The 278,284-nt window shown below is 57.9% G+C and overlaps 11 protein-coding genes across 17 annotated transcripts in view; 7 read left to right on the forward strand and 4 right to left on the reverse strand.

Annotated features, from left to right (window-relative positions):
• The first annotated feature begins 15,052 nt into the window (after positions 1-15,052).
• PLEKHM1 (pleckstrin homology and RUN domain containing M1) lies at positions 15,053-42,379 on the forward strand. 2 transcript variants are annotated; one of them, XM_071577067.1, is made up of 14 exons: positions 15,053-15,106; positions 18,440-18,836; positions 19,758-19,915; positions 24,098-24,186; positions 25,827-26,074; positions 27,862-28,488; positions 29,636-29,969; positions 32,202-32,442; positions 33,284-34,189; positions 35,732-35,877; positions 36,045-36,238; positions 36,682-36,745; positions 37,144-37,301; positions 41,577-42,379. In XM_071577067.1, exons 4-14 carry the CDS (start codon positions 24,145-24,147, stop codon positions 41,698-41,700), a joined length of 3,084 nt encoding a protein of 1,027 aa, XP_071433168.1. In that variant the 5' UTR covers positions 15,053-15,106; positions 18,440-18,836; positions 19,758-19,915; positions 24,098-24,144; the 3' UTR covers positions 41,701-42,379. The 2 variants fall into 2 exon arrangements, with proteins under 2 accessions (XP_071433168.1, XP_071433169.1); XM_071577068.1 differs by lacking the exon at positions 19,758-19,915.
• Positions 42,380-43,019: 640 nt separating this feature from the next.
• Positions 43,020-57,139, forward strand: ARHGAP27 (Rho GTPase activating protein 27). 3 transcript variants are annotated; one of them, XM_071577530.1, is made up of 16 exons: positions 43,020-43,111; positions 43,369-44,158; positions 47,988-48,416; positions 49,236-49,451; positions 50,032-50,142; positions 50,232-50,299; positions 50,405-50,492; positions 52,326-52,430; positions 53,085-53,183; positions 53,257-53,347; positions 53,452-53,577; positions 54,659-54,757; positions 55,028-55,105; positions 55,272-55,406; positions 56,356-56,461; positions 56,557-57,139. In XM_071577530.1, the coding sequence occupies exons 2-16, from the start codon at positions 43,388-43,390 to the stop codon at positions 56,732-56,734; spliced, it is 2,700 nt and encodes an 899-aa protein (XP_071433631.1). In that variant the 5' UTR covers positions 43,020-43,111; positions 43,369-43,387; the 3' UTR covers positions 56,735-57,139. The 3 variants fall into 3 exon arrangements, with proteins under 3 accessions (XP_071433631.1, XP_071433632.1, XP_071433633.1); XM_071577531.1 differs by having other exon boundaries at positions 53,455-53,577; XM_071577532.1 differs by lacking the exons at positions 43,020-43,111; positions 43,369-44,158 and adding an exon at positions 45,625-45,813.
• Positions 57,140-58,931: 1,792 nt separating this feature from the next.
• On the forward strand, positions 58,932-67,342 carry TMEM98 (transmembrane protein 98). 2 transcript variants are annotated; one of them, XM_071577461.1, is made up of 7 exons: positions 58,932-59,008; positions 63,191-63,376; positions 64,007-64,138; positions 64,385-64,418; positions 64,761-64,876; positions 65,486-65,545; positions 67,103-67,342. In XM_071577461.1, the coding sequence occupies exons 2-7, from the start codon at positions 63,246-63,248 to the stop codon at positions 67,308-67,310; spliced, it is 681 nt and encodes a 226-aa protein (XP_071433562.1). In that variant the 5' UTR covers positions 58,932-59,008; positions 63,191-63,245; the 3' UTR covers positions 67,311-67,342. The 2 variants fall into 2 exon arrangements, with proteins under 2 accessions (XP_071433562.1, XP_071433563.1); XM_071577462.1 differs by lacking the exon at positions 58,932-59,008 and adding an exon at positions 60,818-60,893.
• A 4,070-nt stretch (positions 67,343-71,412) lies between these two features.
• Positions 71,413-80,240, forward strand: GRN (granulin precursor). Its single transcript, XM_071577069.1, is given in 16 exon segments — positions 71,413-71,491; positions 73,114-73,217; positions 73,298-73,375; positions 73,460-73,544; positions 73,654-73,757; positions 73,840-73,987; positions 74,434-74,540; positions 74,976-75,090; positions 75,171-75,268; positions 75,879-76,121; positions 77,008-77,250; positions 77,963-78,205; positions 78,988-79,230; positions 79,687-79,806; positions 79,808-79,981; positions 80,054-80,240. Coding segments are annotated over 15 exon segments (2,214 nt in total). The 5' UTR covers positions 71,413-71,491; positions 73,114-73,127; the 3' UTR covers positions 80,177-80,240.
• A 57-nt stretch (positions 80,241-80,297) lies between these two features.
• On the reverse strand, positions 80,298-93,112 carry FAM171A2 (family with sequence similarity 171 member A2). Its single transcript, XM_071577341.1, is given in 10 exon segments — positions 80,298-80,587; positions 81,272-81,678; positions 81,680-82,550; positions 83,317-83,443; positions 84,291-84,407; positions 85,651-85,827; positions 85,933-86,091; positions 86,476-86,568; positions 88,971-89,198; positions 92,891-93,112. Coding segments are annotated over 10 exon segments (2,334 nt in total). The 5' UTR covers positions 92,991-93,112; the 3' UTR covers positions 80,298-80,532.
• A 1,146-nt stretch (positions 93,113-94,258) lies between these two features.
• ITGA2B (integrin subunit alpha 2b) lies at positions 94,259-104,187 on the reverse strand. The gene is made up of 30 exons (XM_071577253.1): positions 103,999-104,187; positions 103,796-103,926; positions 103,620-103,717; positions 103,374-103,539; positions 103,253-103,302; positions 102,194-102,239; positions 101,906-102,031; positions 101,775-101,822; positions 101,298-101,341; positions 101,135-101,195; positions 100,925-100,988; positions 100,584-100,792; positions 100,275-100,457; positions 100,099-100,144; positions 99,917-100,021; positions 99,469-99,524; positions 99,227-99,378; positions 98,803-98,916; positions 98,006-98,076; positions 97,773-97,920; positions 97,045-97,137; positions 96,888-96,967; positions 96,701-96,781; positions 96,528-96,630; positions 96,290-96,442; positions 96,097-96,207; positions 95,490-95,603; positions 95,189-95,296; positions 94,991-95,113; positions 94,259-94,463 (listed from the first exon to the last, which is right to left on the reverse strand). The coding sequence occupies exons 1-30, from the start codon at positions 104,142-104,144 to the stop codon at positions 94,374-94,376; spliced, it is 3,120 nt and encodes a 1,039-aa protein (XP_071433354.1). The 5' UTR covers positions 104,145-104,187; the 3' UTR covers positions 94,259-94,373.
• Positions 104,188-106,748: 2,561 nt separating this feature from the next.
• GPATCH8 (G-patch domain containing 8) lies at positions 106,749-176,510 on the reverse strand. 2 transcript variants are annotated; one of them, XM_071577676.1, is made up of 8 exons: positions 176,380-176,510; positions 154,098-154,172; positions 145,670-145,742; positions 129,361-129,428; positions 128,505-128,591; positions 122,890-123,033; positions 113,480-113,610; positions 106,749-112,658 (listed from the first exon to the last, which is right to left on the reverse strand). In XM_071577676.1, exons 1-8 carry the CDS (start codon positions 176,422-176,424, stop codon positions 108,833-108,835), a joined length of 4,449 nt encoding a protein of 1,482 aa, XP_071433777.1. In that variant the 5' UTR covers positions 176,425-176,510; the 3' UTR covers positions 106,749-108,832. The 2 variants fall into 2 exon arrangements, with proteins under 2 accessions (XP_071433777.1, XP_071433778.1); XM_071577677.1 differs by lacking the exons at positions 145,670-145,742; positions 154,098-154,172; positions 176,380-176,510 and adding an exon at positions 131,342-131,386.
• A 14,464-nt stretch (positions 176,511-190,974) lies between these two features.
• On the forward strand, positions 190,975-193,813 carry FZD2 (frizzled class receptor 2). Its single transcript, XM_071577553.1, has one exon. It carries the CDS (start codon positions 191,918-191,920, stop codon positions 193,595-193,597), a length of 1,680 nt encoding a protein of 559 aa, XP_071433654.1. The 5' UTR covers positions 190,975-191,917; the 3' UTR covers positions 193,598-193,813.
• An 11,511-nt stretch (positions 193,814-205,324) lies between these two features.
• PSMD11 (proteasome 26S subunit, non-ATPase 11) lies at positions 205,325-228,804 on the forward strand. The gene is made up of 14 exons (XM_071577501.1): positions 205,325-205,468; positions 207,746-207,847; positions 214,012-214,136; positions 218,306-218,377; positions 218,675-218,732; positions 220,434-220,628; positions 221,074-221,218; positions 221,445-221,505; positions 222,961-223,023; positions 223,552-223,677; positions 224,199-224,234; positions 225,487-225,538; positions 227,292-227,434; positions 227,550-228,804. The coding sequence occupies exons 1-13, from the start codon at positions 205,378-205,380 to the stop codon at positions 227,432-227,434; spliced, it is 1,269 nt and encodes a 422-aa protein (XP_071433602.1). The 5' UTR covers positions 205,325-205,377; the 3' UTR covers positions 227,550-228,804.
• A 3,259-nt stretch (positions 228,805-232,063) lies between these two features.
• On the forward strand, positions 232,064-234,567 carry CDK5R1 (cyclin dependent kinase 5 regulatory subunit 1). Its single transcript, XM_071577563.1, has one exon. The coding sequence runs from the start codon at positions 232,237-232,239 to the stop codon at positions 233,128-233,130; it is 894 nt and encodes a 297-aa protein (XP_071433664.1). The 5' UTR covers positions 232,064-232,236; the 3' UTR covers positions 233,131-234,567.
• Positions 234,568-235,729: 1,162 nt separating this feature from the next.
• MYO1D (myosin ID) overlaps positions 235,730-278,284 on the reverse strand; it is a 215,458-nt gene continuing 172,903 nt past the window's right edge. The window contains exon 22 of one of the 2 annotated variants that reach the window (XM_071577407.1): positions 235,730-237,713. In XM_071577407.1, the coding sequence (XP_071433508.1) occupies positions 237,557-237,713 (157 nt within the window). In that variant the 3' untranslated portion in view covers positions 235,730-237,556. The remainder of the gene's footprint in view (positions 237,714-278,284) is intronic. The other variant, XM_071577408.1, reaches the window with a different exon arrangement.

The following is a 278,284-nucleotide window of genomic DNA, read 5'->3' on the forward strand; positions in this document are numbered from 1 at the left end:
CTCTGCTTCTCGGGACACGTCCATCCAGGGCAGTTGTTCCAGTGGTGGTAGAGAGTGGCTCCACCAGTAACTCTCCCTCTCATACTCCCTGACTTTCCTTAACCTTTCCACTTCCCCTTTCAGCTCTGTCACTGCGCTGAGCATCCACCTGGTTGCACCTCATACAGGTGTTATCTCTGCCAACCCTGAGACCAGTGTTTGGATCTGGCACTCCCTGCAGCCTGAGACCTGAGTGAGCTCCCTCTGGGCCACCATTTCCCCCATTCTGGCCATGGCTCTCTGGAGAGTGGAAACAGCCACAGCTGGGTTTTCATCTGGGAGGCTGGTGAAGGCAAAGCCAAACTTGTGCAGGACATAACTCTGTGTTCCCACTTACTTCCAGCTTGGACAGCTCTTCTCAATCCACTCCCCATGTCCAAAAATCTTTGGGGGCTTCCTGAGATCCAGAGTTGTGTCTCCACAGCTCCTGCTCCCCGTGGTGTTGTCTGTGCCCTTCTGTCTGCCTGTGCCACACAGCTGCTTCTGGGACTGGCAGGGACAGGTATAATGACTGTCACCTGGTGCCATCAGTCACCTCCCCATGGCTCAGCATTTGGGATTCCCTTCCAGGCACCTGCTTCACCTGCAACACGGTTTGCTGTTCCTAGAAGGCCTTCCTGGATGTCCCTTTGGATATCCAAATCAGAGGCTTTGCAGTGGTGCTTCAAGACATCCCAAGGCCCCTGTCACTCTCCAGAGTTAACACTTCTGCCTTACAAATGTCTCCTGTGAGCACAAGAGCTCTTGGTGGTGGGTGGGAAGGGCAATGGCCACTGTCCTCCTGCTGACACCGTGGCACTGGTGTCCCCGTGGGGCTGGCTTGGAGCTGGACGAGCAGCATTATCCCCTCTGCACCTTTGGGTGTTCTGCTCCTTCCCTTTGCCCTCCCTCACATCTTCCTGGCTCCAGGCTCATGGTTGGCTTGTTATCACTCCTGGAGTTCCTGCACAGCCTTGGGAGCTGAACTGAGTAGTGGCACAGAGAGGGAGCCCTCGGTGACCCTGAGAAGTCAGGAGGGAAATGTTCAGGGGTGACAAATGGGAAGTGTTTGGGTGAGGCTGGGAGGAATAAATGAGGCAGTTTTATTACAAACAGAAATTTTATGAAGCCATTTTCCATGGAGACACCTGGGGGCCGTTTTGTGTTGAGCTCCTGAGGGGCTGTCTTGTGATCAGGGAGCTGTGAGTGGCTCACAGGTGCTCAGAGTTCCTTACAGGTGCTTACAGTGGTTGCTTATTGGCCATCCAGGTCACTTCTTGCAGGTGTTAAGGTGGAGCAGAAAGTTCCTATGGCAGAGTCCGGTCTGGGCTCGTTGCCAGGGCACCACATGGCCAGGATAGGGAATGAATGGGTGGAATAGGAGAACCAATGGGATTCCCTGGAGAGCAGTGATTGCCTTTTAAGGTGAGTGCTGTGCTGGCCTTGGAACCACTAATCAGGTCCAAGATAAAGGAAGTGTGGCCTTTTAAGGGGAGAAGGGGCAGAGATGGGTGTGGGAGGAGGTTGGGAGTGGTTGTGAGAATGAGGGGGCCATTGATGCTGTCAAGGTGGGGGAGAGATCATAGAATTCTAGAATGGATTGGGTTGGGAAAGACCTCCCACATCATCAAGTCCAACCCTTGGTCCAACTCCAGTCCCTTTACCAGATCATGGCACTCAGTGCCACGGCCAAGCTCAGTTGAAAAACCTCCAGGGATGGGGAATCCACCCCCTCTCTGGGCAGCCCATTCCAATGCCTGAGCTCTTTCTCTGCAAAGAATTTCTTTCTCATCTCCAACTGAAATTTCCCCTGGCAGAGCTTGAGCCCATCGTGCCCCCTTGTCCTACTGTTGGTTTCCTGAGAGAAGAGACCGACCCCCACCTGGCTACAACTTCCCTTCAGGCAGTTCCAGACAGTGCTGAGGTCACCTCTGAGCCTCCTCTTCTCCAGGCTGAACACCCCCAGCTCCCTCAGCCTCTCCCCACAGCACTTGTGCTCCAGTCCCTTCTCCAGCCTTGTTGCTCTTCTCAGTTGGGTTGGAAGAGACCTCTGAGATCACCAAGTCCAACCCTTGATCCAACCCCACTGTGATCACCAGCCCAGGGCACAGAGTGCCCTGGGCTGGTGATCACAGTGGGGTTGGATCAAGACATGGTGGATTCTCTGCCCCTGGAGGTGTTTCAGAGGACACTCAGAGCCACATCCAGTCCCTTCTCTGGCCCCGCTCCAGCCCCTCAAACTCTTGCCTCAACTGAGGGGCCCAGAACTGAACACAACACTCAAGGTGTGGCCTCCCCAAGGCAGAGTCCAGGGGAAGGGTCACTGCCCTGGGCCTGCTGGCCACGCTACTTTGGATCCAGGCCAGGATCCCCTTGGCCTTCTTGGCCACCTGGGCACACTGGTGGCTCCTGTTGAGCTTCCTGTCCCTCAGTCCCCCCAGGTCCCTCTGCCTGGCTGCTCTCCAGCCACTCTGTGCCCAGCCTGGAGCGCTGCAGGGCTTGGGGTGGCCAAAGGGCAGGACCTGCACTTGGCCTTGTTGAACTCCATCCCATTGCAATCAGCCCATCTCTCCAGTCTCTCCAGATCCCTCTGCAGAGCCCTCCTGCCTTCCAGCAGCTCGACACTCCCTCCCAACTTGGTGTCAGCAGCAAATTTGCTGCTGATGGACTCAATCCCCTCATCTAAATCATCAATAAAGATTTTAAACAGGACTGGACCCAACACTGACCCCTTGGGGACACCACTGGTGACCGGCCACCAGCTGGACACTGCCCTGTTCACCAGCACTCTCTGGGCCCTCCAGCTCCTGACCCAGCAGAGGGTACACCTGTCCAAGCCATGGGCTACCAGCTTTTCCAGGAGTATATTATTGGAGACAGAGTCAAAGGCCTTGCTGAAGTCCAGATAGACACATCCACAGCCTTCCCCTCATCCACCAGATCGCTCAGCCATCACTGTCAGGGACAGAACACGCTCAGCTTGGGGGCATCAACTCAATTTATTACCCACAGAATCAGAGCAGCAAAGTGAGAAGTGAAGTAGCTCCTACAAAACCTTGCCCAGTGTCCCGTCCTTCCTGCCCAGCTCTGCCCAGGGGCACAGAGATGGCAATGGGGGTCTCGCTCAGTGCGGCACACGGAGTTGGGCCCTGCCCAGGGAAGGCAGGATGAGCCCATTCCCTGCTCCAGCATGGGCTGCCCACGGTGCCAGCCTCCTTTGGGCACCCCCTGCCCTGGCGTGGGCTCCTGCCCGGGCTGTAAGTGGGTCTGGGCCCCCCAGTGCCCTCCCTGCACTGCAAGGGCACAGCTGTCCCCCCAGGAGCTGCCCCAAAGGCTGCAGGGGCACAGCTGCCCCCCCCCCAGGAGCTGCCCCAAAGGCTGCAGGGGCACAGCTGCCCCCCCCCAGGAGCTGCCCCAAAGGCTGCAGGGGCACAGCTGCCTCCCCAGGAGCTGCTCCAAAGGCTGCAGGGGCACAGCTGTCCCCCAGGAGCTGCTCCAAAGGCTGCAGGGGCACAGCTGCCCCCCAGGAGCTGCTCCAAAGGCTGCAGGGGCACAGCTGCCCCCCCAGGGGCTGCCCCAAAGGCTGCAGTGGCACAGCTGCCTCTCCAGGGGCTGCCCCAAAGGCTGCAGGGGCACAGCTGCCCCCCCAGGGGCTGCCCCAAAGGCTGTAGGGGCACAGCTGCCCCGCCAGGGGCTGCCCCAAAGGCTGCAGGGGCACAGCTGCCACGCAGGGGCTGCCCCAAGGGCTGTAGGGGAATAGCACCTGCAGCCCCTCCTGCCCCTCCTGCTCCTCTGGCCTCGCTGTCTGCAGGGCTGTTTCTCTCATGGATTCTCACTCTTTTCTGGCTGCAATTCCTTCTGTGTAGGAACATTTCTCTTTTCCTTCTGCAGTGTGTTATCCCAGCATTGCCACCATTTGAGGTTGGCTCAGCCTTGGCAGAGGCCTGTCCGTGCTGGGACAGGTGACAGTGGGTCAATCACACAGGGGAAGCTTCCAGCATCTTCTCACACAGGAGCCAGCCCTGTAGCCCCATCCCTGGAAGAGTTCCAGGCTGGGCTGGATGGCACTTGGAGCCAGCTGATGTAGTGGAAGGTGTCTCTGCCCATGGAAGGGGCCAAGGGAACTGGATGAGCCTCAAGGCCCCTTCCAAGCCAATGCATTGCAAGATTCCGTGGTTTTATGGCTCTGTGATGGAGTCATTTGGTCCCAGACTATCCTGAACACCAGTTGTGCTGCGAGGTCTGATGGAGCAGCACAACAGTGAGACAACAACACCTCTGTGACCTGGGCAGCACCACAGTGAGCTGGGCAGCACCTCTGTGACATGGGCAGCACCGCTGTGACCCCAGCACCAACCCAGCAATCCTCATCTCTGCATCCCAGGCAACTGCAGCCAGTCGTGGTTGACCATGGCCCTGGTGAGACGTGCTATGCGTGCTCTGCTGCTGCTGGCCCTGCTGCTGGCAGTGGCCTCCTCCCCAGCAGAGTGCCAGGAGCTGTGCCCGCGGCGCTGCCGCTGCCCGAGGCGTGGGCTGCTGGACTGCCGCCACGCCGGGCTGGCCACCGTGCCCGCGGCCAGCCGGCGCCGGGCACTGACCGCACTGTGAGTCCTGCTGCCCCACAGAGCCCTCCAGCTGCCCCTGCTCGGCTTCTCAGGGCAGCAAACCCACCCTGGGCAGCGGGACGGGCACTGCCCGCACACCTGGGGGGTTTGGGGATCGTGCCGCGGCTGCAGGGGGAGGCCACGCTGTGCCCTCTCCAGGGAAATGCTGCTTCCAGCTGGGCACCCAATGGGCAGGGCAGGGGGTTTTCCTCAGGGCTGACGGTGCCTGTGGTTGCTTTGCAGAGATTTCACTGGCAACGGGATTGCTACTTTTGGAAAAGAAGCGTGGAAGGAATACCCCTGGACTGAGACTTTGTAAGTGCCCTGCAGCGTTTCAGGTGTCAGGAGTTGGGGTATTGTCCATCCTTTTGTCGGGCTGTGCAGCAGCAGCACCCACACAACGTGTTTCCGTTGGAATTCCAAGCTGGGCTGCTGTGCAAGGAGGGGTGAGAATCCCCCAGGATGGTCAGAACTGCCCCGAGCCGTGTCCCCTGTCCCCGAGGGGCTGTCCCTGGGTGTGTTTGCCCAGGGCTCAGGCTGTGCTCAGCTCCAGCCGCACAGGAGCAAGTGCCTGCTGGGGCCATGGGTGGGGACGGTCCCTGCAGTGACCCAAAGAGGTGCTGCAGGAAAGCTGCTGCAGGGCATTTTCCCAGGAACGTTCCCTTTGCTGCTGTGGAGCCTCCGGTGTGCCAATGTCCATTTGTGTCCTTGCAGAGTGCTCAGGGACAATGAGCTGCAGGCAGTGAAGAGCCATTCCCTGGAGGGGCTGTTCCTGCTGAAGCATCTGTGAGCACCGGCCCCTGCCCACCCTGGGGGGCTTCTGCCTCCCCTCCCTTGGGCCCTGCTGCCCAGCCCAGCCCTGGGCATGTGGGGCTTTGTCCCTCCTGGCTTCAGGGCTGCAGTGGAGGCCAAAGGGCAGTGCAAATGCAATTAACATTTTGTGTTCTGATTGTAACAGGGATTTGTCTGACAACAGAATTGTGTCCATTGAAGAACGTGCTTTTGAGCCATTGCCTTTCTTGAGGATTCTGTGAGTTACAAGTTTCTTTCTGGTGTATTTAGTGAAGTCCTTGTGTTTAGAATAACCCTTTCTGTGTTAGAAAATGCTCCTGTTTTCAGCACAGCCCCTCAATGTCCCCTGCTTAAAGCTGAGCTGAGCTGAAGAGATCAATGCCAATGGCTGGACAGCCACCCCCGTGGGACAGACCCAGGGGGGGTTGTCCATTCACAGCCATCAGAGAAGCCATTTCCTGAAGGCCTTGCTGTGTCCTGGAAGGGAAAGAGACTGAGCACTTGTGCCCATCATTTCCCCTCCTGGGCATGTTAAAAGCACTGAGAAACCAACAGTTTCCTCCCTGTTCCACCTTGGATTTGCACATTTCCTCAAAACAGCTGCTGCTTTGCCCCAGCATCCTGCAGGACAGAGGCAGCTGATTGCTGTGATCTCCTCTTTGCCCAGAAACCTCAGTGGGAATGGCCTCACCCAGCTCCCCAGGGGCACTTTCCAGGCCTGGCACCGGATGCAGTTTCTGGAGGAGCTGTAAGTGGGACAAGGGGTAAAGGCCCATCAGAGGGAGACTCCGCAGGGACAGAGGGGCAGAGCAGCTTTGCCCTCTGTGAGGTGCTGAATCCCAGTAGGGATGTGAGCCCGGGAGCACCAGGAGTGTGCAGCTGGAAAGCCCCTCTCCCTCAGCAGCTTCTTTTCTCCAGGGCTCCTTGAACCAGCCAGGCCATCCCCACGGGCCCCAACCCACCCAGCTCACGTCCTTCCCCTCTCCCCTGACAGCTCTCTGTTGTGTTTTCAGGATCCTCAGCCATAACCCCCTGACTGTGATTGCTGACACAGCATTCTTCAAGCTGCCTTCAGTCACCTCTCTGTGAGTATGGACTCCTTGGGAGCACATCAGGGAGATCTTTGTCTCTCTCCAGTGGCCTGTGCTCAGGAGAGCCGAGATCCAGGAGCAAATCTCCCTCTTCTCTTTCTGCTGGAGACACCACTGTCCCCAGCAATGGCAGAACAAGTGCCAGGCCAAGCAGTTCTGGTGTGTCCCCAGCTGCAAAGCAACCAAGGAGCTGGGACACAAATCCTCAGGAAGGAGAGGCTGTCCTGGTGTGGGGCCATGGAGTGGCCAGAGGGCTCTGGCAATACTCCAGTCCTGCCTGAGCACTCGTGCTGTCAGTTCAGGGCTCCTGCCTCCTACGGGGACTGGAGTTGTCCTCAAGGGAGAGGAGGAGGAGGGTTTGGAGCCAGGCCATCCTTTCTGTTGGCATCTGTGTGCCATGGGAGCTGCAGGGTCCCCTCCTGATTCCCACCCCATGGTTTGGAGCAGGGCAAAGCAGGAGGACGGTCGGGTCTTGAATGGCTGGTCTTTGACTGGGCAGGAGTGGATCCCTCTGCCAACACCACCAGGCTCATCAGGGGGCTGGGCTTGCTCTCAGAGCAGAGTTCTGGGAATGTCACCTGAAAATTCGTTGTGGTTGTTCAAATGCTTGCAGGGACCTGAGTGCAACCCCAGTGACTCCACAGACGTTGCTGCTGCTCCTGCAGACAACAGTCCACTTGGAGACACTGTGAGTACGTGGGACTGAGTCCCAGCCAGCAGCAGAGCCTCAGTGCTGAGACAAGGGGTCTGCTTGGGAAACAAACCTGTCTGCCAGTAAATCAGAGCAACCCCAGTATGCTTAAGGGTTGCTCTTTACTTTGGGGACACCCCAGATTCACCAGCTGAGAGGCAGAACTTGGCCTTTTGGGTCACTTACTGCAGGTTTTTCAAGAAGGGGAGTTTTAGATCAGTTTTAGATCAAGGGGGCTGAGTTTCTCCATCAAATGGTATTTTGGGACCAGTTCTATTTTCAAAGGAAAAATCACCTTTTTGATGCCAGTGCAGAAGCCAATCTTCTACTTGGAACCTCTCTTAGACATTAGGAAAGCATAATTGTCCCCTGGGACTGGGGGTGACGGAAGTTTCCCTGAGCTGTGGCAGACACTGAAGCACCACCTGTGTGTTCCCTGGGCTGCACTTGGAGCCATGGATTGGGGTGCTGGGTTTCCCTCCAATAAATCCCCTCTTGTCTTCAGCAAAGTGCCCATGGCTGTGGCCTGCTGCCTGTGCCAGGAGCATCCCAGCCCCGAGACCCCGGGCAGGACCATCCGGTTCGTCTGCGAGAACCTGTGCAGGAGCAGCAGCAGCAGCAGCAGCAGCAGCAGCAGCAGCAGCAGCAGCAGCAGCAGCAGCAGCAGCAGCAGCAGCTCTGCCCCGTGTGCTGGTGGGTGTCCTGTGGGGTTGGGGTGACCTGAAATGTGCCCAGGTCCCTCCAGCCTGAGGAGATGCTGCAGCACGGCCTCAGTCTGGGGAGGGTCCTGATCTCCCCTTGGAGTACAAGACTTGGAAAAAGCACAGGATGGAAAGTTCCTGGAGGTTCCACACATCTTGTGTGTCCAGTACTCTCTGGAGAAGCAAGAGCTCAGTGGGCTAAACAAAGAGCTGAACTCCCAACCCAGCCCACACATCCAGCCAAGGAAAGCAGGCCTGTCCCGTGCCCTGGAAAGCACCATCTGCTGAGAAACCCCCCCATTCCCTGGGAACCTCCTGAGCCTTTCCAGTGCCACCACACCTTGGCCAGTCAGAGCTCAGGAGCCTCGGGGGTCCCAGACACAGTCCACGCCAGGCCAAAGGGCCCAGCAGTGTTTGTGTTGCTCTGGCCTGGTGATGTGAGCCCAAAGCTGCCTCAAACCCACAGTGGGAAGGGCAGGACCCAGAACAAGGGTGGGTGTCCCTCTTCAGACTCTGCAGACCCCTCCTGCAATGCAGCAAGTGCTGGAGGCTCTCTGGGATATTCAGGCTCCCAAACCCCAACACTGGCTCAGATCCAGCTGGGGGAAAGTCTCTGGCAGCAAAGCCATTGCCCTGGGATGTTTCACTGCCATCCAAACAGAGCCCTGGGACACACCAGTAAAGAATCTCCTCCCTGGTGGGCCCCAAGGGGATAATCAGAAGGGATTCAATGAGTCTTCTCCCCTGCCAACACATCCACCTTGGTGCTCCTTTCCCTCCCTTTCCCACCTCTGACCTGTGATTGTGTCGAGTCACTGACCTGCTTCTTGGTGTTCTCCAGTTCAAACAGATCCTGTGGCACAGACACAGGGAGAAGGAATGGCCGTGGAAGAATCCAGAAGACTGAAGAGCAGCCCAGTGTTGAACCTCAAGGCCAAGGAGCCTTCCCTGGGAGAGCATGGAAGTGTAACTCTTGGGATTGCCCTGAGCCTGAGCAGCACTGAGGGGGATGTCAGCAGCCTGAAGGACTCCAGGACAACTTCCTATCCCCCTCAGCATCTATCCAGGCAGGAAGGGAAAACAACTGTGGATGAGCTGATGGCCCAGCTCAGTAAGAAGCTGCACAAGGCAAAAAGCATCATGACAGTGAAAAGCATCATCACACCCCAGCCCCAGCCTGTCAGGGAGAAGAATGTGGAGGAAAAGACACCCTCGGGCGTGACTGAAAAGCAGCCGGGCTCCCGTTTGAACTGGCAGGCATTGAACCCCTGGGATGGAGCTGGTGGGTTAGACCCCACTGCAGACAGCTCCATCTTTGGACAGCACAGAGGTGTGCAGGTGGCTGCATCTCCAGGGCAGCTCAATGTTTGGAGAACCAAAGAGCACAAGAAGAGCAGGGCCAGCCACTACGGGGTTGCACAAAATCCTCTTTTCTACCAGGCACCGGGCCCTGCGCCAGCCCAGGGAGAGCCCCCAGGCTCAGAGAGCAAAGCTGAGCTGGGTCTGAACAGGAACCTGGACTTTGTGTCTGACCCTCTGGTTAACAGCCCCCCTGCTCCCCCCAGCAGGGCAGAGCACGGGGCTGAAGGAGAGCCTTGGGCTCCACGGGGGCACTTCCCCATCAGCCCTGGCACCACGGAGACCCCTTGGCAGGACTATGAGGAAGGGTCCGGGCTCCTCCATGACCCAGGGAGCTCTGAAGGCCCAGAGGTTTTGCCAGTTCCTGGAGAGGGCTCTGAGCCCAGCGTGGAGCACCAGCTGCGCCTGCTGGTGCCGGACGAAGGGCTGCGGACGTTCATGGCCCACGTGGAGCGAACCCTGAGGAGGGACTGCAGCCTGCCTGGGGTGCAGCTGGCCTGTGCTAAGATGGTCTCCAAGACTGGGCTGCTTCTAAGTTTGCTCAGTAAGAGGCAAGAGAATGAGGGAGCCTTTGTTTTTATGGGCATGGATCCGATGGAAGAGTACATGTCCATACGCACAGCCTTGGAGAAGGGCAAGGACTCCACAGTGAAGGTAGGAGAACTCCTTGGCACTGGTGGGTGTGTCCTTCAGGCAATGGGAAATGGAAGGAGCAACCCTCTCTGTCCTCTCCTGATCTTCTCTCATTTCTGTCAGAACGCACAGAAACTCTCCCAGGACAGACTCCTGTTTTCAGTAATGGTGTTGATCTTCTTCATTACATATTTCCTTTTGCATTGTCTCATTGAGGTAAGCCAATATCTTGTTTGACAGACAGCTGTCAGTCAAGGCCTGCAGCTGCAGTGCCCAGCTGAGGAGCCCTGGGGTGCCACTGGATGGCTGTGCACGTGCTGGGAAGCACAGGAGGTGTTTTTCCAGCCCTGGAGCTTGTGGCAGCACCCACAGTCCCCAGCCCAGCAGGGTCCATCCTGCTTGGGGGAAGCTCGTCCTGTCATCCCTCCCCTCTCTTGGCAGCTTTGGTTTTCTCTCCTGCCTTCAGCCACACAGCAATGGGGTCAGGAGAGCTCTGGTTGTTCAGCACATTCTGGATGATGGGAGAAGCAGGAAATGGGGGAGGGAGGACAGGCTATTTCTAAAATCATGGCTGTTGGGACAGACTTGCACATGTATAGAATGAGCTTGTTTGGAGGAAGAACCTTTTGGCCTCCCTTGTTTTGCAAAGTATGACAATAAAAATCTGATGGCACAAGTCTCCCTTTCTCTTTCCCCAGACATGCTCCCAGCCTGATGAAGAGGATTCCCAATCGTGCCTGAGAAGGTAATTACTCCCTGCCCATGCCACTGCTGTGCCACCAACAGTCTGAAGAGCAACTCATCCTGACCCCCCCAGCCATGAGGGTGCTGCTGCTGAAGGTTCCCCAGTCTGTGTTTAAAACATGTCACTTTTGGGAGAGACCTGGAAAAGGAGCCCTAGAGAGGGAGTGATGGTCAGGTCCATCAGATCACATCCCAACCAGCCCCTCTCTGCACCAGCACTGGGGTGGGTGTCTGGGGGTGGGTCCCACATTGCTGTCACCACAAGGAAATGCCTCTCTGCTCCAGTTCCCAGCAAGACTCTCCTCTGGTGATGGCTCTGCTCTATTTCTCCCTGCCCCTCACAGAGAGGCTGTTGAAAAACTTGCTCCCATCTTTTCCAGATGCCTTTCCCTTCCAGGGCTCATTCCCAGCCACTCCAGCCATTGCCATCCTTCTGGGGCTCCCCATCCTCCTTAGGCTCTACTGAAACATCCCCCTGAGCAGGGAGAGGTGCTGGCACCTGCTCCATCCCTCCCTGGCCAAACCTCCCTTTTTATGGGCCGGGAGCAGGGAATTCTGGAGAGATGATGCCCAAAAGCCTTTTCCCTCCCCCTCTCCCTTGCAAACTCCACTGGATTGCAGCACTGGAAATGCCACTTCTCGACTCCTCCAGCAGCTGCAGGGCACAGGCAGCTTCCTGCCCTCAGCAGCTGCCTTCACTTTGATCCTTGTACTTGTTTTTAGATGTTTTGAAAAACTGCCCTGTGCAGGGAGGAAGGAACCCAATGAGGCTGAAGATGTGGAGCAGGGAAGAGGGAGGAACAAGTCCAATGAGGCTGAAGATGTGGAGCAGGGAAGAGGGAGGAACAAGTCCAATGAGGCTGAAGATGTGGAGCAGGGAAGAGGGAGGAAGGAGCACATCAAGGTCGAAGATGAGGAGCGGGGAAGGTGGAGGAAGGAGAACCTCAAGGCCAAAGATGAGGAGCAGGGAAGGGCACGGATGACGTACCGGGACTACCCCACCTGCTCAGCCTCACCTCTCCCAGCCCTTCCCTTCCACGGCAATTCCCAGTACTTGTCCGTTCCCCATCACTTGGATGTCAAACCCAACTATTCCCCAGAAGTGTAAGTGCTTGGGAAAATCTCCTCCTGCACACCCCAGCACTCTGCACCACACAGCTCAGCCAGGGATTTCTTCTCCTGGGAATTGAGGGCCTGGCAGATTTATTTTAAGACAAGCAATACCTGTGCTTGTTCTCCAGCTCCTGTTCTGATGTAGGAACTGCTGAGGCTTTCCTTGGATGCTATTCCTTGGTTACTATTTCCTGATAGCTGTTATTTCCATGCCCTTTTTTTGGTCTTATTTCCTTAGATCTCAGTTCCTTGGCTGTTATTTCCTTGACTCTTTCCTAAATGTTGTTTCATTCACTGTTATTTCCACGGATTTTTTTTCCTTTCTGATACTCCAGATGGAAGAAATCCAAGCAAACACCAGTGCCCAAAAATGAGACAGTCCTGCCCGTCCCCTGCTCTGCATCCAGCACCCCAAGATCTGGACCACTGCTTCTGTGATCCTCCTCTGCACAGGAGGACATTGCCATGCTCAGGACAACTTGAAGAGCCTCCTGGGGACCTGGGAATGGGGGGTGGGATGTCCTGGGCCCTCCACAGCTTCTCCCTGGGGATCTGGGAATGGGGAGTGGGATGTCCTGGGACCTCCACAGCTTCTCCCTGGGGATCTGGGAATGGGGGGTGGGATGTCTTGGGCCCTCCACAGCTTCTCCCTGGGGACCTGGGAATGGGGGGTGGGATGTCCTGGGCCCTCCACAGCTTCTCCCTGGGGATCTGGGAATGGGGGGTGGGATGTCCTGGGACCTCCACAGCTTCTTCCTGGGGATCTGGGAATGGGGGGTGGGATGTCCTGGGACCTCCACAGCTTCTCCCTGGGGATCTGGGAATGGGGGGTGGGATGTCCTGGGACCTCCACAGCTTCTCCCTGGGGATCTGGGAATGGGGGGTGGGATGTCCTGGGCCCTCCACAGCTTCTCCCTGGGAACCTGGGAATGGGGGGTGGGATGTAGAGAAGCAAAAATGCCACAAAAATATTCTAGTTTGGTATTCTAGTAGCAAAAAATATTCTAGTATAGTTCTGTATTCTAATAGTTAAAAATGTTCAACATAGTCCTGTATTCTAATAGGAAATAATATTCTAATATAGTCCTGTATTCTAATAGCAAATAATATTCTAAGATAGTTCTGTATTTTGATATAGTTCTGTATTCTAATAGCAAAAAATGTTCTAATATAGTTTAGTACTCTAGTAGCAAAAAATATTCTAATATAGTTCTTTATTCTAATAGCAAAAATATTCTAATATAGTTTTGTATTATAATAGCAATAGGGGTATTATTGTCAATGTTGAAGGCAGGGCCAGTTCACGCTGGGCAAAAACTTGCCTGACTTCTTTGTGTAAAATAAGCCATTCATAGTCTTAATTTCATAGTTAACACCTTCTAATTTCCCAGTATTGATGACTGGGTGAAATCTTGGGCAGAGCTTTCCTTTTGGCTTCAAATTTGGGTGATGCTCTCCTGACTTCATCCCTGGGATGGTCTGGAAGCACCTTCTTCAGTCTTGGACTTGACCTTTTCTTTGTTCAATGGCCATGACCTGTCAAACTTGTTAATCCTTGGCTCTAATGCCACAAAATCTTGGCTCTTTACCATTTTATCCTATTGAAATGCCTGGTTAGTTTAATGTATGACTTGTAATCTCTGGGGCACTGGTTTCTGTAACTGCTGGACAGACTGCACCAGACCAGAGTAACTCAGCCCTTCCTGCTGTTTAGTGGCCCTGCTGTGCATTTTGCAAAGCAAATTGGGAATTTCACAAAATTAGGGGGGGTTTGGTCTCTTTTCTCTTTTAGATGTCCTGGGCCCTCCACAGCTTCTCCCTGGGGATCTGGGAATGGGGAGTGGGATGTCCTGGGCCCTCCACAGCTTCTCCCTGGGGATCTGGGAATGGGGAGTGGGATGGGATGTCCTGGGACCTCCACAGCTTCTCCCTGGGGATCTGGGAATGGGGGGTGGGATGTCCTGGGCCCTCCACAGCTTCTCCCTGGGGATCTGGGAATGGGGAGTGGGATGTCCTGGGCCCTCCACAGCTTCTCCGTGGGGACCTCCACAGCTTCTCCCTGGGGATCTGGGAATGGGGAGTGGGATGTCCTGGGTCCTCCACAGCTTCTCCTTGGGGACCTGGGAATGGGGAGTGGGATGTCCTGGGACCTCCACAGCTTCTCCCTGGGGATCTGGGAATGGGGAGTGGGATGTCCTGGGCCCTCCACAGCTTCTCCTTGGGGATCTGGGAATGGGGAGTGGGATGTCCTGGAAGCCCAGAAACTCCTGGGTGTCCCGGACACATCCACAGTGTGCAGCCTTCCTGGGACCATGACATCCAGAGGGGTTGCACACGTGGCAGGGTTCCCCCACACCCTTTTGTTTCACCTTTTGTTTCTTTCCTGGTTTGGAATCCTTTCCCAATAAAGTTATTTTTTGCAGCCAGAGTGTCCTGTGAGTGGGGGAAGTGTCTGTGTGTGAGGCTGTTCTGTGTGTGTGTCTGGGGAATGAGAGGCTGGAGAGCAGTGCCAGGAAAGGGCCCTGGGCGTCCTGGTTGGTGCCCAGTTGGCCACGAGTCAACAGTGCCCTGGAGCCAGGAGGGACATCCCTGTCCTGGGGGGCATCAGGCCCAGCATGGCCAAGGGAGGGGATTGTCCTGCTCTGCTCTGGGGCAGCCCCACCTGCAATAGTGGGGCAGTTTGGGGGGACACAATGGAAGGAAGAGATTAAATATTAGAGAGTGTACAAAGGAGGCCACAGGATGGCAAAGGAGCTGGAGAGGAGGGTTTGAGGAGCAGCTGAGGGCACTTGGTTTGGTCAGCCTGGAGAGGAGGAGGCTGAGGGGAGACCTCAGTGGGCTCTTGAACATCCTCCAGAGGGTAACAGAGGAGCAGCTCCATCTCTGCTGTGTGAGCAGGGACAGGATCCAGGGAAGGGCTGGAGCTGTGCCAGGGCAGGGACAGGACCCAGGGAAGGGCTGGAGCTGTGCCAGGGCAGGGGCAGGTGGGATCTCAGGGAAAGGCTCTTCCCCCAGAGGGTGGTGGGCACTGACCAGGCTGCCCAGGGCAGTGGGCACGGCCCCAAGGCTGCCAGAGCTCCAGGAGGGTTTGGACAACACTCTGAGGGACAGGGTGGGATTGTTGAGGGTGTCTGTGCTGGGTCAGGTATTGGATGGATGGTCCTTGGGGGTCCGTTCCCGCCCAGGACATTTCAGGATTCCACCATTGCCTGTCCCCGTTCCCGCGCGCCCCGCGCGCTTCCCGCGAAAACGAAAGGGGGCGTGGCCCGACGTCCCTCCGCTCCGTCCCCATGCGCGGTTTCGTCACACGGGGCGGAGCGTGCGCGCTCCCGGCACTTCCGGGTTCTCCGGCCGGAGCCGGTGAGGGGGATGTGTGTGAGGGGGGGTCCGACAGGGGGTGCAGGGACAGGGGGTCTGACAGGGGGTGCAGGGTCAGGGGGTCTGACAGGGGGTGCAGGGTCAGGGGGGTCTGACAGGGGGTGCAGGGTCAGGGGGTCTGACAGGGGGTGCGGTGTGAGGGGGGGTCTGACAGGGGGTGCGGTGTGAGGGGGGGTCTGACAGGGGGTGCAGGGTCAGGGGGGTCTGACAGGGGGTGCAGGGTCAGGGGGGTCTGACAGGGGGTGCGGTGTGAGGGGGGTCTGACAGGGGGTGCAGGGACAGGGGGTCTGACAGGGGGTGCGGTGTGAGGGGGGGTCTGACAGGGGGTGCAGGGTTAGGGGGTCTGACAGGGGGTGCAGGGACAGGGGGTCTGACAGGGGGTGCGGTGTGAGGGGGGGTCTGACAGGGGGTGCAGGGTCAGGGGGTCTGACAGGGGGTGCAGGGTCAGGGGGTCTGACAGGGTGTGCGGTGTGAGGGGGGTCTGACAGGGGGTGCAGGGACAGGGGGGTCTGACAGGGGGTGCAGGGTCAGGGGGTCTGGCAGGGGGTGCGGTGTGAGGGGGGGTCTGGCAGGGGGTGCAGGGTCAGGGGGTCTGACAGGGGGTGCGGTGTGAGGGGGGTCTGGCAGAGGGTGCAGGGTCAGGGGGGTCTGGCAGAGGGTACAGGGTCAGGGGGCTCTGGCAGGGGGTGCGGTGTGAGGGGGTCTGGCAGGGGGGGCGGTGTGAGGGGGGGTCTGACAGGGGGGGCGGTGTGAGGGGGGGTCTGACAGGGGGTGCAGGGTCAGGGGGTCTGACAGGGGGTGCAGGGTCAGGGGGGTCTGGCAGGGGGTGCGGTGTGAGGGGGGTCTGGCAGAGGGTGCAGGGTCAGGGGGGTCTGGCAGGGGGTGCAGGGTCAGGGGGTCTGACAGGGGGTGCGGTGTGAGGGGGGTCTGGCAGGGGGGGCGGTGTGAGGGGGGGTCTGACAGGGGGGGCGGTGTGAGGGGGGGTCTGACAGGGGGTGCAGGGTCAGGGGGTCTGACGGGGTGCGGTGTGAGGGGGGGTCTGGCAGGGGGTGCGGTGTGAGGGGGGGTCTGACAGGGGGTGCAGGGTCAGGGGGTTCTGGCAGAGGGTACAGGGTCAGGGGGATCTGGCAGGGGGTGCGGTGTGAGGGGGGTCTGGCAGAGGGTGCAGGGTCAAGGGGTCTGGCAGGGGGTGCAGGGACAGGGGGGTCTGACAGGGGGTGCAGGAAATGGGAGTCTGATGGGTACAGAGTGATGGGGGGTCTGACAGGGGGTACAGAGTGATGGGGGGTCTGGCAGGGGGTGCAGGGACAGGGGGGTCTGGCAGGGGGTGCAGGGTCAGGGGGGTCTGGCAGGGGGTGCAGGGTCAGGGGGGCCTGACGGGGTACAGGGTGATCAGGGTCCTACAGGGGTACAGAGTAATGAAGGTCTGACGGGGTGCAGGAGATGGGGGTCCGACAGGGAGTGCAGAGTGATGAGGATCTGTCAGGGGGTGCAGAGTGAGGAGGTCCTGACAGGGGTGCAGAAATGGGGATCTGACAGGGGTAACAGGGTGAGGGAGGCCTGACAGAGGGGGAGGGATGTTGGGGGGCCATGGGGAGCACAAGGTGAGGGGGATCTGACAGGGAGTGCAGAAATGGAGGTCTGACAGGGAGTACAGAGTAATGGGGGTCTGACAGGGGGTACAGGGTTAGAGGGGTCTGACAGGGGGTACAGGGTGATGGGGGTCTGACAGGGGGTACAGGGTGATGGGGGTCTGGCAGGGGGTACAGAGTAATGGGGGTCTGACAGGGGGTACAGGGTTAGAGGGGTCTGATAGGGGTACAGGTTGATGGGGGTCTGACAGGGGTACAGGGTTAGAGGGGTCTGACAGGGGGTACAGGGTTAGAGGGGTCTGACAGGGGGTACAGAGTAATGGGGGTCTGGCAGGGGGTACAGGGTTAGAGGGGTCTGACAGGGGTACAGGGTGATGGGGGTCTGAAAGGGAGTACAGAGTAATTGAGGTCTGACAGGGCGTGGAAGAAATGGGGGTCTGACAGGAGTGTAGGGTGAGGGAGGTCTGACAGAGGGGGAGGGATGTTGGGGGGCCATGGGGTGTGGATGGGGGTGCAGAAATGGGGGTCTGACAGGGGGCACAGGGTGAGGGGTGTCTGACAGGGGGTGCGGGAAATGGGGGTCTGACAGGGAATACAGAGTGATGGGGTGTCTGACAGGGGGTGCGGGAAATGGGGGTCTGACAGGGAATACAGAGTGATGGGGGTCTGACAGGGGGTACAGAGTGATGGGGGTCTGACAGGGGGTACAGAGTAAGGGGGTCTGACAGGGGGTACAGAGTGATGGGGGGTCTGACAGGGGGTACAGAGTGATGGGGGTCTGACAGGGGGTACAGAGTAAGGGGGTCTGACAGGGGGTACAGGGTGATGGGGGTCTGACAGGGAATACAGAGTAATAGGGGTCTGACAGGGGGTACAGAGTAAGAGGGTCTGACAGGGGTACAGGGTGATGGGGAGTCTGACAGGGGGTACAGAGTAAGGGGGTCTGACGGGGTACAGAGTGATGGGGTCTGACAGGGGGTACAGAGTGATGGGGGGTCTGACAGGGGGTACAGAGTGATGGGGGTTCTGACAGGGGGTACAGAGTAAGGGGGTCTGACAGGGGGTACAGAGTGATGGGGGGTCTGACAGGGGGTACAGAGTGATGGGGTCTGACAGGGGGTACAGAGTGATGGGGGGTCTGACAGGGGGTACAGAGTGATGGGGGTCTGACAGGGGGTACAGAGTAAGAGGGGTCTGACAGGGGGCACAGGGTGATGAGGGTCTGACAGGGAATACAGAGTGATGGGGGGCCTGACAGGGGGTACAGAGTGATGGGGTCTGACAGGGGGCACAGAGTGGTGCAAGCAAACACTGCCCCCCAGCTCCCCACAGCTGCTGACCCTCCCCCAGGCTGGCTCTGCCTGCACCTTTCCAGGCAGGGCCTGATCCCCCCGTCCAGCAGACCCCCAGCCCACCCCTGCCAGGCCCCACACGGGTTAGGTGGGGTGGCAGCAGCTCAGCTGTACCTTCCCACGGGGTCCCACAAGGGCTGGTGCCTGTTCCTCAATTCCCTCCCACCAGCACTGACACCCCAAACCTCTCAGCCTGTTCCTCCACTGGGCAGGGATCCAGTGCCCGTGGGATCCCTGCAGCTTTCCCTGATTTATCAGGCATTACATCCTCAACAAACCAACGCTGTCTCGCCAGAAATGACCAGCTCTGGGTAGTTCTTGTGTGAAATGTGGGGTTTAAAAGGCTGTTTCCTTGTTGCCTTCCCTGCCAGCAACCCTTGTGATTCCCACCCCGAGGGATGCGACTCGCCCGTCGTGCCGGATGGCACCGGGAAAACCAATCGGGAGACTCCGGCACCGGGAATCCCAAGGGACACGAAAACTGGGAGTGTAAATCTGGGAACGCTTTGCCTCGACTTGCTGGGGCTTTCACAACCCGCCTGGCCCCTGCGCGGAGGCTCCCTCGGAAAATCAGCTCCAGCTTTCCCTGCGGCTCCAGCAGACTGTGCCTGGCGCAGGAGCAGGCAACAGGTTGAAGGGAATTCCAAGTCTGGAGTGTTTGGGAGGCACAGACTCACCGTCCCTGCCGGTGCTGGGAGCTCGGCGGCTGCTCCTCCTCCCGCGGGGCACAGCTTGGATCGACGGTGACACTTCCCGGGCCACCACCAGGTGTGTCAGCTGCGAGGAGGCCGGTGCTGTGGGGATGAGGGTGGAGTGAGGGACCCGTCCCTCATGCCAGGCCTGTGTTCCTGCCTTGGGAATCATTGCTGGGGGCAGGGAAGGAGCTGAAGTGGAACTGTGAGGGTCCTGGTGGGGCTCTGTCCTACCCTGCCCCTCGCAGAGAATCATGGAATTGATTGGGTTGGAAAAGATCTCCGAGATCATCAAGTCCAACCCTTGGTCCAACTCCAGTCCCTTTACCAGATCATGGCACTCAGTGCCACGGCCAAGCTCAGCTGAAAAACCTCCAGGGATGGGGAATCCACCCCCTCTCTGGGCAGCCCATTCCAATCCCTGAGCACTCTCTCTGCAAAGAAGTTTTTTCTGATCTCCAACTTCAATTTCCCCTGGCAGAGCTTGAGCCCATCGTGCCCCCTTGTCCTATTGCTGAGTGCCTGGGAGAAGAGACCAACCCCCACCTGGCCAGAACTTCCCTTCAGGCAGTTCCAGACAGTGCTGAGGTCACCTCTGAGCCTCCTCTTCTCCAGGCTAAACACCCCCAGCTCCCTCAGCCTCAGGGCTGAGTCCCAGGGCTTTTATCCTCCAACCAGCCAACCCCCCGGCCGTGCCAGCTGCCTGCCCTGCTCCCGGGCTGCCTCTGCCTGGGCTCAGTGTGTGTGCTTAGCAAGGCCTGGAGCAGCTCCAGGTGGAATGCAGGAGCTGTGTGGGAGCAGAGGGCTGTGCCCACCGTGCTGTCAAAGCCCCGTGTCCTGGGGCAGAGGGTGACTGGCACAGCCCTCGTGCTTGGAAAATGACTGGCTCTGTGGCCAGGCCTTGAGTCACCGGCTCACGCCGCCGTCGTGGGCTGTTGTTTTCCAGCCACAGAGCACAGGCTGTGAGTGACCTGCTGTTTATTTATAACTCCCACAGCGTCGCTTCTTGGGAGACCGAGGAGCTGAGCTCTGGGACAGGGGGCTCTGCCTCTGCTGGCACAAGGCTTGGGCCCAGCAGGAATCCCAAAGAATCTGCCTGGTTTGCAGCAGTTTGGGAAATCAGCAGCTCTGCCCTTTCGCCACTGTCTCTCCTCGGTAGGTCAAACTCCTTCTCTGGGCTTGTTCCTCACTTGTTTGATTTTCCCTGTTTTCCTCGAGCTGGGTGGGGTGGTGACTGCTGGGAAACCTCGTGGGTTTTCTGTAGATGGGCTTGTCTGTGTGTTTGCACATCCATCCCATCTCTTATGCTTTCAAGATCACAAGGAGCAGCTGTGGCTTTCCAGGATCTCCCTGGAAGTGCTCCAGAGCCCCCTGGTTCCTTATAAACCCAGTGCCAGGGCTGCCAGACCAATTTTCCATGTTTCACCCAAGACTTGTGTTGGGTAGAATCCACCTTGGAGCTGGTTCCTTGCACTCACCGTTCAGGAGAATGTTGTCCCAACAGAAATGTTGCCGTGTGGATTCGTGGCACTGGAGCAAACTGGTCGGACTGGTCGTGGTGGGAGTGGAGAGTCCTGTGGTGAAGGCAGTGGGTGCTCTCAGTGTCTCACCTCCTGCACTCACTGGGAGAGATGATGCTGGAAAAGGGAACATGTTTTGTGGAAGTAACACTCGCTTTGTAAAACTTAGATGAGGTCTTTGTAAAACCGCTGCTGTCACTCCCTTTGCCTGGCTCGGGATGTTGGGGTGGCCAATGCTGAGGGCACAGTGCTGGGTGCAGGGCTGGAGCTGCAACACCTGTGCTGCCTCTCAGGGTATGAGAAAGAGATTGAGGGGCTGGAGCGGGGCCAGAGAAGAGCAACGAGGCTGGAGAAGGGACTGGAGCACAAGTGCTGTGGGGAGAGGCTGAGGGAGCTGGGGGTGTTCAGCCTGGAGAAGAGGAGGCTCAGAGGTGACCTCAGCACTGTCTGGAACTGCCTGAAGGGAAGTTCTGGCCAGGTGGGGGTTGGTCTCTTCTCCCAGGCACTCAGCAATAGGACAAGGGGGCACGATGGGCTCAAGCTCTGCCAGGGGAAATTGAAGTTGGAGATGAGAAAGAAATTCTTTGCAGAGAGAGTGCTCAGGGATTGGAATGGGCTGCCCAGAGAGGGGGTGGATTCCCCATCCCTGGAGGTTTTTCAGCTGAGCTTGGCCGTGGCACTGAGTGCCATGATCTGGTAAAGGGACTGGAGTTGGACCAAGGGTTGGACTTGATGATCTTGGAGGTCTTTTCCAACCCAATCAATTCTATGATTCTGTGATCATCCTGTGCCCACCCTCAGGTCTTCTCTCCACCTTGGCTTTCCCGTTCTTGTCTCTCCCACACTCAGTGTCTCGGCTGGGATGTGTCTCCTGTTCACAGGGTGTAGCAGGACATGGTGGGCAAAGGGGCACAGCCTGCCCTGCCCCGAGGTGCCAGAGCCTCCTGGCTGGGGGGCAGAGAGGGCTCTCCAGAGAGGGGTGGAGGGCTCTCTGCTGTCCTTGTCAACCACTGCTGCCCCTTAGGGGTTCCCTCATTCCCCCAAACCTTCCAGCAGCCTCTGAGCCAGAGGTTAACTTCCCTGTAATCCCTGCACTCCCCCATTTCTCTGTTGCAACCCAAAGGGAGGAAATCTTATGACAAGTCACAGCAAGAACAGTTTCCCTTTCTGTGAAATTGCCTCTGAATGCTGGAAGCACTAAGGATCAATCCAGGGTTTGGCCCCAAAGAGCTCTTGTCCTACTGCTACCAGCACAAGCAGCTGTGGGGCTGCTCTGGATTTGGGCTGCTCTTGGTCTGGGCTCCTCTAGATTTGGGCTCCTCTAGATTTGGGCTGCTCTGGATTTGGGCTGCTCAGGATTTGGGCTGCCCTGGATTTGGGCTACTCTGCATTTGGGCTACTCTGCATTTGGGCTGCTCTGCATTTGGGCTACTCTGCATTTGGGCTGCTCTTGGGCTGGGCTGCTCTGGGTTTGGGCTACTCCAGATTTGGGCTACTCCAGGTTTGGGCTGCTCAGGATTTGGGCTGTTCTGGACTTGGGCTACTCTGGGTTTGAGCTGCTCAGGATTTGGGCTGCTCTGGGTTTAAACTGCTCTGGATTTGGACCACCACTGCCTTCAGGACTGACTGTGGCCATGCAGGAGCTGCTCAGCAAACCACAGTTCTGCCCAGGCTTGGCAGGAGAGGGGCAGGTTGATGCCATCAGCTCTGCTCAGGGATAGCTCTGGGGTTTTTGTGTTGGCTTGGAAATGAAATCTGAACCATTCCAAGCCCATTGCCTGCCAGGGGCATATCCAACCCTGCAGCCAGCCCTGGGCTCTTCTTCTTCATTTGGATGGCAAGTGATTCTGACTTATAGGAATAGCTTGATAGAGCAAGGGGGAATGGCTTCCCACTGACCGAGGGCAGGTTTGGATGGAATATTGGGAAGGGATTCCTCCCTGGGAGGGTGGGCAGCTCCTGGCACAGGTGCTCAGAGAAGCTGTGGCTGCCCCATCCCTGAGAGTGTCCAAGGCCAGGTTGGACAGGGCTTGGAGCACCCTGGGCTGGTGGGAGGTGTCCCTGCCCATGGCAGGGGTGGCACTGGGTGGTCCTTGAGCTCCCTTCCAACCCAAAACATTCTGGGACTCTGAATAAATTCCTCTTCCACCCTCTCACATCCTTAGTACGGAAGCTTTGGGCAGCAGCAGGTGCTGGAGCAGCTCTGGGGTGCTTTTCCATGCCAGGATCCATGGTGTTGGCCAGGGATCCAGCTGTGCCATGGCTGTCTCTCCGGGATTCCCATGCCCTGCTCCCAGAGGCTCCAGGCACAGCTCGGTTTTGGCAGACAGCTCCGAGAGAGGAGCAGGGCAGGGAGCCAAGAGTCAGAAGTCAAAGGTCTCTTGTTGTCTGCCAAGGCCCTGCAGGGGCAGGTGACCTGGTCAGGCTGCCCCTGCCTGCTCAGATCTGTTTTTTCCAGGGCTTCCCATAGCAGGAGGGCACTGGTTTTGCTCTGTCTCCCACCAAAGCTGCAGAGCAGCCCTGGCATCCACACCCCTCAGAGTGGGCAGATCCCTGGGTTTATCTGCCTCCTGGGGAACCTGCAGCATTCCAGGACTTAAAGGGGTGTATAAAAATGGTGGAGAGTGACATGCAAAGGGGGAACAAGTTTAAACTAAAAGAGGAGATTCAGACTGAATGTTGGGAAGAAATTCTTACCCATGAGGGTGGGCAGGCCCTGGCACAGGTGCCCAGAGAAGCTGTGGCTGCACAAGCCCTGGGAGTGTCCAAGGCCAGGTTGAACAGGGCTTGGAGCACCCTGGGCTGGTGAAAGGTGTTCCTGCCCATGGCAGGGGTGGGATCCTTCTTTCCTTCCATCCCAAACCATTCTGGAATCCTTTGATTCCCTGGAGTTGGAGGATGTTCTAGGCTGGGTTTAGAGCCAGAGACCTGAGAGCCCCTTCCAGTGCCCAAAGGGGCTCCAGGAGAGCTGGAGAGGGACAAGGGTTGGAGGGACAGGACACAGGGAATGGCTTCCCACTGCCAGAGGGCAGGGATAGATGGGATATTGGGAAGGAATTCCTGGCTGGGAGGGTGAGCAGGCCCTGGCACAGGTGCCCAGAGAAGCTGTGGCTGCCCCAGCCCTGGGAGTCTCCAAGGCCAGGTTGGACAGGGCTTGGAGCAGCCTGGGCTGGTGGGAGGTGTTCCTGCCCATGGCAGGGGTGGGACAATGGGAGCTTTAAGGTCCCTTCCAACTCAAGCCATTCTGGTACTCTGTGATTCCTTCCCATCTTCCCAGACAACTCAGTGCCAAAGGGGTCTGTCCCAGCTGGGTTTGGCAGCAGCATCACTGCTCTGGCTTGTGCCAGAGAGCTGAGCTGCTGCCACCTCTCCCCAGGGTCTTCTGGGGGGTGACACCCCCTTGCCCAGGCCACCTGATGCCATCCCCATGGGTTTTGGGTGCCATGCTTCAGGCTGAGGCATTGCAGGTGACACAGGGAGAAGGGCAGCAGTCCCTGGCCCTGCATGTGGTGCTGCTGTCTGGACCCGCCTGGCAGCTCACCCAGCCTGGGGTTGTCTCTGGGCACCTCACAGGGGTTAATTACTCCCTCCTGGTCTCTTGGCCATGCTCTGTTTTGCCCCAAACTCTCCTGGTCCCTGGGAAGCATCACCAGGAAGTGTGGTATCTTTCCTGTCTGTCCCAGCTTGGATCCAGCAGCATCCTGGCCATGAGCACCTGCAGAATTCCTTGGTTCATGATCCATCCCTTTTCTGTGGCACCTGGCAGGGGAGTTGGGGGGAACCCCACTGGGTGCTCAGACATCTCCTTGTCCCCCAGGTGACATGTGAGGGCAGCGCCTGGCGCAGGGAGCGGCAGCAGCGGAGATGCATTCCAGCCACCCTGATGATGCCAAGGAAGCCATACAGGTGAGCCAGACCCTCCAGTGCTCCCTACAGAGCTCCAGGGACTGCCCAGTGCGACTCCAGTTGCTGTTGGGGACATAGCAGGACTTGTGGGTGATGCCAGCTGGGATTGGGATTCACAGACTATTCACAGACTATTCTGAGTTGGAAGGGACCCACAAGGATCATCGAGTCCAACTCAATGGCCCACACAGGGGATTGAACCCATGACCTTGGCATTATTACAGTCAAGTTTTAACCAACTGAGCTAATCTCAGGGATGGTTTATATTGGGATTGGGATGGTTTGTATGGGGCAGGGGGATTGAAGGAAATAAAGTGTGTGGGGGTTAAATCACACCAGGGCTTTGCAAGACCCCAGATGGGGCAGGGAAGGTGCTCAGCCCTGATACCTGGATGAAGGGGTGTTGTACCCCCCCAGTTTCAGGTCTCTTCACCCAGCTTTAGGAGTCTAAATACATTTAACAACATCAACACCAGCAGTTAAACCTGAGTGTTTAATTCATCCCACAGCAGGATGAATCTCTGCGTGACTGATAAAATCATCTGCACTCTTTAATCCTCCCAGCCCATGGTGCTCCTTCCTTGGGCCAGCAGGTCTGGGGGCCAGCTGGAAAACAGCACCCCAGTAAGGGACATGCTTCTCCCTCTGTTGTCCTTGAGCTCCAGCTGGAAATCTTATTTAGATGCTGAAAAAAATATCCCAGGCTGGAAATTTAATATGGGTTTGTGCAGCCAAGCCAGGCTCGAGTCAAAATCTGCCCAAGCCCTGCCCAGGGAACATTCAGCATTGGCCTGGAATGCTGCCTGATGCTGGAAGATGATGGGGTCCCAGAGGAATTTGTGGTGTTTTCCAAATGCCTGGTTGGAAACACAACCTGGATTTGAAATAAGGTGTGTTGGGACACCCAGGCTCAGCTGTGTTAGGAAAACATTCTCTCCACCAGCATCAAATTGTTAAATTCGCTGCACTTCCTGCTTTCAGCTGGTTGGGAGAGGGAAGCAAAGCTGCAGGAAGGTGAAATTCCCACGTTCCAGCTTCAGAACCCACTGAATCTCTCCAAAGGCAGCAGCTGAGCCCTCCTGTCCTTCCAAACCCTCTGTTTTGGGGCCCATCCCCAGCAGTGCCGGAGGATTCACCAGCACGGCCGAGGTCGATGGCTTCAATTTCTGCTGGTGGCACCCGTCAGCGTGTCACATGTCACATGCTGCTTGGGCTGACCTGCACGAGCTCAGGGGCTCTGTTCCCTCCTCTGAGCTTCTCCTTTCTCACCCACATTGACTTAATCCTTGTGCTTCCCCCGAAAAAGCGCCTTCCCTGTCCCCTTAAGCAGTTTTTGGTCTGCAGAGGAAGCACCACGTGCTCCAAAGGCAAGCCCAGCTCTGAAACACCACAAAATTGCATGAATTATTATTTTTTTAACAAAATAAACCAGATGAACTGTGATGCCAAGAGTGTCAGTCCCCAGCTTGACCAGTTCAGCTACAGTGCTCCCAGTTCAACCGCTGCAAAGGATGGGGATGAGACAGGGGCCACGTGGTGCTTTGCTGTGGATGAGCCTTGCTATTTTTGAGTCCTTTTCCATGAAATCCTTCCTAATAATTTCATTTTTACGATCCCAACACGCACCTCCTGCCTTGCAGCTGATCAAGAAGCAGCTGGTGAATGCCATCAAGGCTCTGCAGAAGCAGTACGTGAGCTCGGACGCCGTCGTGACCAGCGATGACGGCAACGCCAACACGCTCTGCAGTGCCCTGGAAGCTGTTTTTGTGCACGGGCTGAAGGCCAAGCACATCAAGGCACAGCCTGGGGGCAAAGGGAAGAAATCAGGGGGTCGAGGACCCCTTCCCCAGCCAGTCTTTTGGGGCCTACTGAAGAGCATCACCCATCGGTGAGTGCATGTTGTTGCTGAAAGGGGTTGGCACGCTGGGGTTTATCCCTTGCCTTTGGTGCTGTAAAACTCAGGGAATCATAGAATGGATTGGGTTGGAAAAGACCCCCGAGATCATCAAGTCCAACCCTTGATCCAACCCCACTGTGATCACCAGCCCAGGGCACGGAGTGCCCTGGGCTGATGATCACAGTGGGGTTGGATCAAGACATGGTGGATTCTCCCTCAGTGCCACATCCATAGAATCACAGAATCATAGAATGGATTGGGTTGGAAAAGACCTCTGAGATCATCAAGTCCAACCCTTGGTCCAGCTCCAGTCCCTTTACCAGATCATGGCACTCAGTGCCACGGCCAAGCTCAGTTGAAAAACCTCCAGGGATGGGGAATCCACCCCCTCTCTGGGCAGCCCATTCCAATGCCTGAGCTCTTTCTCTGCAAAGAATTTCTTTCTGATCTCCAACTCCAATTTCCCCTGGCAGAGAATGGTGAACAGCAGGATGGCCTGATGGATAGATGCATCTCTGCCCCACCCTGCATGCTCAGTCCCTTCAGTATGGGAAGAGATGCTCTCACAGGGGGCTTGGGGGGCTGCCCAGGACCACGGGGGCTGGAGGTAGGACAGCAAAGCCCCTGCAGTGCCAAGAGGGGCTGGGCCCCCGACGGCCCCTCTCAGTGTGTGCTGGGGGTGAGCTGATGGCCCCAGACTGTTGAAGGATGAACTTGTGAAGGCACACCCCTTTCTTACTGATGTTTGGGTGCCAGGCTGTATGTGGGGGTTCCCTGCCCCCAGTGGAATCCCAGTGACCGCACTGGTGTCCAGCAGCAGCCAGTTATGGGATGCACATGCAGGGATCTGGTCTCTCTCCTGGCCTGGACCTTCCCAGGGCTGGTTGGCCCCATTTCCCCACGTCCCAACCAGCCTTTGAGGAGGTCTCTCTGGATGACTGCTGTTTACTGGGGTTTTTCTGAGCCACTCCCTAAGCAAAGTTCTCCCACAATAAATAGCAGCCCACACACAAATTGTTCTGAAAGCCTCATCCAACTCCATCACCAGCTCCTGAATTATGAAAGAGCGGATGAAAATAACTCTTTCATATTCTACGGGGGATATTTTTGTGCCCTTTGAAGGCTTTTTTTCTTCTGTCTTGAGAGACAGATTGAAAAATAAGTCTTACAAAACTTTTGCCCTGGTTTATGAGGTGCCTGTGGTGCTGGGATGAGGTGGGAACAGGCAGGATCAGGGACCATGGTGTCGCTGTTGGATTTTAGGGAAGAACAGCTGAATTCAGGAAGCTGAGATTGCCTGAGGAACTCAACTCAAACCAGGTTGTTTTTTGGGCCTGTCACAGCAGTTTTCATGGGTTTGGCTGCTTTTAAATTTGAAGTGAGGATATAGGCCTATAGCTGTCACTAAGGTGGATCCAGCCAGTGCAAACCCCACTAACATGCAGGGACAGCAGGAATTTGCCCTTTCTGCATCCTTCATCCAGGGCAAGCAATAGGTGGGAGATGCCTCCAGCCAGAGAGAGGAGAAGCCCCCAGGGCTGCCTTGGGTTCTTACCAAGCTTTGGGGCATTCAGGAACTGTTTTTTTTCCACAGCAAACCACATTTTCCATGAAGGAAAGAGATTTTCCACAGCCTGTTTTATCCCAGCTTCTGAACTCCCCATAGCAGAGCAGGTTGGGCAGTTCCTGATGGAGACTTTGCTTCTCCTGTGCTCCATGATGGACTGAAACGGAACCACTCATGTCCTGTTCTGTTCTTTTTCCTTCCTTTTTCCCAGGAATATTGTCTCGGAGCTGGAGCAGCTCATGTTTATCAACTCAGACGTGGGTCGCTGCCGTGCCTGGCTGAGGCTGGCACTCAATGATGGCCTCATGGAGTGTTACCTGAAGCTGCTCCTGCGGGATCGCTCCCGGCTCTCCGAGTACTACCAAGGGCCTGCTCTGCTCCTGGATGCCGAGGAGTGCGAGTTTCTCCTCTGCTACTTGCAGGGTTTGTCATCCTTAACCTTCGAGCTGTCCTATAAATCAGCAGTTCTGAATGAGTGGACCATCACCCCTCTGTCCCTGTCGGGTCTGTGTCCCGTTTCGGAGCTGCTGGAGCCCCTCCCGTCCGAGCCCTGCAGGAAAGCGTCACTGGGTTCCATCTCCCAGTCGTCGGGGTCAGACGAGATCGAGATCCAACCATCAGTGCTGCCCATCAGCAAAGCCAGCAGCAAGGTCAAGCTCACATCGTCCTCACTGAGCCTGAACACCACGAGCTCATCCCAGCTGTCCTCCAGCCTGGGCTCCGACAGCATCCCGCCAGCCCCCTGTGCCCGCAGCCCTGAGCGGGGCGAGGAGCCGCTGTCCTGCGACTCCGACCTGGGCACCGCCACCGCAGAGGACCTGGACAGGTCACTGCAAGAGTGAGTCCCTCCCCAGGTCTCTCCAAAGGGATTTTTAACCCTCTCTGCCCTCACATTTTCTCTCTACAGGCAGGAAGGTTTTCTCCCTGTTTTAATTTCCCAAGCTATATTTGCCCCTCCTGGAAAGGGCCATCCTTGTTTTTACGAATCGCTCGGCACAGCTCGCTGAGCCCCTGCTGCCACTGCAAATGAGCTTGTGGTCACTGAAGTGTGTGTGTGTCCTCTTTAGCAGGGCAGAAACGTCAGAAAAATGCTGCTCCCTGGGTTCAGGAATGTCACATTTCTCTGGTGCACACTGGGGATTGCTCCAGGGCTTTCCATGGGGAGAAAGAAATGAGTTTGATCACAGGGAGGGTTATAATTTGCAGCTTCTGCAGATCATCCAGAGGAGGGAGGTTGTTGGTTTGTTATCCTTGTGATTTATTCCTGCTGAGCATCCAGCACAAAGATTTCCAGGGTTATATAAGCTCTGAGTAATCAGTAAATATTTTCTGTGCCACCTTTAAAATTTGACTCTGAGGGAGCCTGGCCTGGCAGTGATGTCTCTTCCCAGGGAAGGTCTTCAGGAGGGTTTAGAGCTGCAGGCTGTGCTCCCCCATCTATAGCAGCATCATTCCCTACTTCCAGGATTTTGCCTCTTCCAATGATCCTGGAAGAACCTGCCTTGATTGGATTAAACTCATGATGGAGATGCTGTTTTGAGTTTTAGTCTTGAGCTGATTTAATTCTGGGGCTGGCAGTGAAGCAGGGCCATGGGAACAGCCACTCCCCTAGCCAGGCTCCACTATTAATTGCTCATTAATGAAAACAGTTGAAATTTGGCACTGGATTCATGGCCAGGCCGTCCATGAGGCTGGGGCTGTGGGGAACCCCCAGATCTCCCTCCATCCATCAAATTAAACCCCTTTAATGTGTGTAACTGGGGAATGCTCCCATCGCAGGCAGGGTCCTGCTGCCACGCCATGGGGCTGGTGCTGCTCTGTGGGGCACACCTCCCACATTTTGCTGTTGGCATCACTGGGATTTTCCAGCCAGAGGTCAGCGGTGACACCGAGCCCTTTTTACAGTTACAATTTACAATAACTGGGGGTTTTACAGGTTTTGGCTGTTGCAGCTGTGCTCAAACCACTCATTTTTCCCTTTCCAGGGTGCTGTCCGAGTTCAGCAAGGCCAGGCCGAGCCCGGAGGCTCCAGAGGGGCGACTGGTGCCCACCGTGCTGGGCTGCTCCCCCCGGCCCACCCCGGCACCGGCACCAGCACCTGGTGCACACCAGGAACCACCGCCAGGCACAGACGGCTCTGCTCCCACAGGAGACACCGTGCCCTCTGGCCATGGGGATGGAGGGGCTGGGGGCACAGCCAGCATTCCAGCCCCGCGGAGGGATGGGCCCAGCAGAGCAGACAGCGGCAGCAGCGAGAGCAGCCAGGCAGTCCGGAGCCCCACGGCCGAGTACCTGCTCTCTCCACTGCTGGGCTGTCCGGTAGGTCTTACAGCTCCTCCCCTTTCCATCTCCTTGGATTTTTGCTCCCCAGCCTAATGGAAAAGGGGAAAAAACCAACTAGTGAGTTTCTGAGTAAGCAGCAGCTTCATAGAATTAGGTAATCCCAAAATGGTTTGGGTTAGGAGGGACCTTAAAGACCATCCAGTTCCAACCCCCTGCCATGGGCAGAACACCTTTCACTAGACCAGGTTGTTCCAAGCCCACCCAACCTAGTGTTGATTTATCCAAACTCCCATCTCCTGTCCTGCTCCCACTTGGTTGTCAGTGATGCTCCCTCCACAAACATCTTCCTGGACTGCATGGAGTCATATCCATGCAGCTGCTCTGGGAGGAATTGAATCAAAGTCTGTGTTCACTTGTCAAAGAGGCACCAAAGCCTTTGAAGCCCTGCCTGGCCTGTCAGTCATCCCTCTCCAGGAGCAGCAGGAAGTTTAGGGTTTGTTAAGGATATCTGGAGAGGGATGAGCTCACACAAATCTGGCTCTGGGCTGTGTGCAGGAGATAAAACAGCCCCGGAATCGAGGTTCTCATGGGGACTTTCCTTCATTTATGGTCCATGTAAGAGGAGGAAAAGGGTTGACTGGACAGGAAACAAAGTAGTTTCCCAGTGGAAAAATCCTCCTGCAGCACATCTGTTCCCAGAGTGGGATGGCATTCCCGGGTGTTGGGCTTGAGCAGTGGCGGATTTCCCCTGCTGCCACATGGAGCTGATCCACATCCACTTGCTTTTGCTTTTAGGAAACTCTTTGAACAGCCTTGTCCTCTGTCTGATTTGTTACTGACTTTTCCATCCTGGTTCCCATTGTTTCCATCCTGGTTCCCATCCTATCCATCCTGGTGGGGTTAAGATATACCTCATCCCCCCCCAAACTATTCCTGCTCTCTGCTCCTTTCAGTTCCCTCCCGCTTATCCCGTTTCCGCTGCTTCCTCGTGGCCTTGAGCCAGTTTGACCTAATCTATGTATAACATACTGTGTCAACAGGAAATTCCCCCTGCTCTCCCATGACTCACGGAGCAACCTGCATTCCTGCCCCGGGAGTAATCCGGGAGCTGCAGGAGCTGCTCCTCTGCCACCCATGATCCTGCCGCAGGGTGGTGACAGCTCTTGTGCTGTCACTGACTTTGTTATTCAGGATAAAAGGCTCTTGGGAAGCTGGGAAGGGCAGCTGAGAAGGCATTCCTGGTGGGATGCAACCCTGGGTGCAGGGATGCTCTTCCCTTGTGCCGGGGCGGTGAGCTGGGTTGTTTTTCCTTCCTGGTGTTTGTTCAGGGACCTTGTCCCAGAACCTTGCTCCTTTCAGGAGGAATTTATTCACCGAAAGGGTTGTCAGGCATTGGAAGGGGCTGCCCAGGGAGGTGGTGGAATCCCCATCCCTGGAGGTGTTCAAGGAACAACTGGACCTGGCACTCAGTACCCTGGGCTGGGGGCAAGGTGGGGATCAGTCACAGGTTGGACTCGATGGGCTGTGAGGGCTTTCCACCCCTCACAGGATTCTGGGATTTCTTGTACCTGGAAAAACTCCTGAAGGAGTTACAGCCGCATTTTCATCTGCCTGTGGGTCTCATCCTCTCCTGACACAGCAGACAAAGGTTTCCTTGGCCTTTTCTGCCTGATTTTTCCCTGCATGACTCAGGCTGAGTGATTGTTGCATCCTCTTGTGAGCCTCTGTCTCATCATGGACATCTTCTCTGTACCTCTCCCTGTCTCTGCTCTTCCTGGAACATGACTGGTGCTCCAGGTGAGCTCCAGCCTTCCATGGCAGGGCTGGAATTTCACCCTCCATCAGTAACTCTCCATGCACCTGTGGTCACTGCAGGGAATGTGCACTCCCTTTGCAATGATTTTATGAGGAGACCTGATTGATTTTGGACTTTATCATCCCACTAGTATAGAATCCCAGCATTTCCCAGCTGTTGACACAGTTCAGCAGAGCTTTCCCTGACTGGAGGGAGCAGAGGAGCCATCCACCTGGGAATGGCCAGCAGACAATCATAGAATCATGGAATGGTTTGGGTTGTAAAGGACCTTAAAGCTCATCTTGTTCCACCCCCCTGCTCTGGGCAGGGAACCTCCCACTAGATCCCACACAAGTGCCTGGAATTCAGTCTGTGCTGGAATAGCCCCGGAGGAGGGCCCTCTGTGGATGTGTGTTTGAGGGGCACAGGATGTTCAATAAGTTTGATAATTCATGTATTTAATTTTTGAACAGAAAAGAAAGAGCTGGATCTCAGAAGATGATTTCTACAGACCTTCTGCGGGAGAGAGCAATGGGAGCACGGCTGACACCAACGGCTTTGGGCCAGAGGGGGACAGTGAGGGCCTGGCCCCGGGGCTCATCAGTGCTCTTGACTTGGAGAGTCTCTCAGTGCCATCCTCAGAGAGTGACAAACCCAAAATGTCCCCAGAACGGGAGCAAAAGGGCTTCAGTGTGGTGCACCGCCGGCAGATGGGTACGTGCCACCTCCTGCCTCCATCTGCTGCCGGCCCTGGGTGGTGCTCAGGGATGATTCCAGGTGCTGATGGGCTGTTTGGGAAGCAGCTGCGAGCTGGTGGCAGCATTAAGAGCCACAGAAGGCATCGGGGCAGCTTCCAGAGGTGTTGCTGAGCCCACGATGGCTCTGGTGGGAAGTGTTTTAGGGAGAGAGGGTTTGTCCACCCCCAGGACACCTTTCCTTTGTGCCAACCCACCCGTTCTCAGCCTCAAAACCCAAATGCAGGTGAGCAGAAACCCAAATGCAGGTGAGCAGAAACCCAAGTGCAGGGGGACAGAAACCCAGATGCAGGTGAACAGAAACCCAAATGCAGGTGGGCAGAAACCCAAGTGCAGGGGGACAGAAACCCAAATGCAGGTGAGCAGAAACCCAAGTGCAGGTGGGCAGAAACCCAAGTGCAGGTGGGCAGAAACCCAAATGCAGGTGAACAGAAACCCAAGTGCAGGGGGACAGAAACCCAAGTGCAGGTGGGCAGAAGAAACCTAGGTGCAGGTAGACAGAAGAAACCCAAATGCAGGTGGACAGAAATCCAAGTGAAGGTGGACAGAAACCCAAGTGTAGGGGGACAGAAACCCAAATGCAGGTGAGCAGAAACCCAAGTGCAGGTGAGCAGAAACCCAAGTGCAGGTGGACAAATGGTGGAGACCAAGATCCTGTCAGCTCCTGCCCCATCCCACCATCCTCCAGGACAGGCTCTCAAACCTGCCATGCCTCTGGATGCTCACTTTGAGCCCCCTTGGCTTTTCTCTCTCCACTGACTTCCTCCTTTTCAGTTAACCTGAGACCTTTTTCCCCACAGGTCTCTCCAACCCTTTCCGAGGGCTGCTGAAGCTGGGCAGCCTGGAGCGGAGGGGAGCCATGGGCATCTGGAAGGAGTTTTCCTGCGAGCTGTCGCCGCTGGAGCTGCGGCTCTTCCTGGAGCACGAGGATCGGATCTGCGTGGAGAGCTACTCCCTGCTGCGCTGCGAGTCGCTGGCGCTGACACACTCCGACGGCCGCTTCGAGCTGGTTTTCCTGGGGAAGAAGCTCTCCCTGCGAGCCCCCTGCCGGGATGAGGCCGAGGACTGGCTGGACAGGATCCGGGAGGCACTGCACAAGTGCCGGCCGCAGCTGGAGGAGGATGAGTGGGAGACTCTGGAGTGTCCTGAGGATGGAGGGGAAGCCCAGCCCGTCCAGGGTGACTCTGCCACTCTCCAGTACAGCGACGTGCCTGGGAACAGCTTGGACTGGACTTTGGCTCAGGAGCCAGAGGTGGATGCAATAAAAGAGGCTGTTCTGTACGTGGACATAGACAAAACCTGGGTCCCTTTTGTTTTTTCCCTGTCTCTTGAAGCTCTGAAGTGCTTTAAAATCAGGAACAATGACAAAATTTTAAGCAACAGTTATGGCATAGAGACCATCCAGGACATCCTCCCAGACACCAGCCTGGGGGGACCTGCATTCTTCAAGGTGATCACCTCCAAGGCTGTGCTGAAGCTGCAGGCTGAGAATGCAGAGGAGGCAGCCTCGTGGAGGCTCCTGGTCCGACGGGCACTCATGTCCTACCTGGAGAGTGCGGAGGAGGCGCTGACGCTGGGGGGCAGCTTGGATGGGCACTCCCAGGTTGTCCTGAAGAACATCGTGAAGGAAAATGGCTTCTTGTTGCAGTACCTGGTGGCCATCCCCATGGAAAAGGGCCTGGACTCACAGAGCTTCATCTGTGCAGGTACAGAACCATGGAATGCTTTGGGTTGGAAGGGGACCTTCCAGTTACCTTGTTCCACCCCCTTTGCCATGGTCAGGGACACCTCTCACTAGCCCAGGTTGCTCCAAGCCCTGTCCAACCTGACCTTGGATACTTCTAGGGATGGAGCAGTCACAGCTTCTCTGGCTCCCCCATCCAGACCCCCAACAGCACCAAAGCCCCTCAGTGGAGCTTCATGTCCCCAGTTGGTGGGCACAGGGTGAGCCCCTCCATGCTGAATTCCCAGCCCACCCAGCTCCAGCTGGTTGGACAGGGCCCAGCTCCAGCTGGGATGCTGCTGCTCTCCCATTTAAGATGCTTTTGGTACAGACAGTGGGGAACTGAGATTGAAGCAACCTTTACTGGACCAAGAGGCCCAGCACTCTCTTCCTGGGCATTTTGAGGCCCCAGCCTCTGGGGAAAGTGCAATCAAGAGCAGTTTTTCCGGTAAGGCAGCACAGGAGTGGGGATTGCAATGGGTGTGACGAGCTGATTTTGCAAAACAATCATTTACCCTTGCCCTGACGCCTCTCGGCACGCGGGGCAATGCTGGTGGCACCTCACTGACCTTCACAGGAGGTGTAATTTGCTTTTTACCTTGCTAAGTTAATTAAATTTCAGATTTCTCTCCTGCTTCAATTATATTTCTTGTACCCTCCAGCAGGTTGGGTTTTTTCTTTTAATCGCTCTCCTTTTTTCATATAGTTTTTTTTTTCTGGTCTATTCAGTCTCTACCTTCCCCTCCAGGCTCTGTCCTGCATCTTCCACCTCCCAACAGATGGAAGCAACAAGCTAAAAAGACAAATTCCCAGGTTTTATGTGTAGGTTTTCTTTAGGGATCTGCCTGCCCTGCTTTCACCCCTCTCCGAGCCTGACACCTGATGTGTTCCCTTCCATCTCTGAGTAATGAGTAGTAAAAGCTGATTTTCATTATTAATTCAGGAAGCAACATTTGATCTCCATGAATGTTTTGGAGGGATGAGCTCCAGCTACCCCAGAGTGCAACAGTTGGGATGGCAAAGCCAAGCTGGGTTCCCCACTGTTGTTGTAAGGGGGATTTTGGGTTAATCCATCCTGACCTCATCCCTGACAGATGAGGTTTTGGGACCCTGTGATGGCAGCAGAAAAGAAAAGGGCTGAGTGAAAGTAAAACAGGGCAAAGCCACTGGTGGAGGTGATGGTGGGATTTAGGTTCTTCCCTAAACCACTGGGGTATTTCCAGAACTCACTTTTCCTAAAAAAAACGACCATAAACAAATAATTGAACCACTCGATAGATAAAAGTGGGTTCAGGGATTGTCCAGCCTCCTTTTTATGGAGTAAAAGTGAAGTTGTGCCTATCATGGTCTTAAATCCATAGGGAATGGGCTGGGGAATCTCACACTGAATATCCTACAGGTGCTTCAGCTGGTCTCCCACCCTTCCCAAAACTTGGCTGTTCCATTCTCCCCTCCCAAAGTTTCTCCTGGCCTGGCACAGGCTCTGGGGCAGCTCTGGTGCCCTCTCATTCCCTGCTCCCCTCAGGCTGCTCCAGGCAGATCGGCTTCTCCTTCGCCAAGCCCAAGCTCTGCGCCTTCTCCGGGCTCTACTATTGCGACAGCTGCCACCGGGATGACGAGACAGTGATTCCCTCCCGCCTCATCCACAACTGGGATCTGGCAAAACGAGGGGTGAGTCTTGGGCTGGGGCCCTGCAGGCAGCAGGGAAGTGCTCTGGCACCTGCCCACACTTCCTGAATGTCCATCTGGGCATTCCCTGAGGTGGAGGTGCCCACCCCAGAACTCCCTGCAGGGCTGCTCCTCGGTCCGTGCCCACCTGTGCCCTCTCTGTGCCCCAGGTGTGCAAACAGGCCCTGAAGTTCCTCTCCCAGATCCGAAACCAGCCGCTGATCGACCTGAAGCTGGTCAATGAGAGCCTCTACGAGCACGTGGAGAGGATGGGGCGGATCCTGCGGAGCAGGGAACAGCTGAAGCTGCTGGGGGATTATCTCATCATGTGCCGCAGCGGCGCCCTGAAGGAGCTGAGCAAGCGGTGAGGGCCCTCTCAGGGTGACATTCCCCCCTCTTTGCACCCCCATGGTCTCCTGGTTCTCCTCCTCACCCACCATTGGAGTGGGGAGCGGTGCTGCCAAGGCATAGGCTGGTTTTTCACTCCATATCATCAGCCCTAAGGAGTTATCCGTCTGTTGGCTGGGTCAGCACGTTGAGCTGTGACTCAGGAAACACCTTCCTGGCAGAGGAGCTTCTGGCTGGACAGGAAACACCTGAGAAAATAGATGAGATATTTAATTTTTTTCCCCTGCTTTGAAATGCTCTCACGTGATTTCCAGTGGCAGGATTTAGGATGTGGAGAGTAAGCTTTGCTCTAAGTGATTGTCTTCAAGAATATGCATTGTCCAGGCTCCTCGTTGCTCTAAAGCTCTTGAAGATGTGGTGGAAACCATCTACCCCCTTCCTCTCTGTGCTTCTTTGCAGGCTTGATCACAGGCATTACCTCTTGGAGTGTCCCCACAAATACAGTGTCACTGATCTGAGGCAGGTGAGAGCTTTGCATGGTCATAGAATCAAATAGTGGCTTGGGTTGGAAGGATCCTTAGAGACCATCCAGTCCCACCCCCTGCTATGGCCTGAGACAGTTTCCACTAGCCCAGGCTGCTCTAAGCCCTGTCCAACCTGGCCTTGTCATGGGGGGTTTGTTTCTGAAAACACCCCAGTGTGGGTGGAGACACCCCATGGTGCTTCCTCAGCAACAACTGGATTTTGCAGTGATTCCCAAGCCAGGCTGTGTGTGCTGCTCTCAGCTCTCTGGGGTCCCACTGCAACCTGGCGTGGGTTGTTTTTGGAGGACAGCCTCGCCTTCAGGTGGCAGCCCCAGGAGCAGGTGTGGATCAGCACAAACTGGGCTTCAGGAGCACTGACCCCTGCTGTGTCTCACAGATCGCCGACGGCATCTTCGAGACCTTCCTGCAGTCGCTGCTGCAGTTTGCGTCCCACCACGTCTACAGCTGCGACCTGTGCACCCAGCGCGGCTTCATCTGCCAGATCTGCAACACCAGCGACATCATCTTCCCCTTCGAGTTCGACACTACCACCAGGTGAGCCCTCAGGGGCATGGCCTGGCTTCTCCAGGAGCCTGGATTGTCCCCTGGGTTCCTCCTGGGGGTCTGCAGTTCCAGGGCACATGGCCCTGGAGCAGACTGGGAATGGCTCTGTGTCCTGGGTTGAGCTGGCAAAATGCCACCTGTCCAGGACAGAGTGGAAAGGGTTCCTCCTCCCCCCAACCAGCCAAGGGGAAAAGAAGAGGGAGAGAGGAAAAGAAAACTTCCAAAGCCAGGTCTATGCTGAAACTAACTACATGTATTTATACAGAGAAGAGAAAACTACAATATAACACACACTTACACAAGTTATGCATGTATAACAAGGAATAACTTCCCACTTCCCAATTAATACAAAGCCCATTATTCCAAATTCATAAGCACTCCAGAAGACACTCAGCAAGAAAGAGAAAGTATAACAACAAAATACTTCTACTTCCCTGAATGCAAACAAAATGCAAGCAGAGGCAACAGGAGCAGGGCCCAGCATAGTAGAGGAGCTGCCAGATGTCCTCTTAGTGCAGCCATGATGGAACTGACCAAGCCACTCCCACACACTGGATTTTACCCCCTTTGAGATGATGTAGTATGGTATGGAATACAATATTATTGGCTGGAAGAAGTCAGCTGTTAGTTAGCTCAGCCCAGCTTAAATCAGCTGACAATCCTAGGCCTAGCTGAACTTTAAAACCTAAATTTAGGCCCACCTGGCTAAACCCATAACACTCTCACATGGTTATGCATCCTCGTGGTACCCATATCCTCGTGGTGCCCCTGTCCTCATGGGAGCCATGTCTTCATGTTCCACATCCCTGTGGGAGACCCATTTTTGTGCAGCCCATGTTGTCATGGTGCCCACATCCTTGTAGTCCCCATGTCCTCATGGAAACCAGATTGTGGTACCCACATCCTTGTAGTCCCCATGTCCTCATGGAAACCAGATTGTGGTACCCACATCCTTGTAGTCCCCATGTCCTCATGGAAACCAGATTATGGTGCCCACATCCTTGTAGTGCCCATGTCCTCATGGAAACCAGATTATGGTGCCCACATCCTTGTAGTGCCCATGTCCTCATGGGAGCCATGTCTTCATGTTCCACATCCCTGTGGAAGCCATATCTGTGGCTGCCCATGTTGTTGTGGTGCCCACAACCTCATGGTGCCCATGTCCTCATGGAAAACATATTATGGTGCCCACAACCTCATGGTGCCCATATCCTTGTGGGAATCACATCCTCATGGTGCCCATGTTGGAGGTCACATCCTTGTGCTGCCCGTGTCATCATGAGAGCCATGTTCCCATGGTTCCCCCATCCTTGTGGGACTCATCTTGTTATGGTGCCCATGACTTCATGCCCTTTTCGTCATGGGATCCATCAGCCTCAGGATGATCCAAACCAAATCCAGGCTCTTTGGGGCATGAGAAGAATATGCTCACAGAACTAGGGTGTCACCAAGCCAGGTGGCTCTGCAGCCACCAGCACCTTGATGTCAGCCTGCAAAAGCCTCACTGGGTGCTGGGTCCCAGGGCAGCCAAGAGGCTGGAGAGAGGAGGAGGAGGAGGATGAAGGTGCCTCTGCCTTGCTGACTTGGCCAGCACATCTCCCATTCAGATTCAATCTGGCCCTTTCCAGAGGCTGCAGGAGGGAAAGGGAAGGAGCAGGGGGACTGTCCTACTCCCTCTACAGCCAGGGAGGGGGCAAGGATGCCTGGACATGGATTTTGTAGAATCCTAGAATGATTTGGATTGGGAGGGACATTAAAGCCCATCCAGTTCCACCCCTGCCCTGGGCAGGGACACCTCCCACCAGCCCAGGGTGCTCCAAGCCCTGTCCAACCTGGCCTGGGACACTTCCAGGGATGGGGCAGCCACAGCTTCCCTGGAAAACAAAAAGCCAGATGGGCAGCACTGTGAGACGTGATGGAAGTGGCTGAGGATGTTCCCAGCAGGACTGGGATGATGGTGGCTCTCACTGGGATTTTCCCACTGCCCGAAGAGCTCCCATCTCTCATAGGGGAGGGTGGCAAAAGGGTGTTTATCCTCACCACCATCAGGGTTAGCTACAGAAGTCACTATCAAACCCTTCCAGCCCAGGAGCTTGCTCCATTGTAGCTGGAGAGACATCCACATCTCCATCGTTATTTCACACGGATATAATTGTTCAGATTGGAAAAGCCCTCTAAGATCACTGAGTCCAACCATGCCCCCAGCACTGCCAAGGCCACCACTAACCCCTGTCCCTAAGTGCCACATCCACACGGCTTTTAAATCCCCTCAGGGATGGTGACTCCACCCCTGCCCTGGGCAGCTGTGCCAGGGTTGGACAATCCTTTCCTTGAAGAAATTTTCCCTAATATCCAACCGAAACCTCCCCTGGGGCAACTCGAGGCCGTTTCCTCTTGTCTTGTCATATCCTATTTGGCACTGAGCACAATCCTGGCAGAGATTTTGCAGGCTGATGATCTGCATGTCCTCACTATGCCTGGCAATCCCTAAAAACGAGGAACACCCAGAACCTGCAGAAAAGCACCACGGATCGCAGGCTGCAGGTATTCCGTGCTGCTCATCGCTGCCCTCCCTGCCGCAGCCACATCGCGCTCATTATCGAGGACAACAACATCCCCAGGGGGCCCGTTTTCCCTGGAAAAAGAGCAGCCAGCCTCTGGAAAGCGCCGGCATGTGGAGCTGAGCTGGCTGCCCGCCGGCGGGAGGTCCCGTGCCCCGCAAAGCCGAGCTCTGAACGCTGTTGACGTCTTTTCTTTTTTCCACCCCACGGGGGAGGTTGTGCGGCAGGAAAGCGGCTCGACCGACATCCTCGCGGAGCCAAGCTCGGCTTCCTGCCCTCTGCCCGCCCCGGGGTCACACCGGCACTCACGACAGGATGTGTCTGCACCCCCTCAAACAATGACCCCGCGCCTGCTCCCGCAGCGCGGGCAGGGGGAGGCAGGAGATGCCACCTCTCCTCGCAACCAGCCCCGGCTTCCCAAAATCCCCCCACACCCGCGGAGCAGCCACCACCGCTGCTGATCTGCAGAGGTCACATGGAAGTGGATTCCACTGGGGGAATGCGTAATTCCCATTCCCCATCCCTCCTGTCTGTGCACAAGATTTTCCCTCAGCACCTGATCCCGTCTGTGCATGCCCAAGTCTTTCCCTATCCCGAGTTCCTCAGGGTTTGCAGCTCCTGACTGGAGCAGGATTTGACCCTGGCTGTGATGTGGTCCCTCTCCTGACGCCACCGGGTGTTTCTCTGCTCCTCTCCCACGCACCCTTTGGGGAATTGAGGTGTTTGGTGCTGTTCACACATGGATTGTGCACCAGGTATTTGCACACTGAAAGGTAAATCCGGCTGCCCTGCTGGCATGTGGCTGAGCAGCATTTTGCTGCCATGGGGCAGTTTGGGATCACAACCCAAAAACTGAGCTCAGCCCTTTTAATGGGGACTTTTGTCCTGTTGGCTCAGCAGCGAACCCCTCACCCAAGCCAGGGTCCCTCCTGGCTGCCCCATGCAGGGGGTCACTGTAGCTGTTCACATTCCTGCTGCTGCTGAGCTGGATCAGGGAACAATTAGGACACCACTCCAGAGCCTGCCACCTCAAGGGCAGCACCATCGTGGCTGCTGTCCCCTCCCTGTGGCTCTGGTGTCCCCACAGTGTCCCTGCCACATGTGGGTCCCACCATCAGAGTGGGGGTCTCTGACTGCACCCCAGCCCTGGCAAGCAGAGGGTCCCCAACAGCAATGCCGTTGCAGGGATTGGTGTCACAGGGTCAGTGTCACAGGGTTGGTGTCGCTGTGGGTTGGGGTCACAGGGATTGGTGTCACAAGATCAATATCCAGGGGTCACTGTCCAGGGTCTGGTGTTGCAGGGTCAGTGTCGCTGTGTTGGTGCCACGGGTTTGGTGTCACAGGGTTTGCTGTCACTGGGTTGGTGTCTCAGGGTGGCTGTCACAGGGTTTGTTGTTCAGGGGCGGTTGTCACACCTTTGAAGCTTCGCTCAGCGCTGTCCCCGCTGTGAGAGCAGGGCACAAACCTCAGCTCAAACCTCACTGGGTCTCTCTCACACTGGCAGCGCCCACAATGCTCCTTCCGGCCCAGCCGCTGCTTTGCTGGAGCAGCTGCTGCTCCTGAGCCAGAGGCAGAGCCAGGCTGGGGCCCTGCTCCGAGAACCCTGGGACAGGGAAGTGTCCCCTGCTCTGGTGCGGAGGAGGAGTTTGGTCTTTGCTCTGATGTTACCAACACGGTGGGTGTTTTTTCCCTGTTTCCCTCCCAGGTGCAGCAAATGCAAAACCGTCTTCCACCGGGACTGCCATGCCCGGGCCACGTCGTGCCCGCGCTGCGAGCGCCGGCAGCGGTACCAGCAGCGGCTGGAGGCCAGAGCAGAGCCCAGCCTGTAGCCCCAGCACCGACCTTGACACTGCCCTTGGCTTCTCATCCAGCTGGATGAGCCCTGAGGGGTGGGGATGGCAGGAGTGGCACAGCAGAGACCCCCTGCCCGGGAGCCCACCCTGCACCTGGCCCTGCCCCAGGGGACAGGGGGAATGTGGGATGGGTGCTCCAGTCCTGTGGGACCCTCTGCCCACCCAGGGCCAAGCAGGGTGGGTGGAAAGGTCCATCCCTCCACCAACTAACCGGGTGCTACTCCCTGCCACCCTCCTGATGCCAACATCCCCTCCTGGTGGAATGCAGCGGCTTTCCTGAGTGTCAGTCCAGATTTCCAATCAAGGATGTGGAAAACTGACGTTGATCAAAGCTCTAGTTTTTTAGGATGTTCGATACTGAAAACTGGTATTTTTTTATATGGGGGTTTTGCACAAGCTGGGCTGCTCCAGGGTGACAGAGCCACGCAGGGAGGGGACACAGTGACACTTGTGCCTTTAGGGACCTGCACACCCAGGGGGGACCGTGGGCGCCCTGAGCATCTCCCACTCAGAGAGCCCACCCAGCGCCATGGCCTCTGGGAAGAGCTGGGAGGGCTGGGCTGCTCCTCCCTCCCTGCTGCTGCCCATCCTCGGGAGAAATTTTATTTTCCTTTAACCCCTCCCCGTGCAAAAATAAAGTTTATTTAACAACAAGTGATGCTGTTTTCGGGTTTCCTTCTCTGCAGCAGGGGCCAAATCACAGGTCCAACCTGACACAGCGTCTCAGTGGGAAGAGGGTTAACAACAGGGATGCTGCCTGTCCCTTGTCCTCTGTCCTTCATCCTCCCTGCCTTTTGTCCATCCTCAGGGGTTTTTCAGGGTGGTTGGGGGACCCTTCCCTTTCTTCCCTGCTCCATTTTCCTTCCCATCTGCTCCCTGCCCGTGTCAGCCTCTCCCGTTGTTCTTTTCCCCACCTCTCCAGTGCCAGAAAGATTTGGGGTGTGCCCACCAGCACAGAGGGACTCCGTGGGGTGGGTAGAGGCAAAAGCCAGGGCATGGCAGCTCCCATGGGACCCCCCTAACGGGGTCCCCATCCCTCTGCCCAGGGAGGCCGTGCCGGATCCGGCAGCAGCGCAGATCCCGGCTGAGCCGCGGGGCTGGGCCCTTCCTGCGGCAGGAACCTCCCGAGGAGCCGTTTCCTCGTCGGGCACCAGCGGGTCCCCTCCGCCATCGAACCTTCCCGCCCGCCCGAGGGGAGGAAACGGGCTGGGCCCCACCACCCACCCCTCTGCTGGGCCAGGGGCTGGGCACCCAACCCGCCGTGGAGCCGCTCTCGGCTCTCGTCGAGGCGGCAGCAGGAAACCAAAGGCGAGTCGAGACCAGCCCAGCGCGGGCACGAGCGGCACCCACAGCAGTGAACCCGCCCGCGCCCCAGCACCGGCTGGAGGTGAGATCTGGGGGGCTCAGCGGCTTTGGGGGCTCTGGGCCATGAGGCTCGATGGCTTTGGGGGTTTGGGTTTGGGGATGAGACCAGTGGCGGTGACCCCAGGGCTGTTCCAGCAGGTTTGGGCGGCTTGTGGAACACCCATGTTGGGTTGGGGCTCAGCGGGGAGGGACCCTGGGGGAGCTGAGCTGGGGGGTCCTCACACCCCCCTAGAGGTGTTGGGAGCTGGGTCACTCCTTCCCATGCCCCGTGTCCCGCAGGCGGAGGCGCCAGGAGGCCATGGAGGCGGCGGTGCCGGCCGAGCAGTCGCTGGTGCTGGTGGAGTACGGCTTCGAGTACCGCGCCAAGGACGGCACCTTGGTCTCCATCAAACCCAACGAGCGCTACGTCCTCCTCAAACGCACCAACCCGCACTGGTGGCACGTCCGGCGCAGCGGGGATGCCCGGCCCTTCTACATCCCGGCCCAGTACGTCAAGGAGCTGCCCCCCATCGCCTCCCCAGCCCTGCTTGACCCCCCGCCGTCAGGACATGTCGCGACAGAGCCGGCCATGCTCATCCCGCAGCACCTGCCAGCCTATGAGTATCGGTTTATCGGCACCGCCGAGCCAGGGGAGCCAGCGGGGGGGTGCCAGGTGCCCCGGAGGGACTCAGTACCCAGGAAGGATTCGGTGCCCAGGAAGGACTCAATGCCCACAAGGGACTTGGTGCCCAGGAGGGACTCAGTACCCAGGAAGGATTTGGTGCCCAGGAAGGACTCAATGCCCACGAGGGACTCGATGCTCCAGAAGGATTCCCCCCCATCACTCAGCTCTTTTCGGGTTTCCTCGGGGCTGACTCCCCCCGCCATTGAGCCCATGAGACCTTCACACTCCCTGGATGACCTGGCACGGGTGACACCGGCCCCACGCAGTGCCACCACCGTGGGGTCTCGCGGGGACCCCCCAGGACACACTCGCCCGCTTGGGAAGAGCCGCTCCGAGACCCTCTGTGTGCCTGGCAAGGACAGGGACGTGGCCAGGAGGTGGCCAGGGGCCGGCCCTGACACTCAGGTACAGTGACATCCCCCTGCTGTCCCCAAAAGCTGCGCTGGGTGGGGCTGGACCCCTGGGTACCCGGGCTTGTTCAGTGTCTGTGTCCCCCCACTACAACCCTGTGCCCTCTGGATCCGGGTGGGGTGGCACCTTGGCACTGCAGCCACCGCCAGGACCCCCATGTCCCCTCACCGAGCTGACCTGGTGGGACAAACCTCCAGGTGACCCCCCCAGACAGATCTACCAGCATTAACCAACCTGTGGGGGGGTGGTGATCGACCCCCCCACCGGGCACCCCCCTGCACACCATCCACTCTCAGCCCCGTTTCTCAGTTTGCCCACCCACATGAGCACCCCTGGGCTCTCCCAGCCCCCCCACTCTGCAGAGCCCCGTGGTCCCTTGGGGGGAAGGCTTTGTGCCAGCCAGGGGGGCTTTGGGGCCCCGATCCCGGCAGCATTCCGGGGCGAGAGGGGCAGAAAGGGGTTAACAGGGAAGCGCGGCAGCTCCTCCCTGCCGGGGCGGGGGCCTCACCTGGCCGCCTCACCTGGGCGCAGCTCCCGGCACCGAGGTGGGTGCTGGGGGCACCCCGGCACAGACCAGCGCTCCACACCCCCCAAACCCACGCCCACCCCATACCAGTAAGTAGCGAGGGACCCTTCCCAGCGCCCCCAGGGCTGATCCCTCCTGTGGGGGGGCACCCAAGGGTGGGGGTCCCCCCTGGCTGCTCACCTGCCCCCAGCATGGGCTGGGGCACAGGGGTGAGATGGTGCCAACAGGGAGGGGATTCCAGAGCCTTGTCCCGCCCATCCCAGCACCTCACTCTGGGGTAACCCCAAGCTCCTGCAGCACCCCAAGCCTGGGAGCCCCCCATTTCGAGGGGCTGGAGGGATTGTGCCACCTCTGGGGGGTTGCTTGAAGAAAGGGGGTGTTGGGAGGGGAACTGTGTTTTGCACCCCATATTCACCCCATTTTCACCTCATTTTCACCCCATTTTCCACACTGTGCCCTCAGCTGTGCCCTTTGCACACCCAGTGCCACCAACCCCCATCTGGGGGTGACCCAGCGTGGTCCCCAACCCCGGTGCCACCACTGGAGCATTCCCCTTCCCTGCCCAAATCCAACTGATGCCAAAACCATCTGGAATCACCCATGATGGGACTGGGGTTGCCTTGGCCCTGCCACCATGTGACCCTCCACCCCACCCCGGTGCTGGCATGGGGCAATGCCAATGCTGGGGTGGACAGAGAGCCCCGGGTCAGCGTCCAGTGGTGCAGCTCGACACCACATGGACCAACCCTAATTTGGGGGGGCTCTTCCAGCTACATCCCCACATGGCATCATCCCGGGGCAATTCCTGCTCAGTTGGCCCTGGCTTTGCCAGAGAGGGTGGCGAGGGACAGGTGGTGGGTGACAACAGCCCCAAGAAAAGCCAATTCCGCCTCGGCGTCTCTTCCGCTCTCTGAGCCCTGGCAGGAAGCGCGGCGGGTGCAGGGCCTGGCTCAGGGTGCCCGCGGTGTCACCGGAGCCTCCCGGTGCCCCCCAGCATTGCCCCCCACCTCGGTGCCCCCCAGCGCTGCCCCCCAACCCGGTGCCCCCCGGTATGGGTGACCGGGTGCCAGGGGCTCCCCGGCGGTCCCGGAGCAGGGTGTCAAGGCTGCTGCGCCTGGGGAAGGTAGGCAGCACCCATGGGTGCCCCCAGCCTGGGGTGGGGGGATATTTTGGGGTCATACCCCTCCAAACTCCCTCTTGGCTTTCCCTGGGTGTTTACAGGCAGTGGCCGGTGCCACAATGCCCGTCCCAAAGCAGTGAGGGGCACCCAGCCCCCCCAGGGGAGAGAACCCCCCAGGGATGCACCCATAGGAGAGAGGGAGGTGCTGGGGAGGTCTGTGCCAGGGATCCCCCATGGTCACCCCCCATGTCCCTTGTCCCCAAGAAGGAGGGTGGCCCCCTGTTCTGGATTCCAGCCTTGCTCTCCATGGTGGGGGGCCGTGGGGTGCCTGAGGGGGTGTCACTGCACCCACTGTCCCCCTCGGATCCAGGGTGTCCCCAGGGACACTGCGCCCACTGTGCCCCCACCCCGAGTGCTGGGCAGGGCCAGGGCTGGGACCTTTGTCCCCGTGGCCATTAGTGAGAGGCTCGGGCTGTAAAACGGGAGGCCAAAGGGTGCCAGGAGGGGCTTCCCTGCTGGCAGCACCCGCCTTGTCCCAGGGGACACAACCCCCCACCCTGAACAGCCCCATGGGTGGGGGTCAGCCAGGCTGTGCTGGGGCCTTTGTTTTGGGATGTGGTGATGGGCTGTCAGCTCAGCATCCGGCGCTGGGCGGGACTGTGAGTGCTGGTGATGGTGATGTGGGTGCTGGAAGTGTCCCAGGGTGCTGGTGATGTGGTGCTGGTGTTGGTGCTGTGGTGCTGGTGTCAGTGATGTGGTGCTGGTGTCAGTGATGTGAGTGCTGGTGATGTGGGTGCTGGTGTCGGTGATGTGGTGCTGGTGTCAGTGATGTGGGTGCTGGTGCTGTGGTGCTGGTGTCGGTGATGTGGGTGCTGGTGTCAGTGATGTGGGTGCTGGTGTCGGTGATGTGGGTGCTGGTGATGTGGTGCTGGTGCTGTGGTGCTGGTGTCGGTGATGTGGGTGCTGGTGTCAGTGATGTGGGTGCTGGTGTCAGTGATGTGGGTGCTGGTGCTGTGGTGCTGGTGTCGGTGATGTGGGTGCTGGTGTCAGTGATGTGGGTGCTGGTGATGTGGGTGCTGGTGTCGGTGATGTGGGTGCTGGTGGTGCTGGTGCTGGTGCTGTGGTGCTGGTGTCAGTGATGTGGGTGCTGGTGCTGGTGATGTGGTGCTGGTGTCGGTGATGTAGGTGCTGGAGGTGGTGGTGCTGGTGCTGTGGTGCTGGTGTCAGTGATGTGGGTGCTGGTGGTGCTGGTGCTGGTGCTGTGGTGCTGGTGTCGGTGATGTGGGTGCTGGTGCTGGTGCTGTGGGTGCTGATGGTGGTGATGTGGGTGCTGGTGCTGGTGCTGTGGGTGCTGATGGTGGTGCTGTGGGTGCTGATGGTGGTGATGTGGGTGCTGGTGCTGGTGATGTGGGTGCTGGTGCTGGTGATGTGGGTGCTGAGGTTGAGGGCATGGGGGTGTGGATGAGGGTGAGGTGGGTGCCAGTGTTGGGGTGCTGGTGTTGGGGAGTTGCGTGCAGAGGCTGAGGGTGCAGGGGATGAGCACGTTGGTGGTGTTGGGTTGCCAGATGTTGTGGCAGATGTTGTGAGCATTCATGGTTTGGGTGCCCATGATGTGGGTGCTGTGTGCCCTGGGTGACACAGATAGTGGTGATGTGGGTGCAGGGGATGCAGGTACCAGTGACACAGGGGCTGATGATGTGTGTGACATGGGTACCAGTGGTGCAGTGGCTGATGAAGAGGGTGCTGATGAAGAGGATACTGATGAAGTGGGTGCTGATGAAGTGGGTGCTGATGATGTGGGTGCTGGTGCAGGTCCTGCTCACAGTGGATGATGTGGGTGCTGGTGATGTGGTGCCAGTTATGAGGGTGCTGCCCACAGCAGGTGACACAGGTACTGGTGACATGGGTGCTGACATTGAGGAGCACAATGTCTCTCCATGAGCTCAGTCTGGACACCCATCCCTACTGCCAGTGGGTGTTCCTGCCTCACTGTGGGTGCTGTGGGTGCCTCCTGGGACATCACACCCTGCACTGGCACATCCTGCCCCACTCAATGGGGTGCCCAGGATGGCGCCCCAGCAGATCCAGACCCAGTTCCTCGGCCCCTCACCCACCCAAGCACCACTTGTGGGGCCATCCCAGGAATACCATCCAGTGACCCATCCGTGTCCCCCCAGGCACACAAGGACTCGGAGGAGCCGCCTGATCCCATCTACCTCAACATCCAGGAGCTGCGGGAGGAAGCCGCAGCCACCAGCTCGATCCCGGAGGAGCCCGGCGGCTCCGTGTCCGACTGGGAAACACACACGGACACGGAGAGTGGACATTTGTTTTATTATAACCCGGGGACGGGCGAGACCACGTGGCAGTGCCCCTTCGGGCGGGCGGCCGACACAGGGAGTGCCGCCGCCTCTCCCGCCTCCTCGCTCGCTCACAGCCCGGAGTTTCCCGCCTGGGAACAGCACGTGGATGAAGGAAGCGGACAGACTTTTTTCTATAATTCAGTAACAGGTGAGACGTCGTGGGACCCCCCCAGTGCGGGAGACACCGGCAGCCCCCGGGATATGTACCCTGGGGCCGCGCCGTACGGTCCCGCGGAGCAGAGGGTGAGCACCCAGCGGGGCGCGGGGCTGGGGCTGGGCTGGGGCGGAGACAGGGCTGGGGATGGAGAAGGGAATAGAAATGGAGGTGGAAACAGGGATGGCAGCAAAGTGGAGGCAGAAATGGAGGTGGAGCTTGAGAAAGGGATGGGAGATGTGATGGAGACGAAGATAGAGATGAAGATGGGGACAGAGATGGAGACAGAGATGGAGGTGGAGCTTCAGAAAGGGATAGGATGTGATGGAGATGAAGATGGAGACAGAGATGAAGATGGAGCTCCAGAGAGGGATGGGAGATGTGATGGAGACAAAGATGGAGACAGAAATGGAGATGGAGAGAGAGATGGAGGTGGAGGCAGAGACAGAGATGGAGATGGAGATACACAGATAAACATGGAAATGGGAACAGATACAGGGATTGAGAAAGGGATGAGAATGGAGATGGAAATGCGGATGAGACGGAGACGTGGAACTGGAGATAGAGAGTGGTGGAGATTGAGACAAAGATGTAGACAAAAGGAGATAGGGATGGAACTGGAGATGGAAACAGGGATGAGAATGGAAATGAAGGCACAGATGAAGATGGAGATGGAGAAGGGGATGGGAATGGAGACGGGGATGGAAACAGGAATGGGAATGAAGATGGAGATGGGAATGGAGACAGGCATGGAGATGGAAATGGATATGTAGATGGAGACAGGAATGGGAATGGAGATGGAGATGGGGATGGAGATGATGGATGTGGGGCAGCCCCACCTGGGTCAGCCACATGGGGATACAGATGCTCTTGGTGGGGCACAAGATCTTGACCTGTCTCCTCTCCAGCCGCCCACTCCAGAAACAGACTATCCTGACCTGTCTCCAGATGAGCTGGAGGGTTATCCCGAGGAGGACTACTCGCCCGTGGGCTCCTACGATCAGGGGGGCACTCTCTGCCTGTCCCCGAGGCGCCCCGAGGAGCTGGGCACAACCCCAGGCTGGTACAGGCACAGCCACCATGAGGGACTCGAGTTCTACCCCGAGCACTTCGCCTCCGACACGGTACAGGATGGGATGGGATGGGGATGGGATGGGAATGGGATGGGATGGGGATGGGATGGGATGGGGATGGGATGGGGATGGGATGGGATGGGAATGGGATGGGAATGGGATGGGAAGGGATGGGAATGGGATGGGATGGGATGGGATGGGATGGGGTGGGATGGGATGGGAATGGGATGGGATGGGATGGGATGGGATGGGATGGGATGGGATGGGATGGGATGGGATGGGATGGGAATGGGATGGGATGGGGTGGGGAAGAGAATAGGGATAAGGACAGGATTGAGGATGGGGATGAGGACAGGGAAAGGGACAGGGAATGGAACAGGGATGAGGACAGGGATAGTAACTGAAATTGGGACAAGGATATGATACAGATACAGGCAGGGACAGGGGCAGGGACAGGGAGGGGGACCGGGGAGAACCAGGAACAAAGATGAGAACAGGGGTGTCTGCCAGGGGATTAAGCATCTTCCTGGGGCCTCACAGGGGCTCCAGGGTGCTGTGGGTGCACAGCACAGCACCCACCTGGCAGGGGCACCTCAGGCATCACCTGATCCCTCCCTCCCTCCCTGCCCAGGTGCCATTCAGTGGCCACCATGACCAGGCCAGCAGCAGCTCCAGCCAGGACAGCGGGCTCTTTGCCTGGCACAGCACCATGTCACCGGCAGTGGGGATCAAGGAGGAGAAGGTGAGTACCCAGGGAGGGGCACCCAGCCCTCCCCCACCCCAGCACCAGAGAGGGCAGGGGGCAAACCACCAACCCCCTTTACCTTCCAGTTTAAAAGCCTTGAAAAAGCCGGGGTGCTCAACCGGACCAAGACGGTGGACAGAGGGAAGCGGCTCCGGTGAGCATGTCCTGGTGTCCCCATCACCCAAGAAGGGAATCCAGGGTGACAGAGGGGACAGGGGCTGTGCTGTCCCTCTGTATGACCCCCCTCTCTTCTCCCCAGGAAGAACTGGAGCTCCTCCTGGACAGTACTGGAGGGAGGGATCCTCACCTTCTTCAAGGACTCCAAGCACTCGGCTGCTGGAGGCTTGGTAAGAGCCTCAACGGCCTTCGGTGGGGGCAGCTCCCACAGGATGGGCCCAGCACCTGCAGGATGAGGCCAGTACCCATGGGGCAGGCCAAGGACTCATGGGAGGAAGGCAGCACCTGTAGGGCAGGGGCAGGAAGCCATGGTATGGGACCAGTGCTCATTGGGCAGGGTAAGGTCATGAGACTGGGCCAGCTCCCATGGGATTGGCCCACCATCCATGGGATGGGGTCAGAGCCTGCAGGATGGGACCAGCACCCATGAGACTGGGTCAGAAGCCATGGGCTGGAGCCAGCAGCCACAGGACGGGGCCAGCAGCCACGGGCTGGGGCCAGCAGCCACAGGATGGGGCCAGCAGCCACAGGATGGGGCCAGCAGCCACAGGCTGGGGCCAGTAGCCATGGGCTGGGGCCAGCAGCCATGGGCTGGCGCCAGCAGCCACAGGATGGGGCCAGCAGCCATGGGCTGGCACCAGCAGCCCCAGGATGGGGCCAGCAGCCACAGGATGGGGCCAACATCCATAGGGCAGGGCAAGGGTACAGGATGGGGTCAGAACCTGCAAGATGGGACAGGACCCACAGACTGTGCACCCTGCACGAGGACCCCCCAGCACTGGGTCCCCCCACAGTGGGGGCTGTGTGCTCACACGCCCACACAGACACACATAGACACACACAGACACATAGAGACACAGACAGACACACACACTTACACACACTCACACACTCACACACAGACACACACACACAGACACACACACTCACACAGACACACACACACACTCACACACACTCTCACACACACACACACTCACACACACACTCACACACACTCACACACACACTCACACACACACTCACACACACACTCACACACACTCACACACACACACACTGACACACTGACACACACACACACACTCTCTCTCTCTCTCACACACACACACTCACACACTCTTACACACTCACACACAGATACACACACACTCACATACACACTCTCACACACACACACAGACACACACACACTCACATACACACTCACACACACTCACACACACACACTCACATACACACTCACATACACACTCACTCACACACTCACACACACACACACACACACACACACACACACACACACACACACACACACACACAAACTTCCAGTGCAGCAGCTGCAGTTGGAGCACCCCAAAGTGCACCCAGAGTAGGACAGAGTGAGCAGGAGGAAGCAGTGCCAGCCCCCTGGGCCCCCCTGCTCAGCTCCCCCCAGTGCTCAGCCCGGATGCAGAAGCTGCTGTGGGTCTTGCAACACCCCGTGGTGGCGGCGCCGGGGGACGGACTGGGGACACACAGCCAGGGGGACACAGTGCTGGCCACACCTCTGGGGTGGCAGTTCAGGGCTCTGTCTGGGGGGTGCAAGGGGTCTGACACTAGGGCTAATATGGCCAAAGCACCCCAAAACCTGGGGCATGGGGAGAGCCAGCGAGTCTGATGTGCTTTCCCTGTGAAAACCTGAGGGGACTGTCCCCTCCCTGTGGACAGCTACCCACTCTCTTCCCACTGTGTCACCAAGAGGGACTCCAAAGCTTGAGCTCCCTGGGGTCCTCAGGAAGAGCTGGGGATGTCCCATGAGGTGATGATGACAGCTGTAAGGGACAGCCACAACACCCACCCCACTGTGACAGCACCGAGTCCTGGTCTTGCAGAGACCATGGGAGGGGACACAGGGGACATCTCCCACTCTTGCCTTTTTGGAGGAGGGCAGCCCACACCCCTGCTAGCAGGACCCCAGTGTCCCTGTCCCCTCCATGTGAGTGCCACCCTTGTCCCCACAGCGGCACCCCAGCACCCTGACCACCCCTGAGCACACGGTGGAGCTACGTGGGGCCACCCTGGCCTGGGCCAGCAGGGACAAGTCCAGCAAGAAGAACGTCTTGGAGGTGAGTGCATGACAGTGGGGGGGACACCAGTTAGCCCCCAAGGTCCACGTGTGGCCTGCGAGGTGATGCCACACCTGCCCAGTCCATCCCACCAGTGGTGGCACTGGGGACACTGGGTGGCATCCCGGGGCTGGGCACGAAGGGTCACACTGTACCGCCAACACTGTCCCGTTCTGATGGGCACAGAGATGTCACTGAGACACATCCTGGCTCCCAGAGGTGTGGCACTGGGGACACTGGGTGGCATCCTGGGGCTGGGCATGCAGAGTCACACTGTGCTGCCAACACTGTCCCATTCTGATGGGCACAGAGAGGTCACTGAGACACATCCTGGCTCCCAGAGGTGTGGCAGTGGGGACACTGGGTGGCATCCTGGGGCTGGGCATGCAGGGTCACACTGTGCTGCCAACACTGTCCCATTCTGATGGGCACAGAGAGGTCACTGAGACACATCCTGGCTCCCAGAGGGGTTTTTCCACTCGGGCTTTGCACAGCGAGAAGGTTTCCAGTCGCTCCAGCCCGCCAGCAAACAGCAGCATTCGGGGTCATCAGTGCAATGAGCTGACACCGTGCTCAGCCACATCCTGCTTGCCAAATCGGGCGGCTGTGGCAGCGCTGTGCCCTTGCCCTGACCTTTGCCTGTCACTCCGGCAGCTGAGGACGCGGGAGGGCTCGGAATTCCTCATCCAGCACGACTCAGAGCAGATCATCACTGCCTGGCACAGGGCCATCGCCGACAGCATCGGCCGGCGGGTGAGCAGGCGACGGCCACCCCTGCCCAGCGCCCTGGGCATGGCCCTGGCACCTCATGGTGACCCTTCCCTAGGGCTCCGATGTCCCAGGAGAGGAGGACGCCGACGGCGCGGCTGAATTCGGCTCCCGGGAGAAGCTGGGCAGTGGTGAGGACAGGAGGGCAGGTGAGCTCGGGTGGGTGGGCACCCGTGGGGTCTCCAGCTCCCCAGGGGTGGCACAGCACAGGAGCCCCCTCAGCACGGTGCTGACCTGTGCCCTGTGTCCCCAGCAGCCGGGCAGGGTCTGGGCAGTGCCAGCGCTGAGAGCGACTCCAGCAGAGTCCGGAACAAACTCCGCAAGTTCCTGCAGAGGCGACCGACACTGCAGTCCCTGAGGGAGAGGGGCTACATCAAGGGTGGGTGTTGGGATGGGATGGATCCAGAGTGAGTGCCAGGATGGGATGCCAGGACACCTGCAAGGATGGGTGCTGAGAGGGGGATACATCAAGGGTGGGTGTCGGGGTGGGGATGGACCAAGGGTGGGTGAGAGGATGGGATGGACCAAGGGTGGGTGTCGGGGTGGGGATGGATCCAGAATGACTGCTGGGATGGGGTGCCAGGAGGGCTGCAAGGATGGGTGCTGAGAGGGGGATACATCAAGGGTGGGTGTTGGGGTGGGATGGACCAAGGGTGGGTGTCGGGGTGGGGATGGATCCAGAATGACTGCTGGGATGGGGTGCCAGGAGGGCTGCAAGGATGGGTGCTGAGAGGGGGATACATCAAGGGTGGGTGTTGGGGTGGGATGGACCAAGGGTGGGTGTTGGGATGGGATACATTAAAGATGGTTGCGGGGATGGGGTGTCAAGATGGGACTGGATCAAGGGTGGGTGTTCAGGGTGGGTGCTGGGATGGCATGTCAGGATCAAGTGTGAGTGTAGGGGTGGGGATACATCAAAATGGGTGCCAGGATCAGGTGTCAGGATGGGGCTGAACCAAGGGTGGGTGTTGGGAGGGGCTGTCAGGATCAAGGGTGGGTGTTGGGTTGAGGATACATCAAAGATGAATGCTGGGATGGCATGTCAGGATGGGACTGTACCATGGGTGGGTGTCAGGATAGAACTGAGTCAAGTTGTGTGCTGGGAGTGAATGCCAGGATGAGGCTAAATAAAGTGGGGGTGTCAAGACAGGGATGAATCAAGGGTGGATACCAGGATGGGGCTCCTCAAGGGTGGGTGCTGGAATGGGACTGAGTCCCCTTGGGATGTCCCCAGGTGGGAGGGCAGGTGGGGTCAGCAGAGGATGGAGCTGGGACAGGGGGTTGAGAGACCAAGCCCAGCCCTGACCTCATGATGGACTTGGGCATGTCCCATCACCTCCAGCCACCCCAGTGGCACACCTGTATGGAAACAGGGCCCTCTGTGATGTCCCCATCCCTGTCCCCCAGCAGCCACCCTCCCAGTGTCCCCAGCCCTGCTGATGGCCCTGTTGTTCTCCCAGACCAGGTGTTTGGCTGCTCGCTGCTGGCGCTGTGTGAGCGGGAGCGGGGCACGGTGCCCCGGTTCGTCCTGCAGTGCATCCAGACCGTGGAGAGGAGAGGTACCACCCCAGGAACAGGGACAGGGACAGGGACAGCCAGGGGCACCGGGATGGGGCAGCTCTTGGAAAAGCCTGCACAGGATAGTTGGGTTTTCCCTGGAATCTCAGTGCTGGCTGTGGGCACCGGATTGGCCATACCGGTCACTGTCACTGTGTGCCACTGGGCTTTGGGCACCCTCCAGGGGACAGTGGGGACACATGGGGACCCAGAGCTCCCTCAGGGGTGGGTCATGGCTAACTGGGAGCTCTCCCCTCTCTCCATCTGCTCAGGTCTGGACATTGATGGGCTGTACAGGGTCAGTGGCAACCTGGCCACCATCCAGAAACTGCGCTACAAGGTGGAGCATGGTACGGCACAGCGACCCGCGGTGACACCGGGGACCCGCGGTGACAGCAGGGGGGAACGGATACAACCCCCCTCCAGGGGCACAGGGATGGGGCTGCAGCTGGGCAGGGGTGGACAGGGACTGTGCCTGGGGCTCTGGACTCACCTGGATGCTGCCCTGGCCCCCAGACGAGCAGCTGGACCTGGATGACGGGCGCTGGGAGGATATCCACGTTGTCACCGGGGCACTGAAACTGTTCCTGAGGGAGCTGCCAGAGCCGCTCGTCCCCTTCAGCCACTTCGACAAGTTCATCGCTGCCATCAGTGAGGGGCAGGGACAGGGATGAGGACAGGGATGGGGTGGGATGGGGTGGGGTGGGGTGGGGTGGGATGGGATGGGTTGGGATGGGGTGGGGTGGGATGGGATGGGATGGGATGGGGTGGGATGGGATGGGATGGGATGGGATGGGATGGGATGGGATGGAGTGAGAGTTTGGGATGGGGTGGGATGGGATGGAATGGGATGGGATGGGATGGGATGGGATGGGATGGGATGGGATGGGATGGGATGGGATGGGATGGGGTGGGGTGGGATGGGATGGGATGGGATGGGATGGGATGGGATGGGATGGGATGGGATGGGGAAAAGATGAGGACAAGGATGGGGAGGGAATAGGTTGGGGATGAAGTGGGATGGGAACAAAGGTGGGATGGGGACACAGTCAGGATGAGCTGGGATGGGAGGATATGGCATGGGATGGGCATGGGATGGGAGTGTGAGATTGGGACAGGGATGGTGAAGGTATGCGATGACAGGGATGGCATTGGATGGGATGGGAAGGCATGGCATGGCACGAGATGGGAGGACATGAGGTTGGGATGACGTGGGGGGTGAGACAGAGACATGAATGGAAAGGGTATGTGATGGGGAGAGGGGTGGGATGGGGACAGGGGTGGGAATGGGATGGAGACAAGGATGGGGACAGGGATGGGAAGGGAATGATGGGATGGGGGCAAGCATGCAGATAGGGATGGAACAGAGGTGAGATGGGGAAGGGGTTAAACATGGGGATGGGATGCAAATGGATGGGGATGGAGATGGGTATGGGAATGGAGACAAGGATGGGGAGAGGGGATGGGAATGGGAATTGTGATGGAGATGGGAATGGGGACAAGGCCAGGGATGAGGATGGGGATGGAGTTAGATGGGGATAGGGACAGATGCTGTGGCTGCTGGAGCCAGCACCCCACTGTGCTCTTCCTCCCCGGACAGAGATCCAGGACCAGGCCATGCGGGGCCGCTGCATCCGGGACCTGGTGCTGTCCCTGCCGCCCGCCCACCATGACACCATGAAGGTCCTTTTCCGCCACCTCTGCAGGTGACACCCCCTGACTCCCCCAAACCCAGCCCGGTGGTAGGAAGGGTGGCACAGCTTTGGGGACATGCCAGTGACTGTGCCCCACGTCCCCGCAGGGTGATCGAGCACAAGGAGGAGAACAGGATGTCGGTGCAGAGCGTCGCCATCGTCTTCGGGCCCACCCTGCTGCGGCCGCCCAGCGAGGAGGGCAACATGGCCATGCACATGGTCTTCCAGAACCAGGTGGTGGAGCACATCCTCAACCACTATGGCTACATCTTCCCAGATGGATAAACCCCCAGGACACATCCTCAGGCTCTGGGGACTGGATGGAGCAGCATCTCCAGGAAGGACTCGGCCACACGTCACCTCGGACAATGGGTGGTGGTCGTGGGTCTACAAAGGACAGAGTGGTGGCCCAGCTCGATGGGTGGGCACCCTGAGGGGTCCTCCTTGGCCACCTGCTCCCACTGGGGCTGGATCCACCCCAGGGGGTGTGGGATTTGGATGGTTCCCACTGGACTATGGAGTCCCCAGGGCCAGTGGCACCGAGCCAGCATTCCTGGGATGGTAGGATGGAGGTGCCCAGGCTGGCAGTGCCTGCAGGGACACTGGTGGCACCGGCGGGAGGGCAGGGAGAGGCCAGGCTGTGCCTTGGCCAGAGCCCACCGCCCGATTCCCGAATAAAGAGCCCATTCAGCTGTGAGTATCAGGTGTTGTTGGCAGGACATGGGGACATCCCAGGGACACAGGGACATCCCAGGGACACAGGGACATCCCAGGGACTCAGGGACATCCCTGGGACACAGGGACATCTCAGGGACACAGGGACATCCCAGGGACTCAGGGACTTCCCTGGGACACAGGGACATCCCAGGGACACAGGGACATCCCTGGGACACAGGGACATCCCAGGGACACAGGGACATCCCAGGGACTCAGGGACACAGGGACATCCCCGGGACACAGGGACATCCCTGGGACACAGGGACATCCCCGGGACACAGGGACATCCCTGGGACACAGGGACATCTCAGGGACACAGGGACATCCCCGGGACACAGGGACATCCCAGGGACACAGGGACATCCCAGGGACACAGGGACATCCCTGGGACTCAGGGACATCCCTGGGACACAGGGACATCCCAGGGACACAGGGACATCCCAGGGACTCAGGGACATCCCTGGGACACAGGGACATCTCAGGGACACAGGGACATCCCCGGGACACAGGGACATCCCTGGGACACAGGGACATCCCTGGGACACTGGTGGCACAGCAGGGGCTCAGTGCCCCTTGGCTCCTGGTGACCCTTGGGGACACCTTATGGCCCCTGTACCCCACGAGGATGAGGAGACCTGAGACTGCAGGTCACCATACCCAACTGGCATCACCCAACCCTGTGTCACCACAAGTGTCACCACAGGCAGCAAGGACAGGTGATGAGAACCATCATGGGATGTGAGTTTCCATCACCCAGAGCCACCCTCAGGGGCACAACACTTTGGGTCATGATGGGGACGATTTGGGACACACCAGGACTGTGTGGGATGCAAAAGGGACAGCAAGGGACGTGACTGAACTGCTCTGGGACATGGCAGGGACACAAAGAGGATGCCTGGGGACATGGGGACACAATGAGGACAGCTCAGCGCATGGGAGGGGCTTGGGACACACTGGGGGTGGCTGGGGTACAGAGGGGACACTTGGGGACACAGCAAGGGGACGTTGGGGTGCAATGGGGATGTAGTGGGGACAAGTTGAGGTGCGGTGGGGACATGACAGGGACACAAGGAGGTACTTCAGGACACAAAGGGAAGCTTCAGGCCTGCAGAGGGGAGGGGGAGTTTGGGACACAACAGGACAGGGAAGGGACAGTAGTGGAGAAATTTGGGGACACAGGAGATACCTTGGGGGAAAAGAGGATGTTTCGACAGTGCACCAGGAGGACACAAGGTGACACTTTGGGACACAAGGGAGCTGCTTTGGGATGTAGTGAGGCCACTCTGGGAGCACGAGGGGATGCTTCAGGGGTGCAGTGTGGGTGGTTGAAACACTTGGGGATGCAGCAGGGACACTTTGGGATGCAGCTGGCACAGTTTGGGACACTTTGGGACACTTTGGGATGCAGCTGGCACAGTTTGGGACACTTTGGGACACTTTGGGATGCAGCTGGCACAGTTTGGGACACTTTGGGACACTGAATTGCAGCAGGGACACTTCAGGATGCAGCAGGCTCACTTTGGGACACTTTGGGATGCAGCTGACACAGTTTGGGACACTTTGGGACACTGAATTGCAGCAGGGACACTTCAGGATGCAGCAGGCTCACTTTGGGACACTTTGGGATGCAGCTGGCACACTTTTAGGAACTTCAGGAGGCTCCTGGCACCCTCGGGCCCCCTCGAGGCGCTGCGGGGCGGGTGGGGGCGGTGCCGGGGGCAGAGCCCAGACGGTGCCCGCTCCCTCCCCGCTCCCACCCCGCTCCCGGCCCCGCTCCCGGCCCCGCTCCGCGCCCCCCCGCCCGGCTCCATCTTGTTCGCAGCCTCCTCGGAGCGGCTCCAGGTGCGGGGGGGGCTGGAAGGAGATGGGGGGTCCGGGAGGGTCGCAGAGACCCTCTGGGGGAGGCGGGAGGGGATACCCCGCCCGGGACCCCCGGGTAGCCCGCAACTCCCCCGCGGGCGCGGGAGGGACCCCTGGGACTGAGACCCCCAGGGCCAGGCGGGAACGTCCTCCCTGTGCCCCCACCCCACGCCCCCCGGGCGGGCTCTGCGGGACCGGGAACCGCTTGGAACCACCAGCAGCGACCCCCCAGAGCCCCCCGCACCTCCAGACCCCCCGACAGCAGCGACCCCTACCAGACCCCCCCCGGCACCTCCAGACCCCCCGACAGCAGCGACCCCCCCCCTCGCCCAGACAGTCACAGGACCCCCCAAGCCCCCTCAGCAGGAACCGCCCCCACCCGGACCCTCACAAGACCCCCCAGCACCCCCCCAACAGGTCAAACACCCCCCCCCCCCAACCCTAAAAGGACCCCCACACCCTCCCAGCAGGAACCGCCCCCCCAGACCCTCATAAGCCCCCCAGAAGCCTCCCAGCAGCACAACCCCCCTGCCAGACCCTCACAGCGACCCCCCCAGACCCCTGCAACAGCAGACCCCCCCTCCCACCCCCTCATGGGACATCCCCAGCAGCAACCCCCCCTCTCCCAGAGCCTCCCCAGACCCCCCCAAGCTGCCACACCCCCCTGGCAGTGCCCCCCAGACCTCCATTTACCCCCTGGAGCCTCAGCCCCCCCATCCCGGCTGCACAGGGAGGATCCAACCCCAGCCCAGCGGGGTGGGGGGGGCAGGGGGGACCCCCCCAGGGGCTGAGGGGGGGACAGTGGGGAACCCCCAGGGTCTGAGGGGGGACAGTGGGGACACCCTCAGGGGCTGGGGGGGGGGCAATAGGGACCACCCAGGAGCTGAGGGGGGGCTGGGGAGGGGTTTGGGGACACCCCCAGGGCTGAGGGGGGGCTGGGGACACCCCCAGGGCTCAGGGGGGGCAGTGGGGACACCCCAGGGGCTGAGGGGGACAGTGGGGACACCCCCAGGACTGAGGGGGGGCTAGGGAGGGGTTTGGGGACACCCCCAGGGGCTGAGGAAGGGTCTGGGGACACCCCCAGGGCTCAGGGGGGGTCTGGGGACACCCCCAGGGCTCAGGGGGGGCAGTGGGGACTCCCTCAGGAGCTGAGGGAGGGTCTGGGGACACCCCCAGGGCTCGGGGGGGGCAGTGGGGACACCCCAGGGGCTGAGGGGGACAGTGGGGACACCCCCAGGACTGGGGGGGGCTAGGGAGGGGTTTGGGGACCCCCACGGGGGGTGAGGGGGGCTGGGGACACCCCCAGGGCTCGGGGAGGGCAGTGGAGACCCCTCAGGGGCCGAGAGGGGACAGTGGGGACCCCCCCAGGGCTGAGGGGGGGCTGGAGACACCTCCTGGGGCTGAGGGGGGACTGGGGACACCCCCAGGACTGTGCCCCCCCCCCCCCAGGACCAGGCACCAGGGGGTTACAGCAGAACCAGCTTTGGCAGCCAAAATCCCTCTTAAGGCTTTAATCGCATGAGAAAGTGGCAGAGGGGGGGCAGTGCCACCGTGTGTCCCCCCCTGCTCTCCCCAGCTTGGGGGGGCACAGGGACAAGTACAAATTTAAGCCAAATCCCCAGACCTGGCTTAAAATTCAGTGGGATTTTGGGGGTGGGGTGAAAGGGGGAGAAGGGGACGCAGCGTGGAGAGGGGCTGGAGGGTTCGGGGGTCCCACCGTGCCCCCCTGTGTGGGGCCAGGGCGTTGGTCACGGTGTAAAGGTCGGTGCTGGCGGTGTTTGCACACGGAAGTGGCACCGTGGAAGTGGCACCGTCCCCGTGTGTGTCCCCGTGTCCCTGCCTGGCGGGGCCTCCCGGCTGGCAGCAGGTAGGGAGGGCAGGGAGCAGGGATGGAGCCCCCCACAGCCCTCGGGGTTGGTGGGGGTGTGCCCCCCACGGGGCGGGCACTCGGCAGGGCCCCCAGGTGTGTCTGTGCGGGCACAGTGTCCCCTGCACCTGGCACGGCCACTGTCCTGCTGCCCATGGGGACACAGAGGCCCTGCTGGGATATCAGGGGCACACTGGTTGGCATTGAGGGGGGCCCATGAAGACAGGGCTCTGAGGGTCCCCATGGCTCCATGGAGATCAGAACTGGGGGGTCCCCATAGAGACAGGGCTCTGGGGGTCCCCATGGCCCCATGGAGATCAGAACTGGGGGGTCCCCATAGAGACAGGGCTCTGGGGGTCCCCATGGCCCCATGGAGATCAGAACTGGGGGGTCCCCATAGAGACAGGGCTCTGGGGGTCCCCATGGCCCCATGGAGATCAGAACTGGGGGGTCCCCATAGAGACAGGGCTCTGGGGGTCCCCCATGGCCCCATGGAGATCAGAACTGGGGGGTCCCCATAGAGACAGGGCTCTGGAGCCCCCATGAGCCCATAGGAATGGGGAAAGGCCCCATAGGAATTGGGATCAGGGGGTCTCCTTAGGACCCCTGCTCTGGGGAGTCCCCATAGCCCCATAGAGATCAGGATTGGGGGGTCTCCATAGGGACAGGACTCTGGGGGTCCCCATGGCCCCATTGGGGTCAGGTTTGGGGGGGTCTCCATAGGGCTCTGAGGACCCCCATGGCTCCACTGGGATGAGGTTTGGGGGGTCCCCATAGAGACAGGGCTCAGGGGGTCCCCATGGCCCCATTGAGATCAGATTTGGGGGGTCTCCTCAGGGACAGGGCTCTGAGGACCCCCATGGCCCCATTGGGACAGGGCTGTGGGGGTCCCTGTGGCCTCACTGGGATGAGGTTTGGGGGTCCCCATAAAGACAGGACTCTGGGGGTCCCCATGGCCCCATTGGGGTCAGGTGTGGGGGTCTCCATGAAGCTCTGAGGACCCCCATGGCCCCACTTGGATGAGGTTTGGGGGGGTCTCCATAGGGACAGGACTCTGGGGGTCCCCATGGCCCCATTGGGGTCAGGTTTGGGGGGGTCTCCATAGGGCTCTGAGGACCCCCATGGCTCCACTGGGATGAGGTTTGGGGGGGTCTCCATAGGGACAGGGCTCTGGGGGTCCCCATGGCCCCATTGGGGTCAGGTTTGGGGGGGTCTCCATAGGGCTCTGAGGACCCCCATGGCTCCACTGGGATGAGGTTTGGGGGGTCCCCATAGAGACAGGGCTCAGGGGGTCCCCATGGCCCCATTGAGATCAGATTTGGGGGTTCTCCTCAGGGACAGGGCTCTGAGGACCCCCATGGCCCCATTGGGACAGGGCTGTGGGGGTCCCTGTGGCCTCACTGGGATGAGGTTTGGGGGTCCCCATAAAGACAGGACTCTGGGGGTCCCCATGGCCCCATTGGGGTCAGGTGTGGGGGTCTCCATAGGGCTCTGAGGACCCCCATGGCCCCACTGGGATGAGGTTTGGGGGGGTCTCCATAGGGACAGGGCTCTGGCGGCCCCCATAGTGCCATAGGTACAGGGTTTGGGGGGGTCTCCTTAAGGACAGGGCTGTGGGGTCCCCATGGCCCCAGAGGGATTGGGTTTGGGGGTCTCCTTAGGGACAGAATTCTGGAGATCCCCATGGTCCCATCGGGGTCAGGTTTGGGGGGTCTCCTCAGGGACAGGGCTCTGGGGGTCCCCATGGCCCCATAGGGACAGGGCTGTGGGGGTCCTTGTGGCCCCATAGGGGTGGGACTTTGGGGGTCCCTGTAGGGATAAGTCTTTGGGGTCCCAATGGTCTCACAGGGAAAGGCTCTGGGGGTCTTTCTGGGGGTCCTCATAGCCCACAGGGACAGGGCTCTGTGGTCCTTATCGGGGTGAGGGTCTGGGGGGTCTCCCTTCCCCATAAGGACACGCTCTGGGGGTCCTCATGGCTCCAGATGGATGGGGCTCCAGGGGCTCCCATAGGGATGGCCTTTGGGGGTCCCCATGGCCCAGGCCTCTCTCTCCTGACCCCAATCCCTGCCCTGCGTCCCCTGGCCATGGTGACAGGATGGGGGCAGCCCCCCACATGCCATGACCAAATCCTGCTCCACCCCACACCCAGCACCCCCCCAGGTGGCCCTGCCTCTGAAAGGACCCCAGGATCCATCAGGGGGTGACACCAGGTCCTCTCTGAGCATTTTTGGGGTGCAGGGAGGGAGAGGAGAACATCTGTATGGTCCCAACCCACCCTGTCCCCCCTGTCACCGCAGACCCCGCTGTGCTGAGATGGCACCGGATGCCTGAGCCCCCCCGGCCCCCCCAGCCATGGAGACCGTGGTCATTGTGGCCATAGGGGTGCTGGCCACCATCTTCCTGGCGTCCTTCGTGGCGCTGGTGGTGGTGTGCAGGCAGAGGTACTGCCACCCCAAGGACCTGCGCCACCACTATGACACCAAGTGAGTGACCCTGCGGGGGTGGCAGCATCAGGGGGGGACCCCAACCCCCATGGGCTGGGGACAGTGCTGGGGACATGCCCAGCAACATCGAGGGCACAGTGTGGGGGACAGGTCACCAGGGGGATGATACAGGGGACACATCTGCTGTCATTTGGGGGATGATGGAGGGGACATGTCCAGCGTCATCAGGGGACAAAGATGGGGACATGTTCACCATCATCATGGGGATGAGGATGGGGACACATCGAGCATCATCAGGGCGACAAAGATGGGGACATGTCCAGCATCATCAGGGGACAAAGATGGGGACACAACCACCATCATCATGGAGATGAGGATGGGGACACATCAGCATCATCAGGGGACATAGATGGGGACATGTCCAGCATCATCAGGGGACAAAGATGGGGACACAACCACCATCATCAGGGGGATGAAGCTGGGGACACATCCAGCACCATCAGGGGAACAATGAAAGGGGCATGTCCAGCATCATCAAAGAGACAATATGGGGACATGTCCACAGTCCTCAGAGGGATGAAGCTGGGGGCATGTCCACCATCATCAGGGCCATGGGGCAGCCCAAGCAGGTGGCCCTGTCCCCAGGGATGTCCCCTATGTCCCCAACAGACCCATCGTGGACCTGATGGGGACCTCGGAGACGCCATCAGAGCCCTCAGAGCTGGAGCTGGACGACGTGGTCATCACCAATCCCCACATCGAGGCCATCCTGGAGAACGAGGACTGGGTCGAGGATGCCTCGTGAGTGTGTGTCCCCTGTGTCCCCACACTGCTGGGGACACCCTTGAAGTGCCAGCCCCCCATCACGGTAGGCAGGTGGCAGATTTGGGGGTCACCAAGCCATGGGGATGGTCCTCATGGTGGTCTCAGGGTGAGAATGTCCCCAGGGGTCTGGGGGACATGTGGTGTGGGCTGGTGGGAGATGGGGACAAGGATGGAGCTGGGGAGGACACACAGCTGGATTCACACCCTCCTCCCTCTCCACAGGGGTCTGGTGTCCCACTGCATCGCCATCCTGAAGGTGAGTCGGGGTGGCACTGGTGGTGATGGTGGCACATAAGGGGACAAGGGTTGCACTGGTGGCAACGGTGGCTGTGCCGTATCAGTAGCACTGGTGGTGATGGTGGCACCAGTGGCACTGGTGGCAATGTGGCAGTGGTGGTGCCAGTGACATTGGGGGTGATGGTGACACTGCTGGGACTGGTGGCACTGGTGGAACTTGTAGCCAGGGTGACACTGGTGCCAGTGCTGGGTGGTGCTGGTGATACCAGTGGAACTGGTGGCCATGGTGACACTGTTGCTGGTGGTGGGTAGCACTGGTTGTACTGGTGGCAAGGGTGACACTGGTGCCACTGTCCCACAGATCTGTCACACACTGACAGAGAAGCTGGTGGCCATGACCATGGGCTCGGGTGGCCGTGTGAAGTCCCCTGCCAGCCTGGGTGACATCATCGTGGTGGCCAAGCGCATCAGCCCCAGGTACGGAGGGTCTGGGGGCTCTGGAGGGGGTCCCCCAGCCCTGGGGGGGGTGGGGGTTTGGAGTGGGATGGTCCAGGGGCTGGAGGGGAGGGTCACAGGGCTCTGGGTACAAACTGGGGCTCTGGGGGGTCCCTGAGGATTTGGGGGAGGGTTCTGGGTGGTCCCAGGGCTTTGGGGGATCCTGGGGCTGTGGAGGGGAGGGGTACCAGGGCTCTGGGAGGAGGTCCTGAAGCTCATGAGGATCCTGGAGCTCTGGGGTGTTCCCAGGTGTCCTGGTGGGTTTCCTGGGGCACAGGGAGGACCCTGGGACTTGGGTGGGGTCCCTGGACTCTGGGTTATTTTATGGCTCTGGATGGAGTTCCTGGGGATCAGGAGAATCCCAGGGCTCTGGGGGAGGTCTTGGTGCTCCTGGGGGGTCCTGGGGCTCTGGGGTTGTTTTGGGATTCTGGGAGGAGGTCCTGGGGCTCCGTGGGTGTTCCTGGGGCTCTGGAGGTGGTCCCACGTATCTGGAGGGGCTCCCGGGACTCTGGAGGGTCCTGGGGCTTGATGGGGGGTGTGCTGAAGGTGTCACCACAGTGTCCCCCATGGTTAACACTGTTCCCACCACAGGGTGGACGATGTGGTGAGATCCATGTACCCACCGCTGGACCCCAAACTGCTGGACGCCAGGTGACACTGGGGGAGGGACAGGGACACTCCTGGGCAGGGGGGACACCCTCGATGGGGACACAGATCAATTCCACCCCAAGCCACAGCCCTGGAGACACCCCCATGTGACCCAGCAGGATGGGGAGGACCCTTGGTGTGAGCCCATAGTGCAGATCACAGAATATCACAGAATATCCTGAGCTGGAAGGGACCCCCAAGGATGATCCAGTCCCACCCCAGCCCCTGCACAGACACCCCAACAATCCCTCCCTGTCCCTCAGAGTGTTGTCCAAACCCTCCTGCAGCTCTGGCAGCCTTGGGGCCGTGCCCACTGCCCTGGGGAGCCTGGTCAGTGCCCACCACCCTCTGGGGGAAGAGCCTTTCCCTGAGGTCCAACCTGACTCTGTCCTGGCACAGCTCCAGCCATTCCCTGGGGTCTTGTCACTGGTTACCAGAGACAGGCAGACTGAGGCTGGGGCCACACTCTGGGTGATGAAGCCACCACAGGGCAGGGAGGTGACCAGGAAGGGGGTGAAGGAAGTGACCACAAAGGTGACCAGGAAGGGGGTGACCAGGGAGGCAACAGAGGTGACCAGATACGTGACCAGGGAGATGACCAGGGAGGTGACCACAAAGGTGATCACAAAGATGAGGGAGGTGACCAGGGAGGTGATAGAGGTGACTGGGCAAGTGACATGGGAGGTGACCAGGGAGGTAATGGAGGTGACCAGGGAGGTGATGGTCGTGACCTGAGAGATGGTGGAGATGATGAGGGAGGCAACCAGGGATGTGACAGAGGTGACCAAGGAGGCAACAAGGAGATTGACCAGGGAGGTTACCAGGGAGGTGAAGGAGGTGACCAGGAAGGCGATGAAGGAGGTGACCATGAAGGTGACCAGGGGGGTAACCAGAGAGGCAATAAGGGAGGTGACCAGGGAGGTCATGAAGGAGGTGACCATGGAGGTGATGGAGGTGACAAGGGAGATGACCAGGAAGGCGATGAAGGAGGTGACCATGGAGGTGACCAGGGAGGTGACCAGGAAGGCGATGAAGGAGGTGACCAGGGAGGTGACCAGGAAGGCGATGAAGGAGGTGACCATGGAGGTGACCAGGGAGGTGACCATGAAGGCAATGAAGGAGGTGACAATGGAGGTGACCAGGGAGGTGACCATGAAGGCAATGAAGGAGGTGACAATGGAGGTGACAGGGAGGTGATGAAGAAGCTGACCATGAAGGTGACCAGGGAGGTGATAGAAGTGACCAGAAAGGTGATGGAGGTGACCAGGTAGATGACCAGGAAGGTGATGAAGGAGGTGACCATGGAGGTGCCCAGGGAGGTGACCAGGAAGGTGATGAAGGAGGTGACCATGAAGGCAGTGAAGGAGGTGACAGGGAGGTGATGAAGAAGCTGACCATGAAGGTGACCAGGGAGGTGAGAGAAGTGACCAGAAAGGTGATGGAGGTGACCGGGTAGATGACCAGGAAGGTGATGAAGGAGGTGACCATGGAGGTGCCCAGGGAGGTGATGGAGGTGCCCCCGGAGGTGCCCCCGGAGGTGACCAGCCCGTGTCCCCGCAGGGCCGCGGCGTTGCTGCTGTCCGTCAGCCACCTGGTGCTGGTGACACGCAGCGCCTGCCGCCAGCCCAGCGCCCGGCACTGGGTGGAGCGGTCCCTGGCAGCAGCTGAGGAGCACATGGCCGTGCTGCGCCAGGCTGCCATGGCCACCGAGAGCGAGCGGCCCCCCGCGCCCCCCGAGCACGGCCGGCAGGAGCAGTCGGCCATCTGAGACCCCCGGCCCCAATAAAGCAGCTGTGCGACCCCCCCAGTGATGTGGGGGCACATGGGCGTGGGCTGGTGGTGTGTCTGGAGGGAGGGCAGTGGGTTGAGAGGGAGGTTGGGAGTCTGGGGAGGGCCTGGGGGGGCTTGGAAGGGAGTGTGGAGGGGGGTTGGGAGGGTGGCGGGGGGGTCTAGGTGGGGTTTAGGGGGCTGAGAAGGGTGAAGGAGGTTGGGGATGGATTGCAGGGGGATTTGGAGGGTGACATTGGGAGTTTAGGGAGGGTTTGGGAGGGCTTGGAAGGGAGTGTGGAGGGGTTTGGGAGGTTGGAGGGGAGTCTAGATGGGTTTAGGGAGGGTTGAGAAGGTTGGAGGTGGTTTGGGGATGGGTTGGAGGGGAGTCTAGATGGGTTTAGGGAGGGTTGAGAAGGTTGGAGGTGGTTTGGGGATGGGTTGGAGGGGAGTCTAGATGGGTTTAGGGGGGGTTGAGAAGGTTGGAGGTGGTTTGGGGATGGGTTGGAGGGGAGTCTAGATGGGTTTAGGGGGGGTTGAGAAGGTTGGAGGTGGTTTGGGGATGGGTTGGAGGGGAGTCTAGATGGGTTTAGGGGGGGTTGAGAAGGTTGGAGGTGGTTTGGGGATGGGTTGGAGGGGAGTCTAGATGGGTTTAGGGGGGGTTGAGAAGGTTGGAGGTGGTTTGGGGATGGGTTGGAGGGGAGTCTAGATGGGTTTAGGGGGGGTTGCAAAGGTTGGGGATGGGTTTCAGGGGGATTTGGAGGGTGACCTCGGGAGTTTTGGGAGGGCTTGGAAGGGAGTGTGGAGGGGTTTGAGGGATTGGAGGGGTGTCTCGATGGGTTTTAGGGGGGTTGAGAAGGTCAGAGATGGTTTGGGGATGGGTTGCAGGAGGGTTTGGAGGGAGACCTTGGGAGTTTAGAGAGGGTTTGGGGGGGCTTGGAAGGGAGTGTGGAGGGATTGGAGGGGGGTCTAGGTGGGTTTTAGAGGGGTTAAGAAGGGTGGAAGGAGTTTGGGAGGGTGGCAGGGGGGTCTAGATGGGGTTTAGGGGGCTTGAAAATGTTGGACGTGGTTTGGGGATGGGTTGCAGGGGGATTTGGAGGGGGACCTTGGGAGTTTAGGGAGGGTTTGGGAAGGCTTGGAAGGGAGGAGTTTGAGGGAGTTAGAGAGGATTTAGGGGGGCTGAAAAGTTTGGAGGTGGTTGGGGGGTTCAGTAGGATTTCAGGGGGACTTGGAGGGTGACACTGGGAGTTTTGGGAGGGCTTGGAAGGGGAGGGTGGAGGGGTTTGGGGGCTTGGAGGGGGGTCTAGATGGGTTTTAGAGGGCTTGAGAAGGGTGGAGGGAGTTTGGGAGGGTGGCAGGTGGGTCTAGGTGGGTTTTAGGGGACTGAGAAGGTTGGAGGTGGTTTGGGGGAGGTTTACAGGGGGATTTGAAGGGGGATGTTTGGAGATCAGGGACAGTATGGAGGAGGTTTTGGGGGCTTGTAGGGGGTTTAGAGGGGATTTGGGGGCTTTGGAAAGTTGGAGGCAATTTAGGGGGGTTGTAGGGGATCTGAGGGGTTGGGGGGAGGTTGGGAGTCTCTGAAGGGTTTAGGCAGGGCTTGGAAGGGAGTGTGGAGAAGGTTTGGGGGGTTGAAGTGGGATTTGGAACATTGGGAAGGTTTTGAGAGATTTGCCGGGGTGGTTGCAGGGGATTTGGGGGCTGGAGGGGAAGGTTGGGGGTCAGGGAGGGTTGGGAGGGCCTGGAAGGGAGTGTGGAGAAAGTTTGGGGGTCTGGAGGGTTGGGAATGTTGGAGAGGATTTGGGAGGTTTGCAGGGGTGGTTGCAGGGGATTTGGGGGGTTGGAGGGGGAGTTGGGAGTTTGGGAATGATGGGGAGGTTGGAAGGGGTTTGGAGGAGATTTAGGGGCACTTTGTGGGTGTTGGGAGGATTTGGGGGTTTGGGGGCCAGAGGTTGGAGTTCAGCGAGGGTTGGGGGAACTGGGGAGGATTTGGGGGGGTTGTGGGGACTGAGGGAAGTTTGAGGGGGTTGGGGAGGATTTGAGGGGGTTGTGGGGACTGAGAGAATTTCAAGGGGGTAGGGGAGGATTTAGGGGGCTGAGGGAAGTTTGAGGGGGTGTTGGGGAGGATTTGGGGGGTTCTGGGGGTGCTGCCAGCTCAGCAGCAACGAGGGGTGAGCCCCCATGCCCCGGCGGGGATGTCTGTGCCACAGGCCGGGATGGGGGGGGCTGCTTTGGGCAGAGGGGGCTGTGCCCCCACTGGGGGGTGGGGCTGTACCCCGGGAGGGGGTTCTTTGCCACCGAAGGAGGGTCTCTGTGTCCCGGACAGAGAGGTCCGCGTCCTCTCGCAGGGGTGGGGAGGCTCAAGGCCAGGGGCAGAGAGGGCTGTGCCCCCCGAGCAGGGGGGCTGTGCCCCTGGACAGAGGGGTCTCTGCCCCGGGAGGGGGATCCGGGCTCGGGGGGCTCATCACCGCGGGTAGAGGGATCTGTGCCCCCGGGAGGGGTGTCTGTGCCCCACAGTGGGGTCTGTGCCCCAGGAGGGGGGCCGGTACCCACAAATAGAGGGATCTGTGCCCCGGGGAGGGGGGAGTCTGTGGCCCAGGATGGGGGGCCATGCCCCCAGATAGAGGAGTCCGTGCCCCCAGACGGGGGGGGGTCCATGCGCCAGACAGGGGGCCCGTGCCCCAGATAGGGGGGGTCCGTGCCCCAAACAGGGGGGTCCGTGCCCCCAACACGGGGGTCCGTGCCCCCAAACACGGGGGTCCGTGCCCCAAACAGGGGATCTGTGCTCCCAAACAGGGGGTCCATGTCCCCAGACAGGGGGTCCATGTCCCCAGACAGGGGGTCCGTGCCCCAAACAGGGGGTCCGTGCCCCAAATAGGGGGGTCCGTGCCCCCAAACACGGGGGTCCATGCCCCAAACAGGGGGTCCGTGCCCCAAATAGGGGGGTCCGTGCCCCAAACACGGGGGTCCGTGCTCCCAAACACGGGGGTCCGTGCCCCAAACAGGGGGGTCCGTGCCCCAAATAGGGGGGTCTGTGCCCCCAAACAGGGGGTCCGTGCCCCCAAACAGGGGATCCGTGCCCCCAAACAGGGGGTCCGTGCCCCCAAACACGGGGGTCCGTGCTCCCAAACACGGGGGTCCGTGCCCCAAACAGGGGGGTCCGTGCCCCAAACAGGGGGGTCTGTGCCCCCAAACAGGGGGTCTGTGCCCCCAAACAGGGGGTCCGTGCCCCCAAACAGGGGGTCCGTGCCCCCAAACAGGGGATCCGTGCCCCCAAACAGGGGGTCCGTGCCCCAAACACGGGGGTCCGTGCTCCCAAACACGGGGGTCCGTGCCCCAAACAGGGGGGTCCGTGCCCCAAATAGGGGGGTCTGTGCCCCCAAACAGGGGGTCCGTGCCCCCAAACAGGGGATCCGTGCCCCCAAACAGGGGGTCCGTGCCCCCAAACACGGGGGTCCGTGCTCCCAAACACGGGGGTCCGTGCCCCAAACAGGGGGGTCCGTGCCCCAAACAGGGGGGTCTGTGCCCCCAAACAGGGGGTCTGTGCCCCCAAACAGGGGGTCCGTGCCCCCAAACAGGGGGTCCGTGCCCCCAAACAGGGGATCCGTGCCCCCAAACAGGGGGTCCGTGCCCCAAATAGGGGGGTCCGTGCCCCCAAACACGGGGGTCCGTGCCCCCAAACACGGGGGTCCGTGCCCCACAGAAGGGTCCGGCCTCGGGGGTTTAGCAGGGTGGGGGGTGCGGTCACGTGACCGCTCCGTCACGTGGGGAGGGCGCGGGTCAAGGTGCGGAGCCCCGCCCCCTCTCCCCGAACTGGCCAATGGGAGCAAGGCGGGCAGTACGGGCGGCCAATGGGGTCTCAGGGGCGGGGCTTGCGGGAGGCGGGGCTTGTGACCGGGACCGGGCGAGGGTACGGGCAGAGGGGACTGGGAGGAACTGGGAGGGACTGGGAGGTACGAGGGGCACTGGGAGGGACTGGGGATCTCGGGGAGCACTGGGAGGTTCTGGTAGAACTGGGAGGAACTGTGATCGCTGGGAGGTACTGGAGGATATTGGGAGTTCCGAGGGGTCACTGGGAGGAACTGGGATCACCGCGTGGTCCTGGGAGTCACGGGGGCAACTGGGCGGCGCTGGGAACACTGGAAGGTGCTGGGAGGAACTGGAAGTTACGGGAGCCACTAGGAGGTACTGGGATTACTGGGTGGTCCTAAGAGTCACCGGGGCCCCTGGGGGACCCTGGCGGTGCGGGGAACACTGGGAGCTGTTGGAAGTCACGGGGGCCACTGGGATTCCCCGGGCGGTCCTGGGAGTGGCGAGGCGGGGGCCACTGGGAGGTACTGGGAGCACTGAGAGTCCCCTGGAGCACTGGAAGTCGCAGGGTGCCCTGGGGGTTACTGGGGCGCACTGGGAGTTATGGGGGGAGCACTGGGAGTCACAGGGTGTCCTGTGGGTTACTGGGGCACACTGGGAGTCATGAGGGGGGCACTGGGAGTCGTGAGGGGGACATTGGGAGCCACATTGTGCCCTGGGGGTTACTGGGGCGCACTGGGAGTTATGGGGGGAACACTGGAAGTCGCTGGGTGTTCTGGGGGTTACTGGGGCGCACTGGGAATCACGGGGCGGGGGGCACTGGGAGTCACAGGGTGTCCTGTGGGTTACTGGGACACACTGGGAGTCATGGGGGGGCACTGGGAGTCACATTGTGCCCTGGGGGTTACTGGGATGCACTGGGAGTAACGAGGGGAGCACTGGGAGTCACTGGGTGCCCTGAGGGTTACTGGGACACACTGGAAGTCAGGGGGGGAGCACTGGGAGTCATGGGGGGGGCACTGGGAGCACTGGGTGTTACTGGGACACACTGAGAGTCGTGGGAGGGGGCACTGGGAGTCACAGAGTGTCCTGGGGCTTACTGGGTCGTACTGGGAGTCATGGCAGGCACTGGGAGCACTGGGTGCAGTCCTGTGGGGTGGGGAGAGCCCTGCCCTGCCGTGGGGGGTCCCGGCGGTGGGGAGGGGGGTCCTGCAATGACACCCAGGGGTCCCCCCGAGTGGGACACCCCCCGTGGGGCCGTGACGCCCCCCGTGACACACCGAGGAGGGGGAAGGGCCGTCACCGCCGGGGAAAGGGAAGTGAAAGTGATTGTGGAAGTGGGGAGGGAGGGGGGGGCGGGGCGGGGGGGCCCGGCCGGCACCGCAGGGCGATGTTATCGGGGCGATCCTATCGGGGCGCTGCCGCCGCGGGCTGGGGTGCCAGACACCGCAGTGACCCCCGCCGGCTGGGGGGGCCCAGCACACCGAGGTGGCACCCCCAACATCCCGAGGTGGCGCCCCGAGGTGTGTTCCCCCCAGCACCTCGAGGTGGCACCCCGAGGTGTCCCGTCCCCTCAGCATCCCGAGGTGGCACCCCCAACATCCCGAGGTGTGTTCCCCCCAGCACCTCGAGGTGGCACCCCGAGGTGTCCCGTCCCCTCAGCATCCCGAGGTGGCACCCCCAACATCCCGAGGTGGCACCCCGAGGTGTCCTCCCACTCAGCACCCTGAGGTGCGTTACCCCAGCACCTCGAGGTGGCACCCTGAGCTGTCCCCTCCCCTCAGCACCCCGAGGTGTCCCCCCCAGCACCCTGAGGTGGCACCCCGAGGTGTTCGCCCCCCCCAGCACCCCAGGGTGGGATCTCCTGGGTGAAGTGGGGGCCGGGACTTTCCCAACACGTGGGTGAAAGCAGAAACGAGACTTGGGGGGCAGAAATGGCCCCTCTCCCTGCTCGGTGAGAGGAGGAACTGAGAGGGGGGCCCGGGGGGGTCCTGCAGGTGCCCCCAGTGCCATGAAGACCCTCCTGCTGCTGTGGGTGGCCCTGGCTGGAGCGGGGGCACAGCTGCCCTGTCCCGAGGGGGGGCCGTGCCCTGTCACCCCGGTGAGTGTGCAGGGTTTGGGGGGGCTTGTGGGGGTCCCCAGCAGGGGATAACCCCCCCCCACCGTGCCCCCCATGTCCAGGCCCTCCCTGCCCGCAGCGTGGTGAGATGCCAGGATGGCTCATCCTGCCCTGCCAGCACCAGCTGCCTCCTGCCTGAGGTGAGTCCCCCCCAAACCTCTGCTACCCCCTTCCTGCCATTTCTGGGGACTCCCTGACCCCCCAGCCCCTCTGTGCCCCCCCAGAGTGTCCCCTGTGCGGGGGGTCACCGCTGCTGTCCCCGAGGGTCCCACTGCAGTGCTGATGGCGAGTCCTGCATCCAAGACCCAGGTATGGGGGGCACACAGGTGGGTGACGGGCACCCAGGTGGGTGGGGGGCACACAGCGGGGCCTGGAGGGCACAGGATGGGCATGGGGGTCCCTCACTGTGTCCCTGCAGCCCCCCGTGCTGTCCCTTGTCCCGACGGAACATCCGAGTGTCCCGATGACGCCACGTGCTGTGTGACGGCCAGCGGTGCCTGGGGGTGCTGCCCCATGCCCCAGGTACGCTGGGGGGGGACACGGGGGCACTCTGGGGGGCACACAGCGTGCCCATCGCTGTCACGAGTGTCTCTGGTGCCCGCAGGCCTCATGCTGTGCTGACAAGGTGCACTGCTGTCCCCATGCCACCACCTGTGACCTGGCCCGCGGGCGGTGCCTGTCCCCTGGCGGTGACAAGGATGTCCCCCTGAGCGTGGCATTCCCCGCCTGGAAGCGCCAGCCCCCTGCCCCAGGTGAGGGCTGTGCCCCTGCGGGTGCCCCCACTGTCCCCACGGAGGGGGCACACACGGGTGGGAGGGGGCATACGTGGGTGGGGAGGGGGCACACACGGGTGGGAGGGGGCACACAAGGGTGGGAGGGGGCACAGATGGGTGGGGAGGGGGCACACACGGGTGGGGAGGGGGCACACACGGGTGGGGAGGGGGCACACAAGGGTGGGGAGGGGGCACACAAGGGTGGGGAGGGGGCACACACAGATGGGGAGGGGGCACACACGGGTGGGGAGGGGGCACACAAGGGTGGGGAGGGGGCACACAAGGGTGGGGAGGGGGCACACACAGATGGGGAGGGGGCACACGCGGGGGGAGGGGGTACATATGGGTGGGGAGGGGGCACACATGGGTGGGGAGGGCTCACACACGGGGTGGAGGGGGCTTGGTGACGGTGTCCCCTCCCCCAGTGGGGCTGCACCAGGTGCTGTGTCCCGACGGCCGCTCGGCGTGTCCCGACGGTGCGACCTGCTGCCAGCTGTCCGCAACGGGGTATGGCTGCTGTCCCCTGCAGAACGTGAGTGCTGGCACGGCCCTGGCCACCCCATGGTGGGCACACCATGATGGGCTGCCTGTGCTGAACCTCCTGTGTCAGGCACCCCAAACCAGCCACCCCTCCCTGGGCAACCTGATCCAGCCACCCCTCCCTGGGCACCCTAAACCAGCCACCCCTCCCTGGGCACCCCGATCCAGCCACCCCTCCCTGGGCACCCTAAACCAGCCACCCCTCCCTGGGCACCCCAAACCAGCCACCCCATGCCAGACACCCCAATTCTGGGCACCCCCAACCAGGCACCCCATGCTGGGCAGCCCACGGTGGGCAGCCTGTGCCAAACCTCCTGTGCCAGGCACCCCAAACCAGCCACCCCTCCCTGGGCACCACAAACCAGCCACCCCCGTCTCTCCTCCTGTGTCCCCAGGGTCCTTTGTCACCCCCTGTCTGTCCCCCCAGGCCGTGTGCTGCAGTGACAGGCAGCACTGCTGTCCCCAGGGCACCACCTGCGACCTGACCCGCTCCACCTGCACCTCCGTGTGGGGCTCCACACCCCTGGCACCGCTGCCCACAGGTGAGACCCCACCCAGGGACGGCCACCCCCTGTGGTGTCCCGGGGAGGGGACAGCAGCTCTGAGTGTCCTGTGTCCCCAGCTGGTGAGATCAAGTGTGACGAGGAGACGAGCTGTCCCGATGGGAACACGTGCTGCCAGCTCAGCTCGGGGGCCTGGGGGTGCTGCCCCCTTGAGCAGGTATGAGCTGGGGGGTCCCCTGTGCCCCCCGAGACGGGCAGGGGGCCCCTGTCCCCAGGGTGGCATGAGGAGAGATGTCACCTCTATCCCTGGGTGGGTTGAAGGCAAATGTCCCCTGTCCCCCTGGGAGGAACAAGGGTAGGAACCCCCTGTACCCTCCCAGGACAAGGTTAGATGGTCCCTGTTCCACTGGGAAGAACAAGGGTGAGGGGGCCCCTGTATGCCCCAGAAGAGGCAGATGTCCCTTGTCCCCAGGGTGAGATGAGGGTAGATGTCCCCTGTCCCCCAGGAGGGACACAGAGGGCTCCTACCCCACGATGTCCAGGAAATGGGGGTGACACCGGGTCCCTTTGACACCCCCCCAGTCAGACTCCCTGTGCTGACTGGGACCAGTATGGGGCTCTGTGGTGGGAGGTGATGAAGGGACATGAACCCACCAGGATGCTCAGGGGCCTTCTGATGGGGAGATCAGGAGTGATAAAGTGGTCCCCAAACCCCCCATCACTCATAGCTGGGTGCAGTGGGGTCTAGGGACAGCAGGAAGTGATGGGTGGGGGCACCTTGTCCCCTGGGGGTCCCCTGTGCTCAGCCCCCTCTCTTTGCCCCCCAGGCCGTCTGCTGCCCTGACCACGTGCACTGCTGCCCCCAGGGCTACACCTGTGACCCCGAGGGGGGCAGCTGCCTGCACAGTGGGGGCACCCGCCTGCCCTGGGTGACAAAGACCCTGGCACTGCCCCGGCGGGCGCAGGTGACATCAGGGAGTGTGAAGTGTGATGATGAGACGAGCTGCCCCGATGGGAGCACGTGCTGCCGGCTCAGCCTGGGCACCTGGGGCTGCTGCCCCCTCGAGCAGGTCTGAGGGGCTCTGACACCCCCTCTGTGGGGACAGGGACATGTTGGGGTCCGCGGGGGGGAGGTGGGAGCTGGCTTGGTGCACCCAGGGGAGCAGAGATCCTTGGGGTGACCCTGGAAGGGGGGACGTGGCTCAAGGGACCCGGAGCGGCTGGAGCAGCTGGATGGGGGACATGGGGACATTCAGCAGGACAGGGCCACCTCCTGCCCCCAACAGACCCAACCCTGCCCTGTGGGGTGGAGTGGGCATCCCCTTTGCCCTGGTGGGACAAAGGCCAATGTCCCCTGTCCTCTGGGAGGGACAAGGCCACATGTCCCTGTGGCCTTTAAAGGATGAGGGCAGATGTGTCCTGTCCCCTGGGTGGGGTGAGAAGAGATGTCCCCTGTCCCACGGGAGGGGTGAGAACAGATGTCCCCTGTCCCACGGAAGGGGTGAGAACAGATGTCCCCTGTCCCCGGGTGTGGTGAGAACAGATGTCCCCTGTCCCCTGGGTGGGGTGAGAAGAGATGTCCCCTGTCCCACGGAAGGGGTAGGAGGCTCCAAACCCCCAGTGTCCCATTGGGATGGGAGTGACACCAAGCCCCTTTGCTGGCCCTCTATCAGACCGTCTGTGCTAACTGGGACCAGTTTGGGGCTCCAAACTTGGAGATGATGGGAGGACAAAAAACCACCAGGATGCTCAGGGAACGCAAGGGTGCTCTGTGACCTTCATGTGCCCCATGGAAAGGGACAGACATCATGAGGGCGTCCCCATATCTGCCCCCCTCAAAGTGAGGATGGGGCCAGTCTGGGTTGAGGGGGGGACTGGGGACAGCAGCGAGTGACGGGGGGACACCTTTGTCCCCTGGGGGTCCCCTGTGCTCAGCCCCCTCTCTTTGGCCCCCAGGCCGTCTGCTGCCCCGACCACGTGCACTGCTGCCCCCAGGGCTACACCTGCGACCCCGAGGGGGGCAGCTGCCTGCACAGTGGGGGCACCCGCCTGCCCTGGGTGACAAAGACCCCAGCACTGCCCCGGCGGGCACAGGTGACATCAGGGAGTGTCAAGTGTGATGACGAGACGAGCTGCCCCGATGGGAGCACGTGCTGCCGGCTCAGCCTGGGCACCTGGGGCTGCTGCCCCCTCGAGCAGGTCTGAGGGGTTCTGACAACCCCCTGTGGGGACAGGGACATGTTGGGGTCCCCGGGGGGAGGTGGGGGCTGGCTTGGTGCACCCAGGGGAGCAGAGATCAATGGGGTGACCCTGGAAGGGGGGACGTGGCTCAAGGGACCCGGAGCGGATGGAGCAGCTGGATGGGGGACATGGGGACATTCAGCAGGACAGGGCCACCTCCTGCCCCCAACAGACCCAGCCCTGCCCCATGGGGTGGGGTGGGCATCCCCTTTGCCCTGGTGGGACAAAGGCCAATGTCCCCTGTCCTCTGGGAGGGACAAGGCCACATGTCCCTGTGGCCTTTAAAGGATGAGAACAGATGTCCCCTGTCCCACGGGAGGGGTAGGAGGCTCCAAACCCCCAGTGTCCCATTGGGATGGAAGGGACACCAAGCCCCTTTGCTGGCCCTCTGTCACACCCTCTGTGCTAACTGGGACCAGTTTGGGGCTCCAAACTGGGAGATGATGGGAGGACAAAAAGCCACCAGGATGCTCAGGGAACACGAGGGTGCTCTGTGACCTTCATGTGCCCCATGGAAAGGGACAGACATCATGAGGGCGTCCCCATATCTGCCCCCCTCAAAGTGAGGATGGAGCCAGTCTGGGTTGAGGGGGGGACTGGGGACAGCAGGAAGTGATGGGGGGGCACCCTGGAGGTCCCCTGTGCTCAGCCCCCTCTCTTTGCCCCCCAGGCCGTCTGCTGCCCCGACCACGTGCACTGCTGCCCCCAGGGCTACACCTGCGACCCCGAGGGGGGCAGCTGCCTGCACAGTGGGGGCACCCGCCTGCCCTGGGTGACAAAGACCCTGGCACTGCCCCGGGGGGCACAGGTGACATCAGGGAGTGTCAAGTGTGATGACGAGACGAGCTGCCCCGATGGGAGCACGTGCTGCCAGCTCAGCCTGGGCACCTGGGGCTGCTGCCCCCTCGAGCAGGTCTGAGGGGTTCTGACAACCCCCTGTGGGGACAGGGACTTGTTGGGTTCCCAGGGGTTGGAGGCTGGCTTGGTGCACCCAGGGGAGCAGAGATCCCTGTGGGTCCTGGCATGACCCTGGAAGGGGGGATGTGGCTCAAGGGACCCTGAGTGGCTGGAGCAGCTGGATGGGGGACATGGGGACATTCAGCAGGACAGGGGCACCTCCTGCCCCCAACAGACCCAACCCTGCCCTGTGGGATGGGGTGGGCATCCTCTTTGCCCTGGTGGGACAAAGGCCAATGTCCCCTGTCCTCTGGGAGGGACAAGGCCACATGTCCCTTTGGCCTTTAAAGGATGAGGGCAGATGTGTCCTGTCCCCTGGGTGGGGTGAGAAGAGATGTCCCCTGTCCCACGGGAGGGGTGAGAACAGATGTCCCCTGTCCTACGGAAGGGGTAGGAGGCTCCAACCCCCCAGTGTCCCATTGGGATGGGAGTGACACCGAGCCCCTTTGCTGGCCCTCTGTCACACCCTCTGTGCTTACTGGAACCAGTTTGGGGCTCCAAACTGGGAGATGATGGAGGGACAAAAAGCCACCAGGATGCTCAGGGAACACGGGGGTGCTCTGGGACCTTCATGTGCCCCATTGAAAGGGACAGACATCATGAGGGGGTCCCCATATCTGCCCCCCTCAAAGTGAGGATGAGGCCAGTCTGGGTTGAGGGGGTGTCTGGGGACAGCAGGGAGTGACAGGAGGGGGCACATTTGTCCCCTGTGCTCAGCCCCCTCTCTTTGCCCCCCAGGCCGTCTGCTGCCCCGACCACGTGCACTGCTGCCCCCAGGGCTACACCTGCGACCCCGAGGGGGGCAGCTGCCTGCACAGTGGGGGCACCCGCCTGCCCTGGGTGCGGAAGACCCCAGCACTGCCCCGGGGGGCAAAAGGGACATTGGGTGAAGTCAAGTGTGACGACGAGACGAGCTGCCCTGATGGGAGTACATGCTGCCAGCTCAGCCTGGGCACCTGGGCGTGCTGCCCCCTCGAGCAGGTCTGGGCAGTCCCTGGGGCAGGATGGTCCTGGGGGTGGGGTTGGGGGTCCCAGGGTACAAGGGGTTGAGGATGGAATGGGGGAGTTTGGGCAGAGTGTGACTGTGAGGGGTAGCTCTCTGGGCACGAGCAGGGCTGGGAGGGAACAGGGACATGAGACGTTGGCACATTGGTCACTGCATGCTTAACCCTCAGCATGGAGCCTGTGTGGGCACCTCGGGGACAGGGCTGGGCACAGTCCCCGTGGCTCTGCTGGGACAGGGGAATATGGGGAAGGGGAGTCAGGATGGCACCCAGACTCCTGGACACCTGGATCCCCCAGACTCCTGGGTCCCCAGCATACCTGGGTCCCTGCCACCTGGGCACCGGTGTATCCAGGTACCCAGGTACCCAGCCTTCTGTGTCCCCTGGACACCTGTGTCCCCCACTGCTCCCAGCCTGTCTCGTGTCCCCCCAGGCCGTCTGCTGTGGGGACCACAAGCACTGCTGCCCTCGGGGCTACACCTGCAACATGGCCACTGCCAGCTGTGAGAAGCTGCTGGCACCCACCCCGCTGCTGCCAGCACCTGCAGACCCCCAGGGGGCACCCGCCCCCCCTGCGCTGGGCACCCCCCATGTCCCCCGCCCCACTGCGAGGCGCCAGTGCCCACCCCGGTGCCACCGTGCCCTGCAGTGCCACCAGCTCCTGCCGTGGTGGGCAGCAGTGCTGCCGGGCCCGGGGGGGCTCCTGGGGGTGCTGCCCCTTTGCCCAGGTGAGTGGGGGGACAGCAGGGTGGGGGGCTGGGTGGCCTCCCCATTCCCCCTCACCCCGTGTGTCTCCGCAGGGTTCCTGCTGCTCCGATGGCCGCCACTGCTGCCCCGCGGGGTCCCACTGCACCAGGGGGGGCTGGGGGTGCAGCCCCCAGCGCTGGGACCTGCCCTCCCCCCCGCCCAGGGAGCTGCTCTGATCAACCTGGGCATCCTCCCCCACCCCCCGAGTGCCACCACCCCAATAAACAATTTCTAGGAGGAACCCCATCCCTGGCTCCTGGCGGGGGGAAACTGAGGCAGGAGGCAGAGGCTGGGGGGGGATTCTGTGTGTTTAATATATTAATGCCTCTAAGGAGCAGGCAGGACGTGCAGGCAGGGGCAGGCAGCAGCTCCCTGCCCAGCCTGGCACCTGAGGGGTCCCCATGTCCCCCTCTACTGCCAGCCTGGCACCCACTGGCCCTTCTTCATCCTCACCACGTAGAAAACGTTTAGAAACACGATTAAAATCCAAAGGGGGATGAGGTTGGGGGGAGGGCAGGGACCCCCCTGGCTCCTACGGCAGCTTGGAGGCACCGCTGGCTCGGGGGGCAGTGCCAGCCCCCCCTGTCCTGCAGGGACACAAACAGGGACATGGCTCAGGACTGGGGGGACATGGAATGTGCAGTTCCCACCCCCCAGATGACAGGTGGTGACATGGGGAGGACACAGAGGGGGCAGGGGCAGCAGGACCCCGTGTGGCAGAGCCTGGTGGCATGGGGCAGGGGTCCCAAGCAGATGGGGACAGGGACAGCCTGGGGGTGCTCCCTCTGCCCCCTCCCCTGGCAGGACAGTGGGTGAGGGTGGGCAAGGGACACAGGCAGGGAGGGATGGTGGCAGAAAGGGACAATAGTGGCAGGATGGTGTCTGGTGGGATGAGATGGTGGTTGAATGGGATTGTGATGGGGTGGGACAGGGCAGTGACAGGAGAGGGTGGTGGTGGGAGAGGACAATGGCGGGACAGGATGGCGTGGGACGGGATGTGACAAGATGGTGATGGGATGGCACAGCAGTAGGATGGCACAGTGATGGGACAGGATGGTGGCTGGGTGGGACTGGGATGGGATGGGACTGATGGGACAGAGTGATGGTGTGGTGGGATGGGATGGTGGTGGGACAAGATGCCAGCGGGATGGCACGGTGATGGAATGGCACAGTGACACGAGAGGTCAGTGGTGGTGGGATGGGTGACAGCAGCAGTGTACCCACCATCCCAGCACCCCCAGGACCACCGAACGCTCCCTCCCCCAACTCACTTGACATTGAAGACCATCAGTGGTCGCTCCTCCCGCTTCTGCCAGGGGCTCTTGCGGTCGCCCCCCTCGTCCCCGCCGTCGCCCGCCTCGGTCAGTGCCTCCTCCTCGGGGCTGGTCAGGGAGTCTCGAGGGGCTTCGCTGGCGCTGCTGCGGCCGCTGCCCCCTCGCCGCCCGCCGCTGCCCGCCTCCAGCAGCGGGGCCAGCGAGCTGTCCTCGGGGGAGGCGGCGGGCAGGGCGGGCCGGGGTCCCCCGTCCTCGCCCCCACCCCCGGCGGCGCGGGGCAGGCGGGCGGGGGGCGCGGGGCCGGGGCCCCTCTCGCTGCCCTGCAGGTCGATGTAGGAATGCCGGACCTGGGAGGAACGGCCGTCCAGGGACACGAACCAGGCTCGGGGCGGGGGCGGCCCCCCCCAGTTCCAGGAGCTGCTGCCCCGCCAGCGCCTGCAGCTCCCCGTTGAGCTGCGCCACCGCCGACCCGTCCAGCAGCACCGGGATGGCCACCGAGCCGCTCACCGGCTGCGGGGCGCGGCCCCCGCCCCAGTTCTCCCCTTCCTCAAAGGGCTGCCCGGAGGATGGAGGGGGCTGGGGGGCGGCCGTGGCCGCCGAGGAGCCGGAGCCCCCGTCGGACTCGGGGGGTCCCTCCGGCTCGCCGGGCGCCAGGCGCATGTAGCGGGCGGGGATGAGGAGGGTGGGCATCACCCCCCGGTACACATCGTCGGGCCCCCCGCCCCGGTCCAGGGGGCCGCAGAGCAGGAGGGGGCCGGGGGGCGCCAGCGAGGGCGGGCGGGGCGGGGGCTCAGGCAGCGGGTGCTCGGTGGGCTGCCCCCCGTAGCGGGGGAACGCCGAGGGCGAGGGTGGCCGCGCGGGGAAGGCGGGCGGCCCGCGGGGGTGCTGCTCCTCGGGGGGCTGCAGCCCGTCCACCGAGCGGGCGGCCCTGAGGCCGAAGGCTTCCCCGGGGCGCCCATAGTCCTCGGCGGCGGCGGGCTGGCGGCGGCGGGGGGCCAGCGTGGCCGCGGGGGTGCCCCGGGGGCCGGCGCGGAGCTGCGCGGGGGGCGGCGGCTGGAAGAAGTCCGGCCGGGCCGGGGTCAGCTCGCGGGTCGGGGGCGGCAGGCTGGGGGTGGGCAGGTCGGTGTCCCCCCCCGACGAGGCTGTCTCCAGGTGGCTGCCCCCGCACAGAAGGTCCAGCTGGGACACGGATGTCGCCTGGTCCCGGCGCGCCCCGTCCAGCGGCCCCGGCAGCGGCAGCTTGCGGTGCTGAGCCCGCGGCTTGAGGCACCGCCGCCTGCGAGGGGGACATTTGGGGGGGCACCCGTGGGTGCGGGGCCCCCAACCCATCCCCCGCCTCCCTCGTCTGCTGGAGGGAGCTGGAGGAGGGGGCTACAGCCCGCTGCAGGGCACCCAGGGGTGCTGGGGATTGGGGTACCCCCAAATCCTGCTAAAGGGCACCAAGAGGTGTTGGGAATTGGTGTTTCCCCTTCCAATCCAGCTAAAAGGCACCCAAGTGTTTTGGGGATTGATGTCCTCTATCCCAGTACAGCTCTAGGGCACCCAGGGGTGCTGGGGATTGGTGTTCCCCCAAATCCTGCTAAAGGGCACCCAGAGGTGTTGGAGTGTGGTGTCCCTCCCCGTCCAGCTCTGGGTCACTCAGAGGTGTTGGGGATGAGTGTTCCCCCTCCCAATCCTGCTAAAGGGCACCCAGGGGTATTGGGGAGTGGTGTATCCCCCCCAAATCCAGCTCTAGGACACCCAGGAGTGCCAAGAGGGCCCCACCATTTTAAATCCAGCACCTGGAGGTGCCACAGGGTGGTGGCCCCTCCCCATAGCCAGCAATGGGGCACCCAGGGGTGCTGGGAGGTGGTCCCTCCCTTCACAGCTGCCACATGCTCCCCATAACCAGAGGGCACTCAGGGATGCCAGGGGATGCTCCCTCCAGCTGTAGGACACCCAGGGGTTACAGTGGGTGCTGACCCCCCTTCCCAGCTGGAATGTCTGGCAGGAGGAAGGTGTGATTTGTTCCCACCCCTCCCCATGGTCAAGGCGGTGCTGACCTGCAGTAGTAGATGAGGAGGCAGAGGAGGATGAGGACGAGGAGGGCCAGGGCACCCAGGATGGTAAGGAGGAAGATTGTGTGGTAGGTGGTGATGTCTGTCACACCTGCTGCCATTGCCACCAGCCCTGGGGACAGCAGGGTCAGAGGGGGAACCCCCATCCCACCAAGAGCACCCCAGGGTGCTGCCACTGCCCCAGACAGCCCTGAGACAGGGGGGCAAAGGGGGAAGCCCCTCCCCAGAGTGCCCTGGGGTGCTGTGACACCCCCCCCCAGCCCCTGTCCCAGCCCCAGACAGCCCTTGGATAGGGGGGTCAGAGGGGGCAAAGGTAACCCCCCAGCCAGAGCACCCCAAGGTGATGACAACCCCCCAAACAGCCCTGGGATGGTGGGGTCAAAGGAGGAATCCCCACCCTACTAAGAGCACCCCAGGGTGCTGCCATCTCCCCAGACAGCCCTAGGATGGTGGGGTCAGAGGAAGAACCACCCCATCCCCATCACCAAGAGCAGCCCTGGGTGGTGCCACCGGAATGGGGGGGCAGAAGGAGAAGCACAGAGACCCCAGGACGCTGTGACCTCCCCCTCAGCCTCAGCCAGCCTTGGGACAGGGGTGTTAGAAGGGAACCCACCCTGACCCATTCCACTGGAGCACCCCAGGGTGCTGCCAGCCCTCCAGACAGCCCTGAGACAGGGGGATCAGAGGATGAACCCCTACCCCACTAAGAGCACCCCAACACACTGCAATCCCCCCAGACAGCCCTGGGATGGTGGGGTCAGAGGGGGCAAAGATAACCCCCCAACCAGAGCACCCCAGGGTGCTGCCACCCCATCCAGACAGCCCAGGGACAGGGGGGTCAGAGGAGAACCCCCTACCCCACTAAGAGCACTCCAGGGTGCTACCACCACCCCCCCCGAGACAGCTTGTGCCCAGGGCCAGGAGGGCCCAGGCTGGGGCATCCACAGGTGTCACCTTACCCGTGCTGGGGGAGGGCAGAGCCGCTGCCCAGTATCCCAACTGGGAGGAGACAAATGTCCAGTACAGCTGCCGACCCTCCTTACGGATCAGCCCTGTCCCGTTCCGGACCCACAGCCCTGCAGGGACACACACACCGCGCTGAGACCCCCCCCAAACTCATCACACACACCCCCCACAACCACCCATGTCACCCACACACCACATTGGGACCCCCCAAACTCATCACACACACCCCACCACCCCCACCACCCATGTCACCCACACACGCTGCACTGAGACCCCCCCAAACTCATCACACACCACCCACAACCACCCATGTCACCCACACACCGCATTGGGACCCCCCAAACTCATCACACACAACCCCACAACACCCCCACCACCCATGTCACCCCCACACACACCATGCTGAGACCCCTCAAACTCATCACACACACCCCCCACAACACGCCCCAACACCCCCACCACCCATGTCACCCACACACACTGCACTGAGACCCCCCAAACTCATCACACACCACCCACAACACCCCCACCACCCATGTCACCCACACACACTGCACTGAGACCCCCCAAACTCATCACACACCACCCACAACCACCCATGTCACCCACACACCGCATTGGGATCCCCCAAACTCATCACACACAACCCCACAACACCCCCACCACCCATGTCACCCACACACACCGTGCTGAGACCCCTCAAACTCATCACACACACCCCACCACCCATGTCACCCACACACACCGCACTGAGACCCCCCCAAACTCATCACACACCACCCACAACACCCCCACCACCCATGTCACACACACATACCGCTGAGACCCCCAAACTCATCACACACACCCCACCACCCATGTCACCCACACACACCACTCTGAGAGTCCCCAAACTCATCACACACACCCACAACACCCCCACCACCCATTTCACCCACACACACACCATACTGAGACCCCCCCAAATTCATCACACACACCCCAACACCCTCACCACCCATGTCACCCACACACACCATGCTGAGACACCCCAAACTCACCACACACACCCACACCCCCACCACCCAGGTCACCCACACACACCATGCTGAGACCACCACAACATCCCCACCACCCATGACACCCACACACACACCGCTGAGACCCCCCCCAAACTCACCACCCCCCCCAACACCCCCACCACCCATGTCACCCACACACACACCGCTGAGACCCCCCCCAAACTCACCACCCCCCCCAACACCCCCAACACCCATGTCACCCACACACACACCGCTGAGACCCTCCAAACTCATCAGACACCCCCCCCACCCATGTCACCCGTCTGTCACCCCCTCCTCACCCAGCACTCACCGCTCTTGGGGTCAAACCTCCAGGCTGGGACACTGGTGGCCACCAGGGCCGCGGCGTCGGGGGCGAGGGGCACGGACAGGTGGACGGGGCCGGCCAGCGGCACCTCGGTCCCGTTGCCGGTGAACAGGTGGACACTGAGAGCCGCCACCGGCGCCAGCTCCAGCCACGTGCCATTGGCTGCGGGGACAAGCAGGGGACATGCAGAGCAGGTGGCGCCATGGGACGGGCGTGTCCCCCCTCCCGCCGAGCCCCCGCTGCCCCCCGTACCGCTGCCCCCCGTACCGGTGCCGTCCTGCTCGGCCCCGAGGAAGGCGGGGAAGGCTCGGGCCAGGCTGGGGCCGGTGGCGGTGGTGAGGGACGCGGCGAGCTGGCTGTAGGTGGAGCTGCGGGGCAGGCGGGCTGCCCGCCGAGGGAACTGCGCCCACGGCTGCCCACGGCCACCTGCGGGGGCACAGCGTGGGTGGCAGCACCTGGGGGAGCTGGGGATGCCACCCGTGTCTGTCCCAATGGCTCACCTGGGGGGGCAGGGTGGGTGGAAGCACCTGGGGGTTCTTGTAGTGCCACCCCCACCCACCTGTCTGCATCCCCGTGGCTTACCTGGCAGGGTGCAACGTGGGTGGCAGCACCCACAGGTGCTCGTAGTGACACCCCCCCACCCACCTGTCTCCATCCCCCCGGCTCACCCGGGGAGAGTCAGAATGGGTGGCAGCAGGTGGGGGAGTTGGTACCACCACCCACACACACCTGGGTCACCTGGAGGGGCAGGGTGGGTGGCAGCACCCACAGGTGCTGGTAGTGCCACCCACCTCCACCGCCATGGCTCACCTGGGGATCCCAGGAGGATCTGGACCAGGTCCTCGTAGAGGATGAGGGTGGCAGGGCGCTCTGGGAGCAGGTAGAGGCTGATGGAGGCGTAGACTGTGAGGGGGAGAGGGAGAAAGGGTGAGGGGGGGACCCCAAAAATAGACACACACACACCTGGACCCCTCAGGGTAGAGGGGATTATAGGGGGGACTGAGAGGGACCAGGGGGTGATGGGCTGCCCAGAGAGGGTGGGGAAGGGGGTGAGGGGCATGTGGGGACAGGAATAGGGACAGGAATGGGGAGGGACAGGCGGTGCCAGGCAGTGGGCAGGGCAGGGACACCCCTTCACACCCTCATCACTGCACCTCCTCTACCCCTGCACCCATATCTGCATGTACATCCATCCCTGCACATCCCATACCCATCCCTGCACATCCATCCCTGCACACCCCATTCCCATCCCTGCACATCCATCCCTGCACACCCATCCCTGTATCCTCCCATCCCTGCACACCCATCCCTGCACACCCATCCCTGTATCCTCCCATCCCTGCACACCCATCCCTGCACACCCCTCCCTGTATCCTCCCATCCCTGTATCCTCCCATCCCTGCACATCCATCCCTGCACACCCCATTCCCATCCCTGCACATCCATCCCTGCACACCCATCCCTGTATCCTCCCATCCCTGCACATCCATCCCTGCACACCCATCCCTGTATCCTCCCATCCCTGCACATCCATCCCTGCACACCCATCCCTGCACATCCATCCCTGCACACCCCATTCCCATCCCTGTATCCTCCCATCCCTGCACACCCATCCCTGTATCCTCCCATCCCTGCACATCCATCCCCACTCCCCATTTCCACCCTCACATGTCCCACCCCCTCCAAGGTGACCCCACCGATGCCACCCCCCCACCCTGGGGACAAGGGCTGAAGCCCATCCCAAGAGGGCCCTGCAACCCTCACCCTGGGAAGGGGTGACTTTGGGGCCACATGGACATGGCTGTCCCCTCCCAAAGGGGCCAGACCCCCCTGAACATCCTTCTGTAAGGGACCCCCACCCCAAAAGCTCTTCAGAGTCCCCCATAAGGAAGGGACTGAGGCCTCAGGAAGGGACTGGGGGTCCCAAATAAGGATTTGGGTCCCTGGAAAGGATTAAGTGTCCTCAGGAAGGGACTGGGGGTCCCCAGGAAGGAATCAGGGATTCAGGAAAGGATCGGGGTCCCCATGAAGGGGCTCAGAATCTTCAGGAAGGGGAAGGAAAGAACCCAGTAATAGACTGGAACCCCCACACACACCAGTAAGGGAAGAATGAGGGACCCTGTTAGGGTTCAGAGCCCCCCCTAAACAGACTGAAGCCCCCAATAAGGGGCCAGTTCCCCCAGTAAAGGATCAGGTTCTGTAAGGAAACAACTCCTACAGTGAAGAACCAGGGCCCTCCCATAAGGGCTCAGAACCAGCCAGGAAGACATTGGGGACCCCCTTAAGGACTCAAAGGCCCCCCAGTATGGAATTGTCCCCCCATTTAGGCTTGGAGTCCCCCAGTAAGGGGTTGTATCTCCCCATCAGGGCTCAGAGCCCCCCTGTAAGGGACTGAGAGTCTCCAGCAGTGTTCAAAGCCATCCCACTGAAGGGCTGGGGTCACCAGGAGGAGTTAACAGACCCCCAGTGAGGGACTGGGGACACTCCAGCAGGGCTCAGAACCCCCCAGTAAGGGACTGGGGATCCTCATACAGAGTCAAATCCCCCCACTAAGGGACTGGGGACCCTCATAGGGACTCAAAGCCCCTCAGCAAGGGATTGTGTGTCCCCTAATCAGACTCAAAGCTCCCAGTAAGGGACTGGGGACCCTCACAGGGATTTAAAACTCTCCAGTAAGGAATTGTGTCCCCCCATCAGGGCTCAAAGCTCCCAGTAAGGGACTGGGGATGCTCATAGGGACTCAAAACCTCCCAGTAAGGGATTGTGTCCTCCCAGTCAGACTCAAAGCCCACCCAGTAAGTGACTGTGTCCCTCCATCAGGGCTCAAAGACCCCCAGTAAGGGACTTCATAGGGACCTTCACAGGGACTCAAAGCTTCCCAGTAAGGGATTCTGTGTCCCCCAATCACACTCAGAGTACCCCCCAGTAAGGGATTTTGTCCCCACATTAGGGCTCAACCCCCTCCAGTAAGGAACTGGGGACCCTCGTAGGGACTCAAAGCCTCCCAGTGAGGGATCGTGTCCCCCAGTCAGACTCAGAGCCCCCTGGTAAGTGACTGTGTCCCTCCATCAGGGCTCAAAGCCCCCCCAGTAAGGGACTGGGGACCTCCATAGGGACTCAAAGCCCCCCAGTAAGGGACTGGGGACCTCCATAGGGACTCAAAGCCTCCCAGTAAGGGATTGTGTGTCCCCCAATCACACTCAAAGCCCCCCAGTAAGGACCTCTGAACCCCCAGTGACACTCAGATCCCCCCAGCAGTGCCCTGTGCCCCCCGCCCGCGGTGCCCGGGGATTCCGGTGACTCACGTGGCAGTTTGGTGACACGCCAGGGCACAGAGGCGGGGACGTATCCGCGGCGGGCGGCGGTGACGAGCAGCCAGGAGCCCAGGCGGTATGGCACGGGCAGCACCCCTGTGCCAGTGTGGTCGGTGGTCCCGGCGGCCAGGGCGCTGCGGGCACTGAACACGTCCAGCACGGCCTGTGCCAGCGGCGTCAGCGTCCCACTCTCGTACACCTGCACCCGCAGCAGCACCTCTGGGGGACACAGCACGGTCAGGGGGCACGGCAGCCCCTGCCCAGGGAACCCGGGGGCACGGCAGCCCCTGCCCAGGGAACCCGGGGGCACGGCAGCCCCTGCCCAGGGAACCCCCAGGGGACACAGCAGCCCCTGCCCAGGGGAACCTTGGGGGGCACGGCAGCCCCTGCCCATGGGACCCCCGGGGGGCACGGCAGCCCCTGCCCAGGGAACCCCGGAGAGCATGGGAGCCCCTGCCCAGGGGACCCCCGGGGGGCACGGCAGCCCCTGCCCAGGGGACCCCCAGGGGTCCTGGAAGCCCCTGCCCATGGGAACCCTGGGGGTCCTGGAAGCCCCTGCCCAGGGAACCCCCAGGGGGCACAGCAGCCCCTGCCCACGGGAACCCTGGAGGGCTGTGGGGGCGAGGAGGGTCCTGGCAGGGGGTGGGACCCGTGCTGGTGGGGCAGGGGCACCAGGCCAGGGGTCCTGGGCCACCATCCAGGGAGTCCTGACCACAATCCCAACAGGTGCTGGGACCTGTCCTGGTGGGTCATGGACACCATTTCAATGCATCCCAGGCAACCACTCAGGGGGCTGTGGCCACCATCCAGTGGGTTGTGGCCACAATCCCAACAGGTGATGGGACCTGTCCCTGTGGTGCATGGGCAACATCACAGGGGGTCATGGGCAAGATACTGATGGGAGATGGCCACCATCCCAACAGGAGGTGGGACCTGTCTGGGTGGGTCATGGCCACCATTTCTAGGCATACTAGGCCACCACCCAGGGGGTTGTGGCCACCATCCAGGGAGTTGTGGCCACCATCCCAACAGGAGGTGGGACCTGTCCCCATGGTTCATGGGCACCATCACAGGGGGTCATGGGCAAGATATTGATGGGAGATGACTACCATCCCAACAGGTGGTGGAATCTGTGCTGGTGGGTCATGGGCAGCATCCCAAGGCATCCCAGGCCACCACCCAGGGGGTTGTGGCCACTATAACAGCAGGTGGTGGGACTTGTCCTGGTGGGTCATGGCCATCACCCTCATGGGGTCACAGGCCACTGTTCCAGCAGGTGGTGAGACTTGTCCCAGTGGGATATGGCCACCATCCCAGGAGGTCCTGGGCCACCATAAGGGCAGGTGGTGGCACCTGTCCTGCCGAATCATGGCCACCACCCTGGTGAGATACAGACACCATCCTGGCAGGTGGTGGGGCACATCCTGGCAGATCATGGCCACTATCCCAGAGGGTCCTGGGCAAGATCCTGATGGGTGATGGGCACCATCCCAATAGGTGGTGGGACTTGTCCCACCCTGATGGGATCATGGCCACCATCTCCCCAAGTCATGGGCACCATCCCGGCAGGTGGTGGGACCTGTCACAGTGGGCCATGGCCACTGCCATGGTGGTCCATGGTCACTATCCTGGCAGGATGGTGGCACTCATCTTGATGGGCACCATCCCAGAAGGCCATGGGCACCATCCTGGTGAGTCCCAGCCATGAACCTGGTGAGTCCTGGCACCATCCCAGCAGGTGGCAGGACCTGTCCCAGTGGCCACCACCCCAGCAGGTCACAGCCACCACCCAGGAGGGTCACAGGTGTCTCCCAGCAGGCAGCAGACACTGTCCTGGGTGGGTGTGGGAATCACCCCTGCACCCCTCTCAGTGCCCACCCCATGGCCCCAGGGTGCTGTGCCCATCTGGGTGGGCACACCCAGTCAAACCCCCCCCCCCCCCATCAGAGGCCACCAAGGGCCACCCTCTAGGGTGCCACTCACACAAATTCAGGGGGTCTCCACCCCAGTGGGCCCCACCAGCAGGTCAGAGGGGGCTCCCCCCCGATCTCCACTGCAGGGCAGGGGTGGGCCGGGCTCGGGGGATGGGGGAACCCCAAACCCCGGTGTGCCCCTCGCCCCCCCCCCCGACGGGCACCGTCCTGCGCATGATCCGCAGCCTTTGGCAGCGGTCCCGGCTCCGGCGCCGTCACCCGGGCAACGACCTCCTTCATCCCGCCCCGGGGCTCCCGGCACCCCCCGCCCGTCCCCCCGCAGTCCCTGCCCCCCAAAACACCCCCGCCCATCCCACGTGTGGCACAGATGTGGCGATGGGCGAGGGGGGGGAATTGGCAGCAGCTGCTTCAGTGCTGCACCGGGGCGGGGGAGGGATGGAGGGGCCGGGGGTGTCCCCCCGCATGGCAGGGACAGCCGGGGCAGGAATGTCCCCGCGGCCACATGCCGGCCACCCGCAGCTGCCGGGGACAGCTGGCACCGACGGCCACCCCGGTGTCACCCGGAGAGAGGGGGGTTAAATGGTGCCACCCCCAGCGCGGGGGCACAGCCGTGGCCGCCCCCTGTCCCCACACCTTGTCCAAGGGGCCCCCGGAGGGTGGCACGGCCACCACAGGGTACACTGACCCCCTGCTGCCTCCCCAGTGCCTCCCAGTCTGACCCCACGGTCCATGAGGAGTGGGCAGGGGGTGCCAAGTCCCAGGGTGGCACTGAGGAGCCCCGTCATCTCTGTCACCCCGCGGGGACAGGGACGGGCAGGGGTGATGCCAGCAGGGAGCTGAGCCAGCACGGACAGGACGAGTCAGGGACCCCCATTCACCCCCAGACACGCCTCGCCCTGGCACAGGGGCACTGCCAGGAGGGTTTGGGATGCGGGTGAGGGGTCCCGGGGAGCCACAGGGACCCCACAGTGGCGCTGCACCCCAAGGCCCACCCGGACTGCCCGATGCACCCCCACTATCATGCACCCCCAGATCTGGGACCCCCACCCACCATCCTGCAGCACCAAGCTCTGCCCAGGACCCCCACCCACCATCCTGCAGCACTCAGCTCTGCCCAGGACCCCCACCCAACTTCCCTCACTCCCCTGGTTTGCGACCCCCACCCACCATCACACACCCTTGGCACTGCCCAGGACTCCCCGACACCATCCTGTACGCCAAGGCCTGGGACCACCCCCACCCTCTCATCCCCTCCAAGCTCTGTCGGTGACCTCCACCCACCCAGCCGCACCCCCTGGCACCGCCCAGGCCCCCCACCCAGCGCCCCCACCCACCACCCTCTCCCCGCCGGTGGCCAGAACCGCCCGGGGAGGGGGAGACCGACAGACAGACCGGGGGGAGAGCAGGGGGGGCAGACGGACAGACAGAGCCTGGGGGAACGGAGGATGGACAGGGGGGATGGATGGAAGGGGAGGGCGGCGGGGTTCGGGCGGGCAGGGATGGGGGTGTCCGGGCGCGGGGGGGCCCGGGGAGTGTCGGGGTGGTCGGGCGGGATTGGGGGTGTCGGGGCCGAGGAGGGTCGGGGTGGTCGGGCGGGGATGGGGGTGCCGAGGCGCGGGGGGGTCGCGGGGAGGGTCTGGCGGAGGGTGGTGCTGGCGGGGTGTCGGCCGGGGGGGCGATGCCGGGGCCAGGGGATGCCGCGGCGATGTCGGTGCGGGGGTCGGGCGTGGATGGGGGGATCAGTGCGGGGGTCTGGCGGGGGTGGTGCGGGGGACGGGGGGGAGTGGTCGCGTTCAAGGGATGCCGGGGGGATGCCGGCGCGGGGCTGGGGCGCGGATGGAGGGGTCGGGCGGGGGGTGGTGCGGGGAGGGAGAGGGTCGGGGGGAAGGGATGCCGGGGGGATGCCGGGCGGGAATGTCGGCGCCGGGGGGTGTTGCGGGCGGCGCCCCCCGCCCCGCACACAAAGGCCGCTCTCACCGTGCGCTCCCGGCTCCGCCGCGCCCCGCGCCCGCCGCCCGCCCGCGGCCGCCAGCAGCAGCAGCACCGGCAGCGGCGGCAGGAGGCGGCGGGGCCGCATGGTGGGCTCCGCGCCGTTACCCCCGCCATGCCCGGCCCGCCCGGCCCGTCCGCCCGCCCGCCGCGGGGACCGGGCTCCACCTGCCGGAGCCGCCGGGCACGGCCGCCCGGTGCCCACCCCCCGCCCCGGCACCGCCCCGACACCGGGACCACCCCTCGGCACCGCCCCGAGACCCCCGGGACCACCCCCGGCACCGCCCTGAGACCCCCAGACCCACCCCCGGCACCGCCCCTGGCACCGCCCCGAGAACCACGACCCGCTGCCGGTACCGCAGCGGACACTGCGATCACTCCCCGGGACCCCTGCGAGACCTGGGGCGGGACTCAGCACCGTCACTGGCATACCGGGACTGACCCAGTACCGGCACCGGCATCCCGGGACTGACCCTGATGCCGGCAGCGGCATCCCAGGATCCACCACCAGTACCGGCACCGACCCTCGGACCCACCTCCGGCACCTCCCTAAGCCCGGGCCCCAGCCCCGGTACCGACCCCTGCCCCCGGTACCCACCTCCGGTACTGCCCCGAGACCGGGACCGGAACCGGGACTGGGATCTGATACCGCAACATCACCCCAGGACTGACTCCGGTACCGGCACCGGCATCTTTGCACTGACCGTGGTACTGCCCCGGACCCCTGGGACCCATTCCCGGCACCACTCCGAGCCCGGGACCGGGACTTGGTGCCGGCACCGGCATCCCGGCACTGATCCAGTACCGGCACCGTCATCCCGGGCCTGCCACAGCACCGCCGGCGGCATCCCGGCACTGATCCGGCACCGGCATCCCGGTACTGACCCAGTACCGGCACCGACAGACCAGGACACACTTCCAGGACTTCCTCGAGCCTCAGTGCCAACTCCCAGTACCCACCGGCATTTCAGGACTGATCCCCAGTACTGCCCCGACCCTCGGACCTGCCGCCAGGATTGACCGCGGAACCGACACCCAGCCCCGGGACCGGCCCCTGTGCCGCGCCGGCATCTCGGCACTGACCCCCCGTACCGACCCCCGGCACCGCATCAGTCCCGGCACCCATCCGGTACCAGCCCCCCACCCGAACTTCCCTGCCCCCCTCCAGTTCCCTGACACCCACCCACTTCTGTGGTGCCACGCAGACCCCTGGGGCGCCCATAGGGCCCATAGGGCCCAAAGCCCCCCAAAGCCCCTGTGCACCCCTGCATGTCCCCTGTCCCCTCCCCAGACCCTCCTGGGGCAGGTCCTGGGGGCACACCCCGTATCACCCACGGGCAGCACCAGAGTGCCAGGCAGGGATTTATTGTCCAGGGGGTAGCAGAGGGGGGCTGGGGTCCCATGGGACTGAGGGGGGCTGGGGACATGGGGGCTGGGTGGGAAGGGCACAGGGGGGTCCCGGGGGACCCCACTAGCCCTGGGCACCCCCTGGCTCCTGGGTCTGGCAGGGCTCCTGCGTGTCCCCCTCGGTGGGCGGCCGCGTCCTCTTGAAGAAACCCATCTGGAAGGGGACAGGGTGGCAGCCAGGCCCTGGAGGACCCCACAGCTCCAGCTCCAGGGACCCCACAGCATCACCCTCCAGGGATCCGTGTGGCACCACTCCAAGGGATTCCACGGCACCACCGCTGGGACCCCACAGGATCAACCCCCAGAGACCCCACAGCTCCTCTCCCAGTGAACCCACGGTACCATCCCCCAGGCACCCCATGGCATCATCCCTGGGGCACCCCACAGCACCACCCCAGGGACTCCATGGTATCACTTTCAGTGAACCCACAGCACCACCCCCCAGTACCCCATGGCATCATCCCTGGGGGACCCCACAACACCCCCCAGTACCCCATGGCATCATCCCTGGGGGACCCCACAACACCCCCCAGCACCCCACTGCATCACCCCCCTGCTGCTCCCCATCCTCTCCCACAGCCCCACCCACAGGACTATTTCACAGTCCCCCCAGTGCCGGTGAGACCCCACCACCACGGTGGGTGTCCCCAGTGTCCCCATTGTCCCCCTGCGCCCACTCACCTTCCACATGAAGAGGCTGAGGAGGGTGAGGAGGAGGAGCCCGGCCAGGACCCCCAGCACCACCCCCCACACCGGCACAGCCCCCTTGCCCCCGGGGCTGGCACGCACCACGCGGGTGACAGCCTGCGGAGGGACGTGTGGGTGACACCGCTGCCACCACGGCCTGTCCCCGTGTCCCCACGGCCAGCCCAGCCCTACCGTGTTGCTGCCGGCGGGCAGGACGCGGGGCTGGACGCGGTAGGGCATGGCCGCGGTGCTGAACCACGCTTGGGACTGGATGAGGAACTGCGTCAGGAGGTGCTCCCGCTGGGGTCAGACGTGGGGACACGCGGGGGACACACGGGGACACGGCGTCAGGGGTGCTGGCAGCCAGTGAGGCACCCATGACCACGCAAGTGGCATCCCCAGGGCTACTCTCTGGGGACCACCGTGTAGGAGGGGAGGCCACAGGGCCACAGTGCCACCCTGTCCCCTCACTGTCCCCGGGAGGGGACAGTACCTGCTGCAGGGTGTCCATCCAGAGCAGGGCACGGACGCTGACCAGTGCCCGCTGGTCCTTGCCCAGACTGGGCACGTAGCAGGTGATGTCCACACACGTGGCATTGTCACAGTCCTGAGGGACACAGAGGGTGTTGGGGACTCCCACGAGGGGACACTCGCAGCCCTGCACCCGTTGTGGGCTGCAGGTCCTCAGGGTCATAATGAGGTGGGGTCCCCCAGCCTGGCACCCCTCAGCCCCCCACCCATCACGAGCTTTTGGTCCCCAGGGTCACCCACTCACCATGGGCACCGGGACCCTCGCACTGGCACCTCCCAGCCCCACACCCATAGCGGGAAGCAGGTCCCCAGGGTCACCCACCCACCACAGGGATGGGGACCCCCACCCCGGCAGCCCCAGCCCCACACCCGTGATGGGATGCAGGTCCCCAGGGTCACCCACCCACCACAGGGATGGGGACCCCCACCCCGGCAGCCCCAGCCCCACATCCGTGTTGGGATGCAGGTCCCCAGGGTCACCCACCCACCACGGGGATGGGGACCCCCACCCCGGCAGCCCCAGCCCCACACCCGTGATGGGATGCAGGTCCCCAGGGTCACCCACTCACCACGAGGACAGGCTTGCCCAGCCCCAGGCCCGGGGGCTCCTCCGCCTCCCGGCGCTCCCGCTGGCGGGTGCCGTTCCGGGGCGGTGCTCCCGTGGGACGGGGGATCTCCAGCTGGAAGGGGACAAAGGGGTGACTCCCACCTCCTTGACACCCACCAGCGCCCGCGGGTGGGCACCGGTCCCGCAGCCCCTACCTGTGCGGGGTTGAGGTCGGGGTGGTGGGTGCAGTTCATGCCCCCGTCGGTGCCCAGCTCCAGAAGGTAGAGCAGGATGCGGCCGCCCAGCTGGTGAGGGATGGCGAGGTGCAGGGTGACCCCGCTGACGGTGCTGGGACCTTTGTTGTGGAGCTGCAGGAGGACGGTGGGGTGACACCAGGGAGGGGACAGAGGGGCAGCCCCCCGGGGCACCGGGAGGGGAGGGACAGTGTCCTACCTCATAGACGTGCTCCACCTTGATGCCGTGGTCCTCGAGCCGCCGGCTGCCCTCCACCTCTTGCCAGCTCGTGGGCAGCACCGTGGTGTCTGGCAGGGAGTTGCTGGCAGGAGAGGGGGGTCAGTGTCACCCTTTGTGCCCCCCCGGTCTCCCCGTGCCCGCCAGATCCTCACCCTCGCAGCTCCATCTCTGCCTGCGCCTCCACGGGCACCGTCACCGTCACCGACCCGTTGGTGGTGCTGGGGCTGTTCTTGCTGCGAAGTGGAGGGACAGACACCGAGTTTGGGGACGTGCTGAGGACACCGATCCCAAGTGCCAGTGTCCCAACAGCGGGAGGGGACAGGGGGGTGGCATTGTCACCTCCGCAGCTGGAGCTGGAAGGTGATGGCATCTCCCATGTCCTCCAGCCCGGACACGCTCAGCTCCATGTCCACGGTGATCTGGGGGGAGGAGGGAGGTGGGTGACCGACCCCGATGCCAGGGCGATGGGCACAGCAGAGACCCCCCACCCCCTTACCTGGGCCCCCGCCTTCATGGGGTTGCCCAGCTCACAGAGCACCACGTGGGTCCCGTTCTCCTTCTTGGGGTTGCAGCTCAGCTTCTCCTGCCCCTGGCGGGGGGACACAGAGAGGGGGCTCATCATGGACCTCCCCATGCACCCACCCCAGGGACCTGCATGGGCCGAGCCCCCCACCCTGGACACCCCCTGACACTCATCACCACTGGGCACTGCCAAGGAGCCCGCTGGCCCAGGCACCACCAAGGGCAAGGTGTGAGACCCCCATTCTTGGTTGTCTCTGATGCCCCCCACCAGTGGACACCCCCATGGAGGGTGACAGCCATCAAGGGCAGGGCATGAGCCCCCACCCTGCACACCCCTCAACATCTCCCACCACCGGGCACCCCCTTGAGGGTGTTGGCCACCAATGACATGATTTGAGCCACCACCATGGGCAACCCCAATGCCCTCCACCACTGGGCACCTCCATGGAGGGTGACAGCCATCAAGGGCAGGGCATGAGGCCCCTACCCCAGACACCACCAAGGGCAAGATGTGAACCCTCCACCCCAGAGAACACCAAGGACAGAGCATGAGCCCCCAATGCACCCCCCTCACATCCCCCACCACTGGACATGCCCAGTGAGGGTGATGGGCACCCCCAATGAGGGTGATGGCCACCAAGGGCAGGACCTGAGCCCCTCACCAACCCGCCACCACCCCTGTCCCCCGCGCTGGGCACCCACCGGGATGGTGCTCCTGGCTGCCTGGTAGTGGGTGCCAGGGGGTAGCTGCACCCTCAGCTCGGTCTCGAAGGCTCCTTCCCCCGCATTGGAGGCGTTGGCTCTCAGGTGCAGCGCGGCCTCTGCCCCGATCAGCAGGCGCTGGCTGGGGCTGGGGGACACGGGGACACGGGGACAGGGCTCAGAACCCCGCGGGCACACCGGGCACGCCCCTCACCCCCCTGCCAGGTGCTCACGTGTCGGCGGCCAGGTGGAGGTCGGGGACGCAGAGATTGTCCTCGCCACAGTCCTCCAGGATGATGTGGGTCTGGGAGGGGGACAGGGAGGGGACAGGGGGACCCCCGTCCAGGGCAGGGTGGGAGGGGGAGTCATTGGGGCAGCACGGGGACAAAGCAGGGAGGGACTGGGCTGGTGGAAGGACAGAGGGGACATCCCGGGGAAAGCTTTGGGACAGCACAGGATAGCGAGGGGACATTGCAGTGAGTGACTGGGGATGGTGGAGGGGACAAAGGTGACACCTCTTGGGGGTGAGGAATGGGGACAGCAGAGGGGACATGCAGGGGACCGACTGGGGACGGGATACCCCAAAGAGGGAGTAGGGACAGAAGGACAACATCCTGAGGAGGGTTAGGGATGGCAGAGGGGGACATTTCTTGGGGACATGACTGGGGCCTGTGCAGGGTACAGAGGGGACATACCAGGGAGGGACTGGGGACAGCAGGGACTGGACAGGAGGGACATGCCAGGGGGTGGATGGACACGGTGCAGGGGCACATTCCAGGGGAGATGTGGGACAGTGTGGGAGGTAGGAGGCACATCCCAGTGGGAACTGGGAACAGTGAGGGGGATGAGTCAAAGTTCCAGGGAGGGGCTGGGGACACTGGGACAGGCGGGGGACACTGGGACAGGCTGGGGACGCTGGGGCTGAGCTCACCCAGGCTGGTGGTACCCACATGTGCCCTGGCCCAACCATGGGAATGAGCCCACCCCGTGTCACCACAGCCATGTCCCCCCGGCCCCGTGTCCCCCCTACCTGTGCCTGCACCAGGGTGTCCCCGTAGAGCACCAGCCCTGGGGCCTGCCCGGGCAGTGCCAGCGCCACACTCAGAGCCACCGGGCTCAGCTTGTCCTTGAACTCGGCCTCGTCCTGGGGACACCCATGGGCAGAGCGCTCTGGAGGGCAGCCCGAGCCCACCCCACCCAGGACCACCACCCACCACTGTCCACATCGCTGTCAGCCACCCTCCTGGGGCTGGGGACACTGTCCCCATCCTGCATGAGGATGGCGCCATCCCCATCCCTGTCCCCATCCCTGTCCTCATGCTGGCTGGGGATGCCACTGTCCCCATCCTTGCCCCATCCCGGCTGGAGATGCCACATGCCCATCCCTGTCCCCCACGCTCCTTGAACTGTCCCCCCCCGTGCCATTCCGCGCTGTCCCCTCCCCGTGGTCGCACCCGCAGGTAGGCGGTGAGGTTGTGGCACTGGGGGCGTGTCTCCGGTGTCACCACCAGCTGATCGCGCCAGGACGACTGGTGTCCCTGCAGCAGCAGGACCCTCCGGGACAGCCGCGGCTTCAGCCGGTCCAGCTGCAGCTCAGCCTCCAGGTCTGGCAGGGCACAGGGCGGGGTGGCACTGGTGACACCCCTGGTGACAGCCAGCGGTGCCCGTGTCCCCCCCGGGTGACGCTGGAACTCACGGATGACCAGAGGGATGTGCTGGCCCGTCACGCTGACACAAAACACCACGTGGAAGCTGCGGGGGGACAACACCCAGGGGTGCTCAGGGACCTGTCCTGTCCCCACGGCAGTGTCCTCATTGTCCCCACAGTGGTGTCCCCACAACGTGCTCCCAGTGCAGTGTCCCCATGGAATTGTCCCCATGGCAGCATCCCCATAGCAGTGTCCCCATAGTGATGTCCCTATGGCATTGTCACCATGGCATTGTGCCCACAGCAGTGTCCCCACGCTGCTGTCCACACAGTAGTGTCCCCAAAGTGGTGCCTCCGAAGTGGTGTCCCCACAGTGGTGTCCCTATGGCATTGTGCCCACAGCTGTGTACCCACAGTGGTGTCCCCACAGTAGTGTCCCCACAGCAGTGTCCCCACAGCAGTGTCCCCACGCCGGTGTCCCCAGAATGCAGCTCACCAGCTGACACGGGTACCGGAGTCGGGCAGGACACAGTTCAGGACCTCAGGGTTCAGCCCATCGGGGACACTCAGCTGGGTCCGGGCCACCACCACGGGCTGTCCCCTGGGTCATGGGGACATTGCTGAGGTGCCAGGGCACCCGGCAGGAACCCCCGGGCCACCGAGGGGACGGGCACTCACCGGTACACGGCCACCTTGGCCGCCCCGTGCGCGCCCACCAGCAGCTCTGCGGGGACAAACAGAGGTCGGTGCCGGGGTGGCGACATCGGGCTGGCAGGGCGGTGACAGGGCGATGGCAGGGCGGTGACAAGGCGATGGCAGGGCAGTGACAGGGTTGTGGCACCCTGTGGCCGTACCCGGGTAGCCGTTGCCGTCCAGGTCGGTGCCACCGCGCAGGGCGAAGCCGAAGGCGGCGGGGCCGGGGAAGGGGCTGTCGAGGCGCTGGGTGGGCACCGGCTGCAGCCCCTCGCTCTGCCCGCGGAAGATGAAGACCTGCCCTCTGCCATCGTCACCCCCCTGCGGGGCACCCACGGCCACGTCTGGGGACAGAGAGGACCTGAGCACCCCCCAGCACCACCCACCCAGGCGCTCCCGCCCCAGTTTCCCCAGGGTGGGCACCGGGGGTCCCCTGGCACTGCCCCCTCGCCACCCCCACGCCGCGTTACCGCCAAAGCCGTCCTTGTCCAGGTCCCCGAGGCTGGCGATGGCGGCGGCGAAGCGGCCGTAGGGGTGTGTGCCAGTCAGAGTCTGGGGGGGCCGGGCAAGGAGCTCGTGCCCCCCACCCAGGTAGAGGTAGAGACGCCCCAGTTCGCTGCGCTGCCCATCGGGGCGCCGGGCCATGTACAGGGGGGCACCCACCAGCAGGTCATCCCGCCTGTGCCCGGAGCAGGGTCAGGGTGAGGATCCCCCAGGCCTGGGGGCTGGGACACCCAGGGGTGTGCCAGGCGTGGGGCAGCACCCTTGGGTGTCCCCATGCGGGGTAGGGGGGGACAGTCCCGGCTCTCACCCGTCCCCATTGACGTCGGCCACGGCCACCGTGTGCCCAAAGTACGATGCTACCTGGAAAGAGTCTGGCTTGGGTGGCACCGGGGGGGTGCCAAGGGCATTGTGGGTGATGAATGGGGGGCTGGGGGAGCTGTAGGGCTCTGAGATGGGGTGCAGGGGTGCTGCGGAGCCCCGGGGGGGGGGTGCTGAGGGTGGCACAGGGCGGGGGTACCTGCTCGCTGTCGATGCCCCCGCAGCCGCCGCAGGGTGTTGCCCTCAGTGAAGATCTCCACCTGCCCAGGGCAGTGTCACACTCTGACCCGGGGGGCCACGCGATGGGGACCCCCCAGTGGGCACCACACACGGCCAGGCACCGGGCACCCCCCAGCACTCACCTCACCCCGCGTGTTGCTCTTGTTGGGGACCCCCACCACGAACTCTGTGGGGGACAAGAGCTCTGAGTGTCCCTACTGGGGCACTGGGGGGGGGGAATGGGGATACACCCAGCACTTGAATGGGCATGGGAATACCCCTGGCACCGGGATGGGCACAGGGATATCCCCCAGCACCGGGATGGGCACAGGGATATCCTCATAGCACTGGGGTGGGCACAGGGATATCCCTGGCATTGGGGTGGGCACAAGGATAATGCCAGCACTCCTATGGGCACAGGGATAGCCCTGACAAGGTATGGGGGCACAGAGACAGGATACATGTTGGGACCTGGCACAACCTCTACCCAGCACTGTTGGGGGGGGGGGGTGTCACTCTGGAGCCCCGGGGTGCTCCAGGCCCATCAACCCCCCCTCTCCCCCGCCGCAGGTAGCCCTGCCCCCCACGCCCCCCATGCCCCCCATGCCCCCCAGCCCTACCGTGGGTTCTGGGGTCGCCATCGAACTCGCCCACGGCCACCGAGTACCCTGCAGGGAGAGGGGCACTCGTGAGCACAGGGACCCCTGGCAGGAACCTGCTGTGGGGCAGGGTGCCCGTGCCCTCTGCTCACCCCGGTACCCATCCTCGTATTCCATGGGCAGGAGCCCCGTGGGGCGCCCGGGGGTCCCCAGCCAGAGCAGGGACGTGCCCTGGAAGCGGCTGAGGATGCTGTTCACCTCCACCGAGTACAGGAGCCCTGTCGGACACGGGGGGAAGGCACCAGAGGTGAGGGGGCACCCGCTGCCACACGCCCTGGGCTGGCAGTGCCTCTGTGGGCGGCCCATCCTGGGTGCCCCCTCCCACCGTGCCCACCCAAAGGGAGCACTCCGGGTGCACCAGCCCGGCAGGAAGGACTCACCAGTGAAGTAATACCCGCCGGGGGCACCCAGGAACAGCGTGCCATCCTGAGGGAGGAGCTGGCCTCAGCACCGCCCTGGCATCCCCTGAACATCCCTTATCCTGGCATCCTCTACCCCAGTATTCCCATCCCGGCATCCTTTACCTGGCATCCCCATCTGGCAATCCCCCCAAACACACTCTCCCAAGTGCCCCCCACTCCAGCATCCTCCACCCTGGCACCCTCACCTGAGGATCTTCCACCCCATCACCCTCCACCCCTTTATCCATTAGCCTGGTATCGTCGACCTTTGCATCCCTGCCTTGGTATCCCCCCAGGCATCCTCACCCAAGTACCTCCCATCCCGTCATTCCCCATCCTGGCATCCCCCACCTGAGCATCCATGACCGTGCCATCCCTACCCAGGCTTCCCCCACCCCAATATTTCCCAGCCCAGCATCCTCCAGCTCAAAACCCCCACACAAGGATCCCACATCCTGGCACCCCCACTCGAGCATTCTCCACCCCAGCACCTCCAGCCGAACATCCCCACCCCATCATCCCCCCATCCTGGCACCTCCATCCCAGCATCCCTCACCCTGCCCTCCCCATCCTGGCGCCTCCATCCCAGCGTCCCTCACCCTGTCCTCCCCTATCCTGCCACTTCCTCCTCCTGGAATTCCCACTCCAGGATCCCCCAGCTCAGCATCCCCACCCCAGCACCCCTGCCCTGATACCTCCGCCCAGGTACCAGCCCAGGTGCCATCCCGGCTGCACCTTCTGCATCCCTGGCAGCATCCCCACGGGCATCTCGGGAGGCACTCCGGGCACGCAGCCCCCCAACCCCCCCAAATCCCCCAAGCCCCCGAGCCCCCTGAGCTCCCTGAGCCCCCCGAGCCCCTCAAACCCCCCGAGCCCCCTGATCCCCCCGAGCCCCCTGATCCCCCCGAGCCGCCTGAGCCCCCCAAGCCCCATGAGCCCCCCGAGTCCCCCTGACCCCCCGAGCCCCCTGATTCCCCCGAGTCCTCTGAGCCCCCCGAGCCCCCCTGAACCCCCCGAGCCCCCCATGCCCCCTCTCACCGCGCTGACGGCGGCGCTGAAGCCGATCTCGCAGTAGCGCTTGTCGTGGTCTGGGGGCACAGGGCAGGGTCAGACCGAGGCAGGGTGGGGGGCACCCCTCGCCCCCTCGATGCCCCCTCACCGTAGTTGTTCTGGCGGTAGGTGCCGGCCATCGACTGCTCGCGGCAGGGCGAGTACCAGACCACGCGCCGCAGCCCCGGGGTGGCCACGAAACAGGTGCCCGTGGGGGTCTGGAACGCCTCGTCCTGCCCCTCGAAGGCGTTCCAGTGCTGCAGCGGGGCGCAGACCTGGCCAAGGGGGTGGCACGGGGTGAGCGCCCACCGCGCCGCCACCCAAGGGTGCCCCCCGCCCCCCGGGCTGCACCCACCACCAGTTTGCCGTTCCAGCTGGTCACAGACGCTCCCAGCCACTGGTGCGACTTGTAGGTGCGGAACTCCACGGGGCCCCAGGCCTGGGACTCGTCCCCTGAGGGAGCGGGAGAGCGGGACAGTGTGGGGATGGCACCCCCCGGTGCCCACCCGCCACCCCCCGGCGCCCACGTACCCGCGGTGTCGATGGGGAGGGGCTGGCAGTGGGTCCCGTTGGGGGTCCAGGGGCAAAGGAAGACGGCGCCGGGCTGAGCCACGCCGAGCTGGGAGGTGTTGGCACGGGGGGCCCCCACGGCCACGCTGGGCCTGGGGGGCAGAGCGGGTGTCATTTGGGGGGCGGGTGCCATGCCCGACCCCAGCCCCCCGAGGTGTCCCTACCTGCCCTCGCTCATGTGGAAGTCCAGAGCAAAGCCGAAGTAGCTGCCGGGGGGTCCCTTGAACTCGGTGGGGGGTTCTTGGAGAAGCCCCGGGGTGGGGGGCAGGTGGAGCCCCCCGAGGAGCAGCAGCGCCCGCAGCAGCCCCATCGCCACCCCAACTGCGGCCACAGCCCCGCCACGGTCCGGGGCGTTCCCGGCTTATCTCGGAGGATGCAGTTGGGGCCGGGGACAGCGGGCATGGGGGGCACAGGAAGGGCACCCCCGAGGGCACATCCGCTCCTGCGGGAGCCACGGGGGGTGGAGGGGGAAGCGCTGGGGCCGATGTGGCTGGAGCAGAGCTGGGGGGACAGGAGGTGGCAGTGCCACCGGGGGACGCAGGGGGGCTGTGGGGGCACGGCCATGGCAGGGGGGCAGCACAGCAACCTGTGCCCACCACCTGCCTGGGCCGAACCCAGCCTGCCCAGGGGTGCCAGTCTGGGGGTGGCTATTTCGGGGTGCAGCGGAAATGTGGCAGGGAGGGGTGAGGACAGCAGGGCACGGGGCCTCTCCATCATCCCCAGTGTCCCCTCCACAGCCGGATGGGGCAGGGGGCACCAGCCCCACAGTGTTGGGCATTGCCCCTAAACTGCCTCCCCCTCTTCCCCAGGGCAGGAACACCCCAAAATGCTCCCAAGGGAGCACCTGGGCAGGGAAACAGCTCTGGCGAGGGGATGGGTGCCAGGCAGGGGCACAGCCAAGCAAACAAGGGGGGTCCCTGTCCCCGTGGAGGACCTGGTCCCTGTCCCCTCAGCCAGGCCTGTGGCAGCTGCAGGGGCTCAGCCCTGCCCAGACAGTGGCCTGAGCCCCTGAAACAACCTGCAGAATTAATTTAAACTCAATTAATTAAGGACCCGCATGCTGCCCAGAGGGTCCTTGTGCCCACCCAGAGCTGGTGGCAGGGAGAGACCCCTCAGCATCTCCCTGTGATCCACCCCTGTAAAACTGGGCTTTCATCCTTTCCATCTCTGAAGCTGCAGGTGGGAAGCAGGAAAAGGGGTCCCAGGGAGGCCCGGGGGGCACAGGGTGGTTCCTGCTGTGCCCAAATGGTACCTTGGCCCCTGAAGGGGGACACAGCCCCAGAGCTGGGTCTGCTCCATCCTTTGGAGCAGCTGCAGTTGGAGAACACCTGGGGCAGAACTCCAAGGGGTGGGAAGGGTTTAGCCAAGCCCGGCTCAGCTCCGTCCCCGGGGGAGAGCAGGACACGGGGCACAGGGACAGGGTATGGGGCACAGGGAGAGGACACGGGGCACAGGGACAGGACATGGGTCACAGGGAGAGGACACCGGGCACAGGGACAGCTGCTCCTCCTCGGGAGGTGCACCCGGAGAGCAGGACACGGGGCACAGGGAGAGGACACGGGGCACAGGGACAGGATACGGGGCACAGGGACGGGACACTGGGCACAGGGACAGCTGCTCCTCCTCGGGAGGTGCACCCGGAGAGCAGGACACGGGGCACAGGGACAGGACACAGGGCACAGGGACAGGACACGGGTCACAGGGACGGGACATGGGGCACAGGGACAGGACACAGGGCACAGGGACAGGACATGGGGCACAGGGACAGGACATGGGGCACAGGGACGGGACACTGGGCACAGGGACAGCTGCTCCTCCTCGGGAGGTCTCACCCTCCATGGTCAGCAGCACCCAAATCCAGCTGGAGCCCACACCAGGCCCCTTCAAAGCACCTACAATTCCTTTTCCAGTCGAGTTACTTGATTTCCAGTTTCTTGGAGCACTTCTGCGCCATCATTCATGAGCCACCCTGTTCCACGGCCACAGGAAGGACAGTCAGTGGGGGCTGGATTTTTTGTCTAACCAAACCAGGACATTATTCAGAAAAGGAGAGGCTGGTGCTTCTCACCCTGAGCTCTCACCATCTCCAACACTCAGTCAGGATGGAGCAGCAGCAGAGCCTGAGATGGAGGGACCCCGTGGGCAAAAGCCCCAAAATCCCATGGTGTGGACTTGGGCAATCCCAGAGCTGCTCGACCACGGGGGGGACATTCCTATGAGGAGCAGCTGAGGGAGCTGGGGGGGCTCAGCCTGGAGAAAAAGAGGCTCAGGGGGGCACCTTCTGGCTCTGCAATCCCTGCCAGGAGAGGGGAGCCAGGGGGTGTCGGGCTGTGCCCCAGGAACAGGGACAGGAGAAGAGGGCACGGCCTCAGGCTGGGCCAGGGCAGGGGGGATATTGGGGAAAATTTCTTCCTTGGAATGGTTGCCCAGCCCTGGCACAGCTGCCCAGGTGGAACCCCATCCCTGAAGGGATTTAAAAGCCACGTGGATGTGGCACTTGGGGACAGGGGTCAGTGGTGGCCTTGGCAGTGCTGGGGAATGGCTGGACTCGATGACCTCAGAGGGCTTTTTCAAGCAGAACAATTCCATGATTCAAGGCCAAGGCTGCAGCCCAGGCCAGGAACGGCTGAAGAGGGAGATGGAAAAGGGATGTGAGGGCTTGAGAGACCCCAAACACCACAGGAGGTGCTGCTGGAGGAGTGTGGAGAAGCAACACCACCCTCACAGGCAGGGGCTGCTGCTCTCCCCACCTCGGCTTCTGGCCCTGCCACAGGACACAGGAATGGACATTTTCTCTCTCTTCCAAGCAAACTATTCCAACCAGAAGCATGACTGAAGCATCCCATACCATTATTTCAGGACAAAGCCACAGCACAGAGCAGCTCCACACCATCACATGCCACATTTCTTTTTTTCCACAAATCATTGGTTTATTAGAAAGGTTTTTTCCCCCTCATTTTACAGCATATATATATATTTATATATATATCTTATGTGACAAAGTTAAATACAGTCTGTTTATGCTCGTTAAGTAATGACAGGTTAATTATTTTTAGCGCTATCCTGAAGTCCAGAAACAAGTCCTGCCCACAGCATGAGGGAGCAGGACAGGGTCAGGCCCTACAAAGCTCAGCTCTGACAGTAACACTGAATTGTTGGGTATTTACAGGAAGTTGAGTCCCTTTTTGTGACCGTTGTGTCACTCTGGCCTGCTCCAATGTCTCATTTACAGGGAGGAAGCTCAGGGGGTTTGATCCTTTGACTCCACCCGGTCTCTGCTGCGCTCCAGGAGGGGACAGGGATGGGACACGGCTGTCACTGCATCCCCTCCCTCCCTGCTCTGGAATCCCACCCTGCAGAGCCACCTGAGGTGCCCCACCCGCTGTGACACGAGGGGACCTGCACCCGCAGTGCCCCTGTGGGCAGGGACAGCAGTGCCCCATCCCCAGCGCCAGGGCATGAAGCTCCCATGGGCAGTGCCAGCTGCAGACAGGGGCAGTGCTGGGAAGAACTGGGAAGTCCTTTAATGGAATAAGTGGGGCAGGCCCAGCTCAGCATGACCCTGGGTGTGGGATGGAAACGGTCCCCAGGCTCCTCTGGCACCAGCAGCCTGTGCCCAGCACCGCTTCAAACGGGAAAAAGGGAAAAAAAATGGGGATACCTGTACTCTGGGAGACACTCTGAATTCCTGCTGCTCCCCACACTGCTCCAGTGCCCATTCCTATGGCAGGGAGGGGCACAGCACCTGCTGGAGTCACCACTGCCCCACACCCCTCTCTGTGCCCAAGCCTCACCTGTTGGGGTTTTTATTCTTCTGCAAAATTCTAAATGAAGATTCTTTTATTTTTTTTACATTTTATAGTACATAAAAACTTCAAAAATACATGAGCTTGATAAAATATACATGCTTAGTTGTTCTGCATCTAGCTGAAACTATAAATTGAACCTTTACAAGTGTCTTGGGTCACCTACAGCAAACATATTTACACAGAAGCCACCAGAACAAGTACCACTAAGAACTGGCTGTAAAAAATATTATTGCGATATACTACAAATGTAACCTTTGATAGGAGCTACAAAAAGCAGCATCTTTGTTTACAGAGTTCAGTGCAATTCTTTACATTAAAAAAAAATCCTATAAATTAATAAGGAAACCATCAGTGTTACAGAGGAAAGAACACACTTTACACCCCTGGCCTCTGTATTGCTTCAATTCCTAACGGGAGTTTCCTTCTCTCTCCCACCCCAGTGCCTCTTTCCCAACACCACAGAAGATGGAAGTCAGTAATTTTTTTTCCCCCCTCCTTTCAGGGGAAGAGTGGTCAAAGCCCAGACTGGAATTCCCAACCCCAGTGGGAACCTCCCTCCAGTCCAGGATATCCAGGTGTGATCCTGGCGTAGGAGAACACGGATGCAGGATGGGGCAGGAAGCTCCAGGCACACACACAGCTCCTTCTCCCCTTTACAGTAAGATCTTACTTCCACTTTAGCTGCTCATACCAAGAAAAAACCCACATGTGCAGTGACAGGAGCCAAGAAACCTCCTGTAATCCTGAAAACCGAGGCCTCTGCCCCTCACTGGGATCTACAGCCAACAGTTCCCGAATGTTCCATCGCCGATTACACGCTGGACTCAATCATGCTGACTATTTTAATTAGATGACCTCATTAAAAAGATTTTTAGAGACCTGTTAGTGTGGATGAGACCTCATTTATTATATACAAGGCAGCAGAAGGAAGATGACCAAGTGTAAGAACCCAGGGGGGGAAAAAAAGCCTTTCCAAGCGTCTCGCTGGTCTGCAGGTGAAATGGTTCTTCTGGAACAAAGTGTTGGAGCGAGACACCCCTGGGAGTGGGTATGGACAATCTGCCGCCCAGCCCTCGAGCCTCCGGCTTCTTTGGCTGCTCAAGAGTGAAGGGAAATGCTCAGGCCTCACCCGCCCGCTGCATCGACTCCAACCCCTGCCCAAAACTCCGAGGTTCCCTCAGTCTGTCCTTCATGTGCCGTGGCTGGGTGGATGCTGCAAGTCCTGTCCTGAGAAGATGGGGTGCAGCAGCGGGTGGAGGTGCAAGGCCGTGGCGGCAGCGGCGGCGGCGGGTCTCGGGGCCAGGAGGGTCGGGTAGAGAGCGTGGGGCACCGGGTGGAACGTGAAGGGGCCCGGGTGGATGGCTGAGGCCGGAATGATGTGGATGGGGTGGCTGGCGAGGAAGGTGGCGGGGTGGCCCGGGATAATGGAGTGGGTGAGGTGGGATAAGGAGATGGGTGTCAGGTGGGGCTGGGGGATGTGGTGCACCTGGGCGAGGGGCTGCGGGTGCGGGTGCGGGTGGATGCCGATGGCGGCGGCGGCGGCGGCGGCGTGGTGCTGCAGGATGGCGTGCTGCACCGTGGTGATGGACGTGGCCGAGGCCGCCGCCGGCTGCTGGATGTGGATGGGCTGGAGTGCGGGCGCTGCCGGCGCCAGGGCGGCCGAGGCGGGGAAGGTCTTGACCTGCTTGGCCAGGAGCTGCTGCTGGATGTGCTGCTGGGCCGCCTGCTGCAGCTTGCTGTACTTCTCCATCTCCTCCGGGGTGAAGGTGATGGGCTGGCTCTCCAGCGGGGCCAGAGAAGAATCTTCCCCCCCTTCCCGATCCCCTTCCATGCTCGGCTCCCCGCTCTGAGGCACGTAGCCGGGAAAGTGGTCAACATCTGGAACTAAGGGCATCATACTGGTTTCCACTGGGACCGGCTGGCTGCCCCCATCCATGGGTTCCAGCCTGTCACCATCACTCGGGTCTGAGAGAAAGTTGTGTGACATGACCAGATCTCCGGAGCCAAAGCACTCGGGAAGCGCCGGCGCTTCGAGGGGAATCGATGGCATCTCCACGGAGGGCTCGTCACGTTTCTGCTCATCCAGAGGCTTGTCCTGAATGACCATCACCACATCTTCCAGGAGAGACTGCCCAGCCAGCTGACCCTCCTCCATGCCTTGGGAACCATCCTCAGCATCCGACAGCTCTTGCTCCTCGCCCCTCTCCAAGCCAGACTCCTCATATCTCCTGGCGTTCGGTCTCCGCACTGTTGGCAGCTTCCCGATTAAGGGGAGAACCGGCTTGTTGCCTAAGGAAGGGGGAAGCTTTGGGCCAAAGTAGCCCTGGGGAGGATCTTTGAGCTTTATGCCCACCTTGTTTGCACCCCCTAGCATCTCGTCAGCCACACAGGGCTTCTTCTCAACCTTCCTGGACTGAATCTTCTCCAGGAGCAGCTTTGCAGTGACGGAGTTTCTCTCCTCCGGACTGCAGTCCCCTTCCGAGGCCCGCCCTGTGCCGGAGCCGCTGCTGTTCTGGGAGAGAGAGCCAGCTCCTTTCACATCCTCCCCTTTGCCATCCTCTTTCCTCAGCAGCGATCCCTCGCCTCGGCCTGTCCGGAAATAGTGTGGAGATTGGGAGCGATAGATCTTGGACCTGATGAAGTCCCTCCTGCCAGACCTTCTGTCCTCGGGGCTCTCGTGGCCCCGCGAGCCCTTCCGTGACAGGGACCTCTGCGAGTGGCTGCGGGTGCTGCGGCTCCGGTCGCGGCTGTAGCTGCGGCTCCGCTTCCAGCTCCGACCCGTCCCGCTGCGGCTCCTCCTCTTGCTCCGACTGCGGCTGCAGCTGCTGCTGCGGGTCCTGCCCCGGCTCCTCGTTCTTGACCTGCCCCGAGGGTGGCTCCGGCTCCTGCTGCGGCTCCTGGACCTGCTCCTGCTCGAGCTGTAGTCGTCTTCCGACGAGGAGTATTTGCGTCGCTTCGAGCGGTGGTTGGAGCTGTTGTAGTCGGAGTCATCCTCCGAGTCCTGGGAGCGCTTGGAGCGGCAGCGCGAGCGCTCGCTGTAGTCGCTGTAGCTGTCGTCGGAGTAGCTCCTGCGGCGGCTGTACCGGCTGTGCTCCGAGGAGGCGTCGGAGCTGCTGGAGTAGGACCTGTGCGAGGAGTGCCTGCGGCCCGAGCGGGAGCGGCTGCGGGAGCGCTCGCTGCCGGAGTCGTAGTCGTCGCTGTACTGGGACGGGGATTTCTGCCGGCAGTGCTTCCCGTGGGACTGGGACCCCTCATCGCTGTCGTAGTCGCCGCTGCTCTGCCGGCTCCGGCGGCCGGGCCGGGCCTGGGACACAGCCGGGCAGCGCCGCCGCACAGCGGGGACCTGCTGCGGGTCAGCCTTGTGTTTCCTGCTGCCGTGCTCCTGGCAGGAGTTACCCCCGTCCTCCTTCTTCCCGCTGCTCCCCTCCTCGGCAGACAGGGATTTCCTCTGGGACTCCTGGGAGCACCGCTTTTTCTTCTGGAAGTGGCTGCAGTCTTCAGACAGGTCAGGTTTCAGCGCCCGGTCCGACTCTGTCGAAAGGGAGGATTTGCCTTTTTTGTGCCTGTGCCTTTTCCGTTTCTTGGGCTTCTCTTCCCCCAGCTCAGCTTTCCGTCCCTTCTCCTCAGCTTCCTCCTTGTGTTTGCGTTTGTGTCTGCTGGACTTTTTGTGCTTCTTTTTGTGTTTATGGGACCTCCCTGATTTACTCTTCCCCGTTACGCTCTTACAGCTGTCCTCCCCCTCTCCCTTCCCAACACTGCCCGCTGGGCTGGACTTGCTCTGGGACTTGTTCTCCATTTTTAGAGCAGAACTGTTGCCCACACTTTCCCCCTCCTTGGCTTTGCTCACCTCGCCAGGTTCTGTGCTCTGAGCATTGTCTTTACACAGCCCCCCTGCATCCTTGGATTTCTCTGCCCCTTTCCCTTTCGCATCTTTGTTTCGGGAGAGCTTGAAGTCGAAGTACAGGGGGTTGCAGCTGTAGGACACGGAGGGCTCGGCTTTGGTGAAGTTGAGCAGCTCTGAAGGCCACTGCAGTGTCGTGCTCTCATCTTTACTCAGAACTGGGATAAAAGGTCCTGTTGGGTGCTTTGGTCCCTCAGAGCCATCTCTGCAGCCTGAGGCAGGTGGAGCACCTTCCTTAGCAGTGTCTGGCTCAGGGAGGTTGCTCTCTGGAAGGTGTTTGCTTTCCTGTGGACTTTCACTCTCCACAACGTCTTTTGGCTCTGTTTTGCCCTGCTGGGCTGTGGTTTCAGTAGTACTCTGCTCCTTCTGCTGCCCTGTGCTCTCAGCAGCTTTCTCCGTGTGCTTGCTGGGTTTGGGTTTGGGGGAATTACCCTTTTTCACTTCATTCGTGTTTTTTTTGTTCACATTTTCAGCTTCCATTTGTTCCGTAGACTTCATAAAAAGCAGGAATTGAAAATTGGGCTTTACTTTACAGTGGGCTGGGGGGATGTAGTGGTAGTACTCTGGTTCCACGGCCATTGGTCCATCGTCTCTCCTCATCTTTTTCAGTTTCGATAAGGTGCTGGCCAGGGATCCGCTGTCCTTGTCGTGCTGCTCATCGTCCTCTGCTTTGCTGTCAGAATTGGTGCCTTCGCCCTCCCCGGATTTCTGCAGGCTGCCAGCCTCTGAGGAGCCCTTCTCATCACCTTTCGCCCCATCAGGAGAACTGGACTCCTCCACGTGGTCCTTGAAAACAGAAGCGATGGTCTCCAGCTTCACCGGGGTCTTCTTGGCGAAGGAGAAGGACACCCCGATCTTCTGCAGGGGAGTTCCCAGAGAGCTCTTAATGCCAAAGCTGATGGCCTGTGCGGCCTGCGAGGGCATCTGGCCTGGCATCAAAGTGCCTCCACCTTGTCCAGTGCTCAGGAAGCCTCTGTCCACAGTCATCTCTCCAGCCTGGCCAGAACTCGTCTGGATGAAGGAGCCGCTGTTGGCCGCGGAATCGTCATCGTCTCCACCCTCCTCATCCACAGCCACCGTGGTGGTTCGGAACATGGGCCCACTGCCAGGAGCACTGTGAGAACAGGGAGAGAGAGAAAACTGCTCACTGGGGTCCCTGCACCTCTGGAGTGGGACTCGTGCCTCAGCTGAGACAGTCCTACACATTTCAGGTGCTCTTACACCCAGACACATGCACTAAAAGAGCACTGTCCAGAGAAGAGCAACGAGGCTGGAGAAGGGACTGGAGCACAAGTGCTGTGGGGAGAGGCTGAGGGAGCTGGGGGTGTTCAGCCTGGAGAAGAGGAGGCTCAGAGGTGACCTCAGCACTGTCTGGAACTGCCTGAAGGGAAGTTCTGGCCAGGTGGGGGTTGGTCTCTTCTCCCAGGCACTCAGCAATAGGACAAGGGGGCACGATGGGCTCAAGCTCTGCCAGGGGAAATGGAAGTTGGAGATGAGAAAGAAATTCTTTGCAGAGAGAGTGCTCAGGCATTGGAATGGGCTGCCCAGAGAGGGGGTGGATTCCCCATCCCTGGAGGTTTTTCAGCTGAGCTTGGCCGTGGCACTGAGTGCCATGATCTGGTAAACGGACTGGAGTTGGACCAAGGGTTGGACTTGATGATCTCGGAGGTCTTTTCCAACCCAATCCATTCTATGATTGTACAGCCTCTTGGAGCTTTTAATATCATTAAATAACTGAAGAAAACATATTGCTGGATAAAGCCATTTGGGGATGCTCTGACTTATCTGTTCACCGAATTCCTCCTACTAAAACCACAGCATGAGCCCAAACATCAGCATCAAGCTTTGTCCTTCAGGATTCCGAGCAGGAATGCCAGCACAGTGCAGGGCTGCAGCCCCCCACGCTCCAGGGGGGTCGGGACCACCCACACTCACCACTCGGGCTGCCTGCGCTGCTCAGCCAGCTCGTGCAGCCGCCGCAGCGCCTTCTCCTGCTTCCTCTCATCCTTCCGCGACCTCGAGGACACGTTGCGGGCAAATTCCCTTTGCTTGAGATCTTTCAACCTCTGAAGCAAAAGAAAGCAGGGACAGATCAGATCAAAGCTGTTTGTGGTTTAGCCCAAGAGCATCTCTGCTGTAGTGCTGGAAATTACGGTGTCAAGCCCCTCCCCAGGGACATTTATTGAGCCAGGATGGAGCAACAACATCTCAGCTCAACAAACCCAGGGGAGCACAGTGCCATCCTCCCAGCAGCTACAGGAAAACACAACCACTCGTCACTTTTGGCTATGACTTCAGTTCTGTGCACATCCCTTTCCAGTCAACATCACTGGTTATCTTTAGCACGGACAACAAAGCTGATTTCGAAGCAACAAGCAAATTCTGGAAGGAAAAGGGGGGAAAAAAGGAGGATTGTTTATTTGCTGCTCTTGCAGGGTGCAGATGTACTTGACAAACAGTGCATGACACAAGTCTGAGGAGCATGGGCCAAAGGACAGGAGGGATTAGCTGGTGCCAGAGTTACCCAGGAATGACATCTGACAAAAGCAATGTACCAATTACATTGGAGAAGGAGCCAAAAATCCCATGCAAAGGATTCCGTAAGCAAATCAGGGACACAATATACACCACAACCAGTTACTTGTTTTCCTGACAGTAGTTCTGAGATGGTCTCCCAAGAAACAAACTACTCTAAATGCAGGAAGGGTCTCTTGGGGTTGAGTACTTTGGGGGGCAGAAGCACCGAGTTCCCCAGGAATCTTATCATGAGGGAATAAACCCAATCCCAAGGATTTCAAACACCCTGACAACACTAAGGAAGCCCAGGTAGCCAATTCTAATAGAAAATAAACAGCCAAGACTTCAAAACATTTTGGAAAGTTCTTGTCTTGGAGCACCAGAAGAGGCTGCTGGTTTTCCTTAGAATATATGTGAATATTCACAACATTTTTTAAGGTGCTTTACAGAAGCTGAAGTAACAGAAAGCAGCAAAGACAGACCTCCATCAACCTAAAGGGACTCATTGTTCTTTTTTAGTGCACAATTCAAACCCTTTCAAAAGGTCCAATTCCAGAATGCATCCTGTACTCGGCTTTGGAAAGAAGTTTCATGTTTTTCAGGCATTTCAGGCAGGGCCTGAGAGACTGATGGGACTCTGAGCAGGAGTCACTTTGGAACAATCCTCGTACAGGATGTACAAATCACTGGTGAATTCTAAATACCTCTGGCTGGCTGACTCTGCCTCTTTCCTGGAGCAGAGTCAGCCTGCCACACACAGAAACAGTGGATCTGGAAACCAACCCAAAGCTCAAATTAGAGGAATTAAGCTGGCCCAATGTAAAGAGAACATTGCTTTGTGAAAAAGGGGAAGATCGGACAAGACAGAGGATTCTCTTACCTAATTGTATTTACTAAATGTGGTTGAGTGCTACCAAAATCAGAGGGGAAGACACACAAAGAAGATACAGCTACAGACACCAGTAGAAAGAAACTCACTCTTGTGATCTGGGCTCCAAAATTAGAAGGGTTTGCTTTCAATACATCAGCTGAAAACGTCACATCACAAAGAAAAAAAGAAAGTAAAAATATAACAAGAGTGGAAGAGAGAAAAAAAAATATAAGCAAGCATTACTAGAGAGCTGTGGGTGTGTGGTGGCAGCTACTCTACAGAGCAGGAGCAGAGCCAGAGGAGCTACAGGACCAGCTGGGGGTCTGGAGAGGGACACACAGACACGGACACCACGGACACAGCAATGATCCCACCTGGAACAGCAGAGCTACTTTCACCAGGACAAGTAAAGGGCTCAAGGGTTTTGTGGTGTATGTTAAATGTTGAAGAGTAATTTTTTTTTTCCAAGAGGGAGGGGGGGAAAAAAAAACCCCAAGTAGATGGACTAAAGCAATTGGGCTTTCCCTGCTGATTTGGACAGCGTGTCTGAAACGCTGTGGGAAGTTACAGCCACCAACAGCTGACAAAACTATTTCATGGGGGCTGTGCCAAGTCTCGAGATCACTCACCCATCTGGAAAAAAATACGACCCAGCTATTTACACCAGACATGAACTGTGACCTTCTCTTTTCAAGAGGAAGGTGCAATGGTGCACTCAGAACTCCCCTCCACCCCCTGATCCCTCCAGGGACACAAACTGGGCTGAGCTGCTGGGATTGATGCAGCTGCCCCCAGGCTCTCCTGCCCTCATTACATTAATGCAAACACAATGAAATGCCCATTTTAAAGTGCTGACCTTTGCATGTGTCTGCTGCCCCAGCACTCAGAAATCAGAGGGGTGAAGCACATGAACTCCCCCAACGCACTGAACTCCACAACACCCACCCAGCACTCCCAGCTGCACCCAAATCTGGGCCCTTTGGGATGCCAAACCCTGACCCCAGTCTTGAGAGTGCTGAGAATCTGTTACTCCTCAAACTGGGGGAAAGTTGGTCTGGTTTTACACAGGACTAAGAGATCTCAAGGCTGAGTTTCTTTTTGTCACACAGGAGTCAGAAGGAAGAAGGGACTTGCTGGGGGAAGTACAGGGTGGAAGAGCTCCACAAATGCACTGTGCCAGCCCCTTGGGAATGTAAAATATGGAATAGAACTCAGCTCAGCTTCCCTGACTGACCTAAAATAACACACCTACCATCAGAAATTACTCCACGTTTGCAAGAGACCTGCCTGGACTGCATTGTCTTCCATAAATGTCTCCTGAGGAGGGGAAGGGGGGAAAACAGGAACCCAGACTGCTCATCTGTAAAAACAACTCAGGAATGAACTCTGAAAACAGCCAGAACTTTCCCAAGTATCCTGTAATGCTCCCCTCACTTACTGTTTAAAGCATGCACCTGAATCCAGTCCCTCACCCACGCCAGGAGTGGAAAACCAGCCGTGCCCACCCTCCTGCCCCAGGCCTGACTGGGGAGAAGCAATTCCAGGGTGAAGGGAGCCCACGGAGCACTGAAATGCCCCTCACACACCCCAGGCCTCAGCCTTCCCAGGAAGTCATCTGAACTAAACAGATATTTAAGCCAGGCTTACACTGAAGAAATTTCCACCTAATCCCAAGGCGAGTATTCATCATTCCAATCCTCCCAAATCTCTGCATTCCATTTGGACTGCACAGTGTGTGGGTGTGAGGGAGGCTGGGTGGCCACAGACCTGCCCCTTCCCCCAGCACAGCAGAGAGAGTTAAACAAGGGTGTAACAGCCACTCCATCCTCTCCCCTCCAAAAGGAGCCCTGGAAAACCTCCTTCCCAGGGTCAATCCTGCCTTTTTGAGTCTCCCCACAGTGCTGAGCAGGACTATGATTTTTCCAACAGGATTAGAGCCACCAACCTGTATTAAATCAAACACAAGCTTCATGCCACTATAAGATTTCAAAATTAGGAGGCATTTTTGGCTCCACAGGCAGTGTGTTTTCTGAGGAAGCAGAAGGTTTATAAGCAGCAATATATTTTCAAACTGTAGGATGATGATGACAATAAAGTCAAGGAATATTTCTCTGCTGGTTTATTGCTTCAGCTGCCAGAAGGGCCACACCAGTAAGGGCAGGGACCAGCACAGCAGGATACAAATCACCAGCACCTACATAAAGTTTCTCCAGATTTTCACAAGCTGGAAGCAGCACTTCACTCCCCCCAGCCCTCCTGTGTTTTATTAATAGCTGCCACCCCCTCAGCTTTGTAACAAAGAAGAGTATTTTAAGTTTGCAGCCTTGCTTCTAACAAAATTATCATCTCTACGTTTCCACAGGAGTGCAAATGGAGCTCCTGAAGAGCAGGTTTGTTATCCAACCTGCAGCTGTGACTGGAGTGCAGCACAAAGAGGCCACAGGGAGGGATTAGCTCCCGATCCCTGCATGGCTCAGGAGGGGCCAAACCAGCCAAATCCACCATCACCTTCCAGTTCTCTGAAAATCAGCTTAAAGCAGCTGCCCTGCAGCATCTCTGGGAAGCTCCAGAGCCCAGCCCAGTGTGGAAATAAAGGGGGGAGAGGAACTGGTGTAACAGGAAAACCACAGAAGCACCACAGAATGTCTTGAGTTGGGAGGGACCCCCAAGGACCACCCAGTCCCACCCCTGGCCCTGCACAGACACCCCAAAACCCCACCATGTGTCTGAGAGTGTTGTTCAAACCCTCCTGGAGCTCTGGCAGCCTTGGGGCCATGAGAAACTCGGCACAAACCCCATTTTGCTGGGGAGGTGGTCCCAGCTGAGACCTCCCCAGTACCCAGTGGGGTGCAGAGCTCTGCAGGACCAGCAGGACAGGGACTTTTCCAGTTAGGGTGTCAAAGCCCTGCAGTATCCCTGAACTGAGGCCCATGGGGAGACATTCCTGGCCTGACACTGCAGAGCAGAAGGAGACCATGTCATTCTCACAACACAAAAGCCTCCTGCCAGACCTGAAGATCTGAGCCTTTCATGCCAAACCTCATCCAGAGGGAATGGTCAGGCCTGATCCACACACAGGGCTGGAGAAAGGAGGCAGCTCCTTTGGCACCAGAGCCAAGTCCTCCCCTGCTTTTGTTCTCAAGTCTCTCTGCCAATCCTCATTAAATAAAATAATAATGCACTTCTCATTCCATGCCAGCACATTTCTGGCTTTCTGAACTTCTGATGTCTGCCTGATTCTTTGCCACAAAGACTTCTGGGGGTTAATGACACCATTAGCTAAACAGGAGCTCAAAGGATGGCAACCTTCATTGTTTTCTCCAAGTGAGAACACAAGCCTGGCTTATCTTTGGTAATCAACATTCTCTGCACGCTCATTAATGAAGTGAAAAGGAGCAGAGAGGAAATGGCCTGCAAATGCTGTTTTATTTTATCTTAATTTCCTCCCTGACACCATATTTTGCACTTAAGAAAAAATATGATAATGTGACAGAGATGCCCCAGCAGTGCCCTGCAGGGGCTGGCAACCCCTGGCATCACACTGGAATCACCATGACCAGGCCTTGCACACTGAGGACTGATTTTACTGAGCATTCTCCATGTCTAAGTGCTTGTCATCAGCAAATGAGCAGCTCAACAGGCAAAACTGGGTTAAGAAAAATATTACAGAATGGTTTGGGTTGGAAGAGACCTTAAATCTCATCCAGTGCCACCCCTGCCATGGGCAGGGACACCTCCCACCAGCCCAGGGTGCTCCAAGCCCTGTCCAACCTGGCCTGGGACACTCCCAGGGCTGGGGCAGCCACAGCTTCTCTGGGCACCTATGCCAGGGCCTGCCCACCCTCCCAGCCAGGAATTCCTTCCCAATATCCCATCTATCCCTGCCCCCTGGCAGTGGGAAGCCATTCCCTGTGTCCTGTCCCTCTGGGCCCTGGTCCAAAGTCCCTCTCCAGCCTAATTGGTGGGTTTTTTGAGGGTAAAGCACTTCTGGAACAGAAGAACCTCCTGTGTAACACCAAGGACCTCAGAGATTCTCTCCTCAGCCTCTCCACTCAAGCTGTGCTTGGAGGTCCAAGTTTTTGGAAAGCACAAGTCCAAGTCTCCCCAAAACAGAAAGTTCAGGATTTGGATTTAGAGTCTCCATCAACCCCAGCAGTGCCTGTGTTAGTGATTTTATTGTGCTTTAACAGATCCCTCCCCCTTGGCACGAGAAGCAAAGATGCAGAGAATTGGGGCACAAAGAGAACTGCACATCTACAGTCTCAGTTCTTGGCTCCACCCTCTTTCTCAAAGAACTTTATGGAAATACATTCCCTTTGTCCTTTTACAAAGAGATTCTATGCAGAATTAATCACCTACACCTCCAAAACAACATGCACTTGGGGGGGTGAGGACAAAGCTCCATAAAAGCCTTCCTTTCAGTGCTGGTTCTGTTCTCCCAGGGAACCTGGCAGAGGTTCACACAGGAACACGTTTGTATTTCACAGGGAATGCAGGAGGGGAATGTTTTGATTGTGCTGGGTCAGTGACTCAGTGAACAGCTCAACCCTCAGCAGGGACACGAGCAGGAAAGGAGTGCCTGGGTGGGAGAGTCTGGAGCTTCTTGGCTTGTTAAAAAAACCCACAACAATGAAAGCTGAGGGTAAATCCTGCAGAGCTCACAGCCCAGGTAATTCCAGCCATGCCTCCTGTGCAGCTGCTCCAAGTGCTGGCCCTGCACACCCAGAGCTGCTGACAGGAGGGCACAGACTGGGCACAGCCCCGGGTGGGGGGACCCACACTCACCTTCACACAAACCCAACATCAAGTTTCTATCCTGACATCAAACCCCCAGACCAAATTAAGGGCCCACTCAGATGTCATGCCCTAAAGTCACACTCCCACTGAGACCAGGACTGTGCAAGCTGCCAAGGGGCAGGACAGAAAAGCAGCACAGAAATCACAGCATCACAGACTGGTTTAGGTTGGAAAAGATCTTAAAGCCCACCCAGTGCCATGCCCTGCCATGGGCAGGGACACCTCCCACCAGCCCAGGGTGCTCCAAGCCCTGTCCAGCCAGGCCTGGGACACTCCCAGGGCTACGGTGGCTCCATATTCACCACCCGGGCCCCTCACAAGCTGCAGTTTTCTTTCTACATTTCCCCCCTTTGGCATGTGAATTACTATTAATTATTACTCTGTTGACAGCTGTGACTGGAAGGGCCCTTCATAACCTACCAGGCCTTCAGAGCAAGACCTTACAGCTAAAAAACCCCCACCAACAATCACATCAGCAGCTTTCCAGAGGACAAGAGGTTATGAGGTCCAGTTACAGCCTCTGCCAGCTGCTCACTGAAGGGTCTGTGAGAGAGCTGAGCTCACTGTCCCTCCTGCAGTGCCATCTGCACCCACTCCAGTTGCTTCTAGTGCTCTGGCTCCCCCCAGGAGGGACCAGAGGGGGACCAGAGGGTCACAGGCCTTTGAAACAGCTGCACTTATCAACTATCAACTTCATTACAAAAACCTGGAGCAAACATTGCACACCTCCCACAGGATGGTCAAAATAGAGACTGAAACTGGTTTGTGATAATAAATGGAAGGTTGTTTTCCCAGGGAAGGAAATTCTGCCTTTTTGGGTGGAAACTCAGTGTTGAGGTTGATTCAGGTGTAGCCAAATGGCTCTGCAAAACCAGGACAGTCAGGAAAAAATGAGAATAAACCTCCCCTTTAATTGTTTGGTGTTGACACAATTTTGGTGGGTCCAAAATGTATCCGGTTGGGATCAATACACTTACCCATCATCCCTGTTTGGCAATAATCCTGAGTTCCTTCCTGGAATACAAGACAGTGTCTTTGTAACTGGGGAGTGGAAAGGGATCTGAGGATGAACATTATTCACAGGGACAGCCTGTGGCTCGCTGCACCACAGAGGGGGAAGCAAACACTTCAACGTCAGGGGATGTGGAACTAAAAATACTTGAAAGCAAAAATGATCCTGGGGAAAGCGAGCCAAAAAAAAGGGGAAAATGAGCTCTGTTGCCTCAGAAGTGACCACTGAGAAGACAAAATACTGCAGATAACAAATGCCAAGCCAGGTTGCTGCAGCTGCCTAAGACACTGTGACAGCTCATCTTTCCAAGAAAGCCAAATCAGTGGCCTACTTTTGAGATACGTTTTATGTTTCTCTTCAAAAACTTTATGCTCCCCTGTCTGCAATGTTGCCTTCTTGTCCAAAGAAGCAGAATATGAAACAGCTACATGCACATATCTAAAGCACAGCTTTTTTTTGTACTGAGAAACCTTAAAATTTAGACTGGACTGCTGGAAATGAGCCTCCCTTGAGCAGGGGCAAGCACAGAGTGAGATAATGTTTCTCATGCAAATTCATCTTCATTATGTCTCAGGAGTTTCAGGTTCACTCCCTGAGCACAGACCCAACACAGTCACACACATTTCAGCCCCACACAAAGCTGGACAAGCAGTTTTTCCCTAAGCAAAGCAGGATTTCTTCTTTGGCTAATCCCTCTGTAACAAGAAATTAATGTTGGGTGATGCAGTCAGAGTTTGGAGGCTCATTTTCTCCAAAGCCTGCCTGAAGTGACTGCAATGGATGAGCTACCCAAGAGCATCATTCCTTTCAAAATAATCAGCAAGCCCTAAATTCTTGCTGCTGATGAGAAGGTGACCCCACCCTGTGTGTCCACAAGACATTTTTCTCTCAGCTCACTCCTGCTGACAACTCCTTTCACACCAGTGAGGGGTGGTGGCTTCCACAGGTTTGTTTCTTCTTCCTCAGCATCTCCAGCTGCTGCAAAAGCTCTGGGCCTTGCCAGGCTCATGGCAGTCCCCCACTAGTCACTGAGGGTTTGAACAGGAGTTGATGTAATTGCAGGGCATCAGCACACTGAGAATGTGACACAAACAGGTCCTTCCACCTCCCAGAGAAATGCAGGTCATTGCACTCCAGTTCCAGCCAAGCTGGTGGATGGAAACCTTCAGGTGAAGGTCACATCTCTCAGGTGTCACCCCTGTGCCAAAACACCCCTTTGCCCAATACAAAGTGAATGATTTCTGCTGTTAACTCTCCTAAACCAAACTTCACCACAGAACCCAAACTGCCCTGCAGTGAGAATTCCTGCTCAGACTCCCTTAGAGAACCTGCTCTGAATGGTATCATATCCTACACAATACACACACAATCCCACTCTAATGCCATTTTCCTGTCTCTAAGCTGCTGCTCACTGCTGTTCTGCAAGCTCTAGTACTCCTCAGCACATCCTCAACGAGGTACCAGCATTTTAATGACTGTGTTGTTAGAATTTATGACTGGGAACATGCAAACCCTCCTCTGAGCCCAGTGCTGCTGTTTGCTGGGCAGTTACATCTCATTTAGCAGCTTAAGTGGCCCAGCAGACCAGGCTAACACGTGAACTTGTATAATTTCCTGTGTGAAGCACCCTGTGAACACTCCAGCACATCCCTACCCTGGGAACAAAGCCAGCTCCACACAGACTCCTGAGGGTTACAGCATTTGGGAAGTGCTCCTTTTTCAGGATTCCTTTGACACAGCCCATTATTTCCTGGTCTGTTTTCAGTGACTCGACAGAACACAGACTGAAGGACTAACACACTCACACAAGGTGTATCACCACTCCCCAGAGCTGTGCTGTGCTTACAGCAAACTGGGAGCCATCCACATCCATGTTCTATTCCCAGTTTAACACAGCCCATTCCTGCCCGTGGCTCTGTCAGAACTGGAGATCCTTCATGCCAATCATGGACTGGGGGTTGGGGTTTTTTGTTGTTTTGCATTTTTAAATGAATGCTGGGCATAAAAACCTTACCCAGTGACATAAAACACCTATTCCTGGAGATGGGAGGAAAACAGATACACCAGGGAAATTCCAAGTATTAACCAGAGACAAGACCACCAGGATGAACATCGAGCTGGTGAGCTGTGCTATCAACACTTGGTTACCTGTTTGTGAGCATGGTCATAAGAGTTTATGTGGTTGTCAAACTCCTGGTGCTTCTGGTACTGCTTGTCACAGAGTTCACAGTAGAAGTTTGCTCTGAGGTCTTCCAAAGCCTTGGCAATGGCCTTTTCCTTATCAACATAATCCTGAAAAATTAACAGAGAAAAGCTTCTGTCAAATGTCCTGTAAAACACACTGGAAGATGAGGAGTTAGTCCTTTAAGGAAAAACAGTGCTAAGAAAAACCTGGTGTACAGATGATGATATTTATTACAGAGTTATTACAGTTGGCAAAGCCCTGCCAGCCCCTGGAGCCCACCCTGTGCCCAATGCCCACTTTGGAAAAGCCCTCCCAGCCCCTGCAGCCCACCCTGTGCCTGATGACCACCTTGGCAAAGCCCTCCCAGCCCCTGGAGCCCACCCTGTGCCCAATGTCCACCTTGGCAAAGCCCTGCCAGCCCCTGGAGCCCACCCTGTGCCCAATGCCCACCTTGGCAAAGCCCTGCCAGCCCATGGAGCCCACCCTGTGCCCGATGCCCACCTTGGCAAAGCCCTCCCAGCCCATGGAGCCCACCCTGTGCCCGATGCCCACCTTGGCAAAGCCCTGCCAGCCCCTGCAGCCCACCCTGTGCCCAATGCCCACCTTGGCAAAGCCCTCCCAGCCCCTGCAGCCCACCCTGTGCCTGATGACCACCTTGGCAAAGCCCTCCCAACCCATGGAGCCCACCCTGTGCCCCATGCTCACCTTGTCCCCAGCCCAGAGCACTGAGTGCCACGGCCAGTCCTGCCTTGGGCACCTCCAGGGCTGGGCACTCCAAACGTCCCTGGGCAGCCCTTTCCAGTGCCAGATCACCCTTTCCATGCAGAAATTCCTGCTGCTGTGCCCCGTGCCCCTGCCCTGGGCCAGCCTCAGGCTGTGCCCTCTCCTCCCATCCCTGTGCCCTGGAGCAGAACCCAAATCCCCTCCTTGGCTCCATCAGGGATTGCAGAGCCAGAAGGTCCCCCCTGAGCCTCCTTTTCTCCAGGCTGAGCCCCACCCAGCTCCCTCAGCCCCTCCTGCTGCTCCAGCCCCTTCCCAGCTCCAGACACTCTCCAGACCCTCAATGTCCTTCTTGTCATGAGGGGCCAAAAATTGAACCCAGGATTCGAGGTGTGGCCTCAGCAGTGCCAGCACAGGGTCTGGTACCATGGCTGGTACAGGGCAGGTGTCATTGGCATCTTGCCCATCTGGGCACATCTGGGCTAACGTCCAGCCACTGTCACCAGCACCCTCAGGTCCCTTTCCAGCCACTCTTCCCTCACTCTGGAGCACTTCATGGGGTTGTTGTGACCCAAGAGCAGACCTGGCACTTCAGCTTGTTAAGCCCAGCTCATTAAGCCGAGCCAGTCCTTACAAATCCACAGGTGTGATTCCAGGACTTTGCAAGGCCAACAACTCTGTTTCTCACACACATCATCACCCACTCAGAGCACAGAGATCACAAAAACAGCCAGAAAAAAGGCCTGCAGGGCTGGCAGGGAGGCAGCTGTGCCTCAGGAGAGCCTGTGGATTGTCTGTGCTCCAGGGACAGGCTCAGAGCCTGCAGCTCACCCACAGACACACATCAAACCCAGGAGGATCCCTGCCCTGGAACACAACCTGAGAACTTCCCATGCTGCTGCTCCCCCCATTTCGAGTGCCCACAGCTGCCTGCTAGATCTTGGTTGGTGTGCCTGAACTGAGCAGGGAGGAATGCAGCTCCAGCTGGGAGTCCCTGCTCACCCACCCCACCCCAGCACAGCGGATTCCCAGTCACTGAAACCCTCCCAGGAGCAGAGCTGTCCCTCAGGATGGTCCCAAACACAGTGATCACACTGCCAGTGGGCACAGGGAGCTCCATTTCATGAAGAGAGGGAGGGAAACCACCTTGGAGGCTGCAGACAGGATTTGCTTCCTTATAACTCAACATCTTTGTAGGTGGAAAACCACTCCAGGCTGAGGTGGTGTCTGGAGGGACAACAGTCATAGAATCACAGAATGGATTGGGTTGGAAAGGACCTCCCAGATTATCAAGTCCAACCCTTGGTCCAACTCCAGTCCCTTTACCAGATCATGGCACTCAGTGCCACGGCCAAGCTCAGCTGAAAAACCTCCAGGGATGGGGAATCCACCCCCTCTCTGGGCAGCCCATTCCAATCCCTGAGCACTCTCTCTGCAAAGAATTTCTTTCTCATCTCCAACTTCAATTTCCCCTGGCAGAGCTTGAGCCCATCGTGCCCCCTTGTCCTATTGCTGCCTGGTCTTTAAACCCTTAAGTGTCTTTTCTCTAATGTCAGGCTGGTTTTTTTATATACTTCTCTTTATTCCAGTTGAAGTGCCTGTGGTAAATGTCTGTTTGGGATGTGCTGCCACAGTTGGCTTTGGGATGCAGCTTTTGCTGCTGGTTTGAGTCAGGAGCAGTGTAAGAGCTTCCACCCCATCATTGCAAACCCACCCCAGGTGTGCAGGGTGGGGATGTGTTATTAATTCTGCTGGTGGGGCTGTGGTGGAGCCAGCCTGGCAGGGGGGGGTGGCAGCTTTGCCCTGGGGCTGAGGGGCCTTCTGGAGCCCCCCAGGAGTGTGTGGGCTGGGGCTGTGCCCTGGGGACAGGGCTGGGCAGCAGCTCAGGCTCCTCCCAGCACCTGGAGTTCCACCAGCCTGACATTAGAGAAAAGGCACTTAAGGGTTTAAAGAGCAACAGGACAAGGCAACAGGACAAGGGGGCACGATGGGCTCAAGCTCTGCCAGGGGAAATTGGAGATGAGAAAGAAATTCTTTGCAGAGAGAGTGCTCAGGGATTGGAATGGGCTGCCCAGAGAGGGGGTGGATTCCCCATCCCTGGAGGTTTTTCAGCTGAGCTTGGCCGTGGCACTGAGTGCCATGATCTGGTAAAGGGACTGGAGTTGGACCAAGGGTTGGACTTGATGATCTCAGAGGTCTTTTCCAACCCAATCCATTCTATGATTCTGTCATTCTATGGATGTGGCACTGAGTGAGAATCCACCACATCTTGATCCAATCCCACTGTGATCACCAGCCCAGGGCACTCCGTGCCCTGGGCTGGTGATCACAGTAGGGTTGGATCAAGGGTTGGACTTGATGATCTCGGAGGTCTTTTCCAACCCAATCCATTCTAGGATTCTGTGAAGAGTTTTCATCTTCAATACCAACTTGTCATGGGGAGCTTCCCTGCATAGCAGGAGGAGGCAGCAAACATTTAAGAAAGATAAACTGTGAGAGACTTTTCTTCTTTTAATTTCAGATCTTTCTAAGGCATTATGGTTTATCTCTCAGTTAGCACACCAAAATTGCATTAAAAGAACATTACTGAGCATGTTTTATGTTGTGCAAAATTTAGGTAAAAAATTTCAACACCCAGAGAGGGGAAAAAATATGTGAGAAATTCCTGTGTTAATGTTTGGGGTTGTTTCCAATTTAAAGCACTGTTCACCTTCTAAATAAAAGAGATGTATCACAACTTCCTGCTTTCATCTATTACCAGATGCCCTTGTTAAGAAGAAAAAAGAAAAAAAAAATCAACAAATCTGGAGGTTTGAGCCTGCAGCAGATCCCCAGGAAGACAAGAAAGGAAAACAGAGCAGCGTGAGCTCCACAGAACACGGAGCTTTAACGCTGCTCTGAATCCCAGAACAAGCTCCTGCACCACGTGTAGGTTTTTCTGAGCAAGCATCCTGTGGCTAAACAATGAAACCCAGCCATCTGAGTGCTCAGAATCCACACAAAAGGAGGGAATTAAAGAACATTTACGGCTTGCTTCTTGGCTGCAGAGTTATCCCCCATTCCTTTGAGGCTCCCTGAATGGCTAATCAGGATGCACAGTTACATAATGGACTCCTGGGGAGCGATGCAGAAATAAGGACTGCAGAGATTTTTCACAGATTAATACCCAAATGCAAGGGGTGAGGATGAAGCATGATAATAAATACCCACTGGAGCTGGGAGAGTCTGCTGCTGCTCCAGAGCTCCTGGAAAAAATCCCTGCTGGGTAAAGGCAGGAGAAGTGTCTCAGAGCAGCACACGTTCATCTGTGCTTGAAAAGATTATTGCAAACCTCGGAACTTCACAATCCTAAAACAGTTTGGGTTGAAAGGGGCATTAAAGCCCACCCAGTGCCACCCCTGCCATGGGCAGGGACACCTCCCACCAGCCCAGGCTGCTCCAAGCCCTGTCCAACCTGGCTGACACTCCCAGGGCTGGGGCAGCCACAGCTTCTCTGGGCACCTGTGCCAGGGCCTGCCCACCCTCCCAGACAGGAATTCCTTCCCCATATCCCATCTGTCCTTGCCCTCTGGCAGTGGGAAGCCATTCCCTGTGTCCTGTCCCTCCATCCCTTGTCCCCAGTCCCTCTCCAGCTCTCCTGGAGCCCCTTTGGGCACTGCAAGGGGCTCTCAGGTCTCTGGCTCTAAACCCAGCCTAGAACATCCTCCAACAACTCCATGGAATCACAGGATTCCAGAATGGTTTGGGATGGAAGGAAACTTAAGGATCCCACCCCTGCCATGGGCAGGGACACCTCCCACCAGCCCAGGGTGCTCCAAGTTTATCCAACCTGGCCTGGGACACTCCCAGGGCTGGGGCAGCCACAGCTCCTCTGGGCACCCAAACACCTGCAGTTCACTCACTGAGCAAGTCAAGGGCTCAAAAATACAAAAAAATGAGGAGAAGAGGCCATAAATTTTCATAGCTGAACAAACTGCCTGCAGAATTAACTGTTCAGCTGGGGAAATGGAATTTTAGATTTGCCAAGGTGATGTTTAATTTTAATGGAATTTAAACTACTTTTCCATTATTTCTCAAAGAACTAAAATTTATGCAACTCTGACACTTCATTCAGATGTCTCGGGCTCTTCCTCAGCCCTGCTCCTCCCCAGTCTCAGCACAATTTGACAAGCAGGATTTCCTAACACCTGATGGGCTGGGCAGAGGAAGAGTGGATTAAAGGACCAGCAGAGAACCTGGTTACAGCTAATCCAAGAATGTTCCAGCACATCACACTCAATCCCAACACCACAGCTCATTTTTATCAACCTCTGGCTTACAAAATAACCCCACAGGTTCTGCAAACCCCATGGAAATAAAGAATTTTATATTTTTTTAATGCTGCCTGAGCAATTCTTCCAAAGAGATACAGCCCATTGGTTTCTCCAAGCTGGAGCCATGTCCTACCTTCCCAAATTAAGCAGGATTTATGCAGTAACATCCCAATGCACTGTTCACTCATAACACATCTCCTCCCTCCCAGGCTTTGCACCAACAACGTGGCAGATTGGCTGGAGAACTCTGGGCACAGGGAAGGAATGTCCTGCTTGCCCTAAACCTTCCCAGAGCAGGAGCAAAGCACACAGAGCAAGCCCTGCTGCTGTCCTGGAGCTCCTCAGCATCCAAACACACACCAGTGTTAGTGCCAGGAAGTGAATAACCAGTTGGGTAAAATATAAATCTTCTCAACAACAACAAAACCCAACAACATTTCATTCCTGCCATTACTGCAGCCTAAGGAGAAGAAGCCAGTGCCATCAGGAGAAATCTCTCCCCACCCAGCCCACAGACACTGTGATGCTGATGCCCCTTTCTGTACCTTGTATTTCTGCCTCAGCTCCTCGGTGTCTTCCTTCTCCACCTCCAGCACTCGCCTCCGCTCGGTGGCATCTTCGGCGTAGTCAAGCTTTTATTTAAAAAAAAAAAGAGAAGAGATGCAATTTGTCCCATAAATACTTTGCACTACCCACTGCCAGAATGCACAGCTTAAAAATTATGAGGTTTGGAACAGAATGTTTGCATGTTGTGCTTCATTTCCCCTGTGCAAAATGGGTCACTAATCCCCCCCATGAGGTGGAGGGTCCTGTCCATGCTCAGCTTTGGGGAGGGCAAATCCCAGAGCCCAGAGATTTTGGGGAGCATCCAGACTCCAGAACTCAGGTCTCCATGGAGAAACAGAGGATGAATTTCGAGGAGAAATGTTTTCTTACCATGTTGATTTAAGAGCAGATTGTTCTTTATCTTTGATGCCAAATTTGCACTTTTAAACCCCTTAATTTTGCCTTCCCTCCCCATTCCCAGGAGTGGGGCAGGGGCAGTGGCAGTGGGGGGGGGCAGGGGCAAGGGGCAGGAGGGGCAGGGGCAAGGGGGCAAGGAGAGGGGCAGGGGAGCAGGGAGAGGGGCAGGGGAGCAGGGAGAGGGGCAGGGGAGCAGGGAGAGGGGCAAGGAGTGGGGCAGGGGCAAGGAGAGGGGGCAAGGAGAGGGGCAGGGGGGCAGGGAGAGGGAGCAAGGAGAGGGGCGGGGGGGAGAGGGGGCAAAGGGCAGGGGGCAAGGGGCAGGGAGAGGGCAAGATAGGGGCAGCTGGGGCAGGATAGGGGCAGCTGGGGCAGGATAGGGGCAGCTGGGGCAGGATAGGGGCAGCTGGGGCAGGATAGGGGCAGCTGGGGTGGCCTCACCTCCATCTCCATGCGTCCCATGCCCATGACATCATACTTGACGACGATGGGGATGGGGTCTGTCCTGCCTGGAAGAGGAGCACACAGAGAGGCCGGGTCAGTGCCAGCCCAGCACCACAGGGCGAGGACACATTGGGTTTGGGTGGTTAGAGATCTTGCCTTGGAGTGCAGAGACCAGAAAGCTACAGTGAACCAAACACGAGCCATTCTCACAGCTTACAGCCAAACCTGCCCCCAGCACGCACAGAGGGGTTTCTCAGCACCAGCAACAGTTTTGTGGTTCGTGTTGCCCCATGACCCCCAAAGGCTTCCACGTGGGGCCAGACCTGCTCCTCATCCTCTGACAGGAGCAAAGAGGCTGTTCAATGTGTTTTACTGCTCTGGCTCATCAATGATTGATCAGCACTCCCCTGTAAAGGGTGTGGAAGCCTCTCCCCCCCTCCCTCCCTCCCCCAGGCTTTTGTCCCTCCCTGGGAGCAGGCAATGCCACCTGTCCTTCCTCCTGGCCAGGTGCTCAGACACCTGCTCGCCAGCCCCAGGGCTGCCCTGGCACTGCTGGGCCACCTGTAAGCTGTGAAAAGGACTAGTTGCGAAGAAAATTGACTTTGAACTAATCAAACTATGCTGGAGATTTTATTCTTTTTTAAAAAAACATATCTTTAATCCACTCATAACCAGCCAAACAAAGCAAAATGGGGCAGACAAGCACTTTACTACCACAGCTTTTTTGTTGTTTTTATTTTAAATTATTATTCTTTTTGATTTTTACATCACAACTGGCACTGTTGGTTGTGATGTAACCCACTGAACAAAGTACTTACCTTCTCCAGTGCATACCTTGAGTGAAAAAACAGAATGTTTACTTCCCTTATTATTGCTCTGGTTTGGTGTAAACAACTGTTTTGTTATACACACAGACACAGGTATTATACCTTTGGGCTACAAGATCCACAGGTTTGAATCGTGCCAAAAAGGTTCCATTGCCATCCACATGTGCAGAAGGTTCAAGTCTTTAAAACTGCCTCAGAATACCTGGATAGGTGGGAACTCTTTGCCAGCCTCAGGTCTAATTCCTGCCAAAGCCACTGCCCCAGGGGGGCTTTAGAACCTTAAAGTAGAGGCGTGGGTTTAATTAGAAATAACCCAAAGAAATACATTTAAGGAGCTGCTTTATGGTTGTGTTGCTGTGCCCAGGAGTTTGATGGGCAGGTGTCCATCAGGTCCAGAGTCAGACCACGCTGATCTGGGATGTTTTGGATGGACTTTGCTTTGGGTATGGAGGTTTGACAGCGTTTCTCTCACGCCCAAGGGTATAATACAATAAGCAGTGACTGCAATTTTTAGCAAAAGGACCAAATCAAAGACAGGTTATAAAATGACTTCCTAAGTGCAATATCACTTTGGTACCATCTCAGCCAGGGATTTACTGGTAAGTGGTGAACACAAATGGAATGGCTGGCACCAAGTGCCAACAATTAATTATTCAAATTTTTTCAAGCTTTATTTTTCAGGGTTTTTTTGGTTTGGTTTTTTGTGTTTCTCCAGCAATGGAGATCTTTGGATGCAGCCTCATTGCCCTGGTAAACCCCTGTCTACAAACAGTGCATCAGTACTTTTGCCTTCTAAGGCAGTCAAAGTTTTTTGGGTTGTTTTTTTTCTTTTTTTAATTCAAAATCTATTTGGAAATTGCAGTAGCAAGTGCTAGTGCCCATCGTGTTGGGAGGGGGAAAAAAAAATCAGGTTTGGACAGTATTAGAAATTTATGTTTTAACTGATTTTGGCAGTTCTAACACAAACAGAAACATCCCTTCTTAGCAATACCCTTTAATGAACAAGGATCAGACAAGTGTGCATAAAGAAAGGAAAGGAAAGGAAAATGAAAGACCAAGCAGAAGGATGATGGCTACAACAGAGAAAGTAAAGCCTAACATTGGTGCACTGATGACAAAAGGAGTAATTCAGTCTGAAAATAAAAAATTACCACTGCTAAGTTTACCATCACCACAACAAGTCCAGGATCATAACGCTGTAAAAAAGAAACACCATTTGTTAGGCAGAAACCATGAGGGGCAGAAAATAGGCCGTTTGGCAGCGAGGATGGGTTAAAAAAAATAAAACTAACAGGAGGCCTCTTCTTGCTCACCCTCCACCCCACGACCTGCTCTGCCCTGCGGAACCAGCGGCACTCGGAGCGGCTCCCGGGGGCGCTGGCACAGGCCGGGCTCTGGGCCAGCCCCGCTCCAAAGGGGCTCTGAGGCACAGGGAATCAGGCAGTTGGGAAAGGAGACAGGTCAGGATCTAAAGGAATCACACCCATTCTGGGCCAAGGGAGCTCTGTTTGCAGGCACAAGGAGGATATTCCATGTGAAAAGTGACGCCTTTGTTTTGAACCGAACCATCAGTTCATCACGAGTGAAACTCCCCAGTGTGACATCCAGGGGACAAGTGCAACGTCCAGACGTGGTACAGCAGCAGTGCCAACCCCACACTGACCCCTGGAGCTGGCACAGCTCTGGCCAGCCTCCCTCTGTGTCCAAGGAGAGCCACAGTGGAAGAGAGACAGAGCCACTGTCACCCTCTGGCTGCCGGGGGAACACGGAACGCAGCCAGAGGCGGACACGGGACTTCTCACTTTGGCTCTGTAAGTTCTCCTTTGAAAGAACCTCCTCAGGAGAATTTATCCTACAGCTGGGCATGAAGGAGGGTCTTTCCCAGCATGTAAATGTGGCTCCTGGGGGCTGCCCATGTTCGGGGTTCCTGCTGACTTTGGCACATGGACGTGCTTTGAAGGGAAAATAAGCTTTGAAGGGAAAATAAGCTTTCAAGAAAGGCCCAGAATTCCCACATTTCCTGGCACACCACAGGGCTGCAAGCAGTGCCACATGGACACCTCATCTCCCATGGGATAAATCCTGCACAACACAGAGCTGTGTCCCAGCCCCCTGCACCCCAAAATGTGGATCTTCCTTCTGGAGCAGGTCACAGACTCCTTCACAGCCTGGACACTCTGCACAGGCTGCAGTCCCCAAACCAGAGGGGGTTACAGCATAAAACACTCCCACTCTCAGGGAAAACCTCTGTGGAGAGGACAGAGCAGGAACCCCCAGAGGGATGGGAAAAACAAACAGCTCACACAAGAGTCACACCTTAGAAAACCCAGTGTTGAAGTAAATTAGGTCTGTAATGATTCCCTGGATTCAGAAATGAAATCACACTCCCAACAGACCAGCTGTGCCCCTTTAGGCTTCCCCATTTCTTGGGGAACAGGAAAGTATTCTCCCAGCTTGGGAAAAATGGCTCAGTGCCAAAGAGAGCCCAAGAGGCCCCCCTTCCCAGAGCCCTGCAGGGGAGGAAGCAGGCAGGGAGCACCTGGCCAGGCAGCTCCTCCAAATTCCAGTTCCACAGAGTGACTGGATGTGAGAAACACTTCACCCTTCATGCCATCAACGAATGAATCTTGGGAAAAGAGATAACCCTAATGCTGCAGGGGGGTGGTCTCAGACACAGGTCCCACTGTACACAGAGCACTCAGGGTTCAGGGCCACATTCCAGCTCTGGACAAGGGCTGGCTGCTGCTCTTTGGAATGGGAATGCACCAGCTGGACCTGCCACCTGAGCCTGCCCAGAAACACCAGCGTTGGCAACACCAGCACACACCTGATCTTGGGTTTAAACTGTGAAAACAGAAAACAGTTTTCATTGACAATTTGCAGATTCGGAACTCCCTCCAGCTACAGCATCATGGGGAATAGAATTCCAGAAATATCTGGGTTGGAAGGGACCTCAGAAAGCACCCAGTGCCACCCCTGCCATGGGCCACCTCCCACCAGCCCAGGGTGCTCCAAGCCCTGTCCAACCTGGCCTGGGACACTCCCAGGGCTGGGGCAGCCACAGCTTCTCTGGGCACCTGTGCCAGGGCCTGCCCACCCTCCCAGGGAAGGATCCCACTATCTAATGTAACCTGACCCTGTTTTTAGTTTAAAACATCTCCCTCTTGTCCTACCACAACAGATAAGCTTCTCTATTAAACACATTTCAAAATAAGAGGATGCTCCCACTGAAAAGATGAATCCCTGAAATTATTAACATAATTCAAACAAAGCTATTTCAGTGTGTCCCTCATGCACAGTGTGTAAGCACCACTGAGATAAAGGACCAGCCTTAATCCTGCCTGTTGTGTTGACATCTTCATAGAAATTCCCCCCAGGTACAAGCTTTGTGGGATTTAATCCCAGAGGACTGATTGGTATCACATTCCACACTGGAGGAGAATTTCACAATCGAAGCACCTCTGGAGGACACAAAAACCAGACAGAGGGACGTGATCTTGTTGGGCACAGAGGAGTCCTCCTTATTCCTTATCTTTATGCTACACCAAAACACAGACATGGGAAGACACGCCCTTCTAGGGGGTTTTAATTGCTCCTGGGAAGGGACTGGCACAGAGGGTGGAAGGACAGCTGTGCAGGCAGCCCAGGGCAGCTCCAGGGTCACAGCACTGGGTCTGCCCTGGGGGAGAAGGGCTGGTTTGCTCAGCCAGGACAAACCCCACTGCAGGCTCTGGAAGGGCAACAGGTACCTGGAGCCAGAGAGCAACAACCCCAGGAATCCCCAGGATCCACCTGCAGTCCCACGGGCTGAGGAGTGTGAGACAGGGAGGAGTCCCTGTGCTCACAGAGCAGCTTCACTGCCAAAGATGAGAATTCACAGAATCACAGAATGGATTGGGTTGGAAAAGACCAACAAGATCATCAAGTCCAACCCTTGATCCAACCCTACTGTGATCACCAGCCCAGGGCACAGAGTGCCCTGGGCTGGTGATCACAGTAGGGTTGGATCAAGACATGGTGGATTCTCACTCAGTGCCACATCCATAGAATGACAGAATCATAGAATGGATTGGGTTGGAAAAGACTTCCAAGATCATCAAGTCCAACCCTTGGTCCAACTCCAGTCCCTTTACCAGATCATGGCACTCAGTGCCACAGCCAAGCTCAGCTGAAAAACCTCCAGGGATGGGGAATCCACCCCCTCTCTGGGCAGCCCATTCCAATCCCTGAGCACTCTCTCTGCAAAGAATTTCTTTCTCATCTCCAACTTCAATTTCCCCTGGCAGAGCTTGAGCCCATCGTGCCCCCTTGTCCTATTGCTGAGTGCCTGGGAGAAGAGACCAACCCCCACCTGGCCACAACTTCCCTTCAGGCAGTTCCAGACAGTGCTGAGGTCACCTCTGAGCCTCCTCTTCTCCAGGCACTCTTCTCTCAACACTCCTGGGTCTGTCTGACGTAGCCAGGGTGGGTTGGGCTCTTCCACAAGGGAACAGGGACAGGACAAGAGGAAACAGCCTCATTTTGTGCCTGGGGAGGTTTAGGTTGGGTATTGGGAAAGGGATGTAAAGCCCTGGACAGGCTGCCCAGGGCAGTGGGGGAAGAGCCCATCCCTGGAGGGATTTAAAGCCACGTGGATGTGGCACTTGGGGACAGGGGTTAGTGGTGGCAGTGCTGGGCTCCCTGGGAGGCTGTGACAGCCCAAAATGTGTCACACTAAAAATTCAGACTCCTCATTCAGTACATTAAAAGTAGAGAGGGGAGAAAATCCCCTCATTTCCACTGGTGCACAAGCCTGGGGTGCTCCTCACCAGCTAAAAATGACACCACGTTATCAAACTCAGTCCAATTGCTGCAAAAAGCAAAGAACAAACAAGGGCAACCTTTAATCCTGGTGTCCTTTGGGAATTAGATTTGTGAGCTCATCCTGTTTATGGCACATTTCTGTAAGGGCTCAGAAACAATCAAGAGATTCAAACAAAGTCTGAACTGTCCATCATCCTCAGTGACAAACACTGAGTCCCAGAGAGGAGAAAGTATTTTCCAAGAACACAAAAACCACACTGTGAATTTAATCCTTACTAAACAGGGGAGAAATGACAAGTAGCAAACATCCCAACCACATGGAAAACTTCCAGTGAGAGCTCAAAACTTCTCAGACACACAAGCCAAGGGTGCCAACCAAGCTCCTTGACTTGTGGAGGAGAAGGCATGAAGTGGAACTTGGGGCATAAAACATCCCTAACCCAAATGCTGAGAATGGACTGAAGAACAACACAGAGGATGCTGGAGCAAGAACACAATTCAGAACAGAAATCAGAGGTAAGAGCTGCTCTGTGGGTTCATCTCAGTAAGTGGAGGGGGCTGAAGGGTCTGGGCTGATTTAAGGCACCACTCAGGCAGGTTGTGCATGGCCATGAGCACTCCCTGCCCCACACTCATCTCTCACAGTTTAATAAAACTGCTTTGCCATCACCCAGCACAAAAGGCCATAAAGGCTCATTCTAAGCCAAGAGAAGGTCGTGTGTCACAATAAACAGGTGTCACTGAAAGCACAAGGATTTCACTGGCTACACCACCCACTAACTCAGCACCTGCAATCAAGGGAAGGATCTTGCTCCTCTAAAAGCAAACATAGGGCAACTGCTTCCCCCAAAGGGCACTGAGGCATTAAGCAAACCTCCCTTTCTGTCTGTGGTCTGCTGGATTTCGACACAGCAGTGGAGATGGCTGTGATGAGAGCAGCTGCCAAAGCCACAGCACCCAGGTTTTCAAGCCAACTCACAGGAAAACACCACCCTTACAACCACTGCAGTGATTAATGTTGCAAACAGAAATATGGAAGTGTTCATAGAATGGATTGGGCTGGAAAAGACCTCCCAGATCATCAAGTCCAACCCTTGATCCAACCCCACTGTGATCATCAGCCCAGGGCACTCTGTGCCCTGGGCTGGTGATCACAGTGGGGTTGGATCAAGACGTGGTGGATTCTCACTCAGTGCCACATCCATAGAATCATAGAATGGATTGGGTTGGAAAAGACCTCCCAGATCATCAAGTCCAACCCTTGGTCCAACTCCAGTCCCTTTACCAGATCATGGCACTCAGTGCCACGGCCAAGCTCAGTTGAAAAACCTCCAGGGATGGGGAATCCACCCCCTCTCTGGGCAGCCCATTCCAATGCCTGAGCACTCTCTCTGCAAAGAATTTCTTTCTCATCTCCAACTTCAATTTCCCCTGGCAGAGCTTGAGCCCATCGTGCCCCCTTGTCCTATTGCTGAGTGCCTGGGAGAAGAGACCAACCCCCACCTGGCTGGAACTTCCCTTCAGGCAGTTCCAGACAGTGCTGAGGTCACCTCTGAGCCTCCTCTTCTCCAGGCTGAACACCCCCAGCTCCCTCAGCCTCTCCCCACAGCACTTGTGCTCCAGTCCCTTCTCCAGCCTCATTGCTCTTCTCAGTTGGGTTGGAAAAGACCTCTGAGATCATCAAGTCCAACCCTTGATCCAACCCCACTGTGATCACCAGATCATGGCACTCAGTGCCACATCCAGTGTCCCCTCCAGGGATGGGGAATCCACCCCCTCTCTGGGCAGCCCATTCCAATCCCTGAGCACTCTCTCTGCAAAGAATTTCTTTCTCATCTCCAACTCCAATTTCCCCTGGCAGAGCTTGAGTCCATCGTGCCCCCTTGTCCTATTGCTGAGTGCCTGGGAGAAGAGACCAACCCCCACCTGGCCACAACTTCCCTTCAGGGAGTTCATCCATGCCAGAACTGAGATTCCCTTGGGGACATGCTGAGATACAAGAAGACAAGACAGTGTTCAGACCCATTTCTTGGGTAAGACTGCCAGGCCATTCCACACCTCAGGAACAAAGGCCCTGTTCAATATTTTTATCTGCTCTTCTCTGTTTGCTCGTATTTATTACACAGCTCCAGAACCCAGAAGGAAACCCAACACCCTCATTCCCTCAGCAGCTCACTGTTCACTGTTCCCTGTTCCCAGGCTGACACACACCCACCCTCTGCCTCCTGAGCCCAGAGGGCCCAACACATGGCAAACACATCCATGCCTGAGCGGGGCCATTTGGTGAGCGGGTGAGCCGAGGGCTCGGGATGCCAGCCCTGAGCTCGGGATGCCAGCCCTGAGCTCGGAAGGCCAGCCCTGAGCTCGGAAGGCCAGCCCTGAGCTCGGAAGGCCAGCCCTGAGCTCGGAAGGCCAGCCCTGAGCTCAGAAGGCCAGCCCTGAGCTCGGGATGCCAGCCCTGAGCTCGGGATGCCAGCCCGGAGCTCGGAATGCCAGCCCGGAGCTCGGAATGCCAGCCCGGAGCTCGGAATGCCAGCCCGGAGCTCGGGATGCCAGCCCTGAGCTCGGAAGGCCAGCCCTGAGCTCGGGATGCCAGCCCTGAGCTCGGGATGCCAGCCCTGAGCTCGGGATGCCAGCCCTGAGCTCAGAAGGCCAGCCCTGAGCTCAGAAGGCCAGCCCTGAGCTCAGAAGGCCAGCCCTGAGCTCAGAAGGCCAGCCCTGAGCTCAGAAGGCCAGCCCTGAGCTCGGGATGCCAGCCCTGAGCTCAGAAGGCCAGCCCTGAGCTCAGAAGGCCAGCCCTGAGCTTGGGATGCCAGCCCGGAGCTCAGAAGGCCAGCCCTGAGCTTGGGATGCCAGCCCTGAGCTCAGAAGGCCAGCCCTGAGCTCGGAATGCCAGCCCTGAGCTCGGAATGCCAGCCCTGAGCTCGGGAGGCCAGCCCTGAGCTCGGGAGGCCAGCCCTGAGCTCGGAAGGCCAGCCCTGAGCTCGGGATGCCAGCCCTGAGCTCAGAAGGCCAGCCCTGAGCTCGGAAGGCCAGCCCTGAGCTCAGTGCCACAGCTGCAGCTGCCAAGGAGCCACACTGGTGGCTGAGCTCAGCTGCCTGGGTGGGCACAGCTCTGAGGGGCCCAGAGGCAGCACACACTGTGTGTGGTGCCCACCTGGCACAGCCCTGGCACAGCCACTCGGCCCCAGCTCTGCCACAGAGGGGGATCTCTCGGGATTGGGTATTCCCTGCCTGAGCCCTGGGATCACCTCCTCACCTGCAGCTCTCTCATTGGCCTTCCCTCTAACCATTTTCACTCTGATAGCTGTAGGCAACATTTGTTGGATAGTAATTAAAATAAAAGAAAGTACCTAAGTTTTGCATGCCTATTGTTTTTTATTTTTTTCACAGAGTGTGTGTTTGTTCTTCTCCCAGCTGAAAACATATTCAGTATAAACATAGATAAGTATATCACGACATGTAAAATTGATCTATCTAAAAACAGTGCAGGGAAAAAGCTCTTCAACATAAATATATAATTAATAAGTCAAATAGTTCTAAAGTTATTCACAGTGTAATATGACAAGTTGCAATAAGGTATCAAACAAAGGAAAGGATGTGAGAACATGGGAAGTAAATCCTCATTTCTAGCTAATCATCCTTTACTCTCCTTCAGCTGTTCCTTACTACTGTAGGTTCATCTTGTTTGCTCTTTTGCATGAATTAGTTTGCTCCTTTTTTTGTGAAAAGACACCACTTTTCTACCTGTATTTGAACTGTTTCCAGCATAAGAAGATCTAGATATTATCTGTACGTGGTTCCAGCACGTGTCAGATGCTCCTGCTCTTTCACTCTGCTCATCCTTTGGAGCAGGAGGGGATGTTTTCCCCTGTCTGAACAGATTTAGGGAACAATGTGCCAAGCAGAACTGCACTGTGGTGATACTGGAGGAGGAGGGTGCTGACTGTATTTATCAGCAGAGAATTTGCAAGTCAGAGCAGAAATCTACTTGGGCTTTTTTTTTTTTAATTGAATGATTTTTTTAATTTAAATGAATCAGGCAACAAAAACATAGTTTGATGAAGGAACTGAATTTTGGCATTTTCTAACAGATTTGATAACTTGTCTTTGCTATCTAGTTATATATAACCCTGAAAGGATAAACTGAGCCCCAGACACTTGTGACAGCTGTTCCCTGTGTCACTTTTACAATTCATAGAATTATAGAATGGATTGGGTTGGAAAAGACCTCCGAGACCATCAAGTCCAACCCTTGGTCCAACTCCAGTCCCTTTACCAGATCATGGCACTCAGTGCCACGGCCAAGCTCAGTTTCAAACCCTCCAGGGATGGGGAATCCACCCCCTCTCTGGGCAGCCCATTCCAATCCCTGAGCACTCTCTCTGCAAAGAATTTCTTTCTCATCTCCAACCTCAATTTCCCCTGGCAGAGCTTGAGCCCATCGTGCCCCCTTGTCCTATTGCTGAGTGCCTTCCTACAATTGTTGGGAGCACATCTCCATCCACAGCACTGCCCTGATAACCCGTGCAGGGTTATGGCTTTCAGCCTGACTGGAAGGGAACAAGGGGGCAGGAAGGGTTCCCAGACCCACATGGCACTGCCAAGAGCACCCAAGACACGGCCCTGCCCTCTCCTCTCAGTGTTACATCAGCAGAGCTGCTCCCCAGGAAGATCCAACTCCCTTCCAGAACATTCACTCTGAAAGGATGCCAGAATTTGCTAAAAACACAAGCAAACATGAAGAAGTTATTAATACAGAGGAAGAGGAATCAGGGAACAGAAGGCACTTCTTGAGGCCCAAAGGCTACAGGGGAAGCTGCTGCCACTGCAAGGACCTTCCCCAAGAGGGATGTCCCTTCTCTAACACAGCCACCTGCTGCTTCTGTTCCCTGAGCACTGGGGTGAGCCAGCAGCCACCCACCTTCCAACTCCACTTGCACTGAACATTCCCAGCACAGTCCAGTGCTGAGGAGCTGCCTCAGTCCCTGAGGAACAAACAATCTGGGCTCAGAGGTGACCTCAGCACTGTCTGGAACTCCCTGAAGGGAAGTTCTGGCCAGGTGGGGGTTGGTCTCTTCTCCCAGGCACTCAGCAATAGGACAAGGGGGCACGATGGGCTCAAGCTCTGCCAGGGGAAATTGAAGTTGGAGAGCAGAAAGAAATTCTTTGCAGAGAGAGTGCTCAGGGATTGGAATGGGCTGCCCAGAGAGGGGGTGGATTCCCCATCCCTGGAGGTTTTTCAGCTGAGCTTGGCCGTGGCACTGAGTGCCATGATCTGGTAAAGGGACTGGAGCTGGACCAAGGGTTGGACTTGATGATCTCAGAGGTCTTTTCCAACCCAATCCATTCTATGATTCTATGGATGTGGCACTGAGTGAGAATCCACCACATCTTGATCCAACCCCACTGTGATCACCAGCCCAGGGCACTCTGTGCCCTGGGCTGATGATCACAGTGGGGTTGGATCAAGGGTTGGACTTGATGATCTCAGAGGGCTTTTCCAACCCAATCCATCCTGTGATTCTGTGATTCTAAGGCCCAGTTCCACTCTACACTAATCAACCATTTTTAACTGTTCCACAGCAAAGGACTAGATTGTGATTCACCTCTCAGAGATACCACACAACATCAGGACAATTCCAGCCTCGGGAGTACTGTGGGAATATGAATTAAAATTATGTTTTTAAGTGTATCAATACAGGACACAGCTTGTGGAATAGGGAAATGTTTAACTGCTTTCTGTACTGGTGTTGGAGCTGCTTTTAAAGGGTCAAGGCTGCAGCGAGGCAAGAATGTTTCCTAAAGAGAAAACTTTAAAGAGGCAAATCTAGAAAAGTGTGTTGAATAATTACAGTCATTATCCAGACTGGTTAAGGGTGAGCTGGACCTGTCCACCAAAGCTGGGAAATCCTTCCCCAGAGTCCCTTCTGTATGGCCAGGAAATGTCACACAAAGCTTCCCACTGTGCCCCCCAAACCCTCCCCAGCCCCTGCCAGGACCAAGGAAACAGCAGCATAACCTGTTCAGCTTCCCCTCATCTAATTAAATGAGACTAAACTATTGGTTTTAGTCTTCCAGATATACCTCTAAAGTCCTATTACCTCAAATCAAACACACAAGTCTAAAAGCAAAAAAAAAAAAAACCCAGAAGTTTCAGTGCAATTATTTTTTAAACAAGACTTGTCAAAAAAATTGACAGCAAAAACTTGAAGAGCTTATAAAAATATTTTCAAATGTGTGATTAAAATTATACCATTTCTGCATGTCAGTCTCATGGCTTTCCATAATAATCCTTTAACTTAATGGGAAATACTCATTCCAAGAGAAATCATTGGAGTATTTGAATTCAGGTTTCTCTCAGCCCTCTCAGTCCCTTCTGCCTTATGTAACTCCTGATTTATGCACCATCCTCGGGCTCATTTAGCACTTCACAAAAAGGTCAGCCAGTGTTTTTTACCATCTTTTGCTAGTTCCATTTTCCCAGCAGAGCACAAAATTCCAGATTATCACCTACACATGTTCCCCCAAAGATGAGACAGGGTACAGTCCCCATCTTCTCACTTGTCAGAGCACAACCATCACACATCTCCACAGAAATGTGGCTCCCCAAGCCACACTTTCCAAATTGAAAAAGATCCCTGTCAACTGGCAAGCCCTTCTTCTGCTTCTTCATATTCAGTGGCTTTTAGCAAGTTGAAGCACCATTTCCAAATATAACCCAAGTAGTTTGTGGGGGAAAAAAAGCCATGAAAAATATGAGAAGAGACGAGCAGAGAGAATGACTGTGCTGAATTCGTTATGAGCATCTCTGAAGCAGGAGTGGTGTGGTCAGAGCTGACAGCTCTGCCCTGCTGATGCTCCATCAGCACAGCTCCAAATAAATAAAAGATGCAGATGCTTCTTTCCTACCCCAGTGGCTCAGCTCTTCTCACTAACAAGAGTTCCACCCCAGGGCAGCTGCTCCAGTGGGGACAGAGCGACTCTGCTGCTGGAATTTGGCTGGGAATGAGCCACTCTGGGCCACAACAGCAGGTTTTTACCACCAGCAATTGGCAAGTGTGAATTTTAGGCTGTTCCAGCTCCCATCCAGAGGCAGCTCAGCATCCTCAGCACAGGATTCCACCCACACTGGGAACTCAGGATGAGGGAAGCCATCCCAGGGCCTGCAGGGGAAGTTCTTGCTGGACAAGACAACAGCCTGACTACCAGAGACAAGTATTTCTGCTGGCAAGAGTAACAGGACAACTTTGGGCCTCACAGAACTGAAGAGGGAACCCCAGTTCAGATGAACATCTAGAACTGACAGTGACACAAAAAACTCAGCACACTGAACTTAAAACTTGGTTGTAATAATGCCAAGTTCATGGGTTCAATCCCCTGTGTGGGCCACTGACATAAGAGTTGGACTCAATGATCCTTGTGGGTCCTTCCAACTTACAATAGTCTGTGATTCTGATTCTGCATTTCTGAACCAGAAACTTCTCTGCTTCCCTCTAAATTAAAGTGCACAGACAAAGGATGAATGAATGCAATACCAATTCCATGTATGCAATCCAGAACTTTGGAGGGTTTGATGCAAGGGCTTTTTGCAGGAGGTCAAGCCTTGAAGGGGTTCAGGCTCTGCTGCACCTCCTCACCGTGGGCTGAGATTTGAGGCTCAAGCAGAGTGTGAAGCAAGAAGAGTTTAACAGGGACACTCCTACACCTCTTTAGAAACCTTTGCTGGGCCTTTCTGAATGTGGAAGAACTTTTGTTCTGCTCCTCCATTCTCAGCTCACATCAAATGATTTCACTCTTCAAACTCCAAGAATAAAACTGGATGCAAATGTTTCCTTCCTGACATTTTGTATTTGGATTTTTGCGACAATTCATGCAAAAAGGTCACTGGATAATGAAATAAACACTCCCAACACGAGCCTCATCAATGCCACAGGCAACAGGCACAACCTCTGGCTGCTCAGCACTCAGGGAGGAAAGCTGGAGCAGCAGGACCCCTCTGGATCCTCTGCCTGCCTGGGACATCAGCTGGGAAGGTGGAGAGGGCACTGCTCCCCTTCCAGAAGGTCAAAGGCACCATGAAATTCCTGCACATGCTCCAAAGCCTCCAACAGGGAGGTTTCAGCACTGAACTGGGTTAAACTGGATGGGTTATTTTTACTCCTGTGTTCCCATTAACATGCAGGAGGAGCAGGAAAGCCCTCCCAGGCCATATCCATGACTTGGCTGTAGCTCCCAGACACTTCAAACCACCAGAGCTTCAGTAATACGTGAGGAAGAGACACGGAACAGCCTCAGCACAGCAGAGGGCACAGCGGGAACATCTAAATGGGGACAAGGATCAAAGTGCAAATTCCTGCTGGGCCCTTGGGACATGGTGACACTGCCATGGCAGCCCCTGGGACATGGTGACACCGCCATGGCAGGCCCTGGGACACGGTGACACTGCCATGGCAGCCCCTGGGACACGGTGACACCGCCATGGCAGCCCCTGGGACATGGTGACACTGCCATGGCAGCCCCTGGGACATGGTGACACTGCCATGGCAGCCCCTGGGACATGGTGACACCGCCATGGCAGGCCCTGGGACACGGTGACACTGCCATGGCAGCCCCTGGGACACGGTGACACCGCCATGGCAGGCCCTGGGACACGGTGACACCGCCATGGCAGGCCTGGGGCATGGTCACACCACCATGGCAGGCCCTGGGACACGGTGACACCGCCATGGCAGGCCCTGGGACACGGTGACACCACCACGGCAGCCCCTGGGACATGGTGACACTGCCATGGCAGCCCCTGGGACACGGTGACACCACCACGGCAGCCCCTGGGACATGGTGACACCGCCACGGCAGCCCCTGGGACATGGTGACACCGCCACGGCAGCCCCTGGGACACGGTGACACTGCCATGGCAGCCCCTGGGGCATGGTGACACCGCCATGGCAGGCCCTGGGACACGGTGACACCGCCATGGCAGCCCCTGGGACACGGTGACACCGCCATGGCAGCCCCTGGGACACGGTGACACCGCCATGGCAGCCCCTGGGACACGGTGACACCGCCATGGCAGTCCCTGGGACATGGTGACACCGCCATGGCAGCCCTGGGACACGGTGACACCGCCATGGCAGGCCTGGGGCATGGTCACACCACCATGGCAGGCCCTGGGACACGGTGACACCGCCATGGCAGCCCCTGGGACACAGTGACACCACCATGGCAGGCCCTGGGACACGGTGACACCGCCACGGCAGGCCCTGGGACACGGTGACACCGCCACAGCAGCCCCTGGGACACGGTGACACCACCATGGCAGCCCCTGGGACATGGTCACACCACAACGGCAGCTCCTGGGACACGGTGACACCGCCATGGCAGCCCCTGGGACACGGTGACACCACCACCTCCTGTCCCAACTCCAGACCTGCAGTCCTACCATTCTTGTTCAGTCCATCTCATCAGCACCTTGGGAACAGGACCCTGGGCTGTGCTTTGGGATCCCCTCAGGAACAGGACCCTGGGCTGTGCTTTGGGATCCCCTCAGGAACAGGACCCTGGGCTGTGCTTTGGGATCCCCTCAGGAACAGGACCCTGGGCTGTGCTTTGGGATCCCCCCTGGGCTGGGACAAGGCTCTACCTTGGTTCAAGTCTCTCTGTGTCCACACTGGTGACGCACAGGCAAGAGAAGACACAACAGTCACATCCCAGGAGCCAAAGGCCACAAGGTGACAACTACAACCCCATCCTGAGGTTTGGTCCCAGCAGGGACACCACAGGACTGCAGTGCCCTGCATTAACCAGAGGAATTCCAAGAAAACTGTGCTACAGGAAGCCAGAAGCATTAACCACCAAGGCAGTCCTGCCTAAAAGGTTGAAGAGTCTCAGTCCAAGGGATTCATGTGCATTTCCAGAGCCTGGAGAACCCGTTATCCCTCCCCAGCCCTGCTCAGCACAGACACACCCATCTCTACAGCCCCACTCAGGGAAGTTCAGATACAAGGCCCCAGGTCTCCATCCTATGGGTATGGGAACATGAGTGAGTTGCTCTGAGGACCTCAGGGCACATCTGAGCTTCAAACACTTCCAGAGGTTTCTGCAGAAACGGGATTTGGTGTCACAGGAAGAATTCAGGCTCAAGGTAGCAAGAGGAGCAGGTGTTCTGGTTCAACCAGCCCCTTGGTGTCCCAAGGAGATTGGCTGAACCCCTGACAAACATGCTGGGAACAGGAACAGTCAAACCTGTGACATCCCTGTGGAGAGCCAGGAGTGAGGCTCTCCCATCATCCATGAGAACCTCTGCCATCACTTCCCCCCTTCAGGGGGCCCTTTACTCGCCTTCCAAGGGCTTCTGAGCCCTGTGAGCACACACAGATCTCTGGGACTACTAAAATCTTTAATTCTTTTAATCCAGCCAGCAGAGCATCATCCCATGTGGCAGCTGCACCACTCAAGTTGATCCTGCTCCCTGCAGGGTGACTCTCACCCCACACACACCCCACGTCTGACCTGCCCCACCCACTCCCAGACTGCTCCACACGAGACTCAACAGTGCACTGGTTTGCATATATTAATAATGGAAAGAAAATCTACTCTAGGAACAAAAAGCAGAGATAATGTTGTTACAGACCAGGCTGGTGTTGCAGGTTTCAGACACGAGGGACTGGACTTACCCTGCAGCGACTTCCCCAGTCCCTGGCCCAGCTTCCAGCCATGTTTCTGGAGCAAGCGGTGTCCAATATTATCCTGACAGACAGAACAGAGAAAACAAACCAAAAATATTCCAATAATAAATTCTTCCCTTCCCGCTGACATTTAAACATGTGATGAGCAAGAGATTTTTCTACATATATATGCATGCAAAAAAAGCTACTGAAAAGGCAATATATGCCCAATAAAAGGGAAGACAAATGTCAAAAATTGCTGGCTAGAATTTTTCCAGGGGGATGGGCATCAGGGAGGGTCACTTTCTGATGGTGTGCTGGGCAACTTTTGTGCATCACATTTAAAATAAATAAAAAATAATAATAATAATAAAAAAAGCAATGTGGGAGAAAATAAAGTGTACCAATAAAAATTGACAGTAAAAAGCATAAAATCAAGCTATTTATACAATCATATCCATCACCTAGATAGCACCACTTCAGATTTTTTTGGTAAAGAAAATCTACAATGTGTTTAGTCATTTTGTTTGTGTGTCAGGCTTTTGTAATACTGAGTAAGTTGTAAGTGCAAGACTGCCCCACCACTAGAAACCAAAACACAATCAGAGCAAAATCCAGGCTAGACTTGATTGGGTTTTTTTATATATGTATATATATATATAAACTAGCATGCAGCCAATATTAAACTGAAAAAACAGTGAGGTTAGTAAAACAAAAAAATAAAATCAATTAAATAAAATGAGCTCAAGCACAGACTGGGTGATGCATTTCACATGTAAACTAACAAAAATACTAAGATGTTAGAATGAAACAGGCCTAGCAATAAGTTAACAGCAAGGAACCATTAGTGCATGTAGGGGAAACAATAAGCATAATGTCTCATCTTCCAAAAAAAAAAGCTATTTTGGAATAAGTGGAAATACTGACGCAGCAATTAAGTGCCAGCTTTTGGCCTGGGGCTGAGCAGGGTCAGGGTGGGAAGGGTTGTGTTTTTATGCAGGATTTGTGCCCCCAGACACAGACAGAGCTCACAGCACCCCCCACCATCCCACTGCCAGCTCTGCCCCTGGGACCAGTTTACCCAGTTACCAACTGCCAGCTCCACAAAGGAGGACTCTTGGCTGGGACCACGTTCACCTTCTAATCATAAAAAATAAACATCACAATGAGATATGCACTTGTTGATTGTTAATTCTCACAAGGCAAACCACAACTCGAGATACACAGAAATATCCTGGATTGTGACAGGCTGTGAACCCGTAACGTGCACAAGGAATCTTAAAAAATAATTATATATATGCTGAAGGTTTCTTTAATTAAATAAGAAAGCCATCAACAGAAACCAGACTAGCAGTGGTTCTGTCACTCCACAGGGTCTGCAGAACTCTGGAGAATCAGCCTCAAAGGCACAGCTTTCCCAAAGGTATGGGCTGCATGGATATACTTTTCCTCCAAAAGATGTTATCAAGCATAAATCTGGATTTTTTTCTGATACACCAGTAAAAGCAAGACACTGTCTGGCTGTTTCTCAAGGAAAACTGTCTGTCTGTCCCACAGAACTGGCTCTTCCCCAGGACATAACCAGGGCTACATGGGGGAAAAATTAAACCAGGAGAAGTGAGGGAATGTCTGGGGATAAAAGCAACAAACCAGGATGGATTCCCACCACAAACACCATGGGGAGGACTGGGACTGTCTGCTGGGAAGAGGAGGAAAACTTACCTGCAGGCACCCCAGAGTGCCCAGTCCTGGAGCTCAGGGCTGGGATAAGGCTCTAATTGTCCTGCCCTGACAAAGCACCATTGAATGAGTCTCTCTGTGCTGACACAAATGGCTGCGTTTCCCAAAAAAAAAAAAAAGAAAAGAAAGAATCCAAGGGACAAGGAGTACTTTGCATCTTGGCCAAGTGGAGATGAGACATTGTGCTGACTGTGTGTGTTATGAATGCACTAAAATAAAGACAGATGAAGCAGAATGCTATTCCAAAAGCAGTGCAAGTGGAGTGAAAGCATTTCCATACGAACCTGGCTTTAAAAACTGGGCTGTCAAAAGAACAGTTAAATGTAACACAAAGTAAGAAACTGTCCAATCACTAATGGTAGTTTTTTTTTCTTTTGCTTTGTTTTCAATTCACTGCTTGCAAGTAATGTATTTATTAAAGAAGAGTGAAAGCATAAAATAAATTCAACAAGTCAAGACCAGCTGGGAGATTCAAGAGCGGTGTGTTGTGACTGACACAGTGAAGGGGGAACAAATGTTAAAGGGAAAAAGAAAAATTTAGAAGGGTTATACACATTAGCACCACTTTTACAGAACCACTCAAGAGGATGGTCGGGAGTTGTTTGACATAAATTGGAATTATGCCTGAACATGGTCCTGTCTCAGTTCCCAGCAAGGGGGTGGTTTCCCCAGCCCCATTTTTTCCATTTGGTTTTTTATGCAGTGGAGCATAATTTTAAATTCCTAATTTTAAATCCTATTGAATTGAAATGGAGCATCTTCTGTTTCACCAAACAGGGAGGACGACTCTAGTAATTTAATACAAACATTTGAGTTGGGACCTGGTCATTCCCCTGCTCAGTTCCAGCCACGTTCAGCTCCTCCCTCCATTTCCAAAGGCTCTCTCAGAGCCCTGACAGAGGCAGATGGACAGAACTGCTCTCAGTGCAAATGCTGCCCTAAAAACAGAATTATGGAAGGCCAGGCTTGCTGTGCTCCCAGTCTGCACAGCCTGGGGAGCAGCCAGGGGTACTGGCACCAAATGTGACACTGGGCAGCAAATGCTGCAACAGCCAGCAGCTTTTTTTTGTTTAAATTGCATTTTTAAGTGACAGCTCTCTTGAAGTACAGCCTCTTTAACACAGAAAAGATGGGAGTTTTTTACAGCAAACTCCCCATCCATGTCAAAGCTGTCATTCCCTTTGAACAGACTATCCTGAGCTGCAGTTTTCCTACACAAGAGCTGCTCCACAGAAATGCCACAGCCAGGGAGGGCTGGCACGAGCCCCTCACCTTCTTCCTCTGTCATTCTGGAGCTCTCTGTGGTCCAGCCACAGTAACAGTTACTGAGGCAGCCAAAATAAGTGTCCCAATAGGTGCTGAGTGAGCAAGGGAGCTCTTGTGCACCACCCAAAATGCCATGGGGGCTGTGGGCACTCGTGCAGGGACAACTCACACCTCCCAGCATTATCCCACCCCTCTGGATCTGGTCACAGGGATCACTTCTACTGACAGATGGAGAACTTGGCATTAATGACAAGGCATAATTTTTCCAAAGAGTATGGAAAATGCAAGGTCCTGACTGCACCAAATGCTCACAGAGCTGAGGAAAAACCTCACCCAAACTGGCCTGCCCAATTCCCCATCCTGTGCCCTCACAAGATGCCCTTTGTTGCTTTCCACAGGGATCAGTGATTCCTGAGTGGGACATCCCCAGCAGAAATTTCTGACAAAGCTCCTGGGCCATAGAAAAAAAATATATATTGCTTAAAATGAAACAGAGGTAGAAGAACCCAAAGGTTTTGGCAATGCCTGAGGGGCACAACCCGCAGCTGCATCACGGACAAACCCCAGCACTGGTTTTGCCTGACAGTTTTCCACGAGATCCCCAGGGATGGTGTTCCCATGGCCCGCCCCGGCACGGGCAGGAACCATTCGTCTCTTGAGTGGATTGTAAGCTGTGCTCACTGTGTATGGAGGAGTCCATAAGCAAGGATCGGATGCTACTGGGTGAACCCATGCAAACAAGAGGGTGAAAAGATTCCCAAAACAAAACCTAGAGCTCACTACAGATGACACAATGAAGACCAGAGAGAAAAGCCAAATAGTAATGCTACACCATTCAGCTTCCAGAAGCACATTATTTATAGCGCTGTCCACATAGGGCTGCTGCTAAATGTCAAATCAGCAGCCTCATCAAATGACACTTTGGAACTAGTGGAGTCCACAGATCCGTACAGGTTTCCAGTGTGACACCCCTGGCCTGGCCCAGCCCCACGGCCTGTGCTGGCACAGCCCCAGTGTGGGCATGGGGGGCTCGGGGACCACCTGGCAGGGCTCAGGGACCGCCCGGGGGGCTCGGGCACTGCCTGCCTGGGGGGGGCTCAGGGACTGCCTGCCTGGGGGGGGTTCAGGGACTGCCTGCCTGGGGGGGCCTCAGGGACTGCCTGCCTGGGGGGGCCTCAGGGACTGCCTGCCTGGGGGGGGCTCAGGGACTGCCTGCCTGGGGGGGGCTCGGGCACCTCCTGCCTGGGGGGGCTTGGGCACCACCCGCCCGCCCGCCTGGGGGGCCTCAGGGACTGTCCTGGGGGGGGCTCAGGGACTGCCTGCCTGGGGATGGGGGTCGGGCACTGCCTGCCTGGAGCGGGGGGGGCTGCGGGGGGTGTTGTTGGGCACTGCCTGCCTGGGGGGGCTCAGGGACCACCCTGGGGGGGTTCGGGGACTGCTCTGGAGGTGCTCAGGCACCACCTGCCTGGGGAGGCTCGGGCACTGCCCTGGGGGGGGGCTCGAGCACTGCCCTGGGGGGGGGGGCTCGGGCACCGCCTGCCTGGGGGGGCTCGGGCACCGCCCGCCTGGGGGGGCTCGGGCACCGCCCGCCTGGGGGGGGGATTCAGGCACCGCCCGCCTGGGGGGCTTGGGCAGCATCAGAGAGAGAGGAAGGGACATCTGTTAGTCAGCACAAGGACAAACTAACAAGCTCCAGGGTGAGTGGGGGATCCCCAGCGTGGGTCGGGCCCTGGCACTGCCTGCACGGGGACGGGGCTGCTCCGGGGGCTGGGGGGGCTACGCTGCCTCCTACTCCATCTGCACTGCTGGGACGAGGCACACCAGGAATTCACAGCAAAGAGATTCCATAAACAAGGAGAAATAAAGAATTAACGTGAAGAAAATTCTGGATTCTATTAAAGCTGCAATACTTTGTGACTTCCTGAACTCAGTGCACTCAAAGTACTTCAAAACAAATGCATGCAGCTTCTGGGATTTAGAAAAAGGGTGAAGTGCTCTGATTTTTCAAGGACATCAGACAGCAGTGGTTGCACTGACATGAACAGCCACTGTAAGTGCAGCATCTTTCAAACCACAACAAGAAAAAACGTTACTTGTGGGGGAAAAAAAATTATCAGTATTTGCAGCTCTGAAGAGTCCATTGATATGAAATATTTTCTGCAATTTAGTAATGGAAAATAGCTGGCACTCGTTCAGGTCCATCCCTGGCTCCTGCAGCTCTGTTTTCCATAAATGTACTCTGGTCAGAGTCGCATGTTTCAGTCCAGACATCTTGGGCCTAAACACGCTGCCCACAGCAGGATTTCCACAGGAACACAAACACCAGTAGGCTAATTGAGGACACATTTCAACATTGTAATGATCTGTAGACTCCCAAACCTATTTTTCCAGCCACCTTTGAGTTGCATGCTGTAGCAGTACAGTCAGCACCTCTCAACAGATAATGCTGCAGAGATGGATCTCACGTCAGCCGGGAATGCCACACGGACACGGCACGGGACACCCTCCACCCCGGGACCTCCAAACTGCTGCCTGGGGAGCAGCTCACAGCACTGACATGTGGGAAGCTGCAAGGAGCTCATCTAAGGGAATGTACTTTATCCACTCTTCACTCTGCAGAATAACCTTAACCTTTTAACTGGGAAGTGCTTTGACGTGCCATGGTTATAAACACAGGATGTTCATCATTGAAACTGTTTCCATAGGGTGAAGCAGAGGCTCACTCAGACTGAGCAGAGACCTTGGAAAAGGTCAGCTGGAATGCTGACAGAGAACTGGTAAAGGATTATGACACAATTTGTTAATGTTGAAATATTATTGAAATTATATGTGGTAGTTTCAATAGACTCCCCTTTACTCCTTCACTCTCAATTTCAGTTCTGAGTGAACAAATAACTTAAAACACAAGATGAAAAAACTCCCAAAAAGCAGCATGAACAGCCCTTTCCTGGTGAAAATCTTGCAGGAGAGGTGCCCCACTGAACCCTGCCAAGAAAACGGGTCCCTCTGTTAAAGTGTGTAATCTGCCAACTCCAAAAGCACCTTGCTCATTAACAGTGGGAAAGCAAAATCACCTCCACAGGTGTCAGGCACTTTGACAAAGTCATTCAGGCCCACAAAAAATGGAGAAATGCTGCTCAGAATCAACACTGTGTTTTACAAAGCCCATCTGAAGATGAACCTCAGAAGTGACTGGTTTGTTTCTGACCCTGGGCTTGTTCACGAGGCCAAAAGGCAGCGCAGGCAGCGGTCACAGCTTGGCAATCCTGGGACAAGGACACTGGTCCCCAGCCCTGGAAGTGTCCACAAGAAGTGCAGATGTGGCACTTGGGGACAGGGGTTAGTGGTGGCCTCGGCAGTGCTGGGGGAAGGGCTGGACTCAATGATCTTAGAGCACTTTTCCAGTCTTAATGGTTCTGTGATTCTCCTATTACAGACAAAAGAAGAGTGGAACAAACTGGATTTTAAAGAACACTTCGAGGTTCTGACTCTTCCTCCTCCCAAAACAAGCCACTCTCTTGTCCTCTCCATCCAACTGTTCTCAAATGTAACCATTAGGCTGAACTGCACGTACTAAAACCTACCAAAAAGTTGTAAAGATTAATAATATCCTGACATTTGGATGGTGATAGATGTATATGAATAAAATACTAAAGCCCTAATTTAATTTAATTTTTCTGCTGCAGTTCAACAGTAATCAAACTGCACAAAGCATTTCTCCCACAGAGTGGTCAGGCATTGGAATGGGCTGCCCAGAGAGGGGGTGGATTCCCCATCCCTGGAGGTGTTTAAGGTGAGACTGGACGTGGCACTGAGTGCCATGATCTGGTGATCACAGTGGGGTTGGATCAAGGGTTGGACTTGATGATCTCAGAGGTCTCTTCCAACCCAATTGATTCTGTGATTCTGACTGCTCTGCTGGGCCCAGCTACCTGCCCGTGGTTCACACACTTCCATGGGCATCACTCCCTTTGGAACACCAGAGATGGGATCTGTGACCTCTTCTAGTCCTCTCTTTGGGAAAACCCTTTTGGAAATCAGGTAACCAGTCAGGCAAGCAGCATTGTGAGTATTTTGAAATTCTAATTCCCAGCATGGCCCTGAGTAGCTACCAAGAGTATTTCCCAGCACATTTCCATCAGGAATGCAGCTTGGCACTTCAATTAAAATCCCCAGGAAAGATTGAAGCGTTCAGGAGAGCTTTGAGCAGGAATTCCCATCTCTGCAGCATTATCTCATGCGTCATCACTTACTGCCATGCCTAAATCTAGCATCATGCCAGCACATTGAGACAGGAGGTACTATATGCAGTGTTCACTGGACCAGAAGAACAGAAATAAGAAGGGGGAAAGGAAACCCTAGAGAAGAAATTAAAAAGGCAGACCGTGCAATACAAACCAGATCATGGCTGCTTAGCTAATATGGGCCAACTGCTGCGGAAGAAAAACGTCGAACACCCCAAGTTGGGTAAATTTTTTTGGTAAACATCTAACACGCACACAAACACACACAACACCAACGAGAAATAGATCCTGAGCTTTTCCTAACAGTGCCTGCTCAGTGCTCACTAAGGGGGAGAAACTCTAGAGAGCTTTGATAACTTAGAGGGGAACGAAACACTTGACTGGTACTTTCTTAACAAAAATCTGGGTTTAATCAGAACACCATTAAGTGTCCCTGGATTATTCACTACAAGTTTTCTTGTTTCTGCAAGAAACTGTAACTTGGCTTTAGTTAAGTGCCAAGCTTGAGTTCAGTTTAGGCTGAACAAGCTCAGCTTAGTCTGAACAAGCTACTGGGCCTAAAACCAACAGAACATGCTTTGAAAAAAGCATCAAAAAGTGGGGGGGTTTTAGCTCCAAAAAGCTTAAAAAGGTAAAACTAAACAAAATTTAATTTTCCCCATCTCATGGCTGGAGTGTGCACACCTAATTCAGGATAAAGCAACTTTTGAGAAAGGTCCAGGGCAGTTTCAGCTCTGTGGGGAAGGACTGCTGGACTGACACTGATCCCTCTCTCCATCCTGCCAAGTGTCGTTCTAACACTTTAACACACCAGTAGTTTTCCAAAAATATTAACTAAAAAGGAGCAAAATACATTCTGCTAAACTATTCATCAGGTTTGTGCATGAATTAAACTGATTCTTCAAAGAAAAGTATAAAAACTCAAAATAAATATCTATGAATGAATGTATTATTTTAAATCCTGAAATATCAAGTTGAACTCGGTTTTAAACTCACCTACGGTTTTAGAACTACTTCAGGATTAACTCCCAGGCCCACTTAAGCTCAGCATGCAATTTACCACCAAAAATTACCCCTGCCTGCCAAGCAGGTGCCCTCTCCTCTGGGATTGGATTCATTCACATCAAGTACCATCCGATCGGGGCCCGCTCGGGGTGGGAGGGGGCGCTGGTCCGTGGGGGTCTTACCGATTCGATAGGCTTGTCTAGAGACGCCTGCTCTATCTCCAGGTGCCCCTCTTCATACTGATCAAAGTGATTGCCCTGCAAGAGAGAACAAGGGTCAGCTCCACAGCACAGCACACACTGCCAGCAGTGGGGGTTTGACAGGCAGGTCTGCCTGCAGTGATGTATTTTATAGAATTTTGATTAAAAAAAAAATTATTAAATACAAGCTCAATTCAGTATATTGGCTATAAGGGGAAAAAAAACTAAAAACAAAGTCAACTTGATGATAATAATAAATTATGAAAATTGGCAAAATATCACACATTTACATTGACAATCCTTCTGGGTTTTTTTCTTCAGAAAGTTTGAAAACACAGAGCAGGGGCAGCAGTGCCAGCCTGGAAACCACCCAGGACAAGGAGCAGCAGGAACTGACCCTCCCACCACCCCAAAGGGTTTCTGCTCCAGGGATAAACCTGATTTCACACACCTTAAAGCAACAAAGCCCCCAGGGGTACCACAGCAAACCTGTGCCCACAGTGCTAGTTCAAGGTTTGGAGCAGCCCTTCCCACAAATCCAGGCAGCTGCACAGGGATCTGGAAGGGATCAGTCCATGGGAGTGATCCCCAACACATTGCACAGCCTTTAGTTTTGACCCCAAACAGACACCCCCCCCTATCCCCCAAGGCAGAGTTGGATCTTCCCACATTCTTGGCTGGCTTTGGAGCGTCCAGGATTCCTGAGCTGGGAAGGCAATGGCAGCCCTTGCTCCAGGACAGCCGTTGGTGCTGGAACACACCAGGGAAGGGCCATTCCAGGAAAAACAAACATCTCTGCTCTGTCAAAGTTTTCGAGGTTTCTGTAACCTCAAATTCCTGAGACTGCAAACACGGTGAACCAATTTTGGCAGCTCAACAGGCCCATGATGTAACAAACCTACACCAGCACAGACCTGGAAAGGAAAATCTCGGACTTTCTAGTTATAAATCCAGAAGGAAAGAGGAGATTTCTGCAGCTGGGATGAGCCCTAAAGTTATTGAAGGGGGTTGTTTCAGTGGGCTCTCCTCCATTCCCAGGCTCTGCTCAGCATCACAAGAACCCCAGGAGTGGAATCCTTGGCTGCCACCCCCATTCCCGTCCCAGACCCCGCAGTGCCCTCTGGCTGCTCTGTGCACTCCAGACCCCCGGCAGGTTTGATTTGCATCCCAGCTCCACAATCCCTTGGAGCAGGAACACACAGCACCACTGCCAACAGAAACACGTTGTCACCCTCCTCCTTCTACCAGCACCAACTTCTCCCTCTGCAAGAATGTTTCTGGAAGCACGTCCAAGAGCAAACTGCTGCTGCAAAGGACTGACAGTGGAACATCCAAGCCAGGCACCCAAAAACCCTCAGGGAGGAGAGCTCATATCCAGCAATGCCAATCTGCAAGAGACCATCTTGACTAAAACCTGGTGCCAAGACAACAAGCTTTGATGCTGGTGCCCCAACTTCCAGCCCATCCATCATGTGGAGTTCCCAGTGGTGTGAGGAATTCACCCCAGCCACGCTCTGCTCTCCCAGCCATCGGCTTTCCCACGGCCCCTCCGGAGCACATTTGGGGCTTAAGCTGCAGGCAGCAATCCACTCCCAGGCTTTTTTTTTGGACAGCCTTCAAGGAACAAGCTGAATGCAAACTCACCATGCAGGAGCAGCTGCTGAGCTGCTTTAAAGAGCTAATAACGCTCAGAGGCAGGAGGGTGGGTGGACACACCATGCACAAGAGTGATCACAGAGTCACAGAATGGATTGGGTTGGAAAAGACCTCCCAGATCATCCAGTCCAACCCTTGGTCCAACTCCAGTCCCTTTACCAGATCATGGCACTCAGTGCCACGGCCAAGCTCACTTGAAAAACCTCCAGGGATGGGGAATCCACCCCCTCTCTGGGCAGCCCATTCCAATCCCTGAGCACTCTCTCTGCAAAGAATTTCTTTCTCATCTCCAACTTCAATTTCCCCTGGCAGAGCTTGAGCCCATCGTGCCCCCTTGTCCTATTGCTGAGTGCCTGGGAGAAGAGACCAACCCCCACCTGGCCACAACTTCCCTTCAGGCAGTTCCAGACAGTGCTGAGGTCACCTCTGAGCCTCCTCTTCTCCAGGCTGAACACCCCCAGCTCCCTCAGCCTCTCCCCACAGCACTTGTGCTCCACTCCCTTCTCCAGCCTCGTTGCTCTTCTCAGTTGGGTTGGAAGAGACCTCTGAGATCACCAAGTCCAACCCTTGATCCAACCCCACTGTGATCACTCTGGCACTCTGTGCCCTGGGCTGGTGATCACAGTGGGGTTGGATCAAGACATGGTGGATTCTCTGTCCCTGGAGGTGTTTCAGAGGACACTCAGAGCCACATCCAGTCCCTTCTCCAGCCTCGTTGCTCTTCTCTGGCCCCGCTCCAGCCCCTCAATCTCTTGCCTCAACTGAGGGGCCCAGAACTGAACACAACACTCAAGCTGTGGCCTCACCAGTGCTGAGTGCAGGGGAAGGGTGTGAGTCTGGGAGCCCAGTACGGAGCAGACACCACAGAACCTGCCCCAGTGGCCAAGGGACACGGCCCAGCCTCCCAAAAACCAGTGCCCAAGAGAACAAGCACAGGCAGGAGTGCACATGCTGCTCACACTGGCAAAAGCACAGCACTAAACTTCATCCACTTAAAAATGAAACCCACGTAGCAGTAATTAACACTTGAAACCGTCTCAGCACAAACCAGACACCTCCCTTTGCTCACTGCCTGCAGGAAGCTCAGAACACGTCACTGAATTACCTGGAACAGGCCAAATACTCCTGCCTGCTCCCTGCTCCTCTGGAGCACTGCCTGCCAAGACAATGGAAGGTGTTTTCACCCAGGCAAGGGTCAATCCCAGTTCGAGAGCAGCAGGTCTTGCTGCTCTGAGGCTTCACAAGTGGCTTTTTCAGTGCTTGAAACAACATCTCCTCCCTGAGCACTCCCTGTGCCACAGCCCGAGAATTGGAGAGCAAATAAACCACTCTGCCCAAGTTCTGGTGATCCCACCACGACCAACTCCATGTATTTTGGTGGTTGTTTCATATATTTGTATTTTGGGGGATTTATTATGCACTTGACCTCTCCTGTTCCTGGTCACAAGTGGGGGTGGGTTGCTTGTTCTTACAAACAGCAGCAATGCCAATACCAGAGTTCCCCACAGAGGCAGGTGCTGTCACCTGGAATTCCTGGGCACACAAATGCCACCAAGCACAGGAGAAAAGGCCCCATGGAAATGCTGACAACCTGTGCCTGTTCCAGGTTTGGCAACTCGAGGCTTCAGAATAACAAAGTGTCCAAACTGAGCTGAAATCAATAGTCATCACAGAGACTGCTCTTTATGTACCAAGATGTAAAACAAAGGATAAAGGAGTATTTTCCTTCCACCATAAAGTGGCTCGTGCTGGACAAAGGCAAGTGGAGAATCCAATGGTCACAGTGAGGTGGGATTTATGGGGGTGTTCAGGCTGGTGGTGCCTGGGGAGGGAGGAGAAAAATGGTTCTGTGGCTCTAACAGCTCATTAAGGCAATGCCTCTGCCATCCTGGGCATCCTTCTGGAGTTGGAGGCAGCACAGTCTCCTCCCCTTTGCTTCCTCACCCCTGGAGATGAACAAGGAACAACTTGGGGGGAATTCCATCTGTTTTCCCTCTTTTTTACAATCCTTCAACCTGGCACATCAAATGGATCCGTGTCACATTTCTGTTTTGCTGTACCTTAAGATAATGAATCAGAGGAAGGCAAAACACTTTAACATTTAAATCTGACAATTAATTATGTTCTAAATGCTGAACGTGGAGAATAAACTACATTTCTGGCAAACACGAACCACGAGCACAGACCACATTTCAAAATGATTTGGATCTGTGTCTTCTGCAAACTTGAGGAATGATTGCCTCTCTTCAGAGGGAACCTGTAAGTGAAGGATCAATCCCTACAAAACGAATACCAGGCCATGAAACAGCAGCTGCATTAAACCCAGCACTGCTCATAGCCCCAAACTGCTTCCTGTGTGACTGTTAGAGACACCCAGTAAACTCCCAGCCCTGCTGCCCCAAAGGCAAAGCTCCCACCTGCTCCTGTGGACAAGGATTTTGGGGCTGACCTCAGTGCCCTCCTCCCCTCCTGCTCTGCCCCTCCATTTCACATCAGCTGCCTCTGTCAGACTCTCTCACTTGGCTTTGTGAAACAAGATGTGTTGCACTGTCCCTTTCTCACAGACACTTCCTCCTCCATCCACCCTAAAATACCAGAGCAAATTAGACCAGAAGCTTCCACTTCAGCAGCATTTACTGCTCTCACTTTGTGCTGCCGACTGGTGCTTCACTCCAACGACACTGAAATTCAATGGATTTTGCTGCTTCATGAGAAGCAAGGACGAGCCCTCAACACCCAAACACTCCTCACACACCCCTTGGCTCCTCCTTGCACTCGTCTCCAGGAGCCGACATGTTTGTGCCCTGTAATTTTTGTGTAATATCATCTGAACTTTGGCTCACTCCCCACTCTGCTTACTCACAGTCACATGTTCTCTGCTCTCTCCTCCACTTTCTCGCTGTTTGATCCTTGCTCCAAGCTCTTGGCCCAGCCTGAAGTCCTGGAGCTCTCACACGCTGAACCAGCGAGTTCTGAACACAGCACTGGAAAAACCAACCAACCAAAGCTGCCTCCCTGCAGGACCTCAGACCCCTGATCTCCCTTACTTGCACTGGACATACCTCAGAGCCCCAGCCCAAAAATGCCATTTTGTCCCAGATTAAACCTCGTGAAGCCACTGCATTTCCTGGGACAATTCACAGCTCAGGGGGTGAGTGTTGCTGCTGCTTTTCTACTTACCAGGTCCCAAATGTTTTAACAGTGAGACCCAGTCGGTACCATAAAAAAAACAACAACTAGGCACTTAATCAAACTTTCATCCCAAAATCATTAGTGGCAAGAATTGTTGCCAATAAATGATTCAATGAACGTGAAATGAATTGTTGATTGAGGCCCATTTATCAAAGTTTAGTACCACAGAACTCACTCTCCTCCCTACACTTTTCAGGAAGGTGGGCAAAGACAAAGCACAGGAATTACTGGGAAGGAAACCTGTTCAAAGCATCTGCACAGTGACAAGGCAGAAGAAAATCTGCTTCCTCTCCCACCCCAAAGGGTGTATTCAAACCCAGAGCAACTCCTGAGCACTGCCTGCATTTCTAAGTGGTAGAAACAGAATTAGGGTTTTGCTGAAGCCAAAAGAACTGTAACAGAGTAATTAAGGGGTAATTAGTTTCTAATGGTTTTTCCCGTCTTTGGAGGGAGTGAGGGGTCTTGGACAGGCGGGGGAACCGGGCCAGACTGTGAGCCCCCATTTCCCAGCCAACAGGAAGGGGAGGCAGGGACCTTTCGGCCAGGAGAGGGTATAAAAAGTTTTGGTTTTTTCTGTTCTGGATCTGTCTCTTTGGCCAGAGAGGGACACACCCAGTTCGGCCGAATCTGTTAAATAAAAGTTTAGCTTTGCTTTGACGACTTTGTCCCCTCTAAATTTTACTGGTAAAATGTGAGCATTTCTCACAGAAGTGCCCTAAAGCATCCCCAGGACAAGGAGGAGAAAGAACGATGAGTCACTTCAGCGGCTCCGAGGCCATCGGAGCTCCCTGGGGCTGAATGACCGGCCTGCCCTGCGCGATGGAGATGTCAGCAGGCAGAGCACATTCCAAACACCGGGAATTGTGCTCTCTGTTATGAACAGCCCCACGTCCTCTGTGTATTCTCTCCGAAGGCTCCAGCGGGGCAGCTCCCCCCGAGATGGGCACAGGCTCCAACAGAGAGCAGGACAGAGGGGAGGGAGCGTGGGGTTTCCTTTCGGGCTGCTCCTGTTTGGAGGAAAGAAGACCCTCTATCTGATAAGGTTATAGAGAGGTGTGTTTGTTCCAGGCCTGGGTGCAGGGGGGAAGCTCCTCCAAAAACCTGCACCCCTGGCCGAGTTACAACTGGTTTATATGCAAGTAAATTACACATATTTATTATTTCCTCATGTATAAACATCATTTTCTTAGAGAGGGCAGGGTTATTATAATGAGTTCCAAGAACTGATTTCCATTTTCTCCACCCCCTGCCACTCCTGCCTGCGCTTTTCTTCCTGGGAATTCAGGGCAGGGTCTCTGGTGGTCTCTGAGGTCTTTGGCTTTTCCTGCTGGGAATTCAGGGCAGGGTCTCTGGTGGTCTTTGGCTTTTCCTGCTGGGAATTCAGGGCAGGGTCTCTGGTGGTCTTTGGGGTCTCTGGTGGTCTTTGGGGTCTTTGTCTTTTCCTCCTGGAAATTTAGGGCAGGGTCTCTGGTGGTCTTTGGGGTCTTTGGCTTTTCCTGCTGGGAATTCAGGGCAGGGTCTCTGGTGGTCTTTGGCTTTTCCTCCTGGGAATTCAGGGCAGGGTCTCTGGTGGTCTTTGGGGTCTTTGGCTTTTCCTCCTGGGAATTCAGGGCAGGGTTTCTGGTGGTCTTTGGGGTCTTTGGCTTTTCCTCCTGGGAATTCAGGGCAGGGTTTCTGGTGGTCTTTGGGGTCTTTGGCTTTTCCTCCTGGGAATTCAGGGCAGGGTTTCTGGTGGTCTTTGGGGTCTTTGGCTTTTCCTGCTGGGAATTCAGGGCAGGGTCTCTGGTGGTCTCTGGGGGTGAATTCAGGTGTCTTCCTCCCGTGAGCTTTTTACTTTTTGCTCAAAACTGCTTCAAATCAGACTTGTTGGCAACTGTTGCTGGTCTAATTGGTGAATTTCTCTACTTATCTTGTTCTTTTGACATATTTTCTGATTTATCTTCACTTCATGGGGTATCCAGGCTGTTTTAATTGGTCCAAGAGGCTCTGGGGCCTCTTGGTGTGGCACCTTCAAGGACAGGTCTGTACCTTGGGAGTTTTGCTGTGTGTTATACAGTGAATTCTATACTACCAAGCAAATTCTATGATAGGTATATCAGTTAATAACATTAATTAATAAACATAAGCAAAATAAGCATAAGCAAAATAAGCATAAGCCCCCTCCCACTCCAATCCCTTCCCTTCAGCCACACCAGCCTGGCCACCACCAACACCAAAGGTGATGATGTGAGTCACAAACCCAACACAAGTCGGGCAGGAAGAGCCCAGAATGGGAAGGCCTTGGGAAAGCACTGCCTGCTCCACAACCCACAGCGACAACGCCCACAAGGGAGGGAAAGAGGAGGAGATTCTGGCACGAAGCCCTGTGGCTGTGGCTGGGAGCATTAACCAGGGATGGCTGGGGAGGGAGCAGCCAGAATGCTGAGACGTCACAGCACAATCTATTTCTGTCCCTTCTGGATTTCAGGCCGGGCTCACTCAAGGCTGGTTCATGTGAACACACCAATAACAATCCAAAGAAAGTAATTTTGCAGAAAAGCTTCACTCTACTCACTGTTATTGTTTCTTAAATGCACTGGGAAAGAGCACAGCATGATCGTGATTGCTTAACTGCACTTGAAAAGAGCACAGTGTGCTTCCTCAGACATTCAAAAATTAGTTTTATGCTGGGAGAGGATCAGAAAAAGACTCCAAAAATCGCATTTCTATTGCATTTACTTTGGAAAATGGAATTTTAAAACACTGAAGCAAATCGGCACCACTTTGCATATCCTATTTATCCATCATTTCAATGATTAAACTTTAAACTCTAAAAACATTAAGACAAGCCATGAAATTTAGGGTTGTTACCCATAAGTACCACTTGAAAACATTAAAACAAGCCCACTCCCCATTCCCAAAAGCCCTGCAGGCATCAGGCTGTGAACCAGCAGCTGACACACCAGGAATATCCAAAAATGAAGCAAGTACCCTCAAAACAAGGCCATTTTCTATTGTGGACAAAGTCAGGGCACACTGTGTGAATCACAGAACCACAGAATGGATTGGGTTGGAAAAGACCTCTGAGATCATCAAGTCCAACCCTTGATCCAACCCCACTGTGATCACCAGCCCAGGGCACAGAGTGGGCCCTGGGCTGGTGATCACAGTAGGGTTGGATCAAGACATGGTGGATTCTCACTCAGTGCCACATCCATAGAATCACAGAATGGATTGGGTTGGAAAAGACCTCCCAGATCAGCAGGTCCAACCCTTGGTCCAACTTCAATTTCCCCTGGCAGAGCTTGAGCCCATCATGCCCCTTGTCCTGTTGCTGAGTGCCTGGGAGAAGAGACCAACCCCCACCTGGCCACAACTTCCCTTCAGGCAGTTCCAGACAGTGCTGAGGTCACCTCTGAGCCTTCTCTTCTCCAGGCTGAACACCCCCAGCTCCCTCAGCCTCTCCCCACAGCACTTGTGCTCCAGTCCCTTCTCCAGCCTTGTTGCTCTTCTCAGTTGGGTTGGAAAAGACCTCTGAGATCATCAAATCCAACCCTCGATCCAACCCCACTGTGATCACCAGCCCAGGGCACAGAGTGATCACAGTAGGGTTGGATCAAGACATGGTGGATTCTCACTCAGTGCCACATCCACAGAATCACAGAATGGATTGGGTTGGAAAAGCCCTCCAAGATCATCAAGTCCAACCCTTGGTCCAACTCCAGTCCCTTTACCAGATCATGGCACTCAGTGCCACGGCCAAGCTCAGTTGAAAACCCTCCAGGGATGGGGAATCCACCCCCTCTCTGGGCAGCCCATTCCAACCCCTGAGCATTCTCTCTGCAAAGAATTTTTTGCTTATCTCCAACTTCAATTTTTGCTCTGAATTGGCCAAAGGGTGAAGCATCTGGAGCACAAATGTGTTGTGGAGCAGCTGGGGGGGCTCAGCCTGGAGAAAAGGAGGCTCAGGGGGGACCTCCTGGCTCCGCAACTCCCTGATGGATCCAAGGAGGGGATTTGGGCTCTGCTACAGGAACAGGGACAGGAGCAGAGGGCACAGCCTCAGGCTGGGCCAGGACAGGGGTGGGTGATACATGAGGAGGGAAAATTCTTCATGGAAAGGGTTGCCAAGCCCTGAGCAGGCTGTCCAGGGCAGTGCTGGAGTCACCATCCCTGGAATGTGTGGATAGAATCATAGAATGAACTGGGTTGGAAGAGACCTCCCAGATCATCAAGTCCAACCCTTGGTCCAACTCCAGTCCCTTTACCAGATCATGGCACTCAGTGCCACGGCCAAGCTCAGCTGAAAAACCTCCAGGGATGGGGAATCCACCCCCTCTCTGGGCAGCCCATTCCAATCCCTGAGCACTCTCTCTGCAAAGAATTTCTTTCTCATCTCCAACTTCAATTTCCCCTGGCAAAGCTTGAGCCCATCGTGCCCCTGAGTTACAGATCCTGGAATATTTTGCTCTGGGGCTGGGAAGCAGAGCTGACATTCCTGCAGCCCCCCTGGGATGGGTCAGCACAGATGCAGGGACTGAGCTCAGGGAACTGAAGCAGCACCTGAGCACAAGAGCCAGTGCCAAAATCCTCCCTCCCTGCACGCACGGGCACCTTCCCGAGCAGGGGGAAAGAAGCTCAGGGATTCCACCAGCAAATATCCCACTAAATAGACAATTTTGGGTTTTTACAAGGCCTTTAGAAGGATAAGGCACCTGAACATCCAAGCCCTTTCCCAAGCTGGCCCCTGCAAACACCCAGCACATCCAGGGCTCCCATGTGAGCACTGCCTGGGCAGCACCAGGGCCACAGCCGAGACAGGAATTGCTCTGTGAAGACACGATGGAGCACCAGACTCTTCCCTGACCCAAGACAGGAATTGCTCTGCCAGGACACGATGGAGCACCAGACTCTTCCCTGACCCAAGACAGGAATTGCTCTGCCAGGACACGATGGAGCACCAGACTCTTCCCTGACCCAAGACAGGAATTGCTCTGCCAGGACACGATGGAGCACCAGACTCTTCCCTGACCCAAGACAGGAATTGCTCTGCCAGGACACGATGGAGCACCAGACTCTTCCCTGACCCAAGACAGGAATTGCTCTGCCAGGACACGATGGAGCACCAGACTCTTCCCTGACCCAAGACAGGAATTGCTCTGCCAGGACACGATGGAGCACCAGACTCTTCCCTGATCCAAGACAGGAATTGCTCTGCCAGGACACGATGGAGCACCAGACTCTTCCCTGACCCAGGAATTTCAGCAAACCATCTGTTTTCATCTCAGTTTGTATTTAGTTCTGTTCTTACAAACCCTTCTGGCTCAGGCAGCTGTTTGCAGACCCTCCAGTTTCACTTCCCCAAACCACCACCTGCAGCTGAGAAGGACATGAAGGACACACAGAAGAACAAAACCCCATTCCAGGCACGGAGGAATTATGAGAGGGATGAGTGACAAGGTCTGCCAGTGCTACCTCTGATTGTGGTTGTTTGTGGAGTATCTCTGACATCACACCGACCCCACCAGCAAATTTCAGCCAACACAGGGAGAGCAAAGGTGTTAAACCCACATCCAGCTCACCAGGACTAATTAAAAGTTTATCACACACAATCAAAACATCCCTGCAGGACCCACAGCCCTCCACACACTGACTACAGGTCACAGCAGTAATTCCTGCTGCCCTTTCCAGCTCAGCAGGACCTGATGACTCCACAGGATGGAGCTGCTCCAAAACGTCATTGGTGCAGACAACCGTGTGGATGTTCAGAAATCCATCCAGAGAACGAAAAAACAATTCCAGGAAAGAGGAGCTTAGATCATTTCTTGAATATTCACTCTGCACCCAGGAGAAAACACATGTCCAGGACCCACATGCACCTCGAAGGTGGCTCCATGCAACCCTGGAAACTTTCTTGGGTAATTATAAAGGCCGTGTGGGTTCTCAGAGCTATAAAAAGGAATACAAAAGCAATTCTGTACTGACATCTGGAAAGCCTTTGTTAGTGCTTCCCAAAACAAAACCATCCTTCTTCCTGTTGTTCCCTGCAATGTCTGTAAAGACACACAAAAAAAATAATCAGTGATCCTTTCCCAACCACACAGAGGTGAAACATTCCCAGACAAGTCCTTCCCACTGCCTGCCCCACGTTACAAAGCGCTTTTCCCAGTCCCTTCCCTGTAAATAAGCAACACCAGGGGGAAGCACAGACACAGCACACCTGCACACCCCCCAAAACAGCTGAATATTTACAGTCAACATCTTGTGAGAGCTGCAGCAAAACCTCATTTTCGGCAGATGCACGCATCAATTATTCTGAGAGTACTTAACAGGAAAATCCTCTCAAGTCAATACAACAAAAGCAATCACTTGAGACTGGGAGATGAATTTAAATTGGCACGGTTTGAAAGAAGCACCTTGGAATTGCACATTGAGATGGTGATGGTACCTTTTGTTTACCAAACTAAAAATTAATTTTGATGGCAAAGCTCTACCTGTTAAGTCCAAAACCACTGAAAAACCACTCACCAGATCTGGTTTAAACCAGGAAAACGTGCATATGAACACCCCCTTAGAGCTGTCCAAATACAAACACGTTTTACAGATAAACAGCTTGTACCACAAGGAGTGGGAGCCAGAGGCAGGGCCGCGCTTTGCATAATTTGGCACCAATCAAGAACAATTCCATGTCTTCCAGATTCTCTCTGCTGCACATTCACCAGCTGGGGATCTGTTCCAGCACTCAGGGATGCTCTGCAGTCCTTCAGCAGCTCCACCCAGGAGCATCAGCACTGGCCTCACCCACCCAATTTTCTCTTTGCCATTTCTTAACACACCTCAGCGAAGGTGCTGCAGCTTCCAGCACCCACCTGTGCATGGCTGGGCAGGACTTCCAGACAATCACAGAAATATGGAATGGCTTGGAAAGGACCTTAAAGATCATCTCATTCCCACCTCCCACCAGCCCAGGGTGCTCCAAGCCCTGTCCAACCTGGCCTGGGACATTCCCAGGGCTGGGGCAGCCACAGCTTCTCTGGGCACCTGTGCCAGGGCCTGCCCACCCTCCCAGCCAGGAATTCCTTCCCAATATCCCATCTATTCCTGCCCTCTGGCAGTGGGAAGCCATTCCCTGTGTCCTGTCCCTCCATCCCTTGTCCCCAGTCCCTCTCCAGCTCTCCTGGAGCCCCTTTAAGCTCTGGAAGGGGCTCTCAGGTCTCCCTGGAGCCTTCTCTTCTCCAGGTGATCCCCCCATCTCTCCCAGCCTGGCTCCAGAGCAGGGGGGGCTCCAGCCCTTGGAGCATCTCCGTGGCCTCCTCTGGACTCACCCCAACAGCTCCACAACCTTCCTGTGCTGGGCCCCAGGGCTGGGGCAGCTCTGCAGGTGGGGTCTCACCTGAGGGAGCAGAGGGGCAGAACCCTGCCCTGCCCTGCTGCCCACGCTGTGGGGTGAGCCCAGCACAGGGAGGGTGTCTGGGATGCCAGAGCACAGTGCTGGGCCATGTTGAACTGCCCATCAACCAGCATCCCAAATCCTTGTCCTCAGGGCTGTGTCCAATCCATCCTCCCACAGTGCCTGGGACTGCCTTGCCCCGGTGCAGGACCTGCACTTGGCCCTGTCACAGTTTGTGATGCTCACACAGACCCTCCTCTCCAGCCTGTCCAGGGCGCTCTGGATGCCCCAGCCACTCCCTCCAGTGTGACCACATCAGACACACGGGGGAAAGGGAAAACACCCTGATGGGACACAGTGCTAATCATTTCATACTTAGGCTGTAATTTATTTACCACTACAAACTCCCAGCTCCCTGCCTTCTTTTCTTTCCTAGTGTGGTGTCTGACTTGGCAAAGGATCATTTCTAAACCAAAGCATCACAGAAAATCTCACTCAGGAGCACCTTAACTGGATTCAAACACCATTCAACACTTTCATCAATGACCAGAGGACAGAGAGCACCTGCCAGCTCAGCCTGCAGCTCAGGGAGCCCCACAAAGGCTGAGAGCAGGATGTGTTTGCACAGAGCAACCCGACCCGGGTACGAGTCCCCGACACCACGGCTGCGTTCCCTGAGCCCTGGACAAACCCGGCCCCGGCACAGACACGGCCCCGGCACGGGGCTGTGCCCAGCACAAACCCGGCCCCAGCACGGGGCTGTGCCCAGCACAAACCCGGCCCCAGCACGGGGCTGTGCCCAGCACAAACCCGGCCCGGGGCTGTGCCCAGCACAAACCCGGCCCGGGGCTGTGCCCAGCACAAACCCAGCACAGGGCTGTGCCCAGAACAAACATGGCCCGGCATGGGGCTGTGCCCAGAACAAACATGGCCCGGCATGGGGCTGTGCCCAGCACAAACCCGGCACGGGGCTGTGCCCAGAACAAACATGGCCCGGCACGGGGCTGTGCCCAGCACAAACCCGGCACGGGGCTGTGCCCAGAACAAACATGGCCCGGCACGGGGCTGTGCCCAGAACAAACATGGCCCGGCACGGGGCTGTGCCCAGCACAAACCCGGCACGGGGCTGTGCCCAGCACAAACCCGGCACGGGGCTGTGCCCAGCACAAACACGGCCCAGCCCGGGGCTGTGCCCAGCACAAATCCAGCACAGGGCTGTGCCCAGCACAAACATGGCCCAGCACGGGGCTGTGCCCAGCACAGACATGGCCCAGCACGGGGCTGTGCCCAGCACAGACATGGCCCAGCACAGGGCTGTGCCCAGCACAAACCCAGCACAGGGCTGTGCCCAGCACAGACATGGCCCAGCAGAGGGCTGTGCCCAGCACAAACACGGCCCAGCCCGGGGCTGTGCCCAGCACAAATCCAGCACAGGGCTGTGCCCAGCACAAACATGGCCCGGCACGGGGCTGTGCCCAGCACAAACATGGCCCAGCACGGGGCTGTGCCCAGAACAAACATGGCCCGGCACGGGGCTGTGCCCAGAACAAACATGGCCCGGCACGGGGCTGTGCCCAGAACAAACATGGCCCGGCACGGGGCTGTGCCCAGAACAAACATGGCCCGGCACGGGGCTGTGCCCAGAACAAACATGGCCCGGCACGGGGCTGTGCCCAGAACAAACATGGCCCGGCACGGGGCTGTGCCCAGAACAAACATGGCCCGGCACGGGGCTGTGCCCAGAACAAACATGGCCCGGCACGGGGCTGTGCCCAGCACAAACATGGCCCAGCAGAGGGCTGTGCCCAGCACAAACATGGCCCAGCAGAGGGCTGTGCCCAGCACAAACATGGCCCAGCAGAGGGCTGTGCCCAGCACAAACATGGCCCAGCACAGGGCTGTGCCCAGCACAAACATGGCCCGGCACGGGGCTGTGCCCAGCACAGACATGGCCCAGCACAGGGCTGTGCCCAGCACAAACATGGCCCGGCACGGGGCTGTGCCCAGCACAAACCCGGCACGGGGCTGTGCCCAGCACAAACATGGCCCAGCACGGGGCTGAGCCCAGCACAAACATGGCCCAGCACGGGGCTGTGCCCAGCAAGCAGCAGCAACCCCAGCCAACATCTCCTCACGCAACACAGGGGCACAAAGGATAAAACTACAGCCAAGGGTGTGCAACAAAGGAACAGCAAATAGGAGTAAAGTGGTAAAAAAGATGGTTATCTCTGTCTGTTACACAGACAACAGCCTGCTCTGGACTCCTCCGTGCTAGTTTTCTAGTCACAAGCATGGAGAATTTAAGATGCAGAAAGCTGTAACAACACCAAGGGAAAGGCCCCACAATGACAGAATTCAGAGATCAGGCTGTTAAGGCTCTCAGAAGCAGCTAAGACTGAGCAGAAATGCTGTGCATGCCCTCACATAAGGGCAGACAGCATAGTACAGTAGTGTGTGCTTTGGCATAGCAGAGAAGGACATAACAGAAGCAACAATTAAAAGCTGAAAATAATAAAATCTAGAAGAAAAATTGAGGAAAATGAATGTTTTAGTGGCCAAACTACCAGAACAATCCAGCAAGGAAAATGTTCCCCATCACCAGTTGTCTTCAAGAGAGAGATACCACAGCCAGACATGAACTCCTGGACTCAGAACTGGATCAAATAATGGGAATTGAGGGCTAAGTGATCCCTGGATATTTAAATGGCATCCTAATATCAATTTCTGGCTTTAAAACTGTGAACAGCCAAAATCTCAAATTAGTTGCCCATAGAGCTGCTTGAAGGGACAAAGCACCAAGAATTACTACAGATTTAAGAGTGTGTGGCAGGAAAAAAGCCTCTGTCAGCTGAGGCAGTGCTGCCCAAGGACTGCAGTGGTGCTTTTTATCAGATGAACTCCTGAGGCTCTACAGCCCCAGACAGGGGGTGGGTTTTGTTTTGGAGGGGGTGACTCAGCAGCACCTGAGCCAGCTCAGACACCGTTTGTGGGGCTGCAGAGCAAAGTGTTTCCTTTGCCTCTGCACTGGAGAACATCCATCACAAGGGAAGCGACAGCACAGAGTGGGGAGAAGCACAAGCAAGACAGGACAGAAGGTCTGTATGAAATAACTTACCACCTGAGTGCCAGAAGTGCACACTGAAGTTCAGCCCCTGCTGTGGTGCTCTGAAACTGGAGCCAATACCTCTGGATGTACTTTGTAACAGCTTCCCCCAGTCTGCTCCTCCCTTCCTCTCTCACACAGGGAGGTTAAAAAATAAAAAATCACAGTTGTGCTGTTCCAGCTTTGCTCAACTGAGAGGTCAGAAGGTCCTGCCAAGGAGGTCAGAGCCATATTCTTCCTGTGCTGGGCCCACACCAGAAACACAACCCCAACATAAGGATAAACGAGCATCTCTAAACAACACTAACAGGTTCTTTAAAATCTCAGATTAATTCGTCAGTTAGAAACACCCCATGGGAAAGGCTGCCCGAGTACTTGCAGCTACTCCTGCCAAAGGCAAATTCACACTCCAGGATCTTGGATCTGCTGGGAGCTCAGTGTAACACGTTCTGCAGAGACTCCAATCCTCGTTCTCCCACATTAAGTTTTTCTTCTCCCAATTAGTCAAGGCAGGCGAGAGAAAATGACCCCATTTATCTCCTCGTGGCGCAGAGAGCGCCGTCAGTGCCTCATCCCCTGCTGAAGGACACGGAAACCACCTGCCCTTCCCTCGGGCAGCACCTGGAGGTGAGTGGGAGCTGCAGCTCATTCAGGACAGGTTCGAACCCTCCTCACCGCCGGCCCAGCTGTCCAGCAAAGCTGCCTGGGAGCAAACCCAGCCCTGACACTCTGCCAAACAAACAGCACGAAATCCCCCTGCCAGCAGCACTCGGCTCAGTGTGCTGGGAGCAGCAGGGTCATGTGCTGGGCTGGCTCCTCAAATCCTTTGTGGAGGGAAAAAACCCACCTGGCTCCTTGGAATGAGCAGGAATGGCAGAGCCAAAGTACTGGCTCTGCTTCCAGGCAGGTGGGAAAAGCAGCATTCCTGCTGGGTGGAAGTGCTGCTCCATTGTGCAGACTACACAACACGACCAAACCCAGAGACAGAACAGCCTGTGTTCCGTCTGGCTAATGATGCCAGCAAGTGCCATGGACGTAGGAAGAGGAAATTATTGTACACAGAGACACATATGGCTGGGAATATTTCTGCTTCAACAATGGAAAGGAGAGAGAGGTGCTGGGAGAAAACATTTCCTCAGCATCTGGGAGTAAGTGGGAGCTCCGCTGGGTTTCACTGATATAGAGACATCCATAATATTTATTCTTTGAGTTTGTACAGCTAATCTAAAGAATAAAATCATTGCAAACACAAAAGTAGCACTAAAATGGGTATTTACTTATTGCAGCAGCCTCATGTGCTCACACAGCTTTTATTAATGTTTCTAAAATATTCTGTTAGCATAATATACAGCTATTGTTCATAATTCCTTGAAGTTAAACTGGTTCCTGTTTGTCTCTGCCAGGGAACAGTTAAGGGGACAGTGGGACAGACAAGTGACAGAGTCTGTGACAGACTCCTCACCCAAAGGGCAAAGCTGGTCAGCATCCCACTCAATTACATCTCTTGTATGGAAAATGGGAAAAGGTTTGGATTTCCCTGCGTGAGCCACTCAGCAGACTCCACTTGCCACTGCAGAGCCTCCAGAGAGGCAAGGGAAGGAAGGGCATGGATATCCCTCCTCCAGTGATCCATCTCCCTGCCACAGGCAGAGCTGTGCCGGTGTCACCGGGACAAGCTCCGTGGGACAGGCAGAGCTGTGCCGGTGTCATCGGGACAAGCTCCCTGTGACAGGCAGAGCTGTGCCGGTGTCATCGGGACAAGCTCCACAGGACAGGCAGAGCTGTGCCGGTGTCACCGGGACAAGCTCCGCGGGACAGGCAGAGCTGCGCCGGTGTCACCGGGACAAGCTCCCTGTAACAGGCAGAGCCGTGCCGGTGTCACCGGGACAAGCTCTGCGGGACAGGCAGAGCTGCGCCGGTGTCACCGGGACAAGCTCCCTGTGACAGGCAGAGCTGCGCCGGTGTCACCGGGACAAGCTCCACAGGACAGGCAGAGCTGTGCCGGTGTCACCGGGACAAGCTCCGCGGGACAGGCAGAGCTGTGCCGGTGTCACCGGGACAAGCTCCGCGGGACAGGCAGAGCTGTGCCGGTGTCACCGGGACAAGCTCCGCGGGACAGGCAGAGCTGTGCCGGTGTCACCGGGACAAGCTCCGCGGGACAGGCAGAGCTGTGCCGGTGTCACAGGGACAAGCTCCGCGGGACAGGCAGAGCTGTGCCGGTGTCACCGGGGAAAGCTCCGCGGGACAGGCAGAGCTGTGCCGGTGTCACCGGGGAAAGCTCCGCGGGACAGGCAGAGCTGTGCCGGTGTCACCGGGGAAAGCTCCGCGGGACAGGCAGAGCTGTGCCGGTGTCACCGGGACAAGCTCCGCGGGACAGGCAGAGCTGTGCCGGTGTCACCGGGGAAAGCTCCGTGGGACAGGCAGAGCTGTGCCGGTGTCACAGGGACAAGCTCCCTGGGACAGGCAGAGCTGTGCCGGTGTCACCGGGGAAAGCTCCGCGGGACAGGCAGAGCTGTGCCGGTGTCACCGGGACAAGCTCCCTGTGACAGGCAGAGCTGCGCCGGTGTCACCGGGGAAAGCTCCGCGGGACAGGCAGAGCTGTGCCGGTGTCACCGGGACAAGCTCTGTGGGACAGGCAGAGCTGTGCCGGTGTCACCGGGACAAGCTCCCTGTGACAGGCAGAGCTGTGCCGGTGTCACCGGGACAAGCTCCATGGGACAGGCAGAGCTGTGCTGGTGTCACTGGGACAAGCTTTGCGGGACAGGCAGAGCTGTGCCGGTGTCACCGGGACAAGCTCCACAGGACAGGCAGAGCTGTGCTGGTGTCACTGGGACAAGCTCCCTGTGACAGGCAGAGCTGTGCCGGTGTCACCAGGACAAGCTCCGTGGGACAGGCAGAGCTGCGCCGGTGTCACCGGGACAAGCTCCCTGTGACAGGCAGAGCTGTGCCGGTGTCACCAGGACAAGCTCCGCGGGACAGGCAGAGCTGTGCCGGTGTCACCAGGACAAGCTCCGCGGGACAGGCAGAGCTGTGCCGGTGTCACCGGGACAAGCTCCGCGGGACAGGCAGAGCTGTGCCGGTGTCACCGGGACAAGCTCCGCGGGACAGGCAGAGCTGTGCCGGTGTCACCGGGACAAGCTCCGTGGGACAGGCAGAGCTGTGCCGGTGTCACCGGGACAAGCTCCGCGGGACAGGCAGAGCTGTGCCGGTGTCACCGGGACAAGCTCCGCGGGACAGGCAGAGCTGTGCCGGTGTCACCGGGACAAGCTCCGCGGGACAGGCAGAGCTGTGCCGGTGTCACCGGGACAAGCTCCGCGGGACAGGCAGAGCTGTGCCGGTGTCACCGGGACAAGCTCCGCGGGACAGGCAGAGCTGTGCCGGTGTCACCGGGACAAGCTCCGCGGGACAGGCAGAGCTGTGCCGGTGTCACCGGGACAAGCTCCGCGGGACAGGCAGAGCTGTGCCGGTGTCACCGGGACAAGCTCCGTGGGACAGGCAGAGCACAGCCCAAGGCCTTTCACTGGGCTGCCCTCAGGGGCAGCACCTTCAGAACCCCGCCAGAACCAGGGGCCTTCCCTCGAGTTTCTCTGAAGTTTGAGAGCTCATGGCAAAAAGGGAAGAGGATCTGCCTTCAGAGCAGCCTCTGCAGCTACAGAGCACAGCCACAGCCAGACAGTCCTGTCAGAAACCCCCCAGAGCAGTTAATCAGCTCACTGCAGTGACATCCTCCTGTGCCACTCCTGCTCCTTTGGCAATTGCAACTTCCAAACCTGCCTCAGCTTGGAGGTTCCTTTCACTGACCACAGAGGTGGGTCAGAACCATTTCTCTTCTCCCCCACACCCCCACCTTTACCCTTGGGGGTGTATGACTTCCTTATCCTCACACGAGCCACCCTTTTCCACAGGGTTACCCAACTCCATGAGAGCATCTCCCCTCCTCCTGCAGCTCCTCTTCATGCCCATCACTCTGCTCTGGCTGCACGTATGGGAAGGTTCCCCACCCACCCTTATCTCTCCAGTTCTCAGCAGATCCCTCTGCCCCCCAACCCTTCTCCCTCAGCACCTTCTCGTCCCTTCAGCCATGTCATACCTTGTCTTTCTCAGCTGACTGAGGGCCCTTCTTCCTGACCAGATTTCCCTCTGGTGCTGTTTGTTTCCATTCCTGTCTTCCCTGATCTTCCTTCAGCCAGGCACAGGGGAGGGAGAGCAGCTCTCACAGGCTCTCTAACCTTTAATCCACTTTTCTCCAGCACATCAGGAGCTCAGTACCCGGAGCATCCCCTCTGCCAACCCTGCACTGCCAGCCCTGCCTTGCCCACATCAGCTCTGACTCGCCCTCCTGCCAAACGGATCCTCCCAACCAGAAGCTTTTTGGTGGCTGATAACAATAATGAGAACCCTAAAAGGCACTTTTATTCCACCCAGAGACTCTTCCATTACCCACAGCACTGATCCCAAGGCATCTGCCTTTATTCCAAGCAGCTAAAAGGTTCCTTTGACCCACACTCTTTACTCCCAGCCTTTTGTTTCTCCCTCTCCACAGTTACAACACACCCTTTCACTTTGAGAGCACAAGCAGCTCACCCCAGGAGAGCTGAGAGACCCCTGCCCCTCCCACACCACCCCCACCCCTCTCCAAGCCCTGTAATTCCAGAGCCCGTCTGGGTCTGGCCTGGCAGGGCCGTGGGGTCACACCGACAGTCACACCCCTGCAAAGACACAACTTCCACCTGCTGAGCAGCTGAGTGAAAAGGCCACCCCGCCACTGCCAGAACACTCCCGAGAGGGAGCTGCACCCAGACTCCTGACTTGCACGAGCAGGGTCTTATTTCTGCTGTATTTTGAGGCAGGATTTTCCGGGGGCACAGACCTGTGTTCTCACCTGTGGCCACAGCAGCCCTGCAAACACCTGGCACAATGAATAGTTCCTTTATTCCAAACCTCTGTTCTATCTCATCTAAATATAGAGAAAAAAAGTCAGAGAGTCTTCTCTGAAAGTGACTTTGAACCTTATTTTTCCTTTTTCTTCATCAAAAAGCCTTCCTCCATCAAAATACTTCATAAAAATCATTACACTGCCCACCTGTCCACAGGACCTGGAGCTTCCCAAAACTCAGCATGACCTTGGATCAGCTCTCTCCCAGCTCACTGTTCTCACCTTCAATCCTCTGCAGGCCTCACCAACTCCAAACTGCTCTTCCCAGGGGGCCAATCCCACTTTTCCCTCACAGGAAGCTCTAACACACAAAATAAAATGTCTGTCTCCTCCCTGGCACATTTTCAGGGATAGGAGAACAGAGCAGTGACCCTTCCCCAAATCCAAACCCCACCTCTTTATTTTTCACTCTAGTCTATGGGAAAGACAACAAAAGCCTGGTCTTTGGCACTGATAAATCCCAATTTACAACAGGGCCCTTTGTTAGTCAGGGGAACCTGGGGCTGGGACTGGGTTATTGTCTCCAGGTGCTCAGAATTTCAGGAGGGGAAAAGTGCCCTGTTTGCTCCCTGACATCACCACCCGTGCTCAGAGCACGACACACTAACAGGTTTTGCCACTACAATAATTCTTCCTGCCCCACACAGGGACAGGAGCCAGGACAGCCAAAGGCACAGGTGGACACAGAGCTCACCCTTTCCCTGGGTACCCCACTTGGTTCAGGTTCCCCATTTCCCCCCTCCCAAATTATCGGGAGAAATTCGTTCTAAACCCAAGATCTGGCTCGCTGCACTTCCTGAAACACAAACTTCAAAGCCAGATCGGGCCATTTCAGTGTTAATTACGGCTCATTCCTTCCTTTAAGGAAATAAAGGATGCAAACCGGCCCGTGTTTGGGGCCGTGGCAGGAGCCAAACCTCCATCCCCGCACCAGGCGCTGTACACAGACCACTGACACGCGGCTTTGTGCCTTTCCAACACAGTTCAACAGCAATTTGTAAAGCGTGGATCGCTTAGAACATCCAGAAACACCGTAAATTAGTCCCTCCTGGATGTCCTGGCTGCTTCCGAGGCTGCACCTTAATGCCAGATTAAGCAGAATTATGCAACTCCACGCTATAAAAACCCTCCCAGACCTTTATCCGAAAGGTCTGAGCGTGGATGAGCAGCCCCATCCCAGCTCCGGGCTCCCGAACACCCACCAGCCCCTGCACAGCCCCCCGAGCCGCCTCATCCTCGCCCCTTTTGTCTTCCTCGCTAACCCGGAGCCTCTCCCGGGCCCAAGTCAGAGAACAACATCTCATTGTTCAGGCTTAATGAGTCAACGTTAATTTTCCCATTGTTTATTTAAACCCTCCTTTTAACCCAGCGGCGGCGGCGGCGTTAGTTACGTTAAAACATTGATGTTTTGGCTGGGGTGAGGTGAGGAGGGAGAGGCGTTTTCCACGGAGAAGGAAAGGGGGTCGCTGGCAGATGTCGGGACAGCGACATCAGGGTCTCGGGGGGTGTCCCCTTCACCGGGGGTGGGTCTGAGCCTTCCCGGGGGTGAGCCCGAGCCCTCCCCGGGGGGAGTCGGTCCCCTCACCGGGGGGAGTCGGTCCCCTCACCGGGGTGGGGAGTGTGATCCGACCCCTCACCGGGATGCCGGCTATCCCCTCACCGGGACCCGTGCGGGCTGTCCCCACACCAGGGGTCCTGCAGGTTGTCCCGCCCCCGAGGAGTGCCCCGACCCCTCCCCGAGGGCCGGTCAGTGCCGTCACCGGGGGCAGGCGGGTCCCCTCGCCGGGTGGCCCCACCGGCTCGCCCCCTCGCCGACGCCGCCCCGACAGGCCCGCCTGCTGCTCCCCCCCAGCCTCCGGGTCACCTTGGCCGCCGCCCCCGGCCCCCCGCGCTCCCCCCCGTGCCGCTCCCCGCAGCGCCGGGCCCCGCGCACAAAGCTCCGGCCGAGAGGGCGAGCGGAGCGGCCCGGGCCGGCCCTGGGTGTGCCTGGGCGGCGGGAGGGAAGTACCTGGAAGTCCCTGTCCTCGTTGAAGCGGGAGAACCTGTCCGCCATTTCGCGCGGCCCGGCCCGGCCCGGCCCCGCTCCGGCCGCCGCCGCCTCCGCCCGCCGCGCTCCGCCCCCGCCCGCCGCGCATGCGCAGCGCGCCCACGTGACCGGCGGGCCGCCCCTCACGGCGGGGGCAGCGGGAACGGCGGGGACAGGGCGGGAGAGAGGGCGGGGACAGTGAAGGGAACGGCGGGGACAGTGAAGGGGACGGCGGGAGAGAGGGCGGGGACAGTGAAGGGAACGGCGGGGACAGGGCGGAGAGGGCGGGAGAGAGGGCGGGGACAGGGAAGGGAACGGCGGGAGAGAGGGCGGGGACAGTGAAGGGAACGGCGGGAGAGAGGGCGGGGACAGGGCGGGGAGGGCGGGAGAGAGGGCGGGGACAGTGAAGGGGGCAGCAGGGACGGCGGGGACAGTGAAGGGGACGGCGGGAGAGAGGGCGGGGAATGGGAGGGGAGGGCGGGAGAGAGGGCGGGGACAGTGAAGGGGGCAGCAGGGACGGCGGGGACAGTGAAGGGAACGGCGGGAGAGAGGGCGGGGAATGGGAGGGGAGGGCGCTCCCACCGCCGGCCGCGCCCGCCGGGCCTCGCTGAGCGGTTGGAGGCGCGGGCCGGAGCGCTGTGCGCATGCGCGCCGGCGTGCGCTCCCGCGCTTCAGCCCAATGAGGCCGGGGGCTGCGGCACGCGCGCCCCCCGGCAGCCAATGAGAGCGCGGGCTGCGGCACGCGCGCCCCCGGGCAGCCAATGAGAGCGCGGACTGCGGCACGCGCGCCCCCCCGGCAGCCAATGAGAGCGCGGGCTGCGGCACGCGCGCCCCCCGGCAGCCAATGGGAAGGCGAGGTACGGCGCAGCGCGAGACAGCCCGCCCCGCCCTCTCCCCGCGGTGCGCGCGTGCGCAAAACCGTCCCACAGGCCGGGGCTCCACCCCGGGGGGAGGAACCTCCCTTCGGCCTCCCCGCCCCCTCGGCCCTCAGCCAATGGGGCTGCCTCTGCTCTTGAGTGATGGCTCTGCTAGCCAATAGAAACACGAGTCTTTCCGACCTCCCGGCCTTGAGCAAATGGGAGCTGTCTCAGCACTTGATTGATGGCAGCCAGAGCCAATAGGAGCTCGGGATCGCCACCGCCCCCTTGGCGTTGTTGCGGGAACTGGGGCGGCGCATGCGCAGAGTGAGCCCGGAGGGACCCGGGAGGGGGAATGAGGGAAACTGGGAGGGGAGTGAGAGAAACTGGGATGGGAGTGAGGGAAACTGGGATGGGAGTGAGAGACACTGGGATGGGAGTGAGAGAAACTGGGATGGGAGTGAGGGAAACTGGGATGGGAGTGAGAGAAACTGGGGTGGGAGTGAGGGAAACTGGGATGGGAGAGACACTGGGATGGGAGTGAGAGAAACTGGGATGGGAGTGAGGGAAACTGGGATGGGAGTGAGAGAAACTGGGATGGGAGTGCCAGGAAACTGGGATGGGAGTGAGGGAAACTGGGATGGGAGTGAGGGAAACTGGGATGGGAGGGAGGGACACTGGGATGGGAGTGAGAGAAACTGGGATGGGAGTGAGGGAAACTGGGATGGGAGTGAGGGAAACTGGGATGGGAGGGAGGGCAACGGGGAGGGTCTGAGCGCTGCTGTGGATGGTGGGGCCCATGGCCAGCCCTGCGGTGGGTGGTGCCACCCCGGGGCCAGCCCTGCAGTGGGTGGTGGAGCCCATGGTCAGCCCTGCGGTGGGTGGTGCCACCCCGGGGCCAGCCCTGCTGTGGGTGGTGGCACCCCGGGGCCAGCCCTGCTGTGGATGGTGGAGCCCATGGCCAGCCCTGCGGTGGGTGGTGGCACCCCGGGGCCAGCCCTGCGGTGGGTGGTGGCACCCCGGGGCCAGCCCTGCAGTGGGTGGTGGCACCCCGGGGCCAGCCCTGCTGTGGATGGTGGAGCCCATGGTCAGCCCTGCGGTGGGTGGTGGCACCCCGGGGCCAGCCCTGCGGTGGGTGGTGGAGCCCATGGCCAGCCCTGCGGTGGGTGGTGGCACCCCGGGGCTAGCCCTGCGGTGGTGCCCAGCACCAGGCCTGGCACGTGGAGGCACAGGAGCAGTGCCCAGGGCAGTGCCAGGGGGCTGGGGCTGGATTTGGGATCTGGGGCTGGGCTGGGTTTAGGAACAGGGGCTGAGGTCTGGGTGTGGATTTGGGATCTGGGTGTGGGTTGGATTTGGAGGCTGGCGCTGGGATTGAGTTTGGGACTGGGTCTGGACTGGGTTTGGGCGCTGAGATCAGGGAGCTGGGGCTGGGGCCGGGCTTGGGGACAGGCTGAAGTCTGGGGTTGGATTGGGGGCTGGATATGGGGCTGGGAGCTGGGGTCAGAGTAGGGGTTTGAGAATTGGGGCCTGGATCTGGGGCTGGGGTTGGGGTTTGGGGACCAGATCTGGGGCTGGGATCAGGATGTGGGTTTGGGGTCTGGGTCTGAATCCGGGGCTGGGTTTGGGGTCTGGATCTGGATCTGGGGCTGGGTTTGGGGTCTGGGTCTGAATCTGGGGTCAGGATGTGGGTTTGGGGTCTGGGTCTGGGGCTGCGATTAGGGTGTGGGTTTGGGGTCTGGATCTGGGTTTGGGGTCTGGATCTGGATCTGGGGCTGGGTTTGGGGTCTGGGTCTGAATCTGGGGTCAGGATGTGGGTTTGGGGTCTGGGGCTGGGTTTGGGGTCTGGGTCCGGGTCTGGGGCTGCGATCAGGGTGTGGGTTTGGGGTCTGGATCTGGGGCTGGATTTGGGGTCTGGGTCTGGGTTTGGGGTCTGGGTCCGGGTCTGGGGCTGCGATCAGGGTGTGGGTTTGGGGTCTGGATCTGGGTCTGGGTTTGGGGTCTGGGTCTGGATCTGGGGCTGCGATCAGGGTGTGGGTTTGGGGTCTGGATCTGGGTCTGGGTTTGGGGTCTGGGTCTGGATCTAGGGCTGGGTTTGGGGTCTGGATCTGGATCTGGGGTCAGGGTGTGAGTTTGGGGTCTGGGGCTGGGTTTGGGGTCTGGGTCCGGGTCTGGGGCTGCGATCAGGGTGTGGGTTTGGGGTCTGGATCTGGGTCTGGATTTGGGGTCAGGGTGTGGGTTTGGGGTCCAGAGCTGGGACTGGGATCAGGGGCTGGGGTTGGGTTTGGGGTCCGGATCCGGGGTCAGGGCTGGGTGTGCAGGACCCCCTGGCAGACGGGGCTGTGCCCTCCCCCCAGCACAGCTGTCACCAGCTGTCCCTGCCGTGCCTGTGTCTGTCCCTGGCCCGCCCTGACAGCAGGAAGAACGGGTCCCATCTGTCTCTCCATTCATTCCTCTCCCCTCTCCCGCAGCCGCCGGGCCCTGCTGCCCTCTGCTGCCTGCCCGGGGAGCGGCTCGGGCTCGGGGCTGTGCCCGGCGTGTGCCCCGAGCCTGCCTGTGCCCCCACACCTGCCCCGAGGGCACACCTGTGCCTGGCACACCTGCCCCGAGGGCACACCTGTGCCTGGCACACCTGTCCTGAGGGGACACCTGTGCCCCCACACCTGTCCTGAGGGCACACCTGTGCCACCACACCTTGCCAGCCAGGCTGCGGGTCCTGGAGCCCTCTGGTTGTGCTGAGCTGGGCTGGGCTGAGCTGGGCTGGGCTGAGCTGGGCTGAGCTGGGCTGGGCTGGGCTGGGCTGGGATGGGAAGGGATGAGATGGGGTAGAATGGGATGGGATGGGATGAGATGGGGTGGGATGGGATGGGATGGGATTGGATGGGTCGGGATGGGATGGGATGGGATGGGTCGGGATGGGATGGGTCGGGATGGGATGGGATGGGATGGGGTAGGATGGGATGGGGTGGGATGGGATTGGATGGGTCGGGATGGGATGGGATGGGATGGGATGGGATGGGATGGGATGGGATGGGATGGGATGGGATGGGTCGGGATGGGATGGGTCGGGATGGGATGGGATGGGATGGGATGGGATGGGATGGGATGGGATGGGATGGGATGGGATGGGATGGGATGGGATGGGCCAGGCTGGGCTCAGCCAGGCCGGGCTGGGATGGGATGCCAGAGCTCCTGCATGGAACATCTGCCCCTCACTTTGCAGGAGGGAATGGTATGCTCATCCCACTGCCCCAGCTCAGCAGCCCTGCAGAAATGCCCTCAGGAAATCCCCCCCTGCAAAGGAAAACCTCCCAGGAAATGGAAGCTGTGGCTGCCCCAACCCTGGGAGCATCCAAGGCCAGGATGGGCAAGGCCTTGAGCAGCCTGGGCTGGTGGGAGGTGTCCCTGCCCATGGCAGGGGATGTGGAACTGGATGATCTCTAAGGTCCACCCCAATCCCTTTATGATTCTAGTCCTGTCACTGTGTGCTGAGGACCTTGTGGCTGAGAGCTGGGGCCTCTGCAGCACAGGGTGGCTGTGAGGGCTTTGCTGGGCAGAAACGTGCTCAAATTGTTGCCTGAAGGGAGAACTGTAGATTTGGTGCCTGTCTGTGCTCTGCTCCCCACAAACCCCCAGTGTCCACCTTGTCCCAGGTGAGGTCAGTGGTGCCACCTGCCTGGCTGAGGGGCTGCTGCCAGCCCAGAGCTGCCAGGGCTCTGTCCCTCCTTCTCAGGTCCTGGTCTCTCCCTGCCCCCTGTGCCCCAGGACTGCCCTGCAGCTTGGCCCTGTGGAGAAGCTGGGGCAGGGTGGGGAGCAGCCTTTCTCCTTCCAGCTGTGTTTTCAAAGGGCACTGTCCCCTCCTTGTCCTCCCAGAGCTCCCAGTTGGGTCCAGGTGGGCAGGATTGGGCCCAGGCCCCTTGTCCATGGAGGCCCACCATGCCATGGGGAGCAGCCCTGTGGGTGGTTTGGTCAAAGGGACCCAAGTGTCCTGCAGCCAAGCCCACCCCTGGGTCCTGGGTGGGCATCTTGGGCCCAGTGCTGGGGCTGTGCCCATGACAGGGAGCTCCTGGTGGGCACTGAGACCCCCACCCTTTCCCTGAACCCCCACCCACCCTGGGGTGCTGAGCCACAGGAGGCCCTGCAGGGAGGTGGGTGGGATGAGCCCTGGAGCAGGGAGTGGGTGCCCCACACCTCTGGGGAGGGTGGCAGCTCCCCCAGCAGGACCCAGGGGTGCTCATGGCTTCTGCCCCTTCTCTGTGTCCCCCACACCCTGCCAGGTGCAGGGAGCTGGTGCTCATCATCACCCCTGGGTGTGGGGCACCCAGCCCTGCCTGCCTCAGCTTTGGGTGAGGGGGCCTGGCACCCAGGGGTGCTGAGCTGGGGAGGAGGAGGGACCCTGGGGTTGGGAGCCCTCAGTGCTGCTCAAGGCCTCTCCCCCCTGCCTCAGTTTCCCTTGGTGCCACAGGGGTGAGCAAGGAGCTGAGGGATCAGTCCTGGGGCCCGAGGGGCACAGTGTGCCCAGGCCAAGGGACCCCAGACGCCCAGTGTGTGTGTGGGCAGGGGGAGGCCCCTCTCTGTGTGCCAGGGAGGCCCTTTCTCATGTAAAGCAGCTTTTGGGGGGCACAGCCCATACCTTCCTGCTGGGTGAGCAGAAGGGAGGCCAGGAATGAAGGGCCAAGGCCCTGTGCCTGCTGGGGACATGCACCCACCAGGACCTGTGGCTGCTGGGGGGACAGCACAATGTCCCCCTTGGCCCCCCACTGCCCACTAACCTGGAGGAGCTGGGCACAGGGACAACTCAGTGTCCCCCTGGGCACAGGGACAGCTCAGGGTCCCCCTGGGCACAGGGACAGCTCAGTATTCCCCTGGGCACAGGGACAGCTCAGTGTCCTCCAGGGGACAGGGACAGCTCAGGGTCCCCCTGGGCAGAGGGAGAGCTCAGTGTTCCCCTGGGCACAGGGACAGCTCAGTGTCCTCCAGGGCACAGGGACGGTTCAGGGTCCTCATTGGGCACAGGGACAGCTCAGGGTCCCCCTGGGCACAGGGACAGCTCAGTGTTCCCCTGGGCACAGGGACAGCTCAGGGTCCCCCTGGGCACAGGGACAGCTCAGTGTCCTCCAGGTCACAGGGATGGTTCAGGGTCCTCATTGGGCACAGGGACAGCTCAATGTCCCCATCAAGCACAGTTCTGTGCCCCCACTGGGCACAGGTGTGGCTCAGTGTCCCCAGTGGGCTGGGGACAGTTGGAATGGCCATGTGACACCATGGAGGGGCCTCCTGGCCACACTGAGCCCCTCCCCTTCCAGGGGGGTTGGGTGGTGCTGTGAGACAGCCCAGGGGACACTGAGAGCCATCCTGGGCCCATGGCACGGGCTCACTGGTGTCCCCACACCCAGCCCTGACACAGGCAGGTATAAATAGCAGCTCTGTCACCTCCTGTCACATGCCTGGTGCTGGCAGGGTCCCTGCCACCGGCCGGGGGCACAGCTGTTCCTGGGACCAGGAGGGATGGCCAGGGGGGCACCCAGTCCCTGCTCCACCTCCAGCACAGGGACAACCCCACACACCAGGAACAGCCCCTGAGGGGCACCCAGGGGGCTGGGCTGCCCCTGAGGCGTCACTGTCACCACCTTGGGAACACAGACCTCAACCCAGAGCAGAGATGGCCAGACCACCCCCATCCCCTCCAACACAGGGTCTCCACACCCCGTGTGACCCATTGCCACCTCTGGGACGCTTCCCTGGGGACAAACAGGGCATTTCCTGCCCTAAATCAGACCAAAAAGGGAAACCTGTGGCCCACCCCCACACACACACCCCTCACCCACTCCATGGGCAGAAATGGTCCCTGGGTGGCTCTAAAAATACCCAAGCCCTGACAGCGACAGCTGCGCCCGGGCCAGGGGGACCTGCAGGGGGGCCGGGGCTGCCAACCCCGGGGGTCCCTCCCAGCCAGGACAGCCCCTGGCACTTTCCATGCTCTGATTTGGGGCCCCCTGTGGCCAAGTGGAATGGTACAGTGTCCCAGCAGGATTGTGCCATGTCCCACTGGGATGGTGCCCACCGTGCCCACCCTGGCCCCGTGGCCTGGCTGCCAGCACAGTTCTGAATTTCTTCCCCTCTGCTCTGCTCTCATGAGACCCCACCTGGAATGCTGCATCCAGCACTGGTGCCCCCAACATAAGAAGGATGTGGAACTGTTGGAACAAGTCCAGAGGAGGCCATGAAGTGGATAAGGGAACTGGAGCACCTCCCCTATGAAGACAAGCTGGGGGAGCTGGGACTGTTCAGCCTGGAGAAGGGAGGGTCTCATGGAGACCTCAGAGCACCTTCCAGGATATGAAGGGGCAGAGAGGGAGGGACTGTTCATCAGGAACTGGGGTGGTAGGGCAAGGAAGAATGTGTTCAAACTGAAAGAGGGGGAATTTAGGTTGGATGTACAGAAGAATTGTTCCCTGTAAGGGTGGGCAGGCCCTGGCACAGGGTGCCCAGAGAAGCTGTGGCTGCCCCATCCCTGGCAGTGCTCAGACAATGTCCCCAGCAGTGGCAGTGCCATGGTGACGGGGCTGTGGTGGCTGTGCCGTGGTGGCTGTGCCATGGTGGTTGTGCCATGGTGACAGTGCCAGAGTGGCAGTGCCATGGTGGCTCTGTCATGGTGGCAGTGCCACACTGGCTGTGCTGTGGTGGCAGTGCCATGGTGGCAGTGCTGTGGTGGTAGACTCACAGTGGCTGTGCCATGGTGGCAGTGCCATGGTGGCAGTGCTGTCGTGGCAGACTCACAGTGGCTGTGCCATGGTGGCTGTGCCATGGTGGCAGTGCTGTGGTGGCAGTGCCATGGTGGCAGTGCCGTGGTGACAGTGCCATTGTTGCAGTGCTGCGGTGGTAGTGCCACAGTGGCAGTGCTATGGTGGCAGTGCTATGGTGGCAGAGTCACAGTGGCTGTGCCATGGTGGCTGTGCCACAGTGGCCACGCTGTGCTGGCTGTGCCGCAGTGGCTGTGCCATGGTGGCTATGCCATGGTGGCAGTGCCATGGTGACAGTGCTGTTGTTTCAGTGCCGCGGTGGCTGTGCCACAGTGGCAGTGCTGTGGTGGCTGTGCCATGGTGGCAGTGCCGTGGTGACAGTACCGTTGTTGCAGTGCCGCAGTGGCTGTGCCACAGTGGCCACGCTGTGCTGGCTATGCCGCAGTGGCTGTGCCATGGTGGCAGTGCCATGGTGGCAGTGCTATGGTGGCAGTGCCACGGTGGCAGTGCTGTGGTGGCAGTGCTGCAGTGGCTGTGCCATGGTGGCTGTGCCATGGTGGCAGTGCCGTGGTGGCAGTGCCGTTGTTGCAGTGCCGCGGTGGCTGTGCCACAGTGGCCACGCTGTGCTGGCTATGCCGCAGTGGCTGTGCCATGGTGGCAGTGCCATGGTGGCAGTGCCACGGTGGCAGTGCTATGGTGGCAGTGCTGCAGTGGCTGTGCCATGGTGGCAGTGCCGTGATGGCAGTGCCGTTGTTGCAGTGCCGCGGTGGCTGTGCCACAGTGGCCACGCTGTGCTGGCTGTGCCGCAGTGGCTGTGCCATGGTGGCAGTGCCATGGTGGCAGTGCCGTGGTGGCAGTGCCGTGGTGGCAGTGCCGTTGTTGCAGTGCCGCGGTGGCTGTGCCACAGTGGCCACGCTGTGCTGGCTGTGCCGCAGTCCTGCTGTCCCCAGGCCTCCCCGCAGCCCCTAATCCATCTCTCGCAGCAGGAGATGCCTAAGCTGCCTTTTCATGGCGGCCCCTCCGCGCGCGGCTCGCGCGCTCTCAATGCCGGCGCTGGCGGGGGACGTGTCGGACAAGCCGAGGGGATCCCTCCCCTGCCAGCAAGGTCAAGGTGTGCTTAAGCCGCTTTGCCCCGCGCCCGCCGCGGTGGGCTCTGTGCCCCATGGCACTGGGTGCGGTTTGGGGGACACCGGGGTGCCCAGGCAGTTGGACCCGTGTTGAGGTGGGGGCTCATCCCCCCCAGCCCCTCACAGCTGTCTCTGGGGTTGCCCACCAACCCCCCAGTCCCAGCCTGGGGACCCTCTGGGTGCCAGTGCTTGGCTAACGCTGTGTCTGCTGCCTGCCAGGCTGCCCCAGGGCTCGGGCACCCCACAGCCCACCCCACAGGTACTCCGGGGCTCAGTTCACCCCACAGCCCACCCCACAGGTACCCCAGTGCTCAGCTCACCCCACAGCTCACCCCACAGCCCACCCCACAGGTACCCCAGTGCTCAGCTCACCCCACAGCCCACCCCACAGCCCACCCCACAGGTACTCCAGTGCTCAGTTCACCCCACAGCCCACCCCACAGGTACCCCAGTGCTCAGCTCACCCCACAGCTCACCCCACAGCCCACCCCACAGGTACCCCAGTGCTCAGCTCACCCCACAGCCCACCCCACAGGTACCCCAGTGCTCAGTTCACCCCACAGCCCACCCCACAGGTACCCCAGTGCTCAGCTCACCCCACAGCCCACGCCACAGGTACCCCAGTGCTCAGTTCACCCCACAGCCCACCCCACAGGTACCCCAGTGCTCAGCTCACCCCACAGCCCACCCCACAGGTGCCCCCAGGGCTCAGCTTGCCCCTTCCATCCCACCTGACCAGTGCAGATCACAGACCTCTCCTACCCCATGGAGCCATAGCAGACCATTAGACCAGTTTAGACCAGTACAAACCAGGCCTGAGCACTGGGTCCTGCCCTCCCTAACCCAGGGCAAAGCTGCAAACACAGGCACACACTCACACACACACAGACACACACACACACACTCTCACACTCTCACACACTCACACACACACACTCACACTCACACACTCACACACACACTCACACACACACACTCACACACACTCACACACACTCACACACACTCACACACACACACTCACACACAGACTCACACACACACTCACACACACTCTCACACACACACTCACACACACACTCACACACACTCTCACACTCACTCACACACGCACACACTGACACACACACACACACTCACACACACACACTCACACACACACTCTCACATACACACACTCTCACACACACACACACAGACACACACACACTCACACTCACACACACTCTCACACTCACACACAGACACACTCACACACTCTCACACACACACTCACACACACACTCACACACACACAGACACACACTCTCACACTCACTCACACACGCACACACTGACACACACACTCACACACACACACGTGCCAGCAGAGCTGTCACACACACAGCCCCAACACGGGGAGCCCCCAGTCCCCCCCGATCCCCAGCCCTGCCCCATGTCCCTACACTCACTCCTTCTGTGAGTGCTCTCTGTGTGTGCCTGTGTGCACACACACATGTCTGTGTGCACATGTGTGCCTGCTCATGCCCTGGGTGCAGGGGGCCGTGCCAGGGACCCCATGTCCCTCCCTGTTCCCTTGGTGACAGCCCTCCATCCCCGCTGGCACCTCGCACCCGCCGCCAGCCCGGGCCTTTGTGCCTGCTTTTAATTAGAGGCTCTTAAGTGTGAAACAAAGCTGAGGGCAGGGCCGGGGGGCCCTTCCCTTCCTCTGTGCTCCTGGGGGACCCCCGGGGTGCCCAGCCTGCCTGGCATCGCCTGTCACAGCCCCTCCCTGCTTCACCCTCCTCTGGGCCACCCCTAAAGAACACATGGTGCAAGATGGTGCTCTCTGTGCTCCCCTCCACCCAGTATTGCCCTCCAGAGCAGTGCTGGCACCAGCCCACATGTGGTGCCACCCTCAGTGTCACCCCCAATGTGCCTGTCCCAGGGGAGGAGGCTCAGAGAGGGGCCATCAGCCTGTGGCTGGATTGAGGGTGCTTTTGGGAGGTCCAGGAACAGGACCTGAATATTCCCAGCTGTGTCCCCCATCTCTGGCCCTGATGGATGCAGAGAGGACCCCCCCAATTGCCCTGGCACCCTGTGATGCTGGAGGAGTCCCAGGGAGAGGGGCTGTGTGGGGACAATGTCCTGCTCCACTGGGGACACTAGAGCCACCAACCGCCCCCTGGGGACCCCTGGGTGCAGGGGGCAGAGACTGGGAGCACCAAGTGCCCACCCCCTGTGCTTATGGGATGAAGTGAGAGCAGAGCAGTGGGGGGATCAGGACTCCTGGGTTCCCCACCCTGAGCAGCTCCTCCTGGGAGGGGGAGTCAGCAGAGAGCTGGGTTTGGTCCCATATTGCCAGTACAGCCCAATCTGGGCTGCTGGCAGCACCCACCCCCTCCTGCTGGGTGCCAGGGTGGCTCCCTGTCCTCACAGTGTCCCCTCCACTCAGGACACCAACCCCAGACCCCCATGGAAGCTTTTGGGGAGGGGGAAGGACCCTGTCCCACTAAGCATGTCCCTGTCAGGGCCTGGGGATTGACCTGGGAACCTGGGGACAGGGACAGCCCCACAGTAGGGCTGAAGGGATTCCCTGGCCATCCTGAATGTCCCTGTGAGGGGACACCCCTGAGCAGACAGGACCCACTGGCTGCCTCCCTGAGGTGTCCTCTGACACCCTGAGCCCCCCCAGGGGTTCCTTCTGGGGCTGGCTGGAGGGTCTGCTCCAGGTTTTCCCCTCCCCAGGAGGGCTCAGCACCCGCTCCAGGTGGGACCATTCCATGGGTGCTGGGGGCCCCTGTCCTGAGCCACCAGCACCCAGGAGGGCAGGAAACATGGGGACAGCCCCCATGACCCCCTCTGGAAGTGACTCCCCCTGGGGCAGGGGACATGAGAGGCACAGGGGACACAGAGGGGCAGGGGACATGGAGGGCAGAAGACAGGGGAGGCCCAGGGGACTGGGTTGGGGGGCGTGCAGAGGACACAGGGAGGGCCCTTTCCCCATGGAATGAAGCCAAAGTTTGAAGCTTTCAGAAAGCCAAGATCCACGTGGCTGTGCAGACAGCCCTGCACCCCCCCGTCCCTATCCCTGGCGGGCCTGGGGACACAGCGGGGTCACCCACGCTGGACTCTGCCCCAAAGGGCCGAGGGGAGCTGTGGCCAGAGCAGCCAGAGAGCCGGTTTGGGAGCGGGATGGGAGCGGGATGGGAGCGGGATGGGAGCGGGATGGGCCCGGGATTGGGAGTGGGATGGGCCCGGGAGGCAGTGCTGGCCGCGCTCCGGGCTCAGCCCCCGCCGCCGGCATCGTGCCAGCCCCTTCGCCGCAGCCCCCCCTGCCCGGGACCCCCGGGCACACCAAAGGCAGCACCCCTGGGACAGCCGGCTCCCACCCCAATCACAATCCCACCCGCCTCACCCCATCCCACGCGGACCCCTGGCCAGCCCAGACCCCTCCCCGCCCCGGGGAGCCCCCCGTGTCCCGCCACCGCCTCGGTGACACCCGGCACGTCCTGCCGGGGAGGGGGCACCGCGAGCATCGTGTGTCCCGTTCTCCCCCCCGCACCCCAGGCTTTGATTTTGGAGCCCCCCCTGCCCTTCCCCCTCGGCCAGGAGCCGCAATGGTTTCAATTACGCTCTGAAAGGCGGTGGGGCCCCCTCTTTTCACGGCAGCCCGGGTCTCCTGCTCACAACAAAAGCTTAAGTTACAGGAAAGGGAGAGAAAGGGAGGGAGGACGCGGAGGGAGGGAGGGAATGGGCAGCCAGGAGCCCCCACCCCCCAGAACAGAGCGGGACTGGGGCGGGGGGCTGCCCCTTTGGCCCCCCCGGCTGCCCCTGCCTTGGGAAGGGCAGCCCCCCATCCTGCTGCCGAAATCTGGGGGTATTGCACACGGTTTCTTTCCCTGATGAGGGTCTACAGTGTGTGCCAGTCCTTCCCAGTGTGTCCCAGTCATACCCAATGTGTCCCAGTGCCCCGCGGTGTGTGTTTGACCCCCTGATGTGTCCTGGTCCTTCTCAATGTGTCTTGGCATGTCCTGGATCCCACTGTTCCCCCAGAGTATCCCAGTCGTCCCCCACAGTGTCTTCCAGATCCCCCCAGCATGTTCTGAATCCTCCCAATGTGTCTTGGTTCCCCCCTGGAATATTCCTGTCCCCCTTTTGCATGTCTCAGTCCCCCCCACCCCGTGCATCCCTGTCCCCCCCAGCACATCCCAGTCCCCCACAGTGTGTCCCAGTCCCCCCCAGCGCATCCCAGTCCCCCCCCCCCAGTGTGTCCCAGTCCCCCACAGTGTGTCCCAGTCTCCAGCAGTTCATCCCAGTTCCCCCCAGTGTGTCCCAGTCCCCAGCAGTTCATCCCAGTTCCCCCCAGTGTGTTCCAGTCCCCAGCAGTGCATCCCAGTCCCCCCCAGTGTGTCCCAGTCCACCTCCAGTGCATCCCAGTCTCCCCCAGTGCGTCCCAGTCTCCCTCAGTGCGTCCCAGTCCACCCCCAGTGTATCCCAGTCCCCCCAGTGTGTCCCAGTTCCTCCCAGTGTGTCCCAGTTCCCCCTCAGTGCATCCCAGTACCCTCAGTGCATCCCAGTCCTCCCCAGTGTGTCCCAGTCTCCAGCAGTTCATCCCAGTCCCCCCCAGTGTGTCCCAGTCTCCAACAGTTCATCCCAGTCCCCCCCAGTGTGTCCCAGCCTCCCCCAGTGTGTCCCAGTCCCCCTCAGTGTGTCCCAGTTCCCCCTCAGTGCATCCCAGTTATCCCAGTGCATCCCAGTCCCCCCCCAGTGTGTCCCAGTCCCCTCCAGGGCGCCCCAGCCCCCAGCTCTGCCCCCCTGTCCTGTTTTTGGGGCAGAGGTTCCCTTCACCACAGCCCTGACTGGGGTTGGAGGTGTGGGACTGGGGGTGGGGTGGGGGACATCCCCCACCCCTCCTGGCTGATTTGGGGACACAAATGGCTGTGCAGTGGCCCTGTGGGGGTGCAGCACCCCAGGGTGGCCTGGGCACCCCATGGAGAGGTGGCACTAGCTGGGTGACAGTTGGGGACAGGGGGTGTTGGGGCCAAGGCACCCCTGTCCCTGGGGGGGCTCCAGGGGGGCTCGGGGGGCTGATCCTGTCCCACCGCACCCTAAAGTGGGGTCTCGGGACAGTGGGGACCCCCTGTGGCATGTCAGGAGGGTGGGGGCCCTGGACTGGGGGGAGCAGCCACGAGGGTGGGGGCACACGGGGGGGGCAGCGGACAAGGGGAGTGCAGAGGACACCAGGAGGGCACAGGGGACACGGAGGGGACACCAGGGACATGGAGGGGGCGCAGGGGACACGGGGAGCTTCAGGGGACACGAGGGGCTGTCTAAGGGACACGGAGGGGCAGAGGCCACAGCGGGGCTGGGGGAGACGGGGTGGGGGGCGGGGTGCAGGGGACACGGGGTGGGGGCCAGAGGACACGGGGGGGCGGGGGGCACGGGGGGGGCGGAGGGCACAGCGTGGGGGGCAGGGGACACGGGGTAGGGGGGGAGGGGACACGGAGGGCCCAGGGGACACGGGGGTTGCAGAAGGCTCGAGGGGCAGGGAATACGAAAGGCACAGGGGACGCGGGGAGGGCGGGCAGGAGGCTCGGGGGGTGTCAGGGAACGCGGAGGGCGGGGGACACGAGAGGCACGGGGGACATGGGGGAGACAGGGGACACGAGAGGCACAGGGGACACTGCAGGGCCCTCTCCCCGCGGCCCCGGCCCGACCCCACCCCGCGGGGGGGACTTTTCACGACTCGGAAAAACTTTTCGGGAGCGGAGGGGGGGGGGTGACCCCCGGGACGGGGCGCGGGGGGCGGGGGGCGTGGCCAGGGCGGTGGAGGGGGCGTGGCGGCCGCGGAGTTTGAATGTGATTGGCGGAGCGGCAGGGGCGGGGCGGGGCGCGGGGGTCTGGCCACGCCCCCCGGGGACGCGGCTCTGCCCCGCACAAAGGCGGCGGGAGCGTCCGGTGCGGCCGCTCCGCTCCCCGCGCCCCGGGCACCCCCGGCACCCCCGGCACCCCCCGGGACCACCCCCCGGGACCACCCCCGGCACCGCCTCGGAAAGCCCCCGGGACCAGCCGCCCCCCCTTCCCGCACCCACCGCCCGCCCGCCGCGCCGGGATCGCCAAGTGCGGCCAGCGGGAGCAGCGCCGCGGAGCACCGGGAGCGTCTGGTCCGAGCAGAGGGAGCCGTCCCGCAGCGCACGGTACATCGGGACACCGCGAGCCGTCCCGCCGGGAATCGGGTCTGCGGGAACAGCGAACCGTCCGGGAAACACCGGGCACGGCAGAGCTGAGCACCGGGAGTCGTCCCGGCGGGATCTGAGAGTGTCCAGTCGCCGGGGATCGTCCGGGCAGTAACGGGCACGGCAGAGCTGAGCACCGGGGACCGTCCAGGCAGCACCGGGCACAGCAGAGCTGAGCAGCGCCAGCCGTCTGGACACGGCGGATTCGGTCATCTGGAGTCATCCAGGCGGGACCAGAGCACATCCAGTCACCCGGAGTCATCCAAGCACACCGGGCACGGCAGATCCGGTCACCGGGAGCCATCCAGGCACACCGGGCACGGCAGATCCGGTCACCGGGAGCCATCCAGGCAGCACCGAGGTCGCTGGGAGCCATCCAGGCACACCGGGCACGGCAGATCCGGTCACCGGGAGCCATCCAGGCACACCGGGCACGGCAGAGCTGATCGCCAGGAGCCATCCGGGCAGCACCGAGGTCGCTGGGAGCAGTCCAGGCACACCGGGCACGGCACACCGGGACGGGAGGACGGGCAGTCCGACCGGGCACGGTAAATCGGGGCGCAGGGGCTGAGGGCACCATGGCCCCCCCCGGCGTGCTGCCCGCCCTGGCCTGGCTGCTGGCAGCGGGGCTGAGCGTGCCAGCGCCGAGCCGGGCCCAGCTGCACGGCGAGAAGGGCATCTCCATCCCTGACCACGGGTTCTGCCAGCCCATCTCCATCCCGCTCTGCACCGACATCGCCTACAACCAGACCATCATGCCCAACCTGCTGGGCCACACCAACCAGGAGGACGCGGGGCTGGAGGTCCACCAGTTCTACCCGCTGGTGAAGGTGCAGTGCTCGCTGGAGCTGAAGTTCTTCCTGTGCTCCATGTACGCCCCGGTGTGCACGGTGCTGGAACAGGCCATCCCGCCGTGCCGCTCCATCTGCGAGCGCGCCCGCCAGGGCTGCGAGGCCCTCATGAACAAGTTCGGCTTCCAGTGGCCGGAGCGGCTGCGCTGCGAGAACTTCCCCCGGCACGGCGCCGAGCAGATCTGCGTGGGGCAGAACCACTCGGAGGACGGCGGCGGCTCGCCGGCGCTGCTCACCAGTGCCACGCCGCTGGCCGGCCAGGGCACCCCCGGCGCGCCCCGCTACGCCACGCTGGACCACCCCTTCCACTGCCCGCGGGCGCTCAAGGTGCCCAGCTACCTCAACTACAAGTTCCTGGGGGAGAAGGACTGCGCGGCGCCCTGCGAGCCCACCCGGCCCGACGGCCACATGTTCTTCAACGAGGACGAGATCCGCTTCGCCCGCATCTGGATCCTCATCTGGTCGGTGCTCTGCTGTGCCTCCACCTTCTTCACCGTCACCACCTACCTGGTGGACATGCAGCGCTTCCGCTACCCCGAGCGGCCCATCATCTTCCTCTCGGGGTGCTACACCATGGTGTCCGTGGCCTACATCGCCGGCTTCGTGCTGGAGGAGAGGGTGGTGTGCAACGAGCGCTTCCAGGAGGACGGGTACCGCACCGTGGTGCAGGGCACCAAGAAGGAGGGCTGCACCATCCTCTTCATGATGCTCTACTTCTTCAGCATGGCCAGCTCGATCTGGTGGGTCATCCTGTCCCTCACCTGGTTCCTGGCCGCCGGCATGAAGTGGGGCCACGAGGCCATCGAGGCCAACTCCCAGTACTTCCACTTGGCCGCCTGGGCCGTGCCGGCCGTCAAGACCATCACCATCCTGGCCATGGGGCAGATCGACGGCGACCTGCTGAGCGGCGTCTGCTTCGTGGGCCTCAACAACATCGACCCTCTGCGGGGCTTCGTGCTGGCCCCGCTCTTCGTCTACCTCTTCATCGGCACCTCCTTCCTCCTGGCCGGCTTCGTGTCCCTCTTCCGCATCCGCACCATCATGAAGCACGGCGGGACCAAGACGGAGAAGCTGGAGCGGCTCATGGTGCGCATCGGGGTCTTCAGCGTCCTCTACACCGTCCCGGCCACCATCGTCATCGCCTGCTACTTCTACGAGCAGGCGTTCCGGGAGCACTGGGAGCGCAGCTGGATCAGCCAGAACTGCAAGAGCTTGGCCATCCCCTGCCCGCTCCACTTCACCCCCCGCATGACCCCCGACTTCACCGTCTACATGATCAAGTATCTCATGACTCTGATCGTGGGCATCACCTCGGGGTTCTGGATATGGTCGGGCAAAACGCTGCACTCCTGGAGGAAGTTCTACACTCGGCTCACCAACAGCAAGCAGGGCGAGACCACGGTGTGACCCCCCGGCCCTCCGGCCTCACCCTGGGGGGGGCTGGCAGGGGGGGTATTATTATATATTTTTTATTTTTAGATTTATTAACGTCTAAGGGGTGTCTCTCTTTCTCTTTGTTTTTTTTTTTTTTGTAATTAAACCTGTAAATAGCATTTGTAAATTTAATTATATATATTTGTATTTAAAAGTGGGGAAAAGGTGGGGAGGGAATAGGAGAAAAGGGAAGGGAAATAGGAGAAAAAAGGGGGAAGGGAGGAAAAAGGAGAGGGGGAAAATGGGGAGTAAAAAGGAAAGAGGAAAAAGGAGGGGGGAAATGGGGAGAAAAAAGAAGGAAAAAGGAAAGGGGAGGAAAGAAGAAGAATATAAAAGAAAAGGGAGGAGAAAGTGGAGAAAAAAAGGAGGAAAGGGAATAAAAAGGAGTAAAGGGAATAAAAAGGAGGAAAGGGAATAAAAAGGAGAAGAATAGGAGGGGAAAATAAGCAGAAGAGAGAAGGGAAAATGAGGGGGGGAAAGGGGGAAAGTAGGAGAAAAGAGGAAAACTGGTGAAAAGGGAGGAAAGTGAGAAAAAAGGAGGGGAAAGGGGGGGAAAGGGAGAAAAAACAGGAAAGGAGATAAAAGAGAAAAAGAAGATGAAAAAGAGTGGAAAAAAAAGGAGGGGAGAAAAGGGAGAAAAAGGAAGAAAAAGGGAGAAAAAGGAGTAAAAAAGGAGAAAAAGGAGCAGGGGCAAAAAAAAGATTAAAAGACGGGGAGGAAAAAGGAGAAAAAAGAGGAGAAAAAGGAGAAAAAAAGAGGAGAAAAAGGAGAAAAAAAGAGGAGAAAAAAGAGGAGGAAAAAGAGGAGAAAAAGGAGAAAAAAGAGGAGAAAACCGGTGAAAACGCTGGGGAGGACCCTCACCCCCTGCTCCCCCCGCCCTGCTCCGTCCCAGCCCCTGGAAAAAAAGGGGGAGAAAACGCCAAAAAATCCCAATAAAAAGCCCATTTTTCTCGCTCTCCTTTTGAAACTCCCCAAGAAAGTGGATTTTTCTTTCCCCACCCCTTTGGTCGCTCCCACCAGACCCTGGGCCGGGGCTGCCCCCCCGGGGGCTCCTCCTGGGCCCCCCCACTCGGCTCAGGAGTTTTCCTCCCAATTCCCTTTTTGAACAATCCTTCCCAAATACAAACGAGTCAAAAAACCGCCAGATTATTCCTGAAGGATTTTTTTTTTCCCTTCAAAAGAACCCCAAAGAATTAAATCGGGGGGAGATCCCAGTGGATGCTGCAGGGCCCCCTCCCCAATTCCATCATCCCTCTGGTTGGGACAAAGCGCTTTGAAAGGGGAAAAAAGTGTTTTTTAACCCCAAAAATGAGGAATTTTCGGTTTGCAGAGGGAGGGGGGCCCCTCCTGTGCCCCCTCCTGGAGGAAATAGCTCACATTTTCTCTGGGATTAGGGGTTGGATGGGGTGGGCCCCCCATCCCAAGGCTCTGGAGAGGAGCAGATCCCACCTCTGGTTCGGTTTGTCGGGATTTTGGGGATGCTGGAGGGGGGACATGGGGAGTTTGAGCTGGAGGGGACCAAGCTCCAGGCAGTGAGCAGGGAGGGAGGGGGGAAGGATGGATTTAATCAGATGGATTTAATTGGAATGAAAAAAAATACTCTTCCCAAAATGGAGAAGGAGACCTGGCCGGGAAGTGCTGCCCCCGGGGGTGTCCCAAAGCTGCCTCGGTGCTTCTGGCTCCATCATTCCAGAGGATCTGGGGATCCCTGGAGCACAAAGAGGGATTCCTGGGGGGTTGTGCCGTTCCCCTTCCCCCAGCAAAGCCCCAGGACGATCCCCAAACCCCCTTAAAAATCCCAATCCTGCGGTGTGGGCGAGGCAGGAGCCGAAGGGGTTAAGGCAGCGCCTCTCCAGCACATTTTGGAAAGGAAAAACTCTTTGGATCCGGTTTAATTTTCCAGCGATGACTTGGAAGGGGGAGAGAAAAGGGGGAGAAACTTATCCTGAGCTCTTTTTTCCCCTTCCCTCTGTGGTTTGGAGAAACAGTTTGAGGGTCGAGCTGGGCTGGTTGGGACCCCTCCCCAGCACCCCCTTGGCACTCGCAGGGCACCCCAGCCCCCCCATCGCCCCACCCCCCTCCTTTGGAGCCCTTGGAAATGGGAATTAAAACGGGCTGATTTTTGCTGTCTTTGTGCTGGTGGTGACATTGGCAGGACCAGCCTCAGCCAAGGGGTCGGGGGACCCCCCTGCACCCCCAACGGTGCCACCTCAGGGGGTCCCCCTTGGCACGGGGGTCCCGGGCTGTTTCCAGCCTGGCACTGGGTGGTGTCACCCTGGGGTGCTGCCCATCGGGGTCCCTTATCCAGCTGGAAGGTCCTGCTCCCCAAAAAGCAGCTCCCCCCCAGTCAGGGCCGCTTTGTTTTCCGGCTCAGGATCACGGGGGACGGGGGGAATGTAAACTCTCCACCCAGGAATGCAGGAGCTGGGAGAGGAGTTGTTGTTTTTTTTAAAAAGGCTTCCATGTCCTGGCTTTGGATAACAGAGCTGGGATCTGGGATTGCAGGGGCTGCTCCCGGGCCCTGGGGGTGCTGGGCACTGCTGGGACCCACTGGGGGTCCCTGTCCCCCCGGTTGGGCCCCATGGGCTCCTGAGATGGAGTTGGAATTGGAGATGGAATTGGGCTGGATCCTGTGCCATGTGGCCCTTCCAAGCATTTTTTTGGGGGAGTTGGAGTGTTCTGGTTCTCAGGGCTGTTTGTGGCCTGAGCAGAGAGGAGCTGGGGGATGTCACTGCATGTCCCCTCTGTCCCCTGCTCTGTCCCCCCAGGGATGGGACCCCCTGGATCAGGCAAACACCAGGGACAGGTCATGGCAAGGATGGATCTCTCTGGGAATGAGTCACCCCAGGGACAATTAACCCTGGGGACAGGTGACCCTGGGAATGGGTGACCTTAAGGACAGGACACCCCAGGGGAGGGATCACCCCAAATCCAACTGACCCCAGGGATGGATCACCCCCTGTCCAGGTGACCCAGAGAACAGATCCCCCCAGGTCCCACTGACCCCAAGGAAGAGGGACAGGGGACAGGGCACAAGGGACAGGACACAAGGGACAGGGGACAGGGCACAACGGACAGGACACAAGGGACAGGGGACAGGACACAAGGGACAGGGGACAGGGCACCAGGGACAGGACACAAGGGACAGGGCACCGGACACAAGGGACAGGACACAAGGGACAGGGCACAAGGGACAGGGGACAGGGCACAAGGGACAGGGCACAAGGGACAGGGTACAAGGGACAGGGCACCAGGGACAGGGCACCAGGGACAGGAGACAGGACACAAGGGACAGGGCACCGGACACAAGGGACAGGACACAAGGGACAGGGGACAAGGGACAGGGGACAGGGCACCAGGGATAGGGCACCAGGGACAGGGCACAAGGGACAGGGCACAAGGGACAAGGGACAGGGCACAAGGGACAGGGGACAGGGCACAAGGGACAGGGTACAAGGGACAGGGCACCAGGGACAGGGGACGGGGACCTCCTCTCTGCTCACGGCTGTCCCCAGCCCTCCCACCCTGGTGATTCCCATCCTCCTCCTCCCCTTTTCATCCGAGGGGAGAGGGAGCAAACGCCGGTGGCGGGTCGGGCCGTGTCCCCGCCCGGCCGTGCTGGGGGTCCTTTGATGTCCCCTAATGAGCCCGCTCTGTTTTCACAGCTGCCAGAGCCGCGGGGATCAATTAACGCCCAAACGCCTCCCTGCCCGGCCCCGCAGCGCCCGCAACTCATCGCACCAGTGCCACCAGTGCCACCAGAGCTCGCGGGGCTCGTGCTGGTGGGGATGGGAACAGGGGGGCCCCAGGAGAGGCCACAGACAGGGCAGCGTGGGGTGATGGCACTGGGCTCCATCCCAGCACAGAGACAGCCCCGCGGTGAAACCAGTGCAGGGACGGCAGTGCTGGGGGAAGGAACTGGTTTTACTGGGAGGGGGATGGATCGTGGGATGTCCCCAGCACTGGTTGTCCCAGTGCTCCTGTCCCCTAGTCCATAGTTACTCCTGTTCCCTGCCACTGGCTGTCCTGTCCCCTGCACCATGGACTGCCCTGGCCATGAGCTCTCCTGTCCCCTGGGATTGTCCTGTCCCCTGTTCCTCAGGGACCCTGTCCCTTGGGCTGTCCTGTCCCCTGTCCCTTGGGATTGTCCTGTCCCCTGTCCCCATAGACCATGTCCTCTGGGATCGTCCTGTCCCCTGTTCCTCAGGGACCCTGTCCCCTGGGATCGTCCTGTCCCCTGTCCCCAGAGACTGCCCCCTGGGATTGCCCTGTTCCCATGGACCCTGTTCCCTGAGATTATCCTGTCCCTCAAGGACCCTGTTCCCTGGGCTGTCCTGTCCCAGCCCGTCCCCTGTCCCTTGGGATTGTCCTGTCCCCATGAACTCTGTCCCCTGGGCTGTCCTGTCCCCTGTCCCCATGGACCCTGTCCCCTGGGCTGTCCTGTCCCCTGTCCCCATGGACCCTGTCCCCTGGGCTGTCCTGTCTCCTGTCCCCATGGACCCTGTCCCCTGGGCTGTCCTGTCCCCATGGACTCTGTCCCCTGGGCTGTCCTGTCCCCTGTCCCCATGGACCCTGTCCCCTGGGATTGCCCTGTCCGCTGTCCCTCAGGGCCCCATCCTGTCCCCCACTCAGCTCTGTCCCCATGGCTCAGGCTCCATTGTGCCCGGACTGTCCCATTCTCAGCCCAGGTGACAATTCCCTCAGGGCGATGGGCTCCATCTCCCCTGTCCCCTCCCCTGCCACGGCCCCCTCTTGTCCTGGTGCCCAGTAGTGCCATGGCGGTTGGCAGAGGGAGGTGACAGGGAGCAGGGAGGTGACAAGGGACACCTTGTGGTGTCCCCATGATCATTTGCCATGGCAAGTCACTGGTCCTCGTGGGGACATCGCTGGCTGTCCCCATCCCCTGAAGTGCAGGGACGAAGCCAGCAGGGACCCGAGGCCAGGGGACCAGCCCCCCGAGGTGCCATGTCAGGGGTCCCGCGGGTCCCCCCCAGCCCCGCTGTCCCCCCTGGGCAGCGGGATCTGGCCGAGCCCTGGCCGGACGCCAGCGAGGACAGGCGGCCGGGGCTAAATTGGGCTCCGGCCGGGCTGCTCTTAAAGGAGACGGAGCTGCCGGGAAGCAGGAGGGGCCCCCGCGGCCCGGGGGTCCCGCACGGGGGCTGCGGCTCCCGAGGCAGGTGGAGGAGCCTGTTCCCATCCCACCATCCTGCCCGGGGGCTGCGGGGTGGGGAATGTGGGATCCCCTCCCATCCCTCTGCCCCCCTGGAGCCATGTGGGACCCCCCTCTGCCTGAAGGGTGGGGGATGTGGGACGCCCTCCCATCCCTCTGCCCCCCTGGAGCCCTATGGGATCCCTTCCCATCCCTCTGCCCCCCTGGAGCTGTGGGGGATGTGGGACCCCCTCCCATCCCTTTGCCCCCCTGGAGCTGTGGGGGATGTGGGACCCCCTCCCATCCCTCTGCCCCCCTGGAGCTGTGGGGGATGTGGGACCCCCTCCCATCCCTCTGCCCCCCTGGAGCTGCGGGGGATGTGGGACCCCCTCCCATCCCTCTGCCCCCCGGGAGCTGTGGGGGATGTGGGACCCCCTCCCATCCCTCTGCCCCCCTGGAGCCCTGTGGGATCCCTTCCCATCCCTCTGCCCCCCTGGAGCTGTGGGGGATGTGGGACCCCCTCCCATCCCTCTGCCCCCCTGGAGCCCTATGGGATCCCTTCCCATCCCTCTGCCCCCCTGGAGCCATGTGGGACCACCCTCTGCCTGAAGGGTGGGGGATGTGGGATCCCTTCCCATCCCTCTGCCCCCTGGAGCCATGTGGGACCCCCCTCTGCCTGAAGGGTGGGGGGTGTGGGACCCCTTCCATGTCCCGGTGTTCTGGAGAGCTCGGGATGAGTGGGTGTGATGATGTGTGTCATTTCCTTTGGAAATACGGGACACACAGAGGTGGTACCATCTCCATCCCACACCCCTCCTGTGGGATGGGGGTGGATGGGCACAGAGTGGGTGGGGATGGGCTTCTCCTGGAGAACATGGGATGGATGGACAAACCCCATCTCCATCCCAGCACCCCTCCTGGAAAATAAGGGATGGATGGACACAGGATGGGTGGGCAGGGGCTTGTTCCACATCCAGGTGCACCTCCTGAAGAACATGGGTGGGATCCCACCATCACCCAGTGCCCTTCCAGAGAGCACAGAGTGAACGGGCAAGGGATGGATGGACATGGATGGGTGGGTGGGTGGACATGGGATGGATGGACACAGGATAGATGGACACTGTGTGATGGACGGACACGGGATGCGGGATGGGTGGACATGGACATGCAGGATGGATGGACACGTGTGGAATGGGTGGATATGGGCTGTGTGGATAGCTGGACACTGGATGGGACGGACACGGTGAGGGGGGAGCTCGGGGGGAGGATCCGGGCGGGGGCGGGGGCAGCTCCGGAGGCGGCGGCGGCTCCGGGTGCGGGAATGTTTGTGCAGCTGGAGCCGATTATGGGGCGGGAGCGGGAGGGGGACGAGGGGGGCCGGGGGTGGGAGGGGGTCGTGCGAGGGGAAGAGGGATGTGCAAGGAGAGAGGAGGTGTGCAAGGAGAGCACGGGTGTGCAAGGGAGGGTGTGCAAGGAGAGAGGGGTGTCCAAGGAGAGAGGAGGTGTGCAAGGGAGGGTGTGCAAGGAGAGAGGGGTGTGCAAGGAGAGAGGGGTGTCCAAGGAGAGCGCGGGTGTGCAAGGGAGGGTGTGCAAGGAGAGAGGAGGTGTGCAAGGAGAGAGGGGTGTCCAAGGAGAGAGGAGGTGTGCAAGGGAGGGTGTGCAAGGGAGGTATGTGCAAGGGGAGAAGGGGGTGCAAGGAGAGAAGGGGGGTGCAAGGGAGGGGTGTGCAAGGGAGGGTGTGCAAGGGAGGCTGTGCAAGGAGAGAAGGGGTGTGCAAGGGAGGGGTGTGCGAGGGAGGGGTGTGCAAGGGAGGTATGTGCAAGGAGAGAGGGGGTGTGCAAGGAGAGAGGAAGTGTGCAAGGGAGGGGTGTGCAAGGGAGGTATGTGCAAGGAGAGAGGGGTGTGCAAGGAGAGAGGGGTGTGCAAGGGAGGGTGTGCAAGGGGGTGTGAGAGGGAAGTGGGGGTGTGCAAGGGGGGGGTCTGCGTGTGTAAGGGAGGGGTGTGCAAGAGGGGGGTCCGTGTGTGCAAGGGGGGTGTGTCTGTGCTCAAGGAGGGTGTGAAGGGGGTGTGTGTGTGCAAGGGGGGCTTGCAAGGGCTTCCCCAGGAAGGAGGTGCCCCCGGGCACACAGAGCACCCTCCTGCCCATGTCTGTGCACGCTCAGGTGTCCCATCACCTGCACACACGCTGTGTGTGCCCCTGCCCCAGACACGTGTGCACCCCACACACCAGGAACACACCAGGCACATGCCAGGCACACATGTTGCACATGCCAGAAACAGACCAGGAACACCCCAAGAACACCCCAGGAACATGCCAGGAACATGCCAGGTGCACATGATGCACATGCCAGACACAGACCAGAAACACCCCAGGAACACGCCAGGAACATGCCAGGAACATGCCAGGCACACATGATGCACATGCCAGAAACAGACCAGGAACACTCCAGGCACATGCCAGGAACACCCCAAGAACATGCCAGGCACACATGATGCACATGCCAGAAACAGACCAGGAACACACCAGGAACACGCCAGGAACACCCCAGGAACACCCCAGGAACACCCCAAGAACATGCCAGGCACACATGATGCACATGGCAGACACAGACCAGGAACACACCAGGAACACCCCAGGAACATGACAGGTGCACATGATGCACATGCCAGACACAGACCAGGAACACACCAGGAACACGCCAGGAACACCCCAGGTACATGCCAGGCACACACCAGACACACACACACACCTCATGGATGCCCCTCAGGGTCTGTGGGGCTCCCTCCCTCTCCCCACACTGGGTGGGGCCCATGGGGGTCCCCAGCCCAGCCCAGGGTGGTCCCCACTGGGCAGCACCAGCCCTTGAGTTCACTCTGGTCCCCACTGAGGTGCTGAGGGCTCTGGGTGAGCGAAGCCACACTTGGGGCCACTGGGGGTTAAAGGCCATGGGGGCTGTCCCTGCCCTGTTTGGGGACTGGAGGAGTCACACCCTTGGGGGTGACCCCTCACTGCTGCCCAGCCCAGCCCCTCAAATCCAGCTCTTATCACCCATCCCAAGAGGAAACCCAGGGCAGGGGCAGCAGGGGGGGGTGGCACCCCAAAACAGAGCCCTGGGAGTGTCCCCTGATGGCATCATGTCCCCCATCCCTGGGGCCACCCATCGAGGGCACCCCAAACCCAGAGTGACCCCAGCAGGGTTTAACCCCTGCACTGCCAGGGCCTGATCCCACTCCATGTTTCCCCCTCTTTTAGCCCAAAACAGCCGTTTCAGACTGAACAAAATATTTCCTTGGCCCAGACCACTACTTTTAATTAATTATTAATTATTTTTATTATCACTATGATTAATAAAGGGAAAGAAATCACCCCCCAACAGGGCAAATGCCTTACTTGGTTTCACCTGACTTCTCCAGGGAAGAGAAGGGAGGGAGGGAGAGAGGAAGGGAGGGAGGGATAGATGAATGTGTGGTTGGAGGGTTAGGGATGGAGGGATGGATGGATGGAGGGATGGATGGATGGATGGATGGATGGATGGATGGATGGATGGATGGATGGATGGATGGATGGATGGAGGGATGGATGGATGGAAGGATGGATGGATGGAGGGAAGGAGGGATGGATGGATGGATGGATGGATGGATGGATGGATGGATGGATGGATGGATGGATGGATGGATGGATGGATGGAGGGAGGAAGGGATGGATGGAGGGATGGATGGATGGATGGATGGATGGATGGATGGATGGATGGATGGATGGATGGACGGAGAGAGGGAGGGAGGGAGGAAGGGATGGATGGATGGATGGATGGATGGATGGATGGATGGATGGATGGATGGATGGATGGATGGAGGGAGGGAGGAAGGGATGGATGGATGGATGGATGGATGGATGGATGGAGGAAGGGATGGATGGATGGATGGATGGATGGATGGATGGATGGAGGGATGGACAGATGGATGGAGGGATGGACAGATGGAGGGATGGAGGGAGGAAGGGATGGATGGATGGATGGATGGATGGATGGATGGATGGATGGATAGATGGATGGAGGGAGGGAGGAAGGGATGGATGGATGGATGGAGGGATGGACAGATGGATGGAGGGATGGACAGATGGAGGGAGGGATGGATGGATGGATGGATGGATGGAGGGATGGACGGACGGACGGGTGGATGGATGGATGGATGGATGGATGGATGGATGGATGGATGGATGGATGGATTGACAGGTGGATGGATGGATGGATGGATGGATGGATGGATGGATGGATGGAGGGATGGATGGATGGATTGACAGGTGGATGGACAGACTGTGCCTCTGCCTGCACCCCCTGTCACCACATCCAGCCACTGGGGTTCAGGGATGAACATGGGGTTCAAAACTAATTTAATGCTCTTTTTTGGGGTGGATTCATTAATCCCAGTGGCTACTTCAGTGCTGGGGTGGGTGGGCTCTCTGGAATGCCAGGATGTGCCTGGTCATGGACCCCAATGTTCATCCACAGCACCCCAAGCCATCAACTCCATGACTTTTCCTGCACCAAAATCCCCACACCATTCCCCCCTTGGAGCCTCATTTTAGGCCTTTAATGTCCAAAATGTACCAACCTTTCATTTTTGAGGGGCTTGTGGGGACACAGGGCTGGATCCATCCCGGTGCTGCAGGTGTGATGAGTTGGGCAGAGGGGCAGGTCTCAGCACCACCAACCCCACCATCTGCTCTCTGGGTTTTTCCCACTTCAGAGAGTCAGACCTGGGAGACAGACACGGAGACTGAATGGCCACCAAGACACCCCCAAGCCCCCCAAATCCACTGCGTTTGGTGTCACCTCCAGCCTGTCCCCAGGGCTGTCACCTCCCGTGTGGTTCCACCATGCCAGGATTCCTGGGAGCACTGGCACACCAGGGAAAGCTGCTTTGATTCCCAGTTTGATATCAAACTGACCCTTCAAGGCATTAAACTTGTTTCTCCAGTGGCAGAAAGGTGCTGGTCTGCAGGATGCTCCTCTGGCTCGTTTGGGACCATGGCAGGACAGAAGCAGGACTGGGTTGGCCATGGGTGGGTTTGGGGAGCTCAGGGAGGTCTTGGGGGGCTTTTTCCTGCCAGGAGAGGGTGCCAGGCTGGATGTGCCCCCAGCCCAGCCTGTCTGTGCCCCACTGCCAGCAGCACCCCCGGGGCAGGGAAAGGGGCAGAAAGGGGAGTGTGAACAGAGGGAGAACACCCTGGAAAGGGCCTCTGTTGCTGTGAGGATGGAGCTGGTGTGGGATGGGGACAGAATCCCGCTGGGAGGGACTGGGACAGGATCCTCCTTAGTGGGACAGGGGCAGGATCCCCCTGGGAGGGACTGGGACAGGATCCACCATGGGGGAACAGCAACAGGATCCCCCTGGGAGGGACCAGGACAGGATCCTCCTCCGTGTGATGGGGACAGGATCCTACCCAGGGGTACAGGGACAGGATCCCCCTCGGTGGGATGGGGTCAGAATCCTCTTGGTGGAATAGGACAGGATTCTCCTTGGTGGGATGGGGACAGGATCCTCCTCGGTGTGATGGGGGTCAGAATCCTCTTGGTGGAATAGGACAGGATCCTCCTCGGTGTGATGGGGACAGGATCCTCCCCGGGGGGACAGGGACAGGATCCTCCTCGGTGTGATGGGGACAGGATTCTCCCTAGGGGGATGCAGACAGGGACAGGATCCCCCACGGGCCCTGCTCTCACCAGTGCCATGGCCCTGTGGGGTTCTCCCCCATTCCCGGGGCTATCTGGGGCGCTGCGGGGGCCGTGGCATCCCCTGGGACCCCCGGGGGGACACGGCCATCGCTGTGCCCCCACGCTGCAGCACCCCCTTCCAGCGCTGGGCCCACGGGTGGAGGGTCCCGGGTGGGACCCGCACCCTCCCCGCAGCCACAGCGGGTGCCCCACGGCGGGGTCGGGGCCGGGACCCCGCACAGGCCGCGCTGGGGGTCCCTCGGGCCGGTGCCCCTTCCCCTCTGCCCCCACTTGGATGGGACGGGACGGGACAGGATGAGGCTCCCGCGGACACTCCCAGACCACGCCCACCTCTACAGACCACGCCCACTTAAAAACCACGCCTACGTTCACAGACCACGCCCACCACGAGACCACGCCCATCAATCGCAGTCACAACACAAATCTTCAGGCCACGCCCACTTTCCCATGTACATGGCCACGCCCCTTTCTGAGCCCCGCCCCCACGACACCGCGCCCACTTTTCCCGCCAAAAATGCCCTTCCACAGACCACGCCTTCGATCCGCTTATTTGCATAGCCACGCCCCTCAGACACGAAGCCACGCCCACCACGGCGATGTCCCGTTACTGACTCAGTCTCAGACTCCTCCCACTTTCGCAGGCCACGCCCCTCCAAACCCATCTAGCCGTTAAACCACGCCCCCTTCCAGAACCACGCCCCTCCTCGGCCTTAGCAAATCAGCGCCTTCTCCCACCGCCAAACCACGCCCCATCCATTACGTCACGGCCAGGCCCCGCCCCGCCCGCAGTTCCCGCCATGCCGCGCGCGCGGAAGGGGCGTGGCCGCGGCGCAGCTTCCGCGCGGCCGGCGAGGCGGAGGGGCGGCAAGATGGCGGCGGCGGCGGTGCTGGAGCTGCAGCGCGCACAGTCCCTGCTCCACACCGACCGCGAGGCCTCCATCGGCATCCTGCACTCCATCGGTGAGCGCCCGGACCGCCGCCCGCGCCGCCCCCCGCGCCCCGCGCTGCCCGCCCCGGCCCGCCCCGCGCCCCGCGCCGCTGCTGACTCACCGTGCGCGCCGGGCGGGCTGCGCGGCCTGGGCCCGGCGCGGGGCCCTGCGGGGCCTGCGGGGCCTCGGTGCGAGCCCCGGCGTGTGGGCGCTCGGGGGGCCGGCGGGGTTTGCCCCGGGACCCGCGGGTGGGATCGCTCCGGCTCGAGGAGCTTTTTCGCCTGCGGCCGCTCGGTTGTTGCTCCTCGGCGGGGAGCCTCGCCCCGTGTCGTTGTGCCTGCCCCGGCTTGGGGGTTTGGAGGCGGCTCGGGAACTCTGTTTATTCGGGCTGCGGGGGGAGAGAGTGGAGAGCGCTCGAAACTGGTGTGAAAACGGCACTTCTCTGCTTTTGTGGTATCTGTTGGCCCTTCGGAGGGGCTGTGACCCGCTGTCACCCCGCGGTGCCGGGACGGGCTCCCCCGGTGCTCGGGTGTCCCCTCGGAGGGGCTGTGTGTGTCCCGCTGTCCCCTCGGAGGGGCCGTGTGTGTCCCGCTGTCCCCTCGGAGGGGCCGTGTGTGACCCGCTGTCCCTCCCGGTGCTCGGGTGGCCCCTCGGAGGGGCCGTGTGTGTCCCGCTGTCCCCTCGGAGGGGCCGTGTTGGACCCGCTGTCCCCCCCGGTGCTCGGGTGGCCCCTCGGAGGGGCCGTGTTGGACCCGCTGTCCCCCCCGGTGCTCGGGTGGCCCCTCGGAGGGGCCGTGTGTGACCCGCTGTCCCCCCCGGTGCTCGGGTGTCCCCTCGGAGGGGCCGTGTGTGACCCGCTGTCCCCCCCGGTGCTCGGGTGGCCCCTCGGAGGGGCCGTGTGTGACCCACTGTCCCCTCGGAGGGGCCGTGTGTGACCCGCTGTCCCCCCCGGTGCTCGGGTGGCCCCTCGGAGGGGCCGTGTGTGTCCCGCTGTCCCCCCCGGTGCTCGGGTGGCCCCTCGGAGGGGCTGTCCGGGCTCGGTGCTCGGGTGTCCCCTCGGTGTCGTGCTGGGTGTGCCGGGTTTGGTGTCCCCAGGTTCGGCTCCCGGGCTCAGGCTCGGGCAGGACCCGCAGCCTGGGGGTGTTTGGGGGCACCAGGAGCGCCCAACGTGTTGTTTTCTCCCCCCTTTTTGGCCCCGGGTGAATTCCAGGGGCTGAGTCTGGGCCCAGGGGCAGAGGGAGGGGTTGGTCCCCTTAGATCTCGGGTTTGGGCTCTGTTTGTGTGGAAGTTTGGGAGTTCCCTGTGCTGGGGTGGTGGCAGGGAAGGAAAGGGATAACTCACCTGGAATTGCTGCTGTTGGGTGTCATTTATCCCTTTCCCTGCCTGGGGACAGAGTCACTCACCTGGCACAGTGTGGTGGCACTGCCAGCAGGTGACACCTGAGAGGGGGACACCTCCCCACCCCTCAGAGCTGATGTTGAGCTGCATTTCACCCCCAGGGTCTCAACTTCATACCCAAAGCAGCACCATCAGCAATCCCAGAGTGGAATAACTCCCCAAATCCCATTAAATGCCCTTTGTTTGGGGCTGTCTGTGAATGTCCCTTGCCCAGCTGGCCAGGCTGAGTGACACTGTCCAGAGCTGGGGTGGCAGAGGGAATTGGTGATCCAACATGTCTTTATCCAACCCCACTGTGATCACCAGCCCAGGGCACGGAGTGATCACAGTAGGGTTGGGTCAAGAGTTGGATTTGGTGATCTCAGAGGTCTCTTCCAACCCAACTGAGAAGAGCAACGAGGCTGGAGAAGGGACTGGATGTGGCTCTGAGTCTCCTCTTAAACACCTCCAGGGACGGAGAATCCAACATGTCTTGATCCAACCCCACTGTGATCACCAGCCCAGGGCACAGAGTGCCCTGGGCTGGTGATCACAGTAGGGTTGGATCAAGGGTTGGGTTTGATAATCAGAGGTCTCTTCCAATCCAACTGAGAAGAGCAACGAGGCTGGAGAAGGGACTGGAGCACAAGTGCTGTGGGGAGAGGCTGAGGGAGCTGGGGGTGTTGAGCCTGGAGAAGAGGAGGCTCAGAGGTGACCTCAGCACTGTCTGGAACTCCCTGAAGGGAAGTTCTGGCTAGGTGGGGCTTGGTCTCTTCTCCCAGGCACTCAGCAATAGGACAAGGGCTGGCCTGAACTCCCCAGGGGCTGGTGGAGCAGGTCCTGCTTTGGGCTCCTCTCCAGGAGTTGACCAGCAGGGATTGGCCTTGGCAAAGTCACTAAAAGCAGCTTCTCCTGCTCTTTTTCCCCCCAGTGAAACGAGATGTCCAGGAGAACGATGAGGAAGCAGTGCAAGTGAAGGAACAGAGCATCCTGGAGCTGGGGTCGCTGCTGGCCAAGACTGGGCAGGCAGAAGGTGAGCCCTGGATCCTCCTGAACTAACAGGAGGTGCTGCAGCCTTGGGTTGAGTCTCCTTGTTCAGTGGGACAGGAGGTGCTGCAGCCTTGGGTTGAGTCTCCTTGTTCAGTGGGACAGGAGGTGCTGCAGCCTTGGGTTGAGTCTCCTTGTTCAGTGGGACAGGAGGTGCTGCAGCCTTGGGTTGAGTCTCCTTGTTCAGTGGGACAGGAGGTGCTGCAGCCTTGGGTTGAGTCTCCTTGTTCAGTGGGACAGGAGGTGCTGCAGCCTTGGGTTGAGTCTCCTTGTTCAGTGGGACAGGAGGTGCTGCAGCCTTGGGTTGAGTCTCCTTGTTCAGTGGGACAGGAGGTGCTGCAGCCTTGGGTTGAGTCTCCTTGTTCAGTGGGACAGGAGGAGAAGCAGCTTTTGGCAGGGAATGTTCTCTCAGAGACAGGGCAGAAATTCAATTGGAAAAACACCCTAAACTAAATACAAACAACATCAAATATTGATCTCAACCTCCTTGGCCCAGTGTCCCAAATGTTGGACAGTTCAGTCTGTGGCCCTTGGACATGTTGGTGTTTTTGTACAAGTGATTAAAGTTTTGTTAAGTCATTATGTCTGAGATGAGAAGGTTCTCCTGATTGGTTTTTAATTACCTCAGAGCCTTGTTTCAAATGGAAAGGTTTGGCCCATCAAATCCTTTCTCCCCAGCAGCTCCTCTCACAATTAATTGATTTATCTGCTGAGCCATGACATCAGCAGGCCCTGCCCAGCCCCACGTGGGAGCAGGATGGGACAGTCCCTCCATTGTGAGCCTGGGAGGGCACAGGGGTGCACTTGAGTTCTCCAGTCAGTGATTATTTGGAATCTCTTGCTGTGTTTCCTCCAGGCAGGGGTTGGTTATTTTGCACTCAGCAGTTTGGGGTTGTGCTCCTGCTTTCTGGGGACACTTTTCACGTGGAGGTGACACCCCCTCTCTGTGCCCAGAGTGTGCCCTGGCCAGGCTGCAGCCCTGGGGTGTTCTGCCTGGGCACAGCTGTGGTTCAGAGCAATGTGTGTGCTTTCCAGTCTGGCACTGGTGGGCTGAGGTTTAATCCCACTGGAATTGGGCTGGGACACCAGAGCTGACATTGGAGTGGCTCCTGGAAAGCTCAGGGAGCAGCAGATCCACATCAGAGTTTGTATTTGTTGTGAAATGCCCCTGGATGTCCCACTGTCCAGCCTTTGGAACATCTGGTTGACTCGACCATGGAGCTGCTGGGCCCACTCCCACCCCTGTTCTGAGCATTCCAGATCCCAATCCCACTGTGGATTGCAGTTGGACAGGGCTGGGGACAGGAGAGGGGCCCTGGAGCAGTGTTGGGAACAGAGGTGCTGTTCATGTCACCTCACTCAGCTGTCCCCTCTGGTTCCTGCTGGGGAAACATAAACCCTTCCAGCCCCACATTCCCACAGGGAGGATGGAGCAGGAGAAAGGGACCTGCTGGAGAGAGAGAGAGGGAGAAAGGGACCTGCTGGAAGTGCCCCTGTCCTAAGCCAGGCAGCTCAGGGTGGGTGTCTGTGCTGTGCCAGTGCCCTTTGCCCTCTGCTGTTTGCTGGTGCAGAATAAACCAAACGTGGTGCTGCTGCTGCCCCAAGAGATGGGAGTGTTTGGGCCACAGAGGGGGAATCACCCCCAGAGTGTCCTGAGGGCAGAGTGGGATGTGCTGCTGGGGAGCAGCACTGGGAGCAGAACTGCTGGGCCCTCAGCTCTGCTCACCTTGGGCAAGTGTTGAGTTTAAGTCTGTTTTACACAAGTATAAAGAACTCCAGGGTTTTCCCAGAGTAACTGATGGATTTTTTTTTTGTTTTTTGAGAAATTGGAAATGGCAATGTTAACTCCTCAGAGCCAGGGTTGTGAAGGAGCAGGTGGGAAATGTCTTTGTAGTGTGTGAAAGGAAACACTGAGCTGCAGAGTGACTGTTCTGGGTACAAGAAACTGAATTTGGTGACATTACCAAGCCAGTTGTGTGCTGATAAATTGGAGTGAGATCAGCAGGATGTGCTTTGTGGGGGGGAAGGAAGGGGTACCCCAGCTCAGGGGGTGCTGCTGCTGTGGGAAAGGCTCTGTCACCTTCCCAAGTTTAGTTTTAGCAACTTCTGAGACAGGTCTGAGGTGTTGCAGTGCCCAGAGAAGCTGTGGCTGCCCATTGGGGAGGCCACACCTTGAGTGTTGTGTTCAGTTCTGGGCCACTGAGTTGAGGAAAGAGATTGAGGGGCTGGAGCGGGGCCAGAGAAGAGCAACGAGGCTGGAGAAGGGACTGGATGTGGCTCTGAGTGTCCTCTGAAACACCTCCAGGGACAGAGAATCCAACATGTCTTGATCCAACCCTACTGTGATCACCAGCCCAGGGCACACAGTGCCCTGGGCTGGTGATCACAGTGGGGTTGGATCAAGGTTTGATGATGTCAGAGGTCTCTTCCAACCCAACTGAGAAGAGCAACGAGGCTGGAGAAGGGAGTGGAGCACAAGTGCTGTGGGGAGAGGCTGAAGGAGCTGGGGGTGTTCAGCCTGGAGAAGAGGAGGCTCAGAGGTGACCTCAGCACTGTCTGGAACTGCCTGAAGGGAAGTTGTGGCCAGGTGGGGGTTGGTCTCTTCTCCCAGGCACTCAGCAATAGGACAAGGGGGCACGATGGGCTCAAGCTCTGCCAGGGAAAATTGAAGTTGGAGATGAGAAAGAAATTCTTTGCAGAGAGAGTGCTCAGGCATTGGAATGGGCTGCCCAGAGAGGGGGTGGATTCCCCATCCCTGGAGGTTTTTCAACTGAGCTTGGCCGTGGCACTGAGTGCCATGATCTGGTAAAGGGACTGGAGTTGGACCAAGGGTTGGACTTGATGATCTCAGAGGTCTTTTCCAACCCAATCCATTCTGTGATTCTGTGATCCCTGGAAGTGGATATTGGGAAGGAATTCTTGGCTGGGAGGGTGGGCAGGCCCTGGCAAAGGTGGCCAGAGAAGCTGTGGCTGCCCCAGCCCTGGGAGTGTCCCAGGCCAGGTTGGACAGGGCTTGGAGCACCCTGGGCTGGTGGGAGGTGTCCCTGCCCATGGCAGGGGTGGCACTGGGTGGGCTTTGAGGTCCCTTCCCACCCAAACCCCTCAAATTCTGTGACTTTCCTTGACTACAGCCTTTGTTTACAAAAACAATAATACAAATGACCCTCTTCCATCCTTCATCTTTATCAAGCAGATAAACTTCCAGATTAACTACTTTTTATGACAGCTCCAGGTTTCTGTAGCCTTGCTTTGAGCTGTAGGGTTGGAATAACTGATCAGGGATTTGGATCCTTGCTGTGTGAGCTCAGGGAAGCATTTTCCTCGTGGATGAGCAGAAAGCTCAATTTTCCAGAGCTGCTGCTCATCAATTCTCCAGAGCTGTCAATCACACCCCTTTACCAGGCATTGCATTGACTTTAAAAATACAAAATCCTAAAAATAGTTGATGGATTCATTGGTAGGGAAGAGAAGTTTCTGTGGGAACTTTGATCCCCTGTGGGTGAATGTGCAGCGTGCACAATCCACAGCTGGATTCCAGATGTTGACTTCAGCTCTTGGTGAGTTCTGGGACAGCTGTTGAGCATGTCAGTGGAATGGACACATCCTGCAGTGTGTTCCACCTGATCTGTCCTTTTTTCCTCTGAAGTTCCTGTGTGGCAGAGTGTGTTGGGCACTAAAGCTGTGACTCTCTTGGTCCTGAGGGGCTGGAGCTGCCTGGGGCTGCTGGAGGATCTGGGAGAGCCTCATGAGGCAGATCCTGAGCCCATCTTTCCCAGCTGATCCCTGGGAGGAGCTCTGAGCAGGACTGATGTGTTGGAAGGAGCTGTTGTGGGGGTTGGTTTGCTGTGGGTGAAACCAGAGTGTTTGGCTTGGATTGAAACCATTGGGATTTGCATCCATGAGTGGTCCTGGGGGTTAAATGGACTTCAGGAGTGAGGTGGGCAAAGCCACAGGAGTGCCAAGACACAGGGAATGGCTTCCCAGTGCCAGAGGGCAGGGACAGATGGGATATTGGGAAGGAATTCCTGGCTGGGAGGGTGGGCAGGCCCTGGCACAGGTGCCCAGAGAAGCTGTGGCTGCCCCAGCCCTGGGAGTGTCCCAGGCCAGGTTGGACAGGGCTTGGAGCACCCTGGGCTGGTGGGAGGTGTCCCTGCCCATGGCAGGGGTGGCACTGGGTGGACTTTAAAGTCCCTCCCAACCCAAACCATTCCAGGATTCTGTGATCACCACGAATGGTTGAATTTGAAAAAAAGTGGGTTCTATTTCTTAAGAGTGTAAGAAATGGTTTGTATCAGGCTTGATTAAACTTAAATAGGTCAAAAAAGAAAAAAAAATGAGGAATAATTTTAAGGTATTAGTAACATGTTCTTGTGACAATTCTTTTTGCATTACTGCTAAATGAAATGTGGGAGAAACCTTGTTTTCATTTGTTTTATTGGAATCCTCCCAAAGTGAAATTCCTGATACTCCTCCGTATACTAATTGAAATAAAATTAGATTAGTCTCTTATTTTAGTTTTGATTCCATACCAGTTTGATATAGAGTATTTTGAGGATTCCAGAATTAGTCACTACAAGTTCTGGTTTTTCTTTTATTATTGAATCTTGTAAACAAAGTACTGGGAGATCCACCTGAAATTTGGGTGAGACTCAGAGATCTGGGGCAAACAGGTGTGACCTGAGTGCAAAGCCCCTAATTATGAGTCAGCCCCAGCCCTGCTCTGCTGCAGGATCATCTTCCCAGTGTGTAAACAGCCCTGCCTGGGGCCTGCCCCAGCGGCCACGTGGTGTTTGTTGTAGGAGACTTTTCACTTGTGCAATTGCAGCGTCACTCCCGGCCCTGGAGCTGCTGTGCCCTGACTGGCACCTTCTGGGAATGACACTGGACTTGTTTCTTCACAGAGAAGGACTTTTCCTTTTCCCACCTCTTCTAAAGACTTGTTTATAATATACCCATTACAAGCAGAAATAAAGTGTGGTAAGAGCTGGTCAGGTAAAGGTGTAGCTGGAGTGTTAGGGAATATAATTTTCCAGCAGGGGTTGGATCTCCCTTCCTGCTCCAGCACCAAACTGAGTTAATAAAAACACACTTAAAGTCCAAACTCAGTTTTACAGGGAAATCTCAAAGCATTTAGCAGATTCTTACATTTTTAAAACATGCCTGAGGCAACAGCAGTTCCAAGTGGTGGTACCTGGGGAGCTGCAGCCCCAGCAGGGTGGGTGGGGATGGAACTCCCCACCTTTGCAGCCCCTGTTTGGGGCCTTTATTGCTCTGGCATTGAGAGGGTGCCCATGGGGTGTTTGATGTGATGAATCCTTTGAGCCCCCCACCTTTGCAGCCCCTGTTTGGGGCCTTTATTGCTCTGACATTGAGAGGGTGCCCGTGGGATGTTTGATGTGATGAATCCTCTGAGCCCCCACCTTTGCAGCCCCTCTTTGCTGCAGGGCTCTCCTCAGGTGGCATTTACTGCTCTGGCATTGAGGGGGTGCCCATGGGGTGTTTGATGTGATGAATCCTTTGAGCCCCCCACCTTTGCAGCCCCTGTTTGGGGCCTTTATTGCTCTGACATTGAGAGGGTACCTGTGGGATGTTTGATGTGATGAATCCTCTGAGCCCCCCACCTTTGCAGCCCCTCTTTGGGGCCATTTATTGCTCTGGCACTGAGACACAGCCCATGGGGTGTTTGATGTGGTGAATCCTCTGAGCCCCCCACCTTTGCAGCCCCTCTTTGGGGCCATTTATTGCTCTGGCATTAAGGGGGTGCCCATGGGATGTTTGATGTGATGAATCCTCTGAGCCCCCCACCTTTGCAGCCCCTCTTTGGGGCCATTTATTGCTCTGGCATTAAGGGGGTGCCCATGGGGTGTTTGATGTGATGAATCCTCTGAGCCCCCCACCTTTGCAGCCCCTCTTTGCTGCAGGGCTCTCCTCAGGTGGCATTTATTGCTCTGGCACTGAGACACAGCCCATGGGGTGTTTGATGTGGTGAATCCTCTGAGCCCCCCACCTTTGCAGCCCCTGTTTGGGGCCATTTATTGCTCTGGCACTGAGACACAGCCCATGGGGTGTTTGATGTGATGAGTCCTGTGTGCAGAGCTGTCAGCAGCCCTCGGTGGGTGGTTGTAATCCATGATTTGGGGTGTTTTGCAGAGCTGGGAGGACTCCTGAAGTACGTGCGGCCCTTCCTGAACTCCATCAGCAAAGCCAAGGCCGCACGCCTGGTGCGGTCCCTGCTCGACCTGTTCCTGGACATGGAGGCGGCCACGGGACAGGAGGTGAGGCTGCAGCTCCTCAGATCCTGCAGCACCAGTGTCTTCTTCTGGGGTCTTGGCCTGGGCTGAGCTGGGAAAATGCCAACTGTCCAGGACAGGGTGAAAAGGGTTCCTCCTCCCCCCAACCAGCCAAGGGAAGAGAAGAGGGAGAGGGAAAAAAACCCTTCAAAACCAGGTTTGTGCTGAAACTACGTGTGTTTATACAGAGAAGAGAAAATTAAGAGAAAACTACAATATAACACACACTTACACAGGTTATGCATGTATAACAAGGAATAACTTCCCACTTCCCAATTAATACAAAGCCCATTATTCCAAATTCATAAGCACTCCAGAAGACACTCAGCAAGAAAGAGAAAGTATAACAACAAAATACTTCTACTTCCCTGAATGCAAACAAAATGCAAGCAGAGGCAACAGGAGCAGGGCCCAGCATAGTAGAGGAGCTGCCAGATGTCCTCTTAGTGCAGCCCTGATGGAACTGACCAAGCCACTCCCACACATTGGATTTTACCCCCTTTGAGATGATGTAGGATGGTATGGAATACAATATTATTGGCTGGAAGAAGTCAGCTGTTAGTTAGCCCAGCTTAAATCAGCTGACAATCCTAGGCCTAGCTGAACTTTTAAAACCTAAGTTTAGGCCCATCTGGCTAAACCCATAACAGGTCTCCATTTGTAGGGGTAAGGGGGGTGCTGATGAGGGCTAGAGGAGATCAGAAGGGTTAGAACTTACAGCTACTTAATATTTTTAGTTACAGCTTCACCTTTTATCTCCCCTTGTATCCAACATGCCATCAAACTGTTGGCCAGTCAGTTCACCCAACACACATGGAAACATTCCACTGGCTCCAAGGTATCCCACATTGCACAGGTGGCTCCTGCTCTCAAGGTGCCCTCAAACTGCTTTCCTTCAGGGCTACACTGACCTGCTCCATATCAATCTCTCCATCAATCACCTCAGACATCAGGGGATCCACACACACACTGTCACCCCCACGTTATCTGACCTAGGTTGCTTCACACTGAGGAATTATCCATGTCATTTCATGCACTTGGATATGTTTTGTAATTCACAACATGGTTTCTCTGTGAGCCTCATCCCACTGCAGGTCAGGAGGGATTCCCACCCTGGGCATTTCTCTTGGGTTTGTGTTGCTGCCTCAAGTTGTGCCAGGTTGGATATTGGGGAAAATTACTTCATGGAAAGGGTTGTCCAGCCCTGGCACAGCTGCCCAGGGCAGTGGAATCCCCATCCCTGGAGGGATTTTAAAGCCATGTGCATGTGGCACTTGGGGACATGGGGCAGTGGTGGTCATTCTGGGGAAAAGGTTGGACTTGATGACCTTTGAGGTCTTCTCCAACCTGCATGATTTGAGGTGCAGGATTAGGAGTATTCTGTGGTGTGGTCAGTGCTGGGGAGGTGAGAGGTGCTACACCTGCTTCAGGGAGCTGGGACCAGGAATGGTGGGGGTGGTGTGATGGCTCAGAGCTGTCCAGGAGCTGCTGGGATTAGATGGTCAGTAACACTCACCCTCCTCCACCTGCAGACATGATGGGGGTGGACATCTTGCTGCACAGAGGCACCAAAGTTACTCCTGGAGTGAGAGTGGAAAGGGTTTTGCAGGTGTAAACCACATCAGTGGTGGGACTTTTCCCCCAGAAAGCTCAGGGTACTCTTAAGATAGTCCACAGTTAGGATGCATTCCTATCTCATCAGTTGTTTTTATTTTTTCCCCCCACTTTTTGGTTATTTGGGAATGGGGTAAGGACAGGAGGAGCCATTCCCAGGCAGCACTGACCAGGGGAGGCAGGGAAGGTCTGAGCAGCAAGTCAAGGACAAAACCCACATAAACCTGCACACAGGGACTGGCAGACTGCAGGCTTGACAAGGTTCTGCTGTGCTGAGGGGCAGCTGATGTTCTCATTAGCCAAATTAGCACAGACTCATCACCCTTCAGTGCAGGTAACCAGGAAATGTGCCTCGTTTGCCCTTCGATGCTTGTGCCTCCTGTGTGGTGTTGCCACGAGTGGTTGGCAGAATGTTTTGCCCTCTTTGAGCAGAGGAGGGCAGGGAAATGGGGTGGGATGTGGGGACTCCTAAAAGCATCAGGAGAAAATGAGCAGCTTCAGACTCTTCTAAAGGTAACTTGGTGTAAGGAATGATATTTGGGTGCAGTTGCAAAAGACGTTGGAGTATCAGCAGTGGAAATATGACCCAGTTAGTCAAAATAGTAATTTTCAAACATATTTTAAAGCCAAGACCTTAAGAAATGATGACAGCAGGTCACCAGTGGTGTCCCCAGGGGTCAGTGTTGGGCCCAGTCCTGTTTAACATCTTTATTGATGATTGAGATGAGGGGATTGAGTCCATCAGCAGCAAATTTGCTGCTGACACCAAGTTGGGAGGGAGTGTCGAGCTGCTGGAAGGCAGGAGGGCTCTGCAGAGGGATCTGGAGAGACTGGAGAGATGGGCTGATTGCAATGGGATGGAGTTCAACAAGGCCAAGTGCAGGTCCTGCCCTTTGGCCACCCCAAGCCCTGCAGCGCTCCAGGCTGGGCACAGAGTGGCTGGAGAGCAGCCAGGCAGAGGGACCTGGGGGGACTGAGGGACAGGAAGCTCAACAGGAGCCACCAGTGTGCCCAGGTGGCCAAGAAGACCAATGGGATCCTGGCCTGGATCCAAAGTAGCGTGGCCAGCAGGGCCAGGGCAGTGACCCTTCCCCTGGACTCTGCCTTGGGGAGGCCACACCTTGAGTGTTGTGTTCAGTTCTGGGCCCCTCAGTTGAGGCAAGAGATTGAGGGGCTGGAGCGGGGCCAGAGAAGAGCAACGAGGCTGGAGAAGGGACTGGATGTGGCTCTGAGTGTCCTCTGAAACACCTCCAGGGACAGAGAATCCACCATGTCTTGATCCAACCCCACTGTGATCACCAGCCCAGGGCACGGAGTGCCAGAGTGATCACAGTGGGGTTGGATCAAGGGTTGGGTTTGATAATCAGAGGTCTCTTCCAACCCAAGTGAGAAGAGCAACGAGGCTGGAGAAGGGACTGGAGCACAAGTGCTGTGGGGAGAGGCTGAGGGAGCTGGGGGTGTTCAGCCTGGAGAAGAGGAGGCTCAGAGGTGACCTCAGCACTGTCTGGAACTGCCTGAAGGGAAGTTGTACCCCGGTGGGGGTCGGTCTCTTCTCTCAGGAAACCAACAGTAGGACAAGAGGGCACAGGCTCAAGCTCTGCCAGGGGAAATTTCAGTTGGAGATGAGAAAGAAATTCTTTGCAGAGAGAGTGCTCAGGCATTGGAATGGGCTGCCCAGAGAGGGGGTGGATTCCCCATCCCTGGAGGTGTTTAAGATGAGACTGGATGTGGCACTGAGTGCCAGGATCTGGTGATCCCAGTGGGGTTGGATCAGGGATTGGACTTGATGATCTCAGAGGTCTCTTCCAACCCAATCAATTCTGTGATATGTAACCTGTGGGGTTGTTGATGCTGCAATCCTGAATCCTTTCAGAAGTGTTCTCAGGCACTTTTACTTCCTCAGTGTAACACACATTGAGAAGACTCCCAGGAGCCCAGTAAAGCAATGAAATTGGAGATTTCTCCAGCTCCAAATGCTCCAGCTATCACTCTGCAATGAATTGAAACTTCATAATGGCTTTTCATCAAATGTTCACATCTAATAAACAGCCAGGAGGAGCTGACAAGTCCTGCAGTGCTTGTCCTGCTATGGAGGTTTTTGGGAAAGGGCATTCCTGAGCCTGGCACTTCAGGATGACCTATTGGCTCTTCTAATTGAGGTGCTTTATTCATAAAGCCTCAGCTTTACAAACACAAGAAACCACCAAGTTCCTTTGCTGTGCTTTAAAGGGATGGATTTGACACCCGGTGGCACTGACACCCAAAACAGAGCTCAGCACCTCTGTTGCTTTATCCTGCTTTAAGTCTGACCTATTTAGGCCTTAAACACATGCAATTTGTTTTCCTTAATTGGAAATTCTCAGCATGGCTGTGAGTTTAAACTCTGGTAAATCGTTAGTGCCTTCCCCAAATGCCTCCGAACGACACCAGAGGTGTCGTTCGGAGGCATTTGGGGAAGGCACTAACGAAGAAAACCTTTTAGGCTTGACTAATTAGGCTTGACTTTTAGGCTTGACTGCTTTCCTTCTGCTCCCTTTAAGGTTGACCTGTGTTTAGAGTGTATTGAATGGGCCAAATCAGAGAAGAGGACTTTCCTACGCCAGGCTCTGGAGGTATGTTATGGATCCCAAGCTTGTGTTGTCACATCTTTCCTCTGTCAGATTTAATACCTCTCAACTTGGGTGTTGTCCAAGGTCTTTTTGTGTGTCAGGGGTGGGCATTAATCACACTAAAAATTAGGGATTCTTCTTTTAAAAGGCAGGGTTTTAAGATCCTGCTCAACTGGACTACATAATGTAACCAATATAGATTAATTTAGTGAAGTCTGTGCAGATAAGAATATGAAGTTTCATTTTACAAAATAAATCTGTTCTGGCTTTCCTCACAGCAGTTCCTTTTCTGTTCTCCAGGCCAGGCTGGTCTCTCTCTACTTTGACACCAAGAGGTACCAAGAAGCTTTGCAACTAGGTGAGGCTCCCACTAGGTGGTGGTAGTAGATCTCTGCTTTGAAATCACTCTTGACAAGGGAAACCATCAGCTCTGTCCTGTTCCTTGATAAGTTTTGTGGGATTTGGGTGTTCATTTCTCAGTCCTGTGCCAGTTCTACCATCTCTTGCTGTAGCTGAGTGATAAAAGTTCTTTGTTCTCGTTGTTTCACCTTCCTCACTCATCTCACCTGGTCTCAAGGCCAGGTAGGACAGGGCTTGGAGCACCCTGGGCTGATGGAAGGTGTCCCTGCCCATGGCAGGGGGTGGGATGAGATGAGTTTTAAGGTCTTTTCCAACCCAAACCATTCCAGGATTCTGTGATTTCTAATTTCCAATCATTTTGGAGGCTGTATCCAGATGAAGGTTTGACTCCTGCTGGAACACAGTGCTGTGGTCAGACTGTCCCTTTGCTCAGACACAGCCCCAGTAAAGCAATGGTGGTGCTGGGAAATGGCAAAACCCCTGTGGGTGTCCTTAGACAGGGTGCTGAGGTGCTGTGAAGGCTTCAAGAATTTGCTGCTGCCCCACCTGAGATGGTCATTAACCATGTGAGCTCCTGCTCTGCCCCAGAGCAGAGTGAAGCAGGTCAGCTCACAGCTCCCCTGGGGCTTTTAATAATGCTCATTCTGCAAATGACTGCTGAAAGTCAAGGTTTGAGATGGAAATGAAGGTTTAAGCTCTGAGGTTTAAGCTGGAAGAGCTGAGAGATGGGCACAAACTGCACCCACAACTACTTACCCTGAGCTGTGCCATGTCTGGAGCCACCTGAGGGACTTGTATCTGCTCAGAGCATCGAGTTAAGTGCTGTGATACATGGAATTCATGATGGAGTTAGAACTGATTTGCATATGGAAATATAATGAACTCAGGTTTAAACTGATCAGAGGCCACACTCCAAGCTGTGCTTAATTGATGGAATCCCTTGGGTTGGTGGTGGGACAGCATGGGGAGCTGGGGAGGGCTGTACCTTCAGGATTTTGATGGGGTGGGGGTTGTGGGAGTCAGTGCAAGCAGAAAGTCTCTCTCTGGAATGTTTCTGGGGATAATCTGTTCTTTTCTGCCTAATTATGTAGTTTCAGCTCCTTGAGCACAGCAAAGGAGGAGGAGGAGGTTCTCTTCTCTGCCCACCCTAAGTTCCCTCTTTAGTTTGGTGGGGGGAAAGAAGGGGACAGGTTTCCTCCAGGACTGGCTCATTCTGTGCTCACAAGGCTTTGATGTGACAGTTTGTCTTGGCATCTTTGAGGCTGTCCACACTTACCTCCTAAATGTGACCTGTAGGTGTCCTTTGCTTGAAACATTCCCTCCTCATCCCATGTTCTTAGGAGCTGCTGGGAAGTCCTTCAGTGTTCCCACAGGGTCCTGGTGTGGGGGCAGGCAGTGCTGCAGCTCTGGGGTGAGAGGTGACCCATCTGGGGAGGGGTTCAGGGGGACAACCCCCTGGGCCTCTGTGCTGCAGAGCCTGCTGTGCACACCCAGGTGTTCTCCCTGCCCTGCTGTGACCTGGCACTGCCACCACTGTTGTCCCCTCTCCTTTGTTTGTTCTGGGAAGCACAGGCTGTGTAAGCCAAACCTCCCTTCCTGAAACCCTCCACAGCCTGGGGGAGGGAGGGTGTCCCTGCAGAGCTCGGGGTGGGTGTGTTGGTGCAGGGCAGGTGACAGAGCTGTCCCTCCCCTCTCCCAGGCTCCCAACTGCTTCGGGAGTTGAAAAAGATGGATGACAAGGCCCTGCTGGTGGAAGTGCAGCTGTTGGAGAGCAAGACCTACCATGCCCTGAGCAACCTGCCCAAAGCAAGAGCAGCCTTAACCTCGGCACGGACCACGGCCAATGCCATCTACTGTCCCCCCAAGCTGCAGGCAGCGCTGGACATGCAGTCAGGTGAGGCCTCCAGCAGGGCAGGAGCACCCAGGGCTCCTCCTCACACAGCTGTGCCTGTGTTTGTTCTTTCCTGAAGGGAACAATAGAAAATGCTGCTTGGTGGGACCTCAAGGTACCCACCTGTCTCCCCAGCTGTAATGACATTGCTCCTGGCATTGTGTCCCCAGCCCATTTGTGGTGCCCTCCATGGTGGATGGTCTGTCACCTCCCCAGGCACTGCAGCATTAAACTGTTCCTGACCCACTCCTCGTTCCTGACCCAGTTTACAGGCACTTACCTCAAGTGCCCCAAACTTGTTTTGCTTAAAATGTCCTAATAAGAGAGGGCAGGGATGAGGCAAAGGGGGCACAGGAGGAAAGGATTATTCCCTTCCCTGGGTACCACTGAGCAACCAAATGTCCTCTGCCAGTCACGTTCAGAACGACCTCTGGTTTGTCCCTCTCAGGTATTATCCATGCAGCAGAAGAGAAGGACTGGAAAACAGCCTATTCATATTTTTATGAGGCATTTGAGGGAAATGATTCAATTGACAACCCAAAAGCCATCACTGCACTGAAATACATGTTGCTGTGCAAAATCATGCTGAACAGGTAGGTGGCAAATGGCTCTGGGAGGAACAGCTCCTGCAGTTCCAGGGGAGAGGCTTCTTGTTTGTAGGGCTCTGAACTGTCTGTTTTATCACCTAATCAATGCTTCTCCTGTGGTGTTGTTTGAATTGTAATACTTTGCTATGAATTGGGAATTTTTGGGGCCCTCTGAGGTTTAAGCTGACCATGTTGCTGAATAAATGCTCTGTTCCTTTCCCTCCCTCTCCAGCCCAGAAGATGTGCAAGCATTAGTGAGTGGGAAGCTTGCTCTGCGGTATGCAGGAAGACAGGTATAGAAACTTAATCCTTCCTATCTTCCTCTTATCTCTCAGAATACTGGGTTGTTCTTTTTGTGAAGTACTTTGGTCTTTTCATACCAAAATACCCTTCTCTGAGTGTCCTGAATGAAACCCAGAACTGATTAAATTACCAGGAGTCATTACCAGAAGTCAGTTGCCTTCAGAGGGGTTTGCAGTGATTTTCACAGCCTGAGAATCCAGGATGTGCCTTTCATTTCCCCTGTTTTTCTCCTCCCTGCTTTTTTTTCATGCCCAAAGCCATGAGGTCCTGGGGTCCTGAAGGAGTTGTTAAATCCTGTTCATTCTGAGATGCCAGGCTGGGAATGCCACCCCAGAACTACATCCAGGGGTGCTTGTAGAGAGTGCAGGGCCAGGAATCAGGTGTGCCAGGGCTGGGCTGGGCTGGGCTGGGCTGGGCTGGGCTGGGCTGGGCTGGCAGCCTCCTGCCCTCAGGGCTGTGCTCTGTGCTCTGAGCAGGAGCTTCCCTGCCCACGGGGATGGGGGATTAGCAGAGCAGCTCAGTGAGAAGTGTGTGTGGAGGAGTCTGATGTGGGGATGTCCCTCCTGGATCAGGAAGGGCAGCCCCAATCCTGCCTCATCCCCTTCCTCAGGCTGCCAGGTGGGCTGAAGGCTCCTTTGCATGGCAGGAGGGGCAGGGAGGGCATGACCATCCTGGGTGTCCTCCAAACTGTGCCCCTGAGACAGCTGTGCCCTGCTGTTCCTGCAGCAGCTGGGGAATGGTGTGGGGAGCTCTGAGCACAGCTCAGTGGGAATCATGGAGTATCCTCAGTTGGAAGGGACCCACAAGGATCACTGAGCCCAACTCCTGGCTCTGCCCAGGACAATCCCAGAAAGAGAGGGGGCAAAAGAAACCTGGGCCTTGTGCCCCAGAGCCATGTCCTGCCCTCTCACCACACGGGTGTTCTGCTGTTCTTTGGTGGGGTCCCCACTCCCTGTGGGGGAAGTTTGACTGGGGCTGAGGCTCTTGCTTGGTGCTGTCCATGGTGAGCTGCCCCTGGCACTGCTGCCATGCCCCTGGCACTGCTGCCATGCCCCTGGCACTCAGCAGAGGAGATGTGGCCGTGCTGAGGGGGAGAAGCTCACCCTGAGGGCTGGAAATGGCCACCTCCATTCAGCAAGTGCCCAAAGGTGCATTTTCCTTAGGAACAGTCTCAGACTTGCTCCAGCTGCAGCTGCTGATCTCAGAGCTGCAGAACTCGGGGGCTTTGTGGCACTTTGTTCCATGCTTGTCCTGCAGCTGTTGGGCACGTTCCCCCCTCAGCAGCTGCTCTGCCTTGTGCTGGTGACACTCACAGGGCTCTGTAGCACAGGGAACATTCCTGCTTTGCTGCTTAAGCACGTGCCCAGGATACTGCACAGTTTGCATAATCTCAGTGAGAGGAGATTCCAGAAAAAATAACCTCTTTTGGTGTTCTTTCCCCCCAGACAGAAGCACTAAAATGTGTGGCACAGGCCAGCAAGAACCGGTCGCTGGCAGACTTTGAAAAGGTGAGTCAGGAGACAGAAAATGGGGCCTGGCTGGACAGAAACCAGTCAGAAATGCCAGGTTTGGAAAGCTGTAGGAGCTGTTACATCCCACAGCAGGAAACCATGGAAACATTGATAGAAAACAACAGTGCACCAGGCAAACAGCCCTCAATAATCAACCCGTTTGGTTTTCGCAGCGTGGGGGATAAACTTGTTTGAACCCGTTTATTTTTTTAACTTTTTCTATTTGGAGAGCCAGCTCAGAAGCAGTTTTCCTTTTGGTGCTCTTCACTGGGATGTGTATCCTCCTAGAATTTTTCCAGCAAGAGGGTTCTCATGTCAGGAGCCAATCCTGTGTGTGGAGCAGAGATTTGGGCTTGCTGAGCTCCAGCAGTGGGAAGGTGGAAGGTGCTGGGCTGTCTGCCCTGGCTTTTAGCTCAGTCAGGGATTGGATTGGCCATGATACAGTGCTGGGCAGGGAGGGGAGGGGGATCATCCTCAGAGGACTTGTTTCCTGCCTGATTTATTCTCCCCTCTGTGTCTCCACAGGCCCTGACAGACTATAAGGTGGAGCTCAGGGACGACCCCATCATAAACACTCACCTGGCCAAGCTCTATGATAATTTATTGGAACAGAACCTGATCAGAGTCATTGAACCCTTCTCCAGAGTACAGGTCAGTGTTTGAGCAGCACATCATGGGCTGGGGCCTCTGTCCCCTGCTGCTGGGGGGTGAGGGGCTTGTTCCCTCATGGAATACTCATTACTTGGAGCTGCTGAGCATTTCCAGAGCTCAGGGCTTGTGTTCAGCTGAAAACTGATCAGGAGGGGGCTGGGGGGATCTTTGGAAAACCACATTCCAGCATCACTGGCCTTTCCACCTGTTTCCCTTTTGCTCACTGAGAGGTGACTTTGAACCCTGAAGGCAACTGTTTTTCTTTGATGAGCTCTGACAGGGTGTGGGCAAAGCTGCCATGATCTTGGAGATTAAATGCTTCATGTTTCAGAGGGAAATGGATTTAGGTGTCCAGTCCATCCTCAGTTAAAATTAGACATAAAGGACCTGAAGCTGCAGAGAGGACAAAGCCAGTGCAGATTTTAGCCCAGAGCCCTTGAGCTGTTCCAAAGAGCCACAGAGCTCCATGTTGTGTGTCAAAAGTGCAGCTAAAGATTTACCTGACTGTTGGTCTCTTACAGATTGAGCACATATCCAGCCTCATCAAGCTCTCAAAGGTAAGAACATCACTAGAAATCACTGGCACATCTTAAGAGGGCAGAGAAATCAGAGTTAAATGACATCTGCCACTGAGAGCTAAAGATGAAGTGTGACAGATGAGCTCCACAGCATTCCCAGGCAAATACCACCCTTGGGAACTGAACTTTAACATGGGCAGTTCCCATCAGGCCTCAAGGCTTTGCTGGAACATCCCCTTCCCTCAATGGATTTAACTCCCTTTGTCAGCTCTTGCTGTTCATTGGAGACAGCTTTTCCTCTGCTGCAGGAGCAGCTCCTGCCCTGCCTGGCTCAGCCCTCCCTGCTGCCCTGTGTTTAATCCCTGAGTGTGCCCAGGGGAACCTTTCTTAGACCCTTAAGATGCAGGATCCTTCTAATCACCCTGCAGTGTCATCAGGGCTGTGTGTGTCACACTGACTGTGGCAATAAGTGCTTTACACATAATCCCAGCCAGAAGAAGGTGGAGGAAAATCCCTGTAATTCCAGGCAGTTGCATCCCAGAGGGCTGTGCTGTGCTGGCCTTAAGGCCCCAGGTTTGGACGTGAGCTGAGTGAGCTCAGCTTTGTGGTCACACAGTCACTGAGGTTGGAAAAGGCCTCTGAGATCATCCAGTCCAACCATCCCCCAGCACTGCCAAGGCCACCACTGACCATGTCCCCAAGTGCCACATCCACGTGGCTTTTAAACCCCTCCAGGGGTGGTGACTCCCCCACCTCCCTGGGCAGCTGTGCCAGGGCTGGACAACCTTTTCCATAATACCCAACCTAAACCTCCCCTGGCACACAGTCTTTTCCTAGAGTAGCCCATCCTTAATACCTGGAGTAAAAGCTGCTCTGCAACTGTGTCCCCTCTGCCCAGAGAGCTGCAGAGGAGCTGCCTCCCCTGGGCCTTCCTGGTGCTGGGTGGATTAAATAAAACTTGGCCAGCTCTTGCCTAAATCCTTGCTGAACTGAGCTGGAGTGTTCCAGATCCCCCCAGGAGTAGAGCCTGTCTGAAATGGCAGATTCAGTGTCACCTGTGGATCAAGGGGCAGGACATCCTGGTTTTCTCCTTCTTAAAAGCTGCTCCTTAATTTCCTGAGGCTTCTAAAGCAGGTGGTGGTGTCAGAGCCTGTCCTGACATTCAGTGAGGAAACAGCTGCTGTTGAGCAGTGCTCATGTCCCACCAGGGCTGTGCAGTGTGGGGCAGTAAAGTTCACAAGTTTTCATGTAGTTTTGGGAGACTTTTTTGATTTTTTGCTTCCAATTTCAGGCTGAGGTAGAAAGGAAACTGTCACAGATGATCTTGGACAAGAAGTTTCATGGTGAGTCTCTGCATCCCTCAGTCCTGACTGCCCTGGTGCCTGTGCTTGGCCTCCTCTTCCTCCTCTGAACCCTGAGGATGCTCAGCCCACCCTGCTCAGCTCAGGGCACAGCCAGGAAGGCTCTTCCTGCCCCTCCATCCCAGGGGACAGCCAGGAAGGCTCTTCCTGTTCCTCCATGCCAGGGGGCAGCCAGGAAGGCTCTTCCTGTTCCTCCATGCCAGGGGGCAGCCAGGAAGGCTCTTCCTGTTCCTCCATCCCAGGGCACAGCCAGGAAGGCTCTTCCTGTTCCTCCATGCCAGGGCACAGCCAGGAAGGCTCTTCCTGTTCCTCCATGCAAGGGCACAGCCAGGAAGGCTCTTCCTCCATCCCAGGGGACAGCCAGGAAGGCTCTTCCTGTTCCTCCATCCCAGGGGACAGCCAGGAAGGCTCATCCTGCTGCTCCATCCACCTTCCTTAAACCCAAGGGTGATTTTTTCACAAATCAGGAGTTCTGTTGAGTCCCTCTGTGCTGTGGCAGCATCCAAGGAGGGTGTGGGACCTCCAGGGGCTCTTCCCCTTGGAGCTGGCTGGGAACGTGGTCACCTTTCCCAACTGGTTTGTGCCCACACTGATCTGTGTGTTGGAAGGGGCACCCCCATGGCTGGGGTGGGTGGGCCCACAGCAGAGCTGCTGCCCAAATAATCCCTCAAGGAACCAGCTCTGCTCTGGTTCTGTTGTCCCTGTGTCAGTCCCCAAGGCCCTGGTGTGGCTGAGTGAGGGGAATGGCTGGAAGGAGCATGTTGGGCACAGAACAATCCGGAAGGGTAAAGCCTTCCTGGCACCTGGGGACAGTCCCATTACAAACCAGCTCTTTAGTCTTGCTCCAGTGCTGTGCTGAGCCATCCCACTGGACACAGGAGGCAGGGACTGGGCAGGAATGAGCTTGTCCTGGATGGTTTCCCAGGCCATTCTCTGGGATGTATTTTTATCCTGGGAATGCTGATGCAATCCTGCCCCCAGTCACAGAATCATAGAATTGGATTGGGTTGGAAAAGACCTCCGAGATCATCAAGTCCAACCCTTGGTCCAACTCCAGTCCCTTTACCAGATCATGGCACTCAGTGCCACGGCCAAGCTCAGCTGAAAAACCTCCAGGGATGGGGAATCCACCCCCTCTCTGGGCAGCCCATTCCAATCCCTGAGCACTCTCTCTGCAAAGAATTTCTTTCTCATCTCCAACTTCAATTTCCCCTGGCAGAGCTTGAGCCCATCGTGCCCCCTTGTCCTATTGCTGAGTGCCTGGGAGAAGAGACCAACCCCCAGCTGGCCAGAACTTCCCTTCAGGCAGTTCCAGACAGTGCTGAGGTCACCTCTGAGCCTCCTCTTCTCCAGGCTGAACACCCCCAGCTCCCTCAGCCTCTCCCCACAGCACTTGTGCTCCAGTCCCTTCTCCAGCCTCATTGCTCTTCTCAGTTGGGTTGGAAGAGACCTCTGATAATCAAACCCAACCCTTGGTCCAACTCCAGTCCCTTTACCAGATCATGGCACTCAGTGCCACGGCCAAGCTCAGCTGAAAAACCTCCAGGGATGGGGAATCCACCCCCTCTCTGGGCAGCCCATTCCAGTGCCTGATTTCAGCCAGTCCAGCCCAACAGGAGCCCTTCCCAAACGCTGCACAGCCCACTGGATGTTTGTGGGCTGGATCCCTGAACTCCTGCTGTTGGAAGGTGTGATCCATGGAGCATTCCAGTGCTGAGGGCAGCTCTTCCCACAGGCATCCTGGACCAGGGCGAGGGCGTCCTGATCATCTTCGACGAACCCCCCGTAGACAAAACGTACGAGGCTGCCCTCGAGACCATCCAGAACATGAGCAAAGTAGTGGATTCGCTCTACAACAAAGCCAAGAAGTTGACATAGGTGAGTGGAGCCTCCTGAGGGCCCTGGAGCTCCAGCCCCACCGCTCCAGGCTCTCCGTGTCCCTGAGCTCCATCCCTCTCCTCCCGAGTGACGTGGCTCTGTTTTCTCTTTGCAGAGTTGAATTTGCTAGCTGTCATTTGGAGAGTGTGTGTGACAGGAGAGTGAAACCTTTGGGAAAATGTTAGGAGACTTTTTTTTGTTCTTTTTTTCTTCTTCTTCTTGGTTCTACTTTTCGCTCGGAAAGTTTTTAAACCTCCTCATCCGGTGCATCTTGTATTGCAGACGAGGCGTGTTCCAGTTTCCATGTAACCTTTACTGGCCGAACTTTGTACCTGGGGGGGGAATATTGTTTAAACAAAAGAGGGTATTCTAAATAAAAGGAAAAAGGCTTACACTACCTAAACATGTGCTTTCCACTTCCTGAGGGACGGCAGAGTTCAGCAGGGACAGCCATTTTTGTTACCAGGAGGTGCCCAAACCCCAGTTTGTCTCCTCCTCCTCCGCCCCGAACCCGGAGCTGTGCGGGCGGAGCACGAGCAGCCACCTCGATTCCATTTGTACTGAACCAACCAAACCCAAAATGTACAGACTGCTGGTTTATTTTTCAACCCTCGAGGCCTCAGCTCCCCTGGGAAGCAGCTCCCTGGAGGTTTTCCTGTGGGCTGGAGCTGTCCATGGGCGGAGGGGCCGGCGCAGGCTCCCCCGAGCCTGACTTGCATGCTCTTGTTTGCAGATAGACTAGATTTTAAATGTTTTCTCCCTCCCCACCTGCACTGATGGGAAGAGCAGGTGCCCCTGACTGTCCATATTTACTCTGCTGCATCAGTGTTTTAATTTTTTGTTCCCCACCTGACGTGGGACAGCTTGGCCCTCTGGAATAGCCCAGTGCAGCTCGCAGGGAGCTTCCTCCGTGGTTCCAAAGTCCTGGGGGGTGGAGCACGGTGTATTCCAGCATGTTCCATTCTCTGGTGAGGTTTCCAGTAGGTTTTAATGCCATTTGGGCAGTGTAAGCTTCTGCATCTCTGTCCTGCTCATCTTTATTTCTCCTTTCCCCTCTGTCTCTCTTTTCCCTCTCCACGTTTTTCTTACAAAATTTATATTTTGTAAAAGGATTCTGTTTTATCAGGAAATACTTTGCCTTCACATTGACTCTCGGACTGGCTGATTTTTCCCTTTTCTGTTCACATTTTGACCTCTCCAACCTTTTATTTTATTTTATTTTATTATTCTTAATTTCCATCTCCTCCAGTCAGTCGCTGTTTGGGTTTTTGGCACCATCAATATCAAATGTACAAACGGTTCTTGCTAACCAACACCAGGTATATCTGATGTTCAGATGAGTTCCAATAAAGAATTTTTTTTTCAAAACCTTCTGTCTCCTGTTTTCAGCCACTGAGGCCCATCCTGGGCATGCTGGGGGCAGGTTCTCCCTTTGCTTAGGGAGGGGTGGGATCATCCCCTCATCAAAGCATCGTTGGGGATGATATTTGGGGGCACCAAATGTGAGGGATCATGTCTGAGGCAGCATCACTAAAGATTTGTGGCTTGTGACCTGTTCCCAGCACGAGTCTGAGTTCTGCTGAATTAAGTAGTATTATAATACTTAATAATTGTGAGCACATAAAGGGAAGGGAGAGAGATCTTTTTATACTGGCAGTGCCAGGATAAGGAGAAATGGCTTCCCACTGCCAGAGGACAGGGTTAGATGGGATATGGGGAAGGAATTCCTGGCTGGGAGGGTGGGCAGGCCCTGGCACAGGTGCCCAGAGAAGCTGTGGCTGCCCCAGCCCTGGGAGTGTCCCAGGCCAGGTTGGACAGGGCTTGGAGCAGCCTGGGCTGGTGGGAGGTGTCCCTGCCCATGGCAGGGGTGGCACTGGGTGGGCCTTAAGGTCCCTTCCCACTCAAAACAGTTTGAGATTATTAAAAATGAATTAAATCTGGCCTCTCACCCCTCCACCCCCTCCTGAAGGTGCCTTATTGGAGTCTCACACTGCAAGGCTGGGCCTGGATTCCTCTTCAGGCTGGGGAGGGTTTTAGGGTGTCATTGATACAATGTCTTGAATTTCCATGTCTGAACCTCCCACATCTGGGACACCAGATGGTGTTCCTGAACCAGGTGGTGCAGGAAAGAAACCTGCCCTCAGAGGCAGGGCAAGGGGAAGGGTTTCCCTCTGCCCTTACTCAGGGCTCAGGCTGCAGGGAAGTGCATTCCAAGCTTAATAGCTCTTTTTTTAGCTATAAATAACTTGTAAGATGCTTCCCTCGAGCAGCTCTGGCCAGTTCACCACAATGCCAGTGAAGTGTTTTCCCTGGGGATGGGATTTGCTGATTTATGTTGCAGATTGTGGATGAATGAAGGAAAATTCATTCATGGAAGCAGAGCTGGGGTTGGTGTGTGCAGGAGGGATGGGTGGAGAAGGGCTTTGAAGTCATGGAATCCCAAACAGGTTTGTGTTGGAAGGGACCTCAAAGCCCACCCAGTGCCACCCCTGCCATGGGCAGGGACACCTCCCACCAGCCCAGGCTGCTCCAAGCCCTGTCCAACCTGGCCTGGGACACTCCCAGGGCTGGGGCAGCCACAGCTTCTCTGGGCACCTGTGCCAGGGCCTGCCCACCCTCCCAGCCAGGGATTCCTTCCCAATATCCCATCTGTCCCTGCCCTCTGGCAGTGGGAAGCCATTCCCTGTGTCCTGTCCCTCCATCCCTTGTCCCAGGTCCCTCTCCAGCTCTCCTGGAGCCCCTTTGGGCACTGGAAGGGGCTCTCAGGTCTCTGGTTCTAAACCCAGCCTAGAACATCCTCCAACAACTCCATGGAATCACAGGATTCCAGAATGGTTTGGGATGGAGGAGAACTTAAGGATCCCACCCCTGCCATGGGCAGGGACACCTCCCACCAGCCCAGGGTGCTCCAAGCCCTGTCCAACCTGGCCTGGGACACTCCCCGGGCTGGGGCAGCCACAGCTCCTCTGGGCACCTGTGCCAGGGCCTGCCCACCCTCCCAGCCAGGAATTCCTTCCTCATTTCCAATCTAAATCTCCCCTCCTTCAGCTTAAATCCCGAGTGTCCTTGCTGAGGATCATGTCCAGCTCTGGCCATCATCCCTCAGTGGGGACAGAATTAGTCCTGAACCCCCAGGGGACAAGGGGGGAGCAGACAGACCCTGTGCTGGGGCTTGGGGGACCTGGGGAGGAGTGAGGACAATGGTGGCACCAGCTCAGGGGGGGTTAATGACACATCAGAACAGGCTTTTCCAGGGTGTCTCCAAATGTATTAAAATCTGGGCCAAAAACCCTCAAATGGCAGAGCCTGTTGTTAAATCCTTCTGGATTAAAATTCATAAAGCTGAGCCTAAACTCAGGCTGTTGCTGTCACACCCAGGCCCTCCTGTGCTGCTCACACCCGGGGGATGTTTTTAATGGACAAAGGGAATTCCTGGTGCCAGCAGTGCCTTCCCTGTCCCAGTGATGAGAGAGGAGGATGTGCAGAATCCTGACCGTTCCCTGCAAACCAGCACCTGCAGAGCTTTGGATGCTCCTTGGTGGGCGGGCAGGTTTTCGGTGCTCTGGGATGGGTCTGTCCTCCCGGGTGACTCTGGGGTGTTTTTGGACATTTCCATGCAGTGGGAGGGGGATCGGCAGCGGCAGGTCTGGGCCGGGGTATAAATGACTAATTAAATGAGTATAAATGAGTTTGGGTCATCCCTGGCGAGCGCAGGGCGAGCCCGACCTTTCCCTCGCTGGCGGCCGGAGGGTGTCGCGGGCCGGAGGGTGCCCCGGGAGCGGCCCCGGTCCCCGTGCCCGGCGCTGGCCCCGGAGCCGCCTCTGAGTGTCGCTGCAGGTCGCGCCGAGCCCGGAGTTGGCCGGTGGCTGCCGGCGCCGCTCCGGGAAGGGGGTCCCGGTCCCGCCGGGCCGGGCACAGCATTCCCAACCCCGCCCGGCCTCAGCGCCCGGTACCGGCCAGGGACGTGCCCGGGGCCTCCGGGGCGAGCGGCGGCCCTGGCCGGAGCTGGGGAGGCGCCGCCGGGTGCGGGTGGCGGCGGAGGCGGCACTGAAGTCCTAATTTTGCGATTTTTTAAAAAATAATTTCCGTTGTTATCTCATGTTTTTCCCCGTCGGGCCGTGCCCGCGGGACCGGCGGCTCTCCCGGACCTGCGACCCGCGGGACCCCGGCCGGGCCGAGGGGGCGGGGCCGGGGGCGGGGGGCGGGGCCGGGCCATTCATAGAACCAGGGGCGTGGCTTGTGACATGAGGGCGTGGCTTTGGTTGCAGGGAGCGCGGCCAGTGCCATTCAGGGTCATACAAGGGGCGTGGTTTGTGTGACATGGGCGTGGTCTGACCATTTAAGGATATGCAGGGGTGTGGTCTGTTTGGCGAGGGCGTGGCCTGAGGGGCTGCGGGCGAGGACAAAGCCATTGGGATCCGCGTGGTGGGCGTGGCCTGGCCGGACGGGGCGGGGCCTATTGAATTTGTAGTTACGTTGGGGCGTGGCCTGAGCTGATGGGGCGTGGCCTGAGTTGACGGGGGCGTGGCCTGATGTGACGGGGGCGTGGCCTCCCCGGCGCGGCGGGCGCACGTGGCGGCGCGGGGCGGGGCGGCGGGGGCGGCGGGCGCGCGCACTGCGCCGGCGGGAGCGCGCGCGGCGCGGGGCGGGTCCGGGCGCGGCGCTGAGCGGCGGCGGCGGCGGCGGCGGCGGAGCAGCGAGAGCGGGGCCGGGCCGGGCCGGGCCGGGCCGGGGCCGGGGCCGGGGCCGGGGGCCGGGGCGGCCGGGGCGGGCGGCGGGGCCCCGCCGGGGCGGCCGGCGCCATGGGCACGGTGCTGTCGCTGTCGCCGAGCTACCGGAAGGCCCCGCTGTTCGAGGAGGGGGCGGCCACGGTGGGGCACTACACGGCGGTGCAGAACAGCAAGAACGCGAAGGAGAAGGGCCTGAAGCGGCACTCGCTGATCTCGGTGCTGCCCTGGAAGCGCATCGCCGCCGTCTCCGCCAAGAAGAAGAGCTCCAAGAAGGTGCAGCCCAACGGCGGCTACCAGAGCAACGTCACCCACCTCAACAACGAGAACCTGAAGAAGTCGCTCTCCTGCGCCAACCTCGCCACCTTCGCCCCCCCGCCGCCCCCCGCCGCCGCCGCCGCCGCCCTCGCCTCGGCGCAGAAGGTGCCCCCGGCCGCGCCCGCCGCCGCCGCCGCCACCCCGCGCAGGGTCGTGGTGCAGGCGAGCACCAGCGAGCTGCTGCGCTGCCTCGGCGAGTTCCTGTGCCGCCGCTGCTACCGCCTGAAGCACCTCTCGCCCACCGACCCCGTGCTCTGGCTGCGCTCCGTGGACCGCTCGCTGCTGCTGCAGGGCTGGCAGGACCAGGGCTTCATCACGCCCGCCAACGTGGTCTTCCTCTACATGCTGTGCCGGGACGTCATCTCGGCCGAGGTGGCCACCGACCACGAACTGCAGGCAGTGCTGCTCACCTGCCTGTACCTCTCCTACTCCTACATGGGCAACGAGATCTCCTACCCGCTGAAGCCCTTCCTGGTGGAGAGCTGTAAGGAGGCCTTCTGGGACCGCTGCCTCTCCATCATCGACCTCATGAGCCCCAAGATGCTGCAGGTCAACGCCGACCCGCACTACTTCACCCAGGTCTTCGCCGACCTCAAGAAGGAGAGCGGCTCCGAGGAGAAGGGCCGGCTGCTCATCGGCCTCGACCGGTGAGCGCCCCCCGGGCACCCCGCGCCCCCCGGCCCGGAGCCGCTGCCCGGGGGGATCTGCCCGCCCGCCGGGGAAGGGCGGGAGGTGCCGCCGCTGCTCCCCCACCGACCCTGGGGGGGTCCCGGGGGGGTTCGGACCGCAGCGCAGACCCCCCGGTTCCCCCCCCCGCCGCCCCCTCCCCGGGGATGCTGCGGCTCCGCCAGCGCTGCCATCCCAGCGCATCGTGGATGGGGAGGGGGAAAAGAACCCCCCGACAGGCGCAGAGACCCCCCCGTCCCATCCCGGGAGCGGAGCGGGGCTCCGCGGGGCCGGCACCGCGGCACCGACAGCCCAGGTAGGGGGGAAAGGAAAAAATTGAAAAAAAAAATGCTCTAAAGGCTCCAGCGGAGGCGGCTGGACCGGCCCGGTCCGGACTCACCGGGACAGAGACGCGGGCACGGCCCGGGGACCCCCCACCCCATCGCCCCCCAACCCTCCCCTCCCTCCTTTATTTATTTTCTTGGAAGAGACTCGAATTCCCGAGCGGGTCCGGGTGACGGGAATCACCGCTACTGTTCATGAGATCAATGTGAAATGTCTTGTTCCCATCGTGCACTGATCATGAGTATTGTGTAAAGGATCTACTTGAGTGTGCAAGCAAAGGGGAGCCGCCACATGCTGCTATATGAATTCTTCTAGAACAAACCCAACGAACTGCAAACCTGCGGGGGGAGGGGGGAGAAGAGAGAAAAAAAAAAAACCCACAAAAAAACCCCCCTTCTTTCTTCTGTCATTGTTGCTTTTCCAGTGGTATTGCGCATGCAAACGGGAGCATTTTGTGTCTTCAGATTAAAAAAAAAAAAAGGAAAAAAAAGGAAAAAAACGCATAAAAATAATAATAATCAAAAGAAAAAAAACCTTAAGGAGAGATGGCTGTAAAATTCCACCCATGCACAAAGACCTGCCACCACCCCGACGGCGCAGCCTCGGGCCGGTATTCCCGTATCAGGCCTGGGGACTGAGACCTTCTTTTGGGTTTGCTCATGATTTATTTTCTCCGTGTGCTCAGTTCTAGTTTAGTTCTGGTCCATCGGGCGTTAAACTGGCGAACGAGAGGGAGAAATAACGTGCCATTTGTTTTTATTTCTCGAGTTTTTTCACTTGAAGCTCTTCATGGCTGTACATTGGACCCTGCTAATGATACATGTGTACGTTTTTTTAGTGCAATCTCTTCTGTAGATCTTTGTTGACCAAATTGGTGGGTATTGTTACTTATTAATTTATATTTGTCTCATTTTGTATGTGTGTGTATAGTGTGTTTGTAAGTATGTGTGGTTTATAACCCGACCGACTGTGTCATGGGGCTCAGTGTGCCTGTAATTTAATCCCCTCCCCTTATTTTTATTTATTTTTGTACTGTGCTGATTAAATAAAAATGCACTGACCATCCATTACACGGCAGTGGCTCTCGTGGCCGAGTCTTTTCTGCGCTCCCACCCCTCCATTGGCAACTGGGAATGGGATTTGTGTTGATGAAAGAGGCTTTAATGCAGCTTTAATCACCGGGGTCACCCCGCGGTGGGAGAGCAGCAGCTCCAGGAGCAGCCAGAGGGGGGAAATCGGGATATTGGGACACCCAAACACCACATTCCCCCCGAGCATCATCACCCTGAGCCAGCACAGGCAGAAACAGGCCACGGTGGGGATGCAACTAATGGCTTTTTTTAATTCTTTATTACAGTGAATTATGTAAACAAAACCCAGGTCCATTATAGTAGGTTGGTTTTTTTCTTTTGCACATTAAAATATCAGCGATTTAAAATAATAACAATAAAAAAGGGTTCATTGCATTATTGCCCCTGGCTGAGAATCAGATTCGATTTAGAACTAGTTAATTTATGGGAAAACCAGGAATATATATATATTTTATATATATTTATATATATCTATATATAAAACCAGAGCAGGAGCAGAGAATATATTTTATAAAGACATCTCATCACATCCAATATTGCCATCTCATGGTGACAGACCCGCAGCCTGCGCTGTGCATCCATCCTGATTCCACACGGCAGTTCCGTTCCATTGGGAGGGAAAGTGGCTCAAAGTGCCGCTGGAGATCCCGCCGCTGCCCGCCCGGGCCTGGCGTGGCCGCTGCACCAGGAACGTCCACAGCGAGAAGTGCAAATCCAAAGGCACAGCAAGGCCGGGGATTGGCCCTGGAGCAGCCCTGGGGTGTCCCAGGGGCCGGGGCTGCTCCTCCCGAGGAGCTGATGGGACAGAAGAGGGGCTGGAGGGTCCCTGGGGGTCCCAGAGCGCGTGGGGAGGGTCGGGGGGGGTGTCGATGGTGAGTCGTGTTTGGCAGCTCTGGAGGAGCTTCTTCCTGCAGAGCCCTCCAGCATCCCAGAGCCACGGGCTGGGAGGGGGCACTGGGGATTGGGAGGGGGCACGGGGGGCTGGGAGGGGGCACTGGGGCTGGGAGGGGGCACGGGGGATTGGGAAGGGGCACTGGGGCTGGGAGGGGGCACGGGGGAACTGGGAGGGGGCACGGGGGATTGGGAGGGGGCACGGGGGGCTGGGAGGGGGCACGGGGGGGCTGGGAGGGGGCACGTGGGATTGGGAAGGGGCACGGGGGGCTGGGAGGGGGCACTGGGGGCTGGGAGGGGGCATTGGGGCTGGGAAGGGGCACTGGGGCTGAGAGGGGGCACTGGGGGCTGGGAGGGGGCACTGGGGCTGGGAGGGGGCACTGAGGGGCTGGGAAGGGGCATCGGGGGCTGGGAGGAGGCACGGGGGGGCTGGGAGGGGGCACTGGGGGCTGGGAGAGGGCACGGGGGCTGAGAGGGGGCACGGGGGCTGAGAGGGGGCATGGGGGCTGGGAGGAGGCACGGGGGGGCTGGGAGGGGGCACAGGGGCTGGGAGGGGGCACTGGGACTGAGAGGGGGCACGGGGGATTGGGAAGGGGCACGGGGGCTGGGAGGGAGCACTGGGATCCCCGCGGGGCTGCCCCAAGGCCAGGGACCTTGGGAATGGTGTGGAACATCCCTGGTGGAGCGCTCGGGAGGGATGAGCTTGTCCCAGGTAATCCAGAGCTGGAGCTGCTCCACACCCGGGTGCCCCCAAATCTCGGGCACCACTGGGCTTTGGAAAGCCTCTCGCTGGCAGGTCGTCAGTGAAAAGCCTCTTCCAGGCTTCCCAAATCCCGAAATTCTCCATTAAAGAAGCGCTCCCAGTTGGACCAGGTGATCCCAAGGTGGGGTCACCAGGCAGCCCCCGCCCCCAGAATCAGGGAATCCTGACCTGACCAGCAGTGCCAGGACAATCCCAATGGACAATCCCACCAGGCTGGGCCTCTCGGGAATCACTGCAGTGCCCGGCACAGCGGGAATAACCCGGGGGGTATCCAGGTCCCCCCATAAACACAGAGCTTGGGGTTATCCGGGCCGGGCAGGAACGGGTGGACCGTGGGGCCACCAAGGTGATGCCCAACACCCCAACACTGCTGGGAAGAGCCTGGAAAGCTGTTTGGAGGGCAGAGCCTGGGCGTTGGCAGCAGGGGCTGCGCTGCTGCCCCTCGGCCGTGCCCGCAGTTCCTGCCGGATAGTGCAAAGCGCCGGAGCCGCGGGCTCGGCCCCGCAGAGCTCCACGTGGTTCTGCATCCAACCCCTGCCAGGGGGCCCTTTCCCTCCCTGAACCCACCACTGGCACGGACACGAAGCCACGTGGGTCATCTAAAGATTCAGCAAGGCCACACGGTCCCACTGGGAACCCACTGGATTTAGGTCCCTGGAGAGGATAATTAAGGCAAAAGCAATGCAGGATTAACAAAATGAGCCCCTGCACTGGGAAGGTCCCTCTCCGGCTGCGGCTGGACCCGCCTCCAGCCAAGGTGCCTCCATGGGGTAATGAATTCCCGGTGGGAAAGCAGCGAGTCTGGAGGTGTCTCTCCAGGTCCCACCCCAGCTCCGGGTGTGCAGGAGGGGCTGGAGGAGTGTGGAGTGTGCCCGGCCTGCCTTCCAGACCTGCCTCTGGTTCTGGGGGTTGTGCTCCTGCAGAACCAGAGTCCCTGAGCCGGGTCTCTTTGGTTCCTCCCGAGGAGGAGCTGCATCATATTGCAAAAAACGACACATGGAAAAGAAACACAGGAGGGAAAACCGGAGAGGGGGGAAGGAATCAACGTGGGAAAGGGAGGAAAGGGTGAAAGTACCTATAAATGCTTTTTTTGGGGACTAATTCCAAAGCACTTTTGTGATATTCCAGCCTGGCCTGTAAAATGAAGAACACGTCAGCGGCTGTTTAAAGCCTTCGTTCCGTGTGACTTTGGCTTTTGTAAACCCCCGAATGCGGGTTTTCCAACCCTGGAGCTCTGGAGCCCGTGGCAGGCGCCTGACACGTCCCAGCCGAGCATCTCCCGGCGCATCCCGCGGAGCGCCCGGCGCGGGCGGAGCGGCTCTTAATTCCCCGGCACGCAGAGGACGAAGCCGGAGCGATGCTTGGTGAAATCCGGCTGCGATTGGTTGATCTTGGTTTCCACGGAGACGGTGCATTTGCGCCCGTTGAGGCTGCACTGCACCGGGTTGGTGACGGTCACCTGCAGGGCCCGCTTCTCCCTGCCGGGCAAAGGGACACGAGTCAGAGCGGGGGGGTTGGGGACGCGGCTCGGGGGGGGTTGGGGTCAGCGACATCCCAGCACAGGCTTAGTTAAGCCAGGCCTCAGCTCTGAGCCAGGCTTTTGGGCTGGGCTCAGCCCTGCTCCTGCTCCTGGAGACGGGATTGGGATGGATGATCCCTGGGCAGAGCACGGGCAGGGATGCAGAGAGAGGGATAGAGAGAGGGATGGAGAGAGAGGGATGCAGAGGGAGGGATGGAGAGAGAGGGATGGAGAGAGAGGGATGGAGAGAGAGGGATGGAGAGGGATGGAGAGAGAGGGATGCAGAGAGAGGGATGGAGAGAGAGGGATGCAGAGGGAGGGATGGAGAGAGAGGGATGCAGAGGGAGGGATGGAGAGAGAGGGATGCAGAGGGAGGAATGCAGAGAGAGGGATGTAGAGAGGGATGCAGAGAGGGATGCAGAGAGAGGGATGCAGAGAGAAGGATGAAGAGGGAGGAATGCAGAGAGAGGGATGCAGAGAGGGATGCAGAGGGAGGAATGCAGAGAGAGGGATGCAGAGAGAGGGATGCAGAGGGAGGGATGCAGAGAGGGATGCAGAGGGAGCGATGCAGAGAGAGGGATGCAGAGGGTCCAGGTGCTGGTGCCACCACTGCCACCCCTCCCTGAGTGACCCCACCAGCCCCCCCTGCCAGCTCTGGAGCTACAGCGGTGCCAGGGACATCCCCTGGGCTGAGCTCACAGCCCAGAACAGCCAAAGGAATCACACATGGGGCAGTGGTGGCTTCCAATTCCCTCCCCAGATGGACAGACAGACAGACAGACAGTCCTGTGACAGACTCAACTGTGTCCCTGCAAACCTTCCCCAGCTTTTTAACTCCTTTTTAACCCCAGTTTTGGCACCAAAAAATGATTCCCACGAGTGAATCAGGAATTTCTGCCACCCACGTTGGCCTGTCCTTGGCTCTTTGGGACACTGTCAGAGGGGGACACGAGGACATGGCTGGGACTGTCCATCCCTGCTCTGGCCAAGGCAGGGACAGGGATGGCTGGAAAACATGTCCCCCTTTGCCCAAGCCCATAAAGACCAGTGGTCTCCATTCCAAATAATGTTCCTTGTGCCCTAAGTAGAGAAATCACAGAATCCCTGAGGTTGGAAAAGCCCCCTGAGATCATCCAGTCCAACCATCCCCCAGCACTGCCAAGGCCACCACTAACCCATGTCCCCAAGTGCCACATCCACAGCTCTGTTAAACCCTCCAGGGATGGGGACTCCTGGGCAGCTGTGCCAGGGTTGGACAACTCTTTGCATGAAGGAAGTGAAGAATCCAGCTCTGCCCCAGTGCCATGGATTGCTTGGCATTCCCTGGGGCTGGGATGGAGCTGAGGCACCACCGAGTGGATGCAGCAGCTTCAGCCACGATCCCACAACCAGCACAGAGCAGGAGAGGGAACAGCAGGAGAAACATCTGCAGCTGATCCACTCCCTGAGCCACCACTGGTGGGAAGAGCTATCCAGGGACTTGTCCTCTGGGAATTCTCTCCTGTGACCTCACCCCCACTTCACATTCCTGAATTTCCAGCATTTTTAGTACAACACTGAGTGGTTTAATGACAACATTACCCCACCACCTCTTTCAGTGCTCCAAACACCCCAAGGAGGATGTGCTGGGACCCCATTCCACTCTGTTTGGCTCCCAGACTCCAGGCCCTGCCTTGCCTGAGCCATTTCAGGATTTCCACTGACACAGCCCAAGATTCCTGTCAAGTTTTTACCCCATTAACAGACTGTTTAAGTCACGTCACATCCCTTAAAGCTGCATTTTTATGCATCTTCCAAATAATTAAGATTTTCACCACTCCCATAAAGGTGGTTGGTTGGTCAGTTGTTTGGTTGGGTGGTTGGGTGGGTGGTTGGGTGTGTGGTTGGTCAGTTGGGCGGTTGGTTGGGTGGTTGGTTGGTCACTGGGTGGGTGGGTGGGTGGGTGGTTGGTTGGTCAGTTGGTTGGGTGGGTGGTTGGGTGGTTGGTGGGTGGTTGGCTGGGTAGGTGTGTGGTTGAGTGGTTGGTTGGTTGGGTGGGGGGGTGGTTGGTTGGGTGGGTGTGTGGTTGGGTGCGTGGGTGGTTGGTTGGTCAGTTGGTTGGGTGGGTGGTTGGGTGGTTGGTGGGTGGTTGGCTGGGTGGGTGTGTGGTTGAGTGGTTGGTTGGTTGGGTGGGGGGGTGGTTGGTTGGGTGGGTGTGTGGTTGGGCGCGTGGGTGGTTGGTTGGTCAGTTGGTTGGGTGGGTGTTTGGGTGGTTGGTTGGGTGGGTGGTTGGTCGGTTGGTTGGTTGGGTGGGTGGTTGGTTGGTTGGTCAGTTGGTTGGTTGGGTGGTTGGGTGTGTGATTGGTTGGGTGGGTGTTTGGGTGGTTGGTTGGGCATGTGGTTGGTCACTTGGTTGGTTGGGTGGGTGGGTGTGTGGTTGGGTGGTTGGTGTGTGATTGGTTGGGTGGGTGTTTGGGTGGTTGGTTGTGTGTGTGGTTGGTCAGTTGGTTGGTTGGGTGGTTGGGTGTGTGGTTGGTTGGCCAGTTGGTTGGTTGGGTGGTTGGGTGTGTGGTTGGTTGGTCAGTTGGTTGGGTGGGTGGGTGGTTGGTTGGTCAGTTGGTTGGTTGGGTGGGTGGTGGTTGCCAGGGCACAGCACACAAAGCCCTCACGTTGTCTCAGGTATTTAACACTTATTTACTCCTGCCAGGGTGAGTCAGGACTGAAATCCCAGCTTAGTTTGCTATTTTTACCCTGTCTTAGCAGAGGAGCCTCCTGGAGATCCCTGTCCCCACGTGCCTGGGGAGCAGGTTTAGCACCAAGTGTCTGTAACACGGACAAGGGATAAGGACTTTCCTCTCCTCTGTCCCAGCCCTCAGCAATTCCAGGGAACAAGGCAGAGGATCTGGGGAGAGGAACGTCAATAACCTGAATTTTGACCCCAAGCAGGACCCAGGACTGGAAATCCAAAGGCTTTGGGACCTGCAGCAAGAAGGTGAATCTCTCTGTGTCCTGGCTCTGCTGGAACAAGGAGAATCAACCAAACACACCCATGTGCAGCTAATGCTGTCCTGGGATGGTGGGATCTGGAGAAGGTGGAACAATTCCATTAAATCAGGGCTCCTTCCCACCCCCACCATGCCAGCACTCATCGACTGTTCCTTTCCTTCACCAGAGCCTTCAGCCTCAAAGCCTTTTGCTGGGGGCCCAGGACAGCTCCTGGATGGCATCCAAGAACAATCCATGGGGGATCTGGGAGCCCACAGGGGTGACAAACCCCTGCTTGCTCTCCCTGCTGGGCACCACCACGCCAAGCTGCCACCAGCTCCATGAGCAGCTGCACCTGCTGGGGCCTGGGCTCTCCTGGAAGCTGCTCTGGGGCTTGGGCAGTGGCCAGGAGGGGGAGGTTGGAGGAAAGGTGGCAGTGCCAGTTTGGTTTCCAGCACTGGTGCTGCAGCGAGGAGGGGACGTGGCAGCTGCTGGTGCCTGGGGACAGGAGGGCTGTTCAGTGACCCAAAGGGAGGGAACAGCTGCTGCTTCAGCCTGGAAATCAGAGTAAGGACCTTCCAAACCTCACAACCAAACAGCTCAGCTGGGGAGATGCTTCCCCAAGTTCCTGCAGAATTTGGATCCCAAAGGAAGGGGCTGAGATGGAGAAGGCCCAGAGCAAGGCTGGGAGTCCACAAAGCCTTTCACAGACAAGGGCAGTACACAATGAAAACACTCGGGGGGGGTCACTGATGCTCAGCAAGACCCCCATGGCAGCAAAGACAGAGACAAGTCCCACTTGAAATCAAACCTGGGCTGAAAAAGGAGTTTGTCCAGAACAATCATGTCCTGCCACTTTTTGGGGACTTTGGACAAAGGATGGAGGGATAGGACAGGCCAAGGGGAATGGGTTCCCACTGCCAGAGGGCAGGGATAGATGGGATACTGGGAAGGAATTCCTGGCTGGGAGGGTGGGCAGGCCCTGGCACAGGTGCCCAGAGAAGCTGTGGCTGCCCCGGCCCTGGGAGTGTCCCAGGCCAGGTTGGACAGGGCTTGGAGCACCCTGGGCTGGTGGGAAGTGTCCCTGCCCATGGCAGGGGGTGGCACTGGATGGTCCTTCCCACCCAAACCATTCCATGGCTCCGTGTGGCTCCCAGGCCCAGCTCTGGCTGAGTCCAGCCCTGGCTGGTGGCAGCTTTGGCTCCTCCCCAAGCCCTGGTGTCACCACACACTGATGGAAGTCAAGTCCATGAGGACAAGACGACAGATGCTGCTGTTGGGCATCTCCTGGGAAACAAACTGACTTATTTTGAACAACAATTCCATCAGCAGAGACAGAGAGATGGGAGTGCTGGCTGAGACCCTGCCAGGGGAGACACCCCAGCCCAGAATCCAGGAAGAGGGAAACTGCTGGAAGAATGGAAGGGGAAAAAGAGATCCTGTGGGAAGTTGGGATCTACTCCAGCTCTGCTCCCGTCCTGCCAGGGAACCACATGGGAATGTCTGCATGGAATAAACCAGCCAATAATTTCTGTACAGCAGAAACCCCAAGGTGTGGGTGCTCTGTGCAAACACAGCTCTTTATACAACTGCAAGGACTATTTTTGGATGGGAACAGTTTCTCCAGGAATGCTGATCCCACCTGTGGGGAGGGCTTTGGAGTTCCTGGCTCAGAGATCTCTGCAGGACTGGGTGGCTTCTCCTCCTTCCCATGTCCCAGCCCAGCTCCCCAGTGCCTTCAGCAGCTCCCCAGGGCTCTCTGGAGGGGCTCAGGGTGGGGGCACAGGGGGTGCAGGGCAGGGGGGCACCCCAGGGACAGGGGCTGTGCTGGCACCCACATCCTGCAGCTCAGAGCCAGCAGAGCAGAGCTGGGTGGGCACCAGCAACAGGGAGAGCAGCAGAGAGGGGAGGGCTCTGAGTGGGAGCAGAGCACTGGCCCATGAAATGTGAGAGTTTTGACTGAGCATTTAATGCAGGACCTGAGGGAAAACACAAACCAAGTGGTGCAGAAATGGCCACAGACATCTGCCAGCACAACACAACAGCAGCCCTGGCACTGGCACTGGCACTGGGGGGAGGAAATGGGGAGGGAAGGAGCGGGGAGGGTCAGAGGAGTTGGGGTGACACAAGGGGGTAAGGCTGGGAAGTTAAATAAATATCCTAAGTCAATGTTAAACATACAAACTGTCGGGTTGGAGCAACCCGGGCTGGTGGGAGGTGCCCCTGCCATGGGGCTGGATGGGCCCTCAGCTCCTTCCAAACCAAATCACTCCGTGATTCCCAGCTTAGGAGCAACACAGGTGAGCTGGAAAGCCCTGCCAGGAGCTGTAAGAGGCAGGAGCCCCCAGCACAGCACTCACTGATGGGATGCTCTCCATGGGCAGCTGTGGCCACACGGGGGGCTGGAGGGGCTGGGGCTGCAGCTCCACCACTGCCAGGTGGGGTGGGACAGGGCTGGGCAGAGGGGTCCCAGGAACAGGGGTTTGAGAGGTGTCCCAGGAACAGGGATTTGCACAGATTTCCCAGGAAAAGGGATTTGCAGGGGTGTCCCAGGAACAGGGCTGTGCAGGGGTGTCCCAGGAACAGGGATTTGCACATATTTCCCAGGAAAAGGGATTTGCAGGGGGGTCCCAGGAACAGGGATTTGCAGGGGTGTCCCAGGAACAGGGATTTGCAGGGGGGTCCCAGGAACAGGGATTTGCAGAATTTCCCAGGAAAAGGGATTTGCAGGGGGGTCCCAGGAACAGGGATTTGCAGAGGTGTCCCAGGAACAGGGATTTGCAGAATTTCCCAGGAAAAGGGATTTGCAGGGGTGTCCCAGGAACAGGGATTTGCAGAGGTGTCCCAGGAACAGGGATTTGCACAGATTTCCCAGGAAAAGGGATTTGCAGGGGTGTCCCAGGAACAGGGATTTGCACAGATTTCCCAGGAACAGGGATTTGCAGGGGTGTCCCAGGAACAGGGATTTGCAGGGGTGTCCCAGGAACAGGGATTTGCACAGATTTCCCAGGAAAAGCCATCCCAGGGTCTCTCAGGGAGGTGCTGCCTGGCTGTGGGTGCAGCCAATGCCACCACACAGCTCTTCTAGGAAGCAAAATTTGGGCAGAGATGGCAGAGCTGAGTGCAGTGAGTGCCTGATTTTCATGCCACCAAAGCAGAGGGATTGAACTGATGCTCCATGGGCAGAGCAGTGTGGAAGGAGAGCTCAGCTGGATGGATTCCTGAAGGATCTGCTGCAACCCACCAAACCTTCCCTGCTCTCCAACCAAGGCCTCTGCCTGGAAGGGCAGGCAGCACTGTGGGCTCTGTGCTTGGCTTCCAACCCAGGATATTCTGGGATTCTGGGACACCACAAGGCCTGAAGATGCACACAGGATGTGAGGATCATGAGGGGCAGCATGGAGAGCACCCCAAAAATGGTGACACCTCAGGGAAGTCAGTTCTGTTTCAGCTGGGCACCGTTTGCAGACTTTTGAGAGGGTCCAGCCAGGAAAAAAAACATCCAAAAGGCTCCCAGAGGAAGGGAGGCTGCAAAAAAGAACCCAGAAAAACCATAGGTATATCCTGCTTGAAGGAAATATGCAGGAAGTGGAGAGGGAGAAACTGGAGAGGTCTAAAAAAAGGCAGTTTTCAAGGCTCTGCTTCCCAACAAGAGCCAAGGAGAGAAAGAAGGATGCTGAGAATTCCAAGGAGGGTTCAATCAGCTTCCCAAGGCAAGGTGTGGTGTCACTGCTGGGCATCACTCCAGCCTGGGGAGCTCTCTGCTCTGGGGTGGCATCATGGAATGGTTTGGGTTGGAAGGGACCTTAAACATCACCTTGTTCCATCTCCCCTGCCATGGGACACCTCCCACCAGCCCAGGGTGCTCCAAGCCCTGTCCAACCTGGCCTGGGACACTCCCAGGGCTGGGGCAGCCACAGCTTCTCTGGGCACCTGTGCCAGGGCCTGCCCACCCTCACAGGGGGGAATTTCTTGAGCAGGGTCTAAAAAGACACTGGATTTGAGGTGGGTAATAAACATGGACATATCTGAGGTACAACAGGTGTCATTTGGGGAAAGATAAGTGTCCTCTGCATGAGGGTTTGGAGCCCAGGCTGGTGCCTGCAGGGCAGGGATGGGGATCTATCTCATCTGGCCACTTGTGGGTTGTGCAGCTTGCAGGACAATGATACTGGGGGTGTTGGGGCTCAGAGAAGAAGTCATAGTCCTCATGGTGGAAATTAACCCCACAAAACCTTCAAAGGAAACAAAACAACTGGATTATCAATGTGGTCCAGTTGTGGAACCTGCACTGAAACCTCCGGTGCATTTGGTGTCCCCCCTGTTTCATCCAGCCCAGGGGAGAGCTGCTCCATGGGAGGGACTGACACTGTCCATGGGAAGGACCAGCATTGTCCATGGAAAGACCAACATTGTCCATGGGAGGGACCAGCACTGTCCATGGAAGGACCAACATTGTCCATGGGAGGGACCAGCACTGTCCATGGGAAGGACCAGCAGTGTCCATGGGAAGGACCAGCACTGTCCATGGGAGGGACCAGCACTGTCCATGGAAGGACCAACATTGTCCATGGGAGGGACCAACATTGTCCATGGGAAGGACCAGCACTGTCCATGGGAAGGACCAGCAGTGTCCATGGAAGGACCAACATTGTCCATGGGAGGGACCAACATTGTCCATGGGAAGGACCAGCACTGTCCATGGGAGGGACCAGCACTGTCCATGGGAAGGAGGGACGGACACTGTCCATGGGAGGGACCAGCACTGTCCATGGGAGGGACCAGCACTGTCCATGGGAGGGACCAGCACTGTCCATGGGAAGGAGGGACGGACACTGTCCATGGGAGGGACCAGCACTGTCCATGGGAGGGACCAGCACTGTCCATGGGAAGGACCAGCAGTGTCCATGGGAAGGAGGGACGGACACTGTCCATGGGAAGGAGGGACTGACATTGTCCATGGGAAGGACCAGCAGTGTCCATGGGAGGGACCAGCACTGTCCATGGGAAGGAAGGACTGACACTGTCCATGGGAAGGAGGGACTGACATTGTCCATGGAAGGACCAGCACTGTCCATGGGAAGGAGGGACTGACACTGTCCATGGGAAGGAGGGACTGACACTGTCCATGGGAAGGAGGGACTGACATTGTCCACATGAAGGAGGGACTGACACTCTCCACATGAAGGAAGGACTGACCCTCTCCATGCCCTGATGAGCTGTGACCACAAGGATCCCCAAATCACTGTCCCTGAGGAGCCAGGGCATGAGGAGCATCACATGTAAAGAATCCCAGGGGGATATTTCATTCCAAGGCCAGGGATGTGCCCAGAGCCCATCCCGCTCCAGCCCAGCTTCTCCCACAGGGCACTCCCATCTGAGGAGTGGCAGCTCCACCAGTCCCACTGCCAGGAGAGATCTGCACACTCAGAGCATAAATTTCCCTCAGATACTTTTGACAGGATCATCCTTTGACACGAATCATCCTCTGCTCTGCCCTCAGAGGGAGGAGACCCCTTTTCCCATCCAGCTCCTCTTAGGACACCCCGGCTCAGGGAGGAGGTTCAAGACATGACTGACAGTCCTGAGGGATCCAGACAATAATTTACCGTCCTCTTCCCTTCTTGGGAAGCCCCAAAGCCACAGCCCCCTTCATGCCATGGATTCCCAGGGAGAGGAGGTGAGGCAGGACCTGGATGGGCACACACGGGATGGGCACACACGGGATGGGCACACACAGGATGGGCACACAGGACAAGCACACTCAGGATGGGCACACATAGGATGGGCACACAGGATGGGCACACATAGGATGGGCACACACAGGATGGGCACACACAGGATGGGCACACATAGGATGGGCACACACAGGATGGGCACACTCAGGATGGGCACACACAGGATGGGCACACAGGATGGGCACACTCAGGATGGGCACACACAGGATGGGCACACAGGATGGGCACACACAGGATGGGCACACAGGATGGGCACACTCAGGATGGGCGCACCGGAAGGGGACACTCAGGATGGGCACTCAGGATGGGCACACAGGATGGGCACACTCAGGACGGGCACACTCAGGATGGGCACACTCAGCACGGGCACACAGGACGGGCACACTCAGAATGGGCACACTCAGGATGGGCACTCAGGACGGGCACACTCAGGATGGACACACAGGATGGGCACACTCAGGATGGGCACACAGGATGGGCACACAGGATGGGCACACACAGGATGGGCACACTCAGGATGGGCACACTCAGGACGGGCACACTGGACGGGCACACAGGACGGGCACACTCAGTGCTGCACAACCCACACGTGCTCTCAGGGAAACAACAACCTCCGAAACCACAGAGGGTTTGCAACCCCCGCCTTGTGCAACCCTCTCTGAGGCCCCACAGGATGTTTGCTCTGAGCTCTGGGCGCTCTGGGCTTGTGGAGCTCCTCAAACCAGGTGGCCCTGGGGGAGATCAGACACTAAGACGGATCAAAGAAGTTGGACACGACTCAAGGGGATCTCAAGTGAGGATCAAAAGGCAGATTTGCACCGTGGAAGGTCAGCACAAGCCCTGCAGGCATTTAGTGCTGGGAAAGGTCACTGAGCTGAGCAGGCCCTTCCTCACTCTGTGGTTTTTAAGCAGGATCTGTAGGCAAGTGACGATACTCTGAACTTTGCTTCAAACCCAGCAAACATTTGCAGTGTTTTGAACCCACTTTTGCACCTCGTGGTCTGTGCTCAGGCAAATCACCTCAGAGGTGGCTTTTAAAAAGCCATTCCTTAACATGTAAGAGCAGCACCAGCTCCAAACAGACCTGAAAACTCAACCACTGCACTTGCAAAGTGGCTGTTCAGCCTTTCTGGCTCAGCCCTGGCCACGTGTTGCCTCTGCTGACACTCCATTCCCAGAGCAAAGCCCTTGGGTTTGGGAACCACACATTGCCCCACCAGGCTGTGTCAGCAAGGCTATTTTTGCCCTTTTAATGAGAAACAGGAATTGGTAATATCTGTCTGTCCCCAGTGCAAAGTGTCACACGTGGCCAGTGGCACAGGGCAAAGCAAAGGCAGCTCTGCTGGGGCAGGGCCAGTCCCTTTGGTTCATGTCTGAGCCATAAAAGCCACTTTGCTGAGGTGGCAGCAGCTGCCACAGCACTGCTGGGCCTTCCTCTGCTGTGTCTGCAGCAGGGCCAGGTGTGTTCCCCATTAAGGACTTGGCTCCTCATTCTTAAAATTCATTTATTGCCACTGAAGCCAGAACAGGTGGGAGCTGCATTTCCTCCCTCCCTCCCTGCAGGAGCTGCATTTCCTCCCTCCCTGCAGAAGCTGCATTTCCTCCCTCCCTCCCTGCAGGAGCTGCATTTCCTCCCTCCCTCCCTGCAGGAGCTGCATTTCCTCCCTCCCTGCAGAAGCTGCATTTCCTCCCTCCCTCCCTCCCTGCTGCAGGAGCTGCATTTCCTCCCTCCCTCCCTCCCTCCCTGCAGGAGCTGCATTTCCTCCCTCCCTCCCTCCTTGCTGCAGGAGCTGCATTTCCTCCCTCCCTCCCTCCCTGCTGCAGGAACTGCATTTCCTCCCTCCCTCCTTCCCCACTGCAGGAACTGCATTTCCTCCCTCCCTCCCTGCTCCAGGGACTGGGGCATCTCCACATCCCTCAGGAGCCAGGGAGAGCTTTCTGCAAGGAAATATTTCTGTCTCTTCAGCAAACCCCTCTGGTTTGTTGGCAGAGGGTCTGGGGTGATGGGCAGGGGCTGCTCCTGCCCTCTCAGGGTGCCACCAAACACCCAAACCAAGAGCAGGTCAATGGGGCAGGTCCCAGCCCTGGGGCTGCACCCCAAGGTTATTATTTCATGGGGGGAAAGCCCCAGGCACTCAGCAATGGGACAAGGGGGCACGATGGGCTCAAGCTCTGCCAGGGGAAATTGAAGTTGGAGATGAGAAAGAAATTCTTTGCAGAGAGAGTGCTCAGGGATTGGAATGGGCTGCCCAGAGAGGGGGTGGATTCCCCATCCCTGGAGGGTTTTTCAGCTGAGCTTGGCTGTGGCACTGAGTGCCATGATCTGGTAAAGGGACTGGAGTTGGACCAAGGGTTGGACTTGATGATCTCGGAGGGCTTTTCCAACCCAATCCATTCTATGATTCAATGGATGTGGCACTGAGTGAGAATCCACCACATATTGATCCAACCTTACTGTGATCATCAGCCCAGGGCACAGAGTGCCCTGGGCTGGTGATCACAGTGGAGTTGGATCAAGGGTTGGACTTGATGATCTGGGAGGTCTTTTCCAACCCAATCCATTCTATGATTCTGTGATTCTTTGATAAGTGGCTTTGAGACATCACTTTGCAGTCACCCTGTGCCCAAACATCCCCTCCCTCCAGCCTGGGAGGTGTGTGGAGTCCAAGGGGAGTTAATTATCCTGTCTCACTGAAATCCAAGGAAAAATCCCAAACCCCTCCAAGCCCCATCCTCCTGCTCAGCAAACACTCCCTGCCTGAGCCCCAGCCCTGGCACAACTGGCAGCTCCAAGCTGGGAATGCTGGAATTTGGGATTGGGGGGATGCACTCACAGCCCTGAGCTCACCCACAAACTGTGCCCTGACCTCGTTACCACACTGGGACTAATTAATCCCCCCAGATTGGACGGGGCTTGGAGCCACCTGGGCTGTGGAGGGTGTTCCTGCCCATGGCAGGGCTGGCACTGGGTGGGCAGCCTCAGGTTTTATCCCTGATGCCCTTTATCCCTGGTCAGTGGTTTTGGGGAGGAAAAACTGCCACTCACATAACAGGATATTTCCTGGGAACTTGCAGTAACCAAGCAGCTTAAAAATAAAACAGAAAGAAAAAAAAGCACAAACTGTGTTAAATATTTCATTTCCTCCAGCAGGCAAAATGGAAAATTTCCAAACCCCTCAAAAGGAAGGCACATCCCAGCCCCCACAGGAGTGCCAGGACAGCACCCACCTGCCAGGGCTGTGCCAGGAGATGGATGGGACACTGTGCCACAGACCCCTGAGCTGCCACATGTCCCCCTGGAGTGCTCAGGACTTCAGGGAATTCCAAACACTGCTCCTCCTCCCTCCCTTGTCCCTGTGTGTTGGATACCACAGGAATGGGGGTTGGACTAGATCACTTCTGAAGTCCCTTCCAATCCAAACTGCTCTGAGATTCTTTGGATTAAACTGTCTCCAAATTCAATGTATTTTGAATTTCTGAAGGGATGAGCTGGGCTGGGGCACGTGGGGTCTGAGGACGGTGGTGACACATCCCAGCCAGGCACCACGTGCTGCCTCCCTTCATCTGCCCAAACCCACCCTGTTCTCAGCAGCAACAGCAGCTTCTCCTGCAGCCTCCAATTCAGTTGTATTTCTGAGCTATTCTCAGCCCTGGCTGAGCCTGGAGTGAGAGCTCAAGGAGTGAGAGCTCAGGGCACTCAGAGCTCAGAGAGGGAGAGCTCAGAGAGGGAGAGCTCAGGGCACTCAGAGCTCAGGGCACTCAGAGCTCAGGGCACTCAGAGCTCAAGGAGTGAGAGCTCAGGGCACTCAGAGCTCAGAGAGGGAGAGCTCAGGGCAGTGAGAGCTCAGGGCACTCAGAGCTCAGGGCAGTGAGAGCTCAGGGCACACAGAGCTCAGGGCAGTCAGAGCTCAGGGCAGTCAGAGCTCGGGGCACTCAGAGCTCAGGGCAGTGAGAGCTCAGGGCAGTGAGAGCTCAGGGCACTCAGAGCTCAGGGCACTCAGAGCTCAGGGCAGTCAGAGCTCAGGGCAGTCAGAGCTCAGGGCACTCAGAGCTCAGGGCAGTGAGAGCTCAGGGCACTCAGAGCTCAGGGCAGTCAGAGCTCAGGGCACTCAGAGCTCAGGGCACTCAGAGCTCAGGGCAGTGAGAGCTCAGGGCAGCGAGAGCTCATAGAGGGAGAGCTCAGGGCAGTCAGAGCTCAGGGCACTCAGAGCTCAGGGCACTCAGAGCTCAGGGCAGTCAGAGCTCAGGGCACTCAGAGCTCAGGGCACTCAGAGCTCAGGGCAGTGAGAGCTCAGGGCAGTCAGAGCTCAGGGCACTCAGAGCTCAGGGCAGTCAGAGCTCAGGGCACTCAGAGCTCAGGGCAGTCAGAGCTCAGGGCACACAGAGCTCAGGGCAGTCAGAGCTCAGGGCACACAGAGCTCAGGGCAGTCAGAGCTCAGGGCACACAGAGCTCAGGGCAGTCAGAGCTCAGGGCACTCAGAGCTCAGGGCAGTGAGAGCTCAGGGCAGTGAGAGCTCAGGGCAGTGAGAGCTCAGGGCACTCAGAGCTCAGGGCACTCAGAGCTCAGGGCACACAGAGCTCAGGGCAGTCAGAGCTCAGGGCACACAGAGCTCAGGGCAGTCAGAGCTCAGGGCACACAGAGCTCAGGGCAGTCAGAGCTCAGGGCACTCAGAGCTCAGGGCAGTGAGAGCTCAGGGCAGTGAGAGCTCAGGGCAGTCAGAGCTCAGGGCACTCAGAGCTCAGGGCACTCAGAGCTCAGGGAAGTCAGAGCTCAGGGCACTCAGAGCTCAGGGCACACAGAGCTCAGGGCACACAGAGCTCAGAGCACTCAGAGCTCAGGGCAGTCAGAGCTCAGGGCAGTCAGAGCTCAGGGCACTCAGAGCTCAGGGCAGTCAGAGCTCAGGGCACACAGAGCTCAGGGCACACAGAGCTCAGGGCACTCAGAGCTCAGGGCAGTCAGAGCTCAGGGCACACAGAGCTCAGGGCACTCAGAGCTCAGGGCACACAGAGCTCAGGGCACTCAGAGCTCAGGGCAGTCAGAGCTCAGGGCACTCAGGGCTCTCCACCTGCACAGCATCCACAGCACACTCCAGAGTTACATATTTTATAAAAGCCACCAGGCCAAAAATATGATTCCAAGTCCTTGGCTGGGGCAGAGCAAAGCAGCACTTTGGCTCCTTTGGGGGGTGATGCCAAGAACCAGCTCCAGAAATGCAGCAGCACATCAGTTAAATCAGAGCACTTAGGAAGATGAGAGCAGAGCTGGCTCCTGTTAGGACATCTCTGACTCAGTTCCCAGGCAGGTTGGGAAACAGCAAAAGTGTTTCCTTGTATTTTTTCCCATTGCTGGTGCTCCCCATGGCACAGCTGGTGGGGTGAAGTCACCAGCCCTGCATTCACTGGGGCACCTCTGCCAAGTGCCCCCTCAAAGGATGTTCCTGCTGCTGCTGATCCAATTGTGTTGCTGAAATTAAAGGAAGAAATTCCCCTAAAATCACTTCAAAGTGAGCCCAGCAGCTCTCAGTCATCTGGGATGTGCCTGTTCAAGTCCCTTGCTGTGAGGACAAGGGTGTGGGATTATCCAGCTGTTTCCCACTCAAATTTCCAAGGGCCAACAATTTTGAAGGACCAAAATTCCAACCACCACCAGTGGCTGGAACAGCTGCTGGGTGTCCTGTGCTGGAAAAGGCTGGCACAGCAAAGCTCTGCTGCCACTTCCCTCTGTACAGACAGAACCTGCAGCCATCCCAATGGATGAGCAGCTCCACTTTTCCCACTGGGACATGAAGGACTGTGAATTAAATGGATATTTTTAGAGCCTGGCAGAGGCCTGAAGCCACAAAATGGGGGAAACTGCCACGGAGAGATCCCCCAAAATACGACAAGGAAATCCTAAGTGTGCCCACTTTGGGGATGGGCCTGTGCCAGTGGAACTGCCAGGAAGCAGCTCAGAGGAGCAGGAGGGCACTTTGCTGTGACAAAGCCACAAGCTTGGCTGTTGGTGGCACTGCTGGTGGCACTGCTGGTGGCAATGCCACTGGCTCCAGGGGCTCTGGCAGGCACCAGGGTGATGGCACAAGGGGTGCCCCCAGGTGGAGGGGCTGGGAAGGGAGTTGTGCTGTCACATCCCACCCACAGCTCTGAATGCTTTGGTTCAGTGATGCCTTGAAGGGTGGCCATGTGGGGACATGGCTGTCCCTGTCCCTGTCCCTGTCCCTGTCCCTGTCACTGTCACTGTCCCTGTCCCCACCCACCCTGGCTGTGCTCCTGCCCACAGGCCATGAAGGGAAACAGCTCCGTTGTGCTCCACACACATCACTGCTGAGCTCATTAAAGCTGGAGCTGGGAATGCAGTGGGAGGGCTCTGACATCCTGGAACACCCCGAGCTGGGGCACTGCATGGGCACAGGGAGTGCCCACTGGCTGTGTGTGCCAGGATGTGTGTGCTGGAGATGGAGGGGCATGGAGGGGCAGTGGAGGGGGATGGAAGGGGGATGGAGATGGACAGGTGATGAAGAGTGATGGAGAGTGACTGAGGTGGTGGAGAGTCAATGGATGGTGATGGAGATGGAGGGTGATGGAGAGTGACTGAAGGGGTGGAGAGGTTAAAGAGAGTGATGGAGGGGTGATGGAGATGAAGGGGTGATGGAGATGGAAGGCCAATGAAGGGATGATGGAGAGTGGTTGAGGGGTGATGGAGAGGCAATGGAGGGTGATGAAAAGTGAAGGAGGTTGAAGAAAGGGCAGTGAAGGATGATGGAGAATGATTGAGGGGGGATGGAGAGGAGATGGAGTGTGATGGAAGGGCAGTGGGGGGGATGGAGGGTGACTGAGGGATGATGGAGAGCAATGGAAGGGCAATGGAGGGTGATGGAGTGGCACTGGAGAGGAGTGAGGGGTGATGAAGAGGTGATGGTGGTGATAGAAGGGCGATGGAGGGTGAAGGAGAGTGATGGAGGGGCAGTGGAGGGGGTGATGGAGAGGCAATGGAAGGGCAATAGAGGGTGATGGAGGGACAGGGGAGAGGATTGAGGGGTGACAGAGGGTGATGGAGGGGCCATGGAGGGCAATGGAGGGGCAATAGAGGGTGATGGAGGGGCGATAGAGGGTGACGGAGGGGCCATGGAGGGTGATGGAGAGGGGATAGAGGGTGACGGAGGGGCCATGGAGGGGCGATAGAGGGTGATGGAGGGGCGATAGAGGGTGATGGAGGGGCGATAGAGGGTGACGGAGGGGCGATAGAGGGTGATGGAGGGGCCATGGAGGGTGATGGAGGGGGGATAGAGGGTGACGGAGGGGCGACAGAGGATGATGGAGGGGGGATAGAGGGTGACGGAGGGGCCATGGAGGGTGATGGAGGGGGGATAGAGGGTGACAGAGGGGCCATGGAGGGTGATGGAGGGGGGATAGAGGGTGACGGAGGGGCCATGGAGGGTGATGGAGGGGCGATAGAGGGTGACGGAGGGGCAATAGAGGGTGATGGAGGGGCAATAGAGGGTGACGGAGGGGTGATAGAGGGTGACGGAGGGGCCATGGAGGGTGACGGAGGGGCGATAGAGGGTGATGGCAGCGCCATGGCCGGCGATGAGGGCCGATGCAGAGCGGCTGCTCCCAGCGCCGCAGCTCCCGTCGCTATGGCAACCTGGATGTTCCTCATCCCATCTGATGCCCCCTCGCTGCCAGGCAGCGCTGATGCGGAGCAGGGGGGGGGCTCCCGCCCTGCTGCCACCGCCCATCGCTGCCCCAGGCACGGCGGGCACCCTCGGACAGCCCAGTCCTGCAGAACTCCCTCCTCGGGGTTGTCTCCGTGCCCCGGGGCTGGTCCAGCCCCCACCGCTGCCGCGGCCGAGGCTTTTGGGGCGCGGTGTCACCGTGACCTACTTAATGCAGGACGCGGTGACATCATGTCCAATTGCCAGCGGCTCCCGGGCCCGCCGTGTCCAGCAGCAACGCTGAGCTAATCCCGGCCCCAGGGCACATTCCAGCCGCGAGGCACGTTCTGTCGGGATAACCTTGCTCTGTCAGCACGGGAGATGTTTCCCCTCCGCTGACCTGGAACAGCTGCGCTCAGTCCTGCCTCTATTCCCAGAGCTGATCTGAAAACCCAGATTTTTCTCTTTTTCTAAAGCTTCGGGGGACAGCGAAACGCCATGAAATATTAAAAAAAAAAAATTAAAATAATAGCTGCTGTTGTGGTGAATTCTGCGGGAATTCTGCCCGGGAGCGGCGCTTTGGTCCCGCACGCCCCGGGAAAGGGTCACGCTTTCCCACGAGCATCTTCCCCGCGACCCCCGGCTCGACCCCCGCTGTTGAACCCTGAATTTTCCCGGCCTGGGAGCTCACAGAGTGGGGGTGCTCGGGGCGCTGTGCCAGGAGGAAGGCGCTTCCTCCTCCTCCTCCTCCTCTCCCGGCATCCACACGGTGACATTTCAGCTGAGGAAGCTGAATCATCCTCAGTCAATGACAGGCTTTGAACCTGATGTCGAGGAGCTTCGCTGACGTCCCCCCTGTTCCAAACACCCCTCCCCACGGCCAGAACCGCCCGGACACGGCGAGGGTTCCACCCCCGTCCGATGGGCAAGGACGTGGCACAGGGAAGGTGGCACAGGGAAGGTGGCACAGGGGAAGGTGGCACAGGGAAAGGTGACACAGGGAAAGGTGGCACAGGGAAAGGTGACACAGGGGAAAGGTGGCACAGGGGAAGGTGGCACAGGGAAGGTGGCACAGGGAAGGTGGCACAGGAAAAGGTGGCACAGGGGAAGGTGACACAGGAAAAGGTGGCACAGGGAAAGGTGGTAGCAGGGAAAGGTGACACAGGGAAGGTGGCACAGGGGAAGGTGGTACAGGGGAAGGTGGCACAGGGAAACGTGGCACAGAGAAGGTGGCAGCAGGAAAGGTGGCACAGGGAATGGTGGCACAGGGGAAGGTGGCACAGGGAAGGTGGCACAGGGAAGGTGGCACAGAGAAAGGTGGCAGAGGGGAAGGTGGCACAGGGAAGGTGGCACAGGGGAAAGGTGGCACAGGGAAGGTGGCACAGGGAAGGTGGCACAGGGAAGGTGGCACAGGGGAAAGGTGGCACAGGGGAAGGTGGCACAGGGGAAAGGTGGCACAGGGAAAGGTGGCACAGGGAAGGTGGCAAAGGGAAAGGTGGCACAGGGAAAGGGGGCACAGGGAAAGGTGGCACAGGAAAGGTGGCACAGGGAAACGTGGCACAGGGAAAGGGGGCACAGGGAAGGGGGCACAGGGAAGGGGGCACAGGGGAAGGTGGCACAGGGAAGGTGGCACGGGGGAAAGGTGACACAGGAGAAAGGTGGCACAGGGAAGGGGGCACAGGGAAGGGGGCACAGGGAAAGGGGGCACAGGGAAGGGGGCACAGGGAAGGTGGCACGGGGGAAAGGTGACACAGGAGAAAGGTGGCACAGGGAAAGGTGGCACAGGGAAAGGTGGCACGGGGAAAGGGAGCACAGGGGAAGGTGACACAGGAAAAGGTGGCACAGGGAAGGTGGCACAGGGGAAGGTGGCACAGGAGAAGGTGGCACAGGGAAAGGTGGCACAGGGAAAGGTGGCACAGGGACACTGCAGGCAGGTCCCTGGTCCCTTCAAACACATCGACCTGGCTAAGCAAGGACAGCCCCAGGGACCGGGGCAGGGAAGGGTCAGGCAGAGGGTGAGGGTGGGAAGGGCACAGACCTCTCCCTGCTCCATCATCTCAGGAAGGGTTAGTTGGGAATCCTCCCTGGGGCAGGAGCATCCCCAGGGCCCTCAGGAGGAGCCCAAAGAGACACAGCAACAGTGCAGGGCTTGAAAAGGGAGTTAAATACATGAGAAGGTCAGAACAAAGTCCAGGAGCAGATTGGACCGAGGCTGGTGCTCCTGAGAAGTCCCTGAGCAGAGCTGAGATCCCAATACAAGCTCCCAGATCTTGGAGTGACTCAGATCACCTGGTTTTGGCCCATCCCCACAGGCCACCAGCAGAGTCCCAGGGGTGGGTGGAGGTCTAGGGATGATGCTTGAACAGGTCTCAGCTGTTCTCAGGATGATGCACCTCATCTACACCAACCTTGGCCAACAATCACAGAATCACAGAATGGATTGGGTTGGAAAAGACCTCTGAGATCAGCAAGTCCAACCCTTGATCCAACCCCACTGTGATCACCAGCCCAGGGCACAGATCACCTGGGCTGGTGATCACAGTGGGGTTGGATCAAGATGTGGATTCTCACTCAGTGCCACACCCATAGAATCACAGAATCATAGAATGGTTTGGGTTGGAAAAGCCCTCTGAGATCATCAAGTCCAACCCTTGGTCCAACTCCAGTCCCTTTACCAGATCATGGCACTCAGTGCCACGGCCAAGCTCAGCTGAAAAACCTCCAGGGATGGGGAATCCACCCCCTCTCTGGGCAGCCCATTCCAATCCCTGAGCACTCTCTCTGCAAAGAATTTCTTTCTCATCTCCAACTTCAATTTCCCCTGGCAGAGCTTGAGCCCATCGTGCCCCCTTGTCCTATTGCTGAGTGCCTGGGAGAAGAGACCAACCCCCACCTGGCCACAACTTCCCTTCAGGCAGTTCCAGACAGTGCTGAGGTCACCTCTGAGCCTCCTCTTCTCCAGGCTCAACACCCCCAGCTCCCTCAGCCTCTCCCCACAGCACTTGTGCTCCAGTCCCTTCTCCAGCCTCGTTGCTCTTCTCAGTTGGGTTGGAAGAGACCTCTGAGATCATCAAGTCCAACCCTTGATCCAACCCCACTGGGATCACTCTGGCACTCTGTGCCCTGGGCTGGTGATCACAGTAGGGTTGGATCAAGACATGTTGGATCAAGACATGTTGGATTCTCTGTCCCTGGAGGTGTTTAAGAGGAGACTCAGAGCCACATCCAGTCCCTTCTCCAGCCTTGTTGCTCTTCTCTGGGTTTGGAACAGCCTGGAGGAAATTTGGCTCCTGTTTCTCAGCACAAAGGATGGGAATGGCTGGTTATTGAGGAGAATTTGGGTGACAGAGAAAAGAGCAATAAATGCAGCAGGGGATGATGAGGTGGATGGATTCAGCAGGAAGGGCAGGAAGGAAGAAAGAGGATGGCTGGAATGAGCAATTCCTGCTCCTCTAACAAAGGGAAAAGTTGCTTCTACTGCCTCAAAAACTCCCGTTGCATAAAACTGTCCATGTGGGAAAGCCCAGCCAGACCCAGCACTGACATCACCTCTGGAGCAGCATCCCAGCATCCCAATGACACACTTTGAGGTTAATCCAATCTCAGGCTTGATGAAAGTCATCCCTGTTCTGGTTGGGAGCATCAGAGTGAGTTGGGACTGAAGACACAAAGCCTGGGGAGAACAAAGGCTGGGGAGGGTTTTGTAACAAAGATTTTCCTTCCATCAGACTTTCAAGTCGAGAAAACAAGTCCTTTCAGTAGGGCAGGGATGACAGAGGTGTTTAAAGAGGAGGATTTCATTCTGGGCTCTGACTGTCCTCTCCAGGGACCAGGAACAGGCAGCTGAGCCTAAGCCAAGGTGACAGCCGAGCTGGCAGGAGGGTGGCACCAGCCACGGGCACTCCTGCATCAGAGAACTGAGCTGGAAAACACAAACCTGCAATTCAGGACCAAAGGCAGGCTGTTCTCTGCACTTCAAACCAGCTGATTCCTGAGAGCACCCAAATTTCCCTGTGTCTCCTGAACATTCTGCATTCCTGGCACTGCAAAGCACCAAGGACAGGGCTCAGCCCCAGCACTCAGGCTGGGCTGGGAAATCAATGCTTTCTGTGACAGCAAAATGACAGGCAGGGCTTTAAGTGGATTTCATGTATTCAGAGAGGCTGAGCAGACAATTTGGGGTTTATTATGTCAGGAGCATTTGCTGAGACCTTCCACAGTGGGCTCAGTATCACTTCTGCAAAGCAAAGGGCTCTGAGGCTGCAATCCCAGAGTGGAAATGCTGGCACTTCTCCTTCCCTTTGTTCTCTCTATGCCCTGATACATCAGCACCATTCACACAGGCAGGAAAAAAGGCAACTTGCTGTGAAGAGAGACAGCTACATCTTATTTAAATACCTGACCTATTTCTGCATTTCCTTTGCCTCACTCCATGAGGTGTCTGGATTTGCAGAAATAGCTGAAAAAATGTGTTGGATGATGTGAAAAATACTCTTGCCCGTGGCAAAGCTGGCACGAAAAACAGGTGCACAGACAAAGGGATTTTTACTTAGAGAAATGAAATTTTGGAGGGGAGAGGCACATTGCCAGGCTGGTTCCTATGTCATAAAATCAGGGAATGGTTGGAAAAGACCTCAAAACCCACCCAGTGCCACCCCTGCCATGGGCAGGGACACCTCCCACCAGCCCAGGGTGCTCCAAGCCCTGTCCAACCTGGCCTGGGACACTCCCAGGGCTGGGGCAGCCACAGCTTCTCTGGGCACCTGTGCCAGGGCCTGCCCACCCTCCCAGCCAGGAATTCCTTCCCAATATCCCAGTGTCAGTGGGAAGCCATTCCCCTTGTCCTGTTCCTCCAGACTCTTGTCCAAAATCTGTCCCTCGTTCTCTTGGAGCCCCTTTAGGCACTGGAAGGGACTCCAAGGTGTCCCTGGAGCCTTCTCTTCTCCAGGCTGAAATCAAGGAGAGGGAATTGGATCTCTCTGGATTTCTATTATTCGGGAAGGGGCAGAGATATGGGAGGATGTTTTCTGAGTCACGGAATCATAGAATGGTTTGGGTTGGAAGGGACCTCAAAGCCCACCCAGTGCCACCCCTGCCATGGGCAGGGACACCTCCCACCAGCCCAGGGTGCTCCAAGCCCTGTCCAACCTGGCCTGGGACATTCCCAGGGCTGGGGCAGCCACAGCTTCTCTGGGCAGGGCCTGCCCACCCTTCCAGCCAGGAATTCCTTCCCAATATTCCATCTAGCCCTGCCCTCTGGCACTGGGAAGTCATTCCCTGTGTCCTGTCCCTCCATCCCTTGTCCCCAGTCCCTCTCCAGCTCTCCTGGAGCCCCTTTGGGCACTGGAAGGGGCTCTCAGGTCTCTCCAGGTGACCCCTCCAGCTCTCAGCACTGGCATCACAACAAGGTTGTCATTCCCATGCCAGGCTGTCACGTGGCAGCACTGGAGAGCAACAAACCCACACACACACCATGGGCACCTCCCTCCCAATGTGTCTCAGCTGCCCATGCTGGGAACAGCAGATCCAGTGGGATTCCTGAGCTCCAGCTGGCTCAGCAGGCAGGTGAGCTCCCACTGGAGACCCCAGGCTGTGTCCACACCCCTATCAGAGGGGTTTTATCCATCCCAGGGGCATCTCAGCCAGCATTTGGCAAGGGAAGGCCCCAGGGAAGGTGCAGGGACTGCCCATCCTGAAGGCAGAGGGACAGTGGGTGGCTGGGCACTGGCAGGGACTGGCAGGGAGGCTGCTGGAGCCCCTGGAACAAACACAGGTCTGGGGGGCAGTCTGGGGGCACAGCCACGTTACCAGACCCAGGGAAATGCCTGCAGGGACTGCCTGGCACAGCTGGCACTCTCAGCTGCTGCAGGATGGATCCTTTTCCTCTCTGCTTTCAGGGAGGGCGAGTTTGCCCTGAAATGCTGTTTGGGAGCCTCTTCCCCTCCCACCCCTGACCTGCTGCTCCCTGTGGAGCAGAACCAAGGCCAAGGGCTGTTATTCCTGGCAGTGCCACCACTGAGACCCCAGCAAGGTGGCCACTATCCCAGCCAACCTGTGATCCTCTGGATTCCCCCCCTCTGGATTCATCCCACTCCTTCACAGACACCCCACAGGGATTCTGTGCAGCAAAATGGACCTGGAGATGTGCAGGGTTTTATGCTCCTCTACCAACTTCTCCACAGGCAAATTCATTAAAGAGCAAGACATGGCCTGAGACATCCTTCAGGTTCCCAGTGACACTGATCCCTTCACTGGCCCTGGCAAGGATGGTGACTCCATCCTGGGCCGTGTCACATTCTCTCTGGAGGTACCAGAAGTGGAGCTTCCCCATCACCAGCTCCATCCTTCAGCAGGCAGAACCACCACTGCTCTCTGCTTCCAGATTTTAAGGCTGTGCTGGGAGAAATCAGCATTTGTACACGTGGCACTGAGAAATCTGCGACACCAACCAAATGCCTGTGAAGCCAAAGCCATTAACAAATCAAAGATCTGTGGCTCCAACACTCAGCATTCCCTTGGTGTGCTGCAGTCACTCAGCTGAGCAGGGCATCTCCCCCCAGCCCAGCTCCTCTCCAGCCTCCCCCAGGCTGCCCAGTTAAACCTGTCCCTTTTCCTGTGAGAAACTGAGAAACTGAGGCTGTGGATGGGGAGGAATGAGCTGCAAAGCAAATGCTTCCCCCAGCACCAGAGGAACTCTTTGTTCCAAGGCTGTCACATCAGCTCAGGAGGCTCCCTCTGTGTGTTCTCAAAAGCCTCTGCAGTGACAAGATAAGATTCCAGCACTGGGCAATAATCCCTGGAGGAAGAGCCATCCCTGCCGTGCCAAGGGCTGTGCCAAGGGCTGTGCCAAGGACTGTGCCCATGGTGAGGAGGCTGCACAGCTCAAGGGGAGCACCCCCCAAATGCCAAATCAACCCCTCAGCTCCACAACACCTGCACAAGGAGCATCTCACCCCCATCCTGATGCCCCCAAATATCACCCCCATCCTGATGCCCCCCAAATATCACCCCCATCCTGATGCCCCCCAAATAACACCCCCATCCTGATGCTCCCAAATATCACCCCCATCCTGATGCTCCCAAATAACATCCCCATCCTGATGCCCCCAAATATCACCCCCATCCTGATGCTCCCAAATATCACCCCCATCCTGATGCCCCCCCAATATCACCCCCATCCTGATGCCCCCCAAATAACACCCCCATCCTGATGCCCCCCAAATAACACCCCCATCCTGATGCCCCCAAATAACACCCCCATCCTGATGCTCCCAAATATCACCCCCATCCTGATGCCCCCCAAATATCACCCCCATCCTGATGCCCCCCAATGTCACCCCCATCCTGATGCCCCCAAATCAGAGTCACAGAGGATTCTGAGCTGGAAGGGCCCTTCAAGGACCACCAAGTCCAGCCCATATGTGGATGAAACTCTTCCCACCAACATCCTGGAATGCTCTTAAATCCAGTTCAAAAGCTGCACTTCAGGCTCTTCACACCACAGGGTTTGGTTGCAGTGACAGAAGAGGCTGGCTGGGGGTTTGCAGTTCAAGGCAAAAAAGATAAACTGAACCTTTTTGCGACACATCCTCTCTCAGCCTCGTGACTGTCCCTTCCTGCCACCAGCACAGGGAAGTGGCCTCTTCCCCAGAGCTCCTGTGCCAACAGCCCTGAGGGCAGAGCACACCAGGGCAGAGCAGCTGAGGACACCCTGGCACCTGGGCCAGCAGCACCTGGGCTGAAGGACACGAGGGCAGAGCCTGGAAACCAAAACCCCACAGGGGACAGGCTGAGGAGCAAAGGAGTGAGCAGAGGTGTGACCTGGGCACGGTGACTCTGCCCTGGCACAGACCCTGCTCTGGGTGATGGATGGGTTACACCAGCACTGGGCATTGGGCAATCCTCTGTCCTGCTGGGTGAATGTCCCTGGCTTGGCAGGGCAAGAGATTTGTGCAGAAAGACCTGACCTGGAGACCCAGGAAAACCAAGTTTCTCCAGGGCTAAAATCCTGGAGATCAGGATCAACAGATTATTGAGATCAGCGGATGACAGAGGGCACAGAAAGCTGCTGCTGCCAAGCTCAGCGTGGCATTGGTGCCAGCCCAGGTGAGCCAGGCTGTGAAAAACCCACCTGAGAACAACCTGGCAGCTCAGAGAGCCACCCCTGGGCTTTGGGGAGACCCTGACCCTGCAGCCCCAGCTCTGAGCTCAGGCCTGGGGGGTGGCATCAGCCTCTCACATGATGCTGGAAGGAGGTCACAGGATCCTGGAATGGTTTGGATTGGGATCTTAAAGCCCACCCAGTGCCACCCCTGCCATGGGCAGGGACACCTCCCACCAGCCCAGGGTGCTCCAAGCCCTGTCCAGCCTGGCCTGGGACACTCCCAGGGCTGGGGCAGCCACAGCTTCTCTGGGCACCTGTGCCAGGGCCTGCCCACCCTCCCAGCCAGGAATTCCTTCCCAATATCCAAACCAACCCTGCCCTCTGGCAGTTTGAAGCCATTCCCTGTGTCCTGTCACACCTTTTTGGATCTGCCCTTCCCAAAGGTGATGCCACATCCCTGCCCCTCTCTGGGCAGAAACACCTCCCCAGACTCCTCTCAGGGAAGAACCAGCTCCCTTTAAATTGCTGTACTTTTAATTGCTGCACCTTTAATTGCTGCACCAAGTCAGTGCTGAGCTCCTGCAGCTCAGGAGGGTTCAGCTGGAGTGACTGGCTCCATCTGTGACCACTGGTGACCAGGAGGAAGCTGCTGACAGGACAGAAGGTGCTCCCTGGCCTCTCTGAGGTCACTAATTGGAGCTTCTCTGTTCACTCTCCCTCCCAAAAGATGCTGAGCTGCTGCCAGCAAAAGGCAGTGCAATTAAGGCTGATTAACCTGCACTTCTGTACTCAAAAATCAGACCTTTGCACTGATTTTTGATGATCTTGAGGGTCTTTTTAAACGATTCTGTGAAGTTTTGTCTCCTCCATCACCTCAGGGCTCTCTGAAGGTGGGACCCCTGGGAGGTCCAGTCCTTGGGGAGGGTGTGGGGATGCAGGAGCAGGAATGAGGCCCCAGCACCACAGGGGTGTTATCTGGGAGTGATGTGGCTGCAGCCTCTAAAGCTGCTTTTTTCATTGAATATGATATTTAAATTAAACCAGGCTGTGAGTTTACCCTGCCAGGGGTGGCTTTGCTGTGCACACAGGGAGGGGCTCCCCAGGCTGAGGTGGATCAGAGCAATCCAGAGGCCTCCCCTCCTGGAGCTGCTTCTGGCACACCCAGAAGGGGCTGCAATAACTGACCCAATAAACACAATGTCCTGTGACACCAAACCCAGCCAGCTCTAAGTGCTCAACACTCTTGTGCCTGGAGAGGAGGAGGCTCAGGGGTCACCTCACCACTCTCCAAACTCCCTGAAGGGATGTTGGACCCAGGTGGGGGTTGGTCTCTTCTCTCAGACAACCAACAGTAGGACAAGAGGGCACAGGCTCAAGCTCTGCCAGGGCAAATTGAAGTTGGAGATGAGAAAGAAATTCTTTGCAGAGAGAGTGCTCAGGGATTGGAATGGGCTGCCCAGAGAGGGGGTGGATTCCCCATCCCTGGAGGTTTTTCAGCTGAGCTTGGCCGTGGCACTGAGTGCCATGATCTGATAAAGGGACTGGAGTTGGACCAAGGGTTGGACTTGATGATCTCAGAGGTCTCTTCCAACCCAGTTCATTCTATGATTCTATCCACACATTCCAGGGATGGTGACTCCAGCACTGCCCTGGACAGCCTGCTCAGGGCTTGGCAACCCTTTCCATGAAGAATTTTCCCTCCTCATGTATCACCCACCCCTGTCCTGGCCCAGCCTCAGGCCATGCCCTCTGCTCCTGTTCCTGTAGCAGAGCCCAAATCCCCTCCTTGGATCCATCAGGGAGTTGCAAAGAGCCAGAAGGTCCCCCCTGAGCCTCCTTTTCTCCAGGCTGAGCCCCTCCAGCTGCTCCACAACACATTTGTGCTCCAGATGCTTCACCCTTTGGCCAATTCAGAGCAAAAATTGAAGTTGGAGATAAGCAAAAACTTCTTTGCAGAGAGAGTGCTCAGGGATTGGAATGGGCTGCCCAGAGAGGGGGTGGATTCCCCATCCCTGGAGGGTTTTCAACTGAGCTTGGCCGTGGCACTGAGTGCCATGATCTGGTAAAGGGACTGGAGTTGGACCAAGGGTTGGACTTGATGATCTCAGAGGTCTTTTCCAACCCAATCCATTCTATGGATGTGGCACTGAGTGAGAATCCACATCTTGATCCAACCCCACTGTGATCACCAGCCCAGGGCACAGAGTGATCACAGTGGGGTTGGATCAAGGGTTGGACTTGATGATCTCAGAGGTCTCTTCCAACCCAATCCATTCTGTGATTCTAAGAGGACAAGCCACAAATCCGAACTCTTACCATGACTGGGATCAAGTGTTTGAAAAGAGGAGTGAAGTGAGGGAAAGAAGCTCATCCTGCAGATTTCATGGTTGGACTCTATGATTTTAAAGGACTTTTCCACCCTAAAGGATTTTGGCCAATTATCCCATTTCCCCTCACACAGAGCAGTGGCCCAAGTGAACCCTGAGCACTCAGATCTGCTCCAGAGAGAACTCCCACTTGAGCTAAAGGAGCAGGTGGTGACAGGAGCTGCTTCCCAGCCCCACATGGAATTGTGCCCAGCAGCAGCTGCTGACAGGAGCCTGAGGGAGCACAGGGAAGGGGTGGATGGAATTCCAAAGGCATCCTGGCTGGAATGGGGCTGGGCAGCAGGAGAGACTCCTGTTCCCATCTGCCATCCCCTTGGACAGGAGCAGCCTGAGGGATGGGAGATGTAACAGAGATAAATATCAGGGGAAAGAAAGGTTAATTTACTGCTAACTTAACTTACAGGTAACTTACTGGTTAACTCAGAGCCTCTCCAGGTCCTCCACCAAACCATTCCCCTCCAGAAGGAGGGTGAGAAAACTCAATTTGCTCAAGGGCACAGCCACCCCCCTCTTTGCACCCACTGTGGGTATCCAAGGAGCCAGTGGCTGTTTGGGGATGGAAATCTCCTGGAGCAGGAAGGGTGTCCCCTGGGGACTGGCTCCCCAGGAGCTGCCACACAGCCCTGGGCTCTGCACAGCCCTCAGGCTGCCCCTCAGCTCCCACTGACACCTCAGAGGATCTCAGCAAGGATTGTGGTGGCCCATGAATTGCTCCTTCCACTGCTGCAGACACCCATGAACTCCTCCTGCCCCACTGAGAACCATCTTCGTGTTCTCTCCTGCTCTGCTGTGAAATCCTCAGGGTTCTCTGCTGGCCAAGCTGAGTCTGAGGGACCTGGAGCCTCCTGAGCTGCAGAGCTTCCCCTGGGGGCAGCTGGACAAGCTGCAGGGCAGCTCATGGCCACTCCAGCAGCTCCTGCACACCCTGGGTCACACGGGAAGCCACAACCCAACCCTGGCTGTGTCACAGCCTGTGAGGAGCTGCTCTCACCCTCCAGAGTGACAATGAGCTGCTCCTGCACAGATTCATGGCTCAGGGAGCCATCCCTGCGGTGCCAAGGGCTGTGCCAAGGGCTGTGCCCACGGTGAGGAGGCTGCACAGCTCGAGGGGAGCACCCCCCAAATGCCAAATCAACTCCTCAGCTCCACAACACCTGCACAAGGGGCATCTTACACCATCTTGATGCCCCCAAATATCACCCCCATCCTGATGCTCCCAAATATCACCCCCATCCTGATGCCCCCAAATATCAGAGTCACAGAGGATTCTGAGCTGGAAGGACCCTCCAAGGGCCACCAAGTGCAGCTCTGAAGGGAACAGCCCATATGTGGATGAAACTCTTCCCACCAACACCCTGGAATGCTCTTAAATCCAGTTCAAAAGCTGCACTTCAGGCTCTTCACACCACAGGGTTTGGTTGCAGTGACAGAAGAGGCTGGTTGGGGGTTTGCAGTTAAAGGAAAAAAAAGATAAACTCATGGAATGGTTTGGCTGGAAGGGACCTTAAAGCTCATCTGGTTCCAACCCCCTTCCAACACCTCCCACCAGCCCAGGGTGCTCCAAGCCCTGTCCAGCCTGGCCTGGGACACTCCCAGGAATGGCACAGCCACAGCTTCTCTGGGCACCTGTGCCAGGGCCTGCCCACCCTCCCAGCCAGGAATTCCTTCCCAATATCCCATCTGTCCCTGTCCTCTGTCAGTTTGAAGCCATTCCCCATGTCCTGTCACCCCACCAGGGCTGTGCAGGTCCTGCTGTGCTGCCCCTGCCTGTGGCTCCCTCCATCTGTTCCTCCTCTCCAGGTTGGTTTGAGGAGGCAAAGCCAGAACTGTTCCTCCTCTCCAGGTTGGTTTGAGGAGGCAAAGCCAGAACTGTTCCTCCTCTCCTGGTTGGTTTGAGGAGGCAAAGCCAGAAGGCAGGTCTGGCCACGAGCAGTGACAGCTTTGAAAGGGCTTTTCCCAAAGCTCCATTTCAGAGTGTAAATGCAAAGGTCAGAGGGGGCAGGAGAGCCCTGAGCCCTCAGCAGGGTGTCTGTCTGTCTGTCTGTGCCACGCTGCCCTGGCCCTCTCAGGGCACCAGGGAGCCCCAGGTGGCTCTCCAGCTCTCTCCTGGCACTTTCCCTTCATTGGCTACAGGTGATTTCCCAGCCTGGAGGAGGAATTCCTGCTCCCAGCTGGCCCAGAAAGCCAGAGGTGCCCAGCCAGGTGTGCCCCCCATGCCAGTCCCACACTGCCCACTCTGCCACCACTGGGAGAGGAACTCCCAGAGCAATCCAGGCTGGAGGGGATCTGTAAAGCCCCTTATTCCAGGCCCCTCTCCCAGCTGAGATCCAGTTTGGGACCAGGGTGGGAGCAGAGCCTGTCACAGTGAGGGCCTGGGGAGGCTGAGCAGGACCAGCAGATCCCAAACTCCATCCCTGGCTGAGCCCCCAGGTGGGAACAGCTCCTGGAGGGCACTGAAGCCACTTCACAGCCTCTAAGGATAAAGAGATACTGATCTCAACCCAGAAGAATTCAAGATTTTCCTGGAGGCTCCCAGGCACAGGAGCACTGGACATGGAGCTGGAGAAATGTTGGAGCCAGGATGGAGGGCAAAGTGCCACAGGAATGCCTCACTCCCCATGGGACAAGGACAAGGGCAGCACCTCCCACATCCCCAGGCCTGGGACACAGTGAAAAGCAGAGGCTGGGAACATGGGCATGGCTGCTGCATTTACTGCAGAGCCAGGGATGTGCCAGGGACCATTGCCCACACCCTGAGCATCTCCTGAGCCAAGGGCAGTACTGAGGAGCTGGGCCAGGGCTGTGGGGCTGCTCCAAACCTGAGGCTCCTGGGGCTGAGCTGGAACAGGAGTGCTGGCACCTCCTGTCTGGGCAACTCCAGCCTGGGGCTGCTCCCTCCTGCCTCTCTTCATGCCCTTCCCTCCTCTCCCCATGTGCAGGATCCAAAGGAGAGGAACCCCCTGCTCCCTCCTGCCTCTCTTCATGCCCTTCCCTCCTCTCTCATGTGCAGAACCCAAAGGAGAGGAACCCCCTGGTCCCTCCTGCCTCTCTTCATGCCTTTCCCTCCTCTCCCCTGTTCAGGATCCAAAGGAGAGGAATCCCCTGCTCCCTCCTGTCTCTCTTCATGCCTTTCCTTCCCCATCTTCAGGATCCAAAGAGGAGGAAAGCCCAAGGGATGAGCTGCTGCTGCACAAGGACAAGAGCAAAGGGAGAGGAGGGTGCTGTGCTATTTCCAGCTGCCTCCTCCTCAATTCCTAGGGGTGGAATTTTACCTCTGCAGTGTTGATTGCTTTGTAGGAAGGATTTAAAGACTACTTAGCAAAAAATGGTAATTAAAACCTAAATTAAACCTCTGCCCAGTCAATACTTCCCATTTCAATTGTTCTCAAAATCCAAACTAACATTTCCAATTTGCCAGAGAGATTTGCTGCCCCTTTTTCTACCATTTTACTCCAACCAGCTCCAAGGGCTGGGTTTTGGAGTGCTAAGTCTGTAGGAAGCCCCTTTGGCAATGAGCTCCCAGCACAATTCCTTCACTCTGCAGCATCCAAAGTGACTTCAAATTAAAAGAATATTGAAGGACTGTCATTACTTTGATTATTGAATCAACAACTTGATTTAGTAAAATCACTGGCAGCTCACAAAGTATTAACAAGAACAATTAACAAGTGCTGGCAGTTCTAATTAGTGATTTGGAGTCATATTTCCAAACTCAGCTCAGCTCAACCCTCCCTGCTCTCAGTCTTTAAACCTTCCTGGTTTTACTTTGCAAAAGCAGAAAATGCTCCAAATAAGCAGCACAAACTCTAAAGTAGAGACCAAACTAATGGTTGGACTCAGTCTTGGAGGTCTTTCCCACCTTTAATGATTCTGTGACTCCATGAGAGGTTCATGCTCCTGACCTGGGCCAAAATGAGTCCAGAAAAACCAAAATGAGTCCAGAAAAACCATCTTCCAACAGGGGTTTTTTCCATTCTTTAGGTCAGGGGTGGCTTTTGACCCCCTAAATAAACTATTCCAGCCCTTCTGCCCTTGTGCCACTAGACAGGAGATATTAAATAAATTAAATTAAATTAAATTAAATTAAATTAAATTAACAGGTGGATGCTCAGAGTTGAAAACTGGGGGATCACCCCCAGAGGAAGGAAAGGGCTCCATCCCAGCACCTGGTCAGTGTAATGAGCCCCTGGGTTTGGAGAAGAGGCAGAGCAGCCTCTGCCTCCCTTTACAATCCTCAGTGCAAAGAGAGTCTGAGAAGAAGCACCTTCAAGTTCTGAGTGAGCTCCTTGTTAATAAAATGGCAAGGAAGAAGCTGCTGATTGGTGGCCAAGGCCACCTCTGGCTCAGGAGAAGGGGCAGCTTTTCCCTTTGCACAATTTCTACCCTCCTGCTTTGCCAGAAGACCCCTGGGATTAAGGGAGGGCTGGGCTGGCACCTGGGGAGGCTTCACCCACTGGCACCACAAACCCAACCCTGCTGGAGACACCAGGAGGGATTTGCAGATGCATCCCAAGGCTTCCTGGGGGACAGGACAACTTAACTGCTCCCCTCCTTCCCTCCTGGATTGAGGGAGAACTCCTTGGGGGTGCCAGGGCTGTGGGAAGAGCTGCCTGGGCTGGGCTGGGCAGTGAAGGAAGGAAGTGCCAGCTGGTGCTGCCACTGTGCCCACTGACCTCAGGGGTGTGAAGGGGCAGAGCCCAGAGCCAAAGGAACCCCCCAAAGCCCTGGAGGAGGTGACAGTGGGGAGTTTGGGTACCCAGAATTGTCCCCCCATGGCAGGTTTGCTGGTCCATGAGCCCCACCAGGTCACTGCCACTACCCGGGCCAGGGCTCCTCTTTGTGCCCAGCAGAGGCTGGCACAGACCCCTCATTGCTGGTGCCCCCAACACCTGTGCCAGCAGTTCCTGCACTGCCTTCCCAGCTCAGCCTTTCCATTCCCCCCACCCCCTCCAACATTCCCTCCCATCAAAGGATGATTCTCTCCTCAGAGAACTGCCAAGGCCAGCCCTGTCCTGCATCCACATTCACAGGAATAAACCTTTCCCAGACCTCTGTCAAGGGGTTGGACACGTGGTATTTCTGGAAGAAGTTCCATGTTTCTGCCTGATCTCTTGGAAACCATTCCCACCATGGGGTGGCACCAGCACTGGGCAGGTGGTGGGCACAGCCTGGCCTGGAACAGCACGAGGGGCTTCTGCTGGGTCTGTAATTCCCTGCCAAGGCCTTGGCAGAGGGTTGGTGGGGGAGGAAGAGGGAGAAGATGGATTGTCCTGAGCCCCTGGGAAATGCTGGTAAAGGACGAGGCTCTTCACCTGAAAGCAGAACATCCCTTGCCAAGGTTATCCCAGAGGACTGGCAGGACAGGGAGCCACAAACATGACCCTGCTGGAGGCCTGGCAGTGGTGTCTCCAGGAGGGTTCCTCGTGCCCAGCCTCTCCTGCCTCTTGGGCTCTGTCCCAGAGTCCTGGAAACGTCAAAGACCTTCCTTTGCCACCATCCCTCAAGGCAGCAGGAGCTCAATCTTACCTGAAGGACCTGAAAAGATCCTGCTGGAGTTTGGCCTCGAGGTTCAGCAGGGAGATTCTCAACCCCCGGGGCTGTCTGGCACTCCCTGGCATTCCCTGGCATTCCCCTGGCACTCCCTGGCATTCCCTGGCCCTTCTCTGCCTGAACACCCACAGCACACACCTGGGGCAGGGGGGATATGGGATGGGTTGGGGCTGGAAGACTCAGAAGTGACAGAAGGTCTCCTGTCAGACACCACCAAAGCTGCTCCTGCCTTTTCAAGTGTTTGTGTCCAAGTTTCCACCACAGCCCTGAAGAAATGGGGCCAAATATCATGTCCAGGGGGAGGATGTTTTTGTGGAGTGTTCACAGGTAACAATCATCCCAGCTCTGAAAGGAATCCTCAGTAAAGTGAGGGACTGACCTTAGCAAGTGCCAACATGGTCTGTTTTTCTGCATTTTAACTCATTCTTGTAGCTCTGCTGTGCAAACATTTCCAGTTTATCCTTTCCTCCATCCCTCTTTGGACAGCAGAGTCAGGACTGTCCCTCTGGGAGCAAACTCTGCTCTGCAAATCCTCCCTCAGAAACACACAGAATTTCTGGGGTCATGTTGTCAGGGAACCCCTTTTTGCACCCTTGACTGTGATGGTGTCTGGTCTGAGAGATCACAGATCACAATGATCCAAATCATGTCATAGAATCACAGAATGGATTGGGTTGGAAAAGACCTCCGAGATCATCAAGTCCAACCCTTGGTCCAACTCCAGTCCCTTTACCAGATCATGGCACTCAGTGCCACGGCCAAGCTCAGCTGAAAAACCTCCAGGGATGGGGAATCCACCCCCTCTCTGGGCAGCCCATTCCAATCCCTGAGCACTCTCTCTGCAAAGAATTTCTTTCTCATCTCCAACTTCAATTTCCCCTGGCAGAGCTTGAGCCCATCGTGCCCCCTTGTCCTATTGCTGAGTGCCTGGGAGAAGAGACCAACCCCCAGCTGGCCAGAACTTCCCTTCAGGCAGTTCCAGACAGTGCTGAGGTCACCTCTGAGCCTCCTCTTCTCCAGGCTGAACACCCCCAGCTCCCTCAGCCTCTCCCCACAGCACTTGTGCTCCAGTCCCTTCTCCAGCCTCGTTGCTCTTCTCACTTGGGTTGGAAGAGACCTCTGAGATCACCAAATCCAACTCTTGACCCAACCCTACTGTGATCACCAGCCCAGGGCACAGAGTGCCCTGGGCTGGTGATCACAGTGGGGTTGGATCAAGACATGGTGGATTCTCTGTCCCTGGAGGTGTTTCAGAGGACACTCAGAGCCACATCAGGTCCCTTCTCCAGCCTCGTTGCTCTTCTCTGGCCCCGCTCCAGCCCCTCAATCTCTTGCCTCAACTGAGGGGCCCAGAACTGAACACAACACTCAAGGTGTGGCCTCCCCAAGGCAGAGTCCAGGGGAAGGGTCACTGCCCTGGGCCTGCTGGCCACGCTACTTTGGATCCAGGCCAGGATCCCATTGGCCTTCTTGGCCACCTGGGCACACTGGTGGCTCCTGTTGAGCTTCCTGTCCCTCAGTCCCTCCAGGTCCCTCTGCCTGGCTGCTCTCCAGCCACTCTGTGCCCAGCCTGGAGCGCTGCAGGGCTTGGGGTGGCCAAAGGGCAGGACCTGCACTTGGCCTTGTTGAACTCCATCCCATTGCAATCAGCCCATCTCTCCAGTCTCTCCAGATCCCTCTGCAGAGCCCTCCTGCCTTCCAGCAGCTCAACACTCCCTCCCAACTTGGTGTCATCAGCAAATTTGCTGCTGATGGACTCAATCCCCTCATCTAAATCATCAATAAAGATGTTAAACAGGACTGGACCCAACACAGACCCCTGGGGACACCACTGGTGACCAGCTGGACACTGCCCTGTTCACCAGCACTCTCTGGGCCTGGCCCTCCAACTCCTGACCCAACCTTTGAAGAGATCTTTGAAGATCATGAAGATGTCTTTGAAGATCATCAAGGGCCTCCCAACCCACACATGTGCACAGAACTCTCTCTCTCAGAAGGCACCACACTGGAGAACGTGTTGAAGGTGCATTGGCAGCTTTGGTTTCATCCTGCCCACAGCACAAGGTCTCAGGCAGAGGTTGCTCCTGACTCTCATGCAGAAGAAAGATGACAAAAAAGAAGCTGATAACTCCAAATGAAAGGTCTGAGCTGAACATTCCAGCTGTGAAAGATCAGTCCTGAAGGAGCCCACTTGGAATTCCGGAGGCAAAGGAGTCTGGGGAGGGTTTTCCAGTTGTCCTAGTTCAGCAGGAGGGACCAGCTAACCCTGTGTGGGGTGATCAAAGCTGTGTATTCTACCCCCTCTATTCATTCCCCAAGGACAATGGGCCATTGGCAGCAGCTGCCCAGGGAGCCATTATCACTTCACACCCAGCCTGAGGGGGCGGAGCTGCCAATGGGCCATCAACAGTTCAACACCCCCTGGCTCCCAGGGTTAATCACCCATTGTGTGAGTCCCCGCCCAGGGGGAGGGACTGGGTGCTCCCTGAGGGTACATAAGTGGTGGGTAAGAAGACCTCGGGAACTTCTCGTGGGATCCAGAGCAGCAGCAGGACCTCGACAGCAGGAGATCCCCGCTCTCACCCAGACCACAGCCCTCGCCTGCACCAACAGGTTTTTCATTTCCTTTTGCTCTGGACTGGGGGGAACCACAGGGGTCTCAGCACAAGGGCAAACAAACCCCCTTGGGTTTGTGCCCCAGGACACTGGGTTATACTGCTGGGGTTTGTGAGTTGAAAGCAATTTCCCTTGTGTGTCAGTGTTGTTATTGTAATATTATTATTAAATTTTAGCTCTGACTTATAATCTCTCTCGTGGTGAGTTCATTTCCCCTGCTGGTTCACCTTTAAACCAGCACACCAGTGCATTCTCCAAGCCCAGATGTTTCCCAGGCACCCCCAGCACTCTGATTTTCAGGGCTGGGATGCTGCAGGGATAACTCCCAGTGCCAACCCAGCAGTGTAATGGCAGAGCTTCATCATTTGTTTGGCAAGAGCAGCAGGACAGGAAAAAGAAGCCCCCACCCCCTGTCCCTCACAGCCAGCTGGGAACTGCTTCCCTTCCACTCCCAGTTTATGGAAGGCTTTACTGCCCTGATTGCCCCAGCAGGGACAGCTCTCCAAGCTCTTGGCTCGACCTGTGAGTATTTTATATATTTCACATGTATTTTAATTTACACCAGCCCAAAGATACCACTTTGTTACCTGAGAAACTGGAATTTATGGAGACCCTGGAGGGAAGAAGCCACTTCCTGGCCAGGCCTCTGCTAATGCTGGGGGGTTATAAAGGGTCATCCCCCCCTTTGGTTGATGCTGCTAATTAATATTTATCTCATCAACAGGCCCCTCTATGCCATGTTACACTGCAGGGCATCAGTCACCAAGTGCCAGGGATGGTCCAGCCCTGTGGGATCACCCTGAGGGTGTCAGTGACCACCCACCTGGGTTGAGCTTGGCAAGGAAAGGGGGGAACACCCAACCTTGATCTGTGCCCTGCGGCAAAGCCAATGCTGCCAATCCAAGCCTGGGCACAGCCAGTGCTGCCAATCCAAGCCTGGGCAAATCCAACACTGCCAATCCAAGCCTGGGCACAGCCAACACTGCCAATCCAAGCCTGGGCAAATCCAACACTGCCAATCCAAGCCTGGGCACAGCCAACACTGCCAATCCAAGCCTGGGCAAATCCAACACTGCCAATCCAAGCCTGGGCACAGCCAACACTGCCAATCCAAGCCTGGGCAAATCCAACACTGCCAATCCAAGCCTGGGCACAGCCAGTGCTGCCAATCCAAGCCTGGGCAAATCCAACACTGCCAATCCAAGCCTGGGCACAGCCAGTGCTGCCAATCCAAGCCTGGGCAAATCCAACACTGCAAACCAAGCCTGGGCACAGCCAGTGCTGCCAATCCAAGCCTGGGCAAATCCAACACTGCAAACCAAGCCCGGGCACAGCCAGTGCTGCCAATCCAAGCCTGGGCAAATCCAACACTGCAAACCAAGCCTGGGCACAGCCAGTGCTGCCAATCCAAGCCTGGGCAAATCCAACACTGCCAATCCAAGCCTGGGCAAATCCAACACTGCCAATCCAAGTCTGGGCACAGCCAGTGCTGCCAATCCAAGTCTGGGCACAGCCAGTGCTGCCAATCCAAGCCTGGGCAAAGCCAACACTGCCAATCCAAGCCTGGCAGGGCATCCCACCTGGAATGTTGTGTACACAGCAAACAGCCTGGGTGGGTTTCCAGCAGGAATTCAAACCCACTGAGAGGAAACAGATTCCAGAGTTTCCTGAGCTGCCTGAGCAGCTGTGGGCACTGCCCAGCCCCAGCCCCCACGGGCAGGGTCCTGGGGGGTGGGAGTGGGGCACACTTGGGCACTGAGAGCAGAATTCCTTAGGGAAGCTCAGGATCCTGCTCTGACCAGCTGAGCTTCTGTTCGAGCCAACAAATGGACTCTGGAAGTGTCCAAGGCCAGGTCAGATGGGCCCTGAGCAACCTGGCACAGCGAGAGGTGCCCCTGCCCATGGCAGGGGGTGGAACCAGGTGATCTCTGAGGTCTCTGCCAACCCAACTCACTCCCTGATTTCATGACATTCAATCACATTTCTGTATTCCTGTCAGTTACTGTAAAGCAAATGCCTGAACACCCAAGGTAAAATAACCTACTGCTTGTTCTTAAGCCCTCCTTGACTTAAACCAGACCCTGCCAGGAGACCAGACAGGTTTTGGCCACTGGTCTCTCGGAACCTTCATTGTGGGGGTTCCTCAGAGGATCCTTTTGCTCTGAAACACGAGGGTGGCTCCTGGTGCTCCTCACACTCAGGGGGAGCCTCCAGGCTCATCCCACGCCCTGTGTTCTCCCAGGAGGTGTTCCTGTGCCAGGGGCTGGTGGCAGGAGGGCAAAACCAGCGCCAGGGGCTGGTGGGAGGAGGGCAAACACCAGTGCCAGGGGCTGGTGGGAGGGGGACAAAGCCCAGTGCCAGGGGCTGGTGGGAGGCAGGAGGGCAAAGCCCAGTGCCAGGGGCTGGTGGCAGGAGGGCAAAGCCCAGTGCCAGGGGTTGGTGGGAGGGGGACAAAGCCCAGTGCCAGGGGCTGGTGGAAGGAGGGCAAACACCAGTGCCAGGGGCTGGTGGGAGGCAGGAGGGCAAAGCTCAGTGCCAGGGGCTGGTGGGAGAAGGGCAAACACCAGTGCCAGGGGCTGGTGGGATGGGGACAAAGCCCAGTGCCAGGGGGTGGTGGGAGGAGGGCAAAGCCCAGTGCCAGGGAGTGGTGGGAGGAGGGCAAAGCCCCGTGCCAGGGGGTGGTGGGAGGCAGGAGGGCAAAGCCCCGTGCCAGGGGCTGGAGAGAGGCTGGAGGGCAAATCCCAGTGCCAGGGGCTGGTGGCAAAAGGGCAAAGCCCAGTGCCAGGGGCGGGTGGGAGGCAGGAGGGCAAAACCAGTGCCAGGGGCTGGTGGGAGAAGGGCAAACACCAGTGCCAGGGGCTGGTGGGATGGGGACAAAGCCCAGTGCCAGGGGGTGGTGGGATGGGGACAAAGCCCAGTGCCAGGGGGTGGTGGGAGGAGGGCAAATCCCAGTGCCAGGGGCTGGTGGGATGGGGACAAAGCCCAGTGCCAGGGGGTGGTGGGATGGGGACAAAGTCCAGTGCCAGGGGGTGGTGGGAGGAGGGCAAAGCCCAGTGCCAGGGGCTGGTGGGAGGGGGAAAAAGGCCAGTGCCAGGGACTGGTGGCCAAAGGGCAAAGCCCAGTGCCATCCAGGGGAGATGCTCCAAGGCTGGAGCTCACGGGCACAGTCCCAGGAAAATCCTTTTTAGAAGAAAACAAACCCAAGGCCAGGCACAACAGCCCTGCCCAGAGATCACAGCTGGGGTGGGCAATGGGCACTGCCTGGAGAGGAGGAAAACCATCAAAAAGAGAGTTTGGTTCAACCTCAGGGAGCTCAGGGAACTCTGCAGGAGTGCTCTCCTTCCCCCAGGAGCCCTTCCCTGGCACTGGTCTGCCCAAAGGCTGCTGTGGGCACTGCTGAGGCTGCCCAGCCCGACCAGCCTGACCTGCCCTGTGTCTCACCAGCCTGGCCAGGCCTGCTCAGACCTGCAGGAGCTTCAGAGAGGAGCTCTGAGGTGTCCCAGGTGCATCCCTGCCCTTCCCATGGACACGCCACCTCCTCCCATCCCATCCCACCGAGGGAACTGCAGGGACAGGGAAAATCACCCAGGGCTGAGGTGCCCTCAGCAGTGAAACTCCTGCAGCCAGAGCTGGCAGCATGGCCAGGAGGGAAAGCAGGATGAGGAAAATGAAATATGGGTTTGCATCTCCAGGAATCACAGAATGTCCTGAGCTGGAAGGACCCCCAAGGACCATCCAGTCCCACCCCTGTGCCCCAACAATGCCACCCTGACCCTCAGAGCCCTGTCCTGGAGCTGTGACAGCCTTGGGGCTGTGCCCACTGCCCTGAGCAGCCTGACCTCTGTGTATCTGAGCAGGAACCACTCCCTGGACCACACAAACCTCACACAGAGCTCACACGTGGCTCCTGAGTGAGACCTTCATGGAGCTGCAGCACAGAGAGGGCACAGCCCTTCCTGGCCCTGCCAGGGCCACCAACAGGGTGAGATGCACCAGCAACACAGGGGGGAAACATTCCCACCCTGGAACAGAAATATTCCTACACTGCAACCAGCCCTGAGGTGCTGCCCTGGGCTGGGGGACAGCAGGGGACACCAGGGACTGTCCCCAAAGCTCCTCCATGCACCAGGGGGCACTTGGTGAACTAAATTCCCTTCAGGGGGCCCTTGGTGAACTAAATTCCCTTCAGGGGGCACTTGGTGAACTAAATTCCCTTCAGTCTTTGGCCCCACATTGAATTCTGAAGTCAAATAAGTCAATTAAGTAGAGTTCAAAGTATTCCTCCTGTCTTGGTCTAAATCAGTTTTAATAACAGCTTTGTGTGCCAAGACTTTAATGGCTCCAGCAAAAATATCTCCAATGCACCAGATGAAATATCTCCGTGCAGGAGCCCTCCAGAACCCAACCCACCTTCTAATAATAAACTGGTTCAGGCTTTCATTTTCTAAATTGTTATGTGTCCTCTGGAGAGGTTTCCTTGAACCTGCTGCATAATGAGAGCCTGCAATAAATCTTGTCAAACCAGACAAACACAAGGAAATTTTAATTTTACTTGGAAATTGCAGCTGATGTGGGTTTTTTTTTTTTTTTTTGGTAACTGCCCCGGAACCGAAGCGGAGGAGTTTGGCTTATTTGGAACAAGATGGTGTTGTTGTCTCCATGTGTTAAAAGATTTAGTTATCTATAAAAAATTAACCTTTAGAAAGGCAGCAATGGATTTGTTCTGGCTGTTCCAGCTCTGGCCAGTAAGGGAGTGAAAATGTTACAGGAGGATAAGGGGGAAAAAAAGATGATGATAATTGGAAAGGACACTTTGGCCCCATGGTAAGAGCAGCTTTTTTTTCCTGCAATGTGGAAAATTTTCTGTACCAAAAATCAGATTTTCAGCATGGAAAATGCCTCTGCCTGTGTCACCCCGTGGTGCTGCACAGGCTGAGAGCTGTGGCCAAAGCCTGGCTGCATCTCAGCAGCCAAATGAAATGACTCTGGGGGATAAATCCCACCCCAGGAAAGGACCACTCAGACTGGTGGCACTGGGGAGAAATGGGCTTTGTGCTGCAGCTCCCCCAGCCCTGCAGGGCTGAGGGGGAGTGAGCAGAGCACTCAGCAATCTGCACGTTCAGGGTTTGCATCCACACCCCCTGAGCACAGGGAGCTAAAAATAAGGCAAAATGCCCTCCCCTGGAGCCCACGAGGATGCAGGTGGGTGCCCTCCTCCTCCTCCTCCTCCTCTTCCTCCCTGCTCCAAGAAAGCTGCAGTGCCCTCCCCCCAGAGCAGCAGTGACCCCCTGGCCCCTGGGCCACCAAGCCATTTGCATATTATTATTATTACTGTTGTTATTATTATTATTATTGCTGAGGATTTGGAAATGAACTGGTTCCAGCACTGGTGTGACAGGGAGAGCCCGGGATGCTGCTGCTGTTGCCATGGGAACTGTCCCTGCTTGGGGACCCTGCTGGCCCTCAAATCACTGTCACCCCCCTCAAGGGCTGTGTCACCACGTGCTGCACAGCAGGGC

The sequence above is a fragment of the Pithys albifrons genome, chromosome 25 (assembly GCF_047495875.1).
Source record: "Pithys albifrons albifrons isolate INPA30051 chromosome 25, PitAlb_v1, whole genome shotgun sequence".
Lineage (NCBI taxonomy): Eukaryota > Metazoa > Chordata > Aves > Passeriformes > Thamnophilidae > Pithys > Pithys albifrons.

Excerpts from the sequence above, each read along its gene's own strand:
- PSMD11 (XM_071577501.1), top strand. The coding sequence starts at position 205,378 with ATGGCGGCGGCGGCGGTGCTGGAGCTGCAGCGCGCACAGTCCCTGCTC. Across the intron at positions 207,848-214,011 it reads CAAGACTGGGCAGGCAGAAG|AGCTGGGAGGACTCCTGAAG; the intron begins GTGAGCCCTGGA and ends GGTGTTTTGCAG. Across the intron at positions 221,506-222,960 it reads TGCGGTATGCAGGAAGACAG|ACAGAAGCACTAAAATGTGT; the intron begins GTATAGAAACTT and ends CTTTCCCCCCAG.
- ARHGAP27 (XM_071577530.1), top strand. The coding sequence starts at position 43,388 with ATGGAGGCGGCGGTGCCGGCCGAGCAGTCGCTGGTGCTGGTGGAGTAC. Across the intron at positions 50,143-50,231 it reads TGGGGATCAAGGAGGAGAAG|TTTAAAAGCCTTGAAAAAGC; the intron begins GTGAGTACCCAG and ends TTTACCTTCCAG. Across the intron at positions 54,758-55,027 it reads CCAGACCGTGGAGAGGAGAG|GTCTGGACATTGATGGGCTG; the intron begins GTACCACCCCAG and ends CCATCTGCTCAG.
- TMEM98 (XM_071577461.1), top strand. The coding sequence starts at position 63,246 with ATGGAGACCGTGGTCATTGTGGCCATAGGGGTGCTGGCCACCATCTTC. Across the intron at positions 64,419-64,760 it reads ACTGCATCGCCATCCTGAAG|ATCTGTCACACACTGACAGA; the intron begins GTGAGTCGGGGT and ends ACTGTCCCACAG. Across the intron at positions 64,877-65,485 it reads GCCAAGCGCATCAGCCCCAG|GGTGGACGATGTGGTGAGAT; the intron begins GTACGGAGGGTC and ends TTCCCACCACAG.
- CDK5R1 (XM_071577563.1), top strand. The coding sequence starts at position 232,237 with ATGGGCACGGTGCTGTCGCTGTCGCCGAGCTACCGGAAGGCCCCGCTG.
- ITGA2B (XM_071577253.1), bottom strand. The coding sequence starts at position 104,144 with ATGGGGCTGCTGCGGGCGCTGCTGCTCCTCGGGGGGCTCCACCTGCCC. Across the intron at positions 100,022-100,098 it reads GCCAAGGTGGCCGTGTACCG|GGGACAGCCCGTGGTGGTGG; the intron begins GTGAGTGCCCGT and ends CCCATGACCCAG. Across the intron at positions 95,604-96,096 it reads TGGGCAAGCCTGTCCTCGTG|GACTGTGACAATGCCACGTG; the intron begins GTGAGTGGGTGA and ends TGTGTCCCTCAG.
- FZD2 (XM_071577553.1), top strand. The coding sequence starts at position 191,918 with ATGGCCCCCCCCGGCGTGCTGCCCGCCCTGGCCTGGCTGCTGGCAGCG.
- PLEKHM1 (XM_071577067.1), top strand. The coding sequence starts at position 24,145 with ATGCATTCCAGCCACCCTGATGATGCCAAGGAAGCCATACAG. Across the intron at positions 29,970-32,201 it reads CTCCACTGCTGGGCTGTCCG|AAAAGAAAGAGCTGGATCTC; the intron begins GTAGGTCTTACA and ends ATTTTTGAACAG. Across the intron at positions 32,443-33,283 it reads GGTGCACCGCCGGCAGATGG|GTCTCTCCAACCCTTTCCGA; the intron begins GTACGTGCCACC and ends TTTTCCCCACAG.
- GPATCH8 (XM_071577676.1), bottom strand. The coding sequence starts at position 176,424 with ATGGCGGACAGGTTCTCCCGCTTCAACGAGGACAGGGACTTCCAG. Across the intron at positions 145,743-154,097 it reads TAGACAAGCCTATCGAATCG|GATAATATTGGACACCGCTT; the intron begins GTAAGACCCCCA and ends TCTGTCTGTCAG. Across the intron at positions 112,659-113,479 it reads CAGCGCAGGCAGCCCGAGTG|TGCTCCTGGCAGTGGGCCCA; the intron begins GTGAGTGTGGGT and ends CTGTTCTCACAG.